This window comes from Poecile atricapillus, chromosome 1, assembly GCF_030490865.1.
Source record: "Poecile atricapillus isolate bPoeAtr1 chromosome 1, bPoeAtr1.hap1, whole genome shotgun sequence".
In the NCBI taxonomy this organism is placed as follows: Eukaryota; Metazoa; Chordata; class Aves; order Passeriformes; family Paridae; genus Poecile; species Poecile atricapillus.
Window position 1 is genome coordinate 61,135,960 of NC_081249.1, and position 288,358 is coordinate 61,424,317.

The 288,358-nt window shown below is 41.4% G+C and overlaps 7 protein-coding genes and 2 non-coding genes across 10 annotated transcripts; 4 read left to right on the forward strand and 5 right to left on the reverse strand.

The window, feature by feature from the left end:
* Window positions 1-70,056: 70,056 nt before the first annotated feature.
* Window positions 70,057-90,957, reverse strand: NUFIP1 (nuclear FMR1 interacting protein 1). Its single transcript, XM_058829195.1, has 10 exons — window positions 90,439-90,957; window positions 90,083-90,168; window positions 88,903-89,007; window positions 88,223-88,285; window positions 87,814-87,890; window positions 81,382-81,474; window positions 77,506-77,768; window positions 75,889-76,017; window positions 74,771-75,012; window positions 70,057-72,192 (listed from the first exon to the last, which is right to left on the reverse strand). Exons 1-10 carry the CDS (start codon window positions 90,938-90,940, stop codon window positions 71,854-71,856), a joined length of 1,899 nt encoding a protein of 632 aa, XP_058685178.1. The 5' UTR covers window positions 90,941-90,957; the 3' UTR covers window positions 70,057-71,853.
* Window positions 90,958-91,036: 79 nt separating this feature from the next.
* GPALPP1 (GPALPP motifs containing 1) lies at window positions 91,037-111,244 on the forward strand. Of its 2 annotated transcripts, XR_009279549.1 has the most exons (9): window positions 91,037-91,229; window positions 96,624-96,768; window positions 97,791-97,886; window positions 101,645-101,753; window positions 104,270-104,404; window positions 104,637-104,801; window positions 105,221-105,319; window positions 107,420-107,697; window positions 110,769-111,244. XR_009279549.1 is itself a non-coding variant. In XM_058857023.1 (8 exons), exons 1-8 carry the CDS (start codon window positions 91,145-91,147, stop codon window positions 107,636-107,638), a joined length of 1,053 nt encoding a protein of 350 aa, XP_058713006.1. In that variant the 5' UTR covers window positions 91,037-91,144; the 3' UTR covers window positions 107,639-111,244. The 2 variants fall into 2 exon arrangements, 1 of the variants encoding a protein (XP_058713006.1); XM_058857023.1 differs by having other exon boundaries at window positions 107,420-111,244.
* Window positions 111,245-127,478: 16,234 nt separating this feature from the next.
* GTF2F2 (general transcription factor IIF subunit 2) lies at window positions 127,479-209,877 on the forward strand. Its single transcript, XM_058854770.1, has 9 exons — window positions 127,479-127,651; window positions 133,685-133,758; window positions 134,248-134,266; window positions 135,071-135,215; window positions 141,944-141,982; window positions 163,930-164,011; window positions 196,868-196,967; window positions 201,771-201,914; window positions 206,437-209,877. Exons 1-9 carry the CDS (start codon window positions 127,586-127,588, stop codon window positions 206,554-206,556), a joined length of 789 nt encoding a protein of 262 aa, XP_058710753.1. The 5' UTR covers window positions 127,479-127,585; the 3' UTR covers window positions 206,557-209,877.
* Window positions 154,271-155,663, reverse strand: KCTD4 (potassium channel tetramerization domain containing 4). Its single transcript, XM_058854783.1, has one exon. It carries the CDS (start codon window positions 155,498-155,500, stop codon window positions 154,727-154,729), a length of 774 nt encoding a protein of 257 aa, XP_058710766.1. The 5' UTR covers window positions 155,501-155,663; the 3' UTR covers window positions 154,271-154,726.
* Window positions 209,878-214,248: 4,371 nt separating the features above from the next.
* Window positions 214,249-214,384, reverse strand: LOC131575012 (small nucleolar RNA SNORA31). Its single transcript, XR_009276660.1, has one exon. It is a non-coding gene; the product is annotated as a small nucleolar RNA SNORA31 (small nucleolar RNA).
* A 653-nt stretch (window positions 214,385-215,037) lies between these two features.
* On the reverse strand, window positions 215,038-220,259 carry TPT1 (tumor protein, translationally-controlled 1). Its single transcript, XM_058854790.1, has 6 exons — window positions 220,102-220,259; window positions 219,778-219,851; window positions 218,939-219,129; window positions 218,092-218,197; window positions 216,674-216,790; window positions 215,038-215,260 (listed from the first exon to the last, which is right to left on the reverse strand). Exons 1-6 carry the CDS (start codon window positions 220,127-220,129, stop codon window positions 215,258-215,260), a joined length of 519 nt encoding a protein of 172 aa, XP_058710773.1. The 5' UTR covers window positions 220,130-220,259; the 3' UTR covers window positions 215,038-215,257.
* Window positions 215,326-215,455, reverse strand: LOC131575010 (small nucleolar RNA SNORA31). The gene has a single exon (XR_009276659.1). It is a non-coding gene; the product is annotated as a small nucleolar RNA SNORA31 (small nucleolar RNA).
* A 21,214-nt stretch (window positions 220,260-241,473) lies between the features above and the next one.
* SLC25A30 (solute carrier family 25 member 30) lies at window positions 241,474-253,428 on the forward strand. The gene is made up of 11 exons (XM_058854756.1): window positions 241,474-241,617; window positions 242,188-242,277; window positions 244,298-244,376; window positions 245,936-246,083; window positions 246,736-246,830; window positions 247,097-247,182; window positions 248,376-248,475; window positions 249,323-249,443; window positions 249,951-250,089; window positions 250,943-251,023; window positions 251,764-253,428. The coding sequence occupies exons 2-11, from the start codon at window positions 242,257-242,259 to the stop codon at window positions 251,803-251,805; spliced, it is 912 nt and encodes a 303-aa protein (XP_058710739.1). The 5' UTR covers window positions 241,474-241,617; window positions 242,188-242,256; the 3' UTR covers window positions 251,806-253,428.
* A 1,215-nt stretch (window positions 253,429-254,643) lies between these two features.
* Window positions 254,644-284,986, forward strand: COG3 (component of oligomeric golgi complex 3). Its single transcript, XM_058854735.1, has 23 exons — window positions 254,644-254,961; window positions 256,833-256,979; window positions 257,492-257,553; window positions 259,143-259,308; window positions 260,077-260,151; window positions 260,273-260,365; window positions 260,647-260,772; window positions 262,979-263,059; window positions 263,274-263,317; window positions 263,516-263,642; window positions 264,136-264,227; window positions 266,753-266,892; window positions 268,130-268,290; window positions 270,517-270,622; window positions 272,487-272,611; window positions 274,230-274,319; window positions 275,814-275,934; window positions 278,213-278,301; window positions 278,399-278,533; window positions 279,532-279,607; window positions 281,038-281,165; window positions 281,728-281,826; window positions 283,035-284,986. Exons 1-23 carry the CDS (start codon window positions 254,794-254,796, stop codon window positions 283,062-283,064), a joined length of 2,481 nt encoding a protein of 826 aa, XP_058710718.1. The 5' UTR covers window positions 254,644-254,793; the 3' UTR covers window positions 283,065-284,986.
* Window positions 284,987-288,358: the final 3,372 nt, after the last annotated feature.

The following is a 288,358-nucleotide window of genomic DNA, read 5'->3' on the forward strand; positions in this document are numbered from 1 at the left end:
ATCCTCTTGAGTGCAAGTCATACAGCAAAAGTTGCAAAAGTAGTTTCTATTATAAAGCCTCGCTTTCACGCCACGCCAAAAATGTTGCCTTTTCAGATTGGGCGTTCCAAGGTTGATTGCAATCCAAAGGTCACTGCTGAAAAGTCAGAGCAAAAGGATTTGCTTAGTTGTGAGCTGTGATTGTCCCTGTGTGTGCAAGGAACTCACTTATTTTCAACATCCTCTACTGTCCTTTGAAGCATGTACCACAGACCAGTGTGACAGAGCCCTGATATGGGATAACACGAACCACCAGGATGAGATGATGGATTGATCATTATGTTCTCAAAAGCCTGTCACATTTGTAAGGGTTGTTGTGAACCTGGGACCAAACCTGAAATGGCAGGGAAATTAAAGTCTAGACATTCTTCATATCTTTCCTGATAAGGCTGCATATGAGACACCAGCTTGTAGGACAGCATGAACTCTAAGGCAACATCGTGTACAAAGTGTCTTTCAACATTGCATCCTTCCCATGGAATCAGCAGTCATTCTAAAAAGACTTAAAAATGGCTTAAATGCTTTAAGCACCTAGAAGACTTAATAAGGATTTAAGTTTGCTCTAATGCTTACATTGTGCTACCTTAAAGATTTAAGGCAGCTTAAATGCTTATGTGTCTTAAGAAGTTAGAGTAACAATCACTTTGTCTTCACAAAGCCCAAATAATCGGGATTTATTTGGTGAAACACTTCAGGGAGGTCTTCAAATCATCTCTTTTCTGAGGCTACTAGAGACGGCTTCAGAAAGGGTGACCTGGCATCACCTGCTTAGAGTTTTGCCTGTCTATCTGAATATCCACCTCTTTCTCCTGGCACCAGCACCTCATGACTTAAGATTTATCCCATCCTAGCATGTACAATGCTGTGGGCCTGAGAAAAGTTCTTACCTCCCTCTTGTTCCTGTGGGAAATTGAGGCACTCTTTGGCAGGATTTGCCCAAGGTGGCATAGGAAGCCTGATGCAATGAAGAAACTTGAACCTGGCTCCCCCGCCCAGCAGGTCCCTGGGTGCTGGGTCTCCCTCTAACCATAACAGCTGTACTGTCTTCCCAACACTGCTTTGTTTTCTTTTAAAGCACTGCCCTTAACTCAGCTCCATAGGCGAGAATGAAACTGTGCTGATGGGAGTTTGGACTATTATTGCTCTGATTTGGGGCAGCCCCCCTTCTCTGGTATCCATCTATTTCTTTGTTGCCAAAACCCATTTCCACTTAAACCCTAGTCTTTCCACTCCCCCCGCTTTCTGCTTTATCCTACAGAAGCCATGAAGGCATCTTTTGCCATCTGGGCAGAGCATCTTCTGAGAATTTCTCTTCTCTCTGAGAAGCCAGCTCGCCTCAGGAACTTTTCCTGCTGCTGGAGTTTGGGACTGCAGTCTGGACATGGACCTGGGCAACCGGCCCTGTTTCAGCAGGGGGCTTGAACCAGATGATCCCCAGAGATCCTGCCCAACCACAACCATCCTGTTATGCTGTGATGCGTCCCACATGCCTCAACATCTGGTCCTCTGAGTATTCTGAAGTAATTATAGAGGAAGCTCATTTCTAGGGCCTAGTTTTACTAGTCAACAGTGAAATTCCACAATATCTGTTGGATAATGATTGCAGTCAGCCTGGAGAGAAGAACAAACATCACAGGATGGGAATGTGGTGGGTTCAGGAGGCACAACTCTGGGAGTAATCACTGGCAGCCATCCCTGTTTGCATGCACTTATTTGGAGTTACAAAGTCACTTCTTCCCCTTCTCTGACACATTCTCTGGCTTGCTCTTCTCAGAATTATCTTTTATATAAAACAATAAATGCAGCCTCACAGAGCAAGGCCAGCTGAAGACACAGATGAAGTGGATGGATATCTGCAGGGGAGGGCTGTCATGAAGCAGGGTGGAGTAAAGGGACTAGCTCAAGGTCTGGGACCCTGCTCTTCATTTTGGCTCTGTCAGAGCCCTGGAAACTGAGGAACTGCTACTGCTGCTGCTGGAGGAGGGGCTGGGATGTAGTGATGAGCAGGGGTGCAGCCTCCCATGGCAGCAGGATCTTCTATGCTCAGTACTCATGCCCTACAGGCAGATGTAACAATCTCAGCTCTCCATCTAGACTCCTTATTGGTTTTTGACCCTTGTCACTGCATTCAGCCTTGGCCTGGCCTCTGTTCCTGATCTTTGGAGTAACAACATTCAACTTTGCATGTAGTGCTGCTTAGCTTAACCTAGTACAGCCTCAGACTGAAATTACAGGCCCAAATTCAGCTCTGCTGCTTGAGCGCTTTGCTCCTCGCGTCGTTCCTCTGCAGCATTTCTGCCCAAGGCCAGAACCACTTCAGCCAGGGGCACATTCAGTGCACTGAAGTCCATTCATTAGAAGTTTGTTCTTCATCCTTGCCTGTTCAAAGGCAGGGGGACGGGGAAACGCTTGGGTCTGCACAACCGATTTGCTGTTGCCTGGCTGGCTGCTGAAACAGCACAGTGCAGAAAGCTTCCCATGGGATTAGCCATGCATTCAGCGTGCTGGGAGTTCTCACAGTTTTAGGATGGGGAAAGCATCCTTACAGGCAGCAGGACATTCACAGAGCCCAGCCAGAGTGCCCCAGCAAGGACATGGCTTGCTCTCTGTGGACAGCACAAGCAAGGATTTGTCAACATTGCTTGGGTCAGATTTTGTTTGTGCTGAATTTGTTTTGCAAATGTTGCTTTGAATATGCTACCAATAAATGGCCCTTTTCTGGCTTTTCTCCAGTGCCTGGGACACATCCCGTTCCCAAGCAGGCCACGAATGGAGAGTTACGTGGAAGGCATTGGCACCATGAATAGCCACTGCACAAATTCCTTGTGTCAGGTCTTCTGTAACTTATGTCCCCTTCGTGCCAAATGGCACCGGTAGCTGGTTTTCTTCTGAAGGGAGGCTTCAGACATAAGACAACCACTTGGGTATGTAAATAGGTGTTTACAAACTTTTCAGATTTAATTTTAGTCAATATTTAATAACCAGTAACTATAATGTCTTCATCTTTACTGTTAGTACTTCACTTTAAAGTTACCTACCACTCTGGTATGACTTTTTCTTTTTCTTTTTTTTTTTAAAATAAGCTTTGGAGGAGCAAGAAAGTGGTGAGTGCAGATGTTTATCATAATGGCCTTATTTTCTGTGTTTTAACATACAGGATAGACATCCACTGTGTGGGCTGGGGAGCAGGTGATATACATTCAAGTAAATATATACGCACTGAAGAGGAATGTGGAAACTCTCCTAAGGTTTATTTAACACAATACAGAGCTATGAGGGTACTACCCATCCAGAAAAACTAGAGAAACTAGCTCCAGTCCTTTAGAAAAGAGCAGATGAATGAGGCTTTGAGTGTTTTAAAAAATAATGTCAAGAAGTGAGGGCTCTAAATAACTTATTGCCTTCAAATGTTGCTGCTAAGCTGCATGGGTTGGGAACCAGTTTCGTTTTGAATAGTGCCTTTCATGCAAATCACATCTCTGTATGCTTCAAGGCTCTAATTAGAGTGTTATGACCAAAAGAAAAAGAGAAATTGGAGATATGAGCAACTGTGGGTTTAGATAAGCTTTGAGTAAGATGGGAGAGGCAGTGAAGTGGAGAGCTAATGTCATCTCCCAGTAGGGGTCAAGAATTTAAGCTCAGGGTATGCAGGATGGGTGGGCCCAAAAGGAATGCCAAGTGATTTAAAACAGCAGAAAGAGCTAACGTACAGGATGAGCTGCCATGGGGGAGAACACAAGCAGCTGGTAGAACAAGATTTTTTTGCCATCTTTTGTTCAAATGAGTTTCAAAAAGCAGGGAAAAATACTCAGAGGCAAATGCTAAGGGGATTTGTGCAAACTTCTTAATGTGGTTGTTAGATGGGCTGTGTTCTGGAGCATGGTGCTATGTGATTAGTTCTTGAATTAATTAGAAAAATGAGAAGTGGCCCATCCTCACTGTGGTCAGTGCTCTGAACCTCATTAGCACCAGTGCACAGCCCATTAGCAGAGGACTTGCAACATCAAACCTCCAAAGGCTTGCTTGGGAGCAGGATGAGACCTGGGAGCCTTTAGCAAGCACAAGAGCCACAGGCATCCCAGGGGAGAAACACTTAAGCCTGTGAGGATCAGACAGCATGGCATACAGGAAGGAATTCATGGACTATCTAGACCAATGGACAATTGCAACAAATTTCAGTGAAATTGTTTTTTTAATCACACTGAAAAGCACTGGCATTGCTTTGAGCTGCCTGGTGCTCATAGTCTCAGGATATGCTCTTTCCCAAGGGCCAACAAGAGGGAACTTGTAAACTGCTGATAGCCAGGCAAAAATAAAAAAACGCATGCAGTAATGTTTGGCTTTGTAGCTTATTTTCTTATGAAGGTGGTTTGGGGTTATATTTTCCCCTTGAATTTTCACACATAACTACATTAGTGTAATGAGTCATGTCTGTGTATTTACAAAGAAACAGATCCCAAAGGAGTTTACGGATTTGTCATCCCAGTGCTGAACCTCTGAGAATGATCCTTCCAGATCATAATGAGATACGGTATCCGCTCATGGAGACAAAGCTTGTTCAGCTTTTCCAAAGGAGTGAATAAGAGTCATGTGTGTGTAACCCTTCTGCAGGACTCGATGGGCAGCAGCCAGGGCTGCCTTCAAGTGTAAGGGCGTCAGTACAAACACTCCAGCTTGAGCTCAGATCCAGCAACCTGGGAAATACCAGGATATGCTGTCTGAGGGGCAGTCACTCTTAAAACATTCCCAAATGGAAGTCAGGTGGGTAACAAACAATGCACTTATTAAAGGGCAAAAAAAGGAAATTTGAATGAGACAGGTGAACAGAATTGTAAGAACAGATGTCTAAACAGTGACACTTTCTCTTACTTCGGGATATAACTGCTTGGCAACTTTCCCTCTCATGTTCTCAACTTCCCTGGTGGATTCAGAGTTAGTCTTGCAGGACTTACTCAGCTGGGAGTCTATGCTCTGCCCTGTGTCTGTGGCTGTTGGCTGCTCTGTCAAAGGTGCTGCAGTGTCCCTTTGCAGCTGAGGTGCTGAACGCGATGGGGTTGGGTTGGGTTGGGTTGGGTTGGGTTGGGTTGGGGAACCCAACTCTGCCACTCTGGCCACTGGGCTCCTCATTTCTCCCAAGGGAAACAGAGCTCCACTGGGTTTGGGTCTGTCAGCCTGTGGGAATATTTGGGGTTCCAGGGGGGTGTACATGGAGGGAAGGCTTTCACTGGGGTCTCATCCATCAGGTTTGCATGTATTTTCACTGTCTAAAGAGAGGCTTTATAAAATAGGATCTTATTTCACTTCCTGTAGCATGTGCACTGCATCCCACACGACTGCAGAGGTTGCTAAGGACATAGGTCCCAGGCTGCTAATTAACTCAGTCTGTGTATTCGCTTCCAGAAACGTTTGGTGCTAAAAGAAAGTGAAAGGATCCTAGAATCAGGTACGTTTGGAGTACATAGTTCATGGGATTTTTTTCCTGCTAGTCTTAGCTGGTTGTATCACTTCAGAGTAGGGTGGCTTTTAGAGCATTTTTTCTCTTGACATACCTGCTGGGCCTATTAGTCATGTAAATGCAAGCTGTTCCTGGAATTCAAATGAATTATCTCTTTTAACACTACCTGATGAAACCTATCCCCATGCATGAAGCATTTTCTGTTAGTGCTGTGAGAGAAAAAGTCACACTCCTTTGGGCATCGCCCTGTACTTAGGCAGAATAAAAATGCCCACCTGTTTAGTTATGGCATTGGAGGTGCACACGGCTCTGAAAAGCAGTGTTTCCTTTTTGGATGTTTATACCCATCATCTTTCATTTTCATCTGATGTCACTTTTCTCTTGTGTTAAATAAATGGAAATACTGTGTTCAGCTGAAATTCTCTGTGTTACTTCAGCTGACATATTCTATATTATCTCAAGTCATTCTGTCAGATTCCTTCATATCTTACCATCACTCTCACCTGAGCCTTTTCACCTTTCAGCCTCTTCCGCTCCTCAAATCTTTTTATTGCTCTTTCTAGGCTTCTTCAGACTACTTTGACCTCATCTCTGAAGTGCCTCACAGGTTTTTCTAGTTTCAATTAACCTGGACAAATTGATGTCTTCAGCATATTTCCTTCTCTCTTCCCTTCCTCCTGTTTTCCTCATCAGAACACCAGTAGCCATGTGCTGCCTTTGCCACATTGCAAATGAACTCTGCTTTACACTCTCACTGCCAATTTTTATCCATGGCTGAATTTTACCCACATGCCTGTCCAGTTATCTCAGGAGCATTTTTTAAAATGCTACTAAGAATGTGAGTCTGGTTTTGAATCAGTTTTCTCTTTACTGCAGGGGAGCTAACAGGTGATGGGAGAGGAGCAGCCCACCCTCACTTAAGCCTTGCTGGCCGGCTGTGTTCACCAGATTGTTTTAGAGCAACATCCCAGTTATCAGCTCAGCCAGTGCTTCCTGTCCCTGATGCAAGACTTTGGGTCTGCAGCTTTTATTTTCCAGACTGGTACAATTGCTGTGCTTTGCAGGGTCTTAGCAGCCCAGAAAAAAATAATCCAAATTCCTTCAGGACTTAGTGGGGATGTTTTTACTGGCAACTCAGTATTGCATTGGTTCCAGTCCTTGGTTCTCTGATATGTGGTGCCGGAAGGAGGAAAGAAGAGGCCTGATCCTTCAAATTGTCTGGGCTTTCAGGCTAGAAAATTATATCTGAGGTCCTGCCTCACAAATCATCCCAAGAAAGCTTGGGGATGTGATGGAGGGTGCTTCTGGAGGGGGAAGCAGCTGCTCAGAGGGCTCCTGGTGATTGGAGTGCTTGGCTCCACCTGGGACCAGTGAGGACATGGGCCAACACAGAGGTGAGAAGAAAACTGCAGGTGTCACCAGGTTTTGCTGCAAAAATGGGCCCCATTTGCTTCACCCAATGCATCCCATCCACCATGGCTGAGGACAATGGATCTTATCAATTCCTCAGCCTACCAGTTTTATCTGTTTCTCCTGATGAACTCAAACATAGGAAGGGGATATACCAGAAACAGTGGAAAACTCATGGCTGGAAAAACCCTGCATCATGGTTTCTCAATGGATGCACACAAAGGACAGAACTTGACTAGGAAGGGGGCTCTTCAGTGTGGTTTGTGGCTGCGTGCCTGGGAACAAGAGGCACAAGCTAGAACTTCTGTACGATAGCTGGGATTTACCAGCCAGAGATTCTCACGCAGGGCAGTTGATCCTGTGAAGACAGAACACAGCAGAAGCCATCCAAGGACATTCCCACTCTTATTTCATCATTTCTGTTAATACAAAAGTCAGACACAGAGCATTGAAACCATCCCTTCACGGTGACGTTGCCCATGGGTGTATGCAGGTGGCATGACTGCCCTTGCCCTGGGAAAATGATGGACAATTTAGCCCTCATTTGTGAGCTGTTGTTAAAACCTAGCCCCATGGACACTTCCTGGTTATGGTTGTTGCAGTACAGGATTGTTTTTCACTATAAGAAAGAAATTAAATTCCCTCTGTCTAGTGGACAGTTTTGACAGAGGATTGGAACTCCTCACTGCAGTATCCAAAGGTTTTTGCTCTGCTACATGTCAATAAATAACTGAAATGTCCCATCAGTCCAGTAGCATGGGGAGTGAGAACAATGTATGACCAGATCATTAAATATCTTTCTTTAAACAAGAAACAAAGTAGTTTTCAATAGAGGCTGCTAAACCAAGTACTCTTGCTCTCCTGACATGATTTTGGGGCTGTGCTTGGTATTCTGCGACGAGTGATTGTGTGGGGATTTTGCGGATGCAAACAGTGAAAAAGATGTTGTTCATTCTACTGTTCTGGCTTACTCATCCCAGATATGACTTCTCCAGTCCTGTTGAGACCTCAGAGGCCTCAGAGCACTGTCCTGGGTCAGCATGAAGAAGAAAAACCACACAGGCAGCTCCTTGGAGGCAGAGGTATTTATGTCTTTGTGTCTCACAAAGGAGGGAAGGAGAGGAACCATTCTCTGCCTCCTCTAGGGAAAAAAAGTGCTGTAGGCCACAGAGAAACGCCCCTTGCCTGGCTTTACCCTACAGATCCTCCACATGACCACTCTGAATTGCTCAAGAACAGCCTTCAGGAAGAAATGCAGGAATTTGAGAATGAACTGCACACAAAAATCAGATTTCCACAAGTGGCCTTTTACATTATGACCTACATGGTATCAGTTATTTTATTTATTTATTTATTTATTTTATTTTATTTTTTATTTTATTTTTTATTTTATTTTTTATTTATTTTACTTTATTTTATTTTATTTTGTTTTGTTTTATTTTATTTTATTTTTTATTTTATGCAGCAAAATTGGCCAAACCACTAACTTAATTAATTAACCTCAGGAAGATAAACAGGACACAGAAAGAAGAGAAAACAACCAACTGTCAAAGTCAGTTGTATACAACTAATTTACTATAATTCTTTGCACATCTCAACAAATAAAAGCAGATGTATCATTTTGGCTTGTATGTTTGTGAATGAACAGTACAAAACACAAACTCCATAGAAGGGTTAAATAGTGAGACAACAAAAATTGCTAATTATGCTTTACTTCCAGATGAGTGAAGGCTGTAGGGAATTATGCAGGGACTTAACAACTCATAGTCACCAGGGTAGCACAATGCTATATGAAGTCCCCAGATGCCAAAGGCAGCCTGGTGCCTGCTGAGAGGAATGCCAGGAATACTCAGATTTATCTCACACAGTGTTTGACGTGCATCAAACCCAGTTCTGAAAACAAAAGCAAAGGAACTCTCCTATTTTTCTTTCATGCTGCCTCAAAGCTTCCCGTCAGCCACACAGCTGCCTGCTAGAAACTGCTCCTGAAAATGTCTTTTGATTAATACAATTTTTTTGAAAGGTGGCAGAGAATAGCCTGCTCACACTGCTCTCCTTTGTGGTCCTGTGTCTGTTTTATACCGTGAGCTGGTGGGTTTGTTCTATACAGCTGCAAAACCTAGCTGCATCCAGTCCTGCTCCACTGGTTGTGACTCCTGGCCAGCACAGTGATTATGAATAAAGTTGCATGAAATTGATGTACAACAACTTGAAAAGAGTTTTGAGAAATTTTTAAAAATATATTACAGAATTACGTGATCATCTTGCATCACCGTGCCATAAGAAATCACTGAGATAGATGGCTCTTAATAAGGATGAGGAGTTCAGAAATGAAAATCTGATACTCTTTCTTTCTTACAAAGTGAGCTTTTATCTCATTTTTCCAATGTCACAAACCAGTTGTGAAAAGGAAGGTAAGGGAGCATCACCTGAATTGTCCCTTTAAATACTTCTTGCCTTTTAAGTATTTGTCTCCAATTACACTCAGCAATTGGACAGGGGAGTGGATGGATCCTGGCTCCACGTGAGATGACAATTCCCCTTATTCCCAGCAAAACCCGTTTGGCTGCATTCGCTGCTTACACCAGATACTTCGTGGTCCCCCTAAATTCCAAATTATTGAGCTGCTTTCCAGCTATTTGGGGCTGTCACACAATGGAGTTACCAGCCAAATGCCGGCTTCCGAGCACAGCCACACCTGCAGCCCTCCAGCAGCTGTGGCTGGGAGTTTGCTTCTGAGTTCCCGTCTTCTTTCCAGCCCCTCTGCAGCTTTATAAGCAGACGGGGGAACAAATCTGCGCTGGGATGCCGGGCTCTCGGTCGGGCTGGCAGGAGTAACCCGGCGCACATCGCGGTCCCAGATCGGAGATGGCATCGGCAGCCCCAGCATCTCCCGCCAGCTGCCTCCACGGGCAGAAGCGAGAATGTTAATAAACACCCAAATGAAAGGAAGTTGTTGGGTTGTAATTAACATATGCCATTAGTATCTGTCGCTTCGGCCAGCCGCAGCAGACAGGCTGAACCCATACATACAAATGAGTGTCTGCCCGAGCTGCGGGGAGGGGAGGGAGAGATGATTTCATTGTGAGCGTCTGGTGCTGTCAGCAGCTTTAAATCACACGGGTACTTACCAACAAAAACAGTAACAGCCATTGTGTCCCGGGACAATAATATGGCTTTTAAAACCTTGCTTTATTCAATAAGCAGTTCTAAATGTTTGCTCGCCCTCTTCTTTTCACCGGAGTTGCTTCATTTAAAAGACATTCCAAGGGGAGAAAATGAAGGTCTGGCCCACCAGAGGTGTTTCCGACGCGGTTGATCCGCACCTCTGGCCCTTTCGCAAGGCTCCCTGCCTCTGCTGCCAGCGGGACAGGTGATGCCGGCAGTCCCGTGGGAATCACACCGACCCACTCCTGATGAACCTCACCGAGGCTTTCTGGAAGGTCGATAACGAGCCCAGAGCCTCCCACGCTGGCTGGGATCGTTTCGCTGGAGTGGTGGCTGTGCTGTTCAGTTTTCATTACCAGTAATTACCTTTGCTGGGCTGTGCACTGCCTACCTCACCAATTCCTCTCTCTTAGGGGGCTCAAAGATTAAAATGCACAGAAAAGCCCCTGTCCATGGGCGCTGCCAGAGATCTCCCTGTTAATTGCTATCGTTCTCTTCTTGCTCCAAAGAGATGTGTCAGGAACTGGAGGCTTAACAGGTTTTATCCTCTCTAAAAATAAAGCCTCTGTGAATTCAGTAAAGAATAATAATTTCTAACCCCCAGATATATTGCTGGAAGTTGATAGTGATTTTTTTTTTTCTTTCCAAGTGTCTTAGTCCTCCTCCTCTATGTTTTTAAATGTTTATTTACATAGGCATAAGGTTCAAGGACCACCACAATCATAAGCAGTAGATCTAGGACTGCAACCGTGATTCTGCTGAATTGCTAAACTGCTGTGAAAAACAACAAAGTCAGAAGCATCTGGGCTGTGCTCCAAGACATGGGATTTATATGATCATACTCTGCATCTTGGTTCAGTCTGACAGAATACTTTCTTACTTTCTGTGCTAAAAGAGCTTTAAAGGTCTCTGCAGGGGTTTCTCTTTAGAGGCATATGAGATGGCAGATGATAATTAGATATTTCTATAGAGCAGAAATTATTTTCTTTTCATTTCCCAGTTTGCAGGCAGAGCTGTGGTCAGCAACCCTGTCTGACTCAGCCTCTCATCTTCTTGCTTTTAAAACCCCACAGTTCTCTTATTTATTGACATATTTGAAGAAAAAGTTTTATTGCCTCTGAAAAAAATCTTGTTTGGTTGTCCTTGCTTCCAGCTTTCTGCAGCAAAGCTACTGCTGTCTCCAGTGGAATTTATGTCCAAGCAGGCCCTGCAAAGGACCCATAGAATTCATCCCCAGTCAACAGGTCCAGCGGGATGCAGCCAATGGTCTCTGAAATTGCCTGGGAAAAGCTGTAGGACCATTCCCTTCAGCTAGCCCTGTTCCCGGGGAAAAGACGAAGTCTAGATAGATGAGAGAGCTGGCAAAGGAATTGTTCCATTTGGTGGTTTTCCTGATCTTCATTATGAAATCCCTAAATGTGGTTGTGGCAATACATCCTCCCCTGCACACAGGGATGGACCAGCCAGCTTCAACGTGCCCAGCATCACAGTGGAGTTCCAAAGTGGATTTTTCCCAGCCTTTAGACCTTCCATTTTATCCCTGTGTGTAATTCCCCAGTTTTCCTTCTGCTTTACATCGCGTGGGCAAGAGGCTGGAGCAGCTGCTCTGCATCACTGGGACCGTGGCATGGCTGTCCTCACCACCCTTTACCCTACCTTCATCAGTCAGTGCCATCCACTAGAAACCAGAGCCAGGCTGACACCCAGACTTCTCCACCACCAGCTCTGGCCCTACCTGGGACTAGAGAGAAGTGTAGGGGTGCCACCACCCCTCAGAGGGGAGCAGAGGGCTGCAGCCTGTAAGGACAGTCTTGCTTTGGTGACCCTGCACCACCACACTGCTGGATGGCACCAGAATGGTGTCTTCAGATGGGGCCCTCAATATGCTGTGAGGTTTTGTGGTGGGGAAGTGTCTCTGTAGCACCATGTCATGAAGCTGCTACCTCTTGTCAGAAGACTTCAATCGCATTTTATTCTACATCCAAAAGCAGGTTGGAAAGAAAAGTATTGGATTGGGCCCCTGCAGCTAAAGCCAAATTCTAAAGTCTTCAGCCAGACTGAGAATAGAATTCAAAAGCATTTTGTAACATCAAGGAAAAGGAGATAGTCTTGTACTGTGGCTATTTTCTCCTCTGCGAAGTCCCCCACTTCTAACAGGATTCCCAGAGAGAAAATAAGATATAAGCAGGAGATACATGAGGTGAAAGCAGGGACAGACCACCTGGGAAGATTATAGGAACAGTGTCAGAGTATGCAAAAATTCAATGAAAAAGGCTAAGGCTCATTTGGAATTAAATGGAATTAAATTTGGAATTAAATCTGGCTAAGGATAAGAAGCGCTTCTTCAAATACATCAACAAAATTATTAGTAGGGAAAATGTAGGCCCACAACTGAATGGAAAAGGGACTATTGCAGCATAGGTTGTAGAAAGGACTGAGATATTGCATGTCTTCTTGCTTCAATCTTCACTGCCAAGGCCAGCCCTCAGGAATCTCTGACCCAGGAGACCAGAGAGGAGGTCCTGGACAAAGGAAGATTTCCCCTTGGCTGAGAAGGATTGGGTTAGAGATCATTTAGCCAAACTCAATATCCCTAAGTCCATGGGTCCTGGTAGGATGCATCCATGAATGCTGAGGGAGCTAGCAGATGTCATTGCTAGGCCACTCTCAGTCACCCTTGGAAAGTCACGGCAATTAAGAGAGGTGCCTGGGCACTGGAATAAACTAAACATCACTCCAGTATTCAAAAATGTCAAGGGAAAGAACCTAGGGAGCTACTGGCCAGTCAGACTCACATCAGATCCTGGAGAGGTGATGTAACAGCTCATCCTGGATGATGGATGGATGGATGGATGGATGGATGGATGGATGGATGGATGGATGGATTCATGGAAGGATGGACCAGCTAAGGATGTTCTGTGAAGCTGTCCATGAGCCAGCATTGTGCCATTGTAGCCAGGGAGGTGAATGGAATCCTGGGGTACATTGGGAGGAGCATTGCCAGCAGGTCAAGAAAGATGATCCTGTCCCTCTACTCAGCCCTGCTGAGGCACATCTGGAGTGATGCATCCAGTTCTGGGCTCCTCAGCACAAGAGAGGTAGGGAGCTCCTGGAGCAGGTCCAGTGGAGAGCTACAGAGATGAAAAAGGGACTGGAGCATCTCTCCTGTGAGGAAAGGCTGAGGGAGCTGGGACTGTTCAGTTTCAACAAGAGATGACTGAGAGGGACCTCATCAGTGTGACCCTTCATCAAGTGTCTGAAGGGAGGTTGCCAAGAGGATGGAGCCAGGCTCTTCTCAGTGGTGTTGAGCAATAGGATGAGAGGCAATGGGCAATAACTGGAGCACAGAAATTTCCACCTGAACAGGAGCAAGAACTTCTTTACTGTGAGGGTGTGTGGGCATTGGAGCAGATTGCCCAGAAAGGTGGTGGAATCTTCTTTTCTGGAAATACTCAAAGGCCACCTGGACATAATCCTGAATAATATACTCTAGGGGACCCTGCTGATTAGGAAGTTTGGATCAGATGACCCCCAGTGGTTCCTTCCAACCATACCCATTCAGTGGTTCTGTGGAAATTCATCCATTTTAAACCAATTTCTCAGATCAAGAGTTAAATCTGAGGGAGCTTTATGGTTTCATTGGTTTTACCCATACAAAAAAAAATCCAAAATATTTTCTGGATGTTGTGAATTTCCTTCAGTCTCTTGATATTGTTATTTTGACTTGGGAAGGCGTTTTCACCCAATAGTTGTTCAGATACATGGAGTTCCAAGGCACAATAAGGAAAGGTTGCCAGTGAAAGGTTCCATTAGGAGGTAGATTTAATCTTAAAATATGAATATTCATCATTGCTTAATGTATTTAGTGCAGTGCCCAGGGCAATCCATTATGTAGGTGGGGATACAGCTCCAGTGTCGTGCATTTTGCTTTCCACTGCATGAAACTTCCATCAGTCTGAGGCAGGGCTACCTCTGTCCTGCTTCCCCCTCCACCCCCTGGCTCCCATCTCCTCCACAGGCCAGCACCAGTGTGTGCCTGGGCCCATGGTGTGCACCTTCAGCCCTCCCAGCACCAAGGAATGTCCCTGCAAGTGATGGGTGGTGGTTTTCTGCCAGTCTGGTTCAGTGGCTCAGAGGTTCATCCCACTCCTGCACTGCCGATGGGGCAGGGACCAAAGAACCATGGAACCACACCCTGGGCTTTGCATGGAACTCCTGTGTGATGCCCTGGGCTCCTGTAGGCTTCTCTCATGCTCCAAGTTAAGCAATCTGGAATGTGAGATTTGTAGAATCAGTCCCTACATTTCCACCCTGTGGTTTCCCTGTATTCTGTTTTTCCAGGTTTTTGGGGAGCAATTTGTCCATGCTGAATGCAGCACCAGGGAGCAAGCAGCTCTGTTAACTTCAGAAAGGGTTCAGTGTTTACTTTTCCTTTATTTTGCATATTTTAGAGTATCTCAATGTATTTCTCCATCCAAATTTTTGGCATAGCTTAACATATACATTTATAATTCCAAAGGTAATGAGTGATAAGCTCTAACAGTGTGGAAACCAAAACAATCACGCTTTCCTCTTAATGCCAACCATCTGCTAGAACCAGAAGGCACTTATCAGTTTCCTTGAACTGATGCACCCCCACAAGAAAATGTACAGTGAGGCCCATTTGCTAATCTAGAGATAAAAGCTTCATCTCCTTGTGTTTGGCACCTTTGTCACACTGAAAATCCCAGCCTCTCTGCTCTGGGGCACTGCCCCCTGGAGCCTTGCCGGACACCCTTTCAAGGGCAGTGTTGACACCCCAGGGCTGGAAATGTCAAGGTGATGGCACCTTCCTGGCAAAGTGCCACCTCTACTGCCCATCAAAAGCTCTTGATATGGCAGGCAGAGCTCAAAACAAGGCCAGGCCTTTTGTCACAAGGAACTGATTTTGTTGTTCTAGTAAAGTTTTTTGCATAGAAAAAGGGGACTTCAGAAAGGAGGATAAAAAGGTGCTCCTTAAGCTTTTTAATTTCATTAGGGGAAACTAGAAGGCTGCAGAGTCTGGTATAAGAAGAAAAGCAAGAAAAAATAAAGAATTTTTAGCATTAACATATTTTCTTCATTAAGTTCTTCATTGCTGTGAAGAAAAGTTGAAGGTCTTTGTTATTTGTTTGCATTTCTGTAAGATAATCATGTATCCAGTTTCCAGCCTCTAAGACTCACAAATTAAATACAAGTATCACTTGATGGATCCCATAAGGCATCATTGTCTGGAATCACAGGATTGCATGAAAATATTACATTTGGGGTTTTTTTTAAAGAAAAAATTAAATTTAAAAAAAACTACTTTAATTTTTTTTTTTTTTTCCTCATGCTGTGACTCCCATGTATACAGAGAGAAAACTAAGTTCCCAACAGGTCTGGGTTTTTCTTCTTGAGAAAAATGGATACTTTTTAAAGTTCATTTCCTAATTTCAATGGGACACGACTCAAGCTTTCTTGCGTGCTTGGGTGCGACAATACTGCATGGGAACACACAGACACAAGTGTGTCAGCTTGAAAACCGCAGATCATGTAAGAGAGAATCAGTTTTAACAGATTTTTTTATCTCTATGATGTGGCCAGCTGCTGTGTGAAGTATCTGGACATGTGTGAGTTATGTGAGAGTGTGTTTTTAAAAGTGGCACAAACTTCTTCTCCCATGAGAATTGATCATTAATCAGTCTCTGGACATACAATGGCCCTACAGCTCAAGCAGATCATGTATTTCTTCCATGAAAAGTGTGTTATGAGTAATTTCTTCCAAAGGAAAAGGTGAATTCTGTACTCAGTCTGAACTTTATTTAGTTTTTTTTTTGTTTGTTTGTTTGTTTGTTTTTGTGGAAAGTCTTCATTTCTGCCTGCCACATTGAAGAATCTTATTAGAAGAAGATTATTTGGTTTCTTCCACAGCTTGCTTCTGAAAGTATCAGAAATCTCACTTCCTTTTGGGATGTCACTGGCTAAGTGATAGAAATTGCTGGTCACCTTTGAAAATGTGGCTCTTCTGCATTGTCTGTGTGTGAGGATGACCAGGAAGGCAACATGCTGAGACCTTGCCCTAGTGGCTGAAGAAAGGACGTCCATGTTAGTTACAGTGTTCCTCTGCTGCTGGAAGTCCTTCCTCAGTTGAGTCTTCCTGGGAAAGCAAAGGAAATTTAAATTTCTAGTGTAACAAAACAAGCAGAGAATCAAAAATAAGTCTACTTATGCAGACCCTTTTAATACTTCATTAAAAAACTGGAAGAGACTCAAGTGAAGTCTCACTGCTCAGTCCCTCTAATCTCCTTAACTCTGTCAGGAGTTTGTTTGGGTTTTTTCCCCCAATTTGTGACAGTGATAAGTCCTGACAGCCATGAGACAACATTTCTGAATACCTGACTTTGCAATCAGCATTAAGGGCTGGAGAGCAGGAGGTGCTTCTCCCTCCAGGTTTGCCTGGTTAGAGACTGACTTTCTGCTCTGTGCAGTTATCCATGTATTTAGACAAATTTTATTTTTCCATGTGATCTCCATCACTGCCTGAAATCTCCATCTCAAGTAGTTTCTGTCTCTGAAGCATCATTTCTCAACAGGAACAGTTGTTAGTGGCCAAACAGGAGAAGAGCTATAAATGTCATAGGTTGTCCACAATAATATTAAAGAGCCAGGCTCTCCCACGTCCTTTTAAAGGCTATATCATTCAAAATTTATTTGAGCTTTCTGGCTGATTTTTTCATATGTAGATCCTGTTTGACAGTTGTTGTTCCCTCACATTTTTGAATGTTTTTACACTGCAAAAGTGCATCTCTTCTCAGCAACCAGACGTGTCCTCCCAATAACAATTATGTCGCACAGAGGAAAAAACCTATTGTTTAGCCCAGTAAATCAAACTGTTTAACCAAAGAAGCCAGATAGTTATTTCTTCACTGCACATTTATAATGCTTTGTTTGACTTCCAATCTGTTCGTGCATATATACAGACACAAATATATAAGTTTCGATGCCTCCAGCACTGTGTGCACTTGCTCCACAAGCGAAGTGGAGCCCCCATCTTGATGAGAGGCTGCAGATCCATCAGAAAAGTGTCCTCTGAGCACACCAGTCCTGGGGCTGACTCTCGCTAAGCCGGGATCCCCAGGGCTGCGAGCTGGAGCTCCGGCAGCACCTCCCCATCTCCCTGGCAGGAGCAGCACTTCCCCTGCGGTGTGCCACAGCTCGGGGGACACCTGTGCTGCTGCTCTGAGCCACAGCTGCGAAGTAGGGAAAAACAGGTGTTGCACAGGCAGCGGAGAAATTCAAGGGGTGTCCTGGCCCCCAGCTGAGACAGCTGGAAGGGTGGATCACCAGCTGTCACTGGACTTGGAAGGAAGCTTGGAGCAGCCAAAAAACCAATTCACAAACATGAGATGTTTATTAGCCGCTGGCACTGTTTTCCCACTAAAGTGGCAACCAGACAAGAGATGTAAAGCTGCTTTTCTGATGATCATCACAATGACCTGTTCCTCTTTCCCCAAAGCACAGTGGTAACCACTGAGAACATTTCTCTCCCTTACCTTGAGGTGACCCCACTGTCTCCAGCACGCAGCTCCCCCAGGCATTCTCCCCAGCCCCACACCTTCACAGATGGGTCAGAAACAGGAGTGCTGCCAACTCACTCAGGCTTCCTTGTGCTGCTGCAACATCCTCTGGTTTCTGGTGTGTCTGTGGAAGCACCCCCTGGAGCACCCTCTCTCCCATATGAGAAAAGCTATCATTCCCATTAAATGCATCTCTATAGGAGTACCTCTCTCTGGGATGCTCCTGGATGGATAGCTCTTCATCTCATAGGCTTCCAACACCAGTTTAGCTCAGCTAAGCCTTTCCGGGTGTCAATAGACTGTTGGAAGATAAAATATGCAGAGACTGTGTCTTGCCAATGAATCCTGGTTTCTGCTCTGAATATTCACCTAACCCTTCAGCAATTTTTCTTCCAGCCAAGCTTTTGCGGAACAGCCTTCATCTTCACCTCAAAGCTGCCTGTTGCAATTTTGTAATATTCTGTGAGAATAAGACATATCCAGTTCTTCCTCTGGGACTCAGAAGTGCAGAAAGCTTTTTCTCTCTGTTTTCTGGCTCCCTTTAATGCTACCTGACAGTAGGTAAGTAGCATTTGATGTGCCATTCCTTGTCTGCCTATTGAAATTCTCATTTTCACCCACTATAATCTTTTTTCTGGAGTGAGCTGCACAGGTGAACTCACATCAGGCTCAGACAACCTGCACTGAAAATAATAAAGGTTTCAGGTACTGAGTTTTTTTACCAAAAGCTAGTTTAGGCCATTTCACTACCAGAACTTCAGGCCTAACTAAAGTCGTTGCAGTTTCTGCACTGCAGCCAGCTGCATTAAGTCATATAAAAAAATCTGATGAGCTTTTCCAAGATGCAGCCACCAAAGTTTCTTTCTGCATCAGCTTGGCTGTCCTCTGCCCTGGAGATAGGCAGTCCCAGGGACTGAAAAAGTGTGTTAGGTTATTGCCAAAAAGGAGAGAGCACTAAGAGTCAAGAGATTCAGGCTTGTTTCCCAGACTGGAAACAGTTGTCCTTTATGGCCTTGTGCAAAAACACTTTTTCTCAGCTTCCTCTGGGTCCTTATCAGGAAAGCTGGAACAGCATTTCCTTACTCCCAACCTGTTCTGGCCACCGGAGGGTAAAGTTTTACAGTGAAGGGGCTGAGTCCTGCTTCAAATGGATACAGCTCAACCAGGTCCTGTCCTGGGAGCAGTGGGGGATGGCAGGATCGTTTTCTGAATGCAAAGAGGCATAACCCAGCTGGATGTTTCTTTAAACTCCCTGATACACCATCAGATGAGGTTAGAAACAGCTACAGTTTCCCCAAGATCAACAGGGATCATATTCCCCACTGAAAAGCCTCTCTGGGGTCACCAGAAGTTTACAGCCCTCCAACCTTAAGATGCTTTGCCTTCTCTGGCGAGGCCATGGTTTTATGGGAATAGAGTGTTTGTGGAAGGAGGACGGCTTTCACCTGGCAAGGCTGGGAACCAACTGGCAGCAAGGCTTACACAATTTTGCGTACACAATTGTGCACAATTTTGTACACAATTTTGCACAATCTGTTTTACTCGTCAGTACTACAGCTTTCAAACCCTTGAGGGGAACCTCTCTTGTTTCCCAAATATTTTTGATTTCTGCAATGCCTTTCAAGAAATTATAATTGTAAATTCCACCAGGTGATTTTCTTGCATGCAGCCTTCCGAGATTTCAGCACCTGAATGAGTTTGGCTTCGTGCCGGGAAATGTGCAGCTCTTACACAGAAATATTGCCATGGGATGAGGAGGTTTTCTTTTCACCCAGGCATTAATTTGAGTGGATCCTTCCTTAAACCAGGCTTTGACTGGAGATTTTTGGAGGAAGTGACTGACCTGCATACTGGCAGCCTGTGCTGGCATTTCACTGCAAAAATCATCCTTGTCTGAGTGTCTGATGTCTCCACCACCAGTGAGCTGCAAGGTGCAAACTTCTGCTAGGACCCTGCAGAGCAACAACACAAACAGCCCGGAAAAGCAGCACTTTAATTTCAAGGAGCTCCTTGGATGACAGTGTTTTGCATGTCCCCAGTGAGAGACAAAACCATTCATGCTGCTGTGCCAGTCGGGGCTGCAGCCAAGTGGACTGGAGAGCAGGAACAGCTGGATTTCAGTGTACTATTAAAGTGTTGCAGCCGAAAGCCATCACTGTGGACCTGCTCACATACCACAGACCTCTGGAGAGGATCATCTGCATAATTACAAGGATCACAGATCTTGCACTTCCCCTGTCAATGAACATTTTCCTTTTGGGTACAGTACGTTCCTGAAGATTCCAATGATAAACTGCTCTAATGGTCTTTGCAGTCATCTGATTTAGCAAGAGAAAAAACGTCCTAGAGCTGAGCTGGAAATACAGCTCCCTGCCGCATGAATCTGCATGGGAACAGGGTGTGTGCAGCACGTTCCATCCACAGACAAGCTAATCCCTTCTGCAGATAAAAACTGCCTGCAAAACGTAGCCTGAAAAAGTAGTTGTTGCACTGAGGTTGTTTATTTTTTAAAAAAAGGTTTCAGAGTGATAAAATTATTTCCTTGAAATATTTTCATTCAAATTATTTGCTTCCTTTTGAAAGGCTTAATTTTTCCTTTGCTGAACCTTTTTTTTTTTTTTTTTTTTTTAATTTAAACTCCTGAGTGGCATGAGAAGCTACAGGAGTGTTTTGTGATAGGGGAGCACGTGCCATGCCAGCTGGAGCTGACACCCATGGAGGGGGGACAGCTCACACCCCACGGCCCCTCCAGTAAATGTCGCATTGTGCTGGTAAATGTCTCATTGTGCTCGTTCGCAGGAGTCCTGCAGACAGCCACAATGAGAGTTGCTGTGTAATGCCACGGCTCAGGCTGCGTCCCCGGCTTGGATGGTGTTGTGGGGGATACACCTTGCAGGGAGACGGGAAGAGGTGCAAACAGGGCACCCTGAAGCTCCAAGTTTCAGACTCAGGGGTGGTGCTGGGCGTTTATTCTACAGCGAGGGATGAGCTGCTTTCACTAAGCACGTGTAAGTTCAAGCAAAGCAGCAAATAGCCCAAGATTTTCTGTAAAGCCACTGAAAAGTTGGCAGTGCTGGAGAAGTGCTGAAAAATGAATTGTTTTTGCAAAGTCACATAATTACTTTAGTAAGGTTGGGAGCCAAAGACCGGAAAACTACAGGGCAAAAAATCAAAGCCACTGGGAAAATAAAATAAATAAATAGAAAAGGTCCCAAAATCTTTAAGTGCTGCCCTAGACTTCGTAGGGCATTCTCTACCCCTTGCTGTGCAGCGCAAGCTGTCTTCTGGAAAGCAGATTTGCAATCAGGAGGATTTACTCTGGTGGCTGTGGAAAGCAGTGAAGTTCCACGGGATCCAGCAGGGATCAGCACTGGTGGGCTTGTGCCACTGAGAGCACAGTGCTCCAAGGCCATCCTGATGCTGACCCAGGAGACAGCAGTAAAATAAAGCACAAAATGTTATTCATAAAATAGGTCAAAAGAGAGAGAAGTGGGTGAACCTTCTGCCCGGGTGCCTGAGGCACGCTGCTGCCTGCAGCAAGCGAGGACATCGCATCCAGGTGTCTTTGGCCACCAAACTTCTCACGGATGTTTGGTGGGCAGTGCCTTTCAGCGGGCACTTTAACTGACCCCTCTGCAGAGGGGCAGAGAGAATTCACCTCCTAAACAACAGCAAAGATGGAACAATTATTCATCACCTTTGCTCTACAAGGATTTTGTAGTTTTACCTGGCAAAATACTTCTGTAAATTGGAGTTTATATCAAAGCCTGGGAAAGATTTAATGGGAAAAAAAGAGAAAGAGGGGTTTAATGCCTCCTCTACCCCTCCCTGTTAGACACCAGATATCAACACCTGTCCCTACTTGTCTCTCAAGTAAAAGAAATGGACATATTATGTATTCCTTCCCAACCCCTTCAGATGAGCTGAATCTGCTTATATCTATTTTTGGGTTGTCTGCTAGCTCATTTCCTGGTACTCCCAGAGCACCCAACAAGCAGAACACTATACAGATCTATAAGATGAAAGAAAAGACATGAAAAATAGCTGAGGAAGCTGAATTACAGCAAAAGTAACTTAACAGGATTTGGTGAAGCTGTCATCAGATTAATTTTCCACCAGTGTAATTCCAGTGATGCAAAGTAACTCACACAGGAAAAGATGCTAATTGAAGCCGGGTCCATTGCTGGAAGGTGGTGGGAGGAGGGCATCTCCAGAAGCTAGGCATTTTGCATGTTTCCTGGAGAAAACTTCAATACAGAAGCAAACAAACCAGATTTAAAGTAAACAGAAACGCAAACGTATCTGGGCAGGGGTGATCTGAGACCAAATGAGAAAATCAAAGTGCACCACCTGGGGCTCCCGGAGGGCCTGGTGAGAGGCACTTATCCTGTATGCCACAGAGAGGACAGCAAGGTAATTCCTGAAAAACAAGGTTTTTCCTTGGAGTAACTGTGTTCTTGCAGCTTGGATGCTCTAAGGATGTAAACAAGGAGAAGCCTATGGGGAGAGATAATACCTGTCAGTAGATCAGCTAAACATCATTGAGGGAAAGCGGCACATAAGCCTCCTGTGGGTACCTCCTCCATCAAGCACTCATTGTGTAATATAAATTGGCTAAATATAAATTATATTAGGAGAAAAAAGTGTAAGTGCCTGACAGGATGATGGCAGACAATTGGCTCCATGCAAAGGCAACAGCAGCAATTTGGTTGTAGCACTGGAGGTCTGAAGATATGAGCCAGGCAAGGGTAGAGGGAGAGGTAATATTGTGCAGTCTATATATATAACTCCACTGTGAAGCCAGAGACAGGGTTTCTGGTCTATGATCTCCTGGGACAGAACCATGTAAAGGTTTGTTTCTGTTCCAAGACCTTTTAGAATAAATTGCTCTAGAAATGAAAAATGAAATCAATAAAAATACAAATAGGTGGCTACAGTTTATGTGATTCCTATCTCAATTTTTCATCTCTGGTAGCCTTTTAACAAAACCCAAAACTGTTTCAAGCACACTTAAAATAGGTACTGATCAATTTTCTCAACACTCCAGAAGAACAAGGTAAGTTGCCTCATGTGTTTTAGCAGATGAAAAACACTAAACCAAAAGGTGATAAGGTTTCTCCAAAGGCTCAGGGCAAGATTGTGACAGAGCCCCAAAGTACACCTTTGAGTTTTTACTATCTTGCTATCCCACCTATTATTTGGCCACCTCTCTCTCTCCTCCATTAACATAGGAGCTAGGGTTCAAGGTCTCTCAGAGCACTTACAATTTGCAGAAGTGTTTTCTTATAGAAGTGTTTTCTCTGTCCATATTTCTGAAATGTGGAGCTCTGCAGCTGAGAGGAGAGATAAGTAAACCAGTCCCAGATGTGGGAAATCTCTCCTCTGTGGCTTCTGATGTGACCTGAGTGAGTTTAAGCCTCAGTCGTGTTAACTCCATCTTCCCACCACTAAATTAGTATTGAACCAAGAAATGAAAGAAATGAACCAAGTGAATGTTGCTAGAAGAAATCAAATGGTTTATACTTCATATGCATACAAAATGTATGCACAATGAATATACTTTATATCTTGTGGTTACCTCAGCAGATAATGAGGAGATCCTTAGTACTAAAATCCACCAATAAAGGGGAAGCTCTCCTTCTCAGTTTTTTTTTTTTAATTTGGGGGGTTTTGTGTGTGTGTGTGTGTGTCACCATCATCTCATTAATTTAGGTTTTTCTCTTCCTTTCTTTTCCCAGTGTTTACCTTCCACCAGCACAGCTTGTTTGCCTGTCTGCCATTAGCTGTAGTGTTTGCACATCAGTAGCTGCCTTTGGAATTACTACTTGCTTCAGTAATGTGGAGAAAATGCAACTTTGTGGCCTGTAATGACAAAAAAAGAAAAAAAAATCCAGAAGCCTCTGGATTTAATAAAAAGCCCACAAAAATCCTTCCCAGAACTCAAAGCATTTTCTTCTGGTGGAGATTTTTTCCAAAAACCAAAAACACCAGGACAGCTCCCCACCCCCCCAAAATGCAAGCAGCTCCCATGCCTGCTGTAGGGCAGATTAGCAGATTCTCTGTTCACAGAGCTAAAAAACAGAATTCCTACCTGGCCATCCCAGTTACAGCTGTGTAAAAGTGCTGCTGCTAAACAGGGTCACAGCCCCCTCAGTTACCAGCTCACCTATGCAGGTGACAGCTTGAGAAGAAGGGTTGGTTTCAGGGGAAGAGCTGACTGCCCTCCACAGCAACAGCATTAGGTACTTCTGACATGAAGTATTTGATGTTCCTTATCACTTGGACTGAATTATTTCTCTTCTCTCACAAGTCCATCATGAGCCAGAGATGACAGCACAGTTAGGGAGCAGTTAGGGAGCCCACCTCCATGAGCTGCTGCAGTCTCTAAGCAAAGGGTCAGAGCTCTGCTCACCAAATAGCTCTAACCTGCTGCCTGTGTGAGAGACATATCTTGCTTGAACTCTTAGAAAGCTGATGGGCCCTTTTCCCTCAGGTTAAGGAAAGGAAAGGCAGGAAGAAAATGGTAAACACACTGCTGAACTAGATAATCTACCCTTGGCAGTGGGCAGTGTCCTCTGTTTGGCAGAGGATAGAGAATACTCTGTCTCAGCAAAGGAAAAACATGAAAACTTCATCTGCAATGAGGGAATTGCATGTCTGCTTCTTGAAGCCATTGAACACAGAGCTTTCTACCCAGCTTTATCCTTGCTGAAGGCAAAAGAAAACTTCAGGGAAACCCCTGGAAGCTGCCTCAGCCTTAGGCAAAAGCTGAGTGACTCCCAGAGTAATGACAATGAGAAGGAGCACAGCAGAGCTTTTGAAAGTGAGGAGTGGAACAGAGAGAGTAACCAATAAACAAACAAATAAACAAGAACCAACTAAATCCCTGGGAAAAAGAAATGAAATGAAACCCCAAACAAATCCTGCTCACGCTCACAGCCAGCTCCCACTATCCTGTCCAGGTGCACGGGTGTAGTGCTCTGGGAAATGGACTCCTCCTTGGGCTTTAAGAACACAAATGCTGAGAGCTAAGGGAGGATTAATTATAAATTGTTACTCAGAAAAAGGTCTCCTCACCATTAGAAGTCAACTTAATGGATTCCAACCAGAAGTGGCAAGCAGCATTTCCTTTGCACCAGGAGGGCACAAGGGAAAATTATTGTTGCTTCCTATTTCTCCATAAGTAGAGCCAAAGGGACCTAGGGGGAACCAGCATCCTAGGGCACTACAAGACAAACACAGAAGCCAAGGGAGACTTCATCCAGGCAATTTTAGGTCCATGTTTAAGCTCAAGACTCGAGAAGCCAAATGGATCCTCAACAGTGTAAGAAAAGGGACAGAGATATTAGTTTATGCCGTTTTTATGTACGTTATTCCTTACCTTATTAGGTCTGATTTTATACTTGTAATTAAGCTAAAATATCCAACATTTCCCTTTACCTTTGGCTTGCCTATAGTGCAAATTCCAGAGAAGGGCAAAGCCAAGACTACTCCAAATCTGCTTTGGAGACCACCAAACCTACTATGATGTGCCCTTTGAAGAATAACTTGGATAGTCCCCAGAAGTGAGAGTACAAGGCAGGCCCTGTCACCAGTGCAGGACTAAAAAGCACTTCCCACTGCACTGGAAGTTCAGGGACTTGAGGGAGGAAGATTGAGAAAACATCATACAGAGTAGTAGCTGAAAGGTGGGAGACCATGATTCACAGGACAGTCCTTGCAGGGCAGACTAACCAAACCTTTGTCATGTTTAGAGCTCATTTGAGACAATATGCAGTTTTTTCTATCTGTATCTACAGCATTCTCAGTCAGACTGGATCAAAGAACTTGAATTCATGGCTGAGTGGCCAGGGTGGCATCTGGAGAGCTACATGAGCAGGATGTCAAAGCTGGATACAGCTGCAGAGGGGCAGCTGCAGAGCTTCACATGTCATCCTGTGACACCACCCATGTGCTGGATGGTGTTAATGGAGAGGAATGACAAAGGCTCACTTAATCCCCACCAGTAAATCTGCTCCTGTAACGATGCCAAGCCAAGGTCTCCGGCCAAATGTTCACTGCAGCAGTTCTGTCTTGTGCAGAAAGGCCCGCAGTGGAGCCAGATTGTTCTGCCTGCCCATTTCTCTGCAGCATCTCCAGAGAGGTGGGAAAGAGGTGCTCGCCTTGCTGTGGCCATCCTCAGGCTCGATGGAGCCGTGAAAACCACCAGCACTGCGGGCAGGCCAGCTATTTCCTTCCAGAGGCCCCTCCAGGCAGTTTTTTGCCTGCCATCAGCAGAAGCATGGCAAAGCTTGCAGACACCCACCACTGCAGCAAGCCAGCTCCACACACTAAGCACATTTGACATGGTAAGCTAAAAAAAACCCCAAACACTTGAACAAGTGATGTTATGAACTCTAATGAGCCTCAGAGCCCCACTCAGTAGCCTGTTCTCTGTGACAGAAAGGAAGGGTGAGGTATTGCTCTGTAAGGCACTCAGAAAACATTTTGTATTGTGGGGAGGGGAGCAAAGAGCTAAGAAACACTGGCTATGAGAGAAGTAAAAGTAAAATACGGTGTTCACCAAAAGGATTTAGGAAGTGACAGCCCTAATGGAACAACTGACACACTTGAAAATCCTTAGACAAGTGATAATATAATATCAAGACAAACAATTAATTTTGAGCAGCACCTGCTGCACAAAAGATACTCACAGAGCTTGAAGCAACACCCAGAGCTGAACATGCTTAAACAAAAAGAGATGCCCAGTCTGGTCGAAGGTAAGAACAGCTATAAATAACACCAACAGCAAGAGAGCCATATCAAACAGGATTTTGCTTGTGCAGAGAACAACAGCAGTCAGCTGAACAACTGAAAGACAAAGGGGGCCAAAGGCTGATGCTCAGTGACAGGGGCTCTCTGGGGAAGCAAGGGGACGAGTTATCTTTGGGGATTTAAACAACCTGCCGTCTGTGCCGCGCTGGTTTCCTGTGTGACCTTGAAGAAGTCACCCAGCGTGTTTCAGTGTCCTGACACAAAACAGTCTTTCTGAGAGTGTGTCTGGGAAGGTTTGTAGAGCACTTTGTGATACCCAGATAGAAAGAGGCATTTGCTTGTTGGGATTGAGTGTTGGTTGGCATCTGAGGGCATTTATGACTGTCTGTATTTATAACCACCCTCCAGAAAGGAGAGCTACAGCTCTCAGAGCTCAGTCAGCAGTGGAACAATGCTGGGAACAATGTGGCTCTTGTTGCCCTCCCACCTCAGAATCCAAACCAAAATTGAGTTTTAAATAAACACAGCAGTAACCCTCACACCAAGCCTGCAACCAAGCACCTGCAGCAGTTGCCAGCATGCAGAGACGACTGAGAAGTTTGTCCTCGAGTCCTGTCTTTCTCAATGTTTCTTGTGTCTAAGTGTCCTATCCCTTACCTGAAAAACCTCGGGGGCTCTCTCCAGAGCTGTGCAGCCAAAACCCCTTTGCTCCTTTGTCTCTGATCCTGCATTTGTCAGTGGAGGTGTGGACTGCCTGTGTGCAGATAATTTTAAGTACCTACAGAGCTCCTTAGAGACTCTCCAGCCACCATCAGAAGCCACCATCCTGCATTGTAGGGCATGGACAATCCCACCTCCACTCCCTGTCACCAAGAGCAAATCCTCTCAGGGAAGAGATAAATGGGTCCTTTTGATTCCCTGAGACAGCCCAAAAGTGAGGCACAGACCAGTCCCCCAGCAAGCTAAACACTTTTGTCTAGAAAGAGCCAAAGGTGAGACAAAGGTTTGAGCTTGAGCCTTCTTCATTTGTCATGCTGCCTTTGCACAGCTACTGCTCACCACATCAGAGACTTGCCTACTCTTGGTGTTACCCCATTTCCTAATTGATCTGGATCCCAGCTGCAGATATTCCCATTTTTAGCTAATCCTTTTTGTTTATAGCCAGCGAAAAGCAAGATGTGGTTGGAATAAAAAGCACTGGATTTCCTCCAGTGTGTAATGCTCTCACAAGAGTGATGGCATCCCCTGCCAGAGGAACCTCGAGGCAGGACATTACAGTAATCTAATCAGAAGGAGATAAGGGACTGGATGAGCTTTGCAGTGTCTGATATGGATAAACACCAGACCAAAGTTTGTCAACATTTATGAGAGAATAAGCTAAAGTGTTAGGATAGCAGAAAAAACACAATTTTTCAAACTATAAGAACTATTAAAATGAGATGTAATTGGCACCTCACATTTTAAAGGCAAACCCAAACTCATTTCATCCATGTTTCTGTACTTGCCCACTTCCTTTGGCAAGAGAAAAGAAGCTTGAGTTCGATTAGCTGACTTGACTGCATACAACTGAGCTGAGAGAACGCTTCTCAGGGACTAATTTAGTCCACAAATATATTATTTTTCTGCTCACAAAAACCCACAAACACACTGCAGTTTTTGTACATATTTTTCTTTGAATTTTTTGGCACATTTTCCTGAATTGTCTGTGAGTTCACTGCAGTGTTTAATGCCTGGAATCCAGGCGGTTGGTCAGGGGCAGTTGGTCACGTACATCATATGCTATTATTTCTGCTGGTCTCTGGCAGAGACAGTCCTTCATGGGGGCCAATTCAATGTCCTTTGATGTCAATGAGAATCCCTCTCTGACTTCAGTGCACTTGGGTGCAGCCCTTTGTTAGAGACCTCAAAGAAGCCACTGGGCTTTCAGTCTCTCAGGCTGGGCTCAGATTTATTTAGGAACTCAGCAAACAGTCATTCCTTCCCACACAGGCCTTTCTCAGTTCCAGTGCTAAGAAAAACTTAAGTTTTCCAAACATCTGTTTGAGGCAACATTTTCTTTCCTTGCAACTTGCATGGTTGTTCAGACCATTGAAAAATGGTCATAAAATGGTTCCTTGCTGAACTTCACACTTGACACAATCAGCAAATATCAGGTGTGTGAAGGCTGAAGGTCATTGCCTGAACCCAAGGTTTGCCAATTTATTTTCAGTTTTGTAAAATGAAAATCCTCTGTCACCCCATGAAGTCCACAATTTAAAAGTTTAGAACCCTTCTTTCTCACCAGGAGTTACAGTCCCTGTCTTCCCTGCATTCCTACCTGGCCATCCCCCTGGGATTACTGGCACCTGCCTCCAGGCACCTCCAAACCCATGTCTCAACAATGCCAGGCAATGACCTGCCCCAGGAGGACTGCTGGGAGGAGCTGGCAAGCCTGTGTATCTTGAGGTGCCTGTTTTGATCTCTAGCAGTCATGGTGCTGAGAGGAAGCAGAAGAACCAGAAGGACTGACACAGAGATTTTTCTTCTCCTACTCCTCCAGGGCAGTGCTGTACTGGCAGCTCATTTAATTTTAAGAATGTCTGCATATAAAAATATAAATTGTCTTCCCTTCAAAATCTCGTTTAAAAATAGCACTATTTGAGGAGTACATAAATAAGTAATCATTTGGAACACAATATTAGCGCTCCCTTCTTTAATTAAATGGTTGCTTGATGCATTTCAAAGCTCTGTTCTGACTCAGTCTTCCTGCATCTCTGTACTTTTCCTGTTATGAACAAACCTCAGCTAACTGCACCATGAATTTTAAAGCAAACTGGATGGCTCGGAGTAATAGGACTATTAATATCCTAATTGCTGAGTTGTGTTTGGGACTAGCCCATTCTCAGGCAGACAAAGGAAGAAACAACATCTTAGACACACTGTTAAGCAGGAATGGAACAGTGGCCATCACTGTCTTCTTTTGACATCTGCCTTACAAGAGAACACAGAGAAAATATTCCAGTGAAAGAGCACTTTTTTTCCCTCTCAATCCACATAGCATTCACTAGACACAGCCAGGAATGTAATCCTGACTATGCAGACCAACCCCTCTTCTGGTCCCAAATGCCACTGGAGGGTGAGTAGAAAGGCCATGCATTTCCCTTTGTTGGAGCACATTCTTTGTGTAATCCCTGGATTGGGTCAGACTTTTTTTTAGAATCCCAGAAGTGGGGAATGGAAAACACACATGACATGAGGCCAACAGTTCACCCCATCACCAAGCAGGATTATTGACTCTGCTTTATTTGCTAACTCTGCTTCATCTTCATGGGTTTTGTCTTACCCAGTTTTAAATTTTTGAAGTCACTCAGCTTTTGCTCTTCTCCCAGGGTGCTACTAAGAAGTATATTCTAATAAAAGCTCCCTGATCTCCGGGTCTATAGCTTGCCTCTCTTCATTTCACCCGACTATCCATGCTGTCTACTTAGAGGATAACAAATGCTTTCCTTGGTGTTTTAGGGGACCATTGGTGACTGTTTAGCTCTTCTGTACATATTCAGCAGTTCTTTTTTTGCTTGCAAGTCCTTGTCATGCTGGGAATCAGATTTCCCCAGCACATCAGTCTTTATTTCTCATGTAAGCTTGTGAGCAGCTGCCAGACAACCAGAAGCAGTACTTTTATTTTTTTTTTTCCTGAATGACATGAAGGAAAGGACAGGAGGTCCTAGCTAGAAGAAGACAAGGAAAATCACAGCCTTTGCCTCTGGCTGGCTTGCTTAGACACTTGCTTTTTGGGAGGGAGAATGGAAGGAAAATAAATTATGTCTGAAGATGACCATTTTTCATCTGACATGAATGGACCTAAAAATTCCATGGAGTCTTTCCCCCAGAAGGCAACTCACGCTGTGTGTGACATGGTATGGGGTCTACACAATGGTTTTAGAGGCCTGTTTGATGTCTAAAGCAGCACTGGGAGGCCACAGTCACATGATGAAGCTGGGAAGGAGAGGGAGCATCTTCATGGGAGCCCTCCCAGTGCAATGTCTAGCTTGCCAGGGTATTGTATACAGGGCAGCACATCCTCATAAGCCCTTTGCTGCCTCTCACCCTTCTCTGCTCCAGCTTAACTGAGTAAATGTTTCTTCCTTCTCTCCCACCTGAGATCAATGCCCACCACCCAGGGCTGCTACAGCTCTAAACTGGGAGCCACCACCTCAGCCTCAGAGGGATGGACTGGTGCTCACCCTGCACTTTCATCCTCGAGGCCTCCACAGCAGCCTTTGGTCAGAGCACGTGTGGGACCAGCCCTGCTCAGAGTGTATTTCACACATAACCCTGATACAATCCTGCAAGAGGCTTTGGGGCTCTGCAGTTGGGAGCTTAGGAACTCCTGAAAATTCTAGTTAGTAAGGTTTGTGTTAAGATTTGTTCAGATTTCCTACAGAGATGAGCTGTTTTTAAATCCCAAGTTTAAATCCCCTTTGGATTTACAGAGTGCTGTTTTGACTCACCAGGCACCTTCCTTTCACCCTCTAGGATACAACCTCTGCATTAGGAGGACAATCACACATTGCATGTGAGCTCCTTTTCACATGTTTTCCTTTGAATTCCTTCTGAATATGCAGTGATACTCAACAGAGGAGCTGATGCTCAGTGTGAAATATGTGGACATGTCTAAATACACCTTCTAAAGCCGTCTTGAGTTTTTCATGACCTCAACTGATTTGCGTGGCTGCTTTTGTTGTTACGAACATGAATCAGCCTGAATGCCAGGTTCAGGTCATGAACAAGCACTGGATGAAAAGCTGCTGTGGGAGGGAGAGAAGGGCTGCTTTTGAATTTTCTCCTGCTCTTTTGGGCTTGGGAGGGTAGGAGTGACTGACCAGCAGGTGTGATGTAACATCAAAGCACACCATGGGTCTGTGACAGAGCTGGGAAGGAGCTCAGGGCACATAAGAGATGCAGCTGGGGAAAGGAAATTTTCAGAAGAAAATAAAGTGGATTCATCTGAAAGCTTTTTTTTTTTTCTTTTCCTATTAAAAAGAGGAAGGAGAGATACTGCTTCACTCATTTTAGTCCTTGAAATGGAGTAATGTCATAGGAACATTTTCAACATCCAGAAGTGGCTCCTCTCCATTAGACAGGATCTGTTAAGTTGCTTGAGGCTTGTGTGGTAATGACATTATTCAAAATAGCAGTGGTCCGTCTTTAATCAATTAGGAGAACAATGGCAGAATCATCTTTCACTAATCCCTAATCCTCTCCACAACTGCTTGAGATCCCCATTCACGGGATCTTTGTTTTATTTACATGTTTGTTGAGATGGCAGCTGTGGGATTGAATCAAATAACTTTCAGATTCTGGCACATTTTGAGCCTCATAATGAGAGTAAATAACAGGCTTCAAGAAGAAACATTCAGGGAACAGTACAAGAAAATTTCTGTTTAAACTTAGACAATTTAAAATTGTAGTAGTTATGAGATAAAACATAAGTGAGGTACCAGCCATGCTGCCCATGTGAACAACTGTAAGGACTTCATGGGATTTATGCCTCTGTCCAAAATGGGCAACAGGAGCTTTGTCAGGTTTTCTCAGGTTTCCAGGCTGGGTGTAAGGACTTTGACTGTCTGACAGGAAAGCACCATCATGCAAGCATTGAAATCTACAGGCACTTCTAAATAGCACTGGTGGGGTTCAGGTACAAGGCTTAGAACCATTTGCCAAATTTCAGTTCCTCTCCAGTTACAGGTCATAGTCCCCTTCCGTGCAATGTCACATTAAAGTGTTATCTGGAATTTTGTGTGGGCACTGTCCCCAGGATTGATGATCATCGTTGCACAGAGACCAAAGAATGATGGGCAGAGACTTCTCCTAAGTGCAATTTGGGACAGTCTTCTTCTTTACTGGTCATAACAAATTCTGCAGGTTGGATGGTTTGGAAACAAAGTCAGCAAAGATGGTCTTAGCGCTGCCCCTTAGCAGCATTTTAAGAGTTTAATCACAGAGGCTCTTTTCAGATATTCATTTACACCCTGACTGTTTTTCCAGACAGATTCCTACTGAGCTGTGTGGTTACACAGTAAACACCACTAGAAGCAGGCCAACATATGGTATCATTTAGGTACAGAGCAGTCCCAGCACTTACTGTAAAGGTGTTTCACTATCTCTGGTTCTCTTTCTAAGCCAAATCAGCCCATTTAAACCCAAAATTAGGAGGAGCAGGGGAACAATGTGTTAAAGAAACTTTTATGACCCATGAAAGGAGTTTTCATCTGATACTGTGTTTCATGACTTCAAGAGAAAGAGACCTAAGGTCAGGAGGAGAGCAGTGCCCAAAAAGCAGTTGGCTCTGTAGCCATCTGATTGCTCTGCTACAGGCTACATCAGTGAGATGCCAAATAAAAATAGCTTTGAAGTCTTTACAATCAGACTTCTATACAACCTTACCCAGCTCTGCTGACCTAACATAGGAAATGTGAGCCAGAAACAAAGAGATTTAGCAAATGTGAGCCACTGGGATCTAATGGAAAACAACTAGTCCCGCTGTGATTGCTTCTTAGTGTTGCAAGCAGCAGCTGAAAGAATGATTGCAGGCAATGAAGAGGGAATCAGATGTGTAAGGGAAGGAAATTCTGGTTGTTGGGCAAAAGCAAACTACTTGGGAACTTGTCAAGGCATCTTGTCTGCCTGCAGGACTGGAGCAGTGTAAAGTTACTGAAGACCCCACAGGGAATCCAGATGTTTGGCAAAGGAAATCGATGAAAGCCTTCAATCCTCCCAGAAAGTGCAAGGAGGCTCCACTGGTGAGGAGCATCTGGGTTTGTGGCAGCAAAAGAAGTGTGAGGCAGACTGCCCATGCCAGCGTGACAGGCAGGACAGGAGCAGTGGCTGTGTGAAGGGCAGGGGGAGGGTGTTATTTTGTCTTTTGAGGAGCATTGCTGTGTTTGGCAACCCTCTACAAACCAACTCTGCCTACCAAGTTGCTTTTTCCCAGCATAAGGCACCAGAAGCCTCAAGCTATCCACAAACCTCTGGTGGGCTCCTGGCAAAGAAGGGCTCTGAGCCATGGGGAAGTTTGAGGGGCAGGTCTGGTCCTCTGGCTCAGATGGGAACATGAAGTGCCAGCTCTCAGGCTGATGTTGCTATGCAGAAGGAGCCCCAGGGCCCTGCTGACACTGGAAGAGGAGCACAGGGATTATGGTTTGGGTTTGGTTCCAGCTGAAGCCTTAATGAAGGCACAGACTGTGGCAGCTGCATCTCCTCTGAGCAGTGGGATACTAAGCCAAGGTAAGGCTTTTGGCCTCATTTATGACAGCGGTAGATACCGTCCCTCACCAAAATGAGCATGTGGGAAATGTGTAATAACATGCAAGATACACCACACAGAAAGCAGAACATCCTTAAACTACACATAAAAAAAAAGAATTGAAAGGTTGTTCTTGCATTGTAGTGGTTCAGATGAGCACTGGCAGGAAGAAAATCCTTTGGAAAAATTTTTTTAGAAGATCAGTTTCCCTCAATAGAAAATTAAAAGGTATTCAAAGAACTCAGACTCTCTCAATCTCAGCAGTGTGCTGTTCACATTTGCCCCAGCACAGGCTTGCTGAGGTATCACACACCAGATTTTCAGTTGTGGCTAAGTAAAGATATAGAAATGCATCTATATTTGGATCATAAATGAGGCACCTCACACCTACTAAGCAGTTCAGACTCCTCTTTGCTGCAAATTAAGCCATTTGTCTGCTTTAGGATCATCAGCTTCCAACACCCATGATTAAACTGTGAGGCTTCTAAGGTTTGTTAGACATCCTTACACAGGGAGGCCAGCACAGCAAAATTCAGCAGTCCACCTCCTCTATAACAAGATCATCACTAATGACAATGTGTTATCTTGCTTTTCTCCAAATCAATTACTGTCTTGCTCTTTTTTGGGTCCATAACTTGAAGCAATTTGAAGTAATTTCTGTCTTCCAAAGATAGGTGTTCAATATCTTAAAAAAAAAATTAAAATAATCAAACTTATTTTAAAAGGACATTAGATTGGATGACCAAAACTGGCTGTCATAAGGGAATGGTCTCATTTATTTTCTCACTGGAGTGTTTTTGCAGTGACTCAGTCCTAAGAAATGAGATGCTAAAATATATGTAAGAGAGGTTTGATGATCTCAAGTGAGATATAAATATTGTAGGTTGACCTGATACTGAGATATTTACTGTGCAGGTGTTTTTCTAAAAAACTTCAGGACTTAAAGACCAAAATCAGCTCTTGAAGGCTTTTAAGAGACCACATGAAGACCGGAAACTGCAGCCCATGTCCCCACCACCTGAAGTGGGCATTGAATTGCCCCATATCAAGTGCAAAAACAGCTGCTGTGGAAGTGTTGGGGGAAAAACCAGTGGACTCCTGCAGCTCAGGGAAGTGCATGAAGATAATCCTGTTGGAGGCATCTTCAGGAGGGTGCCACAGACTATGAGGCCTGGTTTTGCCAACATTTTTTTTCTCTAAAAGCCCTGTTCATGCAGCAGTGATAAAAGTGCTGACATTGTCACTTTTTTCATTGGTACACAGATTCAAAAAAGAAAGGAAGGGCAGGTAGCAAAGCAGAGGACAGACATTGCCCAGGGCTACAAAAAAAAAAAGAAAAAAAAGAAAAAAAAAGAAAATTAGACTAATTTTTAACAAGCAGTGCTATTTCTGTGTTGCACAAGAGCTGCACAAGTCATGCTGAGCCTTCTATGATTGGTATGCGTATGTTTAGACTGGTGTTTCAGGAGAGGGCAAGAGAGAGTCCCAGGACTGTGGGAGACCTTCTACTTATAGCAATGAATTAATTCTAATTAGCCCTGGAAATGGGTCTCTCTGGCTCTTTGTTCTCTGAAATTGTGCTTTTCAGATGCATGCTTCTCAATTAGCAGTTAATTATGATGGTCTTGCCTCCTTGAGGCTAGATGGGGTATAAAAAAACCACACACACACCCCTGACAGCTGATGGCGTTTTGCCTTCAGCTTGAGTATCAGAATTATTGATATCAGTTTCAAGGGTCTTTCACTCTTGTCCAAAATCCCTCAGACAGCTGAAACACTGCTATTTGTGACACTACTGAGAATTATTTGATGCTGTGGAAAATGCATTACATTTCCAACCCTCACCAAATGTAGTGAAAGCAAAAATAGGCAATATGTGTGTCCAATAGTCTGTCCCTCCTCTCCTGGAGCAGAGGATATGAGGAATCCAGATGCAAACCTCAGCAGGTTTTGGGAAATAACTAGGGGTTCATAGGCTGTTTTGCTATCACCAACCTTCCTCCAGAACTATTGTTGGACAAGGGTGGTAGAGGTCCAACCTGGATACAGATCTAGTTTCCCTTATGCCAAGGACCCAAATTATTCATTTCCCCATAAGCTAATTCCAGTTTTGTAGAATACTGCAAGCCCAGCAAAGAGCCTTTTTACCCTTGTGATAGTGGGTTTGGCTCTGGAGTCACAGGCAGGGCACATAGGATGGGGAGGAGAGGCATATGAGTATCAAACTCATGCTGCTGGGTCAAGACCTACCTTGCCCCACATCCTGTCTCTGTTGGTGGTGGCAGGACATGCTACAAAGGGAGCTGAGTGAGTATGACCTTGTTTTTTCCCTTTATGGACCTGCTGTCCATGAATTTATCCAACAGTTTCCTGAACTAGCTGGTAGTACCAGTACCCACTGCCCTCTGCATTAATAAATCCCACAAGTCCATAGCACATTGTGTAAGAAATAGACTTTCTTTCATCTGTTTTAAGATGACCTCCTAGTTCAAGCATCATTTTTCCAGCATCAACCCCAACCCCCAACCCCCCCCCCCCCCTTTTAAGCAGCTTATATTTTCTTCTACGTGCAGGGGAGAAAATGTTTCACTTGTTCTTTAATCTCTCTCTTTGTACAAAGGTCTGTGCAAAATGTATCTGCTGAAGGACGTGACAGGACCACAGAAGGATCACAATTTTCAGCTCCTTGTGGATGCAGAGTTGTTCTCAGATAACAGGAAATACAGTCTGCTCAGCAGTTCTCACGTTCTTCTTGCATGACGATTTCACTTCAGATCTACATGAATAGTTATGGTCTGATATTTCCTTGGTAATACCGAGGGGGATTAGCAGTACTGAAGGGACCCTGAAAAAGTAATGTTTCAAGATAAAATTTCTTTGCAGTAAAACTAGAGATAAGACCAACCTCATCTCGAATCGGTCACAGGCTTTCCACATCTGTGTAAGAACTTCATGCAGATGCTAATTATTTCTGTGCTACAGTAGACAGGCTCCTGGACTCAATTTCAGCTCCGACCAAATCACACGTCCACAGCCTAGAGAGCATCTCTGGGAAAGGAAGAGAGCCTTAGACCAATAGCTACATAATATCCATCCTTAAACACACATAAAACACATCTATGAAAAGTTGTTTCTTTGTTGCAGGCATTAAAGAAATGCAGTGTATGCATTACTATTGTAATAGATCTTGGTTGTAGTTTTTCTCTCATTGCAAAAATCTGTCTCCTGAAAGGATAAGAATCACCTTTAGATGATTCTTAGATTACAGAAGTTGTTATCAAAAAATCTCCATGAAGGTTTCTAGCATTTCTCTTTCCTACAGAAAATTGAAAGGATCACAAGGAAAGCAGCAAATGAATGTAGTTTGGCTGGTTTAGGCTTAATTGTGTGTTAACTTGTCCTCAGCTATATATTTCAGATCAGATGGAGTGGTCAAATGCAGGAAAGTACAGAGAAAATTTGTCTGGGGGGCTGGGAGTTTGCAGAAATGCAGGACTTCAAGTTAAGCAAACATCAGTCAAAAGGGCAGGGATGGATTTGATCCTGCCCTGAGCACAGAAAGGAACCAGATAACTTCCTCAGGTTCCCTTCCGGACTAATTTGTGTGATGACATAAAATAGTAACAAACCAACAAAGTAGAAGTCTCTGCTTCCATTTCACATAACACAAGTGTGTTTTGCCTGTGAAGCAAACTTGCCAATCCTGCTGCCTGCCTAAATGGCATGCTGGAAGCAAAAGGATCAATTGCTTCAGTGGGACAACGGAGACAGAAGCACTGCTGTGAACAAAAAACGTCCCAGCGATTGCAACATCCAAATGTTCATCCTCAGTCACGTAATTCAAACTGTGATAACAGTGGAAAAACAACCACAACGGAGAAAAAAGAGGAAGGAAAGGAGGGAGGTGACAAGGAAGGCAGGGAAATCAGGAACCTGGAGCACACCCCACACTTAGCAGAACCAGGAAGGCTCTACTCCAGCAGCTACTGCTTATCAGAGGAAGAAGACAGCTCATTGAATGCAGAAACTACAACAGCCATCACTGATGGCAAAGAGCAACAATTGGAGAGAACTGTGTGGATGTGAGCAAAAAAGAATATTTTACTGGATAACACTAAAAAAAAGATACTCTTAAAACAAGGGTGTGTGCAGTTTTAAGAGAAATCTGTGTAGTGCTCTATAGAGTTCTTAATGCTATGTTTTTTAATCACCATATTACAAGCCTTCCCAAACAAAAACCCACTGAAATCTTTCATAAAATTCAGTGTTACCACATTTCCAATACACTTGTATAGAGCCCCTTTCTATTGACATAAGCCTGTGAAGTAACACATTTATGTATTTAGGTCTGTTTTCTGCTCCTCCTCCCTTGCCAGCCCCATTTTATTATTCCCCGATATAACAGTGCCAGCGTTATTGTTGTTGAGCACTAAAGAACAAGTTTCCATCCCGTAGAAGTCACCCCTCCATCAGCTGAGCTGTAACCATTGACCCTATATAAGCATTCGGGCTGCCTCCTGCAAAATAAAACCCAGGTATTTAAGTGAGGCCGTTTCATCTGGCAGTTGAGGCAGACTGAGCACACACATGGTTAATTAGTATGGTTCAGCCAGCAGGCAATAACTCATTAAGCTACAGTAACTCAACTATGTTTGATCATGTGCTTTATGCCCCAAGGCACTTCATAAGTAAAGCAGTAAAGTGAACTTATCTACCATCTCAATTTCTGTCTCCCTTTCTCTTTTTTTTTTCTAACCACAGAAAACCGTGGTTAAACCACAGAGGAAAATTTCTGGACACAGAATAGCTCACCACCTTCCTCTTTTTGGCAGACTGACTGCTCTTGAAGACTGTTATTGTGTCTCCCTTCAGCTTTGCTTACCCTAGGCTGAATACAAAGCCTTTCACTCTTCTCTCTGGAGCCTTGCTCTCCTTGGGACTTGCAGTGACACCTTTCCCAAGGTGTAATGCCAGAAACCAGTCCCAGTGATCCAGCTGAAGGGCTTATCCCCCGTGTCTAACGTGCCACATCCCCATCTGTCCAACCCAGCCCAATGTTTCTTCCTTCCTTCCTTCCACAGCCGAGTCATTGCTCCGTCAGAATTTCCTTTGCAGCAGAGCTTTACCTGGCTACTCTCTCCCACCGTGTGCCTGTGGAGCTGATTATTTCAACATAGGTGCAGATTTATGCTTGTCTTCACTAAATTGCATCCTGTTTCTTTCCAGACCATTCCTCTAATTACTGAGATCTCCCTAGCACTAATCCCCTCCTCCCTGGTGTCTCTCGCTCTTAGATGAAACTCTAACAAAAGAGCTCTCTACCCCTTCATCCAAATTATTAATGAAAATACTGAATAGGCCTGAACCCAGGCCTAGGGATATCCCATGGGATCCAGCTCAATAAATCTTTCCCATTTGACAGTGTTCACCTGGTAACTGCTATCTGAATACTCTCAGTCATTGCATCTAAACCTTTCCTCTTTGATTTTTGTATAAGAATGCTGCATGTCTAAAAGCAAGATACTGTAGCTACCTCTTCTCCCTATTATATGGGCAGTAAGAAAGTTTTTATTTTTAATGGTTAATGCTAAGAAAATATGCAGAAGGGAAACTAACATCCACATGTCAGAGTTGCTTCAGCTGGCTGCTGACTGTGGAGGATTAGGATGTGACCAAATGTCCCAGCCTGCCAGTGGCAAACCCATTCCAGCCAAAAAAGCATCTGCTGGTGATATCCGATGCACTAAATAGGATGATGGACTAAATGGATTTGGGAATAATTCCACTGAATTATTATTAACAGTTGCTGAACTGTGGGCTTCCTGATTTCCATGAGATTTAGATCAGTCCTGTATGAGTCCAAATTCACTTTCCAGAATCAAGTATAAGGAATTCCACCAGGAATCTCCATTCCCACATAGGTAAAATTTGCTGAGCTTCAAACTCCACATCAGAGAAGAATGTTTCTTTTATACAAGAGGGAAGGAAGAGCACATTCCCTTGTGCTCTACTAATTTTGTGATTTGCATAATGAAATATAGGAAGGAACAAATCCAGATATACAAAGAAATTCTTGGTTTTGCTTTTCACATCCTACTGGAGAACAGAAGCATGCAAGAAGGCAAAATAAAATCCTAAACACCTATAACACTGTATGGTGTGGTAATAAAATATTGCTTGCTAAAGCAAGAGCCTTTGAACTGCTTATTAGAGAAGCCCTTCCCTCTCCACTGGTTTTTAGAGGCAGCCTAGGGAGATTATGTGCTTAAGTTAGTCATTTAAATTTAGATACCCAGAACAAACATTACAGACTCCCCTCCTCCCTTCCCAAAGCAAACTCTTCATGACGACACAAGGATCATTCTCTTTTTTAAAAAGAACTGGTACCACAAGAAAAAAGTTGATGAGAAAAGAAGTATTTCACTCGCTCTTCAGTGTGGAGGTTGTTTGTTTGTTCTTCTCATGTCAGTTGTGCCTAATAACTGGACGGGAACTGATGCAAATTAAGCAAGGGCATTTCTGATCACTGGCTGAGAATTCTCTTTGTGTTAACAAGAAACTGAACTGTAAAATCAAGTCAAAATATTTTTTCTGTCGTTCCCAGTGGAAGTCAAAGCTAACACACATTTGTACTTCCGCTTGCTCCGCGGGCGCCTTGGCGCCCCTCTCATTGACATTGAGTCCTGCCAGAAAAGCCCATCAGGTCTTTCAGGTTCCCACTGGCAGGAAAAGTGCCCCTCTCATTGCACCAACATTTGGAAAACAGAGAATGTGCTGAGTCTCAATGTCCTTCAAGCCTCCATAAATCACTCATAGAAAAGAGCGGAGATTAGTTGGGCAGCACTTTGTATGCCCAAAAACCAGAGCTGAAGTAGGACCTCCAGAGTCGCTATAGAGGGATTTCATCACGAGGGAGAGAGCCTGAGCAAACAGCAAGGATGCCTTGTCACAACAACATCCTGTCCTTGCAAAAGGGAGAAAGGCTTTTGAGGGAATGACAGAGCTTTGGATCTCAGCTCCCCGAGGCAAGTTCAGGCAAGTTCAGACTCATTACTTTCATGCAATGGATGGTTTGGGTTTATTATTAGATCGAACACAAAGAGCCTTGCCAAGTTTGAAAGTTCATGATGTTTCAAGCGAAGAAAGGAAATGTCTTTACCTCGTAGAGAGGCTAGTCTCTCCATTATGGAACAGGCCGGGAGTTACTTAGCTCTCATTCCAAAAGATGAATGGAAGATGGCTGAAGAATAATCTGCTGAAACTCAGAGGCAGTTCTGCCCTTCAAAGCTTGTGAGTGAGGGCACTGCAGCATTCTGACTCTGACTGAAATTCCCATTTCCCAGGTTTGCATTTTCTGCTGTGAATGAGATAAACATTGATATAACACAGAGCAAACAGAGTCCACTGTGAGGCTCATCAAGGGATTGCTGGCTACTCAAACAGAAGAAGATAGGGTGGGAATTAAATGTATAACTTCAAGTCTTGTACCTTTGCTTACAGTTCTTTTTCACCCTCCACAAAATACGTCTTCATGACAGCTGGGCATTTGCTTCTGTCTGAAGGCTGAGGCCGTCCCAGAGCCTTGCTGCTCTAAAGCTGGGGACATCCTCTCATTTCCAGCCTTAGCTAACAGCAGACACTTCAGACACGATTTTTTTTGTGTCGACCATCTACCCAGATTAAATAATTTGTATCCCTCCTTTGGGGCTACCTGCATTATTTTAATAGACAGCAACATAACTATTCATAGCCCCAGTTTTGCTAAGGAAAACAAGCCAAATATTTTATTTACCTTTCATCAGTTAGGTCATTTTTCTCCCATTAGCCCAGTTTTATATCCTTACCTGAACTTGATTTCAGTAAAATATCTCTCTCCTGCAAATGGGTTGTGTAAGTCAAGGCTTGCCAGCACCTTTATTAGGGCTCATAATGTCCTTCCTCCATGCTAGCTTTTGTACCTAATAGGTCTGCTTTGCATTTTCACAGCCACCTTGAGTTTGTTCTCCGTAGTCAAGTCCTGTGCTCAGGTCTCTCCAAGCCAGACGCCTTTCAATGGACAAAATTCCCAGAGCATAGCGCAAAATTTCCTTTCTGCATCACTTTGCAGTTCTGTGTTAACCTGTCTCATCCTGCATATACTAACCAGCTCTGCAAACTCAGACAGTTCTTCACCGAAACTGCCCTGATCCTGCTCTATCGTGACAGTGCAATAAAGAAGGGTCACCAGGGTGCTCCCACTTGTCTGTGACAAAAGCAGTCCTGTAAATATCTCAGGAAAGCAAATCCAGGATCAATGTGCAAGGAATGCCACTGGCAGCTTCCCTCCAGTTTGATGCTCCCCTAAAACACAAAAGCTCTTTCTCACTGTGAGCCATACTTTTACCATCTCATCATTTTTACACTAATGCCCATCTTCTTTAGCTTCCCCAATATTTTTCCAGATATCTGGACATGTCAAAATCATCTCTTGAAATTCAGATGTATTCGATCTACTTAATCTCTCCTGTGTAGAAAATGAATTATCTATCATTTCTCTACCCATCTATTGTTTATCATTCAAACTAGTCTGGCTTCAGCTACCCCTGCTAAACCTAGTCTGAATTTCATGGGTGGAGGGTTCTCACCCTGAACACCCTCTTAATTTTTATTTTCCCTTCAAATTTTGTTCTGGGCCTTTCCTAGCATCCAGGCCACAGTGGCCAACTGGCTAGGAATAGTTTCCCATTTTCTATATCTGAGTTAGCACCTCTGACTGAGTAGGTTTAAAGAAAAAGTAGTTAATGTTCGATTTCATGTTGACTAGTGAATGAGGCTGTAAGGGTTCTGGCAAGGAGATGGTCTTACTTCTGTGGTAAGGCACACTGACTGGCTTTGTTTTTACCCATGGTGTCAACCCTTGAATTTTCAGGTCCTAATTCCTAAGAGCTTTCCTGGTTTTACCCCAAGTATTTAACATCTGCTTATAGCAAACTGAATGATGGTGGGATTTTAATTTGATGCACTATCTGAACATCTCCTGCCTCTTTCCTCACTACCTCATTTCTCACCTCTTGTCTGCTTTCTGTTTATACCACAGAAAGATCTTAGCTTCTGTGCTTGCAGGGTCCAACTCAGCTTGATTTACAGCAACTTCCTTTTTAAATCAACCCATGGGGACTCCTTCACTTTTCCCAATTTGTTTTTGGTCCTTCTTCTTCACCAGTGTCCCTCTGTTGCTTGTCCAGGTAGGTTTGAAATCCTTCCTTGCAAAGTCCATTCCAGTTGAAAACTGGAATGTGTGACACACAGCTTTCGGCATGTCTTGTTTTACAAAAAGCAGTGACAATGACAGACCAGGGGTGGAGGGAGGGTCCAAGAGGCTGAGCACATGGCCTCTCCCTAGATGGGGAGGTGTCACCTCCTCCTGAACAGCTCTGTGACACCTGTGCTAGCCTGGGAACAGCCTGCACCCCGGTGCTCCCCAAAATTTCTGGCTTTTCTGTCTCTCCAGCATCTCTGGCTCATCTTAACCACAGAGCAGGCCCCATGCAGGCGTTAAAGCTAAGTGTGGAATGCAGCTCCCTGCCCGACACTTCCAGGTTTACTTGCTCAACAAGGTGCATCCTTCGCCGGAATTGCTCTTCGTTCCCACAGCTCCCAGACTTGGCTGAAGAAAAGGGGAGCAGGTGTGTGTGTCCATAGCACACACAAGGAAGTGAAAGTTGCTTTTCCTTGTTGTTTTGGAAGCAGTGGCTTATATTACCAGTGGCAATATAACTCCAAGAGAAGTGACTTGGAAAAAAGGTCAGCTAGAGAAGACTGAAGTTGAATCCTCCTCTTGAAAATTGATACTCAGAACAGCCAATAGAGCCTCACACAAGGCTGTGCCATACATTTTGGGGAAATGTTTCTCATCTTCTCTGTATAGGAAGCTCAGACCTAAAAAGCCTACCAAATGAATGAGGCCTGACTCAAATAATGCAAGATTTTACATAGGAGCTTGTGCCACTGCCATCAGTCCTTTTCTATCTCAGCTGCAGCTGCCTCTCCCTTTTTTCAGTCGCTGTTCCTGCAAATTGAAAAGGGTTTGTTGTGGTTTTTTCCTGAGGACCCCTTTCCATCTGCTGCCCTGGATCTGGGGAGTGCTCCTGCTTAGAGCATCCTTTTCTATGGTGCAGTATCTGAAGCAGTGTTTGTCTGGGTTGCAATGCAAGATATAACCAGGAGTATGTATTCTGTTACCATCTGTTCAAACCTGGTGGGGCAGTGTTCTTTATCTCTTCCACCACCCATCCCTCATAACTCCAGGGGGATCTCTTCTGTTAAATGTGGCCAGTGAGTCTCACTGAAGGACGGATAAAATTACATCATCCCAGTGTGAGATGCTCCACCCAGGGGGAGGAGCCAAGCATTCCTACCTGGATAGAATCTGAGACTTGGAACATCACAGGCAGCCTTTCTCCACTGGATTCCCAGAGCAAGGCCAGACCCATCTACACCACCAGTGGACCTCCAGAGGAAAATTACAGCCTTCTACAGGATCACTGCTTTAACAGAACCACATCTGTCACTGCAGGAGGACTGCAGCCACCATTTAATTGGACTGCTACCAACACCCTGACCAACAAACAGTGTGTCAGGTTGTATTCTGACTGTCAGTGGTTTGGGGTTTTTTTACTACTGCATTTTTATTTTAATTTTCCTAGTAAAGAACTAGGAAACTAGGTTATTCCCATGTCTTTTCCTGAGAGCCCCTTGATTTCAAAATTATAATAATTCAGAGAAAGGGGGTTTACATTTTCCATTTTGAGGGAGGCTCCTACCTTGCTCTAGCAGACACCTGTCTTTCAAAGAATGACACTGTCCCACAGTAGTGTCCTGTTCTGGGGGGGGCTGAGCAGCAGTTGGGTCTCTGCTGGTGTCTCCTTCCAGCATGCTAACTCTGAATAACAATGTGGCAACAGCACTGGTGTTACATGCCAGACCAAATGAATGGGAAAGAAATATTTTCATCATTTTGAAATGCCAGATTGATTTCACATCCAGCTGGCACTACTTATATATCCTACTTTCTCCCCCACCTCTTTTTTTTTTAAATACTGCCCTGATTTCCCAGGCAGTGATTGTTTCTGCAGCCCCTTCTCAGGCCAGAGTTTTTGAGAGAAAAAAGAAAACAAACATGCTTTGGGTTTTTTCCTACACTGACATCATTAGCTGCCCATCACTTTCACAATGAATGTGCTAGCGCTGTCATAAGGCATATGCTGTCAGTGAGGTTTTCTTCCAACCCCTGCTCTTTAAACACAGCACAAGTTCCCTTTTTTCTGTAATGAGAAGCTGAAAAAAAACCAGCCAGAACTGGCACCAGCACCGGCTCCAGATACATCCCCACTCGATAAGAAGCAAGCAAGCAGGCTCAGATAAGCTGAAACCCTTGCAAATCAGACCCTGGCTGTCCTTATTTGGTGCATCCGCCTGTCCTGTGTCCAAAACAGGGTTGATTTGGGGTTTATTGGGTGGTTATCTTGGCCCCCATTCCTTCCTGCGAAATGCAGTGGGCACCCTGCCAGCCTCCTGCCCGTGTGTCCCCCGGGAGCAGGAGAGGCTGAAGGCAGGGGAGAAGTGCTGGGAAGGGAAGCAGATCACCAGGCACCAGGTTGGGGCCCTCAGACCCTCACCTTCCTCCTGTGCCACTGCACTGCCAGCACTACTTCAGGAGAGCTTATCTCATCTTGCCATGAAGACATGTCCTGTTTGAATCATAATTACCTCCCTAGACAGAGGGCTCTGTTATCTGATGTCCTTCTGGTGGGCATTTTTTCCATGCAGTGTGAAGTCAGCTGGGTTTCAGTTATTTATTCCTCTTTCTGCTTGTGGTATCCAGCATCAGAAGTCACTTTTTTCTTCCACTCAAGTGCTGCCCACCAAGTAGCTGGCATGATCCACTCCAGTGTATCAATGTGGGGGAAAAATGAGTTTGTAACTGATGTTTTACAGGCTTTTGTAGCTGCATGTCTTTTATTCAAACAAGAAGCTTCCAAATTTCAAAACTGTAGAAAGGACTGCATATGAAAATGGAGTTAGGATCTTCAAATCTGCAAAGGCAGGAGATTTTGGATATATGGACAACAGCCTTCATAATAAAATGCACTCACATACTTTCCAAAACTATTCAACACCCATGCCAAAGTTACACAAGCTGAAATATCAGAAAAAAAAATTACTAGATGAAAACAGAGTAAGAATGAGAACATGAAATATCTCTTCTTTCTCAAATAATTTTTGAGGTTTCAAGATAATGCTGTTAGAGCCTTCAAATTAATAGGAAATTTTATAGCTAACCAATGAAAAGATTTGAAAGCCAAAGTAATCTGATTAAGTTATCTGAATACATCTGGCATTCTCCCATATTGCTCTGTATCAGCTGCAATTTTTTAATAGCACAAGCTATGAGGTACAAAAATAATGCACCACAATGGAATACAGTTCTCTGAAATACAATTAATCATTCATTAGTCAAATAATCCCATAAGAATAATAACTTTTGGATGAACACAGTCATATTCCTTAGTGTTTTTTATAATTCTGATCAAAAATATCTTACATGATAAAAAGAAAAAAAAAATAGAGTAAGAAACCCCTCAAATACACTGGTTACTAAAATCAGACTTTTCTTGAGGATGTGAGAAGGGGGAGGGAAATTACCTATAAAGAGTATTTGGAAATTCAGCACCTTGGCTTGAGATTGAGCGGTTTAAGCAATCATAGAATCAAACCATGGCTCACTTGCCTTTCTTTTTTTCTCCCCTTTTCCTTTTTTTTTTTTTTTTTTTTTTTTAATTTTTTTATTTTTTTTTTAATTTTGATAAAATCCCACTCTGTTTACAGGGAATGAGCACTCCTACATGCTGGTGTACTGCAGCCTCTGACTTGAGAAGAGTACTGTTTTCTTAGTTCAGGCTTGATCTCTCCATGTCTCCCAGATCCTAACCAGAAGGCAAGGTTGCCTGGTTTGTCAGAACCTGGCATTTGGCACAGCAGAAACCAGATTTTCTTTCTGAAATCCCCAGCCACAGGCTGCAGGAGGCAGGTCCCCTTGTGCTTGTGTGGGAAGGGCAGAGCTCAGTGCATCCTGCCACAATACAGGAGCCAGGTGGGAATTCAGCTCCAGCTAGCCTGCTCCTCTTTCATGGCTTTAGTAAATCCCTATCAACTAGATTTGCCCTGGGACTTGGAAGTTTTACACTTATTTTTGGATGCCTTACATAGTTTCAGCAGCAGCTGAAGGCACCTGTCATGGCTGGATTGCACAGACCCTTTCATGGTATTGATGGTGTGATCCCCTGAGAAAAATACATAGGAACAAACACACCATGACACAGAATAAAATTTTAAAAAAAGTAAGAGTGCCCATGCTTGGTGTGGGAAAGCATCAGGAATGAGAAGCTGAACCACACCAGGTGTTTGTGAGTGCTGTAGAAGGAGCAACATGTTCATCAGAGCAATTTACTCATCCAGGGTATTTTCCTGCCACAATTTAAGGACCTGAAACACATTCTTAGGTCAGCATTAAGAGAAACAGAGGAGGTAGTGCTTATGGAAGGACTATTTTTTTTCCAGGCCAAGCTGTTGGGGCAAAGTTGGGATGCCCCTCAGGGCATCCAGCTGTGCTGGAGGCAGCCATGAGATTCCTCCCTGTCTACATGCCTGAAACAACAAATGGAATCTCCATTTGCAATAATTATTTAGACATAAAAGTTTTTTTCTCTCTCAAGGCCCATATCTGCCCTCCTTCTTTGTGAACAGTCCCTTAGGAGTGCATGACAGATGTGCAAGGTAGGCAAGAAAAGGTTCTGAGCCTGACACTGGACCCATGGCCCTGGACACCCAGAATCCATCAGACCAAACAGAAACCTTCGGTCGCTGTCTAACCTCCAGAGCCCTGTTTGCCTTCCAAGAAGCCTGGCATCCTATTCCTGCCTGTGACTCCAAGGAGCCCCACTGTGAGCAAGTCAGGGCTTAGCTCCCCCTAAGCAGGAGGTGAGTTTAGCTTTGCCACAGCTTCCAGGGCTGCTCTAGCATATCCTATCGAACACTCCTGTTCTGCCTGCAAAATACTTATGGCACATTTCTGCATGGACAGGAAAGATATTTGCTTTAATGAAATATCAAAGGTCCTATTATTTTGCAATGCACAGAAAATTCAAAATGTCCAGGTCCTAAAACATGTCTTTGCCCATAGTACTCCTAACAGAGACAGAGTACCATGGACTTCAGGACTCCAGCAGTAACTCTGGTAGTTAACAATTGCTCAATAAACTTCCATAAACCCTCTTGGAACAAATCACACATAATTTTGTAAGTTCTTGGGAGAAAACGAGATTATTAACAACCAGCATGCATCAAACAGATCTAATTGTATCAAGTTCTGTCAGAGAAATCTAAATGTTTTTTTCATGACAAGTTAGTGAAATATCACATGCCTTAACTTTTCACATATGGGAAAGTATTATGTAGATAAGATTATTTGGGGTGGTTGCAAAAGTGTCAGGGAAATCATAGCTGGAAAGCAGTTGTCAGTGCCACAGTCTCATGTCACAGGCTGAAAGGATGCTCAGGCAGTGGTCTGTGGTCTGTGCCAACTTTAATGTCATTTCACATTTTCAGTAGCAATCTGGGAATAGAAAAGAAGGGACTTTTGCTAGTGACATGTGAAGCTAGAAGAGTTTGCAGGTAGTTTTATGCATAGACTAAGAGTTAAAAAAAAACCCCAACAATTTAAGAAATATCCTGACTCACATTTGACTAGTCTAATCCAAAATTCTGCACTGCACAGCAAAAAACACCTTTGCACAATCACACCAGGGAATTACCAGGTCAGCAGACGTTTTGGGGAAGTGGGCCACAGGCTGAACACAACTCAAGAATATCTTGTTGCTGTAAGAAAGATAAGTCTGGATGTATGAACATGTATGAACATGTGCCCCAGTATGGAAACACAAGGTAATTCTGCACTGCTCCACTTGATGTTGTTCTTCCAAAGCCATCAGTGGGACTGAACTGCACAATGTGGGCAAGAGTGCTGCAAAGACAAGCTCTAAGATGGGTGGGCCAAAAGGGCAGTCAGAGAAGGACAGTCAGGTCTGGTAGGAAATTATTGAACAGCAAAAATGAGAAATTAGACCAAAGGGAGTGGAAGGCTTTTGAAAGTGACTATAAGGAAACACTGGAGAAGACCAAGGGAGCTGTGGTTTTTCCATCCCTGAAGGACCCCACTGATGACAGAAGGGCAGACATCTGCCAGGAATGATGTTGCCCTTGTGCAGAAGATAGACCAGAGACCCTTCCCCTGCAAAGTAGGTGCATGTCCTGGGAAAGGCAGCATTTCAGAGAGGTCACTGCATGAAGCCACAGTCCGGGTTCAAGTGAGCCAGAATGCCAGTCTTGGAAATGTGGTAGAAGCTCTCCATCCCTTCCTTCAGACATGCTGCAGATGCAGCTTGCTGCAGCTGCATGCTCAATAGAGAGCAGGAGGACCACCTCCAGAAGATAACTGCTGATGGACAAGAAGGGCTGTTAGAAGGATAAAGAAAAGCAGTAGGTAATCTCCAGGGAAGCACATAACTGGTTCACCTCTCCCAGAATGTAAAGTTTGAGAGGACTGCAATGTCCCACAGAGTTGTGTCAGCAACGAGTCTGAAGTTTTTGCCTGGCTGCACAAAGGCTGGCTGATTCTACTACAGAACAGATACACCAAGAGTTTGGTGATGCCAAATCTGATAGTGTAGAGTAGGGCTGAGGCTCCCCAGGCAGGGATAAAACAAGGGTTGATGTCTCTCCAACTCAGCTGCAAACCTTTTGGGCAATCATTTTCTCCATGGTTTTTATTGTGCAGCTAATCACTGCATTTCATCACTTCTCAGCACACATCCAGGAGCATTGTCTGCAGGCCGGCAAAGATGGGATTTTCTCTATGTCTGTATTGGGGATGGTCACCTGCAGCCCCCTCTGTGCTCAGAGAACATGGCCCTTGTCTCAGGGCCCATCCACCTCCATCCCTCCTGTTAGGTTTTTTGGCTCAGATTTCAGACCCTTGTCCCAAAACACTCTTTGAGGATCACTTGTCACTGGAGGTAGAGGTGGCCAGGTAGAGCTCCTGCCCTTGCAGGGAGCTCTGTTGAGACTTCCTAAAAATAATGTGCATCATTGTGGTCTTTGCAATTCAAACTGCAACAAGTGCAGAGGACACAGGGGGAGTACAGATGGACAGAAACATTTTTTTATCCTCCTTTAGCAAACACATTATGAAAGATATATGGAAGATTTTATGAAAGAGATACCCACATGCCTGCATCCAGACATATTTTTTATCCTGAAGGAAAAAAATTGATCTGGTTCCAGTCTGGAAGGTGAAAACCATGTGGTAGCAAGTTGAAGAGCACACGTGATTAATAATTTACCCCAGCTATTTAGGAACTGAAGCCTTCACACAGGTGATAGCAGGAAGATGTGAAAAGGAGCCATGCAAATTGCATTGGGACCCAGCGATAATGCCTTGCCTAGGTCAGAGGGGGAAATAATTTACAGCTGTTTCAAGCTGGAATACCAAGTTTGGAAGGAGCATCAAACCTTGCCAACTACCATCATTCATGTCTCCTATCTCTTGCATTAGTCTCTAATTTTTAAAGTCAGTTTGTTTTAAGAGCCATCATTAGCTTTTCAATCTCCAAACCTTTCAGTTTCTCTGTAGAAACAAACAAGGAAAGAACCCCCAACTTTTCAGAGCTCATGAGGAAATGATGGGTTTAGTGTGATCATTTCCTTCTAGGAGGTGGGTTGGTAAAGGATTTCCAAGAACAGACTCAAATCAGTGTGTGCTTTGTGTTCAGCAGTACTGCTGGGGAATTTACACACCTGTCACCCAATTGCCACTTCCTTCGTAAAACAGAAATGACAAGCTCAAGTAATTTACTTTTATTGTGGGGTTGTTTTGGGGTTTTTTTCTTTATAGAAAAGTGCTCAACACCCTTTTGAAAAGAAACAGCAGATTTTCTCCATGCTTTGGGATTCAGCACAGGCTGCAGTTTTCAAGATGTAAGTAGAGTGAGTTTCCTTTGGTATCAGACAGTGCAATGTATTATTAAAATCCAATTTAAACTTCCTAGTCTCAGGTGCCAGATGGCTAAACTATGTTTGCAGTTCTGGAGGAAAACTAGGATGGGCCTCTCACGTGCCTCTGCTGTTGTCACATCTATCTAAATAGAAATTTCTAATGTTACTTTGTTTTTTAAATAGTTGGAAGCCTGTTGGTCATTTCAGCTTTTGCACATATAAATGCTTTATGGGTCTCCATCACAATGTACAAACATTCCTGAGATTGTAGCTTACTTCTTGCTTACTTCTTGCAAAACTGAGGTTTTTCTTAGCCAAATGGAGGCACCATTAACATTTCTGTATTAATATTAATTTGTATATTGCACTGGACCTTAATATTTGTATCTTGATCCACTGCAAAGCCATGACAAAACAAGCAGAGACTCAATATACACAGAGACTACATTTCCAAAGTCTGAGCAGCTTGAGACCAAACATGAGGGTGGAGACTGCTCATTAAATTGTATAAGACATGGCTTGGATGGAATTTAGCCCAGTGACATCCTGGCTGCATTACAACCCCTTCCAAAAAAAAAATCAAATTAAAAAAAAAAGCATCCAGATCACATGGAGCATGGTAGCATCTCTGGAGAACTGTCCTGTGGTTGTCCCTGGGACAAATGGGATGGGGCAGATGCAGGGCAACATGATTACAGGGGAGGTGGGCACAGGTTCAGTCCTATGGCTGGAGCTCCTTTGCTGTGCTCAGCCATACTCCTTACTCCTGCATCCTCTGCTGCTTTGAGTCCATAAAAAGCACACAGGCTCTTCACCACGGAAGGCACCCTCACTTCTAAATACTGTCTGCATCTTCCCCAGAGAAAGTGACCAAAAAAAATCTGCCCGGTGAGGATCTTTTATGAAGCCTCCTGCAGGTTTTCTCCGTGTATTTCCTTCAGAAAAAAAATCACCACAATTCAAATTGGATTTCTCATCTGTAGTTAGGGTAAGGCAATCCCCCACGGGAGGGAGAAATAAGGAGAGCTTCAATCTTACACGGGGATCATCGTACGAGGATTGGGAAGCACTCAAATGGTTTGGAGGCACAATCTGCCCCTCTCCCAGCTAGCTCAGCGTGCCCAGCAGCACAACAACACGACCGAGTCACCCCTCCTGAAGCTAATACCTCATGGGGGGATTAACTGCAAGCAAGCAGGCAACAATCACTGGCTCATTGAAATTCAGGGAGAGCTCTGTTTGACCCGCACTGAAATACCCCTTCTCCATTTCGAGCTTCTCTCCCCTCTGCAGGAGTAGGTGCCCTGCCTGCGTGGCACAGGCCAGAGCCCCCCTTATAGGCCAGTTGTCACCTGCATCGTGCCTGCACAGAGGGTCACAGAGTGATGGGAGACTGTGGGACAATGGCAGGGGAGTCCCCAGGCCACCACAAGGTTGGGGCAGGAAAAGGAGAGCGGGGAGGAAGTGTGAAACTGGCAGCAGGTGGCAAGGCGGGATGCAATTCCCAGCAGAGAAGAGTCTGACGGACACGGTGCGAAGAGGGGATTTATCCCCCCCCCCCTCCTCCTCCTCCCCCCCGCAGGCCCCAGAGTAAGTTAAACAAGGCGTCAGATGTTTCTATTTTAAGAATAACCAGGAAGGCTGGCAACTACAAAAGGAAAAGGAGGGGAGGGCAGGAGTTGTCTAGTAAAATTAGCAACACATTTTCCTGCCTGCCTTCCAGAGAGCGTGCCCCCTTCCAGCAAGCCAGGGTCTGCACAGCATAAATTATTGCTGTCTAAATTTGAGCCTGTGCTGTTGTTTCTGCCAAGTGTTGACTCCTGAATGCTATATTTTTTCAGCTGCTGATGACACTGGGTGACATGTGTCATTTCAGTACGTGCCCCTGAAAAACAGGCACTGTGAAATTGCTCTGACATTCTCCAAGACAGGCTGCTCACGTGTGCAGGGACAGGAGTCAGAAGGTCCTGGTGAAGAGACGAGTCTGTCCCACTGTGGCTAAACGGGACAATGGGCTGGGGAAGATCCCTGCTGCACGTGGCACCGAGCTCATGGGTCATCACTGAACTCTGCTTGGACAGATGAGATTTCTGGGCACCTTCTGCTTCAGATAGCTCTGCACTGCTGCTTGCCCCGTGAATGAGACCTGTCCTCCTCATGGCAGTGAGTAAAGTCACAACTTCATCATCTGTCACAGGCTCCATAATAACCAGAAGCTGCATCAGACACAGCACAGTCATTGTGCACCACTAGCAGTGGCTGTAAGGATGAGAGAGATGCCGGATAAATATTTGACAGCTATTTTCATTCTCCCAAAACCATGTTACCATTAATTCTTTTTGGCCATGTGTCACCTCCCAGAAGCAAGTCCAGAGCACTTCAAATAGATGGGATGAACCTTATTCATATTCATATGGTCATATTCAAACTGCTGAAAGCCCAGATCTGTGCGGTGTGATTGACAAACCAAACCAGTCGAATAGTCTGTTTTCATTGTGTCAGGCAATAGATTTTTATGGCTGTGGATGCAGTGGCTGTATTCTGCCATTGAAACAAAGACCTCTGGCCTTGGCATGCTCACCTGGCTCCTAATCAGCTTTGGCCTCCACTTACTCACTAGGTTTCTGTTCAACCTAAAGCACACAGATTAAAACAAACCACACATTTAAAGAGAAGGCTTTATAACCCCAGTTAGGGAAAAAAGTTTTACGTTGGTATCTTAAGCCCTGGCACGTCAAGGTTAGAAACGTTCTTGTTTCATTGCTCTGACAACATATGGCCAAAGTCAACAAGAGGCCGATGTGAGCACTTGATATATAGCAGCCCAGCATGATCTCATCCTCGCCAGGTCACGGGAACAGAGCACAAAACAGACAGATATGATCAAAGTTTGGTGCTGTATCTGCATGAAGATGTACAGGTCTGTCACTGCGATTATGGATAGAAAGGCAAAGCTGGATGAAGGTCAGGCTGTTTGGACAAAGCCTGTGGAATCCCACCCTGTGTGGTGCCACTGGAAGAGGAAAGCCACTTATCCCAAAATGCCTCTCACTGCCATCAGCATTACTGTGCTTTGCAGCTCAGTACCACCCAGCACACCTGTCTGCTCGAAGAGCACGCAGCAAATGGAGCAGGACATCTGTGCAAGGGAATTGGCTTCTGCCATCTTCTGCTATTTTTACATGGTGGCTGTGAAAGCTTCCAAAATGGGACGCATTGCCACAATTAAACTGAACGCGTTTAATAGCAAACTCTATCACAAATTGCAGAGTGAAGCCACTTCATATTTCCATGGGGCTTGCTAGAAAAATAGCTCCAATTAATGAGGCACATTGTAGACTTGTTTATATTCAGCTGACTCTGTTCAAGCACCAAATTATCTGTGTGTGATTATGAGGCCAAATTCACCCTGTAATTTTTCATTTAGCAGTATTTTACTGCCTGGCCTGTTTTGCTGAGCTGAGGAGTTACTCATGGAGCAAAACCTCCCTCTCCTCATTCCCAAGCTTCAGGGGACTTTACAGGTGTTGCACAAAGTCACAACCTCCTGTAAATAGCCACCACTTGGTAGTATCATCTTCCAGGCTCAGAGTTAGCAGGCAGAGGGCCGGGTCACCCTTCTGGCTTGATTTGCTTCTCCCTGGACTCCGTAACCAGAAACTAAGCAATGAGGATATTCTGGAGTCAGCTTGGATTGGTAAAATTAATTTCACAAGCATGAACCAGCTCCAGGCAGAATTTGGGCTTTGACATTTGAAGGGAAAGGGGCTGATTTGCTTTATGACCTGCCCCATGACATTCCCGGTGCAGCACATCCCTGGTGTGCCCAGGCCATCAGCATCCCAGTGCTGTAAGTGAAACCACCATGCCATGAAAAGCATCAGAGGCTTCATTTCACCCCTAATCTGGCAGTTTTACTCACAGCAACAATTAGTGTTCCCAGTGAGAGAGGCATAGGCAAATTTTTGTGTCCCTTGTGCAGCCACCTGGGAGGAGCTCTGGGCAGAGGCTTGTCCAGTCTTGAGTATTCTGGGGCAATTCAGGCCTTGTGATGATGTTTCACTACACTTTTTAGAACAGGCCATGCCCCAGCCACTCATTGCCATGTGCACACTGAGATTTCTGTACAAGCCATGATGGAGCAAGGATGAAGAGAGACAGAATAGCCCTGTATTGCAATTCCAGATTAAGAATTGTCTTCACCTGTGTTACACAAACAGCACCAACCTCAAAGCATCAAATTTCTCTTTTCCCTCCTCTAAGCTGCTGGAAGGCAGAGCCCAGAAGCAAAGCCCTCCATGAGAGCCCCAGTGCATACCACAGGTCCCAAGCACAGGGACACGGGACCACTCATTTCCACAGTTACAATTGCACAGGCTATATGTTAACAGCCTCCCACAAGTGTTCTGAAGAGGAAAAGATCACATAAAAGTGCCAACCACAGGCTGCATCTGTGTGATTCCACTTGTTGCTCAGATGCCTTTTATTTTTGGTGCCTATCCTAGCAAGCAATCTCCCCTATCCTATTTCTACCCAACCCTTCAGGCACAAACTGTGAGGACAGAGTCAGGCCATGAGTACAAACAAGCCTGTGCTTATAATCTGAGATGTGAGTGAGGCCAGGTCACTGGAGCAGGCTACACTTTCCTGAAAAACTAAACGATACTTCAGTGGTGCCTGTGGCAAACAGGAATTGCCAGTCCAGGCCTGTGGGGCTGGGTCTGCAGGCTGGCACCTCACAGAAGGGCTGGGTGGGAGACACTGGCACACTCACTGCCACTGGGCACACCTCACCCCCTCCTTGGGCAAGCCTGGGCCTCTCAGCAGGGCTCAACAGGGGACAGGGAACACTGCCTTGTGCTAAATTCAGGTCAGACCTCCAGTCTCTGCTGTTTCAGTTTTCATGGAAATACCCCCATTTTGTTATACTGGTAAAATCATGCCAGATAACATTCATCGTTGTTACTTCCACAGGATTCAAGTGTGGGTACTTTTTTTCTGTAAGACTTTCCCCTATATTACAATTTGTACAGTTTATCCATTTCTCTTCAGCAATAAAATAAAACACAGGCAGATATTAGCAAGACATACCAGGGGCAAACTTACTCAGGAGCATTTCTGCAGGCAAAGCACACCCAAGTGCTTCCTTTAAATCAATGTATCTTAGAGACATTTTAATGTGTGGGGGAAAATCCACCTCTTAACCTCTTAGGTTCCACAGGTTCTGTCCATTTCTCACTTAGAGCCATAATCCTTTCCAGTGGCAACTAGTTGGGATGTTACAAATAAAGGATTATACCTTCAGGTGAGGCAGAGCTTCTTATGAGCTTACTGCTTAGCTATTATAGATCCTGTTCTCATGCAGAAATTACACGCACATAAGGACATGTGCATTATTTAAGATGGAGCAGCAAGACTGCAGATGGATGGGTTTTCTAGCTCAGGAAATTCAAATTATTGTTCCTCCCATGTAGCCATCCAATGCTGAGGTGGGGGAAAAGATGCATGGAGCATTAGATGATCTCACAGACACACTTCTAAAACATATTCTTCAGCAGGGAAGCAGAAGTTATTATCAGGATATGTTTCTCATAGTCAAGCGACCAATGCTGTTTATAGGTTGATGTTTTGACAGGTTGCAGTTGTTAACCCCACAGTTGGACTATTCCATTTGGATATTTCTGGCATGTTGCAAGATTTCAAAAAGTGCACTTACATTTTTAATGCACATCCTGCTGACACCTCACCTTTCCCTGTGGGAGAAGCAGTGCTTGAGCAGGGAAGACTAAGAAAGAAACGTAATTCCTCTCAGTTGGATAATTCATTGATTTCATGTGCACAAGGCTAAAAAAAAATTGAAGTCGTTGTAATGTGTTTATTATTTCAGTGAGTAGCAAAATGTCATTCTAAAAATAATATCAATTTACCATGGGAAGCCACACCATTTTTATCAGGATAATTGATAAATCAGACCTCTGTCTAATGTTCCCCCTCACAGAAAATTACAGCCTTGGAGAAGAACATTTATTGCAGAGAAAGGGTATGTACTGAAGAGCTGACAGCCCAGGCTGGAGACAGAGATCGCTTTTCATTGACAAAAACAATGTTTTACCAGCACTAAACTGATTTGGACTGCATGAAAATCAAAGTAACAGCATCTACAGAGCTCAATCTGCTCCACAAGCCAAAGAGTTACAACAATATTACCTTTTCACACTTATCATTGAAACATGTAATATATATATATACATAAACACAAACTTAGAGGAAGTCCCCAATAATGCCTAGTTTTCCATCCTCTCTCCCCTGGATAAGAAGGATCTGTCACTCTGACACCAGATGAAACCATTCCTGGCTCCTGTTTTCTTGCATCACCTGGGCACGAAGCCCACTGTGGCTTGTCTGCAACTGCTCCTGACAGCCTTGGTCATGGCTCCTGTTTTCCATTCCCTCCCTCCAAAAGGAAAGACAGGCAGCTGTTTAGGGAGCCTTGAAAAAAATCTTGTGCAAGAATTTCAAAGAAGAAGGGGATGGTGTGAGAATGAGTATGTGTGTTTATCCAGGTGTTGGCCCATCTCCAGCTGGCTGATGGTATGGCTCTGGCTTTCTTCTCTGTTTCCAAGATGCAACGATAACCATAAAACCCCCAAAACTTAAATAATGCATTAATGGCTTGATTAATTTGACTTTTGTTCCTGTATCCCAGTATGAGGGCAGCCCCAGAGATGTTTCACTGTGTAACTCTAAATGAAGGAGTTCTGTAACTGTGGAAGAGGACAGAAGCCCTGGTGGAAGTTCACAACAGCAAATAACACTCTGCTCTTCTACGCCTAGAACTTGTAAAAAAAAAAATTAAAAAAAAAAAAATAGAGACATTTCATTGAGAATTAAATGTTCTCTGGATTTTTTTTTCCTGAGTGCCTGAGAGCAAAATAAAATGCAAATAAACATTTCCAGGAACACTTAAGAAAATGCGTATATGCCGCCTTAGATTGCTAAGCACACTCCTCTTTCTTCATGGCCCTGGGTGCTGCACAGTAGAAAAAGATGGATTTATACTGCTACTGTTGATCTTAGGATGATCATTCTGAAGGCCAGGACTGCTTTTGAGAAACTATTTTCTTAAGAAAGCAAGTCCCAAAGAAGGCAGGGAATAGTTTTTGTTTTGCTCCATTGCTTAGCTGAATTCTGGATAATATTTAAAAAGATCAATCCAGAATCACTCAAAATTAATGTTGCTGTTCAGCTCTTCATAAGGCAGCACAAATATTGCATTTTGTCCTTGACCTGCCACTTTGTAAATTCCCCATAAATTTACAAAACTAAACTTAATTTAATTCTGTGGAGGTCTTAGCTCTGTGTCCAGCAGAACATGTACAAGCATGCACACGGCATTTTCAGGGACACAAGGAGCCACAACCGTGATAGGCACCACAAGCAAATATCTTTCAATGATGCTTTTATTTCTCCTGCTTGCAAATGATTGCTTCTCACGGTGCATTCCCCAAATCTTACTCATATCCTGTCACCAAGCTGCAAGAAGTCATCTGTCTTCTTTCAGAAGAAATCTGCAAAGAAAGACAACCTAAATCCTGACTCCGGTCCTCCCACAGAGAGTGGCTGTGTTGAAGAAGCGTGGTTTGACATAGCCTACCATCCAGCTGCATTTTGTGCTTTGCTGGCTCTATTGGTAGTGAAATGTCCCTCCAAAGCTAAAACACCCTTCCAAGTGCCTTATTTGCTTTGCAGTGAGTTTTTTATTCTGCAGAAGACCAAATGTAGAGCAATGCTAGACAAGCTACCCAGTCTTTCTCAAGACATATTCCTAGCGCTTTCAGAGTTCACAAGAGCAGCATGATGCCCTTGCTTTTTAATTAGTTTAAGCCAGAGGGAGCAAAGATCTGAGGTCTGAGGCTATACCAGAGAGATTGAGAGCTGAAAAGATGAGGCAGAGCTGCTGCCACATGCCATAACCGTCCCCCCCCACCACCATCAAGTCCCCATCAGTGTGAAAATCAATGTGTTTACTTCCCATCATTGTGTGGAATCAGAACCCTCATGCAATTTCTATCAACAACTACTTGATCACTCTATTTTTGTGCAGGTCTGCTGATTGCAGTGCTGTCAGGGGACGGGTGAGAGGCTGGAAGGGATCAGCCCCATTGCTTAAAAACAGAGTGCAACAGCTAGAAGAACTGCATTTTTGCAGAGCTTTTTTATTCACAGACTAAAATTCTTTCATGCTAAACAAGCTAGGCTAATAGATGTGGCAAATTAAATGCTAAGTCAAGCCTGCCTTGACCCGCCACTGCAGCTGTGAATCTGATTTTTGCAGCCACCAGCTTGCTGGGCAGTATGAACACAGTTTGCTGGATGCTCTCATGGCTGGTGGTGCAATGTAAGCACAACACTTGGAATACAATCCAGCAGTGTCTCCACGCCAGTTCCCAAAACCTACTTCCTAGGCCTGCTGCCAGTGTTGTGCTATGAGTCACGAAGAGAAACAAACACAAGGAATGTCAAATTAAATAGGACGCAATGCTTTCGCAGGATTTAAAAACGGAGCAGTTGTGCTGTGGAGTACAAACCTCCCCGGACTCCTCTTGGACTGCTTCTCATCTTGGTAATAAGAAACATCCCTTTAATTAGTTCCACCTAATGAAATTCATAAGTCAGGGAGTGGGAGTTTTGCTCCTGGGTAGAAACCGAAAACTTCTCTTCACTTGATCTGCCCATTTTCTGCAGCAGTCATTAGCAAATTTTATCAAATCTCTGCATTAAACAGTAACAACTATTGTTCACTCAGAACACAAGTCCATTTATGAGCTGCAATATGACACATCTTGGAAACCCCAGACTGAAAGGCACTTTAAAAAAAAAAAACAACAGATTAGGACTGGCAAGAAAAAGTAGTTTCAAATTGTCAAGAAGAAACAATAGAGAAACTTCTACCTGATCTTTCTTGCTGCTGATATCAGAGAAGTTTCTTTACCTTTCTGGGCTTTGGGTAAAATAATTTACAAAATTTATTTGTCTGTCCTTACGATTAAGGGGTACCCATTACCTCTCCAGCTGAACCTCTGAGTGCTTCATTCTCTTTGCATTAATGACAAGTAAAATAATAGTAGGAAGCCTCAAGCCGTGCATTTGCTCCTATGGAAATACTGACCCACAAACATCTGTTTAAATTAATTTTGGTTATGTGTCTCTAAAGACAAAGCGATATCCATGACAACAAATAATTTCACTGCAGAAGAGGGAGCACATCCAGAAGGAGCATGTAATCACTCTGTTCATCGATGACTGAAACTTTAAAAGCACAAAGTTTGGGATCTCAGGCACAACCCCAGTACTCAGCAGCAGACTTCGGCCTTTATCAAGACACTTTTGCAAATGTCTGTCATAGAGGACAAAGAGGGAAACTGAAGCCTTGCCTGCTGTTTTATTTTCCAATATTTTTTGCAACGAGACGTGGCTCACTGTGCAGTTGTTGTTGTAATTGCCCTTCGAGAAGTTTTACAGAGGAGAATGGGACAGAGGAAGATGATGCTCTCCTACATTTGGAGACAGAAAAAGCACGAATCACCACAATAAAACAAACTGTTAGGACAGTCTGGATTTTGGTACAAACTGTTTTTAGCACCTACGGGGGCCCCTTGGTGTATCTGCATGTTTCCCTCGAAGTTGCTGCTGACCAACATGTTCATCCTGTTACTCCACACTGGGCCCCATAATTACAGAGCTGATTTGCAGGGTTGGTTATAGCTGCTATTACGGGAAGGTACAGTGTTGGACACAACTGCAGTGCTGATGGGGGAAGGAAGGAGGAAGGTGGCACGTGGCAGCTCTTGCATGAATGCTTGCTGTACTGAAAAGTGTCGGCAAGGGAGGAGGAAGCTGCAGCTCTCCTAGGGTCTTCCCAAGAATCCTTCCCACTTATAAAGCTATCTTGGGCTGCATGGAGTGATTTTCCAGTTTAACACTCAGGGGCAATAGCTTGAACCACTTCTGCTCTCAGGGCCTCCAAGAGAAAGGTGTTGGTTGCAGGGCGCACCTTGCGGGAGCTAATGGACTGCTTGGCAGGCTCGGTGCTTTCTAAGCCAGGAGTGTCTTTTGCTGCCCTGAAACCCTTCCCCTCCAAACCTGGCTGCCAGATAAGCATTTGCTCTGTTCTCCAGTCTCCACTGCCTTGAGACAAAAAAATCCCACCAGCTTTGATCAAAGCCTTCAAGACAATTTCCTGAGCTTTTGGGATCCTGCTACCTGCAAACCAGACCTAGTACTTAGTTTTAGCCTTAAACATCTGTGGAGGGCAATATGAACCTGCCTGACAGACACTGCTGTGGAGACACCCAGAAAGAGACCCAGGGATAGATTTTTCAAGCAATGTCTTGGTCACATAATCCATGTAAATGCTACATAGTCACTTGCAAATGATGTGATTGATTACAAATTACATCAGCACCATCCCATCAGACCTTCTTGCCTACAGTGGTGCTGACAGAGCACTCACCAGCTTAATTTCTGAGAACCCATAAATGCAAGAGCTCTAAGGTCGTAACACAGGCAAAAGAAGGAACCCTTGTTTTGAGAGCCAAAGTAGCTCTATTAGGAATTCAAGGTCAAGGTACTCAAAGGGGCACACACTGTCCCCTGAAGGTGTATCCGAGCTGAGCATACCACCCACGGAAAACACAAAGTATGACACTTGATCTGTCAGGGAGAAAGGCTAATGGTTTCTTTCAGGGAGTTTGCTTCCTACACTGGGGCTTCCTGTCCCAAAGAGAAACAGAATCCTACTTCTGGAGGCCAAATCTCATCCACTGAGGGCAGCAAGTTATTTGAAGATCTATACTGAATTTGGTGTCTTTAGCTGAGATCAGGAGGCGATTTTAGGGATTAGCTTCACATGAGTGAAAAACCTGCAGAGGCACTGCCTCTCCCACCCATGCATTTGCAAGTACCTACAACTGACCCTCCCATATCCACCTCCCCCCACCACCATCCCTGGGAGAAACCCTGTTACTGCAGGGGTTTCCATTTCAGCTGCAATAGCGGACGGCCTCTCTCTCTGCAGCAGAGGTGATGTATTACCCACCCAGGTACTGACCAGGCTCTGCACATCAGCTTATCTGCCAAGGTCTGCTTCCATGACCCTTTGTCCCTGCTCGCCTGCTGAATTTATGCTCCTCCTCTGATGTACTGCTACATGTAGCTGAAGCAGTGATGGAGGTGGTGCAGCTAAAACCATGCAGGAAAAGAGCAAAACTGTCTCACTTTACCAAGATGAGGTGGGATGAAACTATACTCTCTTTTTTGGAATGCAGCAAACATCAGTTGATCAAAATGGCTTCAGGGAACGCATTTTTAACACAAATTTGAAAAAGCTATAAGAAAGCACCCACACTGTCTAGGGAGGATGCTGGCCTGAATTTAAAGAGCCCTCTAAGTGAAATGAACTCAACTACATTCTCCAGAGTGAAACTCTCTCCTTCAGTGGCTCTCAGTGGAAAGATACAGTGCCAAGCTAGGGTTTTATTATAGTTAACCCTTTTGATGCTTACTGCTGGAGCTAAGGATTCAGATGCATATTTAAGACTGCTGGTGTAATCAGCATCTTCTTGAGTGCAGAAACTGATGGCTGGTCACACAACTGTGCCTTGGGTCTTTTCTCCCAAGATATACTGGGTATTTATAAGTCATTGCTCTCTCATTCACTTGCCCTTAATAGGGCAACGCATCTCCAAAGCCATCTATCAGAGCTGGGCTAGCTCTGGAGACTGTGCCATCTCCTTATCTTCCCTCCCCTCCTCTTCCACATCATGCCCTATAATGCTTCTCTCAGTGGTGGCCAAGATGCTGCTGAAGGTGACCGAATTTCAGACTACTCAGCAATCCCAGCTCCCAGGGGAGCTCAAGGCACAGGCTGGAGAAGCCTTTTCTGTCATTGCTCCCCCGAGCTGTTAACAGCCGAGTGCTTTTGCTGGATCCCAGCTTCTCTCCAGTTACAGCTCCACCACCCATGACCCTATGCAGAAATCCCAGGCTTATAAAATTAAACAGGCCTTTCCCTTGAGTCACTCTGGGACTCCATGCTTGGATGGGATCAGGGAAAAGAGCAGAGGCATGTCTGCTCTGGGAGCAGTGCAGAAAAAGCGGTGTACAAATACGGGCTCCAAGACTCCCTTGTCCCACTTTTTCTCATAGCTGCTAGTCAAACCGGACACAGATATAGCACAGTAACCTATTGAACCAGATCTTGTTAGCTAACTACAGAGAAAGTCTAGCAGAACATTAAAATTAAACTAAATATAGGCACACGTCAAAAAAACAGTGACTCTAAAGCTCTGTGCCTAATTCATCGGGGAGCAGAAAATCCCAACACATGGGATGTTCTTCAGATGATGGAACTGCAGCTCTAGTGAGACAGGAAGCTTTAACCAGATCTCCCCAGAACTGCAGGGAGGATGCTGTACCTCTGCTTTGCTGCCAAGAAGATCCAGTTTCCTGCATGCCTGGTTATTTTCCATGTTCAGACATGTGCAAGTTCACACAGCATCCTAGGGATGTGCTACCCTTTCCTTTTTCTGGAGGCTCAGTTTCATTTCTGCTTTCATGGCTGGCTTGGTAGCCCAAAGGACAGAACAGTTAATTTCCCTGAGACCAGGAGTGTTGGTGGCAGTCAGTGGTGAGCAGGACAGGCAGCCATGGACAGCTTTTGAACAGCTGATGTCACCAGGACAACCTCCTGGTCTAACCCTGTGAAGCCACTGATGTCACTCCTGCTTTTGGCTCTCACTGAGGCAGTATGGACACCTGACTAACAGTGCAAAGAAAGCATCTTTTAACTGAGACAGTGTCATGCAGTGGTTTAAGCACAGGGCTTGGCAGCAAGAGCTGTCCCCACCTACAGCCCTTGGCTTTTATCAGGCTCTCATGGGGGCAGAATGAAGGAAGGAGACTGCGGAGAGACTCTACCAGAAATAAAACAGGACCTTCATAGAGGTCCCACGAGGTTAAATTAGTTTGTGTGAAGACTTTGGAATTGCAGATAATCTCCTGGTTCAAATCCCCAACATTACATGAGACATGGTGCTTTGATAAGGGCTGAATTACTCCAGGAAACTTCAAAGCCATCAAAGAATTGTGCTCAGTGACGTTTGTGTGCAGTGCTTTGAGTGAGTTTTCTCTGCTTTCCCCAGTCACTGCGCAACAGTCAATTAAAAGCACTGCTCTCTTTGTAGCCTTCACTGCAGCACCAGGTTTATTGTCCTATTTATCACCATTGAACTGCCTCGGGCTGAATTATTTATAGCACTGGAGAAGATGAATTAAGTGGTAAATTCAAAGTGGGTCAGAGGGATGTTGACTTGGCCTTGAGACACAGATGGGTCAGTGGGCTGATGTCTTGGCCCGCTTTGCTTAATGGGATGGAGCATCATCATCTGCACTCCCACCAAACCCTGGGCTGCCTGCATGCAGCCAGTGTTCCTGTCCCCTTGAACCAGAAGGGCTGGAGGCAGGTACCAGTAGCCTGCATTTTCCTCCACAAGTGACTGGCCCACACTTTTTTTATCTGTGCATGCTGTGGTGCTTTAATTAAGAACACCATTGCAGCACCCTCATCAAAAAACTTCAATACAGAGTTGTGTTTTTGGCACTTGATGTGGCACGTCGGTACATCACACTGCCATTGACATGATGCAGGGTGTGCCAAAACACCCCAAAAATTCAGAAAAAGGCCCTCTAGCCCGAGATTTTCAGTTTTTAGTGTAGCAACAAAACAGCTACTCAAGCACAGGGCTTTTTAAAGGAAATCCTGCATGCATTTCCTTCCTTAAATCCCAACAGAATCTTGTAATCCTCCACCAAGAACAGCCTGTGCTCCACATTGCCTCTAGCTTTAATGATGACAATGAATCAGTTGTTTCCCAAAGAGGAGACTCACTTTCTACATTATTGCTGTTTTTATGCCACATCTGACTGCATAGCAGAGGCTCCAGCAAGATGCTTATGCCAGGGTTCCCCCAATATTTTCCATGGTGGAAAGTGAGGAGCAGTCCCACAGGCAAAGGGGATGGGGGTTCCTGTCTGGCATGGCCCGGGAACCACCAATATGAGGACATTAATCTCATAAATATTACAAATTTACATTATTTTACCAATATCTATGTTCAAGTACATTACCCAAACACTATTTATATCCACTTTAAAATATAGGTACATACAGGAAGTGAAAGGATGCTCCCTCCACACACCCTTGTTCTTGGGGAGCACCAGGTATTGATTCTGGTCATCTTGGACTATTTTCAGGGCATGTCACAGAAGCTCAGACACCAGCTCTGAGCTCCCATGTGTGGATGGAAGTCATGGGCTCGCAGACACCATGTTCTCTGAAAGGGTCATCTGAAACTGAGATGGAAATTGTGCTCCTGGCCATGAAACTGAAGGGCAATAAAAGACGTTTTTTTCCATATTGTTATTTTCTCTCCATGGTGCAAGGGAAGACAAATTTCATTCTCTCTTGTGAGAAAATATCTATAAACAGTATCACCTAATAACTCAAAAAAACAGGCACCAAAATTCATAATGAATTTTAGAAGGGTGGGGAGAACAGCTCTACTTTTGAAAACCTGCAATAACATTTTTCCACTATATGATGCAATCAGCTTCCCTCCAATGTTGCCTGGTACAATACTGACATCTTGCCCTTGAAAGTCAAAATCTCTTTGCTTAGGGACCAAAAGAAAATAAAGAGGTTTTAGATTTAAGCACAGCAGAATTAAGAGTTTTACAAACCGCAAACTTGCTGAGGAATGTGGTTTTAAGTAATCCCACTGCTATTTTCCAATTCAGGTTGGGTTTACTTAGTAGCTCCAGCAAATGAGAGAGAGCGTGGACTACACACTCCATCCCTGGCAGAGGAGGAGCAGGAGGAGGAGGAGGAGGTGAAGGAAGCATACAGCTTTGATTAACAAGAAAATTAACAAAAGTACTTGCTTGGGAGATGGGCATCCCAATGACAGCAAGGCTTCATGTGTCCCTGACCAGGAATCCTCCAAGCATCACCTTGCCTCTCTCCAGCATCCAGTGAAATGATAGGTTTCACCTAAAACAAATGTTCCACGAATGTTATACTCTGGACAAACATAAGAAAGAAATCTCTTCTGAAATCATTACAAACAGGTGTACTTTGGCATGTTTCAGGCCATTTCTGGAACTGAAAAAATATCCTTTTTGCCCAGATTCATCCGTAAGTCAGTCCAGTGGGATATCTAGTTATTTTACCCCAACTGTTTGCCAAGGAAACAGAGTTCAAAAGGCACCCAGCTCTGAACATATCCACTAGTCAAGAGAGCGTGGATCAGTATAGGCAGATATTGGTGCCATTTTCTTTCAGCTTTCCCAAAGTCAATGATATACTTACACCATTCAAGCACATCAGCCCATGTTTAGAAAGCAAAATGGTGAGACTGGAGTGGGGGAAGCAGGTTTTACAACTCGGTACGTGGCTTGCTGTGACAAATAGAAAACAAACTTGTTTCCCTCCAACTACACATTGCACTTGTTCCAATTTCTTGTTTCCTTTTCCCCAACAAGTACCCACATCAGTGTTTTCATTAAGACTTTAGTCAGCCTGAAAGAAAATTAAATCCACACTGGATTTCCCCTCACCCAAAACAGCTGCTCCTATAACCGCTTAGGAGTTTTGATGTGTCAGATACTCCTCAGCACAAGTTTTATTTTACTGAGCTGGTATCGCCTTCATACAAGAGCCCATGCTCACACACAGTCTATACAGCTTCCTTTAGGTATACAAAAAAAGATGGAAAAATTATGCCCTGCCAAGAAAACTGTCTTGCCAAACAAGAGCCACCCCCTGAAGGGTATATTTAGAAATCAGAGGACAATTTAGGAAGAGAGTCACACAACATAAGCCAGAAGAGTAATGAAAAGTAGGGAGAGTGGGAGTTTCTTTCAGGTATTGAGCATTCCCAGACTACGCCAGTGAATACCCAGACCGACACGACTCTTTTTCACCTCACCAAATAAAAGCAAAACCCAACACTTACACAGCATTTTTCATTCATCCATCTCAAATTGCACCGCAAGGAGAGTTAAAGTGTTGGATTTAGCATCCTTCTCTGCAAATTGATGCACAGAGCTGAACTTCAAGGTTGCACAAGGGCAAACACTAGGGACAAATGTAGGCCATGGAGTCATGTCAGCTGTCGTGGGTGCTGAGTTTGGACCTTCCCTTCAATACTTGATGCAGTCCATCAGCCTTGTGCAGGCAGGCTAGCCCACAGGGTCTGTCTGCCCTGTCATTTCATCAGGGACAGTACCTTCACAGCAAGGGATTTGCAACAACAAGCAAATCTGAGCAGCACATCCACGTCAGCCTGCAGAGTCCCAGCATAGCTGAAGCTGGTGAGCAGCTCTGGAGATCATCCCTCCCAATTCTCACTCACAGCAGCCTGCTCAGGGCTGCATCCTACATCCTGTTGGGTTTTGAATATCCCCAAGGATGGACACTCCACATCTCTGGGAAATCTGAACCAGTGTTTGATCCCTCTCATAGTAAAAACGTTTCTTCTGATATTTAAAAGAAATTTCCTGTATTTCCATTAGGGGTGCTTTTCTCACATCTTGTCCATGGGCACTATTGAGGAAAGCCTGTCTACACTTTTATTTCACCCATCAGGTGTCTATCCACATGGATAAAAGCCCACTGAACCTTCTCTTTTCCAGGCACTCTCAGCTTCTCCCCATAATGAAGATGCTCCAATCCCTTCACCACCTTTGTGGCCCTGCACTGGACTTGCAGTATGTCCATGTCTCTCCTACATTGGGCAGCCCAGCACTGGACCCAGCACTCCAGATGGACATCACCAGTGCTGAACAGAGAGAAAGGATCACTTCTTTCAACCTGCTGGTGACTGATCACAACCCTTTGAGCCTGGCACTTCAGCAAGTGTTCAGTCTACCTCATCATCCACCTACCCAGCCCATACCTCACCAATAAGGATTTTAGAGGACACAGCATCTAAAGTCTCGCCAAATCTACAATGAGCTCCTAATATCCACTGCTCTCTCCTCAGACAATCAAACAAGTAATCTCTCTGTTGTTGCCCTGAAAACTCAGCCTTTTGAGCTTGCTGACATAGTTTCTAAAGACTTTCCCAGGACAGTAAACATAGATATGTGTACACTCTTCCTGATACACATCTTTTGATGGACATCTCTCATGGCCAGTGTGGTTGAAAAGGTGTTAACCTGACTATCCAATCCCTGGCTGTGGTCAGAAACTTATAAATACTGAGAAAAGAAAATAAAGGTCTCGTTCTTTCACCACACCTTGAGCTGCATCTGTGTGACTCATTTCATGTCCAACAGCGACACTCTGTAAAAGCCTAGCTGATTGATAAAGTATAAAACTTCATAAAACACTGCTGACTAAACCCAAATGCCTTCTTGTGTGTAAGATATTAGGAAGAAATTCTTTACTGTGAGGGTGGTGTGAATTAGAATATTTTGCACAGAAGAGCTGTGGATGTTTCATCCCAATAAAATGCTCAAGGCCAGGTTGGATGGTGCTTTGAGCAACCTGGTCTAGTGGAAGGTGTCCCTGCCCATGTTAGGGGGTTTGAACCAGTATAAGACCCCTTCCAACCCAAACCCAACCTTTACAATGTCTGGAAATAGTTTCAAATTCTGCTAGTATCTACTCCACCTTCTGTGAGGTCAAAGTGAAGCTGATGAAGCTGTAGGGCCTGAGATCCTCCTGAACTGATACTTGTTTTCTTCTCAGTCCTCATGAACTTTCTCTTTCTCTCTTGTGCTTTCACAGATGGTCAGAATGATGCAGTATGCCAGATAGACACCTTGGGGAATGCAGCATTCCAGTGCACACTTCTGCCTTTGACAGAAACACCAGCCCAGAGCCTGTATTTATTCCTCAACATTTTTCAAACATCTAAGATCTGCTAGGACTGCATGACTGTCATTCTGAATAATGACTGCACCACATGACTTGGATTAGCAGTCACAGGAGCAAGGGGAACCACGAGGGACACCCAGTTGTGACACAGAGGACCAGAGCGTTGGCAGCAGGGACAGCACCTCCCTTTGGTACAGGGCTAATCAAATCACTCCCTCTCCTGTGCTTTCAGCGCCAAGGACTGCAACATCGACATGTAAAATCAGTTGCAAAAGCCCTCACTGACCAAGGAGTCACACAGATTAGAAATGCCCACCACTTGTTTCCCTTACCCTCCCAGGAGCAGCTGTGTTGTAGCACAAATTATTTTCTTCACAGACAAGCCTAAACTGACTAAGCTGCACCTCCACAAATGAGTAGTCTTGATTTTTTCTTCCCTCTCTCAACTCTTCTAGCTCAGTAGGTGAGATGGGTTTAAAACAAACAAAAAAACAGCAAAGCCCAAGGGAACTGAAATTAAACTAGACGCCTACAACTACATTTTCAGTAGCTAAGTTACAAAAGAAGAAAGATAAAAAATAAAATTTCAGTGTGAAGGTTGTCACAGGAATATTTTTATCTAAAGTGAGTCACAAAGACTGAGCAGTAGGATTATTTTTTCTTAATAACACTGCAAAAAAAAACTTAAAGAAACTACCCCCCCAAATCAAGACAATGAGAAAGCTAAAAGCTACACAAAGCTTACTAAAGGCACAGGCTTCAGCAGCATGCCAGAAACAACAGGCTCTTCTTACAGACACAGAGAAGTATTTTATCTGAGTGAAAACCCACCTCTGCTAACCCAGAGCAGACAAACTGCAAGGACCAGAAAAGCCTGCAGGCATTTGACAGTACCAGAGAAGGTCATTAGGGCACCTTTTCAATACAAAGGCTGAATCCAAAGTACTAAGAAAGCACATCCTTGATGAGCAGGAAAGGGTACGTGAAGTCTGAAGTATGTGGTCTGGAGGAACAGGAAAAGAAAAGTGCAGGAGAGGAAGGGACAGAGACCTCCTACCATTGACCAAGACTGCAATTCAGGGTTTGACATCACTGCACTGTCTGCCTCCACATGGCTGCTGTATGAGTTGGCAAAAATGGCTTGCTATGAGAAAAACAGCAGTTCTTCATGTATGCAATAAGTCTTAGGTTAAAACCTCTGGTTTATGCCTATAAAGAAACCTACTTCTTTCTATCTATATGAAACAGACTTAATCTTTTTTTTTCTGACAGTTTTTGGTTTTGTGCAAAAGTTTAATATTCTTAAGTAATAATGACAACAGTATAAAGAATTCACGGTAAAGGTTCTGTCTTTTTAAACACAACATCAAAGGGTACAGTCAAAGAAAGCTCTGCCATCACCTTGATAGGACACAGGATTGTTTAAAGTGCAATTTAATAGCAAATTCAAGACATCAATTTATTTTCCTGCAGCTGTAACTTATGCTTTCAACAGCACTCGTACCACTCCACTCTGAAGCCAGGTTCTGCTCGAGTGCCAGATCTCCGTGGCTGAGTGTTCTTCACTGGTATTTTCATTGCAGTAAAACTGTAAGAGCCAGAGGCAAGTCAGTGAGATTGAGATGGCTCGTGAGATCATCATGGGAAGAATGAATCATCTGCCTTGGAAATATAAATGTTTATGATCGCTGCTTCTATTCTGCACATATATCCTTGAGACACACGACTTTTATAAGGGTGTTGGTATTTATATAATTCCATAAATTTAGACAGCGCATTGCAAACACAATATGCAGTTGTAGTTATAAATAGCGGAGCAGCAGGATAGAATTTTCAACTACTTCTTGTTTCCTATACTCCACAAATGAGATGTGTGGCACAAGTTAAGCAACTAAAGGAAACAAAATACAGCTATTAGGCAATAAAAAAATGCTATGTGAGTCTCCCTATTTCAGATGGTGGAATGGAAGGCCACACTTCTACCAAAGAAAAAGAAAATGAAGCCAGTCCCTGAGAGTCAAGTGCAACATTTAACCATGGCTAAAAGACAAAGAGCAGATTCAGAAGCAGAGGCTTTGAAAACAGATTTTGTGGCATGTTTTCAGTGTCAATGTGACAAACTAACACCTGCCCTTGATAAGAAGCATTCTGGCAAACAAATGCACAATATAATCAAAAGACTAAATTTGTTTCTAAACCTTGGCTGATGCATTTTTTAGTGCTCGTAACAGTATGGATGTATGCACAAACCCATGAAAAAAACCAATCACTGGGTGCTGTAGGAGCATCTTAACAATGTACCAAGGCATTCTTCCAGGCCAACTAATCAATTCCCAACCTATATGCAAAAGGTAACCAGTAATTCTTGGTAAGCTTTCTCAACTTTGATAATGATATTGAGGGCTTGCTTCAGGGGTTAATTTGTCAGGCAATAACTGTAACAGCAGATAAAGCTCAATATTGGGCACCAGAGGTCAACTAGCAACCCAGCACTGATGCAAGCAGTTATAGTATCTTTATTTTTTTATCTTTTTAAATAAATAAAACCTGCACCCTAGTTTCAATTTCTCTGCTCCATTAACAACTTAATTCAGGGAGGAAGAGGCTCCTGGTACAAGCAGTACTTTTTGAGCCAGGTCAGTTATATCTTCCATATTTTACGCTGGATGTATTAGATTTATATTGGATGTATCTTATAATAGCTGAAGTAAAATGATGTGTGCACTGAATTGCCATTTTGAAACTACACTGAAATATTTCTGGATGCTCAAGATACTCCACACACACCAGACCATGACTTCACATAAAGAAGATCTATCCTGCTTTGCTCTGGGGATGGGCTCACACACATTTCCTAAGAAGGTAAGAACTCTAAAGCTCTAGAGCAGGGATCAGCACCCGCTCTAGGGAAGGTCATATTCTGTGCCACTGCTGCCTTTGTGCCATGTGGGAATGGAATTACTTGACATGTTTTCCAAGGAAATGGCCACCTAGGGCAGAACAGATCAGGAAAGTGGTTTTAACAGCTCTCAGTATGTACTTTAATGATTTTTTGTTATACTGATGTCCTTCAAAAAGTATCAGTTGAGTAGAAAATGTGAGCTTTTGCTTTACTGTCCGTAAGGGACATCCTCTATGGAGCTCCTTCACACTGAATTGATGGGGTTTCCCACGTGTCCTCATCTGCCAACTGAGCCATCTGTGAAGTCTGATCCACAGGTTCTTTCTCACTCTGGGCTATTAATAATGCATCCTCTTGTCCTCCTTCTAACTGAAGGTCAGAGCTACAAGAACAATTCAATTCATCAGGTTTGTCCATAGAAGGCTCATCTGTAGGTGTAGAGGACTGTTCAGTTTCTGCTTCAGCCTGTGGTTCTGTTTTAAGATGAAGTCCAAACAAGTTATTTCTGATGAGGTATCGAACACACTGCAAAATCACGTTCCTTTCATGTCGGATGTCCTGGGCCAGTAACTGGAAATCAAAAAAAAAAAGAGAAGATGATGCACATTTCCCTCTATTGCTCTGTAGCTGATAAAAGCATAGCACAATATACTGATCTACTCAGTAATTGCCAACACCTCTCAAGTTAAACAGCTGGCTCTCACACAGGTCCTGGACACATGGGGCAGGAGATTGCCATACCAGAAACAATGATGTTCTCATATCATGGACTGTATCCCTAACAGTATGTAATACCAGGCCATGCATTCCAGTACATCAGGGTAGCAGGTCTATTATAATTTTTCACACTTTGAATTATACTATATCTGCAATTTAATATCCCATGCATTTTTAATTTAAACCCCCTATGAGTAAAAGATAAATACAAGGAAAGGGCATCCTTCATCACGTACCAGACCATGGATTTAAGCAGCAGTAACTGACTCGGGCTATAATACATACACCAACCTAATTCTAGTAATCAAAGTGCTGGAGGCCTTCCTCATTGACTTTAACCTCATTGAAATTCACTTTGGTAGTAGGAAAAAGAAACTTATCAGCCAGAGAACTAAATGAACCTTTTTCATTGTGAGTGTCAGCAGAACTCGTAGCATGAACAAACAAAATCTGAGCCAAGTGGCTCAATCTGTAACTAACTGATCATTTGCAGGAGAGCCGTATTACACACTGCAGATTTGGATAAGTTTGGCTTGTAATGTCACCAAGAAGCTTTTTTCATTGTTACAAGTTTGAACAGTGGTTTAACCAGCCACTTTTAAGTCTGAATATTTCTACTTAGGTCAGTTGCTAAGAGGTGTTACAGGCAGCTGACACCTAAAACAAGCCTTCAGGAACCTTCTATCGGAACTAAATGTACTTCAGGGCAGAAAAGGGACAGCATAGCTATTTCTCATAGCAAGTTCTCTTTGTTTAACTGGGAGAAACTGGTTAATTCCCAAATGGCCAAATTAGGACCCAGATGGGCTGCAGCAATCACCTTATCAAAGACTGTATCTTTGTATTTCATTTTTTAATACAAAGGATGGGTATCTCTCCACTGATACAAAAGCTTTTGATTTTGTCAGCCTAGAGAATGACTAAATACACGTCGGTGTTTGCATGTCTACAATAAACATGTTTTAGTAGTGCCCAAGCTCACTGGTGAATGACTGCCAAGAGATACCTACAGCTATTCTCCTACTTTCCTTTTTTTTTAAAAAAACAAAACATGTCATTTCATTGGTGCAACAACCTTTCTTTAGTGTTCTAATGCATCTTCTGGATCTATTTTGTAAAACTTCCACCTTGCTCCCGCTCACGGTTTTTACACACTGACCATTTCTAAAGATAATGAAACCTACCTGCAAACCTCAGGCCCTCCTCTGTGATTCATAGCCACAGTACACATTCTTTAAAAACAACTCTGAGCAATTTGAAAAGGCAAAAAAACATCACTAAAGTGCAATTTTAAAAATGGACTATACTGGCAACTCGGGTTTCCTATGTACTGCCGGCTTCTCTCAGCATGTGGGACATCATCTGATGTTCTTCCAGAGTCATCACTGCTTTGATCACCAACAACTTTGAAGAACAAGTGATAAAGGCAACTGCATGCTTAGGGAACTACACAAAGGACAAACACTCCCTTTTCAGTCACTAGGAGCTTTAATTCTTGGCAGCAATGGTACTATGTGCTAAAAAGACTACCGAGGGATTTCTTCCACATCTGCAGCTTGGGACGTACCTTATCAGGTATCTCTTGCTGAAACTTTCTGTGCTATTTCAGAGCTCTGATGTCAGTGGCACCCTGCCTTCCCCTGTGTTTTGCCCACTGCAAGTCTTCCCTTGATGGAGGAGTTTTATGTTTTTTATGGAATCATAAGAGTAGTACTGCTTTTGAGTACTAAATACAATAAAAGCTCCAAGGTTTTGTTGGAGCTTTCTAAAGAAAGACACCAAACTTTGTGGCCAAGTGGGTTGCTTTTCACCGCTACTGGGAATACCCTGGACTCAAGCCTACAAATCTCTTTCTATCCTTCTGAGACACCAACCTGCTGCTCTTCAAGGTGCTGTCCCTCAGATTGATCTAAACATGCCTAGAGAAGAAACCCTTCTGCAAACAGGTTGCAGCTCAACACCACTCTGTAGTTCAAATCACCAACACACTTCTCAACAAGACCTCTTTGCACGTGGAAAAAGAACAGTGTGTTCCTCCAGCAGAGGAACATGGCTGAACAGCAAAGCTGGGGACAAAAAGATCAGACCATGGCTGCTGGGATTACACACAAACAAAACCTATTGGATACTGCCACAAGGAAGAGAGAGGAACAAAGGGCTTGCTCCTTGTGCAGCTCATTTCAGACACATGATTTAGTTGTTATCTCTTGATTACCAGTCATTACCCGAATGAATGCCAGGGTAATTCTATTTATCCATTAAAGCATCTTCACCTTCTCCAAGTGAAACTTTCCCTTTTACTATTCTTACACTATAGCCCTGTGCTAACTAAGGGCTAAGTGCTAAGACTGCTCTAACTTCCTCAAGGGAAGAGAAGAAACACTCACAAATAGTTCTACTCATGCACAGGAGGAATATTTTAGCCTCTTACCATTTCCAGCAGAGTTGGACGGCGCTTGGGAAGGCGAGGTAATGTTTTCCTGCCCCACTTATCAGGCCTTCTGGGGGGACGTGCTTTTGAATTCGAGCTCCTTAACATTGTTAATGTTGTGCCTGAGCATTCTGGGCGGTTTTGATTTGGTTTCTGACTCTGAGGAGCAGGAGTAGTTTGAGGCGTATTTCTGAGCACAGCCCGGTTTCTCTTAGCTTTTGTTGCAGTCTTGACAGGGATTTCTTAAAGAAAAAGAACACACTTTCATCTCAGACTTAAAAGCCTCTTCAACAGGCTCATATCCCCATGCACTGGCAGTTCGTTAGTATTATTCTTGCTTGCACAACCTGATGCGGAGATGTTAAAGGTTTACTTGGAGGAAGGGAGGGTTTTGTTTGGGTTGGGTTCTCTTTTTAAATAAAAAGAATAATCTCTAAACATTCACAGAAAGGAAAACAAGTTATTTCAATTCTACAGCTCAAAAAGAAAAATAAAAGGAATAAGACCTGATCAAGATTTTCAAACCTCTGCCTTCTTATCACTTAAGAAGTACATTGCTTCACATTATAGATTGCTGCAAATTTGGCTGCTGGGAAAATTATGATACAGTTAGGGCAGAGGATGCCCAAGTTCAATTCACTGTCTTCTAGATGGTCTCTTAACTTTGGGTAGGCCACCCAGGGCAAGTAAGGCATAGTAAATATTCACAAAAACAAGCAGCAGCAGCAATTCCTCCCCACACACTGATGCATACAGAGAAGCACAAAATCCATGTAACAGAGAGTTCAACACCCAGCAGCCTTCTATGGAAAAAGCCCTTAAGGATGTGGAAATTAGCTCACAGAGGGACAATAACAGCTTTTTTCCTGGTACTACTCAAACATGATTTGAAGCAAGACTGAAAACCCTATTTTCCCCCAGCTAGCGGAGAAAAGGCTTGGGAAATTTGATGACACACAACCTAATCAAAGACATTTTATGCCTCCTCTCTCAACCCAGGACATGCTGCTGGGAAAAAGAGAGCAAAAAAAGCCACAGTCCTGCTTGCAGTCCCCACCACCACAGTGTGACACAGGATAGAAGGGGAGAGGAGCAGGGCAGAGGTTGTTTCTACACACCTTTGGGCTCGCTGTCGGATGAGCTGCTATAGTTGACCGACAGCGCAGTAAGGGCAGAGGTCACCTGCCGGGGGACAACTGTCATTCCCAGTCTCCCATCTTCCTCAGCTGCCTCATCCTTGTCAGATTCTGCAGGGAAAGAAAAGGAAAGAGGGATTTTTCCCAACAATGCTGCCAACAGCCAGCCTTGCTGCTAAATCCTTGTCTCAGCACCACACACACCTGATGTTGGGCACCACTGCTCAGTGCTGTGGACTGATACAAAACGCCCCACATTTGTCTACTCTCTACAGGGAGGTGGTAGTAAACTGGTACTTCCAATGGTTTACAGTCCTGCCAGCAAAGTTACTGAAACAAAGTTTCCTGAACACAAGCTTGAGCTTTCTGCTTCCTTCTCTACATACCAAATATAATTGCAGGTTCTGTTATCAAGTGTAGGTAAAAAGAAAGAGAGGATTTCATAGTATGTTTTGAAGTCTTGCTGAATTTAGTTCTGAGATGGAGGAGAAGGATTTAGAAGCCAATCAGGGGGAATTAAAAAAAAAAAAAAAAAAAAAGAGGAGAACCAAATATATGTACCTATACAGTAAAATAATGTATTTGGGCTATTCTGTTTGGTTGCTTTTTTTTTTTTTTTTTTTTAATTCTACTTATTTATATTGTGTTTGTTATTATTTGTTCTGGCTATATTTCTCAATTGTATAAAAGGTTGCAACTAGCTGTAATAATGTGTAAAATGGAAGTACTACATTCCTTCTCTACCTACTATAACAGAAGTCACTAGCTGTACTTTGGCATAATTAGACCTTTTATCATTAACTAAAACACAGATGCTGCAGGGAAATACAGATATATTTAAGCATACTTCAGTTTCCCAACACGCAAAGATTAATGGAATAAACAAATTGCATAGGGATGCTGAGTTCTTGTTCTCACTAATTAAAGATTATGTTTTCAAGAGGAAAAATTCAGCATCAGACATCTTTCCAGGGAATGTCTACCCTTGTTGCTAAAAATAGCCAGAGTACAAGTCAGCTTACATGCCATATTCTAAGAGTACTGCATCACTGCTGACTATATTATAAATAGTTAGATCTGAAGAATTTATATTGCTGCCAGCACGAGGAAACAAGACATGCTCATGAAAAAACCCCAACAAAAAACCAAATCCAAAAAACTAAGCAGCAATACTTCAGAGAACACACACATATGGAGAATATCAAGAGTAATAATACAGCAAAGAACAGAATTAAAAGTAAAATACTGACATTTTAAGTAATTCACTTAACTCATACAAGGAAATCCATTTGTTTTCATTTTCTAAATACTGTCATTTTCAAAACCACAAAGGGATACTTAATAGTCTTTGAGAATAATTTGGCTGTTGAAGTACTTAATTCTTCTTCTAGTTTTATATTTTCTTATCTCAGATGTTAATTTAGCAACCTAAGTTGGTGCTGCATGGCCTTTAGACTACTGTACAATATTTACATCAGAACATGTAAGAACAAACTTCATGTCAGACTTCCAAAATGGTGACTAGCAAGCACAAAGTCTCAGCACCTGAACTTAAAACAACTATTTAAAATAAAACCTTTTCAAGCTCCTTCATCTTACCAACATCACTGTTTGCCAGAAGACCAAGAGGGTCCACGTCTTTCTCATATGCTTGGCCTGCCAAAGCATTTTGCTTTTCATGTTCCTTTTCACATGTGCTGTTTTCTGGTCCATTGGCTTCATTTTGAGTTGCATGTCCATGATAATCGCCACCATTTTTCCTAAATTTCTTCCAGAATGGGCGCCATCGTCTTCTCTTGTGTCTCCCTTGATGCCCACGGGCCTCTCCATTTTCTGGAGGCTTCCACATCCCCTTCATTTTGCTGAAGAATAAAACCAGAAAGCTCATACAGATGATAAGCTATGAGAATAAAAACAACTGATGTAACCAAATGGCTGAGGTCCTTGTTTAAGGTTCAGCAATACGGAACGATGCCAGGACTTACACCAGCTCGGCTAACACGAGGTGACAGACCACAAAATCAGTCACACCTCATCTCAGGCAGGGCAATGGGACAAAACTGGAACCTGAACAAACAGTTTGAAGTTCGTGACTTTTAGTTTTTAGTTTTCAACAAGGCCAAGTGCATATGGGCTAAGAAAGTTCCTCGATAATCTGCAACATGAGGACATGACGTTTTCATTTCAGATAACACAGTCAACAAATACTATCTTCACTTAAGCATTGAAGTCATTCAGAACAGTGGCAACAAGAAGTTTAATGGAAAGCATCTACTATAAACATTCTTTCACTGCTGAAGTCTCTTTTTTCTAGTTACAGCTCTGACAAGCATCTTGCTGCACCAAATCCATTCAGCCATCTGACACCATCAGCTGCAATGACTACCTACTCCCGCCTCCAACTAACATGCCATTCAACTTTTCTATTCCAAGGAAAAGGAATAGAAGAAATGTCCATCAGGATAATGCATTTTTTAAAACCTGAAACAAAATAACAAGTCCTGAAATACAGGAAGAGCGCAGCATGCTGTTTTCACTTATCCTTCATGGCTCCATTATCCTCCAGGTTATCCTATAAACACATGTTGATAGGAAGATACCTGGAAAGCTTAACAAACTCTGGTCAAATTCTATAGATAAAAAATAAATGTGACCAAGAGAGAAAAGCAAATACAGAAGGGACAACTGAAGCTTCCTGAAAATATTTATTTCCAAGCAATAGAAACTTAATTCAGCTAAACAAGACTGTAACTAATCATCAGTACATTACAACAGCAAGTACTACACAAGATCTCCTGCTCTGAATAAGCCCCATGGTTGATTCTGATCAGCCCTCCCTGCCTCAGTCTCACCTACAGCACAGCTGAGGTTCTATTATCCCATGTCCACCACATGCCTCATGATGCGGGATGCCGTGCTTATGTCTGGCATCCCTAAAATCTTGCAGTGAGGAGTTACTATTTTGTGATAAAGGACTTCTTTTTGCTTGTCTTCATTCTGAGGTCTAAGCACATAATTTAGTATCCCATCCTTCTTGAGTTATGAGAAAGTGTATAATCACACTTTATTCACTTCTTCCACCTATGCAATTTTTCTAGGCCTCCATCACACAGCCCTTTCAAGCCACCCACTACTTTGCTTGTTCAGATATGTTCCCATTACCAGCATTCCTCTCTTCCATGCGTTTCTGGCCTTATCAAGTCCTTCTTGAGAAGAGAAGAAGGCCTGTCAGAGCACTCAAAATGACTTTATATCACAACAAAACACATTTAATGTCATTCTCCAGTCATTTCACTAACAGTGCCCAACACTGATTGCTCATGCCTGATGGCATCACCCACCACAGTGTTCCTGTGGCACAAGTGGCAAGCCACTGTCTTCCTGTGCATCAGTCCCTCACCCACAAAAGAAGGCTAATATTATCTCCTATGATTCAACTCCAACAAGAAGAAAACTGCATTTCTGAATTTGTACAACCATGATCTAAATTCAGCATGTTGTACAACCTAGAAGGTATCAAGCAAATACAATCAAAGCTGTTGTCCTTGATCAAGGGTTAAAAGCTCTCTAAATTCCCTGGGGCCTCAAACACCCAGAAATAAACCTCATGGTCAAAAACATGTCCCAACAAACATCAGCCTGGCATCTGCCTTCTGCCATTCCCTCATGGAAAAGACCCTGCTCTTCACTCTCCATTCAGAGGTCAAGGATAGCTGTACACTATTACTCGGGTGTTGTGAGCAAACAGGCTTCCAAAGAGGTCCTTCTGCATCTCTGATCTCACACGCAGGGATGTTGAGACTTAAGAGTTGCAAAGCACTTCAGAGAACCACAAATGGAAAGCACCATGGAAGTGTTAAGCATCTAATCCTTTCTAAATATTACTTAGCTATTTGCTTGAATAGTACAGCTTGCAGGGTACAAGCTGTATTCTATTTTTTCCTCACACATCAGTAAATTTGCCAGATAAGCACCAATTCCAGAATCTTTACTGCTGACATACATAGCAGAAATGACAGCTTATGGACAGTTCACCAAGTCTAGAGTGCTACTAGCTCAGGGGAGGGAAGGGAGAAAAATAAGACATTTCTAGAATCAGCCTGCAATTTTGAGGGCTTTTTTTTTAACAAACAGTTTTCCAGATATTAAGTTACTAACAAATGTAACAATATGGAATTGCTGATGGACATTCAAGACTACTTGATTCATCTGACTCACTGTCACAGAAGTCAGCAAATAAATCGTGTAGATATCAAACAGTTTGTTATTGTGACAAAGAAAATCCACCTTTGCTCCTAAGAATCTCCAAACATAATATCAGATATGTTTGCTGCTGTAGTTGCAATGCCCAAGTTCGGTTCCTCTGGCTCAAAGCACTCCTGCAACTTTATATCCTTTGAAGGAAGTTTTACTTCAGTCCTCTATAAACCTTTCAGTCATGAAAGGCAACCGGCTGGGTGGGGGCAGGTAAGTGCAGGATCTTCTGAAGCACATGCTGCAACAAGGTAATTTGCACTGTCCACATTTAATAAATTACAGTAACTTATTTTCTTTTTCTGCACTAGCTCAACCATTTTACCATGGCACAAGTTTTGTTTTGTTTGCTGTCATCCCTTATACAAAAAGCTAAGCAAACCCCAGCTTCACTCCATGCAGCAGAAAATGGCATTTACCAGGAGCCCCTTAGGACTGAGTCTGCTCCTGCCTTCCAGCTCAGTCATTGTAGTTTAAACAAGTGATATTTTAGGATTGTGGCTCATTATAACATTTAAAAAAAAAAAAAAATAAAAATCTTCCTACAGGCCCTAAAGCAGAGCTAATAAAGTTAGCTGGTTCCAGCTAACAATGAAACTGAGAGAGAACAAAACCATGCTGGAAAATAATTTATAAGGCAGAGAACAGATAAAAATCCAAGACAAGTAAGTACTAGCTCAGAACAATGGTAGCAGATAGGTTTAACTTTATTTTCATAGAGTTTTCATTATAACTTCAGTAGTGCTGCTTCTTTTTTCTACCCTCCATCATCTTTATCTTTTTCCCTTCTTCACTTGACTACTGATTTATCATCAGAAAGGAGAAAGAGTAAGAATAAAATCTCTGTTGGCCATTCTCACACAATAAAGGATTAAATCACGTGGAATCATTATGTTACATGACTTTTGTTGCCTACTACTTTTTCAGAGACCAAGGTTATGATGATCTAATGAGTGGCCACTAGAAAGTGGATTTCTCAAACAAGCCAGAATACCAGATTTTAGTGTAGTTATTGTTTCATTTAAGTGAAGTGGGCTTTGGAGCACTATGAAGTAAACAAAAGAATATTACATCAGCAGTTTGTCAAATGGCCTGTCCTCTCCTACAGGGCAGCCAGATTCTGTATACAGTGGAAGCAGTAAGTACTGGGAGACCACAGTAGCAGAGCACACTTTTGAACTCAGCGAGAAGAAAGCAACAAGCTTGGTTCAAAACGCTTACCCAAACTGCTGGGTAGTCAGCACTTCTCCCCTTTCCTCCTTCTGCATCTGCATTTCCTTCTTCCTTTCAATGTTTGCCAACGTAGGAAAATTTCTAGAAGAAAAAAAAAATAGTTTCACTGGCTCCTAAAGGCTACACTGTAGTTTCTCAATTCTCCCTTTACCAAACCAGCTTCCTCTATAAACATTGCAGATTTTTAAAACTTTTCAAGGAAGTTTAACAGACTGTTTCTTTCTTAAAAAGGCATTAGTGGGGAAAAGAAACCTGAGTGCATTTATGCTTACATATCCAGATGCAATGAACAAAACAATAAAAAAAAAATCTATCTAACATTCTTAGATTTACCAAACCATCAAGCAAGGTACAGACAAACAATTTGGTCATGGTCATGATCCTCTCTTTGACCCAACACATAACAGCATGATTTACTCCTCCTATTTGATTTCTATGGAGCTTCAACAGGATTATTTGAATGACATGCCTTCAGTAAACTAACTGCTGAGCTCTTGTAAACTTAAAAAAAAAAGGTTATATGTACAGCTTCTGGGTGCACAAGATTCCTTTAATGCGACAGGGAAAAGCACCCAAGTTCCTTCTTGAGCAATATTCGGCATTGTGCCTGCACACTGACCTCAAGTTCACTGGAATTACTGCCCCTTTTTTATTCCAGGTTCAAGAAAAATTGCCAAATCATGCAGATGAAAAGAAACCTACTGTTACAACCATCTCCCAAACCATCCCATCTCTTCCATTCCCCACCTCCCTTAATGTCCTTCCCTCCAGACAAATGCCTTGCTGGTTCTAACACACAGAGCCTGGGCAGCAGGCTTTTTACCATCAAAGCCCAAAAATGGCTCACTACTTGCTCTGCAAACATTAGTTAGCTAAATGCCAGTGCTTTGAGATAAAGGTGGTAAATGAGAAACACATGCACATGCTCCCCCTGCTTCTGGATAGAAACACAAAGTATAAATATTTGATGTCTATTAAAATGGAGTAAAGAGAAACGTAGAACAGCTTCTCACTAAAAATAGCTATCAAAAAAGACACATATCTTTCTTTAAATATTTAATCTTATCACATGCATTTCCCCCATATTACAGCATGAATGCTAAGCGTCACATTGATTCAAGACAGCTTCAACCACATACCAAGGGAAAAAGAGAAGCATTTTCTACAAGACAAACCTAAACACACTACAGAACTTGTCTTCTTTAAGAGGATTTGAACACGAGCTGTCAACATCTATTTTCTTTGGGTTTCTCCCAGAAATCTGCCATACAGCTCAAGTGAGCACAGGGATATGATGTTTTACCTCTGTTCTTCCCTGTTAGTTAGATTTGTTCATCCATGTTACAACACTCCCAGCACACAGCAAATGTGCAATGAACTCTTTAATCTCAAAAGCTTTGCATTGACAAAGACACCTGTGCTCCACAGTTTTAGGAGAAGGTGCTTTCCTTCAAACACAAAGGCTCCCAGGAGGACAGCAAGCTATAAAACAAGCAGTTATGCTCAAAAAATCCCCAAGCTTATTGTAGAGATTGAGGGGCGGGGTGAATGTTTTAAACACAAGGGAAGACCCTAAATACAAGAGCAAAGGAGTCTTCAAATGCTCCAGCACTTACGCTGACGAAGGACATATTCAGACATGCTCTCACAACACGATTTGAGACATGAATGCCTCCCACTTTCATTCCTGTGAGTTACCACTCCCTCCACGAGCCACCGTAATGGACTGCACCAACACTTTCAGTTCCATTTACTGCCAAGACTGACAGATTTCTCCTAAACCACCCTTCCAGCTGACACAGGCAGTAACTGACAGCTGGCGAGAGCTCAAGTCACAAGTCCCAGTATGCCTGCAGAAGCACATCTGAAGGCATCTATAGTGGCTGTGTTTATTTTCTCCAACTCTTCTCAAATGTTAAATGGCATTTCACTCACTGCCTTTACTGACTGAGTCTCTCCACATAAAAGGCCATATGCTTAAATCCCAAGAGCTGACTTGGATTTGCACCCTTCTAAGACAGCAAGCCCTCCTCCTCTCCTACAAAAATGATGTTTCTAAAATGTTACCTACAAACATCACTAAAGTAGAAGTACCCCAGCATTTATGCCTTGCAAACAACTTGTCAGAGCTTGAATACAAACAGCTTCATCAGTCCCCACAGGGCTTTATAAACCTAAGCAACTTATTGTAAAAGGGAGAGTTAAACTCCATTAAGCTAGTACAGCCTGAGAAGGCAGCCCTCTTTCATAGCAGCTGCAGTTCCCAACTGTACACACTTCTACAGTCCAAAGTTTTTCAAAATAAATTGATAATATCAGAAAACTGCTTTTCAGGCTAAGATGAATATATTAAATATATCCCAACAAAGGGAGACATGCAGGTAAAGGAGACCCTAAAGCTTCTAGAGACAGAGAACAGTGACACTGAGCATAATCAATAACATGTGTGTCTCAGTGAATAGATTTTTTTTTTGCAATAAATGAGCACACTAGCCAGAGCCATGCATTTTTTATAGGCCAGCATACTTTATCTTGCTCTCATAAACATTGGAGTAAAGCAGCTCTTAGTGAGCAGCGAAGAAACAGAGCATTGCCAACATCCAGCAGAAAGGAGACCTGTTTCTATGGCAGTTTACACAACGAATTCCTGAGTCAAGAGCTATACAAGTTCATCATTTTAATAGGAACAGCACTGTGAGCAAAATGCCTCAATAATTTCTTGAGTTGGTCTTAATTGCATATGCACAGCCTTTGCTGTTGCAAAGGAGACATGGATAGCCCAAAGGGAACAAAAATGACCCAACAGAGCTGATAAAATCTTGGCTTAACTTTCCCACATCTGATTTAACCATATGTTAGCTGAGGCAGTTTTATTGCTAATCTATCGCAGCAGATCAGAGTAAACTTTATTGTATCAATGTTTACCTTAATCTACCAACACATCCCTTCTACTTTGCTTTGTCTTCTCTACTTTCACCAAGTTATAAGAAATTCTTTTCCATATTACATACTTCATTCCTACGAAAGCAAGAAGGATTCCAAACTACTCTAGGATTATCATTATGCAACTAGAAAACCACAAGTTAATTAAAAGCGGTGTGGTTAACAGTACTGGACTTCAAGCACTAAGCACATGCTCAGCCTGTGAGATGTACTGCAAGGAAATACAATATACAATTCCTATCTGAACAAACCAATGTCACTAGATTAAAGAAAGCAGGGCAGAAAGGGGAGAATTTACAAGCAACACACAAGCTCAAGAAAATCCCCCAATGTTTTATTAGGAGCTAAGCAAAAGTAGGTTTTAACACTAAAGCAGTCCTGCCACATTCTTACTAATAACCATTGCTCAAGAAATGTTGGTGAAAAACAGATGGGCTGGCAGGACCCAGATCTCACTTGTGGAGTAGGGAAGACAGCAATACCTCATTCTGACACATCAAGGAAATGCATTGCAGATAATTCTCTTTAAGCTCACGTTAGAGAAAAAATATGCTGAAGACAGCACATTTCTCAACACTTGGAAGGGACAGGACAAATCAAAACAAGAAAAGTTGATGTCAGACTTCACAACCATCTGTCTGAAAAACACAGGGAAACCCTGAGATCCCATGGAACTTCATCTCTATTGCTCTTCGCTTAATTAGATTTCTTGGCTCAGCAGGTTCAACAGGAAAACAGCATTCCGACCCAGCATGCTTCATCCAGAGATACTCCTTACCAGCTCTCCTCCCCCTCCTCTTTCCTCTATGAGAGTAAGGCTACACTTTAAACACAAGCCCTTTCTTGAAGATTTTAAGCAGGATACACAATTGAGCAACACAGCAGCTAATTAAAAAGAAAAATCTCAACTCTACAAGTAATTATTTATAACGGCTGAAAGAACAAGCAAGACAGGATGCAGCATGGAAACACACGTATTAAATCACTGCAACCTAATTAGAAACAAACTATTAATGACCCAAAAAGATTCATTCTTAGCTCTGATTGGAGCTGCTAGAAAGAAAAAGGTTTCTTCCTGTCACCATAAACCAAAACTGCTTAATAGCTCAGACTCCCTCTGGTGTCCCTTTTTCCCGTACAATGCAATGTTTACTGTGAGTCAACAACAAACCTTCAGTACTAAACTGATGCTTTGCTGGTGACCCAATTAATGCTGCACAAAAGCTCCAGCTGGATTTCTCTCTCTGCCTGCCTCCCACCCCCTTTTTTTTTTGTTTTAATTAGAAAAAGAAGGACGCTCATAGAGCTTCCTTGTTGTACAAAGAGTAACAAAAGCCACCCAGGTAGTCATTCTACACCCATCCATCACAGCTAAACACGATGCCCACAAAAGGCCTGAAGTAGAGATAAGGCACTACTCCATCTAGTGGCCTTGGCTCAGGCTGTCCTAATCCCATCCTGCGTTTTCTGGTTGGTGGCTGTGACCACTCGACTTTATTTCCTTAGACTTTACTGTGGTGCAGCAAGCAAAAGCTTTCAGCAATGCTGAATCACAGATAAATTACATTCATCTGTAAAAGCAACACGAGACCCTTCAGAAGCTCAGCAAAACCATCTCAGGCAGAGCACCACCCTTACAACTAAGTGTAGATAAAGGCTGCTGTGATTTGCAGCACCCACTCCCCACACAAACGATACCTTACCCGTAATTTTACGTTAAATTCCCACTTCTCTTAATATTCTAGTACAGCACATACTGACATATACACCTTAAACATCATTTCAACACTTAAACCTCAGCATCAGCTGCTAGACAGGAACTCTCCTGAACACCTCCCAAAACAGAGAAGTGTATGAAAAATTGAAAATGAGTAGCAAAAACACTCTCAGAGACTGCATATGAGTATGGATCTTCTTCCTTGGAGCTACCATTAGAAAATTAGGTCACCAAAAAACCACAACAGCAATATGTAGACTGAAAACAAATAAAAACCAAGACCTCAAGCATCTTTTAAATAAAAAGAAACCTTGGAATGAAAACTAATCTAGCACCAAAACTTGCCTAATCTAATTCCAAACTCATATTTGCACAGATCACAACCAATTTTTATCTGGTTAATGATGGCATTTTAAAAATGGGAGAAAATAATCTCTTGTTTCCGTATCAAATAAAGCTTTTTTTTTTTTTTAAGAACCTATGGATTATTTCTATTTGTAAAAAATGAACAGCAGGTGCAATACTTGACTGCTGTGATGTGCTGACATAGTGGTAAGATTCCCCTTTGCCTTCCTGAAATTTGCAGAAAAAGCTGAAAACACGTCCAAAAAAATTTTAAATCTCCAAGAATCAACTCACATGGGGAGAAATTTTGCCTCTCCATACAGGAAAAAATGGATGAGTCAGTTAAAAAATTTTACAATAAATTCCATTCATTTTTCTTTTTCAACAAAAACAGTGTAAAAAAGTATTAAGTGAAGTTCAAAGCAGGAATGCATTAACATTGCCTTTTGACATGGATGCAAGGTGGATACTTCAGTAAGATTCCATCAGACCACTGAGTTTATTTTCACTAAAAAAACCCCAAGTGACTAGTACACTGCCCTAGCACATTGCCACTGATCTCAAAATGACATTTATATCACTTCCCATTCTGCATGCAGCACTCTTGCTCATGGAAACAAAACTCATGCACTGGTCACTTGCAAGACCATGTTCTAAATTATGAAGAGAATTGAGGAAAGCCTATTTCTCCTGCTGGGAAAGCATAGATTTTAACCTGCTGAACTCTGAAGGAAAAAAGTAAATCTGGAACATAAATACTTCAATCCCAGTAAACAAAAAATGTTATTGTTATTGTTATTACCCTGTTACATCACAGGGTAAGAAACAGTGAGAAATACTGCTTATAGGAGAATTTTACCTTGCACCCTGCATACAATGTAAGTTAAACTACCTGAGAACTTATCATTCATGGTTTCTGTTCTCTTTCACTAGAAAAGCATCAAGCAACATGGAAAGCCCTTAAAAAATTAGGAAACCTCCCTGGTGTGGTCTACTGGGATAACTTCAGCTGGTGAAATCTGCACACAGTATTACAATTAGAGTCAGTACAGTAGTTCCAGATTTTTAAGCTATTAAAAACCACCACACAAACATTTCTGATCTAAAATGTGATCAGTGACCAGTCTAAAAAGAATGAGACATTCACCTAACCTAGGGTACCACATCAAGCATCTGGGAAAGCTGTTTCCTTTCTCAGCTGTTATCTTGCTTGGTATTAGAAATTATTATAGTCTCTGCAGCTCAAATTCTTCTGCCTCAGGCATTCTGACACAGATCACTGCTGCAAGTTTTGCAAGGTCAATGGAACAGCAGAAAATACAAGTTATGTGCTGCTCCTGCCCTTCAGCTAATACCATCTAATGCTCCCAACAGGGAAAATACAGTAAAATAAATCCATCGGTCACAAGTCTTACCTTTTTCTTTCTTCTCTCCATCTAGCAATCTCTTCTGGACTATCTAATTTTATTCTTTTAGCATGAGGTGCATGTGCCTAAGGAAAAAGTATTTCACAGGTGTTTAAAAGAGGAAGGAAAAAAACCCACTAGTTAAAAAAGAAAACATCATTACATCAACTACAGTGGTATCACACTGTTTTCATCTCCAAAACTGGTGAGACTGTACATGGAGGTGATAAAATGGATCCATTAAGAAACCTGCATAGTATTTAATGTATTTTCATCTACAACATTGTCTTGAAACAGATTCTCCTCAGAGGTGATATATTTTCTTTACAGATGCATAAAAGGAAACCACTGAAGAATGAGAAAAGGGGCTATGGCAAAGATGGCACAGACTCCTATTTTGGGCCCAGGGGTTACCTACATTCTTCCAGTGTATCTGAATGATCTTCTCATGTGCACTGAAATTGCAACCTTCTTCTGAGCACTGCAAGACAAGAGGGTGAACTTTAAACATACCAATTTACACAAAGTGCAAGCAAGCTTTTGAGCACAATTCAAATAAGCTCAGTGCCAGTTGCCTGTACAGTTTGTGGCACAGGCTGTGTAAGCTACCCAGTTTGCTAACAAAGGTGATTGTAAAAACAGCAAGCAGGATAACGTACTTTTAAATTTCGTCTGGTTTTTAGAATAACCAGTGTATGCAATGTATGTGATAACTGAAGAGAAAGTGAAGTTTACCTAAGATAAAAATTTGGAACACTCTTCACTCTTCAACTTAGTACTTGCAAATTTTGGGAATTTTCAATAAAGGAAATTTTTTAAGTTTCCACACAAAAACTGTATATACTATAGTGGTATCAATGAATCAATTCCTCTGACTTAGTAATACTTCACAAGGAAAACAATTTAAAAGGCTTCAGTAATAAAACAAGAAATACAACTGAAGCCTCTCCTACATACAGCATCCAGAAAAAAGTCCCCCACTAACACCTGACACACTCTGGAATCTCTTTCCTATGTCTTCTGATCAAAGAGTGACTACAACTCACTGCTTGTCAGGCACAAAGGAAAAAAGTGTGAATAAAAGCCAAACTCATTAACCTGTTTATGCTGTGAAATGTGCTCATCATACTTCTCCTGGTTTTTATAGCCACGGTCACAGGTATCACAGTAATGAGAGAAAACTGGCTCTTTTTTTTTTTTGGTCTGAAAAAAAGAAAAGAAGAAATAATGTCAGGATTGCAGTTACAAGATGTTCCTGTACTTAGTCATGAAACACTATTAGTATTTTTTGTTAATAAGGCAGATATATGTTCCAAAAGTTTCAAAGATAAGCTAACAATGTGAAAGTTAAAATTACTTATCTTCTAAACAAAGTGTCCTGCACTCAGCTCTTACTACTATCACCTTTCAATCAATTATTGCTTCTGCAAACACACCAGTCTGCTGGCATGGACTTCCCAAGGGCTCCGAGCTTTAGGCTAAAGCCCCATGTCTCTTTTCTACCAAGACAGACCATGACTGTTCTCCCACAACATATACAAGTTCAGAGGGCAGCACAGACCCTGCCTTCTCCCACTAAACACATCAGTGTCATCTGGCTGGCTGGTCACATAACAGAGCATTAATTTAGGCAGTTCAGCATCACCACAATAAGGTAACATACACCTGTGTAAGACTTTGGTTGACATGGATCTTTCAAGAGTTACAGACTGTCTCATGTTTGCTCTCTTCTAAGGACAAGCATGTTAGACAGGATAATGGGATCCCTATAGTGCCTCGGGCCAAGTCCCATAAGACTGACACCATCACAGAATGGTTTGGGTGGGGAGAACTTCCAAGATCATCTGGTTCCAACCCTCCCATCACAGGCAGGGACAATCTGTGACTAGGTCAGGCTGCTCAAAGCCCCAATCAATCTGGCTTTCAACACTTCCAGAGATGCACCAGTCACAGCTTCTCTAGGCAATCTGTGCCAGTATCTCACTCCCTTCAGAGTAAAAGAAGCCTTCCTTATGTCCAGTCTAAATCTACTCTGATTCAGTCTAAAACAATGCATTACTCTTTGTTCCATCACTACAGGCCACACTATAAAGTCTGTCCCTGTCTTTTTCCTAAGTTCCCTGAACGTACTGTACCGATGTTGCAGGGCTCTACCTGAACCCTTCTCTTCTCCAGGCCTCCACAGGACAAGTGCCCACCCCAATCACTTGTGTGGCCTTTCCCTGAACCCACTCCAACACGTATATGTCCCTCTTGCACTGGGGACCCCACTCCATACCTTTGGCTTTTTTCCTTCAGGACAATGTTTATTAAATGCAGGCACTTGCTTGCCCTGCCATTTCTGGGAGAAATCACCATTTCCACCTTCAGAACAGAGAAAAAAAAAGATGAGCCATTCACTGATACAGCTGGTAAAACACACACAAAACACACACACACACAACACACACACACCTCGGTGGGCAACAGTGAGGGATCTAGGGAAGAAATACGAGAGCGCTGCATGTCCAACATGCTTGGAGGAGAGTCCTGCAGCCCCAAGGGTTCAGGACAGCCGCGGGGCCCCTGCCTGCGTGGGACGGGAAGGAGCCCACGGGCCCAAGAGACGGCTTCCCCCCTGGCCCTGCTCCTCACCAGCGTGCGGGCCCTGCGGTGGCGCTCCGTAGGCGGGGGGGAACCAGCCGGCAGGCGAGGCGTAGCTGTGAGGGGGAAGGAAGCTCTCGGGCTGCGGGTAGCCCGGGGCCGGCGGGTAGCTCTCGGCAGGCTGGGGATAGCTCTCGGCGGGAGGGGTGCCCTGGGCGGGATCCGAGCTGCTCTCAGCGGGCGGGTAGTTGTCGGCGGGTTGCGAGTAGGACTCGGCGGGTTGCGAGTAGGACTCGGCGGGTTGCGAGTAGGACTCGGCGGGCTGGGAGTAGCTCTTGGGCCGCGAGTAGGTGTCGGCGGACGCGTAGGTGCTGTAGGGCGGCGGGTAGGGCACGGGGGCACCCCAGCAGCTCGTATCCCAGGGGGGCGGCGGGAAGAAGAAGGGTGGGGGGATGCCCGGCGGAGGCAGCCCCGGCGGGGGCGGCGGGTACCAGGCGAAGGAGTTCACGTCAGACCCGGAGAGGCCGCTCGGGTGCAGTCCCCGCTCCGCCATGCTCTCGCACTACCACGTGGGGGCCTCCGGCGGCGGCCGCTGAATGCGTCACGTCCGGGCTGGGCAAAGCGAACCCTCCCTCCCTCCCTCCTTCCTTCCCGGCGGGCGCGGCGTCATCCGGGAGCGCCGCAGGGGCGGGAGCAGCGGAGCGGAGCGGAGCGGGACGGGGAGGGCGGCCGGGCTGCCCCCGCAGCCGGTCTCGCCATGGCCCGCCAGCTGATCGGCCCCGCGCTGCCGCCCGGCTTCCCGCGCCGCGCCGAGGCCGAGCCGGGCGAGGACTTCAGCCAGGGTGAGAGCACGGGGACGCGGCGGCGGTGGGACAGCGGGGCTCTGCGGCCCTGCTGCCACAGCGCGGGATGCTCCGTGGCTGGGAGAGCGGGGCTCCGGTGTGTCACAGCGCAGGGTGTGCACCGATAGTGCGGCACCTGTATGGAGCTACGCTTCCCGGGAGGGTTACTGCAGAGACTTTTTCAGAAGGAAAAAAAAAAGAAAAAAAAATCGCCACATGCAATGGAATGCTACAGATATGAAACGCTCTAGAACTCGATTTAGAAAAATTGCGCTTTGAGTCGCTTACTTTTGCCCGCTCGAGTGTGGCGTGTGCTTTGAAGCCTGTGCTCTTCAGCAGCTCCAAGTGTGAAATTGGCGGGTAGAAACGGAGGAGGCTTGGCCTGTGCAGCGTGCTTTCCTCTGCCAAGCCAAACCACTTCATCAGCTGTGGCTTTCCATGCAGTGTACCTCGGGATGTGGAGCAGACTGCCCGCCAGCAGGGCTGTGCTGCCTCGCCTGCCAGGGTCTCTCATGCTGAGAGCCTTCACATCAGAAGTGGGATCCCACCGAGACCAGCTAGCTGCCAGGCTGGCTCTTCTGCACTAGACCTCAGTTCCCCCACTAAAGTTCTTGAACGTTCTCTGTCAGTAATATCTCTGGAAGCAGTACTTCGAGTGTTTACACTCCTTTTCTTTAAAATATGTTCAAGGCATATACATATATGTACGTATATTCGGTTTCTAGCAGTCACTGACCATTTGGTTACTCCAAAGAAAGCTTTTCTGGCTCCTTTCTGACGAGAAAGGTTTGTTGTGTTTGTCTGCTCTCTAATTTTTTAATCCAGAAGAGGGAGCACTAGCAAGAGGGACAGAGCTGCTGCATTAGCTGACACCATGGCAACATCAAGCTCTGGGTGCAGATCTTGGCTTTGTGCGGAAGCCTTGACTACACGAGCTGGTGCCATTCCTGGCCGTATCTGTGTTAGTGGCTTACTTTTCGTCAACACACTGATGCATGCTGCAAGTATCTGTATCGTGTATGAGCAAAGCAAATCAAACTTATCCTTAGGCCATGGGTTTGTGACACTGAGTGTTTCAGCAGTGTCTAGTCTAGGTTACTCAGCTGAGTTTGTCCCCTCTTTGTCCCAGTGGAAATCAGTTCCATGGTATTACAGTTGTACTGGCGACTGATCCAAGATCTGCTTGGAAATTTCTGTGTGAAGTGGGTGAAAGAGTTTATTCGGCTTTGAAAACAAACAAACAAAAACCTCAAACTCCAGCTACTGGCAGGTTGTTTGTTTTTATAATTTTCACAAACTTCTCCTGACTTTGACTTACAGCAGCTAAGTGTCCCTGCTCACCTCTTGAGGGAGACTGCTGCAGTGCAAAGGAAGAAAGGAGAGCAAGTACTTTGGCATAACATGCTTTGCTGTACAGAACTACAGCTCCATCTGGAGCCCTGCACCTGGAGTGACAGAAATCACATGGTGGGGCTGCCACCAGCACCTTCTGTGCTGCAACACTTGCTGGCTCTTGAGTCAAATGGGCCTAGAATTTGTTCTGTAACAATTTCCCTTGTGTTTTCTAACTATTTTAAGAGATGCTTCACCTTCTAAAGCTGAACAGCTTTTCCAATGATTTTCCTGTTGTAATAGTCTCACTGATATTTGAGCTTCTCATTGAAACTTTTCTTGAAAAGCACTTGTCTTTTTAGTCTACTTTCATAGTTTCTGTCTCCCAACAGCAACAGAGTAGGACTTTGAGCAGCCTGTGGCAGGGAAGACTCTCAGGCACAATAGATCGCTCTCAGACACGAGAAATAGGAGAGTGATTATGTATAATTATGATTAGATTTATTGCTAATATATTCCTTCTGGAGGCAATCCACCTGTGAGCTGTCTGCAGAGCCTTATGAGGCTAGTTGGCCCAGTTTCCAGCAGTATTTTGTTCTCTTGTGCAGGCAGATGTGTGCCACAGTCAGTAGCAAATATCTCAGCCCCCTTGAGCCCCAATCCCACCCCCCCTCTGGATACGAGCATCCAAACACGTTCTCCTGCAATACCCACTGGTGTTCTTACCATAGGACAAACCCCATTGCCCATGGACTACCTCTGGTGTCAGAGAAGTGTTGCTGGTAATACTTCTGTGACCCTTAATCAGGAACAGGATGGAAGCAAATGGTAGCCAGACAGACCCGAAAGCTCATCCCTGGTAAATGCTTTACCTTCTTCAGCGTGTCCAACCCATGGGAAGCACTCATTTCCTGATTCTTCATTTCATGACAGTGCTTTGAAGCTGGACTAACTGTGCTCCTGCTGGAAGAATCATACTTCCTTTGGCCATTTGTCCCTGCCTCTGGGCTGTCCTTGTACCAGCGGGAGAGATGTGCTAGGGAAAGGCTAAAAATAAGCAGAGACGCAGAAGGGAGTTTTGTCTGTTTCAGCATTGAGGCCACATTTGCTACAATATGCATGCATGTGTTGATCTGCCACTATGCTGGAGCTAAAAGGCCTTTTTTGTCCTTGAGAGCTTCCCAATATGTCTCTGATGGTGTGGTAGATTGCTTAGAATCCTCAAATACAGCAGAAATAACCCTAGCAAAACAAAACAAAAAGTAGCTTTTAATTTGGTTCCTGAATTGAATTGACTTAATTTTCAGGCAGATAGCCACCAGAGCCAGCTCATTAGTAGGATGGTCACTTCTACTAACTGTGAAACATTCACTTGAGTCTCACTTGGTCCTGTTTCTCTCCTCACTATCCCCAAAATTTTCTTCTCATACTTTTTTATTGTACTATTTTATTTTATTGTTGTATTTTCCATTGCCCTGCTCTGGATTGTTCCAAGCTCTGGTTACTTCATCACTTTCCTGTTGCTCTGCCATTGCTACCTCCATTTATTCTCCTCACCTCATTAGGTTTAGTTTCCTCACTCTTTGAGCTCTCCTCTGTTCCTCCTTTCATCTGTATTTTTCCACTTTTCTGTGGCTTCTGGGGAATTTCACAGACTTCTGATTAGATCTTTGCTTCCCTCCTCACCCTTTTCTTTCTTTGCTCCCAGAATTTATGCTTAGTAATTTCCATTCCTGCCTTTCTGCTCTTTCTTGTGGCTCCCAAAACCATCCTGATCCATAGCTGTATTTTTGCCTGTGCTGATTGTTAGTCTCAGTGCCATGGTCATATTAATTTTTAATCTCAAGTCTCTTTCCCCTCCATTTCTTTTCACCATGTCCAATGACTTTTTCTTCCTCAGGCTTTAAATGCCATTTTCCCTTCATTAGTCACTCTCTGTCTTTATTTGATTTCTGGTTGTCCTGCTTAGGCTGCAGTTCCATGAACAAATGGTTCTTTCAGGGGAGTGCTGTGGTTTGCCGTGTTATTTTTATGCCTTTTAAGTTCCTTGATCCAGCTTATTGCACAGCCCATGCAAACCATTTTGCCAACATAACAGAGAGGAATTGGGATAAAAATATGTGTTATCCCTGGTGTTGAACAACATGCCAGTGGGACCAGACTCCTTCCTTAAGTCGTTTTGGTTTTACTAGTTCTGTGCAGCTCACAAAGCTACTCCTAATTTCTCTCTTCCTCTCTATTTTCAGAGTCATCAAATTATATCTGAGTTTGTTCCTTCCACTCCAAGTCTTTTCTTTTGCATTTAGAGCAAGTGAAGTCTGCTTGCGTGATGTCAGGGCACCAAGTGGGTGGAGAAAGCAGTTGTGCAGGTTTTGTCTGGGTTTTAAGTGCTTTTATTCAAGTGGTGCTTTTTGTACCAAAAGAGGACACTTCTTGATAGTAGATTTTATTCCTGCTAATCGTTCATCTGTTTCTTTCCTTTCATCTTGAACTTATTTCACCTTTATAGGCTAAGGTGTTATGTTTGGGGTTTTTTGGAGTGAGAGAAGTGGTTTGTTGATTGTTTTTTTTTCCTTCCTAGTGCTGAAATGGATTTGTATGTCCCAGTTGAAGTCTTTTCCATTAAAACAGGAAACAAAGAAGTGGCAGATCTGCCTGGATGCTTTGTAACTAGTGGACTGTCCTTGTGTCTTGCGCTGAAGATAATTAAAAGCTTTGTGATTTCTGCCTAGCCTTTGTCAGCTAACAATGGAACCATCAGGTTGTATTTTGTACTATCAAAAAGTTGTAGTTCTTCAGCTGGAGATCTAATTTCCTGGTACTATTTATCTTTTCGTCTGACCCTTGGCTATTCATAAAGGGAACAATGTCTTTTCCTCACCAGAGCACCTCTCTGTCCTGCAAGTCTTGTACTCAGTGCTTGAGGTATTAAGAAGAGGAGTGGTGTCTGTGTCTCAGGCTGCTAAATCACCAGTAGAATCAAATCTCCATTACATGGGAACATGGGCTGTTTGTACTGTGCTTGTGTAAATAGGGGCCTTGCCCTGGAGTGGGAAGGCCCCTTACCTTGAGACTGGTTTTTGCTTGCTCCAGCTGACTCCTTGTTGATTGAGCCTGTGAAGGTAACTGTGTTAAGAGTCTTATTTGGGGGGCATTTGCTGTTAGTATCAATGGCTAAGCTGCTTCTGGACCCACTGCACATGGTACTATAGCCAAATAAATCTATAAAAAGCAGTGTCTGCTAGTGAGCACAGTGCCAGCTCAGGCCTGTTAGCAGTGTTAGTGTCTGAATTTTAATTTTGCTGAGATATTACCCCAGAGGGTGAAGGTTTGAGTGGAGCATGAGAGCTCCATCCAATACCCTGGCCTTCTGACAGCAACAATTCTTTGGATACGTTCTCTGAATGCCTAAGTCATCCCTTTTTCAGCAGGGTACTTAAATCTGTCCCTGCTGTTCACATTTAGTTGAACAGAGAATAACCTTAATCATTAAACCATTCCTAAAGCAGGCTGGGAATTAATTTAATACTTTATGGTTACAAATGCTCCCATTGAAGAATTTATGGTCTCCCACGCTGTGTATGTGCAGATGATGTGTTTCTTTACTAGTAAGCTTCAAATGCTTTATTAAAGATGGTAGTTTCTTTTAAGTATACTGGTTTATGCCACATCCATTGTATATTAGTTGTTATATAAGACAGGGGTTTCTAGTCCTGTTCCAGAACACGCTTATATAGTAATGTCCTAAGTCAAAACAGTTCAGAGTAGGTTGTTGATGGAAAAAAGGTACTGAAAGAAGTAACTTCTAGAAGTCTGTTTAGATATCTTCTAAATGCTAGAGAAAGCAGTGATTGAATAAGCTTAATTCCAAGTAAATATGTTTTGGAAATGCCGTCATGGATCATACTTATTTGAAACATTTAGCAGGTATCCTTATTAAACCTGGTCTAGTAGAAGGTTCCCTGTCCATGGCAGGGAGATTGGAACTAGACAGTCTTTAAGGTCCCTTCCAGTCAAAACCATTCTGTGATTTTATGATCCCACATAACTCTGGATGTTCAGTTGCAGGACCAGCACTGCCTCCAGACTACAAAAGCAGCTGTAGCTCAGAAACTCCTGACAGTGATGACGACTCAGAATCTCTTCCTCTACCCAGAGACACAAACAGAGATTCTGAAGAGGAGACAGAAGGAGATCCAGCACCCAAGTGAGTATGGTTTTGGATTATTTTTGTATTCTCGACTTGTATGGCAAATGTAATGTGTCTAACTTACGAAAAAGGGACATTACATTACAAAGTTGTGTAAAAAAAGGTGAACTCTCTACCTGTGTAAAACTTCTGATTACATGTTCTTCATGGCCAAGAATGTTCATCTGACATGTTTGACACCCTATGGTGGAATTAAATTATTTGGGGCAGTCAGATCTCTGCATTAATATGTTTTATTTTAGTTCTGCAAATTTGCATGTTTTTGCTAGGGACAGACCACTTACCATGTAGATAACTATTTGGTACTTGGGTTTTGCCCTGGTTTTGGAATACTAGCTCTCTTTGAGAGGCTGTAAGACCTGTTTATGGACATGAATTTAGGCATTCAGTTAAGTCAGTTTTAATGAAAAAAACCTGAATTGTTTAACAAGTAACAGGAGTCTGCAGATACTCTCATTCGTTGGGTTGATTACTCACAATTGCTGTGACAATTGTGTTAAGAATTTGTGTGTGTTTGCTCTAAGGCTTGTATAAGAGACTTGAAGGCCATTATGCCATCTTAATGAGTGCTAGAGTAATTATTATTCAATTTTTTTCTTGTTTTCTTAGTCAATAGTTTTTCAGCTAATTAGAATTGAACAAGAAAAATACTACTCAAAATGCAGATAGTGTATAAAAATGGAGAAAGAAGTGTACTGAATTTTAAATTAATTTGTGACTAGAAAATGGTATTTCAACATTATACTAAACTTCTTTCTACAGCAAAAGCATTCTTAATGTTGTTTTCTAATTTTTTTCTTTTTTTAAATGTCAGAACATTTTTGAAGTGAATCTTATACTCTCAATTTTTTAATTGCTTCAAATAATTTTGGATCCTTTTGCACCGTTTCCTTGGTAACAGCAGGATATTTAGTACAGAAGACCCTATGAAATAATTTTATGTGATTCTTTTCCTTTTTAAAATGTAGATAATTGCTATGCATGTCAAGGTAATTATTAAGTGAAATCTGTATTTGCAGGAAGCCAAAAAGAATTCATGAAGATGACGATGATGATGGCTTTTTTGGGCCAGCTCTTCCTCCTGGATTTAAAAAACAGGATGATTCTCCAGAGAGGTAATTAAAATGGAATTATATTCAGATTCTTTTCCTTAAAACACAATTATTTTAGATTAAATATTTTGTGTCACTATTACAGAACATTTCAGTTGTGCACTTGAGATTCAGATGATTAGAGGTAATGCTTTTCCATGTTCTGAGAACAAGAACAGCATTCCCTTGAAACAGAGCACACAGCCCTCCTAGACCAGGTTGGAAGGAGAGTAAAAGAACTAATGTAAATTTTCTAAGATGTATTTTGAATGTCAAATTTCCTCCATTTCTTTTGATAGGCCACAGATCAGTGGATAAAAACAAATTACAGGTACAAGGACCCATAGTTCTCTACTCCATTCTGGTCTGTGAGGGACTGGGGCAGTTACCTTGTGCGTGGTGCAATATCATGTCCTTTGCTAATGCATCAAGGATTGTTGTTTACATGTCTCTAGATACAAAACTACTCTGAACACTCTAGGTTTCTAGAAAAGAGGCTGTTAGGTCTACACAAATAAGCATTATTTATGGTCTCTGTCATGAAGCTTTGAAGAATTTGATTGCTTACAGTTATAAAATACTTCCCCCAAAATATTACATGGATTTTCTGTACAGAACTGAAATATGTCTCACAGCCTTTTAGTCTTTACATCAATCTGTGCACTTCGTTCTATAATTTGAAATTATAATTCATAGTGGAATTGGTGTTTCCAAAGGGATACTTGCTAATGAGAAGTACAGCGGTCCCTTGATCACTTTTATCTACCTCAGAGTAATAGGGAGTTGGTGGATAAAATAATACTTGCCTGTCAGGTATGAGTTTTCAGTTCCAGGAAAGTGACTCAATTTACTGTTGAGCTGTGTGTGTAATATACCATCTCAAATGAAATTTCAAAGTTTTTTTTTTTTTAGTTTGCATAAATTTTTATGATGCTTGGCAGCATGAAGTTTATGTAACTAAGCAAGAATTTATGTAACTAAGGTTATTTGGAAGTATCTTTCTCATGTACATTTGGTTACACTTTGCTGTAATCAAAAAACTCTTTTGTAGCTGTGGGTATCATGCTCAATGGGATCATTTGGTGCTTTGATGGTCCCACAAATAGCAATTTTTTTTTCTTTTTCTTGTGTTCTGTATGCACAAAGTATTATTTTAATTATAAAATTCAGAAGGTAGGTAAAAATAATGTATTCTCTATTAAAAAAAACCAAATGCTTGTAACTTCTAATATCAGCAGCGATAGCCTTCTTGCTTTCTTGATTTTTGACATGAATACTTGTGGTAAAGTGGAAGAGGAGGGGGCCATTCAATCAAGAGTTGGACTTGATGATCCTTGTGGGTCCCTTCTAACTCAGAACGTTCTGTGACACAGAAGAGGAGTCTGTGACAGGCAGGAGTCTCCTCTGTGTCTGTGGTAGATTAAAGCAGTAGAAGGCACTTGGCACTCGCTCTATTGTTTTTTCCTGCCTCACCATACAATTGCTCCTAGCACGCACTGAGAAAGCAGATTGAGGAGAGCTGTTTTGCACCCAGCCTGGTTCCCTGAATAGGTGGGCACGGTGCGATGTGTGGGAAGAGCCTTGTCTGTCTTCCACCCCCGCACACCTGGGAGTCTGGGAGGCGTGTGAGCTGTGCAGGGCACAGACACCGTGCTGCTGTCTGCCTGCTGCATTGCCCTTAAGCCTTGAGCAGATTGCCAGCTGCCAACTGAGCCATGAATAATTGAAACAAATGCAGGTCGTTTGTTTCGGTGTATGGACAGGCTGTTTATCAGTTCTGTGTGACATACTCGTTCTTTTATAAAGCTTTTATTCTCTTACATCTTTTCCAGACTTGTGAAAGCAACACGGTCATGATTAGGGGCAGCTCGTGTGGCAATCTGCAGCTTGTTGAAAATGGTTTGAATCATTCCAGCATAAAATATATATGTGAAAAGATTTCCTTCAGTTTTGAAGATTATATTACTGTTTATCAATGTTAGAAGTGCAGCACTCATAAATATTTCTGAAGTGTTCACACGTCAAGGTAAAGAGTGAAGGTGATCATAAAAAATTTTATGTTATAGATCAGAAGAATGCTGAAACACCTATCTTGAAATTGGCACTAGCAATGACTTCCAAGTCCAACGGCAGGAGAATGTTCTTTGCCATATATGAAATGCAGTAGTCCCTAAATTAAAACTTAGTCCCTAAGTTTGGGGGATATTTTTGAACATGTATAGGTACTGAAGTTGCCTGTAACAGTAAAATGTGTTTACCAGTTATTTATTAGTAGTTAGTATATTATTAGAGTAAATATATTATCAGAGTTAAAATACTGTTAGTATTTAGATTCAATTCACCTGTTCAGAGACCCTTTGGACAGCCAGGAAACTGTTAGGGATCATGTCACCTGTGTACTGCTGAGGAATAACTGAAGAGATGTTCATGTGGGGGAGAAAAAAAGCATAAGAAGTGGAAAGCATGGGAAGGATGAATATAAGGACTACTTTTCTAATTCCTAAAGAGCCTTTGAGCTCTAACAAAATCAAGACAAGAGCATTTGAGATTGGTTCTTTTTCACAGATACAGCCTACAACAGAGATATTCATATATATTTTAGTAGAGAGCTTTTTTTATAGTTTGGTTTATCTGTCTCTCCATGCAGAATAAAAATACTTGCGTGCTAAAATAAAAGATTTTTTTTTTGGCTGTATCTGTGTAAGCTTAAACTCTTTAAATTACATTAGGAATTTAAAACATGGTCTTAACAAGAAAGTAGTCAGGAAGGAAAGAAGGAAGATAAAACTGCAGCAGCTAGGTGGGGGTGGAACTTCAAAATTAACCCAGACTTCTTGCCTGCGTTTAAAATCTCACCAGTGCCCTTGTCCTGGCCTGAGCTCATATTTATTGCTCATGTATGTATATCTGTGGTTGGTTCTTCAGTGAGAATTTGTGTCTTTTATTTCCCCTCTTTAAACACTGACAATAGTATCACTAGAGCAGGTCTGTACTGATTAGATTACATGGGATTGAGTAAAGGCCATAATTAGCAAATTCAATTCAGGTGTTGTTACTTTTACTAACCTAAAGCTCTGCTGTTACCTTGGGAGGATAGAGGTGACAGGTGTTTGGGTTTTTAATTAGCTTTAAAGAATATTATGGTGGATTATTAAGGGGAACCCGCATTCAAAAGGCTTTCAATAGAGTAAGCACAGTTTCTTTGAGCGCAGTTTGCAGTATTCCTTTCACCACTGAAAAGAGATTCTCACCTTTTTGTGTTTGTGGAGACAACTGAGTTACATTGCTTGCAGAGCTGCTGCTTAAAAACAAATCATTGAAGTTACCTGGAATCACAAAACTTCTCTATTTCCAGCTCCAAGGTAAAATAAAATCAGCAGTTCACTGTTTCTGCTTACCGAAGGACAGTGAAACTGAGGTGCAAAACAAGAAGAATGAAATTGGGTTGGTTGGGTGAGAAAGAGTGTATATTTGTCTTACCACCTTCCATTGCTCTTGAATCTGGTGAAGGAAGCTAGGGGAGAAAAAAGTGGCTTTTCTTGACTAATGTTGTAGCTGTTTGTTTTTTTTGCATCAAAACTGTCTGTACAGGATCTGCTAGACAATGGAGACATTCAGTTATTTCTACAGTATGTGTTCACAGGGGCACACTTGGCATGGGGAGAAAGTCACACTTCTCATCAGTGTTTGATTTTTATTTTTGTATTGGTCTGCTACATTTTTTTCCCCTCAACTGAAAAATCAAGATTTTTTTTTTCTTTCTTTTTTTCCCTGCTGTCAAGGCCCATTATAGGTCCTGCATTACCACCTGGCTTTAGGAAAGCTTTAGAGGACACCAGGAATAGCAGATGTCTCATAGGACCGTCCGTTTCATCAGAATCCCGTCCCCAGGTTTGTGAAAAGAGAAACCTTTTGTTTTAGCACAAACTATCTGAAATGGTTAAAGAAGTTGCAGCCTGAAAGAGACTACCAGACATCTCAGGATGACAGTTTAATTTTGGACCAGAAAGTGTCTGGCATGTTTTAGCTAGAGTCAAATACTGGAGCATAAATAAGCCTTAAGAAAAAAAAAAAAAACAAAACAAAAACCAACAAACAAAACCCAAGAAGACTGGTCTGGTTTGTTGTGCTTTTGCTGTTTAATAGATGGTGCACTCACTGAACACAAGCAATCTTGACATCCTAAACTGCAGGTAGAAAACACATCTTCACCTCCTTAAAGATGTTTACTAGCAGCTACAGCCTTTAAATAAGTTTGTCCAAAAGAATACCATCAAGAATGGCATTACAGTTTCACTAAATTGTTCTTAAAAATTGCAGGATGATACCTGTAACTGGGAGTGAGGTGCAGGACCGTGACACTGACATACCTTTTTGGTTCATGTTTTCTGACTTTTCTGGTCATCTAGGTAAAAGCTAGATAGAAGTTCTGTAGTCTGCCATCCCTGGTTGCAAAACAATGCATATGCTACTAAAGAACATTCAGGAGCAAGATGTGGGGTAATATACAGCCATGGGGAAGATTTAATTCCCTAAACATGGGCTTCCAGTACTATTCTGAGGAATCCAAATTGCCTATGGAAGGGCCTGGGAGGTAGGGAGCAGCACCTCTTAAGCCAGGCAGGAGACCCTAGAACACCAAAAATCATGCTGGATACCAGTGCTTAAGCAAGTGAATCTTTCTCATGCTGTGATAAACTAAATATTAGTTCTTTGGGAGAATTGATGGTTATTCTGTGTATTTTTAAAATACTTACCTTTTCACATTTAACTCCTAGACACTATGGGAGATGCTAGACATGCTAGGAAGGAAGGATGCAAAGGCTGCTCTGAAACTTCACTTTCTTGGTTAGTAGCTGCAAAGCATATAATTCTCCAGCCTCCTACAGTGAGTGGTGTTGTAATTCATCATGCAGAAAGATTATCTGACATTTCTGAGGTACTCATCGTCTTATAACTCCAAATAACGATTAAGCAATTTATCATAGTGACAAATCTCTTGAGGCAGAGATGTCAAAACTGGTCTGCTTTTATATTTTGCAAACAAAAAAGTCTCTTTTCTCATAAATACATCTCCTAGCATCAGCTTTTTTACAGGTATTACAGAACTTACCATTTTTCCCTTCCTAATAATTACATTTTTATTACCTCTTCCTAATAATATTCTTTTTCTTATTTTTGAATATGAGTAATTTCTTGTTGACTTTTTTAAAAAATTATTTAATTATTTTGTATTCAAGTACGTCTTTAGAGGCATGCTGACTCTTCACTTTGCTTTAGTGAATCTAATGACTCACCACCTTGTGTATTCTCAAGTAATGCTTCGTGCTTCCTGGCTACACAGCCTTGTCATCCTACTCCCATTGCTTTATCACGCACAGTCAGACTGTAGCAAAATCTTTACACTTCTGTAGATATTGGGCACCTTAGCTTTGCTCCTGAGGCACTGTGGCATCAGCATTTTCTGTCTAATTTTGCTTCCATCCACACCTGTGCTCTTTGAACTTGGAGGGAGGCACCAGTGAGCTTTCTGTACAACCCCTGGCAAATAGGAAGATTTTTATTGACATCTAGTCTCTAACAAACTTATTTTTTTAGCCCTTCTCCAAAAAATTGCTTAGAATGCGATGTTAGAATCATTAAGCTGGAAAAGACTTCCAGGATCATTGAGTCCAACCTTTGACTCATCACCACCTTGTCTACTAGACTGTGGTACTAAGGGCCACACCCAGTCATTTTCTGAACACTTCCAGGAATGGTGACTCTACCACCTCCTTGGCAGCCTGTTCCAGTGCTTGATAACCCTTTCAGTGAAGAAGTTCTTCCTGAAGGGATCCATGAGGGATCTAAGAAGTGAATGACAGAGCCAAGGGATTAGTTGGAGATGCTGTACATGCAGGGGCATAGTACCATGCGTGCCACTGGTACCCTACCCTGCACTTTAATCTTCCTGGCATCGTTACAGAATCTGAGCTCGGGACAGTTCTTGCAGTGTGAAATTGTGATCCTTACTAGGGAAAGACATCCAAATATTGATAGTAATGGTAAAGCCCAAAATATGGAAGCTGTGTGCTTGTGTGTTCCAAATTTACCCACGGCCAGAGAAGCTGTGTGGCTGCGTGCAGAGCATTGCAGAGTAGCAGGGCTTTGTGTGCTGACACTGCCTTTACCAGCAGTCTTGCCTCAGACAAGAGATGCTGCTTTTGGCAAAATGGAGATGAGGTATCCATGTTCAAGTGCTAGAAAAGGTCTAATCTGGAGTTCTAATCCAGGTTTTTGTTGTCAGGGAGAGACGTTGCATTGGGTTTATATGCTCTTCTAAACAAAGTCATTCTAATTCTATAAAGCTAAAGTGTTTCTTGATGCTCTTGACACTATGTTTGAAGGGAATGTTTTGTTTTTGGAAGCTAACAGATAGTAGCGAGGACGAAGACAATTTTATAGGCCCAATGCCTGCGAAAGGACCAGTGGAATCTGATGTGGCTCAGGATTTTGAACGCAGAGCTCAGAGAATGAAAGAAAAGCTTACTTCAGCAGACAGCGTAAGTTGGATTTCTTAATTTCTAGCATTTTGTTTCTGGAGTGTATTTGTCTTTCTCTTCACCTGTTTCTTTGTAAACCTGGTTGCAGTTCCACTTGGGATGCCATGTGCGTGCAGGTGTTAACACAAAGGAAAAAAAGTCTGTGATTTCTGCTGGAAGCCAAGAGATTCATACAGTAATTTTTTATTATGCTTTTTTCACTCTTCCCTCCACCCCTACTTCTTTTGCAAAGGATGAGCCCAAACAAGTTGCCAGGGAATCATGGATGACAGAGCTTCCACCTGAGTTGAAAAGCTTTGGATTTGGCCCAAGAACATTCAAGAGACGAGCTGATGATAAATCAGGTGATAGATCTATTTGGACAGATACTCCAGCTGACAGAGAGAGAAAAGCCAAGGTGAACATTTATTTATTCATTCATATGCACTTGCAGGCAGTAGGTGTTACTGATGTCCTGTGAAAACAAAGTAAAGATGCTGTGGGATGTTCAGTGAAATTTTCTTTTGCAGATTTTTCTTCATTATCAAAATTTACTAATTCAGGCTTTACTAATAAAGGCAATGAAGTAACAATATTAAATATCATTGATACGCATTTATTTATCCTCCCTTTTTGCAGTAGTCAGATACTCTGTATCGGCTCATTGACTTTCCAATTAGCATGTCCAGTTTCTTCTATCAAGCTGAGCAGAAAGTACCTGATGGCTTCTATCATGGCATTTACCCTCCAGATTTAATTAAAGTAGATATAGATTTATTTGTTTTTTACTTCAGACATTCTGAATACTATAACATGTGATTTTCTTCTACTCATCAGGAAAGAGAAGAGACAAAAATGTCAAGCAGCAAGGATAATGAAGAAATGGTATTATCTGGAAGGGACAAGAGGCTTATTGAGCAGGTGACTTCATACAATGTAAGTGTAATCACAAAATACTTTATTTCCTTTAGTTCTTCACTTTTCTTCTGGTTCTCATTTCTAGTGCTGCTGGTTTCCATGGTGATGCCACTACAATTTTCCCTTTTAGTGCCCAAACCTACTGCTGTTTTAAGGCATTAGAACACTTGGCATTAATGCCAACAAGAGCAGGATTGTGTACTCTCCAAAGTGACAGAATTTGGGTCTGTGTATATTGCCTCAGTTTTAGATGGTGCTTCCCTTCAATCATCCTCATGTCAGGACATGGTTGTTGGGACTTTAGATCAAATATTACCTTGCTTCACCCAATTACTGACATCCCAAGAATAAAACAATAGTGCAGGTATAACTTTTAGGCCAACATATGCACTAACCTAAAAGAGGCCTGATGGGGTAAGCAGGTCACTGTATTAATTACCCTCTGTCATTAATTACATTAACTACTTACTACAGTAACTTCATTACATGTAGTTTTTTTTCAGTCTCTACAGGAGCAGATAATGTTCACAGACTGATGTTGATTACTAGAAATCTGAACTCCATGTCAAATTTCCTCTCACTTTTCTCTCTGTCAGCCCTGTCCCTCAGAGTGTGTAGACCACTGCCTGCCTTACAGCTCTTACTTCCTTGATGTATGGCCTGAACTCTTATGGAAAGCAGTCTTGTCTCTTGAGAGGACAATTAACTTGAGAATCACATCTTTGGCTTATTTTATGTGTTTATCTGGCACTTCTGGTAATTTATTTGTAGTTCATGAAATCATATGTTTCTCCCAACTTAAGAGACTTGCAAATCCAGAGCTATTAGCATTCTGTCTTAAGGTTCTTTAGTGTCTTTTTCTACTGTCACTATGAATATAGTAGAATAATTTTCATGTAAAACTATGGTTTTCTTCTCTGCCATTGCTGGAATAAAACATACGCAGGCCTTTGCTGTTTCTAAGATTCATGGAGTTGTCTCAAAGTTTAAGAACAATGTTTCTTGGGTTGTTTTGTTGCTTATTTTTTCTTTTAGTTAAATTGGCTCTTTTCTGATTTTCAGGTGGTTGTTGTGGGTATTTTTCTTTTAAAGTTTTTTCCTCTAGTCTTTCCTATTTCTTTCTCCACTGACATTTACCAAGGATACTTTGCTAGAACAGATTTCATTCTTTAAGTAGTTTCTCCTTTGGATGCTGATGCGACATACATTCTCTGGTGCAATTTTGTCAACTCTGATAGAGTTACATCATGAATAAATATTTTCTATTTTCCATGAGAATCTTTTCTTAACTCATGCATAAGCTATTATTTGCATGTGTGATGTAGTAAGTGTTTGAACAGGAAGTGAAGGGAAATCATGAGAAAACAGAGCTGCTCAACTTTCACACTTTCTGATGAGAGAGTTGGTTTAGATACACAAATGTACTGTACCTGAGTAAATGAGGGGCCTTATGGTCTTGTGAGAGCTAATACTGCTCCTGTGTGAAATCAGCAGTAGTTTTAGGTTGTGTTTGAGCTAGAGCAAGCTCTCTAAGAAATGCAGCTAAAGCCCTTGAGCTGGCAAAACACATGCGCCAGCTCAAACCCATGACTTCATCCTGTGGGCTTTCTACAGATGATTCAAAGTTAGGAGCACAAATTTAAAAACCCACCGTAGTGCATAAAAGATTAAAAGGGTGTCTAGCTTGTCCCTGCCCCTACCAGTGACCAAATCCAGGTGTTTAGGGAAAGTTTATAGGAAACTAGGCCTGTACTTAGAGATATTTCTTTTGACATGACGTCTTCATTCTGCCAATAATGTCAGAGCAACTTTTATATTTCTTCTGCGTTATGTATATAATTTATCTGCATTGTCTGCAGAGATTCAACAACATCATAGCTGTCTACAACATTATGGCCATCTACGTCAGTGAGTTATTAGTATTTTAGCCGAGAGAAGATTGCACACACTTTCTATTCCATGTATGCTAAATTTGTCATTCTATATCCAGTTACTAAGCTGTCTTCTTTTTCTGGAATTTTTAGCCTTCCTGACTTCAGTCTTTCCATTTGGATTTCCTGTATGTTGTTGTTGATATTTTTTAAGACTTTTCTTCCTCTTCCTCCTCATTTTTTCCAGGAGTCAAAGAGGTCAGAGTCTCTCATGGACATACACCAGAAAAAGCTGAAGAGCAAAGCATCTGAAGAAAAGAGCAAACCTCAGGAAAGAAGGCCATTTGACCGAGAGCAGGATCTCAAAGTCAATCGCTTTGATGAAGCACAAAAGAAAGCTCTTATAAGAAAATCCAGAGATCTGAACAGTAAATTTGAGCACAGTAAAGGCAACATGTTTTTATAAGATGAAAGCAATAAGCTTTTTTGAAGTGAAGTCAATTAAAATTTGAATACTTAATTTTTGTAAGTATTTTTCTGTAAATATTTGTATGCAAAATAAATATCTTGATGTTCAACTATTTTTCCTTGTCTGTAAATACCCTCTTAGATCTGTAAGTACCCTCTGTATTAAAACTAAACTCTTAAAGGAAAGTCCTGGTATAATAAACAAAAATATGAATTTGGTACTTTAAAACTTTGATACAATATTTTTTTCTTGTTAGCATAAAAAAAATAATTAAAATACGTGGGTTTTTAAGGAACTCTAGATTTAATCTTGCAAGGGGGTTGGTAGTTTTCCCTTTTCTCCTGCCATGCTTAAGATACTCTTTCTGAGCCTGACCTGAAGGCCATGAAAAAAACACCTTTATGTGCAGAACACTGCCTGACTGGAATTCCTGCTGGGGAGTATAAACTCAAATGGCAGCTTTTACATTTACCCGGTGATTTCATTTTGTGATTCTTTGTCTGTACAGAAATACAGGTTTATATGTATGCAGTATAGTTTCTGTACTATAGCAGAAAGAGCAGGAGTAGTAAAACCTCAAGGTTTTCAGTTAGTTGTGAAATGGTAGTATATGAGAAGAGAAAATCTAATTTGAGTTTCAATCTGTAGGGATTGTCATCAGAAATCCATCTTTTTTTAAGCACTTACAATGTGAAAATCAAAATAAGGCTTATTTTGTCCATTAATTTGCAGACCAGAACAGCTCTTCTGTAAGGAAGGAAATAAATCTGACATTTGAAAAAGTGTACATTCATGTTTAGATTTCTTTACCTCTTCTGTGGGTGAGCAGCAGAAGGGGTTGTTAAACCTTGCAGTGGGCTGCTCAGAGGGGTGGTGGAGTCGGCATCCCTGAAGGTGCTTAAGAAACTACTGGATGTGGCACTTGATGCTTTGGTCTACAAGGTGGTCATTGGTCAAAGGTTGGACTCAATGATTTAGAAGTCTTTTCCAACCTAAATGATTCTGTGTTAATTATTTAAAATTAGACCTGTGCTTTTGCCCTTTGTCTCCAATGTTTAAGATCTTTCTTAAGCAGTTACTGAAAATATCTATACATGGAAACAATTTTATATATGAGATGCTGGCAATTTGTTTGGAAGTATAAATACTGTGGGGTTTGCTTTAATTTGAAAAAAGTTCCTGTCATTTGGAAAAAGGCTACCCTCAGAAGTGGTGTCTGGGTTACTTCATGTTTAATAGAATGGTGACCTAACAAGCTCCAAAAATGAATAGTTAAAAACTTGGTGTTATTTTATTACATTTGTGTATGAGCTGGAGATACAGGCTTCATGTGCTGAGAAGTCTTGGAGAATTTCCAATATTGCAAATGAGTGCTTATGTGGAATGTATTTAGATACCTTTTTTTTTTTTTAATGGACAATTTATTTTGCCAGCTGAAAAATCTGCTTCCTTCAGGAGAGAGACTGATTTTGTATTGTCTTCACTTTTTATCAGTTTTGAGTTTCTGAGCCTTCTGTTTTGAGGTGAAAGGAGGGTTTAAATAGGGGCTATTTATTTTTCTTCTCCTAATACAGACTTCTATTGCCTCATGCTTTTTTAATTCAGCAAGGCCTCATTAAGATTCTACTTTCTGAGCTAATATACATTTCTTTATTGGAAAAGCAGTATTAGAAATGTCTGGGATTTTTTTAGGCAACTAAAGCGATGACAGGGTGAGCATAACATGACTAGCTAAATCTTCACAGCTGAGAAAAAATTACTTGATGAGCACATCATGCAGTCCTTGCTCATTCAAAGTCTGGAGCAAGGATGAGGGCTGCTTGTATAAACATTTTGTTGTTGTTGTTCTGTGCTGTTCTGATTTTTCTTCTTGGATCTGGTGGCCAGATCCAGTTGGCTTCCTGCTGTTTGCTCTCCTGCCCTGTCCAAGGCCATGATTGAGAGGAGGCTCTGCAGTGTTGCTCAAGAGGAGAGCTCTCATAACAGGGTTGCAGCAGCCCCTTTGCTGTTGTGCACTACTCTTCCATCTGTGGGACCCATTCAAATGTGCAAATTGTACTCTTCCATCTGTGGGACACGTGGTTCTAATTAATGAAGCCTTGGTGTGAGCTGGGAACTTGGTTTTGACTCTTTTTTCCCCACTCTGCGGCAGCTTCTTAGAGATTTGATGATATCAGTGTTATGAACTTGAGGTGGGAAAGTGGAATTGGGAGTTCAAGTTAAGCTTTTCATTACTTTGTGTAAATTGCATGAACTTCTGCACTGACTTAATACACAAACTCATCTCTTACTCATGCCAAGCCATTCCCTCAAAGAACAAACAGTAACTCAGTAAATTACAAGCTCTGTAAGCTTTTATGGGAAAAGATGAGACATCTTCTACAATTTGGACAAGTTGTAAAGTGTTTCTGCTGAAATGTTAGGAGGTGTTTTTTGCAGAATCTCATTTGAAAAACCAGAATCTATTTCACAGAGAATCTTCACCATAATTACTATGCAGTGTTTCTGGTAACCAGCTCCCAACACAGATTTAATGTCTGCTGTTGCTATTCTGCAGTGCCAGCCCATGTCACAGCATACTGACTCCAGGCATGTCAGGAAATCCTGTTTTGTAAAAAAAAAAAAAAGTCAGCGAGTTTTTCCTGGATGTGATAAGTCTACCAGCCTAGATTTTAGTGTGCTTGCCTTTGATTTGTGCTGGCATAGATGTCCTTTATCTATACTGGTGTTGAACATTCCTGGTCGAGAGAGAGGTCTCCCTTCTTCTGAAATGTTAACTAGGTATATAATTCATAGTATAGTCAATAAAAGGCAGGGTTTTGTAGTAGGCTTATGTTATGATAAATCGGGTGTTTAAAAGGAATTTTAAGGAACATTTTATGTTAATAAAAAAAAGAAAGGGAAGAGAACCGAAAAACAATTGTTGTTACCAAGGAACAATTAAAAGCAGAAAACTTACTAATCTTTTTGTATGTGTCTTCAGGACAAATATATTGAGCTACCATGCTGTCTGAGATGGAAAATTTGGTTAGAATATGATACAGTAGTACCTGGCTAAAATCTCTGTCTATGCTCTTCCAATGCGAACACCTATTTGTGATGTTATTTTTTGCTTTTCCTGTTGCAGAATGGATATTTGTGGATCCCCTGTGTGTGTTGGCTTTCCTGGGATGAACTGCATTTCCCAAATAATCAACAGCGATAGAAATGTCTTTTATTTAGGGCTTTGAAGACATCATATTGGTAGCACAATAATAGCATTGTAAAATTATCTTTCTTCTAGAAAGAAACATTGAGATGAAATATTGACATATTTCTGTCCAATAGGAAATGGGGTTTTCTACAAAATGCTCCTGAAGATTCTGAGAGTCCAGGACTAATTGAGCTTGGGGACTTGTCTTGTTTCTGAAACATAAATTTGTTGTTATTTCTGTCCAGCCAATTGCAAATCACATGTTGATTGAAGAGTCATATAGCATTAAAAATCAGAATCTGAAAACTTTCTGTGCATGCATCCTCAGTTCCTGCCACCCACCTTGTGTACAGTGCATATAGTTTCTAACTGCATAATTACCTAATTCTCAAATAAAAAATGTGCATGTGTTTTCTTGTCCTTATGAATTGTGTGCAGTGGTTTATATGCTGGGGGGGGAAAAAACCCAACAAGTTCTGCAGTGTCTTTCAGAAAATCTCTTCAGATTTTTCTCACATGCTCACAAAGATGGTTGAGGAACACAATTGCAGCTCCCTGTCGTGCACCTCTGAAATGCATCTTTCTGATGTTTCCAGCTCTGGCAGATGTATGGGAAGTGGTGGCCCACAACAGGACCTCACACAAATGTGGCCTTTCTGTTCTTTTCAAACATGACATGAAGGCTGCAGCATTACCCATGCAGAGCTGATTTTTTCAAAGCAGCCACTTCTGGGTCCTCACAAAGTGGTTGTCACTTGCAACAGCCACTGGCTCAGTTCATCTGTTCTCTTAAAATGGTCCTTAAACCTCTAATAAGTCCCACTGCTCTTTGAAATTACACTCATTTTGGATCAGCATGGAAATCAAGCCTTAGTTTTAAAAATAAGGTCTTTCTTTTATGGTAGGAATTTAAGGTCTCTCAGAGATAGCAGTACAAATTGTCACTTTAGCAGAAGCAGATGCAGTTGTGACTTCTTCCAAATAATTATTCCAAACATAAATATTAAAAAACAACTTGCATAAACAAAACTAGAGGAAGGAGAAAAAAATAAGTGGCTAACCCAGGCTCTCAGCTGCTTAACATTGCAACCACTTGCTTCATTTCACAGGGCTGCAGCCACTTGTCCTTGCACATGTGACACCTGGCCAGGAGTTTGAGAACTTGGGGCAAGTTACATCTTCTCTCTGTCCTGACTTGACTGTCTCTCTCAGAGAGCCTTGCTGGTACCTGGACATTCAAGCCACCAGCTCACAGCCCTGCTGCAGCTGCACCACTCAGCCCTCTTCTGCTGCTTGCCAACCAGTCCAGCATCACGTTGGCTGTGCTCACACACACCCACTCAGATCAGAAAGAACACTCTGGTTTAAAGCAGATAAAAATAGGTTTCAATGAGAATACAGAACAGATTGGAGTATTCAAGTGCAGGCAGGGCTCAGGCAAGCACACTGACCTGCTCTTTTTATACTTTTTTTCTTCCCACACTTGCTCCTTTCCAATCCACCTGAATTCCTTCCTTTTCCCACTTTTAATCCATCCCCAACATCCTGAACTAAGTCTTGTACATTCCCATGGCCCTCCCAAAACAAGTTGCAGACAATCCCAAAAATGTTTTTCCCACCACATCCCTCAGTGAGCCTTATACCCATCATCTTACTGTAAATACCTCTAGGTGTCTCTCCATGACCCACAAGAGGCTCATGAGTCTGCTCTGCAAGGCCTCACACACCACTGGCACTGAGGCCATGGAAGCCGAATGATCCTTTCCACTGCCTGGAGTTCCTTTTTTCTGTTCAGCTGCTTTGCACCTCTCCTGTCAGGGCAATGAAGGGTTGGTCTGACCTGGAGGGACATCTGAGCTGTGTGAAAGCAAGCAAGCCAAGCTCCTGCCGCTGCTTCCCAGGGCTGCACCACTCCCCATCTGATGCCTCACAGCACCAGGAGATGGTAAATTGAAGTGGTCGATTCCTATCAAGAGAGAAAAGGCACAATGGAAAATCAGCAAATTCAGGAAAAGGAGACCAGCTGGCTGCTGGTGTGGTACAAAGCCTGTAGCCAGGGGGAAGCTGTCTAGAATCCATAAAGGTGTTCCTGCTGTTTCCAAGGTAACTTCCATCTTCTGCCACCCAGGTGAGGCTCAGCCTTTATCATCATGTGAGCAGAATACAAATAACGGGTCTGATGTGGAAAACAAAGTGCACACAAAATGCCATGTGTTACCCCAGCTGCTCTGATAGTGGTTTCTCACCTTCCAGCCTTCCACATCAGCCTATTGAGGCAAGGTGGTAGGAACAAGAAATTCATCCACTGCAGCTGAACCTTCCTGACTCACTGCCAGATGGAAGTCATCTAATTCAAAATTATCATAGGTGGCTTTCCAGCTGGAGTTACAAGTCAAGAGCCCAAGAACATCATCAATGCACAGCTCTTTTGTGCCCATGCCACATGGATCTGACCTCTGCATGCTTATCTGAGAGGAGCCATGAGTTCTCCACCTCGCATTGGCACCAGCTAGGCCTGGCTGTTGCCTGAAAGGCCATCCTGGGATCATCTAGGGAAATGACGGAATGAGGGCTTCTCACACTTCATCTCTCTGGCATGAGAGAGCTGAGCTGCTGTCACTGAACCAAGTGGCACTTCTTGTATGGAGTCACACGGGTCAGGTGCTATTGACCTCTGCACCACCTGTGACAAAAGTCACTGGGTTTTAATTGCCTCTTCAAAACCAGCATGAGAGAGGAAAAGAGGAGTGAGAGTATGTGCCCACAGCCACATACTGAGTGCAATACTTTAACCCTTTGATGTCATCATTGTCCACAAAGGGAGTTTCCAAGAGCAGAGAAATCACTGAAGACTTTGTGTAGTTCTTCATGTCATTATTATGCTGTGCACTGGCAGGGAGCCCACACCAAAAATGCCAGCCTTCCACAGAGCCCTCCCAGGACATAATCCCAGGCTGTGGCCCTGCTGCTGCCCCTGGTCCAACATCTTCTCTCCAATGCCTTTTCAGAACAGAGACCTCAGTGGGGAGAGGGACACAAGTGTCAGGCTGAGCTGTTAGGGCAGAATCTAGCACCAAACCATCACCATGGTGCTGAGGGCTATGTAGGATAGTCTTGAGGAGGTATCCACTCAGTATTGATACTCTAGCTGGACAAGTGCATGGCCAGGAACCAGAAGGGGATTTGCAGTGATACTAAATTCAACCATTATCTGAAAAACTTGGCAGCAGGAAGCCCTCCTTTCCAGGTATTTGCTGCTTTCCTGGAAGCTGGCATTATCTACTCCAGGTGTCAGCTCTGATTCACCCACAAAACCCTGTGTCACAAAATGTCACATCAATGTGACTCTTTTAGAGTATTTCAGAGCACAAACCCCAGAACTGCCAATATTGAAGAGTTCCTAGCACTGTGTGTTAAAAAGCTCTGGTTTGGAATACGGAATTAAATTTGGGATTTTTTTTGTTTTTTTTTTTTTAACCAAATATACCCCCAACTACAAGCCTTTGACCCTTGCAGATCACAAAAGCTGAGAAGAAATGTGTTGGTGCCTAAGAAGCAGCCCCCCAAGACCTGCTCTGGCAATGCTGTACCCCAGGCAAGGAGGCTGGCTAAGGTCTGCTTCCCCATGCAGGAGCTGCAGCAATGCCAGGATGAGCGGATCTGTGGGCAGGGAACCTGTCCATGCCAGAAGATCAGACTTTTCCATCTGTGTGACTGACCTGACCAGGAGGAATCTTGTGTCATGCTCTCTTAAAGGACGAGGAGAGACCCACTTTGCCTTGTCAACTTCTGGGATGAAATGATGTATCACAACCAGCAACTGAGGCAACCAGTGACATTTTTGTCCCATACCTATTTGTCAAATCCTTCTCATCAGGGTCCTGAAAAATTGAGTGTGGAAGGAGCTGCGTGGTCACCTACCAGCTGGTGGTGATTTTCTCTAGTACTCAGAGATGGGCATAGCCCAACAAACTGATATCTCCTGGGACATGGACATGAGAGCTTGTAACCTCTCATCTAGGCTTAAGCGCACAGAAGAAGCAGGAATCTCAACCAATATCCAAATAGCAATAGCAAGTGAGATGATACAGGCAGCTGAGACATCATCCTATTTTGACTGCTGTACCCCCTCAATTAGCAATTGAGTAATCTTGGTTAAAAAGTCATATTAAAAACTCTTCACCAGGAGGAATTCTTGGCTTAGCAGCTAATATGAGACAGTGAAAATCTGCCAAATGCTTGGGAATTTGAAATGCTCTAGACACAACTTTGCAAAGGCAAGAGAAAGCTTCTTTCTCAGCCTGTCAAAAGATAAGTCTTCAGCTCTTCAAAAGCGTCAGCTGGGATGAAGTGCTTCCAACAGGCAACATTTCTTACAGTGTAGTTGTTCCATTTCTGATCTTCCAGCCCTGATTCTCAAAGAAAATCCTACAGTATCTTTGTGAGGTAAATCTGGGAACTGTATCTCATTACTTTCCTGAATACTAATGTTTAAGAATACATTACCTCCTCTCTGCACCTTTCCCAATTTTCAATCTCCCAGTGCTCTACATCATGCTACTATTATTCTACAAATTACCTGCACCTCTTTTCCCCCTAGGATATAACCACCAATATAGTCTTTATATTCCACAGGTGCTGTCAGATGTCTAGCTCAGACACAGGTTTAATTAAACCCAGAACAATTGTTCCCAAGATGCAGTTAGTTTGAAATTCACCTCATCTTTCCTGAGGAGTGTACACGCCCCAAAACTCATCTGCTCTCTTCAGAGATACTAGTTGGCTTCAGAAAAGCTATTACACCTACATAAAAATCTTTATCTTGAAACCTTTGGCTCTTACAATACTGGCATGCCAAAAGGCTTCACAGACTGCAAATAGGAGGGGCAGAATGTGACTGCGTCTGGTTTCTAAAAAATAGAGGTGTGACATTATGACATGCTTCACAGAAGAACTTAAATTCTGTTTCACAGGACACAGTGGGTTTTGAGCAGTAATTTAATATAGGTGCTTACTTTTGAATAGCAACAATGATCCACAGCTACCAACTCCTGCAAAGCTCAAACTCCACTCCTTCAGCCCCTACCTGGAAGAAACACCTCTGCACTCCTTCAAGAGGCTCCTCTCCATAAGGGAAGCAGCATTTGAGCTGCCTTTTCACAGAGCCTCAGTTTCCCATCTGTAGAATAAGAAAGGGGGACAGGCTCAGGCTTAGCCACTCCAGGCTGCCGTCTCCCCACTGCTTATCCATCGCTGCTTGAGTTTGCTCCTGGCTGTGGCCAGTCTCTCTCCAGACATGCCCCCAAGGGAAGTGCTGACAGCGTGGGAGTGAGTCGTGCAGAAGAGCAAGTAGCTCTAGGACCAGCAGGAATCCAGCCTGCAGGGTGACCTTTTGAAGGAGAATCACCACAATACATATTTATCCTGTTTAGAGAACAGAGGAGGTAAACTTTGACTGTGGCCAGGGTTTTAATAAAGCATGAGACCAGCTGAGGCCTTTCTCATACCTGTAGTATTTTAAGCATTCACTTCCCTGAGGTTGCTCCGTTAGTCCTTAATATCTGGGTTTACACTGCTCTTGCTCTCTCTCACTGCATCTCTAGCAGCATCTCTTTCCTCAGCTGGGCCTCTAATTTTCATAGATTTATGGCAGTATATTACCTTTAGGCTTTGTTTGAAACTGATGGATGGTTTCAAAAGTTTAGGGATGGAGCCACTTTCAAGCAGACACCTACAGAGACAACGTGACCCCAAGAGCTTCCTTCCCGCAGAAAAACAAACTAAATGCTATGTAGTTATGACATTCAAGGCTCTATTATAATGCATAAACATAGTAGTACAGAAATAACGGGGTGAGAGCAGCCTAAACTTTGGCCTTCTTTAATGTTTGGATACTTGACTTTGCAATTTTAATGACTCTTTCAAGGAACTGCTTTTATATTCAATGCAGCACTTTGTTAACTTTGGTGGACTCTGTTTAAGTGGGGGAAGATGCCTTGTAATTTTCTGTTGATTTTCACCTTTTTTGCAATTTTTCCTCACACACTCTCGCCCACTGAGAGTAGATTTACAAATCTATGCACAAATATGCAGGGGATCAGCAATGCAAAAGCCATCCACATCCTTGTCCCCATGCCATGGATGACAGGAGACTGATGAATATGATCCTGAAGCCTTGCACAGACAGGCTTATTGAACTTGAGAGTGCCACTTGTGTGCAGGGAGATGATTCACTTGAGCAAAGGCTGTGGGATCTGCCCCTACTTGTTGAGACACTTTCTTCATAGCAAATGCTGGCTGTTCAAACAACACTCACGTTTCTATTTTGGGTCACTGTTTACAAGTACAGACTAACAGCAGTTGGAGAATGGAAATCTGCTACCAGCCAGCACTCTCCTGGCACTCTCAAAAGTAATTTACAGAAACTACATTGTTGGAGAGGATCAGAATGGACAATTGCTCTAAATACATTAAAAAGATGTTATTATCTGCCACAGACTTCGCATTTCCTGAGAGGAAGGTGAATATCTGGCACTTTCTCTAACAGGTTAGAGGAGTAATTACTAGTGCAGAGACTTAGACTCTTATCTTTGACAAGTTGTCAACGATTTCTGAGACCAGTGAAGTATCACAATGTTTTCAAAATACCAGCAAATTTTCTAGTGAAGAGCTGTAGGTTTATGGGTGCTTGACTGAAGCACCTCTTAAAGGCTGTCAGAAGTAATTTGCACTGTCGCTCAGCAGAGGCAATGGATGGTTTAATATCCAGGCCTTTTGCTCTGCACAGGCATGTCACCTAAGTACATATTGTACCCCAAGGAAATTGCTACCCCATTCTTTGTACATTTGCTCCTCTTTGTGTGAAATCGCCTGCTACTCAAACAGGCCAGTTCAAAGACCCTCATCAAAACCATAATTTGGATTCAGTCAACAGGGTTTTACAAGAGGGAAAATTTCCTTACTAGAAGTGTTCAAAACAGATGTCATGCCAAACTTACAACTCATCAAGGTGCGAGGACACTTCACATGATGTACCTTGATTTTCAAAAGCTGACTTTTATTGAGCAGTAATCTCAATGATTTTGTGTTGCTCTCCTTTCTAATATATCAGTGGGTTCCTTTCTGTGAAGGTTTCTGTATGCCTTGAATGCCCATGATGAGCTGGTAGGCACAAGTGGCTTCTTATGTCTGGGTTTTCTTCAGCAGAAGCATGGCTGATATGTCACTGAGATCAGAACAAAAAGTCAAGGAAAGCATTACTAAGAAATTTAATCTTGAGTCTCCTGCTCATCTCTCTACATGGTGAGAAAATTGTTATGTATTTCCCTTTTTCAGTTTCAGCCCTCTACATGTTGAAAAGTATTATACATCTGTTAACATAGTATTAATACCTAAGACTAATAATGAGGGAAAAGCCTATCTCAGCCGAAACAAGGACTCAAAGTCAGCCTAATGAGATTCCAGTGGAAGAGAAATCAGACTTCGTTATTCCTAGCTGTCTCGGTTCTAGAAGACAGGTGTCTGCTAGGGAGAGCAGGAGCTTCCCTTGGGATGAAAGAATGTAGAATCCCCTCCCTCCGAATTATTATAATTTTGAAATCAAGGGGCTTTCAGGCAGAGATCTGGGGATAGGAATAACAGTTCTTTACTAGTATAACCAGGCAAACAAACAACAATAACTACAGCATTAGCAAAAAACAGAACCAGGGACCCCGTGACAGCTTTCTCGGCTGAGATGGGACGGAGGAGAGGCTTGTTTCACAAACCCCTCGGGCAGTCCCGGTGCTCCTGCAGGGGTCCGAGGAACAGTCGGCTGGAACAGCAGGGACGAGCTGAGATCCTGGGCTGGTGGATGAGGTGGATCAGCAGGGATGAGCTGAGATCCTGGGCTGGTGGCTGAGGTGGATCAGCAGCTCCACGGCGGTGCCTGGCACTGCCACACGTCCCGGCAGGACAGGGGGTGCGAGGCCACCAACGAAGAGGGAAGAAGGAGAAGAAGCAGCAGCTCCATCTGGGTGATGACGAAAATTCCCTTCTCTCCACCGCAGCAGCTCCGCGACCCAGCACACGAACGTCCTTCCCCGAAGCCAAAGAAAGCCAGCCAAAAACTGTCCCCACCCTCCTTTCCTGCCCCCTCCCCCGCCTGGGCCCGGCCACTCTTTGTCCTTTATCAATCACCCACTAAATACCCACAGTTAGGTTGTCTCCGCAGCTAATGGGTAAAAATTCCACGGGCAGACCAGAACGACAAAACAAAACAAAACAAAAAAAAGGGACACTTAACCCTCAACACTAGCATTTTTAGAAAGATACCTTCTCTTTCACCGCGGAAGTTCTCCATGTGAGCAAAGAAAGTTCAGGTAATTTAATGAAGAGGTTAGCATTCAGCTTTGTTAGAAAGAGCTTTAGTGACTCATCCTCAAGAGTACATGAAATGAAGAGTTGACCTGATCATGTGGGGAGTGCAGAAATGGCAAGTGCGTGTGAAGCAGGGGGTGAGCTTCGGGAGGGAGGCGGACATATCCCACAAGCTGTAAGTGCTGATTTGAGGACTGCTGCTGCCAAATGCTCCGTCTCCAAAAGAAAGTGTTCTCAGCGGAAAAATCTGCAGTTTTCAACAAGAAGCAGGCTATCGAGAAATGGCCTCTGATAACAACCCTAGAATCCTTGTGTTTCTTCCCCCATCCCCATGTGTCATTTGCTAGAAGATAAAATTGTAATAAATTATAGTTGTATTAAAAATTCGGAGTATATAAGAAAGATATGTTTTGTAGAAACAAAACAAAATATAAAGCATGGAAAAGCCTCTCCCCCCCAAGTGGGATGAGGCTTTCTGCCGAGGGGTTGCTGATTACCAGCAACGCCCAAGATAACTAACCAAAACCGGCCCATCAACCCAAACAAACACACAGGACACGGACCATCAGGAAAACAATGACACTGGCTCGGGAAATTATCTACCTCCGGATCCAAGCAACGCCCTGCGGATTCCAGTGGGTAGAGAAACTGATCAATCGAAAAAGACAAGTTCCAAAAGAAAAGCTTCGCCAGACTCAAACATCTCTGTGTCGAAAAAGCAATCAGGGAAAACAAAGGAGGAAACCCGGCCAAGATATTCATCGGCACCAACCCGGATTCCACCACCCTGTCATGAAAAACTTAACTTTGCAACACACAGAGTCTCCTTTACATGAGAGGAGATTCTGGCCGGACACAAAATAATGTCATCATTCTAGGTCAGGAAATCCATTCACTGGACAATCAAGGACACTTGGTGAATGGAACTTGCCTGGAATTTTGGCCTGAGGACTTAAAAATCCTATAAAACCCCAATCCTGAGGATGCTCAGACGTGGATTTGGGAAACCTATACCTCCGGTGTAGACCCCTGTCCACCCAGCGCTGCGCTGTTCTTTTTATTGTGGGTTTTTATCGCTGTTTCTGTTTATTATTGTTTTTTTAATAAATTTCTCTTTGATTTTATTCCAAAATTGCCTTTGCATTTATAACAAAATGAAACAACATGAGGCCATCAGGACCAGCTGTGTTCTCTGCCCCTCTCATGACCATTTGGCCCCCAGGTTGTCATTGGATCTTCTTAATCTCATGGGTTTTATTTTCTGTTTTCCTTGGTTCCTTTCCTGATAATTTTCCCCCCACTTGACTGAAATGTCATTTCTGTTCTTTTTTTTCATGTTTAAGCCATAACTATTAGCTAGAAGGCAAAATTTCAAACCTTATTTCTCCTCACCCATCAATAGAAATCCAGTAAAATGTTATCCAATTGCAGATGTGTTACCCTTCCTACTCTTTCCAGTTTATTTATTTCAGTTTGGTGGGAAAGCTGTTTTTTGTAGCAAAGAGAATGTAATTTGCTCTGGTCTGTAATAGCATGGTTAGCTTATGCTGAAAGGAGACAAACCACTCTTGCATAATCATATTTATCAGATCATTAGCACTGTTTTAGAGAAGTGCCAACAAGCGACACATAAGGAAAAAATCGAGTTATCAGCAAAGGCCATTAGGTGGAAAAACTTTGGAAGGAACCTGCAGGCAGCACACAGCAGTAATGAAGCAGACATCTCTGATGTCTCCAGTTAATTATCTCAGTGAGAGTTTGTTGTGAGACGCTGCTGTGGCTAAGCTGCAGCTAGGTACAAGGGTGGGACACAAAGCTGGATCTAAATGCATGTGGTTTGTTTCCTTTAATGACAGCACTGACACATGTGCCACTGAAGGGTCCCAGAGTGATCACTTCTGAAGCAGTGATACCCACAAACTAGATGCCTTTGTTGCATTTATACATACACACGATCTCAAAATTATATACACCTCCCTATGCTTTCAGGTTGTCAGGCTTCCCAACAGAAGTGTCCTGTTTTTCTTTAGGAGATTTGTAGATTTGTTCTTATGGTCACTAATGTTGTTTTTGCTCAGTTTAGTCACACAGCCTTCTAGTCTCATTGGGAAGCTCCCTCTGCAAAAGAATAGTTCATTAGGAGATAATTTATGCATCAATAACATACCTAGGTGACTGTGCATTGTCTATACCTACAAAATAAGGGGAATGAATATCAGTGGCATAGAACCAAGTTTGTTAAATTATAACACAAGGGAAATAAATCCATTGAGAACAATTTTTTGGTAGATGATCGGAAAATGCCTTGCTCTTCACCAACTCATTAGTGGAAAGTCCAGGAGATGAGTGACTGTAGATGCTGCTGACCTTTTGTGCTGAGGTAGTACATTACCAGAGAAGAGGATCAGAAAAAATGTCAAGGAGTGCAGGAGAACAGGTAAAACTCAGTTCTATGCAACATTTTCTATACACCTACAATGAAAAGGCACTTTAGAAAGCGACAAGTTGCTGAGACCTCACATTACCTTTGTACTATTACTAGGTTGAAAATGTTGCATGCTTAAAGCTCCTTCTTGAGAGACACTGGTGAAAAAGGCTAGGTAATACTTTTTTATGTCTGAGAGGCACAAAAAGTACCTTGAGTTAAAGAGATAATGCTAATTTTATGGTCATTTAAAAAGAAATTATTTTAAATTAGGTCCAAATTAAGGATTTTAAATTCTCTGACAAGTGTTTTCTTCCTTTGAAAAAAAAATAATTTCCAGTTGTGTCTTTAAATTCTCTCTCTTCCCCCACTCCTACTCCTTCCTTGATATGGTGAAAATCCTAGCAAACAAGAGTCCAAGCTGCCTACAGTCAAATTTACTGCACACTGTTAATATGATGGAAGACCTGGTATGGGTTGGAACTGTAAGCAGAGGTGCAGTACCATGAAAACTAAGTGTTCTCCAATACATAGCATAGATAAAAAATGTGTGGCTATAAATGTATAGAAATAATTAAAAACTATTAACTAATGAATGAAGGCTGCCCTCTGGTCAGAACTGCCTTTTTGTGTTGTGTTTTGCAGCAGAAGTGCCATGAAGATCTCATACTGCCTAGGATTGTACTGAAATAGGAGCTCAGCCCTGTGCTTGATGTTTTCCAACTCTTCGCCACAGAACAGCTTGGAGTAAACAAGTCTGTTATTACATGTTGCTCAAAAGCAGTTTCAAAACACAAAACCTCCAACATATATATTTTTGTCTTAAAAAGACACACTGAGAATTCTTTGCGGCCTCAGAAAATAGTTATGCAGCTTGATGGGGCATGCCCTGTTTTGGGAAGTTACACAGAATTTCTTTTCTCTCACTACAAAATAAATGATCATGATCTGCCCAGATGTGCTTTTTGTCTTTGCAGATTATTTCTTCTCTTTTTTCCAGTTTACACAGACCTACTGCACGACAAACAAGGGAATGAAGCATTACAGTTGAAGATGGCAAAAGTTTGCCTTCCTCTTACTCAAGCAGTTCAAGCAATAATGGTAGTTTTGAGATTTTATTTTTGCATCTTTTTAAGTCCATGAGGCTTTTGCTGGCTGAAAATTCAGGCATTCAGAATACAGGAGAGATGCTTGCTTGTCGGCAGAGCTCTGCTGTTGCTGTGCTGTACTTGTTACTGAGTACGACAAGCAATGCTGTAACAATTACCCTCCATTAGTTTTCCTCTTCCAATGAGTATCTCGCTCACCTTAATCTGTAGACGATGAGGTTGGCAGGCATGAATGAGTGAAGGTAGAGCATCAGCTGTTGGTGGAATAGCCTTCCTGGCTCAACACTCCCAAGTCAGAATCAGCTTCTGCAGGAGATTCCCTCTGTGCCTTGCAGTTGTTATAAATGCAATGGCAAAATAGGGTTAATAAAAAAACCCGATTTATTATAAAATAATTTCAAGCACCAGCAACGAGAGGAAAAAAACCACAATAAATAGATCAGCGCAGCGCCGGGTGGACAGGGGTCTGTACCCAGAGGTACCGAGTTCCCAAATCCACGAAGTAGGTACTGCAGTCCGGGGTTCTTATAGGGGTTTTCGTATCCTGGGGCAAAATCCGGAGTAAGCACCGTCCAACAAAAGAGTTTGAATAGACTTCCGGATCTGTTGAGCTGAGTCAATGGTCGGTGGAGCAGAGTCCTTTCACATGCGAGAGGCTCTGAATGTCCTCTGATTGCATTTCCAGGAATGGAGTGTCCAGTTTGGGTGCGGGAGCAGATGGATATCTCCACGGAGCAGAGTCCCTTTTACATGCGAAATGGCTCGGAGTGTTCTCTGATTGCACCTACGGGGTGGAGTGGCCAGTTTGGGTGCCACTCTCATTGTCTGGTTTGATTGCTCGTGTCCTGCTCTTTATTTTGTGCTGATAAGCGTTACTGCCTGACTCGGGAAGGTATCTCTGGATTATTTTACATTTTGTATCTTTACAGTATTACAAATATAACATATAATTCTTTACTCTCTTTCACAAATTTTTATCCAATGTTATATTTATCATACAATGGATCTCAGCTCTGGCTCCAGACCCAAATATTTAGACCCCATGGAGGCCCAGCACAGCTCTGCTGTACAGAGCTGAACTCAGGGACCATCCAGATGTGGGCAGCACTCAGTTTCTCCAGCACATGGAAATCTCTCTGATGGTGTCCATCACTGATACCTTGTGGGACCACCAGCTCCCAGGAGCACATCCTCCCTAGTTCTTGCTGGGCTTTGAGGAAAGTACATGGGTTCCTAAATGCAAAACTCCTATCAGCTTCAACAGGGCAGCATAAGACCTTTTGCATCTTCTGCTGCACTGGTTTTCACCCAGCACCACCAGGCTGCATCAATTAGACTGTTCCTAAAATGGATGAAGAGAAATTTTGTGTGGCTGCTGATGACACTGCCAACTCTTCATCTCACCTAGTTGAACGAGGGGAAAATTAAGAGAGAAAGGTTGTACAAGTCTGAATTTGGCCATCTCTCTTCTCAGACACATCTGTTTCCATGCAAGCAGGAAGAAAATGGGTGACTAACACACAGATCTGTGGCACAGCAGCTGGCCCCTGGATCCTCCTCCATGGCACTAAATGTGTCCCTGGCAAACACAAGGTTGAAGATTTTAAATGAGGAATTAATGAAAATGCACTTTTTTCCCTGCTTGTTGTCCCTTTAAATTCAGTTTCCATGGAAACGAATATGGAAAGGCTGCCTGGAGGAAGCCAGGAGAGATCTCTGCCTGGCCGCCTTCCCCTCTGGGCTGCCAGCTGAGCCACCCTAATTGTCAGGCTTTTACGGAGGTTTTTGCTATTGTCATTTACACTTGGACTAGGAGTGGTGACTCCTCATGGATTCCCTCTCTAGAGGAGTCCCGAGGTGGTCAGCCATGCTCCTGTTGCCTGCTGCTGGGCTCTTTGCAAGTGGAGCTCCTCTCCTTCCATCCGGTGGAGCACAGGCTCGACTGAACTCCCTCAGTGCTGCTTTGCTGCAAATGTCACCCCTGTTAGAGACATCCATTCCACTGCTTTTTTCTTTTTGAAAAGTGCTGGTGCGTGTGATCTGAGTACACAGACTGAGCTGGGAGCAGTGGCAGAGGGACAACTTTGTTGTTAATTCAGTGTTTATCCTGGGGGAACATTTGTGATCCCTCCTGGCATACTGCATTCAGTTCAGCGGATGCCAGCGCAAGGCATACACGGACCTGTCGGATAAGGTCCAGGGGAAAGAAACTAAAATAGTTAGAGGGCTGCAGCACCTCTCCAATGAAGACAGACTAAGAGATTTGGGCATGTTCAGCCTGGAGAAGCAGAAGCCCCAGGGAGACCTTTCAGTACATTAAAGGGGCTTAGAAGAAAGAAAGAGAGACACTTTTTATTCAGGGAAAGGACAAGGTGCGATGGTTTTAAAGAGGGTAGGTTTAGAACTGACATCAGAAATATTTTTAAATGTTTCTAGTGAAACATTGGAACAAATCATCCAGAGAAACTGTGTAGTGGATGCCTTATGCCTAGAAGTGTTCAAGGCCATGTTGGATGGAACACTGAGCAACCTGATCTAGTGGAAAGTGCCCTTGCCCAGGACAGGGGGTTTGGAATTAGATGGTCTTTAAGGTCCATTTCAACCCAAACTGTTCTGTGATCCTATGAGCAGGATCTAAAGAAGACTGTAAAGTGATGGTGTTTCTCTGTGCAGATCCACACTTCTTCCAGGTGAACAAAACAAAAGGGTCTTAGATCTACAATATCTGGCAGTGACGTAGTCCCAGAAAATGGGGCTGGTCTTACAACTGTTGAGATGCATCCACTTCTATTTTTATTAGCATTTGAGGAGCCTCTAATGCTTTGCCTCTGTGTCTACGTAAGGTAGTCTTAAAGAAAACTGAATTTCCAGTGGAAATTGGCTAACAATATAAGATCTATCCACCCTCCCAGCTGAGTTCTGCAGACAAACACAGTTCCAATGTAAAAACAAAAGCAATTTTTAAATGTAATTAATTTTAAATGCAACTAATCCTAATCATCCTAATAGTTCAGTGTTAGCTGTTATTGCTTCAGACACATATAAAAACATTGTCCTCCTTGGTTACCTAGATGCTTGCTTATAATTAGAAAGGCAGACTATCATATCTGAGATGTAGTACTGAGATCATTTTTTTGTGAGCCAAATGAGCAATTTCTTGCATATTGTACCAGAAAAAATCCTCTGCTTGCTGCTAGTACAGCCTCAGATGGAATATAACCTTCACCGTTGAGCAACCAGACTTCAAAGAGGATATAAACTTGTACTGGGGGGAATTCAGAGAGCAATAGACATAACCAGAGGTCTAGAAAATAGACCTGAGAGACAGAATTGAACAAAGTGAAATTATTTAGTATGAAAGGAGGCAAATCAAAGGGCTACATCTCAGTAAAAGGACAGAGTAAGGAAGAGAGGAAGATAATAAAATGCTTTCCGTGCCATAGAATCATAGAGGGGTTTGGATTGGAAAGGACCTTAAAGATCATCTAGTTCAAACCCCCTGCAGTGGAGAGGGACACCTCCCATTAGACCAGGTTGCTCAGAGCCCTGGCCAGCCTGCCCTTGAGCACTGCCAGGTATAGGGCATCCACAGCTTCTCTGGACAACCTATGCCAGCGTCTCCAGCACGTCTGTGTCTTTCTTGTGGACAGACAGTGGATAGAAGAGATAACAAGGTTAAATTGTAAAGGGGAAAAACTTCTCCAGGGATGGAAACAGCCATAAAATAAGGACTTAGGTTTTTCTAAGCCAAATACCCCCATCTCAAAGTAGCATGGGCGGGCACTTTCTCTCTCCTGACACAGGCTATCTTCAGTGTTTGAGATGCACTCCTATCTTTGGACAGCCTGTTCCAACACTTCCTCGTGAGCTCCCCTTCTGGGAAGCTAAGCTTAATTCTTTAATTTTTATTCCCAGTAAACAATTCCCCAGCTGTGTTTTCCTCACCTTGGTGGCCTTTGGGCACACCATGATGCTCAGATCCCTTTCGCAGGAGCTGCTCCTCCAGCCACCATTTCCCTCCCAGACAGAAGGGCACCATCATGGTAGTGCCTCCTCTCTCCAGGCTGCTCCTCCAGCTCCGCTTGATCATTTGCATGCTGCTGCCTTTCTTCAGCGTACTGGGATAACTCTTCTGGTACAGGGTGGGAATAACTTCCCGCTCTGCTCTGGTGCTGCCTCACCTTGAGCCCTGTGTGCAGTTTTGGGTGCCACAGTATAAAAAAGACATTAAGGCGTTAGAGAGCATCCTAAGGAGAGCAATGAAGATGGTGAAGGGTCTTGAGGGGAAGCCGTATGAGGAGTGGCTGAGGTCCCTTGGTCTGATCAGCCTGGAGGAGACTGAGGGGAGATCTCACTGCAGTTACAGCTTCCTCCTGAGGGGACCCGAGGGAATGGCCTGAGGTTGTGTCAGGCGAGGTTTGGGCTGGATATCAGGAAAAGGTTCTTCACCCAGAGGGTGGTTGGGCCCTGGAACAGGCTCCCCACGGGAGCGGTCACAGCACTGACACAGCTCAAGAAGCATTTGGACAATGCTCTCAGGCACGCAGTGTGACACTTGGGGATGTCCTGTGCAGGGTCGGGAGCTGGACGCGATGATCCTTATGGATGCCTTCGAATCCAGGATATTCTGCGGTACCGGAGCTTTCTGAAGCCACCACCGATTCCCGCCCCTTCCCACGGCCCTGCCAGGGCGGGGACCCGAACGCGCGGCCCCGACTCAGAGAGGGCCCGCCCCACCGCGCAGTGCGAGCGGAGGAGGTTTGTCCCTCACGGGCCGCCGTGTCCTGGTGCGCTCCGCTGCCGCGCTCGCTGCTTGCTCGTCTCGTCCGCCGCCGGCCCGGCCCGGCCGCTGCCCCGCCATGAGCGACAAGGGCGAGCTGGACCTCACCGGGGCCAAGCAGAACACGGGCATGTGGCTGGTGAAGGTGAGGAGCCGCGGCCCCGGGCCCGGCCCAGCGCGGCCTGTGGCAGCCGGACCCCTCCGTTCGTCCCTGCCACGCCGTGCCTGGGGTGGGCGCCGTGAGGCCGGGGTTGCCCGCGTCAGGCTCGCCCTGTGGCCCGGGACAGCCGCTGTGCCTGTTCCCCTTCTCGGGGACAGCGCGGTGTTGGGCCCGGATCCCTGCTGAGTAAAGGAGACACCCCAGGGAAAGTTGGGCTACCGGGGAGCTATCACAGAATCGGAATGTTGAGGGGTTGGAATGAACCTTGAAGATTATTCAGTCCCAACCTCCCTTGCGGTGGGCAGGGACATCTCCCACTAGACCAGGTTGCCTTATCCGGCCTGGCTTTGAATATTTCCAGGGATGAGGCATCCACAGCTTCTCTCGGCAGCCCGTGTCAGTGTCTCACCACCCTCACAGTAAAATATCTCTTCCTTGTCCTTGCTTGTGGTGTGTGATGTACAACAAACATGGCAGTATAACTTTTATTTCCCCAAAACCTTGAGAGTTGGAAAAGTTTTGAGTGTGACTGTCCACATCCAATAAGGAAAGAGCGCCAGTGTCTTATCATCACAGCTGCCTTTGGTGCTAGTGAAATAGAGCTGTAGTGGGGGGGCTGTGAAAAGGTAGTGAGGGTGTCAAATAAAACCTGTTTGGTGCAGGGCCACACTCCAGTCTGGTTCCACCACTAACAGGCTGGCACTGCTCTGTTCCCTGGAGTGTCTTGCCGTCAAGACATTTCGCTGCCAATACCAAGCATTGTTTCAGAAGGAGGAACTTGAAGCTGATGGGGGAGCATGTGCCCTGCCTGCTTTCAGTCCCCTTTGGGTGTCCTACTCTTTTTATAGACCTGTATTTATTCTGTCTGGGGAGAAACAGTTCCTTCCTCCCCTTCCTTCTTTAGGAATAGGTTCAGACCATCAACTTGAAAGAACCTGTGGGGACAGGGTGGTACCCAAATACTAGTCCTGGGTGGTGAGGGGGATGTAACACCATCATACTTCAACCACCAAAACTTCTTACTGTGACCCTTTAAAATGGTTGGGGATTTCAGACTTGCTTTGCTGTGCAGAATTTTTGGTGGGCAAGTTGCTGCATCTCGCTTTCTTTTCTGTACTGACACCTGAGTGTGTGGTGTCACAAAGGCACAATGAGCACTGTGCAAGTGCTCTAATTGTAGTAGCTTTTCCTGGGCACCGTCAATGAATGCTGACAGCAGAAAGCTGCAGAAGGATATCATGACACACTCAGTGACAGGATGATAAAATGGCAGATGAAATTAAGAGTTGAAAGATCTAATCTGACATGCATAGAGAAAAACTATCCTAATTATATGTACACAGCATCTGGGTTTCTACTGCTTCTTGTTCAGGAGTATGTTTTTTCTATACATGGGGATAACGCTATAAGAACATATCAAATGAGCAGAATCAACATCAGACATGATTAAAAAAGACACAGAAAACAAAAGAGAAAATATTATTGTACCATCATGTTGCTTCTATCTGGAATGCTCTGTGTACTGTGGTCTCTGGTCCCATCCCCCCTGCTGAGGAAAGTGTACAATGGACCTGGGAACAGTACAGAGGAGAGAACCAGGTGTGGTCTTGGCAACAAGGAATGATGGCTGTGGACGCAATTCATAAATACGTTGTTACCTTTTAGGCTGGCAAGAGGATTAATTTGGAAATCTGATAGAGATCTGAAGCAATGAGTAGTGTCATGGGTGGATAAGGAAGTAGTGAATAGGCAAAGGTGGACAGGAAAGAGTCAGTTCAAGCACAAGAATTAGAGGTGCGTCATTCATTGATGAGACTCAGTGCATGCAAAGGAGGTGCTGTTTTGCACAATGTGTAGTTAAATTTTGTAACTTCTTGCAGTTAGAAGTTCTGAGTGTCAAAACTTTGCAGAAACTCAAATGTATTTAGTCAAATTCAGGCAAGAAAATTAAATTGAAAGATTAAAAAGTAATATGATGCCAAGTCCCATGTCTGCTAAAACACCCTAGAAATTAGAAGAGCATGCTGGGGAAATATATTTTCTTTGTATGTTCCTCCTGAAGTAACTCATTGGCTGCATTTGGAGACAGGACACTGAACTTGCTTGTCCTTTAGTCTGATGCAGTTCGGTGTTTCCTGAAGCAAGGAATCTTCAGGCCCATGTGTACTTATATACAGTTGGTGCCACTGTGTTTAATGAGAAAACAGGACTGAAAGGAAAGCTGGAGTATTACTCTTCTAAGTAAACATTGATGTAGTCCTTCATGCATGTGTTCTGAACTTACATTTGTCTTCTTGTATATTAATGGTAGTAAAAAACACTGAAAAGATACTAACACTGATAGACCATAACATGGGGTATACAGGATTTTATCCTTTGATTTCCTTCAGACTTGAACTTGGAAAAAACCACATCTGTTAGTAGGACTTCCAATTCAGAGGCATAGTAACTGTGCTTTTTATCTTCACTGGCTAGGACAACAAGGCTGAATTTATTCGTCCTTTGAGGGAGAGAGTATTCAGTTCTGCTGGAATAAAAAACCTGGCTTATTTGATTTCCTTTTAGCATGCATTGTGCTAGCACAGGAAGTATTCCAGAGAGATTACTTAACAGGCAATAAAAAAACGTAGTGATGAGTATTTTAGAAGCATGAGCAGTAAAAGGAGGTACCATAAAGAGAGTGAGTTGCTTTAGTACAAGTCCAGAGAGCAACTGGATTTTTATTTCTGTGTTTTCAGTGAAAGCTAAGGTAGAGAAATAGTAAAAATATTTGGTTGTGTAGTTGTGGTAAAGTGAAGCCCATTTAGCCATTAGAATGTTAACTTCTTGTTCCTGAGTGTGTTGGTCCAATTTTTTTATTTAATCTGCTGCATTGTTCTATAGCTAGAAATATGATATCTTTATTTAATTATTTTTTGTATGTTCAAAGAAAAATTGAAACATAGAATTTGAAATCAACCTTAGTTTCTGTTGTATGCACTGTGTATGGTTTGCTATATAGAGAAAGAGCTAATTTAATTTTTTGCAGAAAATTGGAAGTAGTTTGTTACAGAGAGATGCTGCTTGTGTGTTCCCTTCCAAAAAGGGATAGGAGGCTGTGCCCAAGCTGAAAGATGAGTGGAGCAGGGGCCCTTGTGTCCTACACTGCCTGCAGCGTGCCTTGTGTACTGCAGCCTGGGCAGCTGTGTGATGTGAGTAGCCGGAGAACAGCAGTGGGAAGAGCTCTTGAAGTGATGCTCCTTAGTACGTCAGATTTGTTCTAGTGATTAAATTGTAATTTTTCTTTTTTGGAGAGAAGAATGTTCTTACCTACAATCCCAGAATAAACTTGTCCTGTTGGGCAGGCATTCTGTCCACAGGTCACTCTTTCTGTGGATATGTATTTTTCAAAATCCTTTTGTGGGATTTTGTGAAAATTCTGGCCTATAAAAACAGGTTGCTCTTGTTTTCTGTGTGTTCTTTAAAGGATGGTTAAGATTTTGAAATCTGACTCTTTACCATAATTGTGATGTTAAAGTTAAAAGAAAGGTGGAAAACAAGATGTCTATGGCATTTAAGACTGTTTAGTCTTTCCTGATTGTTTACGTCATTAGCATGTGGGTTTGTGAGTACACCTGGTTTTGTCTGAAGTACCTATGGATAGCTGGAAGTAATCCTTTGATCACAGCCCTTCATAACCCTTTGTCTTTCTCTGTATAGCCCTTGACTGCAGTGGGCCAGCAGAAAGATGATTAAATGAAATCTTTGAGACTTTCCCATGCAGCTGAAAGGAGTATAATTGATGTGGAACCTCTTAATCTGACTAAATTCCCAGTCTGAATGTATTATATAGCAAGTCAGTGACTTTAACACCATGAGAGCCCTTCACTCCTTGTCCACGTGCATCTACCTTGTTAAGTGGCAGTATAAATAGAGATTAGGTGAAAACACGTAATAATATTTCTGTTGAGTCAGCTGGAGCATATCATAGCAATTATCTTGACTTCAGAAAGAAAGCTAAAACAGGAATCAACTGTAGAAAGTTACCACTTTGAAAACTGAAAAAATATATATCAATAGATTGTGCCAATTCGTGACTTTCTGTTGTGCTTTTTGTTGTATTTTTGACCAGAGTTGTCTGAACTTTATGGGAACCTGGAGTGCCATTTAGTTTGTCTGAGTAGTTGGAGGCATCTGGATTTTGTAGTTATTCTACATGTATTTCATGGGGTGCAGTGAGTATAATGGTAAGTGTTAACTAAGCACCAGTTCCAAGGTGTCTTGAGTTCTTGAAGAACTGATAAACTAATAAATGCAAAGTTAGCGTTAATTTAATTTAAGCTTTGGGAAGTTAGGAGGTTGTTCTTTGTCAGCAAGTTATTGGAACAGGCTCTTTTTCTCCCCAGCTTTGCTTAGTTTTACTCTATGCAAGACAAAAATTAGGCTTCAAAGTGCTTCTTTGCTGCTTGAAACAGAAAATGCCCCAGGCATAGCTTAGTGCATTTGTCTTTCTTACTGGTTATATCTCACAACATTTTTCCATGGGGACACAGGTGTTTTCAGTAGCTGTGGACTGTGTGAGCCAGGACAAACTTTGCTGTGCCAGTAAAGAATATGGCTGTAAGGTTCTGAGGAGTGTGCTGCTTGCCAGAGGCCTTTACTGTCCCTTTTGAGCCCAGGTCACCCAATGCTGCAGTTACCACAGCCTTTGCAACCAGAGGAATTAGTGTGTAGATGAGGTAGCAGCACTGCAGCAGCTTTTAATCCTCCGTTTATGCAGGTCTTGTTTCTGTCCCTGGACTAATCACTACTTTGTGCAGCTGCTCTGGAAAATGGGTTGGGGAGCTAATTTGGTTGTTCCACCTGCTAAACATAAAATGAGCACAGCTAAAACACAAAAGTCACCCACTCCTCCTAGCTAGATCAGTCTGCTCTTTCCATATACTGACCAGCTGCACAAAGACTTTGCCCAATGCAGCGAAGAGCTGGGAATGAGTGATGAGAGGCAGATTTGCCTAGGGTGGTTCTGCTATTGGAGGAGTGGCAATAGTCTGTGGTCTGCTGCTCAATATTTCTGTGTTTCCCAGACTCTTAAGCCTTAAGACTCCTTCCCTTCACACCAGAAATTGCTTAACTTCTCATCACTGTGATTGGTTGGTTGACTTTTCTTTCCCAGAGAAATGATAATTTCTAATGAATATTTAAAAGTATAATTTTACCCGATAAAATATTAAGACTCCTTAGTTTAAGAATATGATGCTGATCTTTTTCTGCCTTTTGTGATTGGATAGTAGTATTTGAGATTGAAGTTACTAAGATTTTTCTCTCATTTGAGACTGTATGTTGGTTTTATTTTTGTGCTGTTATTCTCCTTGCTCTCTCTAACACAAATGTATATATATGTATGTATATGTGCATGTATATAACAGCTCAGGAAGTGAGCTTGCATGAGCTTCATAAAGTTCAACATGGCCAAGCACAAGGTCCTGCACCTGTGCTGGGACAGCTGGAACACCTCTTGTGTGAAGACTGATCGATAGAGCTGCGTCTGCTCAGGCTGGAGAGGAAAAGGCTCCAGGGAGACCTTCCAGTGCCTCAAGGGGGCTGATGAGAAAGATGGGGACAGACATTTTAGTAGAGGCTATAGTAGTTAGACAAGGAATAATGGTTTTAAGTGAAAGGAGAGTGGATTTAGACTAGATGTAAGGAGGAAATGTTTTATGATGAGGGTGGAGAGGCACTGACACAGGTTGCCCAGACAAGTTGTGGGTGTGGCATTCCTGGAAGCATTCAGGGTCAGGTTGGAGCTCTGAGCGAACCGATCTGGTTGCAGATGCCCTTGCTCATTGCAGGGGATTTGGACTAGATGTCTGTTAAGGCCCCTGCCAAGCAAAACCATTAATGGCTCTCTATTGTCTACTATGTTTAGCTCAGACTTTGTTCTGAAGTGGTCAGGGTAAAACCATTTAAAGTATTTACACATACACAATTTATATAGAATTTTAAAACCTGCTTTTGAAATCTGTTGTCTTTTCCTAGGTCCCCAAATACTTGTCACAACAATGGAGTAAAGCTTCAGGAAGAGGTGAAGTGGGAAAACTAAGAATTGTCAAGTAAGCCTTTACTCTGCATTTACTGGGTGCGTTTCTTAGAAGTTACCTGCGTAAAATAAGAATATGTTGCACCTGTTCTAAGACATAATCCTGTTTCTTGCCAACAGTGTGCATATTTCTCTGATCTTTGAACATTATTTGCTTGTGTAGTGATTAGGAATATAAGTTGTACAAAATTATACTGGGGAGTCACTCTGTCCTGTTACATGAGGTTTGATTTCCTAGGTTTAAGGAAAACTAACTACTGAATTCGCTTTTTTTACATGTGTTTTTTTGCTGCTTCTGCTCTAACATGCTGACTTTTCCCATTTATTCTTGGGCATCAGCATAACAAAAAATTGAACAGTTCAGGAGTGAAGATGAATAGCAAAACTAGAATTTGAATTTGCTTTTTTATCAGGAAAGTTGAACTTGAGGAATTAGTTTATGGTAACATTATTAAATTTTTTTAATATATATTTATTAAATATTAAATATTTTCTTTTTCAGAAATCAAGGAAGAACAGAGGTAAGTAATTGCTAAAGTTTATGTTTTGAATTCTAAAAACAGTTTAGAAGTCCTGGTTTCTAATGTCATATATTTTTTGCTATACCTCTAGTGAAGTGTTGTACCACAGAATCAGGAAGAGAGAATTCTGTTAGTAGCTCTGCCCATAGATGCCTGTGGGACTTGCATCAGGTCTCTCTGTTCTCTCACTTTGTTTACCTTCTCTTCAAACATCTTGAGATGAGTTAGTACAAAAGGCTAAGGAGGATGCACAGGAAAAGCGTGTGGTGCTGGTGTGAAGTATCCCTCTTTGAGTCCCTGGCTGTGGTCTGTATCTAGGGATTCTGGTTATCCAGTCCCTCCTTCCTTAGCTTCTGTATTGAGCATACAATGTGAACATGGCAAAGGAGCTGTGGTTAAACCTCTTCTGGGCTGTTTGCAATTCAGGGGTCCCAGGCTAGTAACACTTGTTGTGGTACTTCAGCACTTTTTCTGGAACTCATCTGGCTGTGCAAAACATTTTTCAGCACTCACACTGAGCAATGGCTGAAAACCTATTATGCTGTATGTTTTAGTAAGTAAAATCAAATTGTTCTCTGACTTCAGAAGGAAGTAATTTACAATTTTTTGAAACCGAGTAAATTTTATCAAGTACATGAAAGCTTTGAGTTCTGTATTTCAACAAGAGATCAGTGTGGAAGGACTCTTATATCACCCTTTATTTTTGAAATAGGAGTGTGCTATACTACTTGTGTTTTCTTGTTTAACTTGTGAAACACTGTAATTGAGTCTGTTTAGTAACACTGTGGCAATTGTGACTGTTAGGTGTCATTTACATTGAATGAAGAGCTTGCAAGCATCAATGATATTGGAGGAAAGCCTGCTTCAGTCAGTGCACCCAGGGAACATCCATTTCTTCTGCAAAGTGTGGGAGGACAGACCTTAACAGTGTTCACAGAAACTTCAGTAGGTAAGTTAGAATTAAAGTTGTTATGTCTCCAGTATGTCTGCTTTCAATAAACTCAGTGCTGTAAAAGATAGAAGACTCGGAAGTCAGATTTTGGCTGTGTTGTTGTTTTCTCCATAGATAACACCGTTGGTTTTTTGTATCTGTCTGTTTACTTGGTGTGATTGAGTAACTGATTTAAGTTCTCAGGGGTTATCATGTACATTTTACCTCTGCTCTGAGTCTGCTGGAGAGAGCAGAGGGAATGTGGAATGCAATACAGAGTGCAGGATATTGTGTACATTCTCCTTTAGGGTTTTGACTGAAAAAATATATTTTTGTGTTCCCATGTGTTTTTTGTATGAACTAGTATTTGGTTTTTTCTCCTTAAATTGGTCTCTGTTGTGAATATGATTTTATAAAAATGCTGATTTTTCCTCTGCCCATTTTTTTTATTTAAAAAATTAAAATTTTTGCATTTCCTAGCAACTAGAAAAAGTTATTTGAGGACTGTGGATTTACTGAGTAGAAATTATTATATTAACTGGGAGCAAAGGGTAGACAGTTACATGAGAAATGATTGGGATGAAGCACTGAATAAGCATAGACCCTGTCAAAAATGTTTGTGTTTGAGATTAGCAAGCATAACATGTAGTCAATGAGTTTTCCTGAAACTGATTTAAATGCAAAATGGCTAAAATATTTTGCTGTTGCATTTAAGTTGGTACAGTAACAGTACAATAAAAAATATACTTTATTGTGCTTTTCTTGCTTGACTGTTTTTTGCTTTTAAAAATGAACATGACACAAACATTCCAAATTCCCATCAGATTCCTTACAGGTGCCATGTTTCTGAGGATACACGCATGTGCTTTAATGTGTAGGCATATTTTGAACTCCATGTCCATTTTCAGCAAATTTCCAAGTGAATTATGGCTAGTAGGAAAACAAGTGTCTGAAGAGTGGACTGTACAGATGTCCCAGTTGAAAGAAGGGCTGCTACTGTATTAGATGCCAGAAAATCCCCATGGAAAAACTCACTATATTGACCATGGAAAAACACTCAATAAAAACTTACCTATCTTTGCACATCAGTCAATCTACAGAAAGGCAGTAATAGGAAATTGAAATTCATTCACCCCTAGGTTCACAAACCAGTATTAGTCTTCATATCATAATTAGCATATTTTTTTTCTGAAAAGCATCTTGTTCCTTTTCTTTTTTAATATTGCACCATGTAACACAAGCAATATGTCAGTTTGAACCATAGGCCAAAGATTAAACTGGGATGGAACTGCAGATGTCATCTAGAAGGGTGCAATTGAGGAATTAGGAAAATGAAATATGGATAAAAAAGTGCTTCTTGCACTATTGTTCTCAGTCCATACCCTTACTGAGGACTGACTTAAATCTACCTGAGGAAATGACGTAAAGCAGTTGGGTTTGTATTATACAGGGTGGGGTTTTTTTTGATTGTGGGTTTGTGATTTGTTCCCCCCTCTACCCTTCTTTTTGAGCACACTGAATGCCCTGAGATCTATTCTCTGTGTAGTCCTTTTACCCTGGGATCCTTATGTTGTAGTGGCTGTTTTTTTGATGGCTTTTCTGAAATATGCTGTGGTCGTGGAAGATGCTGTAGGCAGTTTATATATTCTGGATAATTCAGCACTTCACAGTGACTCATCAGGTCATTTAGAGCAAGCAAAAAAGATCAATTTTGACAAGTAATTTAATATTTTCTGCATGATATAATTTCTAGTCTTCTGAATGGATTTTCTGTGAATTTTGTTTTGCTTTGTCTTAACTGAACTTGCTTAACTGAACTTCCTACTTGTAGTGTTGGAAGAAGTCCTTTAGTTCTTTCATTGTAAATGTCTGCATGTCTGGTGGTCCCATATTGGTTAAGGAACATCAGTAGGCTCATCTGAGGTGCAATTTATTGTGTCCAAAATGTAATGAATTGCAGTTTCTTGCTCTTCTGCAGTGTGTATCTGAGCTAATAGGAAGCTTGGTAAAGTGGCTCCCATCCCAGATACTGTTAAAAATCTGGCCTGTGCTGGCTTTCACACGTGCTGCATTTTCTGTTTGGATTAGCTCTGAGATTTCTCCCATTTATGTTTTCTTTTCCTTTTTCTGTGTTTTGAAATAGCCCCAGAGAATAATACTGAGTACTCTGAAGGTGGTAGTTACAAAATATCTCCCTAGTTCCTTTGCAAGGCTGTTGCACATGAGGACTTCGCCTTGCTTCATGGCTGGGCAGATCACTGAGGCCTGTGGTGGTGTTCCTGAGCAAGAGTGTAGCAGAGCTGGTGGGAAGCATGGCTCCTGTCATGTCTGCAGAGGGATCCAAAGCACACTTGTCTCTTGCTGTCTAGGTCTTGCTGTCTAGGCTGGTTTTGGTATTATTTCTGCATTAAATATGAACTACATTCTGTTCCATAAACATCACCATATGTACATCAACAGTTGCTATGCAACAATGCTATTTGTGCTTCCAGTCATGTTATCTTATCTTTGTCATCAGCTATCATAGCTGTGGTTTTTTGGCGGGTGAAAAGCAGAAGATTTTGCATATATTTTAATGTGTCTTATTGAACAAAATTAATTCTTATGTGCATATAGCTAGAAACTATCGAGGGGCAATTCATGGGCCTGATACATAGGGTATATTTGGTTAAAATTGTTTTCTGTGCTTCCCACTGGCAGACACTCTAGCATAAGATAAAGCTGCAATTTAGCAGTTTCTTTCTTGGTTGAAGGAATGGGAAAACACTTTTGTTAAACATTTAACTGCAAACTTTTCTGATTATGATTATACATTACTTCCCTTACTGCTTTAATTGCCCAGTGCTTAATTTTTCTATCCGCATGTAGTTTAGGTTTGCTGGATCTTAATATAAGTTAAATTGCAGCTTTGTTAGAGATAATGATAAAAGTTTCTTACTGAACTGGTTTTTGGAAAAATGTACTACTAATATGGCTTGTGAGAACACAGACCTTGGCAGGCAATTGCATCCCAGACTGTAAAGGACTGATGGGTGGAGGAGAAGATTTTACACTGTAGACACAAATAAAGTATAAGATATTTCTGTAAAGTTGGATGACATGATTCATTTTATTTAAATTTTGAATATGTCTTCACAACTCCCCCTTTATAAGTGGGATAGCCGTAATGTCTATTTTTGCATCTTCAAATTCTTTCATGATCTTTCCATCTTACTGAAAGTAAAAAATGTTCAGAGAATTCCATTGACAGAACACAAACAAGAGCTTTGGTTCTGAACAGCATTCATGCATGGATTGTCTCACTCTTTCATGCTTCACAGAACATTGCTGGCTTTTAATATTTTGTTTTTCTTCAGTTTCCTGAACCTTCTCTCCTTCAGAAATTCAATTAATGACACTCAATTATTTTTTGTGTTCTTGTTCAACAGTACACGTAACTCAGCCTATATACCCAAGAACAGCTCCTTTATTCCCACATTCCTTGAAAATTCTCCCATTGTTTTGAATTGTTGGGGTTTTTTTCCTCTATACAGCTTTTCATAAATGGAAAGACCTTTCCCGAGTTTGCACATGAATCACACGTACCATATAACATAGAATGTGCGTTTGTATTCCAGTGAAAATGAATATTCAGAGGTTTTTATTCTCTATTTTGTATATATGTATTTTTAAATACAAGCTATATCCAGCATTAAAGAAATGTGAAGGGAACAAGCCCTAATAAAAACCTTTCATTAAAGCACTTCTTTAATTACACTTAATTATTCTCAGTAAAATGCAATGTGCTCAGAATCTTGATGCCTTGTAATACTGTCTCCAATTCTATTAGATAAGTGTTTGAATTCTGAAATTTCTCACCAAACTGTTATTTAGGAAACAAACACCCTCACTGTTCTTCCATCTTAGTGCAGCCTGATGAGTAGTTTTGACGTGTATCTGTCTATGTTAACAGTACTTTCCAATTGTTTCTGTTCAGACTGTCACTTAACCACATATTCCAGTCTCCAGAAGGTTTTGGGATCTAACCTACTGCTTCTTTGTTCTGTTGTCTACTTCAGTCTTTCCTGGACTGTTAACAGAAGCAGAAAACCTATCAGCAGCCTCAAAATCAAAAGAAATAGAAGCAACACCAGCCTTTCAAATCTATGGCATTTATGCAAATTTCCAAATATTTTTGAAAATCATAAAGATGAAACCCTTGATCAGAAAAGGAGAATTTGTGGCTCAAGCTAGTTTAATAACAGAAGTAATTTTGATGGCTCAAAATTTTGTGTGTATTATTGAGACATACAGTCCATTTAGAAAGTAATTGCAGTTGCTTACATCATACCCCTTCTCCATCTCAAAAAAATGGAAATTATATTTATTTAATTACTTCATATGCTTTTTAGAGGATTGGAAAAGCACTGTAAAGCAGCTTCAGCTGGCTGGCAGTGATAGTTATATTTATTTTCATTTCTGTTATTAAAACTATAGACTGTTAATTCCTGTACAAATTTAAACAATTGAGGATATAACAGTCAAAATATACAGTCTGTTAGAATGGGCTCAGTGTAATGGGAATAGTCTTTTTGCATACTTCATTGATTTAAAATACCTTTTGTTTTCAGTCTCACTGATGTACGTATAACAAGCCAACACCCTACCACCACCAGCTACCATAATGACAGAAAAAAACCCACTAACAACAAAAAACCCCAATCTGTTGATGTTTATCAGTGATGTTTATCAACTCTTGCATGTTGTAGAGGAGGCTGAGCAGCTGTAGTCTGCATTAATGAAATATACTAAATAGACATAGTACAACTTCCTTTACCTTTTTCATTATATTAATGCTGAGAAGATTTTTAAAGCAGAACTTATGACCTAATCATAATAAAACAGAGTTGTCTAATGATGAGGAAGAAAAATGCCACTTTTTTGCAAGATTTGAATTTTGCCTCATTTTTTGTCTTTGCTGTTGAGGGCAGATTCACACACACTTTACCTGTAGACGTGAGGTGCCTTTACTGCTATTTGAATCAGAGATGCTCTTAGTAATGTTCAAGTGTGAGGTCTTTGGAAATAGTTTTGGTGAGGTAGCTCTGGTCTTCCATTGAAACTAAGTTGATATTGAACAGCTTAAAGACCAGTTGCATCTCACTTCTCGCTTCAGGCAGGTGTTCGTATGTTTGTATGTTCTTCATTTCGTCCTCTCTGCTTCTTGCATGTGTACTGAATGTTTCCTTCATTAAGCTACAACTGAGTCAGGGTATTGGTTGGGCATTTGTTTTATGCCATGCTGTAAATGTGCCAAATGTGCACAAAAAGTAAAGTCAACAAGAAAATACTTGGTTTTCTGCAAACAGGCTATCCTGGATGTATGTCTGAAAGTTGGTAGGGATCTTTACTCACTTTGTGGATACTCATGGCTGGGAAGGAGCCATATAATGACTCTGTTTCTGATAGAAGTGCCTTCAGCTGCTAAGACTAATGACAGGCACCTGGTGTAAAGAAAGAAGGAGCTGTAAGATACTGGTTTTTATGCTTGTATTTAGTCTTCAGGCTCTCAAGCCGTCTCAATGAGAAAAGAGGGACAGAAGACTTCAAAGCCAGCAAAAATCAGTGGCAAGAAAAAGGTTTTCTAAAATATTTTATATTTTCAGTTCTTTTAATACCCAGCCTGTAAATGGCAGAAATTATCAAACTAACTGAACTCAAAAATTACTCTCTGAGTTAGAGCAGTAATTCACTCTTGCCTGTAAGTAAATAGCCTGTAATGACAGCTGTAACTTGTCTCAGTTGAAAGCAAAGGACAAGTATGTTTTACCATTTCTAACTGTGTTCTTGGGAAGTGAAAATGTTCTTTTTGTTCTCTGCATCAGAGGATGCATAAAAAGGAGAAATATAGGAGGAACTGTCAAATATAATGCTGACAAATTAATGGAGGGGTTTAATCTTGTAGGACTTGGTAGGGGTTACAATTCAGGTTACCACAATAAATCTACTGGCAGCCATTCCTTGAAATGAGGAATTGGAATTTCTTGCAGAAAGCTGTTTCTGAATCTGACTCTGCCATTCACCAGAGTGATAATTTTTTTAGCAAGTCACTTTGCAAAACTGTGTCTGTTTCATACATACCTACGATTCTCTGCTATATGGAACAGGAGATGTTTCTGATTATATGTATTTGTTATACTTGACAAGTACAAATACTTGACAAAAAAAAATACTAATGGACTGTAGTACCAATTGAGGACAAATAATCAGAGAGGAAAAAGCTTGAAGAAATAAATTCTTTCATGGCCTGTAGAAAGGGTAGAGAAGAGGTTGATCAAGGTCAAAAATTTACCTAATACCAATTAAGAAAATTATTTTGCAGAACCCTGATTATTTTTGTAATATATAAAAATATTCATTTGTCTAGACTGACCAGTGAGATAAATGAATAATGTACATTGCTTGAGCATAATCCTACTATTAATTTTATATAAATGTGTAACTTTGTTCTCACAGAGCTCAGTCATAGGTGCAATAGAATTCTCTCATTTAAGTTGTGAGTTTGGGCACTAAAGGAATTTATTTTTTTGTTGCTCCAGGTAGCAAATTATTCCTCAGAAGGTGTATTTATAAATATAAATCAAACCTGGTGATTTTGATTATATCATAATTTTTCATTATTTACTTTGCAACCCAGTTATTAGATGTAATTTCAAATAATCAACACAGAAACATTATGATTACTTTTCTGTTTATTTTTTTTCCAGAAAACCAATCAGAAGAAAAATCAGAGAGTGGCAGTGCTGGTGAGTACATTATTACTGCAGATTTTGAGGTTTGCTTCTTAAGAAATTGGTAGATTTAAAAAAAAAAAAAGTGTCTTTTTTGTTATATTTTGTAGAATATCACAAGATTAAAAAATATCTTCATAAACTTTATCTGCTGTGCCAGAAAGTTTAAATTATTATTTTTTATTTAAGAGAAGAGGAATAAAATGATGAGGCAGAGGTTTAGAAATGTAATGTTCTTTGCTATGTTGTTTTAGATTTTTTTTATTTATTTTTCAAATTTTTTTTTTGTTGTTGTTTCAATTTATTGCTTGCCTACATTTTAGTTTGAATTCTTTTCTTTTGGTTTGGAAGGTTTGTAATGCATTTCTGCATCTTTCGTTATTTGATTCCAGTTGGATAAACTAAGCAGTCATAAAAATAGTCCATTAAAAGTAGGGTTATCTCTGATGCGCATGGGTTAAATAGTACTGGGACTGGAGTGGCACTTGTTAAGTGGTAATGGCACAGATAGGAGATGGCTCATGTGAAGGAGTTTCAAATTCCTACTTTTCTTAAAAACATTTCCTAAACATAAATCTAGTGCTAGTGGGTGTTTAAAATATCCTCTTGAAAGTACTTTTTGGACACTTAAACGTGGAGACATCTGCTTTTTCTCATGTCTGACTTTGAATTGCATTTCAGCCTCAAATATTGTCAAAGATAAATAGTTTGTGTCTGGCCAGAAGTAGGGTTTGGTTTGTGTTTTCTGTAGCAGGGAATTTTTTGATAAATGGGGATTCCTTCCATTACCCTGGCCTAAGCATGTCAGAAGACTGGTGTTAGGAATGTTATAGTCTGCAGACTTGCATGGAATCCAAGGTGTGTTTTATAGCTTGCAGTTCTTCTCAATTAATTGTAAAATGTGTTCACTCTGATTCTGTGTGAATCATGGTGCAGTTTTAAGATAAGAAGGGCTACTTCCTAGAGATTGGTATTTTATACCACTTGAAAACTGAGATTCACTGCTGTGTAGTGTCTCATGTAAATCAGGTATTGAGATTTTAACTGCTAAAATGAATCAGAATTTTGATAATTCCATTTAGTTGTTATTTTAGTTGTAAGGACACACTCTCGGTTTTGCTTGGCTTTTGTGATTTATTTTGTTTCGGTTTGTGTTTGAATGGTTGAATTGTTTACTCTTCACTCTGGGTGCCTCCTCCTTGTTCTGCCAATGTTGTGTAAGATGTCCACGTGTTTAGTTGTTTGTGCTTTTGTTTCGGCCAGAAGAACGAATTACTGTATGGTGTGAGCTGTTTAAATATGCTGACAAGATGAGTTCTAAACCCATTTGATGGAATCAAACTGGTTATGGATTAACTCTCTGAGTGATGGTAGTAGGTTACCCTGGGGCAAGGGTCCTTACTAAGGACCTTACCAACCTTCTTACCAAGGAGGACTCAGCTATCAGTTACACTATTTGTTTATTCACTTTTTTCTCAAAATCATTGTGGAACTCAGATGACCTTTTCCAAACTACCTCTCAAGTAATTCAGGTTATTTAGTACTCAATTTTTCTGTTGATCTACTGTTTCTTGGCCTATGTCAAGTACTTTAGAGGCAAAGATGATGATGTTTTTATGTATTTATTAAGGATGTTAGCATAACAATATCCTTTGGGGTATTACTGTAATAAAAATATGTAAGCTTTATTAGTAAGTAAAGAAAGTAAAAGAGATAAGACATTCAGAAACCATTTGATTTACATCCTTAAAAAAACTTTTACATTGGTAAGGTGCTGTCAAACTTTAGAATTTGTGTCATAAATCCTTGACAATTTTAATCACATTTATTGTTAGGATAGTTGTAAACCACCTAGAAAAGCCATGGTAGTATTGTGACTCTACATGATGCTGTTTGAGAGAGACTGTGGGTGATACTGGACCAGACCAGAGGTCATCTGGCTGCTGTCCTGTCCTCAGTGGTGGTCAGCAGCAGATGCCTTGAGATGAGTGTAAGACCAGTGCAGAAGCTGATCTTACAAATGATATCTCCCCAAGACACTTCACATAGAATCATAGAACAGCTTGGTTTGAAAGGGACCTTTCAAGCTCACCTAGTCCAACACCCCTGCAGTGAGCAGGGGCATCTTCATGTAAAACAGGTTGCTCAGACTCCTGTCCAACCTAACTTTTAATCTTTCCAGAACTGAGTATCCACCTCCTCTCTGGGCAACCTGTTCAGTTTCTTCCAGCCTTAATGACTCACAGCTCAGGGAGTTCCAGAGCCAGAGTGGTGGTGTTTTACTTAACAGGATCTCATGGATTTTTCTTCTATGAAGTGTCCCTGTTGGTTGAGCCCATGTAAAATCTTTAGTATCCATAATATCTCAAATGAAGTTTACAGTCATAATATTCAGGAATCGAGACACATATGTGAGACAAGTTTCCTTAAACTAAATTTGAGTTCCTTTTGCATTTTATCATTTTAAATCAGTTTTTCCATACAGAAATCCTATTTATTTAGAGCTTGTGATAAACAGTGTTTGGTGATTCAACTAGTGTTGTTTAGTGCCTGAAGGCTGGTTTATGCTAAAAGCGAAAGGAGCATAGCAAATGACACACTAAGCTAAAGGAAAAAAGAAATGAGGATTGGCTTTGCTTGGTCCTATATGAGGATGAGCAAGCAATTTAAACCCAAATATGTGTATGTGGCTCTTGTTTGTTTATGGCATTGCTTGCACCTACCTGAAAGTGCTGTCAGTGGTGACAGAAGCTGTGAAAATCGAGCATTTGTGCCAGTATAAAGTGTTACCTGCTCCCCCCCCAATAAAAATACTCAGAAGCTGCTGCTCTGAGCCTGTGTAGTCTGCTGAGAATGATACAGTAAAGAAGTGCATTCTCATGTATGAGCAAATGCAATTAGGTGCTGTCCTTGTGGAAGTGCATTATATGGAAGCTGCATGGGCAGCAGCTGAGTATATAGTGTTGCCCAAGCTTTTGAGCATGTAGACAGACAATACAGAGTGAATTTAGAATTAAAATTTTACCAATTGTGAGTGTATGAGTATGACTGCAGACACAAATATACAACACTCAAACTATTTGTAGATACCACTTCCTTAATCTCTTGATATTGTAGTGAAATAAAAGGATTCACATGTTGATTATATATATGTTGGAATATCTGAAATTCTTAGTAAGTGTGATGATAATCACTGAACTCCATGTGATAAAATTAGCAATTTTTTGTTAAAGGCAGAGACTTCTTATGGTATATATACCACATCATGGGATGGTATAAAACTGCTAAATGCACATTTGATTTTATCCTCTTTCAAGCAGTTAATATATATTAACTAAACTTAAAAAGTGAAACTCTTAACTGAAAAATTATTGTCTGGAGGAATAAAACAGTAACTTTTAATTAAAATACTAGCCTACAACTCAGTGTTAAAGATAATTTAGGTGTGGATTCTGCCATTTTCAAGACACAGAAACAGTTTTTGTCTTGGAAATGTAACTGGGTTTGTTGGCAGATAAATACAAAACAACTTAAAATACAAGCTTCCCAGTAGCTTTCCAGGAGCTGTAATCATTGCAAGTCTCCACTGGTAGCTGTTGAAACACGCAAGGAAGCAATGATTCCTGCTTTAAGGAATATGTAGTCAAGTCCTATAGTACTGGTTTTAATACATATTGTGGAAGAACAGGGAAAGTGCAGCGGTAGAATTACAAAAAGATACAGATTTAATGTAAGTCAGCACCAATTGGAGTTAAATTTTTTGAGAATTTGCATAAATGTCCATGGTGTTCTTAAGGTCTGGCTATTTCAGTATGTTGTATGAGTAGTCTAACATGTATGTCTGAGCAAAATAATGTTCTTATTGTAATACAGTTTCTCACCTGAGAACAGAACCTGATACAAAACAATGGAAGTTAATCCCATGACTGTATTTTGTCCTTCTATGATGTTCACGTCTAACTTGTAGAAGCAGTAAACTAAACAGAAGTGTGCTTTTGGCTTGTACAAGAGATCTTGGTTTTCCTTGTGACTCTTGAGGAATGCCAGGAATCTCAGCCATGCCAGGCATTGCAGATCATGACTTCACAAATTGTGTTTGTTTTCTATGAGGTATTTGGTGATTATTGCAGTTCACCCACTTCACAGCATGATTTGATGGGTTCAGACTTCCGTAGTATTGCAAATTCAGAGCCTTGAATGATGGATCAAGGGGGCAGATTAAAATCAAATGTTTTCTGTCTTGGCCAGTACAAGACTGACATGTAACAGATGTAAGGCTTGCAGAAGTCAGTTTCAAAGTAAATAAAATGAGGTGGTTCTGCACTCAGAATGTAATTGAATTCCTTGACAGAAAATGTGGACATAAAGGTGGTATTTGCTAAAGGCTAACATGACCTTAGAGGAGAGCAAAGGGATATGAAAGGTTGTAGAATGATAGAATAGTTTGGGTTGCCTTAAAGGCATCTGGTTCCAGCTGCTCTGCCACGGGCAGGGATATCTTCCACTTGACCAGGTTGCTCAGGGCCCCATCCAGCCTGGCCTGAAAGACTTCCATGGATGGGGCATCCGCAGCCTCTTCCAGTGTCTCACCATCCTCACAGTAAACAATTTCTTCCTAATATATAATCTAATCCTGCCCTTTTTTCTTTTGAGAAGCCTTTGTCCCTTGTCCTATTGTTACATTTCCTTGTCAAAAGTCTCTCTCCTGTAGTCCCCTTTAGGTACTGGAAGGACCCCTCTAAGGTCACCCTGGAACCTTTTCTCCTGGCCAAACAACCCCAGCTCTCTCAGCCTGTGCTCATAGGAGAGGTTCTCCACCACCTCTGATCAGCTTTGTGGCCCTTCTCTGGACCTGTCCAACAGGACTGTGTCCTTCTTATGCTGGAGACCCCAAAGGTGGAAGCAGTATTCCACATGGGGTTTCAGGAGAGGCAAGAGGGACAGAGTCGCCTCCCTTGACCTGTTGGCCACTCCTCTTTTGATACAGCTCAGAATACAATTGACCTTCTGGGCTGTGAGCTCACATTTCCGGGTTATGTTGACCTTCTCATCGACCAAAATCTACCTAAGGGGACTAAGATCGAGAGGACATCTGATTTGTGAGACCCCAAGCCCTAAAGCCAGGTGGACACTGGGATGCACACCCAGCAGGATAAACATACATAGCTGCACTGTCCTTAGGTTTCTTCATAGATGTCTGCTTGTGACCTCTTTACTGGAGTCATGATGATGAGCAAAGCAGACCTTTAGTGTGATCCAGTACAGTTACGCTCAGGCTTTATTTCCCTCTTTCTCCCACTTGCCTTTTTTTTTCCCCCCCCTCTTCTATGCTGCTGTTACACAGCTTCTACCAGGGATATTTAGTTAAAAGTTTCTTCTTTTTAACCATGAAAATAACTTTTTTTGGGGGAAAACAATTAAAGCAAAGGCAAGATCAGCTCTTCCAAGATTGTGTGTAGTCATTTATCTTTGGCTTTGGTAACTGCAGCTTCAGGAGCACTGGAGGCACTAGTGCAGTTGGAGGATCTGAACTGTCTGTATACTTGAGTCTGGAAACAGTCTAGCAAAACTCATTTTTTGCTCTTCCTGAGCTGTCAGGCTTTTCCTGCCCCAGCATCTTGCCAATAGCGGTGGTGATGCAGGAGCAGCGTATATCTGTGCTACAGCATATTGTCCTACTCATGCAGGTTGTCTGAGGAAACTCTGTAGGCTAACCCAGAAATCATAATCTTGGTACAGCAAGAAAAGTTATAGAAGTGGACTTTTATCATCATATGGGAAGGCATGAGATAGCCTACGTGTTAGATTTCCACCCTGTTGGGAAAGAACTTTATTTGCTGTTCATTTTAGAAAATGTGTTGGAAATGTCACAAGACCTGGCAGTGCTGCAGGCCTTAGATAATGTTAGTATTGATAGGACTTCTAACCTCAAGAGTACCTTTTCCTCTCTTTAGCTGATTCTTATCAACCTGGCTGGCAGGACCTTTAATTTGTCTCCTCTGAGATTACCAGTTTCAGCACTGAGAAAATGTACTGCTTTATCTCTAATACTTGCCAAAGGCCTTAAGTAGAGAGGCAATAAATGACTGGGTTTGGTGTTACAGTTGCTTGTTGTGTTTACATTTTTTCTTGCTTAGCCGGTTCATTGCTAGTTTGTTTGCTTATTTTTTCTTCCTAATTGAGAGAGTCTGTATCCACCTCTGACCTGTTCTTTTTTTTTTTTTTCACTTCATCTGCTCACTATGGTACAAAATCAGGAACCTCCTAGGAGTTAACGAATAGCTTTCTGTGGAGCTGCAGCAGGAGATTTGTAGCTTGAAGTTTTCTATTAACATCTTTTTTAAAAGTTAATTCCTCTGACTTTGGCTACAATAAAGAAAATTGCCTCTTTGAAAGCTGGCATATGAAAAGCATAAAGAGAGTTTTGTAAGATTTTTTCCCCCATTATTTGTTTATTAATTTCAGGATTATTAGACGTTACTTATATTGTATAGCCTCAGTGTTGCATTGTGTGGGCATCTGTCTTCATCATAAAACCGAGACCCTCAGCTGACACTGAGTCCCTTTCTCTTCATCTCATAGTGCTCATAGGCTCTCACCACACTTCTTCCTCCCCATTCTCATAGCTGGGGGAGTTCAGCACTGCAGACTTCCCTGAGCATCAGACTCTAGCAAGACCCTTGGAACTTCATCTTCCTTAGGCATTTCCCCAGCAAGCAGTCTTGGGTTTTTAAATCTGAATTCTCATCTCCGTGATGTGTTTCTGTTGCTGGTAGAGTGCCACGCCCTTACACAGGATGCCAAATCTCTCTTCAGCAGCTGTGAGCAAGACTTTGAGCTTTGGTTAGGGCACGCTTTCCATACCTGGAAAAAAGCTGCCACTGAAAGTTTGGTGGTGTCAAAGGGGAAAAAAAAAGATGTAAAAAAAAGTGTAGAAATCAAGCTTTTCACAAAACTGAAATAATGCCTGGGGTGGAACTAGTAGAATCCCCCTTTAATGCTGAGAAAATTATGGCTTTTGTGAACTGTATGTAAACCAAGGTTATGTCCCCCAAAGTCACACCACCAGCGAACAAGGCAATGTTGTGGTAATTTTTAGCATTATCAGGAGAAGCTTACATAAATTCAGAATGACTCAATTTATAGGAGTCATCTTCTAACAACTTGGTTTTGGAATCCTAGCATGTTGAGCTTGCATATCATCATGTCGTAATAGTGTTTTAAATGAGTAGCTGCTGTTTACAGCTATAATTATTGTACCAGCTTTGAGCAGCACAGATAGGCTTCCTTGGGAGACTGTTGCATTATCTGTGTGTGGTACTCCTACTATGAACATTTTTGGGAAAAGAAATCAACTGTCTAGTTCTACAGAACATTACGCAATTTCAGAAGGAAAGGCAACCGCAGTTCCTTTTTCGGAATGCTTGCTCATCCACGTTCCTCAGGTGTCATCATACATCTTCCTCCTACCTTCCCCAGTCCTTGCCATGCTGCTTGTTTTCTGGCATTTTATTGGGAATGATGATGATTTACAGAGGCAGTGTTTTGAGACAATGTTCTCTGTGATATACCAATACATGAGAGTTACAGAATATCTATTTCAAATGTAAATAAAACCCAGAATGTTATTTTTTCTGATCCTAAATTTCTTGTGCCTTACTTACTGCATTTGTTTCAACACAGTAAATTATGCAAGCCTCTCTCTTCAGATAAGGATTCCTTCTTTTTTTTTAACTAGTAGTCACTTTCCTGTCAATCTACCCTGTGTTGCAGGGCAGCAGACAACGTTGGGTTTATGTAATAGTTATTTAGCAAAGATGATCCAGCCTAGGAAAATAGTATTTATTTTGTCACAGACCCAAGTGAAAATAGTATTTATTTTGTCACAGACCCAAGTGAACTTGTGCTCTTCATCCCCAATCCTGATTTATCAGTCAGCAGCATTAGGGCAACATGACCCTTCTACACAAATAAAGGAATGGATTAGACACTGCTCTTATTAAATTTTATTATTTGTTGCCTGCCCTTACTCTGCTTGTATACTAATGAGGAGTGGAGGAAGAAGATAATTTTCTTAACATCTTCTTGTCTTACTGAGTGGAAACCTTTTAATGCTTTTAAGAGGTGAAAATAACAATGCCACCGATTTTCTGAAAATAATGATGTAATTTTTACTTACTGTAGAAAAGAAGTGACCTGTTGTCACTTAAACAGTTGTAATAGGTACAAATGCAAAAAAATAAATAAGACATGAGTGTTTGAAAATATCAATAGTGCAATTATGAGGCTGTGAAACACTAATCAGTGAGTGAGTCAGTACTGAAAGTACGGGATTGGAGCTGCAATTTGACCTTGTTGCGCAGCCTCTGTATTTCACACCATCAAGACTAACTCCAGAAATCACATTTGACTCTAGAAGTCATTGGGCAGTAGGTGGTTAGAGACTGAAGAAATACTTCAAGCAGGTATTGTATATGTTTTTTCCCAGTGTTTATTCTTTCCCAGGCATCCCTGACAAAGCCCCACAGCTGGCCTGGTGAAAGGAAGGGGTGCGGTGAAACACAAGTGAAAAATGATTGCATGATGGGAGAAGAGAACAAGCCAAAGGAAAAGATGTGAGGGTCAAGGATCAAAAATAGGGATTCTCCCAGACATGTGAAGTCTCTGAGTTTAGAAACATTTCCCAGTCACCAGAGAAAACAGGGCTAAAACTGGCCTTAGTCTGACATAGTGCAGCCACTTGTAGGTTTCATTTTCATACAGAAATCCATATAGTTGGTACCTATGCCTCTGTATGGCCAAGTGTGATAGTCCTTGGCTTCTCCTCCACCACTGGGGAAAGATGGACATCTAAGTGTTTTGGTCAGTTTGGCGGCCATTTCTATCTTTCCATAAGCAGTCATTCAAGAAATTAATAGGGGCAAGGACTTTTTTTTGTAGACTATGGGATTTAGTCGTGCTTCAGTTGCCTCTGTCCTTTCTACTTGATTACATCTTTTCTCACCTGACAAAACAGGCAGGGAGGCAAGGGGAGCTGACCAAGCTGTGTAGCTGGTTAAGTGCCTCCTTGGGGAAATGTGAGGAAGTTCCTTCTTACTCCTACCAGAGCAGTTGAAGATCATCAGAGAAATTATTGATATTGATTATTGATAATTATTGATAGAGAGTAATTGTCATTCCTTCCTGATACTTGTAGGACAGTTCTGATAAGCTTTTTGTGATCCAAGTTTGAATGAGAGGAAGGAGAATAGAAATACTTTGCATTAAGTAATGTTAATGTTGTTAGAACAACTGTGGGTATTTCTGACTTAAGCACTTGATTTTGCAGCTTCCATATTGTCATAGTAGTTATTGAACATGAATTTCCAACTTTAAAGAAAAGACAGAAAAGGTAGCTGATGCATAACTGGGTATTTTTTCTGGCTCATCCTACTGTTATGGAACCCAAGTATCCACCTGACTGACTGAACATATGCAAAATATATTTGTTATAACGTTCAGTATGTTTATGGAGTAAAAAGGAAACATCATTCACAGTATTGAGGCTTTATGTGATCTTTCTGTTTATGTACCAAAGCAAGACACTTCCACTCTGAAAAATTGCTCAAGTTTATATCTATTTTGAGGTCTCTAATTGTAGCTGATATGGCATGATTCAAGACAGTTGTGGATTTGTTTAGTCTGAATAGGGAAGGGAATTAATTTTTTTACCTCCATGTTCCTCTCTGCTGTGTAATTCAGCGCTGACTGTGGTCCCTTTGATCAGAGGTAGCATGTAAAAATTTCAAACCCTGACACTTGGAGAAATGCATCACTGCTCATGAAAAAGGCAAAAGAAACAAGATTGTGGCTAGCGTTGCAGCAGATGACTTTACATGTGTACCATAGATGTCAGTGTTACTTACACAGAAATACACAAAAAGTACAGTAAAAATGATATAAGGTAATGAATCATTGAATTTTAGACAAACAAACAAACAAACCAACCCACAATAAGCCAACCAAACAACACAGGTATTTATTTTAATAATGATTAAGTGGTACATTTTTCACTTAAAAAAATCTTTTAAAGTTCTCTTTCGTAGGTTGAGATACTCTGAACCAAAAGCTTGGCAAAGAAATCTTTTATGAATAGCTGTAGAATATTCTTAGAAGATGCTTCAGGTGGTTTCCATGTTACCTGTGATTATCAGCTTATGAATAACTTATATTCTGAAAGTATTTTCTACAATAAATGCAAACCCATCAAATTCTCTACTGATTTTTCCTGAGTGAAAGTCACGCTCCAGTAAAAAAAACTGGTACTGCCTTCTGATAGGGATGTGCTAACAATTGATTTCTTGGTGTTTGGCATCTTAAGAGCGCAACTGAAAGGCAAACAACCACAACATATTTTATTTAACATATATTAATTGTTTGAAATAAAAATTGGGTTTTGCTTTCCTTCTTTTCAGCTGCAATTACATTTTAATCTCAGCCAAAGACCCAGGACAAATGAAGGTTATAATCAAAAGCGTTTAAGTGCAAATGGATGATTTGACATCCCAGGAGCAACAGCCTCCTCCAGACTTTGTGCTGATGCAGGCTGTGTATTTGACAGCACTGTAAGCATGCTGCTTTAAAACTTGTGGATTCTTTATGGAGCTTTTTTAGATTGCCTTGTCACTTGCTCATGTAGAGAATTGTATCTACAAAGGGCTTTTCATGTAATTGTTCTGTGTGATTGTCTTTCGAGTTCTTGTCCTAGAAGATCAACAGGATTTTGTATTTCTTTTAGGGAAGCTTTCATATTTGCTTTTCACAGAAGTCCTACAGGTTCTTATAAGCACAAGATTAGTGGTTAATGAGGATTTTTTTTATACATCAATTTGAAAATAGCTTGGAGGGGGAGGAGAGAAGATGACACATGCTGGTGGCATATGTAAACAATAGTATTTTACTAGGTATCTTTTGTGTGTATATAATTAATGCATTTGGACAAATTCACAGAAGTTTTGGGATATATGAACAGTTCTTCAGCTTGTTTCCTTAAATGTAAAGTGATCTGATTTTTAAACATTAGTCTAGAATAGTTCCACTTAGAACCATATCTTTTATAGAACTACATTTTTTATGAACTGTACGTCTGTAACATGAAGATAGAAAACTTCATGGTTTCTAGACAGTGGATTCATTCTGATGGAGTATTCTGGAGAGATTGAGTTCTCCCATTTGATAAAATTGTATTGGAATATGTTTCAGTCACTGCTGCCTGGTCTGGAGGCGTAGCATCGCTGTATTAATTCATCTCTAGCAAGGGACCTACTTAACAACACCTGTTGTATGTTAAAAGTGAAAAGAGAGTTTCATGTTGAGGGATAAGTGGACCTTGCATCTGTATTCTCAGCCTTGATACTAAGGATTGATTTGTTCCCCCTAAAGTCCAAACCACAACTGTTCTCAGCCTGTCTTGTGTTAGCTGTTTTCCTTGGTTGTCACTTCTAGTATGGATTATACTGCCTTTTGTTGACATTATTTATTTCCTATACAAATTCTATGTTTTGGGAGAACATAGAATTGGTTTTCTTCTTTATAAGCATTTTACTTGAATTTTGGGTTCATGTGAGCTGTGAATGATGATTGGTTTTAATGACAAAGCTCAGAGTTAGTGCTGCTTCTTCTTGCCTTTTGTGATGATTTTTCAGTTTGCTTCTGTGAAGTGGCTGGTTTGTAATACTTGTATTTAAATCAGTTACAGTTGTTCCATAGAAACGGTTAAAACTTTGTTTAAAATATAAATGAAAAGATTTGATAAATAGTGGAGATGAGGAGAATGAAGGTATTTATTCCATTACTTAGAGTGAATCGTCTTTAATGCCAGCAGGTGGTCTGTTCAGAACTGATAGTACTCATTTCATTAGTAAGCCACTGTGCAAAGCAAGGGCTCTGTTCATTGCCTGTCCTTACGAGCACAAATGATTGCTAGGAAGTACTGATTGTGGCATTGTAGGATGTCATTACTGGAAACCTGTTATGCTAAACTTAATGTCAAATACTCTTGTTACCTATTTGAGATGTATGTATGATTAGAAAATTTAACATTCAGATTGGACCCAATTCCTACAATAAAATTAATCTCCCCCAGCATTATTTTGTTGGTTTATGTGTTTCTGGCAATTGCTATTAGTGTAGCAATATGGTATAAATTTGGGATGAAGTGAGTTGAGAAACCATTTAACTTAATTTTTAAGTTAGTTATTTTAAACTCTCTTGCAATCTTTTTTTTTTTGTAAATTCAGTACAATAGATTACCATAAACACTAATGAACAGTCAAAATCATTTATTCCAGTTAAAATCCATTCTGAATTTGTTATAAGCAAAACATACTTTAAGCCTACTTATTATATGAAAATACTCTCACTGCTGTTCAGCAGGGCAGTTAGGTATATGCACGTTCATCATACAGGTACACAAAAATTCAGCTAGACTCTCTGGTTGAAAGACAGCATTGAGAAAACATATTACAAAGAGCATAAAGCATTCCATCTGTGTTTACAATATTAGCAGATAATTCTTGTTAAATTCAGGCATAAAATTTTCATTCAGCTTAAGTAAGCCAGAGATAGATGTCATTATGAGATTTACATACCATTAGCTCACATCAGTTGATTAGCAGCTGAGCTCTGTGGTACAGGGCTAGTTAGATGCATTATTTGTGATGCCAGGAAGCTGCAGCTCAAGGTTTACTGGCTGCGTGCTCGTTTCCTTTGCCTTTGTGATTACTTGATAAAATGCAGTGCATCACTGTGAACAATCGACCCTCTTGAACAATCCAGACTGGTCAGCAGTCTAAATCCACATTTTAAAGCCGTCATTATAGCCTCAAATTTAAGAGTTTCCAGGGTGCAGACAAAGGTGTTGTCCTCCTTCAGTACCAATCGTGTACCGTTTTCAGACTTTATGAAGTACTTGAATTGAATGATATTTGAAGATACTGAGAACTCCTCTGGAAATCCATCCAGCCTGCTTTTGGATACCAGTACAATTCTGGATTTTATTTTTGCAATGAATTCAGGAGCATTACAAAAGATTCTAAGTCCTTGTGAACGGTCGTGGCTGTCAGTTATTTCCAGGAAAGTAGTCTCTCGAGATGCTAGCTGTTCCTTCTCCCACCTTGATTTCACTGCCTCTGAGAGTACCTTAAGCTGGAAAAATTCAGCTTCTTGTGCCAAAAGTTGATTTTCTCGAAACCCCTCTGGTAGAAGAAGTTCTCCGTTCCGTAGGAAGTTGAGGATGTGTCTGAAAAGGAGTCCATCTCTGTCTATGAAGTAATGACCGTCTGCATCAAATGGGCACATTATTCTTCCATTTATGATCCCCTCCAGAAAAGAATCTGGATACTTGGTTAGTGTCTGTTTTTGTGTGATATATAGATAACCACCGACATTCAGAGTAATCAGAGACGTTTTATAGTCCTTGTCTAGCTCGGAGCTTTCAGAGTTGCTGTTTTTTTCTTCGCATTCATTTTCTCTCCTGCTTGCTTTTCTCTCCATTATTGAAGCTAGGACAACAATATAGCTATCCTGCTTTGCTCTTGTCAGCTTGCAGAGAGGATGCTTCTTGTTAAAAAGCACCTCTATTCAGCTCCAGCTCGATGTTGGAATGGAAATGCTGCTCGCATTGCTCCGACTGTCAGCTTGGGTTTGCAGTAGGTGGCGTATCAGCTGTGTGTTCAGGGAGATAGCAGGAATATGACTGTAAGAGAGAATTTGCATTTAACTGTGTAAGGGAAGAAGTGTTTAACAACTGTTTGTTTTGTTTCTTTCCTTTAAGCAGTTTGTATAGCTTAAGGAGTTCTGCACAGAAATACATACTAATACACTAAATGGCAACTTATTTTTAATATTCGAAGATGTATTTGTAGTGTCAGCTGGCCAAATCATGTTTTATGGTGTTAAACAGCTTCATTTGTGTTTCAAGGATTTTTATTTTCACAAAGCCTGTTTTTTCACATTGTTTTTTAGTACTGATTACAGTATCTGATGCATACAGCAGGACAGCACAGAAACAAAAGGTGTCCCTGTGTGTATAAGGGGGGTGTCATCTGTGGAATGTGTGCACATGCATGTCACTCATTTATCAGGCACATGTGCAAACAGTAAGATGTTTCCACAGAAGGTACTCTGGAAGTGGTGCTAAGGACTTGTTGGTCTGACTGTTTTAAGTTTGTGGCAAAAGCTTTTATTTGTAGTCAAAGGGACTATCCTCACCACCACAAGAACAGCAGCCTGATTAGGTTTTGCTTTTTGCTTTCCTGTGTGCCATAGACAAAAACAGTTTTACGGGGAGGATTTACCATTTATATTGATGGCTTTTAAGTCACCAAGTCTGTCTAGCATCAGTGTGTTCTTTCTCAGTAGAAAAACTCAGCTGCCCTGTGGAACAAAGGGCTTGTGTGCTTACAGATAGCTTTGAACATCACATAACACCATAGCTTAGCAACACTGGGGTACAAAGAGGCAGAAGCATCGGTACAGCACACTGGAATATCTTCTCTCCTGTACTTTAAGCCTCCCAGCTGGGTCTTAGAAAAAGAATTCCCCTTTAAACATTTGCAGTTTGGAGAAGGAAAGGAAAAGCTCTCCACACATCTCTGTGGGCGTTTCCTTGGGGAGTGGACAGATGGGAGCCACTGCATTCATTCCCCAGCACGGGTGGAAGCAAAGGCTTTCCTTGGGTTAGACCTGGAGAGATGTATTTGTCACTTTACAGGTAGATGTATCCTGCTTTGTCTGACTAGCAGTGGAAAGGCAGATTATTTTTCTGTAAATTCTTCTGCTCTAAGAATTATTCCTGCTGTTCTCACTGTCTGTAAGGTTGTTTATTGATACCACAGAATAATCACTATAATATTTTATTATCTGGTAACTGACTAGTGGAAATAAATGTTTTTCTCTCATTCTTCTCCTTGTCAGGGTATCCTATCCCTAGCCCTGATACACTAAATTTTTCTGCTACTGTATGTGATATATTAAGCAGGTATTATTAATTAGGTTTGATTTACCAGGAATTGGTAATGGTTTTATTTTTAACACTTTGATGCCATGGTTATGTTTAACATAACTTCAGTCAAAGAGATTTCAATCAGTTTATCATTTTTAAACATTTGGACTTTTTTTCAAGATTAACTCCTTTCACTGATTACTAAGTTATTCAAGTTCAAGTTACTGAATTAGTAATTGAGAAAATGAAAATGCCAATTAGTTTCAAGTGAGATTTTTTTTTTCCATTACAGGTGCCATCCATTCAAATTTATTTTATTGTCAAGTGATGGAAAATTCATGTAATGGGCTTAGATCGTGCATAGATAAAATATTGAACCATGGTATTGTCTGTTAAACCTTAAGAGAATGATTGGTGGTGCTTTCTTCTCACACAGTGAACTTGAAATATTTTGAGGCTGAGCTAGGAACAACTGGTACAAGTGAGTAGGGATTTCCTAGGAGAGAAGAGATTTGTAAAAGATAAGAAATTTTCCATGTCCAGTTAAGCTGTCTGCATTTTAATAGACAGAATTTACAGAACAGTGTGTGTTCTCTTTTCATCATCTTCTCAATGTTCTGATACTTGCAGCTGATATTTTCCACTTCAGTGAACAAGTAAGTATTCTTTGAAAGATCATGCAAAATCATTTTAGTGGTTTGTATGATAAAATATTCAAAATGGATTTGGTGTGGAAAATATACTCTGTGGAGTTCATGAATATTTACACTTAAACCTTTGAGACTTGAAAAATTTAGAGCTGCTGTAAAATTTTCATCCCCACAAACCCATGTAGCTTTATTTCACTGCAGCTGACAGTCATCTCTAACACAAAATTAAAACCTGGCATTTCTCGGAGAAAGTTTTCCACTTTCTGTGCCATACTACAAGACTTTCCCAAAAAGCTCTCATTTTTCCTGTGCACTTGGTGATACATACAGTATGGTACTGCATGTAATTTTATTGGGATGATTTAATATAACTTACTGTTTTTTGAAGGTGTAGCTATGCTGGATTTCCTTTTTCTGTCCTTTTGTCCATGCACTGAAAGATCATTCAAAAGTTCATTTCGCCAAGATATGGAAGTATTTATTGTGATCAAGTTAGAGACTTTGACCATTTTTGTGCTCTGAGAGTCTTTTGTGTTGTGTACCAGTGTGTGATAGCTGAGACATGCCAAGTGCATCCCAGATCTTCTTGCTTCTCACTTGGATTGAAAAAGAGTAACTTGCTCCTGGGTGCTTTCCCATGGTGCTAGTGAACTGTTTCTGCCCTATCCAGCTGAAGTGTCCTGCTTGCCAGTATGGGTTAGCAATCCTGAAGTGACTGCTGCTTCACAAATTATTAGTGTCACCTGTATGCTGGGATTGCCATTGAAGTGGTGGAATTGCCATTGAATAGTGCTGGAATCCAGCAATTGAAAATACATTGTTTTGGTTTCAGATTAAGTCAGAAAGTACACCGACCACCCTTGTGCACACTTAGGAGAGTGGCTGTAGTGGTAATACTCCCTTCCCAAGTTACACTTTGGGTTGCACCAGAAGGGCAATCCACAGAGATTTTCAGGTTCTCACTCAGACAAGCTGTCCTGGAGACAGTGAAAATTCAGTGCTGGTGTCTAGCAGCTACACAGAAAAACAAAACGTAGGAGGAGGGGGCTAGGCATCTACCCCTCCTTCTGCCCTACATGTTTCCTTTTGGAAAATAACCTCATTCCCACTCACCTTCCACCCTCTTCCTGAAACTCCTGGTCATGAGCATGCCATAGAGCTGAGAGTTCAGGACCAGAACACACTATGGAAAAGGTGATGCTTTACCAGTGGTTCAGCTTACTTGCCTATCCAGATAACATCAGCTTTACCGACAGTGTGCTGTCAGTGAAAACAACCTGGTTACAGAAAACAGCTAGATTTATTTAGATTTTTTTTAGAGTACAAAAGAATATGAGGAAAATTCTCAGCTACAAAGAGGGAGAGAAATTTAAAAGTGTGTTAGGAAGCCATGCTAATGCAATCTGTTAGGGTTATTGAGGCAGTTTGCTAGTCATTTAACGTCGTAACACAGAAAATTGGCCAGGTTGTTGGACAATTAGATCACTCAATAGCTCCTGTCTCACAGTGTTGGTAGCATAGAAATTCTCATTTCAATAATATCTCCAGATGCTGATTAAAAGCTATTGAAGCCAAGCTCTACATCGTAATTAAAATAAAAGTTTTTCAAATCAGCAAGTTGGAAAAATTTGCATTCAAGGGTTTCTAAAGGGCTGTCTAAGAAACTGTCAAAGTTGCTGTTGATATTTTTAATAATTTTTGAGCACTGCAATTCTACAAGACTGGAAAAGCAAATGCGGTGCCAATATCTGAAAGATGAATTGGATGAGCCAGGTTTTTAAAAATGAAAAGATTCTGTATGAAAAATGATAAAATATCTGGCTTGGAAATCAATCAGTTAAAAAATAAGGGAGGGTAATATAATACCAATCAATGTGGATGGAGAGAAAATGGGTGGTGCAAATTTGTTTTGCCTCTTTTTTTTTTTTTAATTAGAATTTGTTCAGAAAAGCTGGTGATGCTTTTTTCTGTTAAATCCTTCAGTATGTTTAATTTATCATTTTGTAGTAGAATATATACCACCTTAGTTTCCCTATCATTTAGCTATACAGAACTTAACCTGCAGGCTTCAAACTGGCAAATGTGAAGCAGAAAGTTGTAACTCAGATGTTGCTGTGATTTGGTTCTTGGTCCAATTTTTTTCCAGTGAGTGATCAAGGAGGTAGTTGCTGATTGTTTTGGAGATGATACACATGATAATACAGTCAGTAAGGCAATAAATACATTGCTGATGCAGAAACATTTGGATAGCTGGTTTGGATGACGTTTCATTATCACCAAATACAGAGTTTATATGCCCAGGAATACACTGTAGACAGAGCTTGCAGTACTTATGTTTGCAGGAGAGTTAGGGCAGAGGCTCTGAACTATGTATAATGCATCATTGACAGCTGAGCATGAGGTCATTGTTCTGTGCAGTGGTCAGTAAAACAAACATGGAATGTATCCCTGGATGCCTTAATAAGGGAATGCTAAGTGAAGACCTGAAGAATCCTGTTCCTTAGTTGCATAATTACCAGGGAAGGATGCTCTGAGAAGGGCACCAGCTTTGAGGCAAGAGCGGTGCCACAAAATGCCTTTCGTCTGTAAGAGTAGAGCTGAGGTCTAGTGAAGGAAAGGGCTGTTCCTTCTCCAGCCAACACATGCAAAACATGCAACACATGCAGCTGGGAAGGCTAAGTGAGCAGTGTGAGCTTACCAGGGCTTCTGACTTGGATGTTGGTATGCTGCTTTTGGCTAGGGTAGAGTTAATTTTCTTCACAGTGGCTGGTATGAGGCTGTGTTTTGGATTTGTGCTGAACACAGGGTTGATAATACAGAGATGTTTTTGTTATTATTGAGCAGGGATTACACAGAGCCAAGGCCTTTTCTGCTTTTTGTACTGACAAACTGGTGAGGAAGTTAGGGGTGCATTGGAGGTTGGGAGGAGACACAACCAGGAGAGGTGACCCAAACTGACCAAATGTTCCAAACTGTGTGACATCATGCACAGTGTATTAAGTGGGGGAAGGGGGGGACACATTTGGAGTGATGGCACTTGTCTTCCTGAGGAACTGTTATATGTGATATGGTCCTGTCTTTATCCCAGCCCATGAGTTTTCCAGCTTTTACCTTTCTGATTCTCTCCCTGATACTGCTAGTGGGGCAGTGAGTGGTTGTGTGGGGTTTGGTTGTTGGCTGGGGGTAAACCATGACAGCTGGGAAGCAACAGCCTATGTTCTAACAGCTGAGGAGCTGGAGGCACATGTGCCCACAGCCTGTCCTTGCTGCACTGTCATTTCCTTTTTCCTGCTGCCTGGGAACCATGCATCCTGAATGTGGTTGTCTTCTCCTTTTTCCCTTGGCACTGCTCGCAAGGCAGAGGAGTTGGTAAGCTCCAGAACCTGACCCATGTGCTAGCAAGTCTGCCTGTGAGAGACAGTATCTCAGGAGAAACATACATGAACTGGACTTTCTCAGGCCAATAAGAATGATTAAGAAGCCAAAGAATTGGCATAATGGAAGGTTCAAGAAAACATGATTTATTTTTATTAGGCTTGATGAAGGTGGAGACTACAAAAGTACTTGGATGGGCAGAAATGCTTTCCTAGCAGGCTCTTCAGCTTAGCAGTCAATGGTCCAACAAGACAGTGTCTGGAAATCAAAGCTGAGTGCAGTCAGACTAGAAGAGTAATACATTAAAATCTCCAAGCCGGTCCATCTCTCTCTATAAAAACTACAACAATCCAACTCCTATCAGACCATCTACTGCACAATTCCAGTAAATTTCTCTCCTGCCTATTAACATTGGCTTAAATGTTTCTTCTGTATTCTGTTCTTTGATAATGATTGTCAGCAGGATTCCAAATTGGAACTGTGTCTCCCCGGCATATCTATCATTTCACTGAGACAATAATTGAAATTGCTGTATGAATTGGCACCAGGGCACTCAGGCAGGGAGGTCAGGGTGAGCATGCATTTGCAGCTAATGATGAACCTATGGATTCTCTGGAGGAGCCTGTCTGGAGCTGCACTAAAGAGTGTACTTTGTACCTGCCAACACAAGTTGGGCAACTGAGAGTGTGAGACTCTTGGGAAAATGTCTTATTTTCCCTTCTCATCACTTGTCTTAGCTAGTCTTTCAGACCTATTTATTTATTTTGTACTGTCTACTTTGAGTAGGTGTTTTTAACAAGGAACTACCACTTTAATGCCTAATTCATCCATAACCTTCTAGGCTGATGTGACTATGGAAACATCAAGGCAGATGTGTAGCATTTTGAATATCTTTTCATTGCATCTCTGGTCCTGCAACAGTTGAAGACCGACCCAAGTCTCTGAACTTGAGTTTGGTGAATGAGGTCTCATTAGGTTGCAAAAGAAATAAAAACTGTGTTCCCTCACTAAAGTCTTGCGTCCGGAGGTTTGTGTGTATGCTTGTGTATTCTGCTAGACTCTGAGGTTGTGTTAAAATCCCTAAGAGGGTCCAGGGAAAGTGGGACATAAGCCTTGGCTTTTGCACTGTGAGTGTTCTTAGACAGCAGACAAGCTTAGCTGCAAGGCGGTGTTTGGGAGACCATGCACAGCCTTGTACAGGAAGTGATTGGAACATTTTGTCTGGACTTGACCGCGAAAGTCAAAAATGTCATTTCAATATTGAACAAGATGCAAATAAGAAACCCAAGACTGATTTAAGTATGACAAAAATGTCTTATGATGAGATAATGCATGAGCTTAAATTGGTTCATTTATTGAAAAGATGATTGAGAAGCAGCTTGATTACAATTTAAAAGTACTTTTAAAGGGAGGAAACACCGGGTACCGAAAGGCTCTTTGCCATAGTATAGAAAGTCATAAGAAGAACCAACTGCTAGAAGCTGAAGCCAAATTCTTATTAGAAATTAAGCAGCAATATTAGTACCACTTTATCCACAAGTAAGTTACTAGGTTCTGTAAAGAAGAAAGACCATAAAATTTTTCTGTTCGTGATACATAGGAAGTCAGGCAAATTAGCCAAGTTGTCTCTTTTGACCATTAACCAGGGAATCCACAAAATCACAAGTATTTTAAAACAAATTTTCTCTGTTTCATTCAAACCTATCTGAAAAAATAGGGCATTCTTGCTGCTTTCAAAGATTTAATTTGAATCAATCCAAGAAATTTTAGTTTAAATCATTTTAAAATACATGATATCTATGCAATTGCTTCTGGCATTATTCAGGGATAACAGACCTGGATGTGCAGATACAGTAATATTTCAGTCTATAAGGAGATAGGAAACCCACAGGTGTCTCAGAATGCTTTGGGTTACTTGGGCATCAGTATTTTGTCATCTTGTGTGACATTGCCAGCAGAAGGTAACAATGACAGTGTAGTGTCCTTGGAAGGACATTTTAATACTGAAAGCTAACCAAGCCTTTAAAACTCGTCCTTTCTTTTATTGCAAGGCTGTTCCAGAGGTGTTTAACACATATTTCACTGGCTATGCCCAAAACAGATGGATAAATTGACATGTGCTCCTCCCACATATACACAATATGCCCTAGAACATCATAGTAAAGTGAAGTAGTTTTCCCATCATCACTTCTCTCTTCATTTCTGCTATAGGTTGCTCTTAATCTTTGGGTTTACCCACCTTTATGGTGTAGGCTGGTACTGCTCTGTTAGTTACCGTTGCTTTAGGCAAAAGGTAGTCACGCAGGGTAACAAAGTGACTGTGTCACAGAGGTGAATGTCCAGAGGAGTATTACCTAAATACATGTATGTGGTGTCCTAGATTGCTAAGTGAAAGCTTTTGCATCTTTTCTCTGTTATCATATGTTGTATTATTACTTTTTTGCATTGTGTTCCTTTAGTGTACTTTTTAAAGAAATTATAACAAGAGAAAATGTGGTACTCTTTTTCCTGAGAATAAGATTAGCTTTTGTTTTATCTTCCACTAATTTTGGATACTTTGATTATCAGGTTCTCTTTGTAGATTATTTTTTCATTGTCACTGATTGTATTAATTGCCCATTTACAGAAATCTTCCTAGATAATAATCTGGGTGCAACATCTAGAGAAAGGAGTTGCAATCTCTTATTTAAAATCTGTTCTCTGTGATTCATTCTTAATATGTAAAACACCTGAAGGTGAAACAAGGAAGTGTAGGGTATACTAGCTATGTAAATATGCTTTTCCTGCTTATTTCTTTGGTGTCTAAATAACAGAGATTTTAGAACTTGATTTGAGAACTTAGAATTATGTTATATTTAGTAAATTCTTAATTTGTGAAAAGTAGTTCAAATGTTGACCATCTTGGTGGATCTTATTTTAACGTCCAGTTTTACTTTGTTTTCTTTTCATTCTAGATAAACTTGCCCTGGAAGGAATAGTGGTGCAACGTGCTGAATGCAGACCTGCAGCTAGTGAAAATTATATGAAGCTGAAAAGGTAGGAGTCCTTCATGACAAATGAAATGTGATATCTGACTTTGGTGCTTTTATTATTGCCTTACTAGGGAAGGATGATTTCAGTATTATCATGGTCTTACACCAGATTTACACAGAATCAGAACTGATCTTGCTTTTGGAGTTGAATTACTGGGAGGGAATGAAGGCTGCTGTGGGAGTTGTATCTCCCTCTGGTTTTGTCTGGTATGATGTCTCCCTCTGTATTTGTCTGGGATGATGCAGACTTCTGCATCCCATCATAAGCAAATTTCATACTAGAGCACATGTACCTTTTCCTATCTGAACATATGACTGTATTCAAATGTGATTGAAGCTGAATTTCCTGAGGACTTAAGGGATTACATTGTTCTGCTTGGGATGCACTTGTGAGTGTGGCTTTCTGTGGATCACCCAAGTTTAATTTCACTTTACACTGTGCCATGCTAGACAAAAAGGATTTCTGAAAAGATATTTAAAATGTCTAAAATAGGAAAGAGTTTCTGGAGAAGTGCTGTACCTAAACTGGCATGCTTCTTAGAAAAGGTAGTGACTGAAAATACCAGACATGACATGGAAATCACAACACACACATTTAACAGGATCATTTAGCGACTTCTGAAAATTAAAGCTAATACGTCTAGAATTTACCATGTGATTCATATATCTTACAGGTGATTAACTTGATGATGTTCTCTAGTAATCAGATTTGGGATTGCATTGTGCCTCACATTAAGTGCATCTTTATATATTTTAAGCGTGTGTGTTTTCATTAAATCACCTTTTTGTACTGTGAGTTTGTTGTAAATAGAGAAATTCAAAGCAGGAAATTTCAATAAGAGAATTGTCCGTGACTGCTTTCAGAATTGTAAAAAGAAACACAGAAAATGCAAAGTGATGTTTTTCTCCAATGCCTGATCTGATTTCTGCGTATCATATATATTTTCAGTATCTTGTATTTTATTAACCTCCTCCATCACCTAAATTGCTCCAGTATTTCCTTACTGAATTCATTCAGTTTTGACATTTTATGTTCTAGCTGTTGGCAAATTAGTACCATAAGCTTGTTCCTGTACAGTGAACTACTTCATTTCAGATGGAGTTCTGTGATTGCTGTCATGGCTTTTGTCGTCAGTAGGAAATGGAGTATGAGACAGCTATAATGTTATAGAAAAGGACTCATTTCAATCTGGCAATTTTAAAGATACATGAATATAGACTGTAAGATGTATTTGCTTCATAATTGTTCTAATCACAGGTTTCCTGATCCAAGTGCTTTTTTTGCATTTTGTACATAGTTGATCAGATAAGGTTCTTCTGGTAAGGCCCCAGGAGACTGAAAGAGAACTGATAGCTTTAATTAAGTATTACCCAAACTTTGAATTTTTCAGCATTCTACTTTCTGTCATGCATGCATGAATGCAGCCCCTCCTGGTCTTCAGTTTTGTCATGTTTTACTCCTATAGGAACAACAGAAGTACAAAAGCAGATTTTTGTCTCTGAAAACACTGACAGGTGAAAACAATGGCACTGTTGTTTTTTCCTTCCTCTAGAAGAATTGTCAGGCTGCGTATTCCTACTTTTTAGGTTTCCATGTTGTTAAAGATTTTTTGCCTTCTATCAAGAAGGTAAAAAAAATAGTCTGATCTGTTGAGAATCAGCATGAGATTTAGCACATCTAGCAGTCACAGTCTCAGAAGGAATTGGTTTATATCCAAATACTGTATCTGGTATTTGAGTAGTAGGATCTAACTTTTCACTCCCTTTGTGCTCTCCCACCCTCAACATGCTACAGTCTGTATATAAAAAAAAGGTGACAGCATTAAAGATAAAACACATACGGAACATAGAGAACTGTGTTACATTAAACCATTTTTTTCATTTTTCTATTTACTGTTGTGCTTTGTATGAGAGACTCTTCAAAGGTGGAATTTATAATGTTGATAAAACAACAAGTCTATTGTGTAGGCTTTAAGTGTTATAATACTAAGTTGAGTTGGGGAAGAAATAAAATTAAAAGATAAATGCAGTTGCTTCAGATGTTTAAGATCTAGAAAATGAAGCTGCACACTCTCAAAATCTGTAATCTTTTTTTTTTCTGAGAGCTGGCTGTAACCAAAAAGGATTATATACTTCTTGCTATTAAATGCAGGTACAGATCCTGTCTATTTTGCCGTGTGCATCTGGGTCAAGGAGATCAGCTGATGGATGCGTGGTGTGGCATTGGTTTCCTTGCTGCTCTGTAGAGTTTCAGTGTGAGCATGAATTGATGGTCTTGTGATGGGCTTGCCAGCATTTAAGTGGGAGATAAGTGTGACGTGTGGGTTTAAGGATGGATGAGGAAACTCCAGAAACTGATGACATGTGTGAGTGAAAGCATTACCAAATGTCAGGAGTGCTTTTTCTTCCAGCTTTTGATTTGATTACAGAAGGGATGGAGATGACTGATGTTCGCAACATGTTGAATACAAGGCACAAATGTGTGTCTAGGGATAACTACTCCCTCACTAAGTTAAAACAGAGGTTATATGACTTGGTATTCCATTTTCCAGGTTTGTAGTTGGCATATTTATTTAAGTTTTTCAGTTTTCCTTTCCATTCTAAAAGAGGGACAAATGCCATGAAAATCCCACTATCCTGCGCTAGTAAAGTTTTGTGCTATTGAACTTCCCACAAAATTTTTATTAGCAGTGTATTTCTTCTTCATAGTACCTTAATGATTTGGTTTACATTTGCAGTTATTGAGGCTAGCTGGAAAAAATGTGGTTTCCAAGCACCTGTCATGATTTCTGTCTTGTGGGAGTGGATCTCATGATCCCATTTAAAAATATTTGGACTGTGTAGGGAAAAAAGTAGGTAGACCATTTCTAACTGCAGACAGCTTTGCTGTGCAGTGTCAAAGAAAATACTGTGCCTACACTACTCTATGATAGTTGCCTTCTTGCCCCACGGAGCCTGTCAGACAGTGGGGGCACATGTGAACTGTGGTAGCAGCGTGTGTCACAGGTGGGATCACACACATGGCTCACTGTGCAGCACACTCTGTTTTTGCACCAGGCTTGTGCCCCCACCATCCGTGTATTCCAGACTGCCTTTCCCTTCTGTCAGGCTTAGGCAGGCTTCACATCCTCTCTAGCCAGTCCCACGTGAACTCAACTATTTTCTTACTGTAGTCAACTTTCCACCATGAAGATACATTATCTGTACCTTAATTTTGTCTTTCTGAAGCTTAAGAGATTTTAATTTCATGATCCCAATGTTTAACCACCTCGGATTAATGACCCTCCCAAAGAGGGAGATCTTCCAAGCAGCTTGTCTGTGCTGGGAAACATAGGGCACAGGAAGAGAGGATTTTCTCAGACATTCAGAATCCCTTCAGGCTCCAGATGACTTGAGAGAAGATGAGAAGAAGATTTTGATATTCCTAAGGGGTGTTTGCTATTCACAAAAGAGGGAAAATGGAGAGCTGGGGTTGTGCAGGGGGGAAAAAAAGAGGCATAAAGATTCCTTTCTTCTTTTTTTACTTTAATACGCTTTCTGGTATATGAATTATATTGGTTATGGGAATTGATACTTTCTTAAATTTTAGGAGAGACCATTGATCTGATTACTAGATCTCAGCTTCCTTCTTTCTTTTATAAATGCCTGGAGATAGAGGATAAAAAAATTGGGCTTTGCTGGTTGCCTTACTATTCTCCTTTTGTTTTACCTTCAAATGGCTTCATTACTGCCTGGCATGAAATTTGCCTTCTTTCAGTATTTTAAATATCATTACACCAGTTGTAGTCATCTCAGATTCTTTTCTGCCACATTGCCTGTTTCCATCCTTGCACTGGTCCTCACATCCATTCTCTTTATCCCTCTGATCATAGCAAACTCTGTTCTTCCCCAATACTTTCTCAGACTCCCCCTTTCCCATTTCTCTTCTCCATTTCCTCACAGAAAAAAAAAAAACCATTTTAAAAAGTATGTGGAGCACATCAGTATCTTATATATTTCATTTTAAGAGAAAGTTAAGAAGAAAAGAAATCTCTGAGAGTGACTTCTGCAAAGCTCCAATTCAGATTGACATTGTCAAGTTGAGTAGCTACAGAAAAGTCTCTAGGGCTGCTCAGGTCCTCTTCACTGGGGTGGCTCGGTACCAGGCTCGCAGTTCTCAGAGGAGGTTTTGAAGGCACAAGGAGGGTGCAGCTCAAGCAGTTGATGAATTGTGTGAAAGTATTCGTTATCACTTCTGCAACCGTGGAGAGTGGCAGGCAAAAAAGGATTAATTCAGTACCCTTGTTTCATTCATCAAATGTGATGCTGAAATGCTGCTCACCTTTCACAATGGCTTTTGGAATACTCTGATTTGACTGTACCTAATCTGAATTACTGAGGTCTCACAAACCGTACCCCAAGTGAAGAATAAGAAGATGTCCTAGGATTACCAAAGCCTAGAAGAGCCAACATTTAACAGTGCAACAAGGCTGGTAATCCCTATAGCTCTCTTAAGTAATTTTAAAATACACCTGGAAGTGTCATTAGTGAAAATAGTAATTGCCAGTATGACAGCTTGTAACAAGGCAGCAAGAATTCTGTGTATCTTCTTGCTTTATCTTATAAGAGTTTTCTACAGAAAATATAATGAAAGTCCTTAGAAAAAGCTTCTGGAAGAAACGTGCATAATAGACTTTTAGAAGTAATGGGTTGTAAAATATTGTAGAATAATTAATGAACTTCCACATTTGAAAAGTCACATTTCTTTACAACCATATAATGGAGGCCTCTAGAAGTCCTTAAGCTTGGTGTTCTAGGTCAAGCAAGTAAAATTAAATTAGTGCAGATGAGTTGCTCACCTTTCCTAAAGTACTGACTGACTGACAGTTCAGAATATTGCTGAAAATGAGCATTATGCCAGGGGTTTGGGTTTGTTGGTTTTTTTTTTTAATTGGGGTTGTTTTGGTTTTTTTCCTTTTTTTTCCTCCACACAAATACTTCCTGCTAGCAGAAGAAAATGAGTCATTTGACCACCGTGCCACTTACACATTCTTGTAGATATGCTTGGCTATGAATTCCTTTACAAAATATGTATGTATGCATACATTTGTGCGTTTTCCACAAAGGCTGACATGCTGCACAAATGCTGCTCAGTTTGTTTGAGGTGAGAAGCCATTTTTATGCAGGGCTGAGATTGCATCTGCCTGTCAGTCAATGCAACCTTGATTTTTCAAGTATTGAAGATCTGTTTCTCTGGCTTGAAGCAAGATTCAGCATAGTACAGAAACACATTCCTGAGATGTTTTGAGTTACTCATCAAGTACAAAAAATATTTTTCCTTTTATATGCTAGAGTATGTCCAATTCACAGTTTTTCCTGAGGAGTTATATATAGTTTGTAGAAAATTAATGTTCATCATGTTCATATAGATTAAGCTGTACTGTTATTTTATGTATTTTATATTATTCTTTTGTTCCTGGACACCCACCAGTTTTTAACAAATCAAGCAAATAACAGTAATTGTGAACAATTGGAGTGCAAAGTAACAGACACACTAGTACTTCAGTATCTGTGTCCATTTTTGATCAATTTTTCACATTTTAGTAACAGAGTAGTAGAGACAGGCAAGTAAGAAAAACAAGGTTTAAGTGAGATGAGCTCAGCAGCACAGAGAAGTCGTTATTCTCCATTGCAGAGGTCAGGAGTGTTGCTTTTGTTTGTTTGCTATATATATATTTTTTTGTGATCTTAGACTCTTTTCACCGTCTCTTGTCCTTTTCATTTTGTCTGTCATTTTTTGTTGTTCTTACAAGTGGTGTTCTGAGACTGGATTTTAATAGGTCTTTTATATTACCATGCTTTTTTGTTCAGTGATATGAAAAAGGTTGTAATTTTGATTGCTGCTTCCAGGCATTATAATGATGCTAATAAATAAGGCATAGCCTACTGTTGGTAATGCAGCAGGTATTTTATCGTGTTTCTCTTAAATCTGCAGCTGGATGCAGAATATTAATATATTCTTTTTACCCCATTGTTGTCTTCAGCTTCTAGTAGCCAAATGTATATGGGCTAATCTGAGAGGGTTGTTGGTGAGGGGAGGGGAAGAGGCATAAGACATTCCTTGCTTTTTTTTGAATAGAATAGAATAATAGAATTATATTGGTTATATTATTTTGGTATCCCAAATTCTTAAATTTTGGGAGAGACTGTTGACCTGATCACTGGATCTCATTTTCCTGCTTTCTTTTGTAAATGCCTGGAGACAGGGGATAAAAAAATTGGGCTTTGCTGGTTGCCTTACTAGTCTCCTTTTGTTTTACCTTCAAATGGCTTCATTACAGCCTGGCATGAAGTTTGTCTTCTTTCTTTTTTTAAATATCATCATTTCCAGGTGAGTGTCACAGAATCACAGAATGGTTGAGGTGGGAAGAAACCTCTGGAAGTCATCTGGTCCAAACACTCCTGCTCAATTAGTGCCACCTAGAGCTGGTTGCCCAAGATTATGTCCAGATTTCTCTGCATTTCTCTGGAACTGAAATAACATCTGAATACAGAGCATAGTGAATATGTTCTGTGCCTTTTTAGAAAGGTATATTGTTGATAGAAGCCTAGCTTGAAGGTCATTTTCAGAAAGAAGAGAGCTGCTTTGGGATGAATATTTTAGAAGAGTTTATGGCTAACACTCCATGAATTTTTCCTTGTACCTTGGGGAAGGAAATCAATAGTTGTAATTGGAGAGTTCTCATTGTCCTGGGTTTTGTTTTTTTTTGACACAAAGTTCATGAAACAGAGGCCCTGCATTTAAGAACATATTTAGTTTGCCTTTATGGTAATTAGCAAAATAGCATCCATTTCCTTTCTATCTGCTGAAAGCAGTGAGGCTAAAAATAGTCACCCTGGAGTATGTTCAGACTTCAGTCGTAGCCAGCTTCATCAGACTGGAAAAAAGCTTCACTCACTACCAGTACTCAGCACCAAAAGTTCTGGATATTTATACTTCTAATAAACCTTAATGTCAGTGGCACTGATTCCTTCTCTTGAAACCAGAGTCCTTGGTGTTGTGCAATGCTGGAGGTATTTTAACCTTACTGTTTACCAGGGCAACAAAAATGACAAAATGGCTCCGCTGCTAAGGTGCTTTCCAGATTTCAGTGAGGGACTTGTTCAGTATGTAGGAACATCCTTCCTCTTCCCAGTGTAGCACATTCCTTTTCATTCTCTTTTCCATCTGTAATATGAAAGTCACACTATAGTGGGTGAAAATGTGAGAGTTCAGTTTTAACTACCATGACTGATCTGGTGTTACTGATGTAAATAAAAAAGCTCATTTCTTCATCGGTGTCAGCATTTTCTCTGTTGCAGAGCTCACCAAAGCTCACAGATCTCTTACTGGCCACCATTCCAAATGCTGTAGTCATGTTAAGTACTGCCAGTGTTTTAGGTTCTTCAAAAGTGCTTTGGCAACTACCAGCCTGACAAATGCAAATTTTCACAATATGTAAAATGTCAACACCATACCACATCTACTCTTTTTAAGCCACTTTGTTCACACCATACTGCTGATATTTGGACTTTGTAACAGATCAGTAGACAGGCATTGTCCAATAGTTCCCTGCTGCAAAGGAGCTCCAAAAATTCTGTGATATCATTGAGTACTAAAAATTACCTGGTGCAGAATCAAAGATTAGAATCATCAGGTGGCAAGTTCTGTTGCTGATGTATTGATTTCCTGGCTTATCAAAACACTCCTGAAATTTATGAAGCTACAGGAAGGCATTGAAACAATGGTCTGAAAGGTGGCAGGGTGCATATGTGTCCCTCCACATAGCACCTGTTACTTGGGATGTCACCAACTTCAAAGAAATTTATAGATAACAAACCGACCATTCTCTGTTTCTGGTTCTTTTTTGAAGGAATGTCTGTCTGTAGGACTCCAGTGCTTATCAAACTGGGTTTCCCTGTGATTTGTAGGTGATTTAATTCCTGAAGACATGGCAAAATTCCAGTGGGAGCTTAAGCCCTAGAGTGCCATAGGACCAGCTACACTAGGGGGGAAGGCAGTGGAGGCACCTCCTGTGCTCCTCAAAGGCTCTGTGGGTGGAAAAGATGCCAACTTTAGAAATTAATCACAGCATTGCATTTTATGGAATACTTTCATTCTCTAAATTCTTCAGATACTAATACAAGATACTGAGGCACTGCAACAATCAGTTAGTACTCAGGCACAATCCTGGAATGTTTTCCAAAAGAGAGGATGTTGTGCAGCCACCTGTTAATGCTTGAGTCTGGGATGTTTTTAAAAAGGCTTAGGACTTGAATTCAAATTAATGCCATAAAATGGAAAAGAACAGTAAATTGCTTTATTTTGCTTTGAGCAGGAGATATAATGTAAAATTCTTTGAAATTTACTCATCTAGTCTACTTAAAATCACTTCTTTTTCTCTTGAATCATCTGGATAGAAAAAATGGGATTGCCAGTATCAAAGGCCAACAAATTGTACTTAAGCTGCAAATACTGTGAAGGAACTTTAAAATCATAGGAGGCTTATTTACACTTCAAATCAAGTGCAAATCATTTTCAGTAATATTTTTCACAAAAGCTTCTCTACAGACTGTTACTTCCCATAGCTTGAAAGCAGCAGAAATTAATACAAAGGGCCACTGTCTGAAATATTTCTTATGTCTATTCATGTGCTTGCACAAATTTAACAATTTCATATAAAAACAATGGCTTGCAAATTCTTTGTTCTTTCCATGCCTTCATTTAAATACAGATATGTCTGCTTATGGCCTTAAGGAAAAAATATGTTGCTATTTTAATTCAGTTACCCTTGCAAGACTGACATGACTGTGAGAGGATGAGGTGGTTTCTCTTTGAAATGGTATTTTATTAACATAATATGACTTAAATGTCAATTCTAGTGATGTGTAAATCTTGAATGTATTCCTTCCTTTCAAGTCTACATTGAGTTTGAAATTTGCAAGCTGCTTTGTGCTTTTTAATGAAATACATTTTTTAACTGAACCTTGTATACAATAATTGCACCATTCCTGAAGTCTGTTAGGATGTTTTTGCTAGGCTGTTGCCTCCTTTGTTTGCAGTCAATAGATTTGCTGGGCTTTTAGTAATTGTCATTTTGGTATCGGTGATACTTCAGTGAAAATTTTGTACTGTACACTAAGCCACTACCACTGTAAGGACTCAACACAAATGCCTCTGTGCTAATAGAAAGAGTATTACAACTCAAACCTGGCTGTATATTTGTTGAATAGTACAGTGAAACTCTTGTAGGGCTGATGTGCTTTATCCATACCTGAGACTGAAATGAGGAGTTTTTTCTGAGCTAACCTTGTACCTTGACTGTTGTGATGACCCCAAAAGGAAAGCATGAAGGGTGCTTATGGACTCTGCTGCTTAGATCCTTCCCTGCTGGTCCTGGCAGAAAGCTGGAACTGAGGCACCTCTGTGACAGCTACCAGTGATCATTAAGATTTAGGGTCAGTGTTACTTTAGTTTGCAATTTTGTGGAAGTTTGTTCTGTAGTATGTCTTCTGTAGAGCACATAAATGTATGATAACATGCACGGTCTCAATCCCCAGTATCAGTGCAAACAAGGTGATTGGGAGCAGTCTGGTGGAGAAGGACTTGAGAATATTAGCAGGTGAAAAATTGGATATGAGCTGGCAGTGTGGGCTCACAGCCCAGAAAGGCTCTCGCACAGGAGTTGTAAAGATCTGTTTTGCCTTGGAGTACCATGTTCCAGGTGACTGCTCTGTGCTTTCCCAGTGCCTCACAGGAAGACTGAAATGTTCAAACCCAAAGTTAAAATGGATAGTGCATCACTTGAGGGCTGTTAGCTTCTCCTGTTTAAGGTGCTTGCAAGCCACAAATTGAAAGCAAGGTGTAGCATAAAGTAGTGAAACTTAGAGAGATTCTATGCTGCTACTTGAAATTAAAGTTTCCAACAGAGTGTAATTAATATAGCAAAGCCACTCAATGGAAATTATTTTTAAAATGTTCTCATCTTCATCCGAGTTGCTGACAACCCTCAAGGCTGATAATGCTCTGCACTAAAAGTGATTCTGCATGCCTGAATTAATATCCTATTGATATTCAAGCATATCCTGTTGGTAGGTATTGATATATGGTACCTGCCCTATCAAAGTTATTTAATTTTCTTTTCTTTGTGATCCATTGTCTCTACTAGTGTGTACCATAAGCTATCTAAAGCCATTTCTAGTTGAGCCATCTCTGAACAGTTTAGAAACCACTGTGTGTGCCCTCCAGAACTTAGGTTTAGAAGGTGAAGAAGGGCAATAGTGAAACCTGTAGCATCAGACTGATGGGATTTGGGGTGTTTTGGAGGACAGGCTGACTTTTTTTTCAGTTGATCACTCTGTGTCTTCTTTTATCCTCTACCTTCCCTCATCCAGAGTACTTTTCTCACTCAAATTTTATGGATGCTTCTGGTGTTGTCAAGCACTCAAATACTTGCTGGTAGAAGTTTAGGGTGGCCCTTTCTGACTAAGGTGAAGTTGCAGGTTTATCCAGGTGTTATTTTCAGCAGCAGTTTTAAAATATAAAGAAATTTAAATCTGTGCTCAACTCATACAGTGCATTCTATTGATAACTTATGTTTGATTTTCCAAATGCCAAAGATTGCAAACCTCCCACCTTATCAATGTATTAGTGCATCCTGACAGACAGTTCTGAGAATTAATTCTGCAATTCCAAAAATACCTGCCAGAGACTAACAGGTACAGCACTGTCTTGCAGGTCTTGGACACACTGAAACAGTAACTGAGAAAAATGTGAACAGACTGGGTCCTAACCAAAGTTAATGGCAATGAAGTCTCTATGTTAGGTCTTTGAACAGGTCCATATTTTCTCAGAAATATCTGACTAACCCCTTTCTTAATGATAGTGGCAAAATCAGGAGGAACTGTACCCTGTAGCTTGTAATATAAATTTGAATTACTGCCCTGCTGTTCCCTCAGATTATGTGTGTGTTCTTGAGTGCTGAGACTTTGCCAAAGAGGAAGATAAAGAAGAAATAGTAACGAATTAGACAAAGACACAGCTCACCAAAGGGCTTTCCTCTGTTCCTTCTGCTCTTGGTTGTATTCACTTCTGAGGCTTTGTGCTGCATTCCCAACAATAGGAATGGGAAATTTGGGGATTTTACAGGGTTCCTTTTTGTTTATGACATAAGGTTCTTGACTTAATGATTCCAGTCTGCAGACAGTTGAGATACTCAGGCTTCTGTCCTTCTTCAGAACTGGTTGACTTCAGAACAGTGTTAACTCAGGGTAGAGTTAGTCAGGAACATGTCGGCACCTTTAAGTTGACGAATCTAAATGTAAAAAAATAGCTTAACATGAGACCTTATCTTCCCATGAACTCAGGCTCTGGTTAGCCCTTAGACCATCATGACAGTGATAGTGCAACCACTTCAGATCTAAAACCAAAAGGAGGTGAAAAAAATCACTTTCAAAATGGTTCAGATTTTTTAAAAAGGTGTTTAATATGGCCTAGAAGTACTGAGACACACATTCTGTTGGCTAAGCTTATTTTTGAAAGTTCCTGTGTCATATCTGAAAAGATCCTAGCTCTCCAGCAGTGCTGTTTCTGAGGTTAAAGAAAGCCCTGTGTTCAAAACCTGTTACAAGGTTGAATATTATCTCTATCATACTCGACTCCATTTTTTTTTCTAACTGGAAAACAGACAGGAGATACAGGAGCACAAAAATATCCATGGCCAGATTTGTTTTTGTGAAAAAAGAGAAGAAAATCCCTGCATTCTGAGATATATTCTGAATTGTGAAGTCATCTTGAAAGAGAAATTTCACTGTATGTGAGTGTAGGCGGGAGTAGAAAAATATGTGGTAAAAATAGCAGACTACGTGGAAATTAACACAAATATGTGGATGCATACCTGAAGATGTTAAATGATAATATCTGAGAGAGAATTACGCTTTAGATGTGTATTTATATAATACATTTCAAACTCAGATTAAAAAAACCCAAACCAAACCACCTGTATATAATTTTCAAATTGCATTTCAGATAATTTCTGTACTTTGAATTCTAATTTCAGCTTAGATATTGGCTTCTGTTTTGACTTTGGGAGCTGCTTAGAAAAACCAAAATAGTTTTAATTATTCTGCAGGTGGTGGCTCATGTTGACAAAGAACTTTTCAACGAAGTTCACAAAAACTAAGTACTCTTTCTCTGAAGTGAAATTCAGGGAATAAGTACTACATCCTGAAAGTATGAAACTATGATCAAAATGCTTAGAGCATTAAGAAATCACTGAAGCACAGGAAAGACTCAGTTAATAAGAGGTTAATTAGTCAAAACTATGATTTTCAAAACAAGAGAATGTTTTTGTAGACTCTCATGAAGCACATTATGGGTACAGCAAACAGAATTTTTTCATATGCCATGTTTATGGTATCGGAAGCGAAAGATAGATCTTGTAGATTGACAAAATATAGAACTTCATGAGGTTAATTTGTACTGTATAAAATAAACTGCCTTCTAAGTCAGTATGGTAAAGCAACTGGGAAAACCACTGATATATTGAACACTGTTTTTATTCTCTTACTGTACCTAATGTCGTCAGAAAATACTTCAGATGTGCTCTTAAGTGTCAATTGGTCTTTGTTATTATCAGCAGGAAGCAGGAGCAGCATATGTCTATGGGAATGCAATTTATGATAAAATACACCTAATTAAATCTCTTGAGGGTTTATATTCACACATGCTGTGAAACTGAATCATATTAATGTTTCCTAATAAATTGTAGCAGAATTAAAGCATCTGTTTTAAATTTCTAACTGTGCCCCTAAATCTCATTTTCCAGTCTTTATACCACAAATTTACACTAACATGAAATGCACTTTATTATTGCAATATTGACCATGAGAGGTGCTCAGGGCAACTTGGAGAGAAACACCTACAGTGTAGTTATGCTGCCACATATTAGAGTAGGAGTAATGGTGTAGGTTTTATAAATTGATGCCTAAATCACCCAACTGGAGTAGATTATTAAAGCTGTTTTTATTGCTGTTTCTCCTTTTAACTCTTTTTAGCCCATTTTCATATTAGTAGACAAATATCTGATGTAGTAGCCACTCTAGGGGTAAAAAGTGCTTCTCACAGTTTGTGGGATCTTAGCAAGGACAAAGCTAGCAAATAGATCTGCCAGATTTAAGACATTTCATATTCAGTATTTTTTCCCTCTTCTCCATCCTGTACTCTCAGATTTGCATGGTCTGTTACAGAAAGAATTAACAATTAATACATCCTTTTGCTGCTTTAAAAAATAAAAAACTAACTTTGAATGTCCCTTGGATATTAGTCTGTACTCTGGAGGTGGTTTATTATATAGCATTTAGATTTTTTTTATTCTTTCATTAAGCTGTACGCAAGTGAAATGCTCGGTGAGTAAATGATAGATGAGCATGCACAGTGCACATGTAGGTTTTTGTTCCTGACATGCCTAAGAGCCAATGCTTATGGAAGGTGAGCTATTGTTTTGTGTATTCAGTGAAGTATATTAGCTGCTGCATAGTCTGTGCTTATGTTACAAAATCTGGCAGAACACAGATTGGAACATGGCGGTTACTTGTTTAATTGCCTTATAGGCTCTTAAAAATCTAGGAAGTTTTCTGTTACACTGTACTTCATGTTTGTAAGTGTGCATAATACAGCTGAAAGAAATATTTTGCATGTTTCAATTACCTAAGCATAGCATTTGTGGAAGTCTAGAAACTGGCTAAACAGAGAACAATAAATAGTATTGTACTTTTGTCTTCTGTGTATATAATAAGACTTCAGCTGTATGAAGGAAAGTAAAACTTGTGAAAGCTGCTTGAAAAGCAGCTGCTTTGTCTAAACAGACACAGTCATTCATCTAAATTAAGGAAAAAAGAGCAAACAAATGATAAATGGATCTATTGTTACTATTTTCCGACAAAGATTTCAAACTGTAATTTATTTTAATATAATTTAAAAAAATACTTCAAAATTATATATAAGGAATCACAGGTACAGCGTTACCATCTTTAGTGAACACAGGCTCTCATGTTTTAGCTATAGATACACAAGTTAGGAAATAAAATGGCAGACATATTTTAGTTGTGGTTTTATTTCTATGAAAGGGTCAGTAAATTCCAATGAGTTTATGCACCTCAGGGACTTTATGGTCCCTGAACATCTGGGTATGAGCCTGGAACATGGCCCTTGAAAACCATAACCTCACTTGTAGAGGAACAGAACCAAATGAAATGTATGTAATTAGTGGTGTGTTCCAATCTGTACATATGCAGTTGTATGATTGGTGCTGTGTAAATACTGCAGCGATGAACATGAGTAATGAAAATCAGGAACTGCCTAATTATGCATGAAGTAATTTGAAGATTATGGGCAGATCCATTTCAGAAGCTGATGAACATAAGTGTCCTATGTATCATCTGGAGAAGATGAAGAAGAGTTATAAGCCTATTTTCCCACGTGTCACATGTGCCACGATTTTAATGAAAGAATAGACACAGAATTCAAGTCTAGGATTTAGGAAATCTGATGAGTGCAAAATAGAAGTAATACTTGGTATAGATATCTGAAACTTGCTAAAAAAGCAAGTGAACAAGCTCTTACTAAGTTCAGAAAGACCTTCTTTTTGGAAGCAATGGAAGCATTGTGTTACATGGTCAGCTTTGGTGTTTACCGGGGTCTTTTGATGTATTTCTGTACCTGTGTAAGAAGTGACTGATGCACAAGGCATTTATTTAGCAAAATTTAAAAGGCAGAAATCAAACAATGTTGTGAATCCATGTCATGCTGCACTAACAAGGTAGTTACTAGGAGCTTTTAGAGCCTGATCCTTAAATCCTATCAAATCGAGGAAGACTTCCATCAAGTGCAGCAGTTATTAAACCACCTCATTAATGGTGGTGCAGAATCCCAAGTGTTAGCTATGTTTTGTGATCATATAGTATTTGGTTTGCTTTTGCAATTTTTGTTTCCTTTTCTCATGGGTCTGCTCCCACTATATTAGCAAAGACAATACTTCCATAAAAGTGAAGGATTTTTCCCTGAAATAAAATGCAATGTGGAGGCCACCCATTCTTCAGCACTGCCTTCAGAGTGATTAAGTGTTGTTCTGTCTCCCAGGTGCTCTTCAGATAACCTGGCTTCTCACACCGGCTTGACAGTTCCATCTCCTCTCTTTATTAATCACTATGAACACAAGCAAGTGCCCTGGACTAAGTTAATGTCAGAATAAAATAAATTGAACCTGGCCTTCTCTTCAGTTTTGTGTGATTTGAAAGTCCCCTGTGAAAGGAATTGAGGCTAAAAAAGTCATCTGCTCTGAGCTGTCAGGGACCAGCCAATTAGTGCACCCTGCCGTTTTGCCTTCTATTAAGGTAAATCAGTAGCTTCATTCACAGTGTAAGCATTTTTCATACTTTTAAAAATATATTGTTTTGCTTTGGTTTTGTTCAGAATTTTTATGAAGTTAAAGATTGTTGAAGTTTTGGAAAAATGTAGAAGTACTTTGAGTTCATCACAACATTAATAAAGAAGGGAAAGAAAAATCTATTTTAGAGTATTTAAAAGCTAGATGACAAAATTATTCTTGTTCAGATACAGCTTCTTGCTGCAGCAAATAGAAGCCTTTTAGAAGCAACTCTCTCAAAGTGACTCAAACTAAGCAGCCTAGTACCCTGTCCTCAAGGAAGATGAAGCTCTTGATATTGAAGAAAAAAAAAACAGCCCATAAAACACCCCTCAAGATTCCAAGAAAGATATACTTGAATCCATCCACAGTTTCTATTCCTTGTTGAATTATCCTTGAGGATGCCCTATTTTGGCATCTGGATGGAGATTAGACTGCAGTAGTAGTTTCATTGTGTCCACCAACAAATTAATGTGTTTATCTAAGAACCCCAAGTAGAGAAAATTCTATCTTATGTCCCTCTCCTAAGTGTATCACAAGTACAGAAAATTAATATCTTAGGGAGGCTGTTCAGGGGCCTCTCCTTTTTATTTGTTGGGGTTTTTTCCTCCCTGTTTTGCCTCTATTCCTTTTTGAAGAAATCCTTTTTTATTTATGTAATTCTGACTTCTAGGTTATTAAAAAAAAAAACCTCTCCAAAACCCTTCCAATTTTGTCATGTGTTTCTGTCTACGTTTTCATTCTTCATTTTCTCTAGCTTTAGGAGGTGGGCCTATCTGAATGTCTGTTTGGATGCATAGGGCTCCCTGCCTGAGACTATCTTCATCAAGTCATGACTAAGTTACTTCATTCTAAATAATACACTAACTCACAAACTTTAGGGTTTTTAAGCTCTGTTTTTGTTCTTGTTGTTCTTTTCTGCTATGGGTGTAAATATCCAGCTTTGTCATGCATGTCCATCTTGAAGAAGTAATTTAATTTCTTTGCAGTTTCATTGTCCAGCAGAACAAATGTTCCACATTTTTCCTCTTCTGACTGGTTTTGGCCTAACTGTTTAGCTTGCACTTTATTCCAAAGTGGTACCTCTGTGTTTATTCACATGGTCGTGGCATGGCCCACTGGGGTTTCTTAATACTTTCTGTAATATGCCTGTACCCAAGGGTCATTAAAGGCTTTGCACTTTGAGTGGTCAATTTTAAGCTGTGATTTAGAGTAGGGAAGCTGACTAGTCCTGCTTTGGCAAGTGAACTGATGGTGCTCTTCTGCATATCCTGACAGAAATTCTGTGGCATGTTCACTTCCCAGTTTCAGACAAAGACCAGGTTCATCTTATTTTCCTTTATCTGTGTAGATAATATGATTTATATGTGTAGATAATATGATGCTTCTTCCCCAGCAAAACTCTGAAGTCAAAAGCCTTGGTTTTGAAATAATACATACTCACAATCACATACTTCCTTTCAGTTTTCTTCTGTATCTTAGACTTGCTTCCACCAATAGGATTGCAGCAATATAATGCCTTTGTGTCCTTGTATTGGATCCCATCCTTCTCTTAAGAGGTACCTTTGAGCAGAAACTAAATATAAACACATTTAGCGTGACTTTAAAATTATTATTTTTTTTTCCTTATCTTCAGCAGTTGTTTATGAAACATGATTACTGTCCCAGTAATTAATATTTCTCAGGACTGTGAGAAGAAAATCACAACAGTGTCTGATGTGTTTTTCTTTATGGAATCTCAATTTTATTGAGGTGTAGTGAGTGCTTGGCACATCCAGATCTTCAGACCTGCATGGAGCTGTGCTTAGTGACACAGAGCAGGCTGTGACTTTGCTTGCTCTTTTGCTTGTGACTTGCTCGTGACTTTTGTTCACTTTGGATACTGGTGGAGGGGCACGGCTCTGCTCAAGGGAAGGAGAGAGTGCTTGTCTTCTCAGTTATCCTGCTAAATCCAGCACACTGTGCTTGTCCTGTGATACACATATCTTTGGGGTGTCCTGGTGTTTAGCAGTCATCAATAAAGTTACTTTTTGGGAACCCATATGCACTTGTAGCATTCGTAATACTCTGCATCAAGAAGTTCTGCCATTTATTTACAAGTTGTGTGAAGAACTGCTTTCCTCAGTTTGTTGTGAATTTTTCTGTGACTTAATGCCTCCTACTTCTGGTATTCACATAATACAATTGTTCCCTATTCCTGGACTGAATGAATTCATACACCTCAGTCATACATTCACATCTCATTTTTTATTCTTTGAAGAGTTCTACCTTTTTTTTCTTAGAATGTAGTATGTTACACTCCTCTGTGCATTTATACTGGGTAAAATTAGTTCCCCAAAAGTTCTTGTTTCTTTTATTGTCCTTTCAAAGAGAAGGCCACAATTTATAATGAAATACTGTTTCATTAATTGCAATTGGTATATTACGCTCCTGAAAATAACTATCCTTGCTACTAAGGATATATAGAATAATAATGGTGAAATCTTACACTGGCTTCTCAAGCATTTTCCTCAGGTTCATTTTTGTGTTGCTGTTCTATCAGTGTGCCACAAAATGTCACACCAATGTGTCAGCCTGACTTTTCAGGTGCTTATAAGAAGGGGTCTTGTGCATGAGATGTCAGTGGCTCTAAAGTCACCTGTCTGGCTGTATGGACCGTGGGTGTTGTGGAGAGCCAGCTGGCCTGGGAGTGCAGGGCTCTGGCATTCTGAGCAGCTCACGTGGCTGCACTGTCAGAGAGAAGGTCCTGCAGATGCTTCAGCAGCCCCTGAGCTGGAGTCTAAGGTAGATTTTGTCATTTTTATCACCACAGCAAGCTATAAAAATGGCAGTTGTGAAATGAAAGAAATTGCATTAATTTCAGTCAGCAGCTGCTGAGGATACTGGTAAAGCATATTTTGTTTTGGGAACATCATGTTTGGATTTCCAAAACAAATTTTTGCAGGATTTCTATTCCATGAAAACTTCAAATGTTGGCTTACCTCCTGATTTAAATCTGGGTTTTTTCTTGAAAGCACAAAAAAACATGTAGTAAGAATTCAAATTTCCAGACAGCCCTACTTAGGCTTCAATTGAAAGATTATTTCTTTTTTTTCCTACATGTTATTAGTAAGAAACTTTATTACATCTATGCTTTTTGCATTTGCATTTCTCTCATCACTGCAATGACTGTTAGTGTCCCAGTGTGCTGCTTAAATTTTCTTTTGCCTAATTTCATTTCATTACTTCATCGCACAGCCTTCAATAACCTAAGCACTTTTCTGTTTACGCCCTTGACATTCTCAGATTATGATGCTTTTCAGCCGTTCTGTAGCTAAGCTACACCTATTTGTCTCATAGGCTTCTGATTGCAGTGTAAATATGCAGCTATGGAAAATACACATTCTCTAATGTATATTAGTAGAAGCAGATGGTGCAATCTGTTCATTGATGGAATTCAGTTTCTAAAACTGATTTAATCTGGTTTTCAGCAAATACCATTCCAGTACCGTCTGTCATGGAACATGTGCAAAGGGAGAGGTCCCATTTCAGGTTGTTTGTATTTCATTGCAATAAAGTGTTTACTTCATGTGTTACATGGGGTATGGCATAACAGAACACCTCTTGTAAAGGCACGTTGTTTCAATGCACAATACTATATTGTTCTTTATTTGGTATTTTTATATGCTATTATTTTTCATTGCCCCATTTTTATTACAACGCAATATGCTGCTGGTCCCCTCCGTAAACCTAATTTTCACACCATTAATAGAATATGCCCTTCAGAAGTAGTGATGGACAGTTATTTTCTTCATTTATTAAGTAGAGAGAGATCTTAAATTAATTATAAGAACATTTTGTGTAATTTGGCATTTTTCCCATTGTGAAAAAGAAGTTTCCTTGTTTCTTCAGAATGGAGGATTTTCTGAAGTTATGAAGGCAGATAAACTGTTTGTGTTCTGCTTCTGCTAAGCCAAACGCAGAAGAGAATACAGTGCATAGTATTTGCCTTCTTTAGCTCAGAGATCCTGTTCAGCAGGAGGTACTTGGCCTGAAGTGCTGAATTGTCACAGAAGTCTTGAGGCTCTGTATAGCTAGAGAAACAGGCTTGCAGAGGCAGTTGTCTTCTCCCCACTTACCTCAAAATGTTTGCAGCTCTAGCAATAAAGAAAGTGGTAGGTAATTTATGTTTCATTTCCTGTTGCAGTGAAGGATGTGTGAATCCTGCAAAATCTTGTGGAGTTATTAAATTAAAGGATATGGTGGAGTAGAGCAAGTAGTCCAGAAAGTATTGTAGAAATAACGTGGTATAAAAGCATCTGCTTGGAAAAAAACTGTTTAGCTTCTTACCTTTCTAAGTAATTGCTTGACTGTTCTCTACATTTTAAAAATTAAATATTTGCTACAGCTGGTTTTTTGGGGGATTTTTAAGTGAATCTGTTTTCCAGTTCTTTTCTCTAGAATGTCTTCATCTCCTCTAGACTTAGAGCTAGAATCTAAAAGCTGATCTCCCATGGAATTTAAACCAAGTTCCAAAGAGCTTTCATAACTTTCACAAAAGACGGTTTGTTTCTCTGTTCCCCTAGAGATGCTTATAACTTTGTTTTTGTATGAAGCCATTAATAATAACAACAAAAATTAATACATGTCTTTCATAATGATTATGTAAACCAAAAGGAACTTAATAGGAGACATGTCAGTAGAAAAAAGAACACTTTCTTTTTCATCTGCTCAAAGAATGGCTTGGGTTGGAGGGGACCGTAAGTGTCACGTGATTCCAAGCCCCTGCCGTAAGCAGGGACACTTTCCACTAGAAGATGTAGTAAAATATGAAGTATATGTGATATCCCATGACCGTTCTGGAAGTATACCATGTATGCCACTGAAGAAAGAGCAGATATCCAGCAGTTCACATCATTCTGAGCTGACCTATATTGACTACTGTGTGTACTCTGCCAACAGCAGTGCATGTATTGTTGAGTCCAGAGAACTTCTGTTGAAGTGTTTTTAAAACATTTACAGCACTAAATATCTCCAATACTGAGGTAACATTTGATAAAGTTACAAATTTTTTAACATTTTCTGAGTATGATGGGTTAACATTAACCTTGGCTGGTACCAGATGCCCACCCAGCTGCTCTTTCACATTCTCTCCTCATCAGAGCAGTGGAAAAAAGTAATACGGAAAATACCATGGGTCAAGTTAAAGTCAGTTTAATGAAGGAAAGCAAAGGTTGTGTGTGGAAACAAAGCAAAAATATAGATTTAATTTCTACTTCCCTTCAGCAGGTGATGTCCAGCCACTTTATGGGAAGCTGGGCCCCAGTACACATAGCAGCTGTTTCAGAAGAGAATGCCCTTGTAAGGAATGTCATCTTCCTCCTTTCTCTTAACTTTTATTGCTGAGAATGACACCATACGGTACAGGATATCCCTTTGGTCAGCTGGGGTCAGCTGTCCTGGCTGCATCTCCTCCCAGCCTCTTGTCCACTCCCAACATCCTGGCCCCTGGGGGTGTTGGTGCTGTGTGGGTGCTGCTCAGGCACTTCAGGGGCTGCTCTGGGGAAGGCTCAGCCCGTCCCTGTCAGATTCAGTGCACTGATACACTCTGTTTTACACTGCAATTTGAGAAATATACACACACTGAATTAAAAACTACAGAAGTTTTTGGAAAATTGATACTTTTCTCAGTAATAATGATTTCACAGTTTATTAGTATAGTAATAATGGTTCATGTTACATTTCATGTTTGAATTACTGACTAACAAATTCAGTTCATGACAGAAGAGTGAAATTTGTATAGAACATTTCTCCTTGTATGTATGCATTTTTTAAAATTGAAACCTTAAGTTTAATTAAGAAACACGTTGCAAAGCAAGCTTTAAAATACAATGGTCCTGAAACTTCTTTCATGACTTCCCCCCTACCCCACCTTTCCTGTGGAAGACATACTCAACCAAAATGCACATGAATGGAGTCTGCTTTCACCCAGATCTTAAGGAAAACCCAATTATCCAGTTTCCTGTTGGGGAAGCTAGACAATGTTTGTGCTTCAGCCACCAACTGTTTTTGGAATTTGTCATGCCAGACAAATCTATAATCAGATTTTTGGGGTTTTTTATTTAATAACAGAAATAAGTATGTCTTCACAAAGTCTGGGTGAGTTTCTTTGTGCTCACAAATAAGATGCACTCTTGTGAAAATCTCTAATTAAGAGAATACTAATGTAGCACACCTCGAAATACATGGAGCTAAGTTTATTTCTTAAGAAATAAGCTCTCTTAGGAAGTGTTCCAAAGATGATGTTCTGAACGACTAAGCTTATGTTGGTTTCTTCTTCAAAACAAAAGCAGAGTTATTTTTTAAGTTCTATTTTTCAAATGCAAAATGAAATCTTATACTTTCTCAACTCAGTTGCCTTAAAACCTAGTCGTGTCTTTGTTGTGCCTTGTGGTTATCAGCGTGCTTTTTAAAGAAAGATATTTTGAAATAACTTTGAGAGTTCCTGGTTTAAAGCTATAGCAGAGTTTGAAGCTGAGTCTTGAGCCACAGTCTCCTGATCCTGAAGGTATTTTCACTTTTCTGAGAGCTATTATCAGGGCTAATGGTGGTACAGCTGTGGCTTTGATAACCGCCCTGAAGGTGATGCACAGAAGCCAAGTTAAAGCTTTTATAGAAAATGCATTTTAAAGAAAAACATTCAGGTTTGCCCTCTGCAGCAGCATTTCAAAGACCAGACCTTGAGGAAGGTGACTTGAACCAAATTGAATGATTCAAGGCTGCTATAAAACCTTCTTTCACAACCTGGCGAGCAGGTCACCTCCTGTGGCAGGTGACCCTTTGGTGGCTCTTTGTCCCCACTGCGATCACCTCCCAGCTGCAGAGCAGCCCTGCAACTCCCAGCCCTATTCCTGCTTGCTGGGCACCCTCCACACAGCTGATTTCTGCCTCTGGCTTTGCTGTAGCTCCATATTCTCTTGCTCTGCTTGTGGGAGCACAGTTCCCACTTGAACAGGTGAGGGACATCCAGCAATGATTTTCAGTGGAGGCGGGCAGGTATGTAATATATTGAGAGAGGGAGCTGGGGGAGCACTTGTTTTGCAAAATAGGAGGAGATAAAATGTAATTAAATTACTTGAGCAAATACAGCTGAGCAGTAGTTCTGTACAATTGGGAAAGGAAATACAATTGGCTGAAAGAATGATGATCAAAGTTTAAAAAAATTCTCCAGTTTTCTGGTTTAACTGGTATATCTTTTAGTCTGTGCTGTGTTACTTCTTTTTTTCCTGTGGCTTGCAGGAGAAGCTGGTAAATTTTCTACTTGAGGGATGAGCAAGACTGCTTTTTTGCATGGACTGAGTAGAAATACAGGTTTCTTTCCTGCATTTGCTTTGGTTTTTATAGTGTAGGGTTTCTTGGATTGCTGAACCTACCAGCTCTTCTTTTTAACTTAATGCTGATTTTGTTTGGATCAAGCATAATTTCAGAGTTCAGTTAAAACTAATTTCATTCTCTTTGCTTGTAGGAAAGAGTGTTGGGTGGGTTAATTCAGCAGTTCAGTGTGAGCTAACTGCAGTTTAGTGCAACCATATGTTAAACCCTTGAACAGCAGGTGAACTGTGCCAGATTTCCCTGTAAGCTATCAAAGGCGGTGTATAGTCATTAACCCATGAGCATGTACAGTACATTCTCCCAGCAGCTGCCTTTCAGTGCCCTTTGCAGCAGTTCCTTGACACTTTTTTCCAAGTGTATTTTAACTGAAGGGTGGGTAGGGCCTCAAAAAGGTGTTCTTGGCTATCCAGCATTTTAGGGTCTGCAGGCTAAGGAAGGAAGAGACAAAAAAAAACCTGAGGATTTGAGCCAGCTAGGTTTTCTAGGGAAGCAGTTCAAATGTTTTCCAGATTGTCACAAACTGTTAAATTGTTTACAGTCAATTTTAACTGGAAGATACCCAATTGAGCCAGATGCTGTGGCTGTTTGCATAGAAATGAGGAAAGTGGTGAAGTATTTGGGAACTGGAGTTTTAGAGATGGCAGCGTGTAGTTGGAGGCAGAGTACTGGCATCTGTAACTTGATAAAGACATTTTGCAGGAGAAAGGGAGGAGAGGTTCAGATTGAAGAGATGTAGCTGAGGTGCTTTGGGGATTTTTTTATTTTTGCATTTGAGGACTTGTACCAAGAGTCTACCTCTTTCTTTCCACCTCCTTACCTGTGAGCAGTTTCATTGTAGAGTGAATTGACTGAGCTTGTAAATCATCCACCCTTTTACCAGTAATTCAAAACCTAGGCCTTTCAGGGTATGGTAAAGATGTACCTTTTCTGTCTAACAAACTACTTTTCTTGTCCCCATTAGCAAAATCTACACAATTTCTGCATCTGCAGACTGACAAGAACTATTTGGCTTTGTGTTACCCAGACCTAAAAATCCCTGTTAGTTCTACCATTGGTTTCAAAACAGCTCCAAGCACACCAGATTAGTTTTGGCAGGAATAAACGAGACTATGTCATTTTGAGACAAGTCTACTTGTTTTACTTTTAAAAATAATAGTTCAGAATTTAGAATTCCTCTTCTAAAATCTAAGTTGAAATAGTATCTAGTAAGTAAATCCATTTGTTGTGGAGAAATTTGAGGACTTGGGAAAATAGAAGTGGGAAAGGAAATTGCATCTTTGAAAATCGAAGTGAGAAAGGAGACTTTATCTGGCTTTAATTCCGGAGATAATATTCATGTTAAAATTAAAGGGCTGGGCTTTTTCTGTCTTGCTTAGTTTGCTAATGAGTCACTTTTCCTAGATCGCCTTCTCTAGTATTAGTAATGGGCTTGTGAGGCTGCTGGTGCTTCCCCTGGAGCCAGGAACCGCTCCGTGGTTACTCATCCCTACGGTATTTCAGATGCTGGCATCTGCCTGTGCTGTATAGACTGCAATGCCAAAGGGTTGGCTCAGAGGCAGAGGCCTGTGGATCGTCACCTATATATTTTAGCTGAACAAACCCAAAGGCTTTTCAGCCTACATTTTCCCCTTCTTGCTGTTTTTCAGGAGTATGTGCATCAGACTCCTGCCTATCCAGCCATTCCTATTGTGTTGTCCTTCCCTCTCTTTTTCCGTGTGGGACTGATGCGTGTCATGTATATTTGCAAGGTTCTTTACAGCTCTCTTCCCTGAAATCTCACCTGCATTCTCATTGCTCCTGGCATGTTGCCTAGTTTTTTGTTTGGTGTACCTTATCACTCTGCCAGTCTCAAACCTTGTCTCATGCCTGTGGTCAAGGTACCCTTACATGCTCCAGACAACACAAATGGACATCCGGGTTTTACTTTTCTCTCACTGGAATAAGCCACAAGTACAAGCATCCTGCTATAAAAATCTGCTGTGTTTTATCCACTTAGACATTAAGATGAAGTGCCCCATATAAAGCTACAGCACTTTTACCTTAGTCCTCAGAGAAGGCCACCCCTTTAACTTTGCTTTCACTTGTTCTCAAATTTGATCTTTTCACTTGTATTGGGCAGGAAACTGGGCAGAACAGACATGTTTGTGTTATGTGTATTAATAAGAAAATATTGAAAGTATGGCAATAATGGAGAGTTCTTTTCCTTTTGGGCACTAATAGATTGACTACGATGACCACAGGTTGGAAAGGACTGCAAAATTCTGACGTTTTTAACAACTGCAAAACTGCAAACTTCTCTTCCAGAGTACATGAACTGTAATAAGGAAGTGTTCATTTCTTTGCAATAAATGGTAGGACAAGAGGAAAATACCTCAAGCTGTACCAAGGGAGGTTTAGATTGGATTTTAGGAAACATTTTTTTCACTGAAGTGAATGTCAAGCATTGGAACAGGCTGCCAGGGGTACTGATTGAGACACCATCCCTGGAGACATTTAAAAGGCCTGTAGGGATGCTTTGGGACATGGTTTAGGGGTGGATTTGGCAGTGCTGGGTTAGTGGTTGAAACTGATGACCTTTTCCAACCGAAATGATTCTGTGGGTGATTGTGCAATTTTCTACCAATCAACAGCCTAAATAGTGCTGAAAGGGACTTCTCACCGTGGGGGCAAGGGGGTGATGCTGTGACCCAAGTCCTGACCTAAGTCCTTCTGAAAGGACAAGGAGGATGCAGAGGCTGCCTTGCTTCACAAGGGTGAATGGGAATGTCTGTCCTTAAAGATATCTGGTCATGGACCCTTTTCACTGCAAAAGAGGGTGGGTGCTGAGTAAAAGGGCAAGGGAACAAGCAAAACATAGAGACCCAGACCTGGACCGACAAACCAAATGGAGGCAGGGACAAGAAACAAGCCTTGTCAGCCACACTAATGGATAGGCTACTTATAACCTCATTTAATGCAGATGATAGAATGTAATCTATGTAAGAATGTAGAAAATACCTCTGAGGTATAAAACCTTTTTGAACTTAGCCTCAGATAAAACTCTTCCACCTTGTCCCCACTGTGGACCAGGTAGTGCCACAGCCTGACTTCATCGGTGTCAGAATACTTCCAGCAGAATTATCTGTTGACACATGTGATGTGTATGTGATGTATCTGTGATGTCAAGCAGCAGTTAGAATTTTCCTCATGCTAATTGCATTAGTGCATCACTTAACATGTTTAAAATTGTGCATCAAACAAATAGAGAAAATTATTCAATTGTATCACTCCTAGACTGCTAAACTAGGTCTTACTTTATATTTGCATTATTTGTTCACACAAGCTTAGCTGAGGTTGTAGTCATCTGCAATACTAAGGTCAGAGAGGAAAATTTGGATTGGTTTTAATCAATTATTCATCTTTTGTCAATACAGAAAATAAAATGCATAAGAAGTTGTTACTTATTGTTAAATTGCCATTTATATCATCTGATATTTTGTACTGGAGGAAGATATGATATGTAGAATTGGAATCTTTAGTTGTGCCTATGATGCCTGTCTGAGTATTAGACATGAAATTATCATGTATTCATATCATTCATAGCTTATCCTTCAACATATATAGTTGAAGATGTCAACTTCAGAAAAACCTGATATGTGAACACACAATAATTGCAGCACTTTTCTTGAAATGCCAGGGTTTCAGGACTTAAAATTAGTTATAAATCATATCCTGTATTAATAAGCTGAAACATTTTGTTATTTAATGCTGGCAAATGCACTTCTTAGTGCCATTTTCATTCAGCTCAAGCTCTTCCCTGTCTGCCTGTCTAGTCTTCATAAATGGGGGCAGGCTCACTTTGCTTTGACTGTGCTGGAGTAACACTGAGTGTCTGAAGAACAGTGGATTCATCTGCAATGGAGGCTGTCATCCGCCTCCATGGAACGTGAGACAGCAGAGTTCCTTGCAATGAAACACAACGTGCAGAATTTGCATGTTGTTCTTATCGTTGAGAATATATAACAGATTGTTTGGTGTAGCAACAGATTGTCATTTTTATTATTAGATGGTGTGTGTTTTTACTGGTGTGGCCATTCTGGTAATTTCCTATGTTGTTTGTGCTTGAGCACTGCCATGGGGTTGTTTTAGCAGGATGTGCACCACAGGGTCCTGAAGTCCCTTAGTTCTCACAGAATTACAGAAACTTTTTAAGTTTCAGTATCTTACAAGAATGTTCACTTCTTTTAGATCATCTGCTTGCTTCTTACATTACTGCTATTCTTTCTTGGAAGGAAACTCAAAAGAGATGCTACCTGAACCTCAGCAAGGTGTAGAAGTCCAAACAGATACAAGAGTAGGTGTGAGGCTATATTGTTACATTAATTTTATTTGTTCTGGATGAGATTTTTCAGGATATACCTACTTCTGGCATGTTTGGGATACTTAGCAAAATAAGGAAGCAAAGAAAAAGCTTCATGGCCCATACCAGGTATAATGAAATTTCATGCAGCTGTCAATGCCTGATTCTAGTACAGAATTACTGAGTAAGGGATGATGAGAGCATTAGTCCTTGGCTTTCAGTTCCCTGGTATTGGGCTGGGAACTTCTGTGAGCAATTGGAGAAAAGCTACATGTGCAAAGATGGAGAGTTTGTGTTTCTTCCCCTCCAAAGCTTTGGACAGTGGGCCTGCTCTTTTCCAGTGCATCTCTGGTGGATGATACTGCAGAGAAAGAAGAAACACAACTTTTCTGCGACAGTAAAGCTGACTCCTTACTTACTGGTGTCCTGTGTATATATAGGCAAGCACAAGAAGGTATATAAACTTTCCTCTCTCATCTGTAAAATAATTTCTTTAGAAATGCAAAGGATTCAAGCCCTAGCAGTGTTTCTGATTAATACCTGCTTCAAATCTTTGAAACACTTGTTTTGTGACAAAAGATTAATCACAGTAGATTATCAGTTTTAAAGGTCTTATCAATTTTAAAGTTTATTTTTTTCCTGCTGAAAATTACATGTATTTGAAAAACAATGAATATCTCTCCCTAGGAATGTACATACTGTCTTTATCTGTCTCCTTTTATGAGCTACATGTTGCCAAGTCCTATGGAATTATTTCCAGTCTGTTTGAATGGTTTTTTCCCCTTATTCAACTGTAAGCACAGTGTCAAATCAAAGCTGCAGTATGAAATGTGTTTTGCTGTGAAAATGACCATGATGAATTCAATGCCGTGCTGGTTACTTGCTGTATTTCAAGGTGGAAGAGCTATATTTGATCTTGGGGGTGGAAGAGAAAACCACAGTGTGCAGGCTGGTGGCTGCTCTGTTGCTAATTCATTGTCAGTTTGGGGGGAAAAAATATCGGCATTTTCTCTCTATTTTTTTAGACCAGATATTAGCGTGAATTATGGCTCTAGCTATTTCAGCAAGAGTTCAGGGTAAAATTTAATTCCTTGGAGATTTGTGTATCGTTCAGAGCCATAACTAAGTCTTTTGACTTCTACAAATCATAATAAAGAGTAATAGGTAAAAAGCCACTGCTCCTTTAAATCAGTGTCACCAGTGACTCAGAATATCTATTGATTTTTTTCAGTATTCCTACCGGCAGTTTCAATTAAGATTCAGCAGGTCCACTCTGAGAAAATTCTACATAAAGTACTGCCTGATTTTCTTGGTTAATACTGCTTTTGAAATTCTGTTTAAGAAGTGAACACTTAAAAGTAATTACATCTGTAACATGTTAAAACATCTATCTAAAAGGATAGTATAATTGCCAGTCTATAGTTTTTGTTATGTATTATTAAGTGTATAATTACTGGAATGTATAAATTTATATATTTCATCAATTTTTTTCAGAGAACAGCTATGCAAATTTAAAAAGTCAATTATATTCTCTCAGATGTAGACTTTCTGAATATAACAGAATTGCAGCATCATCTTGTAAAAACCCAAACAACCATGCTGTATTTTCTCTGCAGAAAGTGTCTGTATCAACAAATCATCTCTACAAAATTATTATGGGCTATTTGTCTTTACCCTTCGTAATACACTAAGCAAATTTCAGTGCTTCATCCCCACGTGAACCATTCTCTAATTTGATGTTTATACCTTGTTTGTCAGTCCCTTTATTTGTATGTTTTTGGGAGGCCAACTCCAGATGTGCATCATCTATTATTTCACACAGGATTGTGTGACAATATTACACCTGGAAGCCTGGTGGAAGGAGAGTAAGGGGAATTAAACCTGAGGCTCTGTGAAATCGTGAGAGCTGCAGAAAAATAAATGGGAAGGGCAGCCATTAGGGAGAAGAGCAAGATGCATGTGTAGAATAAAAGCTGTAATAAAAAGGTTTGCCTCTTGAGTCACCATCCTTCCCATATAAATTTCCATATTGGCATGTGGCCACTGGTGTAATTGTTTGCATTAAAAAGTAGTATCAGGAAAGCAGTATATTTTTAGCTCACAGTACAGTAGTAGAAACAAAAATAAAAAAGGTTATTTTACTGTAAGCCAGTTTTCTAAAGATCATCTGAGATCTATGAGATCTGTGGTTGTAATTTGGCAACCTTTCACAAGAACTACTGAAGTACAACACAAATATCTCTGAAATTTCAGAGAAATACATTTGTAGCTGATGTATTTTTTTACTTGCTATGTATAGATCTTTCTGAAGTCTTCTGCCATTTCACAAACAAACTTAGATGATCCCTTTCCATTTTTCACTTGGTTGGCTTCCATCCTGTTTCCTAAGCAGGCAGTAAGTTTTTCTTTGTTTTCAAGATTGTGTGCTGGAGAACCTAACTTGTTAAGTGTACCTTCACTTCAATCAGCCTCTGAGAAGTGTATTAGCTCTCTTATATGTTTGGTTTTCTACTGGTTTGGAAATTGGCAAGTTAATATATGCATATCCTTCTGCATGGTGAGTGAAAAATGTTGTTTTGGTTTGAAAAGATAGGTGTTTGTTAAGGAAGGTAGGAGTTTTTGAAATGGAAAAATGTAATTTTTTTAAATTATTATTTTGAAATTAAGGGGCTTTTTAGGTAAAGATATCAGAATAGAAATAATAGGTTTTTATTAGTATGTAAAAAAAAGTATAACTTATTAGCAAAATTAAAATAAAATATAGTAATATTAAAAAATATTGATAGACTATAATGACATTTTGTTGGTTATGGTGTTGGTAGTAGTTTGATTAAGTCATGGTTGTAGTTTTTCTTGAGTGACAGATGTGGTTTTGTTGAAGCAGTGATCTCGTAGAAGGATGTTATTTTTTTCTGAAGGTGTAGTGGTGATGTAGAACAGTTTGGTTTTTTTCTGGGAATCCAGTGGAGAAAGGCTGCCTGTGGTGTTCCAAGTATCAGATTCTATCCAGGTAGGAATGCCTGGCTCCTGCCCCTGGGTGAAGCATCTCACACTGGGATGATGTAATTTTATCAGTCCTGCAGTGAGACTCACTGGCCCATTAACAGAAGAGATCCCTCTGGAGGGACGATGGGTCATGGAAGAGGTGAAGAACACTGCCACATGTGGTTTTAACAGATGGTAATAGAATACATACTCCTGGTTGTATCTTGCATTGCAAACCAAGACAAATGTTAAGAAATAAATTGCTGGTGTACTTTAGTGCAAAGAAGAATTCATTTAAGGAAGCTGCACTGAATGGGGATTGGAATTTTCTCTATTGTAATTTTAAAACGCCAGATCAGGAAGAGGCCTTGAACATGAGTGGTGTCTAAAGTCCATGGCTGACAATTCATCATTGAAGAGCTAATGTTCTTTGGCTGTTTACTGAAGAAATGGGGGATATTGTAAATTTACATTGTAAAGAGTAATGAATATAAATAAAGCCCAGTGCAAGGAGGATTAATCATGAAGAAATGCCACAGTTGAATGCCTGTCGCTCCCTGAAAACATGACACCATCTGACATATTTAAGTATTGTTAGGACCCTGTGCCATAGCCATTATGAGGACTCTAGAGCAATGTTGTAAATCAGATAACTTAATCTGGTGCACATGAAGTTGGTGCAGTGGCCTTGGAGGGGAAGAGAGTCACAAGAATTCCCAGTTTGTCTCAAGGAGCCCCTGTCTCATGAACAGGAACAGTATCAGTAAATGGGTTGAACAGGAAATCTCCTTTATGAAAAGGAAAAATGGGGGAGAAGTGAGATGAAAAATAGTTAGCATACAGGAGAAGGAGGACTGGAAAACTCCCAAGATCAAATCAATAGGAAACATGATGAACTGGGGAAAAAAATTAAAGAATTAAAGCTGAACTATTTAAAATTTTAAAAAGTTATTGAGACCAAAAGGAAAAATATTAAGCAATGGAAAAACTGAGAAAAAGACAGATTCATAGGAAAGATAGTGATTTAGTTTTGTCCTATGCCTCTTTGTGAAACATGAGTTTAGAAGACCTTTGGTAACCAGATAAAAAAAATCTTTAAAATAATTTAATTAGATTGAAGGCTAAAAGATAAACTCTTGTGATAAGCAAAAATGTTCACTTTCATTTACCTTCCAATTGATTTTCCTTCAAGCTAAGAAGGAAACATACTACGTTTGGTGAGAAGGCAGCATTGATATAAAAATGTAGAGTAGACTATAAGGCAATGATTGCTTAAGAGTAGTTAAAGCTACATAAAGAATGACAAGTCTGCAAAGATTTGAGAGGAAGCATGTTTATCTATGTATGAGAAAAAAACTGCCCCCACCTGTTGCCCAGCAATACCAGCTATGAGGGATGATCCTCTTTCTTTCAAGTTGCTACAACTAGAGAATTTATTTCTTAATTTAATACTTCCTTCAGATGTAATTTATTTCAGTTGTTCAGGTGTTAAATCAGAAACATGCTGAATTTAAATTTTATCTTTTTGGGTGTAAATGATATCTTTACAAAAATAAATCAGTGATGTCAAACATTTACAGTTGTTTTTAAAGAACTGTCAGTTTTATCATTTTATGTTTTACACTAGTAAATGTGCAGTTGTTATTTGCATTAATGTCACCATATTAATTTTTGTTTGGAAAGAAGCAAGCATCATTGTTCATTTATTGGGCTGCAGTTTACTGTGTTTAGTGGAAATTGACTCTTCTGCCTACAAGATACACCTTTGAAAACAAAACAGCTTCACTGATAATTAACATGTTAATCAGATGTGCCATAAAGCCATTGTGTCTGAAGGGCCGTTCAGTCCTGTGCTTTTCTAGAGCTGGCTTCTTGCCTCTTCATTTCAAATAGAAATTCTTGAATGCTAAATCTGAATTAAATGGAACGCTCCCTCTACATCAACATACAGAAGCTTTAAATTACATAGGGATGAGATTGACAAGATGTCCTCCAACCTCTGGCCTTCTGAGAGTCTTTCCCAAAGAGAACTGAAGGTCACCTATTGTTATCTGTGTGATAGAGACTTGATTGCACATTGATTTGAAGCTGAGTGGATTTTTCTGTCTTCATGTCTTTATAAGGCTCTTGAAACCGTTATTTGCACTCTCTTACTATATTGTAATGCCAAAAGAAAGGTCACAGAAATTTATGTTTTTCCATTAAATATCTAAGAGAAGTTCATGAGTTAGCAGAGGTGGATGACAAGCTTTTTCATCCCTCAGCTGAGTAAGCTGTGAGATTTTACATTAGTTTGGGTTGGGTTTGATCCTTTTTAAGAGAAAGGGCTTTTTTCAATCTGAGCATTAGGCTTTTGCAGTGAAATTGGTGTTCAAACTTTGTTTATAGTATCTCTTCTTCAGTTGTTTGATTTTCAGCATTTCAGTATCTTCTGTAGCATAATATAATTAATATAATTAATATAATTGGTACAGTAAATGTAATTTTTATATATATATATACACACATATATATATAAAATAAATGTAGCACCCTAATAGTTCAGTGTCCTTAAGCAAAAATAGAGTAGGAAGAAATTAATTCAGAAGAGTGCATCTATTTTGCCTTATGGATTGTTTGCAACTGACCTTTGATAACGGCTGGTTCATAATTGCAGATTTTTAGAATTCACTTTTGAGTGTGTGCTTGTCTGAACTTTTTATTCTTGTTTTCTTTTTTGTAGATTACAGATAGAAGAATCTTCTAAACCTGTGAGGTTATCACAGCAGCTGGACAAAGCTGTAACCACAAACTATAAACCAGTGGCTAATCATCAGTATAATGTAAGTAGTTTTTGGTATTTTCCCTTCTTTTCTTCAGGAGGAATTTGGCTTAGGACTCCAGGACTGCTCTGCTGCTGTCCAGCAGCTCTTTTGCTCACAGTTGGCCACTGTCTTTGGCAATGCTTTCTGTCATCTGCTTTCTCCTTGATTTTGTCTTCTCGAGAACTTCTTTCTGTCTCAAGAGCAATATCACCCTAGGGGCTAAGGTCTGCTAGTTGTAACTGTCTCGTGTTATCTGATGGAGGGCAGACCACCTTCACCCAACCCTTTTTAGTGGCTTTATTACATTCTTCCTCTATTTTTTTTTTTTTCTTTTTTAATGTAATTTTGACCTTTGTGGATGAAAGACAGTTCTGGCTTTGTGCTATGAGATGTGGAAGCACTTTTGAGCCAAATAATTTATCATCTGCAGGAGGGTAAAGGACTTGAAAAGAATCATTAGTTTTCAGTCCTTTGGAAGAATTGGCAACAAGTAGAAAAGAGTAACAGCTGATAATTTTTCTCAGTTTCATACCTTCACAGTGCATGTTATTGGCATCATTGGCTTTGTCAATATTACACCCACACTGCTGTTCCAGATCAGTTGATGTACATATAAACTGTAACGTCCTTTTCCTTAAAGATCCTCTTTGAGTATGTTGAATGTGAGGAACATTAAGTCATACTGAAAATGAATCACTGTTAGTCACTTAAACTTTTACACTTTTTATTAAGATTTTATTTACATGAAACAAGTGACAATATACTGGATGATATTTAAGCATTATTATGAACACTAGTCTATTGCCACAGAACCAGAAATAATCATTTCTCTCTCGGGGCTGTTTTGTAGTAGTTACTGTTCAAAGCCTTCTCTGTACATGGATGATCATACCAATATAACTATTGCAGCTGAGATAATTCTATTTAACCAAAACAGTCACTCTGATGTGTCCTACTATGCAGATGCAGTTTTACATGGGTATACTGTTTTATGATGCTGCTGGTGTTCTCCTTTTCTAATTCGGGAATAAGTTTTGGTGGGGTACAGCTTCTCTTTTTAGTGGGATGTTGTTCCATTTCTCTAACACCAGCATAATCACAGCAGTATGACTTCAAGCTGGAGATAATCTTTATATCTTTATTCCAGCTGCAAACTGGAGGTCATCATAACATTATGGAAGTTTAAATCTTGTGTGAGATTTCAGGGGGTATAACCAGAACATAACCAGGCCTGTTAAAAGTGATGATGCTCTTGTGTCCTTATTGTAATGTTTTTATTGGTTATATAGCTGTCCATAGTCATGGAAATAGTGATGGAAATCCATCAGCAGTTTAGTTTTTAGTTTTCATGTCTACCTTAAAGGTGTTTTGATGGGAAAAATCTTGTAAGACATACTTGTACTTTAGTCACCTTGACCTTGCCTTGACTCTAAAGACCAAGGCATGACTACTTTCGACAAAGTCTTTATTTTCATAGAGTCTTTTATTAAGGTTCAGGTTAGATGGCTGAAAGGATATGTAACTAGGAGAAAAAGCCTATGAACTTGTAAAACCTCTTGGTTGAATTTTTCTGCTGTTTTCAAACAGCAACCGCTTTCTTAGAACCTGCTTTGCCTGTAATCATATGGGTGCTGTGTTGGGGACAGGACTTTCACAAGAAAGAAATAAAAATCTACAAACTGCCATATGTGCTAATACAGCCATCATCTGGGCAGATTTTGAGGGAAGAATGAGGATTTACTTAGTAAGATAGAAAGGGTTAACATTTCTGGAAGGAAAGAATATAAAATGGGGCTTAAGTGTGGCTGCTCCATGTACCTATAAATGAACATACAACAGGAAGGAGGAGGGAAATAAATTACATGTGGATGGGGAATAGCAATAGCTTGTTTGAGTTCAAGGACTGGGAAAGTGATTAGGTTATTTTTGCAAGAAATTATATTAAGCCTACATTTTTATTTGAAGAAATTGCAATTGCATTACAATATATGCTAAGATTGTAACTTAGATTTTCTTCTTGGGACAAGACCTCCATTATATCTATAAGTATTAAATGTGTTTACAAAGTTGCAAGGTTAATATTCTTGCAGCTGGAACCTTTCTGTCACTTAATTACTTTTCATAATACAGCAGAAAAGTGGTTCTGGTTGCCCCTTTAGAGGCTTCTTTTAGTGTTTTCTTTGTGGTTCTCTCTTCCCAATATCCTGTACTATAGAGGTTGATACCCATGCTCCAGGAGACAAGAAAACCTTTAAGACTACTCTAAAGCATTGCTGGATTAAATTTGGATTTATTCTAGCTTCTCTATCACCTTTCTATTTGCTTTTTACCAAAGCAGTTACATCAGTTTCAGTATTAATGATACTTTCAAGAAGGCAATTTTGGCAGCTTTTCAGCAAGCTTAGCAGCATCCTGGGAAGGTAAACAAAGAAAAATTGATTTCAGTATAAATTCTTCTGGGGATAAACTCACAGCTTCTGTGCTAAACAGCTTTTTCTAAAATGGTTCTTCCTTGAAATCAAATCGTATTTGAATGTTTTTTAAATTAAAAAAAGACACAGAACTTTAAAGAAAACTGATTAGTTTACAGTGTAGGTGCATTCTATTACATGGCTATTAAAAAGAGCATTACGCGTACATTAAAGATCCTGTTTGCAAAGAAAACAGGAAGGAAAAAAAGGAAAGGCTGCATTGTAACTCGCTATGAGCAGTGTATTCACGAGACGAAAAGGAAGAAATCAGCAACAGAAGACACAAGGCTTATTTTTATTTTTTTTTCGCTCTTCTCATTATGCTTTGTTTTTAGACAGCAGTGGAAACTGTTGCTGAAGTTAGAGGGAAATGCTAGAGTGTTGGTAATTAGAGAGTGGGCAACTGGGGCAGCAGCTGCTAATAACTTTTCAATAAAAGGGAGGTTTGATATTCAGTTTTCTATGTGAGTTGATTTTTTACATTAATGAATTAAGAATATTAGAATATTCACATGAAATTTTTATAATAATTGTCTGTTGGACTTCCAGAAGAAGCAAATGTTTTGACATGCTATTGTTTAAAGGAAAGCCAGCGTCATAAGTTTATGTTCCTCCTCTTGTATCTGTGGTGCAGCATTTCTGCTGTGGATCATGGCAGCCAAGACAATTTACTGTCAAGCTGATTTGCTTGATGATACAGTTTGCTTATGTTGCAAAGCTATTACTGTTTTGAAGATTTATTCTTCTTTAAATGCAGTGGCTAAAGAGTTAAATAATTACACTAAACTGTGTTACTGGATAAAAATCCAGCATTATGGGTTTGTGTGCTGAGATTGTAGCTTTTATGATACTACATAGAATTAGAAAAGCAGGCGAGTATTTGGTTGTACACCCGTTTTAGGTTTAAAGCAGAAGTAAGAGACTTCATGCTACAGGTTGGGAACAATTGCTCTGCATCCAGTTAAATGATATACATCCATTTCAGAATATGAAGGAGGTAGTTGGCTGGCTGGAGACCTGGGAGCTATGGCAAAGGTGGCAATAGTCTTTAGCCACTTCGGGACAGCTACCAAGAGACAAGCTATTTTCACTCTGAGAGTAGGAGGGAGTTAGCTGGCAAGGATACATAGGAAAAAATAAATTGTGCCATAAAACTAATCTTTCTTCTTAAAAATAAGATCTTTAGTATCCAGTAGATCTGTGCATTTTCATTTCTAGGCTTTTCATCTGAAGGTCTTCTTTTTGAGAGTCAGATTTGAGCCATCAGAAGCAGAATGACTCCTATACAGAATTATCCCATTTGCAGCCAGGCATGTGTCCCTTATTGATCACATGCATCTTTTCTGCTGTACATTGTGCCGCTATGGATTCACCCACGCAGTTTGCCTGAAAGCACTTGATGATTACATGACTTACACTACCTTCTGGATCACTTTTGTTGGTTCCAAGGAGCTGGATGGATGGTTTTTTGTTCGAGGGTGGTATTGGGGGTGGATGGGGTAATGTGCTGGCAGGTGTCGCGGTTGCTGCTCTCTGGTGATTGGGGTTTGTTTGGGGTGAGTTGGTCTGTGCTTCTGATGATGAATCAGAGGAAGTATTTTTGGAGGTGATAAAAGTTTCTGTGAAAATATATAGTCATCTGGTGCAGATTATAATGGTTAAGTAATTTTTAATGCACAGTTTGAAGTAGGATGATGTGTGGCAAAAAGGGGCGTCTGCCTGCTTAGAAACTTTGATTTTCTGGGACTATTGTAACTTCATGTGTGTTACTCCGGTTTCTCCTGAAGAGAAACCATCCAGATTCTCAGTGTGTCTTTGAAGATTGGTGTATATTGATGGAGCTGATGCCTTGAGTGCTGTTTCTGGAGAAAACGAGGCGGTGTCGAAGGGCTGTTGGGAGCATCCTTTGGGCAGGTGCTTGTTACGATTGCGGATGTAGCCATGTAGTCTGTGGATTTTCCCAAGCATGGCAGTTTGGAGGTAGTTTGACATTTGTCATTTTACCTCAGAAGCTGATACCAAAGAATACTGTCAGTTTGGATTCCTGTGCTCTTTCCTTAATTCTCTTTCCAGGTTGGGCACCTGCAGGCTCTGTTTCTGCTTTTTTATTATTTTTTTGAGTTAAAGCAGATACACTCATCTGAGAAGCTTATTGTGCTGAGGACAAAATGCTTAGTTTATGTTCATAAAAGAATATTTGAATGTTCAAAAGAAATCTTTCCAGATGAAAAGCATTGAGTCATTAGACAGTGTTTTATTAAATGGAAGAGGTTTCTTTGTAGCTTAATGTTCAGCACTGAGAATTATACAGCATTACATATGAGTGTCTTTAAAACATGTTTTGTGACAGATTGAATATGAGAAGAAGAAGAAAGAAGATGGAAAACGAGCTCGAGCTGATAAACAACAAGTGTTGGACATGCTTTTTTCAGCCTTTGAGAAACATCAGTATTACAATATTAAAGACCTGGTGGACATAACCAAACAGCCAGTGGTATGTATTGCAAGTCTTGTAAATGCAACCATTTTCAGTAGTTACTAGTGTGTGTATTTTACATATCCAGAAAACAGTGTAATGTATATTATATGCCTTAGAAACTCCTCTCTAAATATGTTTACAACAAACTGAAATCACCAAGTTTTAGGTTCAGCATTGTAGGACAGTGTAGAATACCAAACATTGGTATGAGTGTCCTTTTTCTTGACAGAGAGGGTTTAAATAACCTAAATGGTCTCTTTTTTATTTAGGTTTGCTTTAATACTAGGAACCAAATTCAGTAATGCTCTCATGTCTCCCCTGCAACTCCTGTCCTCACTGAAGCCTAGTTCTCTTGGCAGTAGCAAGCTTGTGTTAATCTATGGTTGGCTCTTCCCTCAGCTTCTGAACTTTATTTTGGCACAGGAACAGGGGTTGCTCTCTTTCTATATTTGGTGGGATTTGTATTAAATGTGGGGATTATCCATGTTAGGAGCTCAGGCATCGTGACAATGGCTCCAAAAATCACTGGATTTCCTTGACAAATAGGGTAATTTTTAGGTTAAGAGTTTAGGTGGTTGATATTTAGGATTTGGGGTTTTCTTTTAAACAGTGTTTTGATACACCGACAAGAGAAAGCACCAAGACATCTGCATATATGATGGTTTTGTTGTCTTGCAATGTCTGTCAGCCTCTTCATGTATGAACCATAACTTTCCAGTTCTTTCCCTTCTTTCCGTGTACAAGCTTTCTTTGAGCGGACCAGGCAAGAATGGGAGGGAGACACTGACATGCAAAGGACCTTTGGTGGTTTTGATGCTTTTCACTGCCAACTTCAATATCTATCGTCAACCGAGCTGCAGATTTCAGAGGACTTTAGGGAACTTAATTATGTTTGAGTCTAAACGGAGCAACAATGTCACAAGTTGTTAGAGCTAAGGCAGAAGAAAGAACAGTAACAGCTGGATTATGGAAAAAATACTATGTTAAAGAAAAGGGGCAGAAATTAAGATGCTTACTAGTTTTGCTCACTTCACATTTAGAATGAAGTGTATCTCTGTCAGAGCATTTGTGTAAGTGAATAATCTGTTTAGTTAGAAGCTGCATGAAGATGTTACCCAAGTCGAATCCATGTAGGTTCACTGTTTTCTAGTGCCTTGAAAGAAACTTGAAAGTTGAGTACCATATCTTCCATTCATTTACCTCATGAGTCAGCTCCTTATCTCTGTGGCAGTGAAGGTGTGTGGGTCATGGGAGCTGAGAAGGAGGAAGGAATAGGAGGAAGATATGGACATACGGAGGAAGTGGCAAGAAAATTTTAAGTGGGTTGTTTTTTGGTTTTTTTTTTGTAAGAGAAGTGTGGCAGTCACTATCTCGATCACTTTGAATGCAAGTCAGTACAGATATATCTCATCTACCATGACATCAGCTTGCAGTAGTCACCCACAACTCCCACTTAAGCCACTGGAGAACTTGAAGTTACAAATAAATACAGGTATTTTTCCTACATAATGGTAAATGTAAATAGTAAATTTAATCATTGCTACAGAATATGTTACATGTTACACAAGAAGTTGCTGCTATCTGTTTTTGTGTCATGAAATCATAAAACAAGTATTTTCTCAATGTAAATTACTGCTATATTAGGAAAACCTGGATTTGTTTTTCATTCTAATGCAAAATAACAATTTGCAGAAGTAGGCAAATCTTTTGCCACCTACCCAGATGTAAGTATTGAATGCTCCCTGGAAATACTGCAGTAATTCCAGACTTGGGCTTTATGGCTGAGAACATAATACAACTCTCTGTGAGGAATCAAATATTTGTGAAGAATGGAACCAGTAGTCTAAGATGAACTGTATTTTTTTAAAAATTGAGTATATTGTTTGGATTTTTTCTTCTATTTTAGCTTTAAGTAATGGTTATCCTAAATACAACAAGGTTTGTTTCCTCCTCAAAGTTTCAGGATTTTCAGAGCTTGTAAATTAACTCCTCAGAAATTTTTATCCCATAATTCCATTATAACACTTCATGTGGAAAAAAATCATGAGGAAAGGTAGAACAGAGCAGAGGATGCTTTAAATATATGAACAGATCACCTACAGATGAATGTCTGTGCTAGAATTAAATGTACATAAACACACTGCATCCCTTTCTGAGGAAAAATTGTTGCTCCCTGATTAGCAATCACCAGGCTCTAAAATTCAGTATTTGGCATCACAGGGAGTAGTGTGGGGTTTCTCTCCGTGGTACATTATCAGAGCACTATGCTACAAGATGTATAGGCCAGCCTGGTGCAGTGTAGACCCAGCTGGGGAGTCCTGGTTTCTAGAAGGAGAATTGATCCTGGAAGAATCATAGCATCCCCTGAACTCATCTCTTCAAGCCAATTGCTCTCAGGTACAGTACAGCACAGTGAGATTATCCATGTTTCATAATTGTCTAAAAACTCCAGCAGTTCAGTGTTGTCTGTGCACACACAGTGGTGTTTTGGGGTTAATGCTCTCAGCTGCCCTCCCTAACACCTCTGCTGCCTGGCTGTCCCCTGCAGCACAGATGGGAAACAGGAATATGTGGCAAATCCTCAGCTGCTGCAGTTCATGGTTCCAGCTTGAAGTGCCATTATCTGTGGCACAGACCTTACCTTGCTTTTCAGTTTGGGTTGGTTTTGTTCCATTTCATTACACTCTTGGAAGTCTTTCCCTGAGAGAAGCAGAAGTGCCTGGGTAATTAGGTCTGAAAAGTAGTTGAAATTAAAAATAGCCTTCTTATAGCTGGGTGGATGAGTTTGGGTGAGTGCTGTGCAAAGTTCATTCATAATGGTTTCACTCTGCCTGAGCCCAGCAGCAGCATCACACATTGTGACCCAGCTTCCCAGGCAGACCAGATCTGCCAGCTCAGGACTGCACATGAATGTACCTCATGGCACTGAGTGCAGTTATGGGGGATTTTCTCCAGTTCTTTGTCCATGTGATCCAGAGCAGAATTTAACCTTGCAGCCAGGTGTTTCTCCCACCCACTCTGCCATGCTTTGAAGTGTCTGTTGATGACACTGCCTCGTGTGCAGGGATTGTAGAGCAGGCAGTGGATATGCAGGTGTGCACATCTGCACACACCCATGCAGAAGTGGTAGTGTTTCATCTGCTCCCAGCAGCTTTTACACGGTGCGTGGTGCATCGCTGTCGTACCCGGGTACCTGACAGGAATAATGACGGCATCTCTGCAACAGACGAGGTGTGTGAGGGGACGTCGGTGATCTCCTGCTGCCACCTGCTGGGGTTTGCATCTGGCACCTCCGAAGGCTGAGGAGCCATCCCAGCACAGTGAACTCCCTGCTCCTCTCCTCAAAGGAAACGCCCTAAAAAGACCCTAAGAAAGTGGTTCATGTACACATCTGTGACAGTCACATTTCTTACATGTTGCGCTACTTTGCATACTTTTGATGTGTACCTGGAGAGGGAGAGGAAGGATAAGCTTCTCTAAAAGACACTTCTTTTACTGTCTGAGAACTTTTCGTTTATATATTTCCTAGCTTTTCCATTTAGCAAAGGGGGGAAGAGTGTAAGGAACAGACCTTAAACAATCAGCCTTTCTTATTTTCCTGTGTCTTCAACATCTGGTTTTTTTTTTTGTTTTGTTTTAATGGAGTATGTTGACATTTGCACTTAGTAGAACTGTAGATGAAGAAAATACAAGTATTCCAACAAATCCAGTTCAACATAAGCACTCCAACAGGATTAAATTGCTCAAACTTGAGTAATTATGAATTAAATGTGGGGCTTCTTAAACTGTGGTCTGTGGTTGCTATGACAATCCACTCATCTCAGTCCCAATTAATAATTAAACAAACAAGCAGGCTCTTGTGACTCCTAAGAAAATTACTGGTGTTTATTATAAAGAGTGAAGGAGGGCAATATCAGTGAGTTGTGTTTTGTCAAGGATTATACCACTGGTATAATAGCTCTACTTGTTTTGGTTTTTTTCTTTCTCTTCCAAGCCTTAATTTTAAGGTATTAGAAAATTCTCAGACATCTACTCAGCTTTCCTCTAAAAATGAGACCATAATAAGATGCTTAAAGCTTTGCAAAATGGCATGAAAACCAACAGCTTGAGGATTTGAAAAAGTGTGAATAAGGCAAGGATTTTCAAGATAATCCCAGCCCAAGCAGGAAGAAAGGTCAAGAGCTTTTAGCTCAGTTGGAGGAATTCTAGAAGGAGGAAGATGTGTGAGCTAATAGTTCTCAAGAGGTGCTGGTAACTTCATTTCAGCAGCCCCTGGAGTACTTGCCTCTCAGAGGGACTGCCTGGGAGCCGTCACCCCTGGGGCTTGGGTGCTCCCTGCTGCATCCCTGGGGCTTACAGTAATCTCTGCTGGTGCCTGAGGGTCCAAGTCCATCCCAGAGTCCTTCCCACACCAGTTAGTGCCCATCAGCCAGCTGGGCTGTCTGCCCCTTAGGAACTGAATCCATGCAGTTGAGCAAGTATGTAGGAACTGTGGCAACTGTCTGCCTGTTTAATTTGAACTTTTGTTTCCTTTCAGATATACCTGAAAGAAATTTTGAGAGAAATAGGCATCTACAATGTGAAGGGGACCCACAAAAACACGTGGGAGCTGAAGCCGGAATACAGACATTACCAAGGAGAGGAAAAGAGTGATTAACAAAAACATTTATGATGTAAGAGAGATTGCACTGAGGAAGCTGTGGTGTTTACAGGCAGGACTGAGCACAGTGCAATTCTGCAAGGCTAAATTAAAACAGCTGATACTTTGTAATTTTCTGTAGCCTTTTTTCCCCAAGGAATATTTCTTGTATGTTTCTATATATGCTTTGTCTTTTGACAGGAAAAGTTTATAGATTAAACTTGTATTAGATGTATCTTTATTAGAAATCTTTTGAATTCTCCTCTTACTTTTTCTTGGTAGCTTTGTAGCTTTTCCAAGCCTCGGTAACTTTGATGAAAATGTGTCTCAGAGGAACCCATAACTTTGTGGGTTTGCATTCCAATGTAAGCAGGTTAATACCCTTGGTTCTCCTGGGGTCTGTCAGGGCTCCACCTGGAAGCCTGCAAATGTGCATAACCCTTTGTGCAGTGTTTGTGTGGAATGGACATGATGCTCCTCTTGGTATCAGGCTTTGGGGAAAAACAGTCATAACCATGGTGCTCATCACAATCCTTAGACTCCCTGGGAACAAACCGATGCAGTTAAAAACCCATAAAATCTGTGGGAAGAAGTCAGTCCCCTCCATGTGATTACTGAGAAAAAAAATGAAACAGAAATGTCTGTAAGGTACAGCAAGGAATAGTTTTATCTTTTGTTTGATTATTATGCTGATACCATAATGTTTAAGTATATCAATAAAAATATTATTTTAATTTGTACCACACAATCTTCTACGTTATTGACTGAACACGTGATTTAGGTGGCATAAGCCTGAAGTTTTTTTTCCAAGCATGTTTTTATTGCTGGCTTTGTCACTGTGTTCCTCTGTGGTTTGGGAAAAATTGCTAGATGTGTCTGTGTCTGTCTCTGTTCCCCTGTTTTTGAAATGCACACTGCAAGGGTTGTCCCTTCAACATCCGTTTTAGGAGGGAGCAGGGAGGGGACTATTTAATTATATTCTCAAAGGTTTTACGTTAAAGAGCAAAGAACACAGAGTGGGATAACCTCATTGTTATATCTGTAAATGAAGGTGAAGGTGAGGTTTGATAGCTCAGCTTTTACATTCTTTCATGTCCTTCAGGTGTATGCATCATTTCGCTCACAGGGAATGACAGAGGGAAGGAGACATTCCATTATTGGTGCACTTGGAAGCAATGAAAGGCTCAGGGAGTGATCAAATGCTTTCAGAGGTTTGTAAAACAACTCTTATACCTAAGTGACACCATTTTGCTCAATTTTTTTCTAGAGCTGTTTGTGTAGGTATCTCTCCACAGCTACACTTCAGGCTGGTGCTCAGTGTCCTGTGGCATTAAATGCCCAGTTCCCAGAAGAGAGACTGCTGAGAGTTTTGAAGAGCAGATCACATTCCAGGGGGGTGTGTGCTTTCATAAATACTGCCACTGACTTGTGTCTCCTTGGGCTCTACAGCAGGACCCAGCTTGCAGATGGCTACAGGAGCCATCTGAGGATGCCGAGAGGAACACAGGAAGTCAGCCTTTGTGTCTTGCTGTGGAACATGATGTGATCTCTGGCAGTAGCCAGGGCCTGCTCACACTGCTGTCCTCATCATACTGCTCAAGTCCTCTGTGGATTTGTGTTCAGGGATGCGTAGGATGAGAGCTCCTGCCTTTCGTGAGCTGGGCTCCTTGGTGGGATCCGTGTCCCGTTTCAGAAACTGAAGCACCCAGGAAGTCTAGGTCAGCTTCTCCCTTGTGTTGCTCCTTGCAACCATGCAGGGGGATGCCATGCAATCCTGATTAAGCAGTAATTAAGTAGTAAGTGTAATTCAGGTAAAAATGACTGTGCCATTTCAGAGGGCAATGGTTACCTTGAGTGAGATCCCCAGCAGGATTTAGTTTAGCAGGAAAGCTTTAGATATGCTTATATTTCTGGTTTTATGTGAGCTGCTTCACAGTTTGTCTTCGGTTGAGAGGGACACAGCATGAAATGCCTGAGCATGTAACTAAAGGAGGAATTTCATTGATCTGCAGTGCCTTTGGACAGGATAAATAAGCTCTGCTAAGAAACAATGGAAAATGTGCAGAGCACTCTATTTTTCATGGGGTTTACGGTTTTTGCAAAGGGCTGATTCTTTTATGGGTGTCATTAAAAACATGTAGTGTTAGAAGTAAACAGAAAAAAGAAGCAGTGAGTATTCAACCTGCAAGCAACCAGGAAGTTTGAGGAATGCCAAGGTGTACTGGTTTGCTTGCAGCCTTCTGTGGAGTAGCACCAGTTATACTGAGGAGCAGGACGGTGCTCAAAAATGGACTTAGGAAATGTTGTATCAGAGTAAACGAAGGGAAGATAACCAGCAGAGTCTAGAAGCCAGGCATCTTGTGAACTGTTTTTTTTTACCTGCTTCCTGTATGATTTTGGAGTTTCTGTAGCATGTTAGGTGCAATTGGAATTTTAACCTCAAAAGCTGTCACAAAATCCAAGTGGCATGAGAGAAGGGAACAATAAGCACACAGAGGTGCTGATCGAGACCATGAAAGATGCTCTCCCATGCTGGCAGCAGAACCTGTGTCATGCATTCAAGGGCTCTGCTGGCTCTTGCCTGGTGGGAGCACATGATAAAGGTGGAGTTTTTAAATGCCCTTGGCAGGTCATCATCCAGCCTCCAGCTCAGCTATGAGATCTTGCAATATAAACCATCATAGAGACAGAAGCATCAAGATAAAGATGCTGCTATGGGTCCCATATTCTACCTTCTACAGTAACCCAGGGCACTGCAGGACTAGTCTAAATTCATACAAGGCTGGGATAGTGATTGAGAATTTGGTACAGCCTCGTTTGGATCCATCCCTTAATAAGCAGAAAGACCTCTCCTGCTCCACTGTGCTGGTTCTGCACGTGGCCCTTACACAAGTGCTGTTGGCAGGATTTCCATCTGCCAGAAGAGAGGAGGCTCAGAGGTGCTCAGGTCTGATTCCCTGGCCCCCACTTTTGGATTAATTTAAACTCTGGACTCGCAGCAGTGATGAACAATTCTCTGCTGGTCTTCCCAAGTGTTGCTGTCTCCACTCGATGCTGAGCTTTGCTCATGCAGATGTTCTTGAATATTAATGGTCAAAATGCTGCCAGGCGAGCAGGTCCCACAGGCATGAGCAGAAGTTTCTGTGTGCTAAATGCCACTAAATGAGATAAAAGCACATCCACTCTCCAGAACTGCTTGTCCAGAATTACCAGTTTGAATCATTGGAAATTTCATGCTTGGTAAGCTCAGGCAGTACCAGCAGGGACCTGAGCAGACATGAGGTGACAGCCACCCCTTTAGAGATCCCCTGCTCCCTCAACCCCCCCCTTCTCTTTCTCCCCACCCCAAGGCAATGAGGAGAATCCAAGCAAAATTTTTATGTTGAGAAAGTTCAGTAACTGAAAATTAGTAAAATATAGTAGTAATGGTGAAAGATTAAAAAAATGACCATAGAAAAACAAGTGATGGACAATACAAGTGGTCATCACCCTCTGACTGATGGCAGACCCCCCCCTTCCTGAACCCAGGCAGGCCCCCCTTTGTGGGTAAGCCTGTGCCATTTATATACGGGGCATGGCATTCTGTGGTATGGAATATCCCTACTGAGCACAGGCCACCTATCCCAGCTGTGCTCCCCCCATTTCTTTTGCATCCCTTCTCATGGGCAGAGCATGAGACAGCAGAAAAACGTCCTTGACTTAGGGTAAACACTGCTTAGCAGAAAAACAGAACATTAGTGTTATCAACACTGCTTGGATTCCCAATCCAAAACACAGCACTTTAACAGCTACTGAGAAGAAAATAACTCAGAAATGAGCACAGCCGAGTCGGGACACAGGGGGATGGGGATGGCACCTGCTGCCAGGGGTGGGCTGGGGCAGCTGCAGCCGGTGGGTGAAGGGCAGAGTTCACTCCCTGAAACACCTTTTTGTGGGCAGCATGAGGAAGCACCAGAAGCTGCAGGTAGTTCTGTGGCTGCAGCAGAAATCATCCCTCTCTGCTGCCACAGGAGGGGCCAAGGGCGCCTGGCTCGAGTGCAGGCACAGCTGGAGGCAGAGCAGCTAAACCTCAGTCCTTGAACCAGACTACTCCAGTCGCAGTAATGGGGTTTTGTTAGCTGAGGTCCATTGTGAGGAGGGCAGGAGTACTCAGCTTTACATGGCCATTTCTTGACTACTCTGTTACAAAGAATTTGGGAACCTAATCTCTAAAAAACTTTTTGGACATCTACATTTGTGGGCTAAAAAGAATCAAACAGCTGGTCTGCTTTGTGCCAGCACACCTGCACCTTGCTGAGGAAAAGAAGAAAGAGGCTTGCTCTCTGAAATGCCAGCAGTGCTTCCTTCCTGTTGCTGGTGGTTACAGATGGGAAGGTGAATCCCAGCTGTTAGCTCCCAAGATAAAGTGTGGGCTGCAGAGAAACAATGGTTCAGCATTTTTATCAGTGTGTCCAGCTGCTGCCACATCAGCATCACACAACCAAAATGGTCTTTAAAAGGTCATCAAGGGTGTTTGGTTCCTTTCTGCCTGAAGTAGAAGGTAATGAATGCAGCTCTAGTGGATTAAAATGCCCAGTAGCCATGTGCATCAACATCCCACCCACTCCTGCAGAATACACTTGCAGGGTTGCCAGGATTTGATGGCATCCAAAAAAAGCTCCCTCAAGCCATCAGCCCTGGCCACAGGCATTTGGCTGTGATCTTTGCTCAACAGCTTCCAGCTGCAGCTTCAACCAAAAGGCAGCCAAGACACAGGGACTGCAAGCCAGCAAGATTGTGCTCTTGGGAATACATTTGGTACTGTTTAGGCCAAAAACTTCCAGGCTTGGTTAGGGTTTTTTCCTCCTACCAAAACATTTATCCCTGAGTTAATGAACATGGTGTTCACCTGCTGCACACTCCTGCTGCCAGCTACAGAGATTTCCTGGTCCAGAGCAAAACACCCCAGCTCACAATGGCAGCGACACCCCAGGGAAGTGGCTACAGAACTAAATCACAGATGGAAGTTCACAACAGCAGAAGGAAGCATCCTATCTGCTCCAAGCGAGCAGCAGTGTGAGAAAGCAGAAGTATCTCAATGGTGATACCACTGCTCTTTAATGAAAGCATCCTCTCTGAATGGCTGTCATTGAAAACACTGCCAAGACTGCAGTGGGCTGACCTGTGCCAGCTCAACAGCCAAAGACTTGCTTAGGGAAGAAAGCAAATTGCCATTTTTCCATTTTTTTTCCACATTTGAAAAAAAATTAGTCTTATTTTATTTGGCAACAACCGTGCCCTAAGCTTATCATAATTGCCTGCTGGCTGTGAGCTAAACTGAGTTAAATAAATTCACAAAAAAAAACCCCAACACCAATCAAACCCAACTGTGTTTCCTGCATACTTTCATTTAGAATATTCCCTTTGCAGGTTCTCCCTCCTTGTGGCAAAGCTGAGGGCTGCACAAGGCTCCAAGACCATCACCCACTTGGGCTCTGGCATCCACCCCCAGCCCATGCTCAGTGGGCAAAACTCAGGGCTGGGCACCCCAGAGGGGACAGCAGTGCCTCTCCCAGCACACCAGATGTTCCCTCCACTGTGTGAACAGCCCCAGGTCTGCGCACCCTTTCTCCTCAAAGCAGCTGGCCAAGCAGCAAAACGCTGCTGTAGCAGCATTCGGACATTAACATCAGCCACTGGCACACAGAAAGTGTTTGGGGCTTTTTGTTTGCTTCCAGAGGGCAAAAATAGAGTGGATTTGTGGGTGGGGTAGCAACACTGTAACACAAAAAGCAGGCATTGAGGGGCAACAGTGGGGTGGGAGGGCAGAAGGTCAAGGGGACCATGGGACATCTGCCCAGCACAGCAGCTGCTTCCCTCAGCCCCAAGGCATCACTCCTTTAACCACAGAAGTATGAAACTGAAAAGGCTGGTTTTTCCTCTCCATAAGCAAATCAGCCTTCCTTCCCCTGTCAGCATCCAGCTTACAGTGGGTGCAGGAGCAGCCTCCTGGCCCCACAGAGCCTGAGACTTGAGCCAGCATAAGGAAGGTTTCTACCCAGCTGCTTAACCTGCTCCATGAGGCACAGGGAAAATGCAGTTTGGATCCTTCCCAAATCCACTTAGAGTATCCTTCCAGGAATGCGAGATGTAAGCCTGATAAAGCACATTTTAAAATAAGACAGGGCTAAGCATTTAATAACTCCAAAGCTGTTGTCTGAAGTATGAAGTCTTTCCTTTCCAAATCACTTCAGCTTTTCAGGCCCAGGAAAGAAACAGCTGCTTGAGATGAAGATGGGCCAGAAGAGGAGGAATTACGCTATGAGGAACTACGCCAACTTCCTTCCCAATGCAGAACTGCGTCATGGGCTGTGGACAAGTGCATTTACCAGCACCAGACTCTCCCTTCACAGCATGTAGTGACTCCCACCTCTCCCTCACCCTGACTCCACAGCAGGCAGCTACCACAGCAGTGCAGCTGTGACAACCGCTTGTCACTGCCGCAGTCCTTCCCTGCCACACCCTCCCTGGTGCTTCTGACAGAATTGATGCTGCAGAGCAGCAAGACTTATCCTCTTCCCTGAGAAACTGAAGGTAGCAATGCATTTTTGGGAAGTGCAGTGAGGGCAGCAAGAACACTACTCTTGCAGCTCACTGAAGAAACAAAATCCAGCACCTCTGGAGCCTTTGAACTTGATACTTCATTGCAGCACGCTGAAAAGAGCCTTCCCATCAGAGGCTGTGCGGTGCAGAAAAGCACACCTGCTTGGAGCACAGATCTCCCTAGTTAGGAATGTTTGCATACAGCAATTAAGTACCCCAGTGAGCCTGGTGTACAGACAGGATGAAACACAATTTGCCATTCAACCAAGCAGCAAGGCTGTGCTCATCATGCTTTGAAACACCTGCTTTTCAAAGCAGCACTGCATCTGTACACAGGTGCCACGTGGCAATTTGCTCCAGGCTGGTGCCCAGGGCTCCCAACCTCGGCAGGACCAGCCAGGCAGGGGGAGGAGTCATTTCCACTCCCATCTACCAGCTACATGGAGTTTTAAACTTTGACTCATAGGAGGTGGGAGCCAGGCTGAGGGGCAGCACAGCTATACTAGCACTGCCCTGCCCACACTAACTTTACTCAACTGAGAAGTAAAATTCTCAGCTGTTTCCCTCTCCTTTAATGCTCCCATTTTTAATGAAGATGCAACAGGAAAGGGAAGATAACATCCTTACCTGGCCCAAATAAACACATCATCTGCAAGAAAAGCTAGAGTTGTCTCAGTGACTTTAGGCTTTGAACCTGCCTCCCTGCCTTTCAGCCCCGCTGGGTACACCAAAATTGTACCTCATCCAGAAGAGAACTAAAATAGGGTTTATTTAACCAGACAGGAACCTGAGAGATAACTAAGGCACACTCCACTCCTTTCTCCAGTCTCTCACTCCTCCCAGCCTGCTGCCACATCTATCTCACCCCTGCAGAAACCCTCCTCCACCCTCCAGCACCACGGGCCAAGCACTGACACAAAGACAGCAAAGATGTGAAAAGTCTGAAGGAGATAAACAGATGGCAAAAGGGCCATACCCTCCCCTTTCTGGCACCTTAACCTCCCTATCCCTCTGCCATCACTGCAGCAGGAAAAAAGTTAATGATTAGCAGTCCAAGGTAACATCCCTGGTCAGGAACACGGTCAGCAGCAACAGACACTCCCTTGCTCCAGGTGGGGCTCTCAAGGAATTTGTGTTCCTTTATTCAATCCAAACTGCCATGAGGTCAGACAGGTAGAAAGCGCAAGGAACCCATTACTGTTGCATCTCAAGAGAGAACCTAGGAAGCAACAGTGTTTGCTCCAGGTCTGTCAAACAGATGCATTCCCCAAGACAGGAACTAAGTTACAAACACTCAAAGTCTTAAATACAGGCATTCACCAGGTGTGGAGGAAGTCTAGAGCAGGGCTAGACCGTTCCAACATTTCTCTCCAAGAGGCCAAGTACAGAAAACCCCCAAATCCTGCAGCTTGACTGAATTCTAGTTCATATGTTCCCCAACAGCTGTCAAATACAAAGTACCACAGCCAGGCTGTGTTGGAAAACTCAGCCATTTCACCCTCTCTCCCCAGTGTTCCCATCCAGCCTCCTGCCTTGATCTTGGAGACATTCTACAGCTCAGAAGAGACTCAAGTACTCATGTGACAAAGCAGTTCAGCTAGCGCTCCACCTGAGTAGCACATATTCCATTCTGGGATGTTTTTATTATTCACTTCTTACCTCTTCCAGAGATAAGTCTCTGCACAATCACAAAAGATGAAGGTGGTCCATTCCATTATGACAATTCTTGGACTTTGCCTTACTGACCTCAACCTACTTCTGCACTCCAGTGCCACAGGCAAACTGAAATCTGTCTGGAAACAGTCCAGTTGTAGTGCACTAGCACCAGCTGTGCTACTGACAGCACCCAATCCATGGCGCAACCTGTCCTTTGAGTGACCTTGACAGACACATCAGACCAAACGACACCACCTAGAATGAGTTTAAATGAGTTTTATTTTAGACAACCTACATGATAGATGTTTTTTTGTTTTTTTAAAACAATGCCTCCACTCCAAATCAGGGTCAAAATAAGTGAATAAAGCTCAAGATGACATCAGTCCAGTTGTTAGACATTGCTGATTCCTGGTGTTGTGCCGATGAAGAAACAGCAGCCAGCTATGAAGACAAGTGATCCAAAACCATACCGTTTGATTTGTTACTGAAACAAGAGTAGCAAGTGTTAGTTGAAGGTCATGACAGTAACAGCAAGTTTCTGTAACTTGTTTGTGTATTCCCCAATTCAATCTGAGCTGCCACAGTCAGGCAGGCAGAAAGCGCAAGGAAGTTATTTTTGCATCTTAGTGCAAACCAGGGAGCAACAGGAAAAGTGCTCATGGTCTATCAGAGGATGCTGATCATTTTTACAATTGTACAGAGCAACTGGCACCCACCAGCTGCTGAACAAGCCAGGTGGAACACTCATTCACACCCTTCCTGCTTGACACACCAAGGTTCAGATTTCCTCTCAAGTAAGAGCACATCCTGAACAAGTACCAGAGCTTACAATATACCTGCTGTCTCTGGAAACAGCTGCACCAAGAAGCTGAAGCAGGTTTTACTGCACATGGGAACACCCTGCTACTGTTCCTTTACTCCACCTTAAAGTAGATAGTTATCCAAACAACATATCCAAAAGACGTGCCCCCATAGAAGAGATGCACAGAAGCTTCTCACAGGAGGTACCTTCCAGCTGATCACCTGTTTCAGGGCCAGGACAGACATCCATCCCCCCTCCATCAGGCTGTGGGAGGTGCTGAGTTTGTCTGGCCAATTAAGAGGATTCCTTTCATTGGGCAACTGCTCCACACCAGAATCTGGCTCATCTTTACATGACTTGCATACCAGAAAGACTCTGAGAGGCTTTACAGATAAATTTAGCTGTCTATATACAGACTTCACAAGTCCACAATGACTGGGCAGAGCAACTGGTGATCGATCCCACACTGCAGTGAATTCCCCAGGTCTCCAAGCAAGCCAAAAACCCACAAGTGTTAGGATCCAAATACTGTCTTGTGGCAACCACATTCCAATACAGAGTAGTTAAAGCAGACCACAGGAGCCGTCCTGAGCTCAGGTAGTTGGGGATTCTAAATAGAATAAGGTTAAGTACCTTTTATTCAAATATTACTATGTTTCCAAATTTAGAGCAACATTTAAACTGACAGTTCTTGTACAAGGACATCAGATTAAGTGAAAAAAGATGGAACATGACCATGCAAGGTACTTCACAATTAACCCCCAGAAAAGGGATCCAAAGAAGTGCTCCACATCGGAGGACCTGCTCTTGAATCTAATCGTTTAAGCCCATTCCCAATTATACCCATCTCACCAGGGCCATTCCTTCTGCATTTCTTAGCCATTAAGTCACCATGAATCACTGCAGTGACACTACACCCTTTTAGTACAACTGAAGAGTACTCAAGCAAAGCACCAATCAGGCTGTACTTACACAAAACTTAAAGTTTTCAAACCAGCAGCTACTGTTCAACTTTAACAGGGATACAGGAGAACAAGAGATGCAGGAGCTCACGGTGTAATTGGGCCCATTCACCCACTTCAGTTCAGTACTTACACATTTCTCGATTTCTAAGCCATCCTTAAAGAAAATCATATATGGGGTCACACCGTCCTCACGGAAATCCAGGAGAGCCACCATTCCATCTGGATTCATGTTCTCCCCTACAAAGAACTTGAGAAGAATGTGCCACTAAGACATTTGCTAATGCCAGGAGAAAATGACTTTTTATACACAAACAATGCAACATCACCAAGTTCAGTTTAAAGGTATCCCTGAACAGCCATGGGGATTTTCCTTCTCTGCAGCTTGTCCCTTAATGCCACCATGGTTGACACACCAGAAGAAAGGGATGCCATCCAGAGGGACTTTGACAGGCTGGAGAGGTGGATCCATGGGAACCATGTGAAGTTCAACTGGCCAAGTGAAATGCCCTACACCTGGGTCAGGGCAACCCCAAGCAAAAATAAGAGGCTGGGCTCAAGAACGGATTGACAGCAGCTCTCAGGAGAAAGACCTGGCGTGTTGGATGACAAATAACTCTGTCTAACCCAGCACTGTGAGCTTGCAGCCCAGAAACACAAACGTATCAAGAGGAGTAACCAGCAGGTCAGGGGAGGTGATTTTGTTCCTCTGCTCTGCTAAGACCTCACCTGGAGTTCTGCATCCAGCTCTGGAGCTGGGATCCCAACACAAGAAGGACATGGACCTGCTGGACCAAGCTAGGTGGGCCATTAAGATGGTCAGAGGCCTGAAGCACCTCTCCTATGAGGACACACAGAGAGTTGGGCTTGTTCACCCCTAGAGGCTCCAGGGAGACCCTACAGCACTTTCCAGTACCTAAAGGGCGCTACAAAAAGTCTTGAGAGGGACTTTTGACAGGGACACATTGCAATAGGACAACAAGGAATGACTTTGAAACTCAAAAGAGGATAGATTTAGATTATGTATTAGGAAAAAATTATTTACTGTGGTGGTGGTGAGACACTGGCACAGGCTGACCAAAGAAGCTGTGGATGCTCCATCCCTGGAAGTGTTTGAGGCCAGGTTGGATGGGGCTCTGAGCAACTGGGTCTGGTGCAAGGTGTCCCTGTCCATGGCAGGGGATTGGAACTCGATGATGCTTCTCAACCCAAAGCGTTCTGCGATTCAGTAATTTTACCACGCTGCTATCAACAGAGTAAGAGATAGCAAGGGCCAAAGTGATCCACCTTCCAAGTCTAACTGCACAGTCTCTGAATCGCCACAAAAACAAATGTAGCTAACTACAAGCATTACCAGCTGAAACTAGATCCATAAAGTGTTAACAGCCATTGACTGTTTCTCTTCCCTGACTCTCAGGGCCCCTAATACTCTCAGAGAGGGTCAGGTTAGCACCCTCACAACGGGAGCCCTCAAAATTCTCAACAACCTGTTCAGCAAATGAACCAATTACAGCTTATCAATACTGCTGTAAAGAGACAACTTAAACTTACCTGGTAGTTTTTGAAGTTGGCAAGGATGTGTTTGATTTGTTCTGCAGCCCCGGTCATGAAAGGCTTTACTCTCTCTGGCTTGTGTTCCTCAAGTCTGGCTTTGATTCTGGAAGGAGAAAAAAAAAAAAATGTCCTGAAAACATGTTCTAGTTTAATAACATCACTGTCTGGCAGGATCTCATAGCAGAAAGAGTAGCTACCTGTCAAACTTAGATTTTGCTGCTTTTCCCCCCACCTTCCTCTCAAAGCCCACAAATTTTAACTTTATTTTGCAAGCAGAAGCACAGAACAGTACCTGCCACTCCTACCAAGGTCATTTTATGACCAGGCTAGTGATAGGCAAAAATCAGTAAGCCCTTCCCACAGCAGCAAGAGTTATCACCCACCCATGTCACAAAGCTTTTTCACTTTCAGTAGTAACCCCACTGAACACCAACCAACAGAAATTACACTATGAACTAGCAAAAAGACCCATTCACCCACATTTTTTTAGCTGTTTACATTGTCATGCTAGAAAAGCTTCAGAATCTTTTCTTTACCACCTCAGTCCTTTCCACACAAAGGTTTGGCATGGAGAAATATAAAAGAAAAGAACAAGGCTACAAGTAAGATCCAAAGCACGTGATCAGGTCCTCTACCTCAGCCAAGATAAACATAGAATATTCCAGCACCCATTCTTTGGGACTCCAGTTCTGCCAAGCACTAAGACATCACTGACGTTCACAGCCAGTTTCACACCTGTATAGGAACTAATGCCTACCAGGAATAAATCCAGTGTTGTTTTTATAATCTCAAGCACATAAAACCACAGCAATCCAACTGAAAGGAAATGTCTACCAACACTTACGCTTTCATGTAATCCTTGATGTACTTCTTGTAGGATTCTTTTGTGAAGCTGGTCTCCTGAAGGTGGTGGTTAATTACTATGTCAACACCAGTTATGACCGTGGCTTCTGTTCCATCTCCCTCAGGACCTTCAGCAGAGGCATTGCCACCAATTAGAGAGTCATCAATTTGACCCTCTGTCCTGGTGACCATCTAGATTTAGAGACATCAAAAAACTTAACGGCTCTGCAAAAAACCTTAACGCTACCGCTCTTACACACCTATGACCTGACAGCAGGGCACAACTCCAAAGACACAGTGCAGTGCAAGGAACCTGGCTGCAGCTTGAGCACTAATTTCCCAGTGACAGGAGAAGGGGGAATGGGTTCAAATTGAAAGACAGTAGGTTTAGATTAGGTATTAGGAAGAAATTCTTTATGTGGGAGGCACAGGCTGCCTAGAGAATCTGTGGATGCCCCATCTCTGGAATTGTTCAAGGCCAGGCTGGACAGGGCTTTGAGCAACCTGGTCTGGTGAAAGGTGTCATTGCCCAAGGCAAGAAGGTTGGAACTAGATGATCTGCAATGTCCATTCCAACCCAAAGCATTCTATCATTCTATGACTCGCAAGCACGACACCCCCCACGGTGCCTAACCCAAATTCCACTGTACTCAGCCTAGCTGACCCGGGCTCTCTCAGGCACCACCCACGGCCGCACCAGGCACTGGGCCGAGGTGGGTCTTCCCTTCTCTCCCTCCCTCCTCGGGCTCCTCGCAGGGACGCCACCCGCCCTCCCCACCGGCCGTGAGTCACCGCGGCAACCCTTCCTCCCTCCCTCCTTCGGGGCGGGCGGGCACTCACCTTCCCCTCCACTTCGAGGCACAGGCCGTCCGCCACCTCCCGGATCTTGTAGATGTCCGAGAACATCTCATCCTCTGCGGGGGACACACAAACACACACACACACCCCCAGGCGCGTCAGCCTCCGCCTCCCGGCACCCACCACTTTCCCCCATCTCTCCCGCCCCCGGGCTCCGCGCCCCCCCCCCCGCCCCGGCCCAGTCCCGCACATGCGCGGCGGCACCACCGGGCCCAGCGCCCGGGCCCGGCCCGCGCTTACCCCCCCCAGCTCCGAGCGCCACCCCAGCCGCCCCTCCCGGCCGCGGCGCCCCCCCCGCGGCCTTACGGCTGATGCAGTCCCGGTAGATGATCATGGCGGCGGCGGGGGCGGCGGGGTCTCAGCGCAGCGACCCGGGCGCGGGGCGGGAGCGGGGCGGAAAGGGCCGAGTCAGCGCCTGCCGGGGCTCATATAGCGGGCACGGCCCCGCGCGTCACCGCGCACGCGCACTGCGCGCCGCCCCGCCCCTCCGCCAGCGGCGCCCCCGCGCGGCCGCGCTCGGAACCGCCGCGCTCGGGGGGCGCGAGCGCGGGGCTCCCGCAGCGCGGGCCGGGGCAGCGCCTCAGCGGGAACCTGTACCCACACCTCGTACGGCTTCCCCTGAAGGCCCCTTCGCCATCGTCATTGCCCTCCTTTGGACTCTCTAATAGCTCCATGCCTTTCTTACATTGGTGGCACCCAGAGCTGCCCCCAGCGCTTGATGTGAGGCCGCCCCAGCTCAGAACTCAGGGCAGAGCGGGACAATCCCCTCCCTTGCCCGGCTGGGCGTGCTGTGCCCGATGCCCCCCAGGACACGGGTGGCTCTCCTGGCTGCCAGGGCCCTGCTCAGATTCAGCTTGCAAAACGGGGAGCAGCATTTCATCCTTCCCGAGTCAGAGGGGGTCAGGGATGGCAGGGAACTCTGGAGAGCAAGCAGTCCTGTCCCGTGCCAGAACAGGGCTGGTGCCTCTCCCTCATTGCCTGTGGTTGCATTTAATGGGTTTCAACACCAATTTTCCTCTTCTAATCTTTTAATCTCTCAGTAACACTTTTCTTTTTGTCCAACTTCTTAAGAGGTGTCTGGGATGTGTGATCACTGGCCCTTTTCTCATTACCCAGAGTCACCGAGCTGGAATGATCACATTTTTCACTTTCTTTTTGCCAGTTGGTGCAAGATGGTACAGCTTTTGGGCACATCTATGCATCCTTTCTTTTTCCTCAGTTTTGGGTTTGTTTTTTTTTTTTTTTTGGGGGGGGGGGGGAGGTAATAATATATAATTCCTTGTGTTAGGAATATATGTTAGTTGTATTAGGAAGCATCTTTGCACACACATTTTCCAAACCAGCCTCCCATTTAACACAGGCAGCCTTGTATATCCACACACTGACTTTCCCAGAAGAAGTGCTCCCAGTTTTCCCAAGCACGCTGGGGAAGCACTACTGCCAGGGTGTCCCTTCTGTGGGCAGCCTGGCAGATGTGTGTCTGTCTGAGCTCTCCTGGCCACTTCCAGCTGCTGCCTCCTTGATCCCCTTGTGTGATCCCCAGACACTGCTGAGGGGCTCTGGACCTTGCAAGAGCTGTGACATGGGACAGAGAAAGTCATTCACCCTACTGGGTGTACATGGACGTACATTTGCTCTACTGGGTGCTGCACCTCCTCCAAGTGATGTTTTCAAAACAGGGAAATAATTAGGAAGCCGTTGGACTCTTCCTGTTATTACTCCCTCAGGGAAACTGAGTTGGGTATCTTCAGAGACACTGCTTATGTACTTGAGAAAGGGATGGCTGGGGCAGGTATATTTTTCTTATTTTTCTATGGATAAGTGAGATTTAGCCCAGTAGTCAGGGTCGAGATGAAAGACAGAAGGACAGTTATTCCTAGACCTCTTTTTCCCCCTTTGGACATACTTTTCTGCAGCAGCCTGTCAAAGCTGAAACAAATCTAGACCTCACTTGAACTCTGATTCTTGAGAGACATTAATAAAATGCCTTCAAAAGACATCATGGGACCTGAAATGCTTAATGTTGCTAATGATCCTGGACTTGGCAGAGACATCAGGGCACAGGACACAATTCCCTGTCCCTCACCTTCCTTAGACAGTAAATTACTCATTGCTTTCTATGTGAGTGCCAGTAGAGCTCCCTTTTTATCTCCTCCTCCCTTGCTCTTCCTTCCTTTGCTCCAGATATCAGTGCCCTTTTTTTTTTTTTTTTTTCAAATAGTCTAGCTGCTTACATAATCTAATTAAATTTATAAGTCGTTCTCTGCTGGTTTTCACCTTCAAGACTACTGCTGCTATTTCAGACCTGAAGAAGGGGCTTCTGCCCAAAAGCTTATCCTGTTTTTTTTCTGAGTGGCAGCTGGCCTGATAAAAGATAGCCCCTCTTTTTACAAACCACGGTAGAAAAAGAGCAACTTACATCTTTAGCAGTGTGTTGAGTGACAGGGGAACATTTGGCTCCTTCTACGTAGTGTAATATGCAGCTAAAAACATCCAGTTTGTAGGTGTGCTTCAATTGGGTTTTATTTTTTAGAGACTGTTCTAGAAAATGGATATTTCTGCAGTAGTCTGGAAACCTCTTACAAATTCATCAGTTGACTCAATTTGCTGAAGTCAGGCTAGAAAGCCTTTAGCACAGTGTGAAGGCAGATGGACCTTCAGGTTTCTTTGCCTTGCCTGTAGGTCTGTATTAAGAGTTGCAGGTGTAAAATGTGAGATGTCATTTTAAAATGCATCTGTTAAATGGGTCAAGGCTCCTGTGTGAACACCAGTTTGATGTGGAGTTAAGTTAAATCAGTATCAAGCTGAAGTTAGCAGTGTTTTAATTGGCATAGGCTTCACTGAGGTACCAGTTTTCCTGTGATGCCATATAAACAGAGAATTACGTCATGTGCTGATACCTTGTGAAATAGATTTGAAAATGCACTTTTTTTCCCCCTTTCTTCAGAAGCCAGTGACATTTGAGAAAACCTTAGTGTTCTTCATCTGCTTTTTGTCCAAGCAGCCTCTTCAAGCACTCCTCACATTTAGCCAGAGTTGGATTCACATTTCAGAGCGGTAAGTTAAAAATGTGGTCCCTCCCTCCACCTTTTTAGTTGCCGATTGACAGCCAAAATGATGTGACAGGTTTTCCTGATAGTGCACCTCACCTTTGGTGTTGTGTAAATCCCGAAAGACTGATGGAAATACAGATGAGTCTTCTAGTAGTATCTGAGGAGGATTTTCTATGCAGGTGTCTGAAGAGTCTCACAAGAAGCCTTTTTCATGGAAAGCCACACCTCAGAGAGTTGTGAATTACTGCAGTATTACTTCCATCAAGTATTAGCATCTGGATATGGCTGTGCTCAACTAATTGTGTCTTGGATTAAATTACCAGATGACAGCTGATACTACACCATTCTTTCCCTAAATACAGTACATTTTCAGCCCATTGTGTCAACTCCCATTGAGCTGTAAGGAAAGGGAGGAGATCCTGCCTTCAGCTATGCCTCCTTCGGGGTGCAATCAGTGGAAATAAAGCAGAGGTGAGGCTGGAGGAAGGGAGGTGATGCTGGGCTATGACATAAGGGATGGCACCAGTGTGTTCTAACCTTTGTAAACGGCTGTGAAAGTCACATAATAGTGGTGATGTTTTACATCATTTGCTGGGTGTGGGGGAGAGGGTCCTCCACACACAGACACATACATATCTCTTGGCAGAAAGAAACTGGAAAAATGAAGATTAAAGGATTGAGCGAGCCCTGGCACTGCAGAGAGGCTGTCAGGACAGTCTGTGCCCAGCGTCCAGTGCTCCCTTCCCCAGTGCATCTCCCAACACAAAGGCTTTGGGAGAGGGGATGCACGTGATCAGCTCATGTCTTCACAAATCTATCTGAAATTTAGAACTGAGACAAAGATCTGTGACTTTGTAGCCCCTCTTTCAACACACACAGATGGAAACTGTAGCTTTTAGCAGTTTCCTTCAATTTCTTTCCCCGGGGCATTTCCAGGTAATAAAGATTTGATCACTATTTTTTACCCCTTATTAATTGGGAATTGATCTTAGAAAGATCAGACTATCAGTTTGATTCTTTCAGGTGAATTATGTTATGAATATAGTCAGTCTTCCAGTGCTTGGCAATTCTTCAACTGTTTTGGATCTCGAGCCAAAATTCATAATTTAGATTTACATTGGCGGTGTACTAAGCCAGAATCCCAGATCCCAAGATTACTATTTGAAGGAGTTGAGCTTTGATCATTAGTGTAGTTTATCAGCACAGATCTATTCACAAATGATAGATCATGTTAGATTGGACTAGATAAATGAAGGCATCCCAGACACAGGTATCATTTTCAGAATACAAGGAAGGTCGTCGGTTGAGCAACAACCCCTCTTGTGCTCAGAACAGATGCAGGTGTTCTTATCGTGGCATTTTCAGTATTTACAGTTCCTCTGGCTGCAGCCGGGACCCTGAGTGCTCTGTTTCTCTCTCTGGCTGCTGCACTTCTGCGAACAGACACAGAGGTCACTGCGCAGCCATAAACCCCTTTTATCTGTGGCACTGTTTGCACCAGGCCAGTTCGCTCAAACCCTGCCCCGGGGCGTGTGAGGCTGTCAGCCGGCACTGCAATTGCTGCATTTTTGGGAAAAACTATGAAGCAAGTTGCTGCCCACCTGCAACTTTATACTTACTAACCTTATAAACATCCCTGTGACTGAAAGGGCTGTGGTAGACAGGCCTGCACCTGATCCTTGTGTCTGCTGCCAGTGTGTCCCACTGATGTGCTGAATGATGGAATAGAGGAATAGAGGGTGCATTCATTAAAGTGTCAGTAACATTACATTGGGAAGGACCACAAGTGTATTGAAAATTAAGATTGGAATTAAAAAGTGATCTTGACACATTGGACAAGTGGCCTGAATTGTTAGAAGGCATTTGGACAAGGCCAGCATGTCAATGAGCAGTCAAACATTTACTAAAGGAAAAACTGACCAAAGGCTTTTGAACACAAAGATGCAGCATAACATTCAAATTCTGAGCCACACATTACTAGAAACTGAAAGAGTGCATAGGGAAAGTGCTGCCTTTTCCTGGCCCTGGCCTTCTGCTCTGTTGTAGGCTTCTGCTGCTGGCAAATGCCTGGGAATGCTGAGATGATGGTGTGCTCCATATGGGTGCTCTGATGTCATGCTCCTGAGTGCAGAGCAAAATGATCAGCCATGGACACAGGACAGGGAACTGGGCAGCAGTTCTACAGAAAAGATTTGGGATACTGCTGGATTCAAAGCAGAAGCAGAATCACAGAGTCATAGAAATATTTAATATGAAAAAGGCCTCTGAGATCATTGAGTCCAATCATTAACCTAACACTGCCAAGTCCATCACTAAACCTTGTCCCTAAGTGCCACATCTACTTGTCTTTTAAATAGTTCCAGGGCTGGTGACTCAACTACATCCTTGGGCAGCCTGTTCTGATGCTTGATCAGCCTTTCAGTGGTAGAAAAAAATCCTAATGTCTATTTCACATGTTCTGAGAAAAGCCCACACCATATTAGGGTAGATAAGTGGTAATGTTATGTGTAAGAAACTTGTGCTGTCATAGATACGAGGGGCTGAGCTCTGTTTGTTGGTGCTGGTATTACCTGGAGCACTGACTCCAGCTTTAGCAACACACTTTGAAAAAGGTATGGACTGATCAGCAAGGGCTCACAAGAGCAGAGGGAAAAAGTAGAAGAAATATGGGTAAGTTTGTTTCGCTGCAAGGAAGATTTAGATTAGTCATTGGAAATGCTTTGCAGTACAGCCAATAGAGAAGCAAAGACCAGTCTGTCTACCTAGTTCTCTGTCCTGGAAGATTTTTGAGAATAACCTAGAAACCTGCTCATGGGAGATCAGAAGGCATGTTAGATCTGTTATTATTGACACAGGTAATGGCTGACTCTGCCCCACAGCAAAGGGACAGGCTGCCTCTAGGTCCGGTCCTTTTCATCACTAAATTATTGTTAGATGAACTGTGTGCTGTCATTTATACCTGTTTAGAGTGGTTTACACACAATTACGATAAAAATAATATCCTCAAATCCCTATTCAGAATGAACAAGAGGGTTTGGAAAAGGGACATTATGAGAGAGGAATGTTGCCCTGCATGGCAAGATGGATCTGCATGGAAATCACTTGTACACAGAAGGAGAAACATTCAGCTTCTGCAGTGCCCAGAGTTGTAATCATAGCAAGTCCCTATTTTAATCCTATTTAAATACAATGTGGTACAGTCCTTTGACTCAGATTAGAGGTATGCTGCAGAAAGGGCTCCTTCCATGCCAAACCTAAGGCAAAGGTGAGCAGGGATCTAATTTCTTGTGTTGGCTGTAACTCAGTCCATGGGCAGTAAACAGGAGAGTGGAGGTTTTATAAGGTCATCCACAAAAAAAATAAAAATAAATTACCAGTGCACACCTGGCCAGTTCAATTGTTTTGCAAAGAATGGGAATGGAATGTATCCTATTTTACCTCCACAACACAGATAGCTCATGAGTAGATCCCTTTGTTAGGAGAGCTCAAGCTGACTTCTCACGGAGCAGCCAGGCTGGCTACATAAGGGAAGGGGAGCTGGAACTGCGGGCAGGGGAGGTGTCCTCCCAAGCAAGGGCTCAGTCCCAGGGTGTCCCAGGCGGGTCAGCAGTGTGGGACCTATGTGTAAAGCCACACCACGGCTGGGATGAGCCAGACGTGGGACCGGACACAGCGTGGCTGCAGCACAGCGCGGGTGTGGAGTGAGGGACGGGCCTGAGCACAAACACCTGCTGAGCCCTGGGGAAGAGAGTCCCAGCAAGGCAGCTCACAGCTCTATCCATGGAGCTGGTTTTAATGCAACCTGAGCCAAGGTTACGATTTCTATCCACAGGCACCACTTCAAAGTTAGCCAGTGCTTCTAATGCAGATGTCTCTGCTCAGTTCTTCACCCTGAAGACATCTTCAATTAACCTAGTGATCCCTGTTGAGAAGACTCAAAGATGACGTCCTCCCACGAGCTGTCTATTTTCGTGCCAGACTTAAGGCTTTCTGAACGCCTGAGCCGTGTGGAGACACCCCACTAGATGGCGGGACAGGAGCCGGTGGATGGCAAGCAGGGCTCTGCTCACCTTGGTAGGAGGCCAGAGCTTTTCCCATTGCTGTTGGTACCGTTCCCATGTCACCTAAAATGCCCCAGGACCAGCGCAAGTAAAAGTCGATCTTGGGTCTGTAACTGATGCAGCCGCTCTGGGCTCCTGGCCAGCTGGATGCTGCGCACAGATACTATTCACTCCAGATAATTAGCATCCACTCGTGATGAGCTGGGGTCTGCTGAGCTCTTAACCATTACAGAGGCTAATCCTGCCATGCTAAACTCACTCAGCTGACATTTTTCGAAATGGCATTTGCTTCAGAAACCTTATGAAATCTGAAATTGAGTTCTGCCATTTTATTCCATCCCTGTGTGCTTTTTAGGTCATTGTTACACAGCATGAGCCCTCACTCTTGTCAATAGGGAAATAACCATCAGAGCACTCAGCATATTAATGGTGTTATCCCTAGAATTCTGACACTGCCAGTGGGTAACACAATTACCTTTAGAATGCAAACTTTGCTGCAGATGCTCCAGAAAAACGGCAGGATTTAATACCCATTATAAGGAAATGGGTAGATGAACCTTTCGGTCTCTCAAAGCATCACTTTAATATACTGTAGGGGACAGCAGGCAACAGAACTAAAAGATTCCATTTTGGAAAACAGCTTCTCAAATGGCAATCCAGTAACTTGAGGTCATAACACATGTCAGCTGGAAATACAAAGCTGCTGTCATTTTCAAAGATCTCAAGACAGATATTTATTATTTTCTGATAAGAATTTTGTGTCCACTACATTCTGCCCTTCTGTGAAAATCAAAAAGGTACCTGGGTGACCAAGGATGTGTTGGACACTTAGGAGGTATCTCCCAGCTTCCGAGTGATTTTGAATTGCTCTGTTGTTTCAGAAAGGTATGGCAGCACTGTTGGAGTTATTCAAAAAGGGGAATTTTAAGAGAAGGATGAGAGAGGAAGTTGTTTTCAGATCCTATCCCCAAACATGCTCTGGGGAAATAGGGACTGATCTGTTTATCAATCTGTGAGAGGGCTGATAATCTGAGGCACTTCAAGATAAGGGTAGAGAAGGACCTTGAGAGTTCAGTCAGCCAGTCTTCCTTCATCAGGGGGATTAGTTAGACATGCACTTCTCTGGGGAGATGTTTGCTTACCTTGTTTTTCAGATTTTCTGATGCTGGAGATTTCCATCATCCTCTGCAGAACAAACGCTTACTGAAATGGGGTCTGGGCCCTACCATTCCCCTGTGAGTGTTGCAAATATATGATGGATCATAGCCTGTATTAATGTGGATTTAGAGGTCTGTCTGATGCTCAGATCTTTATGGAGCTCAGTGTGCCCCATTCTACACAGACACTTGGCTATATAATTTCTGAATTTATTTAAAACACCCAACTATATTATTTGTGAGTACTTTCACACAGGATGAACAAGAGTGTTTCTTACTGTTTGGTTCCTTCACTGGTCAGTGGGCACACGGAAATCTCTCTCCACAGCCATGATACTATAGGTAGAGAGGAAAAATGGAAGAAGCAGCTCATCTCATGTATTTCTTCAGAGGCCTTACATAAAAAAAGCAGTCTAGCTAATGAATACAGTTTAGGGCAGAGTTACCTGAAGTGATAAATAGATACTTCCATGAAAACAGAAGAGCATCTCTCAGTGCTGATCACAAGACTAAACTGTTAATGAAATTTTAAGCAGGAAATAGAGAATAAAAGCAGAAACATCCCTGCTATATGATGTCTGTATACACACACACACACAGTAAATACACACACACACACACACACACACACACACACACACACACACACACACATTTTGTATATAATTGTTGTATGTCCAAATGTCAAGTGTCATGTGCAGGACTGGCTTCCCAGTGTCAAAAAATATGATAAAAGTGGGACCAGTACCAAGAAGAGAGGCAAGGAGCAAAATATTAATCTGTAATAGGACATACCAACTTTAAAAAGAGATAGCTGGGATGGTGGGTATGATGGCAATCTTTGAAATCAGCAGCAGAGCTAAGGAAATTAAAAGAGACCAACTGTTCACAGTCTATCAACACACAAGAAATATGGGAACATCAAGAAAATGATAAGGTGAAAAGTTCAGAAGGGTTGAAAGAAGGCTCCTTTTAATACCCTGTATACAGTTACCTTATGAAACTTATTGCTCGAGGATGCCGTGAATGCCAAAAGTTTAAATTATTGCAAAAGCAATTTAAAAAAATTGCAGAAAGGGCTACTAAGAACTTCTGGCTCGGGAAGAAGCCCTACAGCCAAGGACTTCTGGAGGTCAGGAAATTTAACACTGAGATGTTTCCCTCCTCTGCAAAGATTTGTATGTTTTTCAGGTAGGAGTTTGGAAGCTATTTCTGTATCCTTAAATGTCCTTTATTAACTTGTCAGTCATATGCAGCCTTAGAGGAGAACATTTCTAGAAACACTGAGGGGGAAAGAAAGTCATAAGGAGACTAGGGAATCATCTCTGTCTGCTTCTCTGCCCTGAAATAACCCTTGGCAAACCATGGGGCCATGGTGAGGTGAGGGAAGACTGCTGCCCATTCTGCCTCACCAGCTCCCAGCTATGCCAATTACATTAGCTGCTACCCTGAGCATTTCTCCTCGTCTGACTCTGCTGTCTTATAGTTCTGACCTGGTTTTGACATTCGAAAGAGCAAGCAAAAACTTCCTCACATGTGACTGGTGGTTTGGCTGCCACCAGCCTCCTTACAGTTTAATGACTGTGCTCAAATGCCCAGCCAAGGCAGTGTTGGATATTCCTGAGTAAGCGAAGGATTACAGAGGTGCTGTGAGGTCAGGCTGCCTCATTTCAGCAGTGCCAAGATATCACATCCACCCTCTGCACTCTTTTGTACAGCCACAGGCCTCCTCTGTGTGTCTCATTTTTAAGTTGTTCTGCAATGTGGTCTAGTCCTGTGTTCCTCCAGCTGTAGCTCATCAGGCATTAAATCACAGCAAATTTCCTGTTTGGGACATCCTGCCACACCTGATTATCTCAACCCACAAACATGGACATGTGTACAAGCAAAGTGCATCAGGACATAGACATCACATTTATGCACATCCGAAGTTGAGCACACATATTTTTCTCCTGTAAATAACAACCACTGTGGCCATGATGCACACAGTGCCTGTTAGGTTTGGGTTTGTTTTTTCTAAAAGGTCATGCTATCCTTCAGTTTTGAGAAGCTCAAGAGAGTGGGTGGGAGCACAGTACACACCTGTGAGCCAACAGAGAAATTCCTGTGTGTCAAAACTGGTGCTTACTGCCCCTCCTCTCTGCAATGGCAGTCTGTGCATAACATTGTTGTCTCAGACTCTCCATGCATGAGATAAGGCCAGTAAAGTTTATGCACTTACTGCAAGGCTTCATAGAACATATCATTACTACTCTATGGGGAAGAAATGCCACTGAAAAAGTTAATACATATGGGAGCAAGTGAATGCAGAGAGATGAAGGAGGCATGGAGGCGTAGCTCTTATAGCACAAAGCAAATGATTCTCCTCTGAGAACAGCATGAATATGGAAACCATGCAACAGATGCACTATGCTGAACATCAAATATATGCAAATTATTCTGATCATCTTTTTGGTGCATTTTCTCCCTGTTCATGGATGGGTTTTTCTGAACATCCTAGAGAGAAGCTGCTTTTGGGGAGAGTAGATGTTGCAGACACGGTGAGAATGTGCAGGGTGTGATGTGCTAGTGGTGCCCAGAGCCGTGCTGGGCCCCTAAACAGCAGGATTGAAACTGGCTTCTGCTTCAGAATCCTCTGGGGCAAGGCAAAGGGGTGAGCTTCAGCCAGGCACATAAGAGCAATGCCATGAAAATGGGGATAGTTTTCTTTCTTTCTGTTAATCTGAGTTTACTATCCACTGCTTTGGATTTCTGCTGGTGGCCAGTGCTATTTAAAGATTTGGCTTTCGTCCAAGGCCCTCAGTCACATGCTTCACAAAAAAAACCACAGACAGAAAAACAGCAATTTCTCCATTAGTTTATTGAACAGATCTGCTGCTGCTGAACACAAAAGGCACCATTTCAGTTTCTGCGTGCAGTCCTGTTTATTATAAGCAAGCTGCTTCCCTGAGAGTCAGCTTTTCCAGAGGATCATTTGTGGGTGTCTTTACTACATGGAGTCTGACCTAGGCAGACAGAGGCTCAGGGCATGATTTTTATTTGCAAGGTGGTTTTTTTGTTGTTGTTGGGTTTTTTTTTGTTTGTTTGTTTTTTGTTGTTGTTTGTTTGAGTTTTTTTTTGTGTGTGGGGTTTTTTTAGCATTTCACATGAGAAGTGCAAATATAAAGGCAAAGTCTTCTGATTTTTGTAGCCCATTGAAAATTAAGGACCAGGAAAATTATTTTTCATCGTTTCCTTGATTTCTGATAATATTCTCCATTCTTGAACACAGCCATGATGGCTGGTAGTTATATTGACCAAATGTGTTTCTTCATTCATAGCTTCTCTTCTGGTGTAATGCAGTCGTAACAAATTATTGCTTATTTCCATAGGTAGGGAAACAGAACTGTGGAGATCACAGATATTCAGGATAGCTAGTGAGAACCTGACATCTTGCCATGATAATAATATTTCAGTGGTGCTGATGCTGAAGTTTGGCCTACAGAGAGGTACAAGGTTTGTTTTCACAGTGTGGCATTTTGCCCAAATTACAAAATGTTAATCTTGAAAGAGAAGCATGAAAAAAGGCTGAGTTTTGGACTGACAGTGGGGAACTCCCATGTCCCAGCCCTGTTGTAACCATGCCAATTTCTAGGATGTTCAGGCTTAAGCCTGTAAGTATGTTTTTCAGAATCAAAGTACTTTTCTGCTTCCCAGAAGAGGTAGGAGCTTCCTGTGATACTCAGGTCTTGTTCTTGGCACTCAATTTGAATTTCCACTTTTTGGTTTCAGTCCCTTTATTCATGATGTGTACATGTGGGTAGTAACAGACCACACAGAAATACCCTGAAGAGTCATTGCTAACAGCTCACAAGTGCAGTCTATGGGATGAGATCCCGTTAAGGCCTTGAGGAAGGAGACTGAGTATTACAAAGCATGTAAGAATTGCACCCTCTTGTTCAAGCCCAGTTGCAGAGATGTGAACAGCATCAGGCACTGTTATAGCCTTTTTTCACAGTCCATGCAATTTCAGTCATTCAGAGTTCTGAAGTCCTTTATTAAGTTTTTTATATCATTAATGTGAAGGGCCCACTAGTTTAAAAACTGCAACTAAGAATAGCTAGGAATTTACCAGAAAGGCAAAAAGAGGATAAATACAGACTTGTATTATCTCCACAACATTTAAACAATAGATTATCATCTATATATCTATCCCAAAGATTAAAAGTTATATAAAAATGCACACCATGGTAACTACTGTTAGCTTATATAAGAACAATTTTTATGTGAAAAATATGAAAGCTACAGACAGTATATACTGCACACCTGGACTTGCATATTGAACTCATGGAGAAAGTACTTTATTCTTTTAACACGAATGTCCAGTAGACATCTGAGAGTGAAAGACTGTTGAATACATGAGTTCTGGTTTTGCCTAGTGTGTGATACAGTAGTAATATTGAGCTGGCTGTAGTTGGTATATTTTTTAATCAAGTAGTTTGCAAGACAAGAGCTGTGATTTTCAATGCAATATTTTCTTTTCCATGCTCTGGCAAGTGACATCATGGCTTTGTTTTGACTTAGTTCAAACACGAATTCTTATGTTAATGGTGTATAGTAAGAGGAAATTAAACATTCATGGAATTGCAGAAGTGAAAGGCAAAAGAAGAAAATAATTATTTTTTAATACATGGTCACAGAGTGACCCCACAGTAAGGTCATGCTGCCTGCTCTGGCTCCTGCCCACGGTCTCTGGAAAGGTCGCTGGGAGCTGATTTTGGAACCTGGCACAAACTGGCTCTGTCATGTGCTATTTGGGAGAAAGTTCAGATGTTCAGTTCTGGGCTTAAAAACAGAGGCAGTGAGAACTAAGATGCAGTTCTGACAGAAGAGATGTAATATAATCTTTTTACCTGTCCCACAGAGCTCCTGAATGCCCTTTTGGCTGTACTTTTTAAGGTTCATGTTTGCATGAACTTCTTCAAATATGAAGTAAGGTTGGGAGTGGGTGGAGAGTATCTCTATTTGTGTGTGTGTGTGTGTTCTGTGATGCAAATGGAAATGGAAATGGAAAGCATTTCAGTCTGTGGTCCAGAAGATTTTAAAAATGAGGCATACTGGAGCCAAGCTGGACCAACCTTTAAGTATAAATAAAACCAGCCAATCTCAGTCATCAAAAATGCAGAGTGACTACAACTGTGCCTTGTACCATTGACTCCTCACCCCAATGGCCACAGTCAACTCAAATCAGCAGAGCAGAGCCTCTGTGAGCTCAGAGCACTGTTGGAAGACACATCTCTGTATTTACAGTGTAATACTGACTGCCAGTGTCACAGGATGTCTCTAGGTATAATGTACTCTAGACAGGATCATCTGTTTCATAAATTCAGCCACATCTTTTAAGTGCTGGTGCACATGGAGTATTTTGACATGACTGTGTCTGAGCTAATATTGGAAGATCAGACCGCTAATTCAGGATGAGCAGTCAATCTCCTTGCAAGAATATTTTGCTCTTGATTTTCATTAAAGGCTTCTTCCCCCATTTTTACTACAATAAAAGTTATGGTCTGTGAACATTACAAAATAATAATCAGCCTCCCACCACCACCCACTGAAACTAAACTGGCTTTTCAAGAATTTTCATAGTACATTGCTCACAAGGCTGAGAGAGATCAGCTAAAACTTGAAGGCAAACCCAGGTCCGATTACGAGCCTGTAATTCATTAACATTTATATGGCCATTTGTTTCAGTGTGCTTGAAGTAAACAAAACAGGGAAAATAAAGGAGAAAGAACTGAATGTCAGAAACTCCAGGGCCTGATGCCATTGCCACTTGTCAGCAAACGGCAAATGCATCCAAACCTTGCGAATGCACTCTGGGGTTGCTGGAGCTGTTGAGAGAGTGGATGGGAGCAATAGTGCTGTGGCCTGCCTGAACAATTGTTTTCCAGAGAACTGATGTGTTTTGCAGTGGATTTAGAAGATTTAATAGGAAAAAACCAAAATGCTATTCAGTTGAGCTTTCTGGGTAAAATGATTTTGACCAAGAATGTTAATTAATTCAAATGCAAAAATGTTGCTCATTGTTTCTAATGCAAAACAGCAAAACAAAACCTCTGTGGCACAGGAAAAACAGCTTTGATTGTAAGAGTCCCAATTCTGATTTTCCTGCTGCAAGAAGTCCTGCACTTCTGACAGCACACCAAGAATTCATTCCTAATACTGTCCTCCTGCAACACATAAAGGAAGTTTTGAAAGTCTCATGCTACTGCAGCTCTGTCTCCTGTCACAATTGTTAGGGGATTACAAATCAGCACAGTACAGAATTTAAGAAAATTCTTGGAACTGTTTCTGGGCTGGTATCCAGAGGCCTGTGTTAGGCTGTTTAGAGGGCTTTTGGGACACAACTAATCTGATACTGGAAACCTGTGAAGTCAGGTGTGTTAACTTTTACATGGAAAAGACAGACACATAACTATGTGCTAACTTGGTCAGATGAGCTTGGTTTGGGAGCTAATTCCTTCTGCACTGGTGATGTGGGCAATGGTTAAACTAAGATCTTTTTTGCTGATTAGAGACTTGCTGAGCTAATTGAATGAGCTCTGTTCAGATAAACCAGATGAAGCTGCAGGAGTTTGCACACCACTGTTATTTTCCCCACCTAGTCTTTAACCACACCATTTGAATGCCTCTATCATGTACTGGATTGTATGGAGTGAGTAAGATCATCTATACTGTACATTTCATTGCTCACAGTTTCACCTCTCCCATTACTTTCAGATCCTGTATAATTACTGACCAAAAGCCATTTTCTGGGATTCCTCTATTTCTGGAACCACTTTTGTACTTCAAGGTTTTAGAAATAGAGAACAGCCTGTTTATCATCTCCAAAATTCAGTATTGTAATGGAGTCTGCAGTGAAAATCAACATAAGAAAAAAGTGCTGTCATTTACATATTGCTGAGATACATTTGGAAAAAACAGTTGTGTAGCTTCTATAGTTACCTCATTGTCATACGCACAAAATTATCTCCATTATAGAAGACTTTCAGGTAGGGAGTGTCATTTAAGATGTAAAAATAATAAAAATAATGGATCTTTTGGAACCACATAACATCTGGGATATGTAAGAACTACAAGAGTTGGGCTAGTTTCCTATAAAATTTACAGATATTACAAAACCACAAAGTTTAACTCCATCAAGGGGGGAGTACATAATCTGCTGCTAAGTCCTGCACTCCAAGCAGCCCGGAAGGATGGCCGTGCTGGGTACCCTGAGGTGTAACTGCGTAGTGCTGTGACCTTCCAGGATCCCTCAACACCTCCTCCAGGAGCTGGAGACAATCACTCAATCCCTAGACACCTTCCTTAGAACATTTATTCTCTCAGAATCCTGCAAGTGTCTGAAGTAGCTTTCATCTGCAGTGCTTTCCTCTGGAGCAAGCTACCTAGATGTCTTAGTCCTCATGGTAACTATCACTGAACTGGCAAACCATCTGTTTTCAAAGCATCACTTATTCTTTTCACTTACAAAAACCTCTCTTGTCATTTCAGACAGTCTAGCACCCTAGTAAAACCTTCTGCACAATTTATACAGGCCTGTTCTCATATCTCTTGTCTCAATGTTCATTTACACTATCTTCTTTTGTTTATCTTTGTTATTCTTAATTGCATTTTTCTCTCTCTTCTCCCTGTCTTCTTGCTGGCTTTGTATTTGAAATGAAAAGCAAGGAAGTTTGTAGGCCGGTTCTTTGATTAGGCAGGACTGGATTCCCCATGGCCTTAGAGCTGAAGCAGGGCCAACCCGTCTTTGGCATGAATTAGACTCTGCATTTTTAGCTGTGTTGTAGGAGGCCATCCAAAGTTCTTCAATGAGGTTTTACACATACTCCAGCTGGCAGTCTGCAGGCTGCAAGGTGGCTCTGCCTTGCCTCTGTTCTCTGGCCTTGAAGATCAGGAAAAGTTGTTAGCACACCATGTAAAGTCCAGGCATTAATGCCACCTCCTGTTCTTACTGCAAGCCAGACAGAAGGCCAGAGGTATTAGGATGGGGTGTTAAAGGGCAGGGTGCATATTGCCACCCCTCAAGAGGTTTTTACTCTGCCAGGTACTTATGGCTAAGTCCTGTGAGATGTTGAGACAGTCTAATATTTCAATGCTTCCAACAGGATGAGCCTACTTCAAGCCATGCACTGCTACTGCTGTTTCTTCTGTTACACTGGTGCTGCTGCCAGTGTGAAGCCAGTTCAGCTCCCTCAGCTGGCAGAAGCCTGGGGTTTGATGGGTGCATTCTGTAATTAGTGAGTTGAACCCACTTGGGTCAGATGAGGTCAATCACCAGCCTAAGCAAAGGGCCAGAACTGTGTCTGGGAATAGGAGGGGAATATGTGAAGGTAAGGAAGCATCTGCCTTTTTAGCAGTGAGCTGCTGCATCTGTGCTGCCTTGTTGCAAAGCAAAGACCTTTTTTACAGCTGTGAGGCACGTCGCTCTGCTCCCTGGTGCTGCCTCCTAAGGCATGAACACATCCAAAAGTTGACATTCACTGAACCAAGTATAGGGAAGGATAACTGTGGGAAATGGTGGAACATGAGCATGTCAGCTGCCATGTTTCATGGAAACCCAGGATGTCTATCACTGTAGTCTGTGCTTCTCCAGCCTCTGAAGCTGAAGAAAACAAGACAGTTGTTTTCCCACTCTGCCAGGCTTTGTTATTAGGAGCAGTGGAGATGAGAGTTCCTATCCATGACTGCTGCTTTGCAGTATCGGCAAGGAATTCCACTGCACATTAAAGATCCTGAGGGACTTGTTCAGGATGTGGTTTTTGTGACAGACAACTACTACAAGGACAAAATCCTACAGCTGTTTTTCCCTGCTGTGCAGAATAACCTGTCTTGCTCAAGGTTAACAGCAATCAGCTCATCTCAGCCAAACACTCTGTTAGTTCTGATGTTATTATCCTGTGGATCAGCAGGCCTGTGAAACAGAAGAATACTTCTTCAGAAAGCATCCTGCCTTTCCAGACCTTTTAATTAAAAAAAAAAAAAAAATTACTTCAATGCTTTATTTGACAAAATTTTATACAGTGCATTTTTCAATTTAAAAGGAAGGTAATGGTATTCAGATGCTGAATAAGCTAGCAAAAGCTAGGTTACCCAAAGCCAGACTGGGGTTACCAGAAGAAAAGCTGTACTATTTGAATAATGATTTAATGCAAGACATTCTGTAAACACTAGAGGAAAACCATCAAAACTTGAGAACTGGGAAAGAGAATAGTGAGGCTCCTTTAAGAAGTAATAGCACTGAAAGCTTGAAATTTTCCTACATAGGTAGTTCTTTGTTCTGATCAACCTTAATCATGTGAAGGACATGGCTTGGGGTCACCTGCCAGCACATTTCCCTGACCGTTGTCTTTTTTGAGTCATGTTTCTTTTACTGTAGAAGTACTTCAACTGCAACTCTGCTTTTACAGGATAGTCTAGTGCAAATATGTATTTCCCCCAGCAGATGCTTCCACAAATATATGTTTCCCCCAACAGATGCTCCCTACTATCCCTGGATATTGAGTACTGCCAGCAAGGGGTGTACTGAAAGTGGCAGAAAATGTGAGAAATATGTGAGATGTTATTTGGTGTCACGTCAATGTCTCTGTCATTCATTCAAAGCTGAATCATCTCCCTTGGGGGAAAGGTTAGGCTGTATCTTACACCATATTTTGTCTGGTTTTTAGTAGGACATAGAAAAATGTTTGCCTTTCCTTGTGTTGCATCTACAAGCATTTAAATTGGCATTGTTCCTTCCAGTTGCCACTGCTTTAGTGCAGTGCAATGTTGGACAAAAGCCTCTGTGAAGCAACTGTGATTGATCTTTATTTAGCAAGGATCTGGAGGATCACCTGTTGAGGTTGGAAAGTATTTTGTAGTAGTGAAAAGCCTCCTGTAGTACCTTCCTATGTGAGCAACTTTACTAGCTTTTCATTTGCTCATTCAAATAACATCAAGCCCAACACTATGACGTACATAGGAGTTATTATCTCTGTATGGAGTCTCAGAAAAGAAGGCAAATCAATTTCCCAGGACCTGCTGCAAGATTGCAACACTTTCAGAAAATTTTGTTTGGTTTATAAGTTTACATTTACTAGAACTGCCTTGCTGGGACCCGTACACTGTGTGATTCTCGTCCACTCAAAGCCTGGAACTGCCCTCTGTTCCTTCACCCTTCACCCATTAAAAACATTTTATATGCACAAAACAATGACACAGTAAAGACCTTTGGCTCCTGCCAATGCCAGAGCCCTAGTCAGATTATAAAAAAATACGTATTTAAAAAAAGATGACGAAATAACATTTACAGTTACTCCTGATTTCACTTTCCTTTCTTCTCGACTTCTGCTCAGGAGATTCCATTACTAAGTTAGAAACTTCAGTTGTCTTGTCATTGTACCTGACATATGCTAGCAGCTGGAGGAAGAAATGTCATTGAATAATTACAGAAAGAAAAGGGCTGGAAAGACCCTTGAGGGTCCACCCCGATGCTTGGACTGGGTAATCCAGATTGTAATTATGTCTCAAAACCAGCTGTTTAACAGTTTTTAAAAGTTTGTGATGATGAAGATACTGCAAACTCCACAGTCAGTCTCATCTAGCACTGTCCACACCATTAGAAAGTCTGTTCTATGTCTAATGTAAGTGGTGGACAACAGATAATTAAGTTCCTCTTTATGGATAACTTTCAGTCTTGAAGATTATGATATCCTAATCTTTTTAAAGACTATTTCTTTCAATTTCTTCTTACAGACTGTGTTTTGTATTCCTAGCCTTTATTTTCCTATTTTCTTCTCTACAGCCCTCCTGAAATGCACCACACATAGCTGGATGTGGTGCTCCAGGCTGAGGCTTTGCCCCTGGCAAGCACAATGGAAGTACTATTATAATGTCCTACATTTTTACACATGCTAATAGCACACTGAGTGTCTATTTTTTCCAACAAAGTCATCTGCTGTGTAATTGATGGTCAGATGAAATGCTCTTCAGAGAGAAAGTGCAAACAACTGAAGGTGAGGAGGCTGTGCCAGGGCAGGGAGCTCTTGACTCCCGTGTCCTGGACTTGCTTTCAGCATGCAGCCAGTGGAACATGAAAAATGCAGATCAGTTATGTAACAAGTAACTGCAGAAGTTTCCAAGGGAAAAAGGTAACTCTCCAGTGGTTACAGCTACCAACAAAACAACAAGACAGTGTGAACAATACCTTTAGCCATCTGTGTCTCTCCACTAACCATTCATTTAAGCAGAAGGAGAATTGGCAAAACTGTCTTCACCACTGCAGAGACCAGAAGTGAAATGATTTTCCATTTTAAGCAGCAGGGGAAATAGCAAAACAGGAACGAATGCACAAAAAAGCAGAGCTCCCTGGTAAAATGGTTTGAGGGCTGTCTTCTTTGCTTAAAAAAAAGAAACAAAAAATGCATGAGGAAATTTAGGAGCAGTAATTTTAGGGGTCTGGGAATTAATTAATTAAACTGTAGCCCTACACAGCCCATTGGGAAAGAACTGGCACTTGGATAAAGCTGTTGTAAGAGTGTGTAATCAGTAGCACATGTGGAAAGATGCTGAGCACCTAAGTCAATGCTGGTATGACGCAGATGCCAGGCTCAAGGCAGCTTGCCAAAAGTAGTCCACTGTCTGTGGACAAAACCATTACATACCTCATATGTAGTATGAATTGGGTTGAGACTACAACAAAAGACATTTTTCAGAGGACCCATGCAAAAGCCACTAGTGGTAACAAAAGTTAACCTGAATTCTTCTATATTCAGAAGTACACTGAACAAGCAACTAGGTGCTTAAGAAATGTGATTGAGTGCAAGACATAACATGTGAACAGGAACTGATTTTCATCAGAGGTAATGAAACCCATCTGCCTGCAGAAGGAGCTACCCAACTCAAGATCAGAGTAGAGCATGTCCTCCTTAAAAGGAGGCCGAAATTCTAGAAGTCAGAAAACCAAAGCAGCAGCACCAAAATGAAAAATGACTCAATGCTAGAAGCAGTGTCTCTGTGCAAAAAGAAAGAAAGGAGCCATTCAAAGTTTTTCTCAAGTAAGATTGTACTACTACTTGCTGTAGGTATAAGGCCTGTGAAGTATTAGCCAGTTGCTAGGAGTTTCAGGAGGGGATTATAACCTGAATACCAGTTCTGAGGTGGGAGTTTGTAGCAACATTCTGTGAAGTGCACCTGCAAAGACAACTTTGCAACACAGTGATTAGAGCATGAGCTCTCTAGGCTACTCATCCTTTAACAACTGAAATGTAAAAATTGTGCGAAGTCTGTGATAGACTTGGATTGCTTTAGAGAACTATTTTCATTGTATGAGGCACTTATAATCCAAATTCTGGATTCCTTCATCGAGGATTGCATGCAAAGCCACGTCCAACTTCTTAATAAGGGCTGAGCGGGTGTTACCCCCTTTCTCCACCAGCCAGTAAATTTAAATAAAGATTCTCAGCCTCCAGCCTTTCCCCGAGATTGGCGCGGGGAGCAATCTCGCAGGATGTTTTGCGTTTTCCGGGGAAACGCGTGGCATCCGCCTGCAGGGCAGCGGACTGAGCGGCAGCAGGGCTGCACCGTAGGGCTAGGTCCTTACAAGCACTCCTGGCAGCTCTTCAGTCAGAAACAGAAAGCACCAAATTGCCAGAACACTCTGCCTTTAGGGGCAGCAAAAGAGCTGATTCCAACTATTTCACAGGGAGTCCTGGGCTTTGGAGCAGACTGTTTCTGGTTGTCATCCAGTCTTCACGGACTGGTCACTGCCACCTGTACAGCGGCTGAGAGCCGCTTTCCTGGACAGGCGCTGGATATGTATTAACAAAGCAATGTAAAGCTTATGTATTGAATCCATAATTTCTACCCTGGTAATTCAATGAAACATAGTGAACTATGTAATACTACTACTACTACTGAGTCATCTGTGTAACCCTTCTGCAAAAAATATCCAAGAGGGTATTTTAAAGAACAAAGTAGCTATTTAAGCCCACCCTGCTGATTCTGGTAGATAAAGGCTCCTGAGCCGCCTCAGGAAAGCTCAGCCCAGGGACTACTGAGTCGTCGCTGGCGGCACAGGCACCCCTATGATCGTAAAGCGAGGGCCAAATCAATGTCCTTACAGGTAATGAATGATGAGGAGAAGCCCTGCGGGGCGAGCGAGCTGCTCGTTAACCGGGGAGCGCTGAAACACCCGACACAGCCGCTCCAGAAATGCTGATGGAAAATGCCAGCCTGCCCCGCCAGCCCAGCAGCCTCCCAAGGCCAGCGGCGAGGGGAGACCTTTGACTGTAAGGTCAGCGTGGTTAATCTTTTCCCCGGGTAATTACAGCCGGCTCGGCGGGCCCTTCGAAACAACTGCGGCTTTGCAGCCACCCCTTGCACACCCCGCTCCAGGCTCGGCCCCTCGGGCCAGCCCGCCCCGGGGCGGAGCCCCGCGTTCCCCAAAAGCCGCCGCGGCCGCGGGGAGCGGCGCTGGGATTTGGGAGAGGCCAGGTCGGTACGGCGGGACGGGCGCTCGGGTACGGCTCGGCGGTGAGTGCGGAGGCTGCTGCTGCTGCCCTCAGGTCTTGGAGGGTGGGAGACCATTTTTCGTGTGAAGTTTATACAATCGTTGCCTCGCTAGACCCGAGTCCGTTTAAAATAGTTAAAACTACTAAAAGCTCGAGTATAGTATGTGCTTAGTACGCTAGCGGTGTTTTCAGCCAATATATAATTCCATGTGTGGCTTCTCAAGCCTGTTCCCCGCCGGGGAAATATCGAGCTATTTAAGTGATTTGTTCTTTTATGGAGCTCGGACTTTTCGGTTTAGTCCAGCTGTGGTTAAAAGAAAAAAGATTCTCTTCTGACCTCTGTAGAAAGTGCGTGGCTGAATCTCTGTATCAATTCAACCCAATGTCCTTTAGTGTTGAGTATCCCCTCTGACATCGTTGATACTCAGGGTACGGCAATGTATATTTTTGTAAAGACAATATCTTACTAGTAAAAGTAGAGGCCTTAATATTTTCTATAATGATGGCTTGATTCCCTTTTTAACTAGCTTGCCACTCACTCAGCTGATACAGAATTTTTCTGAGTAGACACTTATTATTTTTATTGATATAGGGAAGAAGTTCTGACTAAGAAGCAAACCAAGAATTTGGAATATAAGCGGGAAATAAGACACCTGAGGTCATGGGGCGGAATTACTGGCTGGTGTGTCTTTTTTATTTTTTATTTTCTGATAAAAACTCTTCCTCTTTGCTCTATTTTTTTCTTCTTCATACTTCTTTCTAAAGTATGGAAATCTAGAAGAAGGGGGCTGGAGGTTAGAAGTTGAATGATTCATATGGTTAGTTTAGCATACTGGCAGGAGATGAGACTTGAAAGCCTTTCAGATGTACCCACCTTGACCTTCACCTTTGGATCTGTCAAAGGAAGAACGTGCTATAAAATTTATGCATTAGGGTATCCTCTTTCTATATTGACACTTCAACTAATATTTGTAAGTCTGCGTGCAAATTGAAAGCTTATTTGACTGTGCTCAGAATTGCACAGAAAAAGTGAGTAGCCTTCATTGCCTAGGCAGAGTGAAATATGAAACAAATAGAAAAAGGATCTATCTTAGTTTTATTAGTGTTGTGGTTTTTGTGATAGATGAAAACTTGTTTTAGTACGTTGGGGTGGCTTAACTGTCAGTTTTGATAAGTTTCTCAGGACTTAAAATCAGGTGTGTAGTGGATAGTGGGCAAACTGAGCTTGGTTTTGTCTCTGTTAATTGAATGATCTGCCATTAATCATGGTAGAACAGGATTATGAGGAGCTTGGCTGGAATTGGCCTCCCTCTGATACAACGTCATACCCATGTGGCTCTGCCTCCTTCATATTGAAAAGCTGGCATGATCTAAGCCTGTGTGTCTAGACCTCTGTAGTGCCCTCTTTTTGGCAGTATAGTGGGGTGACCTTAGATGCCTTTTCCTTTGCTTTTGTTTTGTGGTGTTTTCTGTTTGTTTGCGTTTGTTTGATTTTTTCCTTCATCAGTGGTGTTCTTTGCAGCAGTCTAAAGAGAAACATGGATTTCTGTGCATGTAGCTGTTGAGTATGTGAAATGGTGTGATTTTAGCTTCTTTCTTTTCCTCCTGTGTCAGAAGGCCCAGGTACCCATCATGAAGTAAAGATGATTTAAGGAAAACTAGAGCTGCAGAAACTGTTCAGGCCTGCTGAGTGTCTGCAACTCTAAAAATTTATTTAGTTGCTGGGTTATTGGTGTTTCTAGAGGAAGTGACTAAAGAAGGTTCAGCTGTACAAAACGCAGGTCTACGTAACTGGTGTAATTGTGATATTTTCCAGTTGGGCACTATGGGTGATAAAAGAGGGGATAAGAATAGTGAGTGTAAGTGCCAAGGGAAGTATTTTCAAGTACAATTTTCCCATAAAATTAATTGGCAAAAATAACTGTAGGATGCAATGTTTAGGGGGATATTATAGAAAATGGAGAAGGAAAACTATTTATATTGTGAGGAAAGGAAAAATAAGACGTTGAGACACGTGCTTGCTTTTGGGAAGGGCAATCTTGTATTGGCTGGACTAGTTTGGTTTTAAAGTTCTTACCTCTTTTCTAATACAACTGGATTACATTAACATCTTGCAAAGCATATGCTATAGTTAATTATGAATTGCGGTCACTTTGTCAAATTCACTTAATTGATGCAATATTCATGTAATGTTCACAAGAATGAATATTGTGAATACTGGTAGCAGAAATAGGTCTGAATGGAAGCAAAATGGTGCATGCACCTCTGTTTTCTGTCCGAGTGTACCAGCTTAGCTCATGCTAAATAATGTTGGTAACTGGAAAAAAGGAAGTTCTGTAATGACTGCAGGATGTAGTCAAACTAGTTCGGCTTAGTAAAAATCCTTGGAGACTAATCACTGCAGTGCTTCTTAACATTGTGCCTGGGAGACAAACTGCTTTAACCTTTCATGGTGGGGGGAGTGGTGTCCCAAATACATAGAGGATACTGATTTGAACCCAGATGCCTTTCTAGGATATTCCTGTCTTTCTTCTGATTGTCAAAGGTATTAAATGTTTTTTTTTCTCTTATGTTTTTTTTTAATCTTTACTCATGTTTGAAAGGCCCATTTTAAATGGATCAGGCATAAAGTTTTTACTAATTGTAGGCATGTATATTTATGGCATGTACTTACAGTAGTGTTAAATCTTCCTCTTTCACAGAAAGAGGAACCAATAATGCCAGCACTGAACTGGAAGCCCTTTATCTATGGAGGTTTAGCATCAATCACTGCAGAATGTGGTAAGCTTTTGCTTTAACTCTTGACATGATTTCCTTTACTTGGATAGTCTCTATGTAAAGCAAGTTTGGTTCCATGCTGCCAGTGACACAGCAGTATATGGTGGTCTGCAGCATAAAGCTTTTTGCTTAATGATGACTGAAGAGTTGCTCTGATCTTTGTTGCAATGTCCGAACCCCTTGTATCTGTAAACTCTCATCCCTGGTGAGTTTATTTTTATACATATTTTACCTTGGTGGTTTATTATTTGGTGTTTGTTTGATCTGTTCCTATACAGTAGTCATAAGTAGATACAGCTTCTGCTTTGCTGCAGTAGAAAAGTTGCACCCTTAACTTGTAAACTTTTCTTTTAGCTTTGCTGAGTATCTATGTTGCAGTTAAAGTTTAAATAATCTTTTCTTGAATGTAAGTGGCTGCTTAGATTTGAAGACTTAAATTCAATAGTGAGCAACACAGACTAATTGCTGTAGTGAGACAGTGCATCTGATGTTTTAGGCCTGCTCTAAAGGGAAGCCTAAAATATCGACATCTTTGTAATGTATCTGAAATGCATGTACATGAAAATAAAGTAAATCTGGATTTTCATTGTAGTAGGACATGATTTGGCTTGTGGTGGGCTTGCATGCAAGGTCTGTCTAGTAAAGTAGATGCAGTATAAAATTACACTTAAAACTACTATTTTGTTTTCATAGAGCAGTTCAGGTTGAAAGGTCATCTGGTCCACCCCCCCTGCTTTGAGCAAGAACATTTTCAATTAGATCAGGTTGCTCAAAACCTTGTCCAATCTGACTTTGAATGATTCTAGGGATGGGAAGGATTTCTACTTAGGAAATCTGTGCAAACTTGAGTTTGAAACCTGTCATTATTTGACTTGACTGAATATGGCAAATAATGCCAGAAGCTTTTAAGGAAGACAAAATTCATGAAAGCTTTGCTTGTTTGGTAAGCCTCATTTGAAGAGAGGTAGTTAATCCTGACTCCTGTTAGTGCTTAGGCGAGTATGGAATATTGAGGTGGTGCTTTTTCTGGAGGGATACACTTTCTGAATCCTTTCCTAAGGGGAGGATGGAGAATATGAATCAAACATAACATAGAAGAAGGCTACAGGAAAGCAGTAACAGAAGTAGGTACTGCTGCTATTGCTTTTTCAGATACTAGGCCAGAATCTGTGGAGCATATCCTGTGGAATTTCTTTGCCTCCAGTGATGTCCTCTTCACAGGTGTTGATAGAATACATGTGCAAACTCAGTGCTTGATTGGGATTGCAGAGTCCTGTTCAGTGTGGCTGTTTACAACCAGGAAGTGCTGTGTTGCCTGACAATATAGTGAATATGGAATGTAAACGCAGGACTTAGGCAGGGCCACTGACAGGCGTTCAGAAGAAGGTGATAGAATGTGAATTGCTTCTTTAAAAGAAAGTCTTGGTAAGGAAGGCTTCTTTCCCATGGGATACTTTTATATATTGTGATATATAATAAATGTTGCTGTTTCTTATATGATGTTCTCTGTTGTCTTTGGTTAGTAGGTACTTCATTAATTTTCTCACTGACTTTCCTTTAAGGTACTTTCCCCATTGATCTGACGAAAACACGTCTCCAGGTTCAGGGTCAAGTTAATGATGCCAAATATAAAGAGATCCGCTACCGTGGAATGATGCATGCCCTGGTCAGAATATGCAGAGAAGAAGGACTGAAAGCCTTATACTCCGGGTAAGATTAACTGAGTTGCAGCAATGGCTTATGAACTGTCTATTGTTATAAGAATAAGCCCATTGTATGTGAATTTTTGGGTTTCAGGATTACAAGATATTTGGCTGGTCTTAGCTGGGTCTTCCAACTTCCAGATTTTGATACTTTCAGTGCTGCACACAGCCAGAGCATTTCATGTGTTAAAAAAAAAAAACAAACAGAAAACCCTCAAACAACAAAACCTACATGAAACAAAATAGCTAAACATAAGGTTATTCTCTACAGTGCTGCTATGGTTGTTCCATCTCTCAGTATTAAAATTGAATTTACCTTTGTCTATAAATGAGCATGCTTTTCTTCTTTCATGCAGGATAGTGGGGGAACTACATTTCAGACATGACTGCCAGCTGTTTTATAGATTACAAGTTGGAGCATGGTCTAATAGTAATAATCCCTTCACAGTTCATTCATGTTCTTGCAGGCTATATTTAAAAAAAAAAAAAAACAAAACCCAAAATCTAAAAAATCTCCAAAGCTTGTTTTGTTTATAGTGAGTTTAAATTGTTGATTTAAATGTAGAAACCTTTGTCAGCTAGATATCTCTGCACTAGGAAAAATTTTCTGATGAATTTGAGATCTGGAGCATAAACATTATTGCTGCTTGTTTTTACAGGATTGCACCTGCAATGCTACGGCAAGCTTCATATGGAACTATAAAAATAGGCACTTACCAGAGCTTAAAAAGAATGTTTGTAGAGAATCCAGAAGGTGAGTAGTTATTTTCTGTTTAATTGAGGACTGATTTGCTTGAAGCTGATTGTTTCTATTTGGTGTCTTACTGTAGCATTTGAACAGGTCTACTGAGAAAATATTCCTTATACCAGTTACAACAAAGTTAGCAAGGGTAACTCGTCAGAGCAGGTGTTATGGCTCCTGTAACTGGCACTTTCTGGTTAAATGAGGGGAAGCATATCCTGTCCTAATGCATCTTAAGCTTTGTAAATCTGCAGCTAAAATATTTTTTTGTGAAATAGATGAAACCCTCATGATGAATGTTCTGTGTGGCATTCTTTCGGGAGTCATCTCGTCATCTATTGCCAACCCTACAGATGTCTTAAAGGTAATTATGTAGAGCTTGTCTTTTTAGTTTTTGTTCTCTCCTGAGGTAAAAACAGTGTCCTGATGAATATAGGATTTGTTTTGTAACCCTGTTTATTCTCATCTCTTAGCTTTTGAAAAATCAGTAACATCCTGAATTCTTGGAACCTCTTTTTGGTCCATAATAATCATTTGGAAGTATGCATGAGGAAGGTGAAGGCTGGGGAGGTAGTTAGATCCACATTGAGGGGGGTAGGAAATAACTTTGATGCTGTAGTGTTTGTGTAGAAGCCATGCTGCATATTTTATCTGTACTTCTTGGTAACACTGTTACACTTAGATGGTTCTAGAGCTCAAAATAGGTGATGCTCAATTAAGAAGCAAGAGTTCCACTGAATGCTGTTTGCTACTCTATGATTCCTTAACACTGTAGAGAGGCTTTGCAAACCTGTGTTCCAAGGAAATGGTGTTCCAGCATCAGTCATTTAAAGTGAATTAATAAAACAGCCACCTCTTTAAGGAATCTGTTAGCTTTGTCACAGTCAGTTACTTGAAAGGGTTGATGGTATTTATCTTATAAAACTGGAGCTTATGACTTACACAGCTGCTCCTAATGAAAATGAAGTCAAGAAAACTGTGTTCTTCTGAAACTACTAAAAACCTTAATTAATCCTTCATAGTGCTAGTGTGGTTATGTAGTGGCATTTCAAATATAAGCTTGTATTTCAATTAGCTACTGCCTAAAATTATGTACACTTACCAAGCCACTTGTTGACAACTTGTATTTGGAAGTTACTGTGGTAGGTTCCTAAAGATGTTCTTGTAAATCATGGTTGAAGACCATGGCTCTCAGTGGCTGGAACGTTAATCCTTTTAACCTTTCATTTCAAGATATTCTGTGAGAACACTGTAAAGGACATCCTGCAGAACCCATCTGCCAGTCTTATCTATATGGAGCCATGTACCCATACAGAAATAGAAGTGACCTAATGCAGCTAAGAATTCTACCACATACTTGTTCAAAATTAGCAGCTGCATTTGGATATAGTTAAGGCAAAAGATTGCACTACTGATGTGATCATGTCAGCTCTTGGTTTTATACCCAAAAAGAAATTGACTTTACTACTTGCAATTGTAATTTAATACTTTAATCTAGTTTTACAATTTTATTGGTTATATTTATCTTTTAAAATTGTATCTTCAAATGAATCTCAGATCAGAATGCAAGCTCAAGGTAGAATGATTCAAGGAGGAATGATGGGAAACTTCATACAGATCTACCAAAAGGAAGGCACTAAAGGATTATGGAAGGCAAGTCTTTTTTTAACTGTATCTTACACTTCAACTACACTTTTTTGCTTAGCTGAATGTCATATATTCCTACAGTGTTGTCAGCTCAAATATGGAGGATGTAATGTCTATCATTTGTCACGACTGCATCACTGCTGGTGTCTGTGCTTTTTGGTGAAGGGTTACAGCCAGTCTTGTGTGCGAGGATTAGCTGCTACTTAAAGACAAATGTAGGATGCAATTTGGGTGACTGGCTCTAGGAATAGTTCAACAACCCTTTGCATGACACCTCTCAATCTGTATGCTCTGTCTGTTCTAAAACATATGCTAAAGAACATTTGGAAGCAAAGGAGCTACTGAACATCCCCTCTAGCTCAGGAATTTTCATTTTCAATCTTATGGAATCAATGACAGTATAACAACTGAAGAGCCAAATGGAAAATTGTTTTGGAAGAGCTGGAAAATAGGAATGTTTTTCTATTAGTGTGCTTTTTCTCACAAAGTTTCTTGATCTACAGTTTTCTGTTCATCTTCCTTCATCATCAGTTTTTCAGCTAGCAGCAAAGGAATACTGGTTTTGAGGTTTTAGCTGACTGTTGTTGAAAGAATTGAGGTGTTAAGCAGAGATAGAAAATTGACTTAAAGGACCTGAAGTTGCCATTCTGTGTGGAGAAGTGATTTAGCTGTTATTTGAAATTTGTGTTTTTGGAGCACATACATCTAAGACTTGTACTAATTAGCCTAATTTGAATTTGCAATGTTCTTAGTAGCTGCCTGTAGTGTTTTGCTTTGTATTATAAGAGCTTGGCTTTTCTAACAGTGTGCAAAGGTTGACTTTAAACTTCAGCTATATCCTTTCTTTTCCCAGGGAGTATCATTGACAGCACAGAGAGCTGCTATTGTTGTTGGAGTGGAGCTGCCAGTGTATGACCTTACCAAGAAGCACATAATTATGTCTGGATATATGGGAGATACGGTATATACTCACTTCCTGTAAGTTTGTGTAATTGGTTGTACTCATGTAGCTCATGATTCGTTAGGTCCTGCTACAGGGGAGATGAGTCTTGATTTTTCTATCGTCTGTCTAGTTGTAAATATACTTCTGATGCATGTATAACTTAATGTAATAGCATCTCAAATGGTAGCATGGAAGCTAATTTTATTTAGCATTTGGATTTAGCTTGCTTTTGAAATACGTGAATTTGTTTTGTGGGTGGTCTGAATCATTCAATTGTGTAAATTGAGGTTAGAAGAAATTTACAGTCAAATATTACTCCTAGGGGCACAAACATCTTTTCAAGCATACTGTAGGTAAGGGCTGTATATCAAATCTTCAGAATTACACTTTTATAGTAAATGAAAAGTAAATTTTCACATCCATTAACTGATTTAGTTTTTAACTAAAAACATCTAACAGTCATCATTATTGTTTCCTGGGAAGGGAAAATTCTTGTACATCTGTGTGGTAGATAAGATTTCATTAAATTCTTCTTTTATTAGTTCCAGTTTTCTTTGTGGGTTAGCTGGAGCCCTTGCATCCAACCCAGTTGATGTTGTAAGAACACGCATGATGAATCAGAAAAGCCAACAACATGGGGGGCACTCAACCTACAAGGGCACTTTGGATTGCTTGTTACAGGTAAGTAGTTTGTGTATCATCATAAATAGAAACTGCTGCCACCAAGCAGTGATTTTGCTGGTGAGCTCAGAATTGTTCTGTTTTCCGTAATAACTTAGATATGCATTTTGCCATAATGTTTAAAAGGACTATGCTGTCAGCAATGCACTCAAGTGTGAAAAGTATCTACTGTCTTGACAGAAAGGCAGGAAGAAAGTTAGTGTCTGCTGCAGAACCTTACTTCATTTGGGTGCTTGGATGAGAAGAGGAAGGCTCTCAGCAGCACTCTCTCTTGCTCAACTTCATACTGTATCAGGCTGACAAGAAATTATAATTTCATAGGTCAGTCCTTGAATAAGATCTTCGGGAGCAGATGGTTTTCCATATTGCTTACTGCATAATGGAAAGTCTAGTACAGCCAGAGGCAAGGTCAACCACTGATTTTGAGTACTTTGATTTGATTTCTTAAATCTCTAACTTTGTATGAGGTGAGACCATGATGGCCTTTTACATGGAGAAGAATGGATAGTAAGCTGTTGCTGTCTACCTGTTGAATGAACAGTCCAAGTCACATTGTCCACTGAAGTTTCTTAAGGTCCATAAAGCAAACTGAAATATATCAAGGGACTGCCAAATATTAGCTACAGGTTTACAGACTGGATATTTCAAGGGGCTGCCAAATGTGAACTGCAAGTTTACATCTAATTAAATGTATTTCTTTGTCCTGTCAGACAATAAATTTAAATTAATGTTACAGGACTAAACCACCCCCTTGTCTGGTACAGTTTTGTTTGCTGAGATGCTGTCTGGATTTCTCACTAAAAAAAATTTCAGAAGTCTGTTCTCATGTCTTTTTTTTTTTGTTTTTCCCTAGACATGGAAGAATGAAGGCTTTTTTGCTCTGTATAAAGGGTTTTGGCCAAACTGGTTAAGACTTGGTCCTTGGAATATCATTGTATCCTTTCCACAGGTGTGCAAAACTAAGTTAGCCATACAATAGCAAGTATTGTTTTTTACAGAATTTCTCAGTGTGGGAAGTGTCATATCAGCACAGATATTCCCTTTTTTTAATGAATGGAAAATTGTGCAGTTGACAGGGTTTTTTTTTTAGTCAGCAGCTTCCAGTCAGATTGAATTTGTGATTCACACAGAGTCAATACTGAAATATGAGCTTGCAAAATAATTTTCTGTTCTTCCAATTTCACACCTGTCCATTCCCCTTTGTTATGAGCCTAGTATTAATCAAAGTTGACCAGGTGAATTAGGAAATGGGGGCTATTTCCAGAACTGGGGAAATTGTTGAGAGTTACTGATACAATCTTTTTGTTTATCTCAGTCTCACAATTTTGGTTTCAAGAGCCAGCTGATCAGAGCCCTGGGAAGTTGGGTTGGTTTTTACAGTAAACAAACCTTCTTTAGCCCATCAAAGATAAGTAAAGACTCTTAAGGGCTTTAGCAGTATTGTCCTGCCTCCTCAGTCCTGGGTTTAAGATCCTGAGGAGGAGGGATGGGAAAGTAATTTGTATGACCAGCCTTAAAGCAAGTTCCATTGTTCTGCCTAGTATTGTGTAGAGAAGTGGCCAACCTGCAGCATGGCATAGGAAGGAACAAGGAGTGGAGCACAGTTACACACAGATGCAGCTGACCAGTTTTCACTGCATGAGCATTAAAGTTTTCCTTAATCAGCTGTGCCAGTTCTTTCTGACATATGAACAGCTGAAGAAATTGGATGCCTGACATGCTGAGCTGTGTACAGAATTCTGTTAATGTACTGTCTGAGTTCAGAGCAATGTGCAAGTTGTCTTGAGTGTTTGCTCTTTATTGTCTTGAGCTGCTGGCCAAAGGAAGAGGTCACTGCAAGACTGACTGAGAGGAATCTGGAAGTAATTTCAAGGCAAACTGGCTCCTGTAACCATGGTTTGTGCATGTGATTCAGTGGATGTGTGCACTGTTTTTTCAGACTGAACTTAACATGGTGGAATACCTTCTGTCAACTCTGTTTCAGTGTCCTGATGCAACTTTGTGCATCTGAGTCTCAAAGCATAGTGTTTTATAAGAGTCAAAGAACAGGTTTTTGTCTTCTGTATTTCCATAAAGGAAGGAAAAGAAAAATATTTCTGTAAAGGAAAAAAGTATTTCTGTAAGGGAAGAAAAGCAGAACCAAGGAGCTGGACTTTTCCTGCATTCAGAAATGTATACAATTTGTATATATATTTGTAATAGCTTAAAGCTTCCAGTTAACTGGAAGTGTCACAAGACATCTCTGCCGACTTTCAGGTTGGCAAAATAACTACTGCAGTATAAAATCTGTTTCTGGTTTTGAAGCTTTCCTGTGTTCTAAGTCCTGAAATGTCTGCATAATTTTCTGGGAATAATCCAGCTTCATTAGCAAGTGTGGTTGCTAGAGTTGACAGTTTTTCATAGCTTGAAGAAAGTTGTTTTTTTTTCTTCCAATGTATAATTCTTGATTTCAGCGTAAGTGATTCTTCAACATATTCATATGGAAATTGCAAGTAGGAATGAAGTTCAAACAAGTTCATGCCCATCTGCTGATCTTGCAGAGAAACTTCCCATGCCTCTTCCATTCTTGGGAAGAAGTATTGGTTACTGTCGGTTTGACACGGAGCAGTCAGGCTCTGTCATGTGGGTGCCTATGTGACAAGAACCACCCCCTCCAAAAGTGAATCTAATAAAAAGACTGCTTTCCTTCTTTAAAAAGGCACCCAAGTCCAGAACTAGTGAACACTTTCATATACCAAAGAGGTTTAAGTTGCTGTTACATGCAAGGAAACACTTGACGTAGAAATCAACCTACAGCTTCTATAAATGTTATCTTTAAGCTTAAAAGTATATCAAAACTTCAGGGCCATTAACTCAACAGTTATATCAAGCTTCTTAAGTGCTGTTGTTCAATTCCAGGAAGAAGGAGGATGTGAGATGCAAGTCATAGGATGGATCTTCTGAGTTTGCAGAGAGCAGCAAAGCAGGATCCATAGCTTTGGATTTTTGTGGCCTTAATATTAATATTAATCTTGTGGCCTTAATGTTAATATTTTACACACTTTTCATAGACTGATGCATTCCACTTAAAGAAGTTTTGTTGAGATATCAAAATTCCTATAATCACTTAAAATTACTAATTTTGAATTCACAAATAGGTTTTTTTCAATGCACAAGGCACTTTCTTTCCTAAGGTTGGACATTTTCTATATATAGGGGTATGCTGATGTACAGTGTTTTCCCTTAGAGTTGTTTCTGTGCTTTAATAAAAAAAATTGTAAATATTTTTGTATGCTATGTAAGTGAAGTATATGTTTTACATTTTCAAGCCTATTAAAAGCATTAAAATGTAAAGTGTGATGACTTAGAACTGCTTTCAGTTTTGAAATTTCAAATACTTCCATCTACTTAACAAAGGAAGGCTGTTGCTGGCATTGAACTGTTCCATATTATTGGTTATTTAGCCAAGGCATACTAAAGTTGCTTGTAGTTAAAAGCTTGTGTTCCTGTGACCTGTGGCTGAACAACATGTGCTGTCACCACAGGTTTTTGCTGTTATTTGGCGTATCTTAACAGCAGGACCATTTCCCCCTCTGTTACAGAAACTGGTTGGTCTGAAACAGGTCAATCAGCTTAGCAACAGAGTAAGTTTATCACCCTTGTACCCAGACTGGATTTTTTGAGATTCTGTGTGGTAGGACAAAGGTCATGGACTAACTTGGAGGGGGATGAGGAGTCTGCCAGTTTGGTGTGATGGTGGCTACACTGTACCAGTTAATCTGTGGGGAAGCTGAAGGGGGCTAGCTGGACAAGATGGACTGGAATTGACTGCTAAGCCCCAAAGACAACAAAACAGTCTAGCTCAGACTATGAGCCAGCTGTGCCCAGGTGGCCAAGAAGGCAAATGGCCTCCTGGCTCTGTCAGCAGTAGTGTGGCCAGCAGGAGCCAGGGATTGTCCCTATGTGCTCAGCACTGGTGAAGCTGTGTTTCAAGTGATCTGTCCAGTTCTGGGCCCCACAGTTCCGTGAAGTTTATTGCATTGCTGGAGTGTGACTAGGAGAGGGAAGCAGATCTGGTGAAGGGTCTGGAGCACAAGGCCTGTAAGGAGGAGGTGGGAGACCTGGGGCTGTTCGGCCTGGAGAAAAGGAGGGTCAGGGGTGACTTATCTCTTCTAAACCAGCCTGAGAGTGTGGCCAGGTGCACTTGGACTTTTCTCCCTAAAAAACAGCGACAGGATGAGAGGACAAAACCTCCAGTTCTGCACCAGGGAAGGTTTAGGTTGGGCAGCAGGGGCACTTTCTTCTCAGAACGGGTCATTAGACATTGGCCTGGGCTGCCCAGGGATGCAGTGGTCACCGTCCCTGGAGGTATTTAAAGAATGACTGGACGTGGCACTCAGTGCCATGGTCTAGCGGACACGGTGACGTTCGGTCACGGGCTGGTCTCGACGATGCGAGCCCTTTTCCCGACGGCTCTGTCATCCTGTGGGCACACCTGGGCTTGCGGCGGTGCCGCCGCCCGCGCTCCTCCCAGGCGCCAGGGGGCGCCATCCCGCCCGGCCGTCCCTCATGACGCACTTCTCTGCCCCGTGACGCTGACGCCGCTGCCACGCGACGCGGCGCGGCGCGCTCCGAGCCTCCCCCGGAAGCGCCGCCCCGCTCCCGGCGTTCCGCCGCTCTCCCGGCGCCGCTCCCGGCCCGGCCGCCCGTCCCGCTGCCGGCAGCATGCTGGAGCCGCCGCCCGCGGAGCCGCCGCCCGCGGGCAGGGACGTGCGGGACCGCCTCAGTCTCTGGGACCGCCGCCCGCAGCCCACCGCGCCGCTCAGCGACCGCCAGACCGACTCGGTGCTGGAGCTGAAGGCGGCGGCCGAGAACCTGCCGGTGCCTGCCGAGGTGAGGCGGCGGCGCTGCCCGGCCCGGAGGGGCGGAAGGCGGGAGCGAGGGCGGGACTGGTCGCGGTGCCACGTCGCCAGGCGGACGGGGATGACGGCCCGGACCGGCTGGGCCTGCGGGGCCGCGGCCACTCCCGGTCTTCGGGGGGCTAAGCAGCGTTTTGTGTTCTGGGTCGCGCCCACAGCCGCGTCCCCAGCCTGCCGCCCTCCCTCGGGAGAGCTCGCTCCTCCGGGAGCCTGCCCCAGGAGCCTCACGCCGCCCGCCCGCACTGGCTGGCAGGGCTGTGTAGGCAGCGGTGGGAGCTTTCCCCTGAGAATCCACGGGCTCTATCTGCCTGCCCTCGCTGCTTCCCTCAGTCCGCCTGCATTTGTCCTCTTGAAGTTGGGACCTTTAGTCGCGGAGTTAATTCTTTTGGCCCTCTTAAGTTGATCCTTACCAATGCATAGCTGCTGGCGCCAGCGTTATTTCCTGGTACGAGCTATTTCCTCGAACGAACTGAGGAAAGCCAGGAATAGTGGTAAAAAGCTTAATAATTTGTCAGCACCATAGGGGACATGGTCTTCCACTGTATAAAATTCCAAACACTGACAAGGTGATTATTTATGAACACTTCCTTGTCTGCAAAGGGAGGTGGAACAGAATGTTTGCATTCCTAACTTCACTTTTCAGGAGAGGGTTTGTATTTAAACAGGATGGTAGTGCAAGATACAGTGCCATAAAATCAACAAAGCTTGCTTCAGCAAGAGTGTGAAAGCTCAGAACTGCAAAAGGGAGAGTGTAGAGCAATTCTTTCCTCAAATGCACCTGTTTCATTTAATCCTTCCTGGTTTGTTTTTTTGTGTAAGCAGTATGCAGAAAGTAAATAGTGGCAAGCATCCAAAGTGATTGTAGAATGATGTCCTGTTATCAGAGGATGTTCTTAAGGATCTAAACCAGCTTTGCAGTATGGCAGATACTCTGTTTTCCAGTGGGGACAACAACAAAGCCAAGACATTGAGTTCTTCAGGGAACTGGGACAGTGGTGTCCCAGCTGTCCTGAAACAGCGGGCTCTGATGGATTCACCTTTCCCTCTGTATTAGACATGAGAGAGACCCTGTTTCCCCTGCTGGGCTCAGCCCTGTTTTGGAGAGGCAGGGTAGAGAGGTGTGTGGAAGTTGGACAATGTATGGCAGTCTCTTTTTTCTCAGATAGTTGAAATCCTGATGGTTCTTTTTATTATTAATATTACCAGGCAGGGGATATTTTACTGAGTTGTTTTCTAGAGAGATACCAATTTGTAGTTAAGCAGAGTTTTCTGGTTTTACCCTACTGATGTTCTCAGAAAACATACAGTTCATCATCATGTAATTAAAGAGGATATTATATTAATTAAGTGTATATAACATTATTTGTCTTCTTGAATTAATTTCTTCCATATAGGCTAATTAATAGTCTCTGGACATACTTAAATAGAATTTATCTCAAGTTAATTTTTTCCATGTTTTTCTCACTTAAACAAAATAATTGTGGCTAAAAAATAATTACTGTTCAGCAGAGCTATTCTTTGTCTTCTGAATAAATTATGTTAGCAGTCTTGAATTTTCCTTAAATGTCTGGCAAAAAATCTTGACGGTTCCTGTGTGGTGTTTCTAAATGTATGGATCTGTAGTTGTTGGTGTGATGGCTGGACTCAGTGATCTCAGTGGTTTTTCTAAACTTAATGATTCTGTGATTGTCATGTTGATAGATACAATGTCTGTTGCATTTTTTTCTTCAGAAGTAGATGCCTGTAATTTTCTCATCTTACTGCTTTGGATTGCTTTGTAGTTGAGCTGCACATAGGAATTGTCAGTGAGTTACCTGACCCAAGTTTGTGGTGTTTTGTGAGCAGCTTCCCATTGAGGACTTGTGCAGCCTAACATCGCAGTCGCTGCCTGTTCTGCTGACAGCTGCGGTGCCAGAATCCACAGAGGATGTCCTTTTGAAGGGATTTGCAACACTAGGGATGGAGGATGAAAGGATTGAAACAGCACAGCAGGTAAGTGAATGACCTCCAAGATGCAGTCATCTTCAGAGAATTCTGTTAGTTTCTGTGTGTCTTGCCTAGCTTTTGGTGGGTTTGCTAAATCTTTTGGGCTGTTTTCAAGATGCATTAGGGACAACTTAGGGGGGAAAACATCAGTGGAGTCTTAGCTTTGAAGTGACAGGTACTTTTTACATTTGGAATGGAATCTGATGTGAGAATAAGGTACACCTTCAGTAAAGTGGTGTTGCTCTTGAAGTAGAACAATCCCCACTATCTAATGTGATACCCTTGTTCTTGTGCAAATAAAGCCCGATGAAATTCAGTCTTTCCCATTTTAACTCAGTGAAAGAATAGAACGGAGTATTTTACTTGAAAGGGACCCACAGTGAGGAATTTGTTTCCTAGATCAATAACTGAATTCTGAAACAGAAGCTCATCTTCATTTCATAGATCATAGATTTGATTTTTTTTTAAATTGATTGCATGTGATATCTATATTGTTCACACCATAAAATCTCTTCTAGTTCTTCTCCTGGTTTGCTCAGGTGCAAACACAGATGGATCAAGATGAAGGTGCCAAGTATAGGTACGTGCTCTTCCTCAGTTCTTTTTACTATAAGGAGTTCCACCCTTGAAGGTCTTCATCTTGTCCATTAATGTTAGCACATGTTCACATTCAGCTGGTGGGGAGTGGGGAAATGTGTTAGGGCAGTTGAAGCTTTCCAAAGCTGTCTGCCTGACTCCCAAAGGCCATTGCCCAGGTGACAGAGCAGTTAAAGGGGGATGCTGATTTCCTTCTGAACTGCCCAGTATATTTAGACAGATGGAAATTAGTTTTGGCTTACAGAAGGGGTGTAGACAAAGGCAATCTAAGAGCTTTCCTATGATTTATCAATTGCTGCTGCTGTTGCAGTGGCATACTCTGAGGGCGAGACTGTGTAAGATGAGGCTGGTGGTCATTTCTGTCCTCACCATGTTTGTCATTCTGTACCTGCATTCCCTGCATTCCTTGACACTTTGCTCAACTTCAGTTTTGAGTCTTGCCATTCTCATCTGTTTTTGTGTAACTGACTTTCCCATCAGACTCAGAAGAATCCCTTCCCACTGACTTTGACAGTTACTCCTTAGGAGTCTGAAGTACAGCTGAAAGGCTTATCTAGATCAGCTGGTGGCTTTTATGGAAACTGGCTTCTGTTTTGAGACTTCACAAACTTGCCCTTGGCCACAGAGAGATGCTGCTGTATTCCCACTTCTGTTTTTCCTCTGCTTTTCTTTGGGCTGCTTCTTTCTCTTTTGCTCTGATGTATGCAGTCGTGACATTTCTTAAAAGCAGAGGGTGAGGCATATACTGATCCCGTGATCTGATCATTAGGAACCTAAAAGGAGTAGCAGGCTTGCACTTTGTCACTTGACATGTTCATAATGGTGCACACAGGTGCTCAAGTGTGCCAAGGATGCACATTGGTTTGACTACTAGTCAGTAGACTACTGTCTACAGGAGGCCAAAGGTGCAGGAGGAAAAGAAATAAGTTCTTTGCCTGTTGCATGTGGATACAGGGAATTGTTTTATTTGCAGCTTTTTAAATGGTAAAGTAGAACTCAGAAGTTTTAGCTGACATCCAAGAGTAATTAATTTTTAATATGCTTTAGATAAACTGAATGCTTGACATAACAGCTATCATTTAGAGATTTTGTCTGCATTGAGCCTTAGGCAAATTTGGTGACAGTAAGCACCAGATCTGTTTCCAAGCCTCTTTCAGTCCTCACAGTAAGTTTTGAATCCTCTAGATAATTTCAGCTGCTTCAGGAGAGAAAAATAATTTCTAAATGGATACTGAAAATTATATAGAAGAGACCCAAATTTACACCCCAGTTGGGAGCAAGGCATTAAGGAATTTGGCTGCTTGCAGAAGTCACTGTGTTTGTGCTGCCCATTTAGACAGAATTCACATGCTCCAAGCCAGCTGTGCTGCAAGCTGCTCCTTTCTAGGTAGGCTTGCTGTGAGGAATGTCAGGGAAATGGAGCGACCATGCCATTCTGGTTGTTGTGCACTCCTGCTTGATGGAAGTGATCTCTTATTCCTGGGGAGAGAAAAGTGGTGGCAGGCAGCTGGATTTGCAAATACAGAAAGGGAAGTTTTACTTCTGTTATCTGTTGATTCTCTTTTTTTCTAGACAGATGAGGGATTACTTGTCTGGCTTTCAGGATCAGTGTGATGATATCTTGAATGATGTGAATAGTGCCCTTCAGCACCTGGAGTCACTGCAAAAACAGTATCTTTTTGTGTCCACAAAGACAGGAACGCTGCATGAGGCCTGTGAACAGCTTTTGAAAGAGCAGGTAATCTTAGATGGAAGGATTGCTGGGAACTGCTAAGACATCTTAAATGAAAGTTTCTTTTTCTTGGACTGGGAAAGCATGTGAGCTGTGGTAACAATCCGTCCATTTGCTTTGGACCTAATTTCTTGGGTGTGTTTCACCTGCAACTGGGGTGTCAAGCTCTGCAGTATAAAGTTCAGGATATGCTTTAATGAAGAAAGCTAGCTGAGGGCAGCTTTTGTAACTGAGTCCTGACAAGTGCAAACTGTATTGGAATTAATAATTCATATCGCTTGCAGAAGTATTTTGAGCTGGTTACTGCAAGATCCTTAAAGTTGAGAGCTTATTTCCCAGATACTTTCTTTTTCCTGATGAACTGCTGCAGCAGTGATAGAATGAACATATTTTTTTTATAGTCAGACTGGATAAGAGAGAACTTTTTAAGACTCCATTCCTGAGATACAGGATTTCTGCAATTCTTCATAATATTGGTGGCAGCTCTACTGTTTGTGTGCAGGACTGTGGGATACTGACAAACCTGTAGTATATATTATTTTAAATACACTACTGAAAATATTGTGTCTGGTAAGAGAGCAAGAGACCACTGCTGTATTCTGCATCTTTTGTTGTACTTAATTAGTTGCAAGTCACTTGGAGCTGTTTAACAATGGTGTGTGCTGACAGCTGGAAGGGAGGCTTAATGATACACATGTGTGTATATATATATATATTTATTTTAAGCTACTTGCTAGGTTGATGATTTTCTTTTATTTATTGTTTTTTTAATAGTCAGAACTTGTTGACCTGGCTGAAAACATCCAGCAGAAACTTTCATACTTTAATGAGCTGGAAAACATCAACACTGTAAGTATTGTTTTGTTGTTAGTAGTCTTAGAAAATGAAAGTGTTCCAGTCATTTGAACTTAGTCACCAACAGTAATGTACTTAGGTTCCTTACAATGATGCTTTGTCTTGTTTTCCAAAGAAATTGAATTCCCCTACGCTGTCTGTGAACAGTGAAGGATTCATTCCCATGCTGGCTAAGCTTGATGATTGTATTGCATATATTTCATCACATGTAAGTCATTCTGTATTAATTTTAATTAAATTGTCACAACTATGTGTTCATACTTTTTAATGTTTTTTTCCTAGAAAAAAATTTCTCTGCCAAATACAGAAAGAAGTTAAAGATGGTGCTTTATAGACTTAGGAAATTTTGATTGAATATGCTTGTTATTCTGCTTAATTTTTGTAAAACTTTGCTTTTTGTTTTGTAGCTAGTTATGTGAGTATTTTAAGTTTTGATAAATTTTTGACTTACTATTTCTATTTAAAATGGATTTTCTCTCTTTCTTTCAGCCAAATTTTAAAGACTATCCTGTATATTTAACTAAGTTTAAACAATGCCTTTCTAAAGCTATGCACCTTATCAAGACATACACTGTGAATACACTACAGAACCTCACAACCCAGTTAATGAAAAGGGTAAGGTGAATCAGTAAATGGGAAGTGGACCTGTACTGAAATGTCTTTTATAACTTCACACAGTTCTCTTTTTATTTTTTGAGGGTGGGATGTGTCAGCAGTTTTTAGTGAAAATAGGTCAGTGCTATGGTGTTTGTGTAGGTTGTCCAATACTCAGCCAAATGTGACAGAGACCTAGTGATCCAAAAGATTTAAAAGCAGTAATAATTAAAAAATGATGTAAATTGCAGGAGGCGAAGTTGGAGAATTGAAGTAGGTGAACAGTAAACAAGTGAAGGCCAGGGATGGATGAAGGACTGTGTTAGAGACACCAGATGGCCAGACGGTTTGCTTTCCTTAGCCAGAGTGTACACTGGAGCTCTGAACTGGCTGTTGGTCTGTTGCCAAATGGGGAAGATACACAAGAGAAATAGAGGTACTGTGGTGTTTTGTTTTGGAGATGGTTTGCTTTGGAGACAGAGAGATTGAAGGGAATACTTGAAAAAAGTATGCAGGAGCTGGGTGTTACAGGATGGTAATTGTAAAGCACAACTCTGAGTTCAAGCCAGTATCATTTTAGTATTATGTCCCAGTAAATTTTCTTGGGTGCTCTTGGGCATGTAAATGTTCATTTATTCTGCAGTAGTTTGTGTAGCTGCAGACAACAGCTGTGCCAGGGTCCTATTTAATTTTGCCAGTACTTCTTGTTTCATTTTAAAATGTTGACAATGATGCTAGAGTGTCCCAGGGAAGAGACACCCTGTCCCAGGTGTTCGCTCCCCCTCACTCCCGTGAGATTTAGGATTAAATGTGAGCAGGGAGGTTTTTTGGTCTCATTATAATGTTGATAGTCTCATGCTGCAATAGAGCAGAGGGGAGAGGGGAATGTATCTTCCTACGCACTTTGATTCTTGCTCCGAATAATTGTTGTGCACCCTGTGCTCAGTTCTATTACAGGCAAACTAGGTGTCCTGAGGGATGATCAGTGAAACTGAAAGATGCTAGAATTGAGAGCTGGCACACCTAAAAGAAGGGAATTCTAGGCAGTGTTCATGGAAGCTTATGAAAGGGTACTCCTGCAGTGAAGATCTTGGTTAAGTGGCATTGAACATTTTTTGTGTTTGGATACAAAACTAGGTTTTATGGAAAAGAAAAGCTATCGTAGCTTGGTTTGATGCCAGTTAATTGCCCTGACTGAGCTGAATTTAAACAAAACTGAACATCTCTGATAATCAGCATGTCTACAGAATGAAGTGTGTAACCTAATTTTTGGATTTGAGTTGCTGCTTAGGAGTTTTAAGTCAGGAAGGATATGCGTTTTAAGAGTTGGATGACCTTTTCCTTTCCATGTACATGGGGGTTTTGTTGATATTTTATATACTTTGAAAAATCAAATGCTCCTTCTGCTGGAAGTGCAGTACTGGACCAGTGTTTTTCAGTTGTGATCAAGTGTTGAGTTTTCCTATTGTAACAGAGCAAGACTGTCAGGACTGGAAAGGGACAGAGATCTGGATGTTCTTTGGTGATGCACACACGCGAGTGGAGGTTTTGATGTATGTTTGTAACAGAAGGATGATGAGGTTGCTCACAGGGATGAAAATAGAAGGTGGGGATGGTGGATTTGCTGTCCCCATTATGTTTCTAAAGAAGACCATCTCTTCTGTCTTGCTTCAGTAGGGATAAGGGGAAAAAGGCTTGGTGTGTACATTGTGTCTCTGCTGTGCTTTGTTAGTGCTAGAATTTGTCCAAGTTCAAGCTGTCTGCCCTGCTGGGCTGGGGAGCTGTAGGGGGAGCTGCCTCAAGACTTGATATTCTCCTTGGAGCTTGGATACAAACTGGAACTTAGCTTCTCTGCCTTGGGACCGGCAGATAAAAGGGAAATTTGTTCCATTTTAGTACTACATATTACAGACCAATCAGTACTACTCTGGCAGGTCTAGAGAAAATTGTTGTCTTTAGTGGAGAATGTAATAATTACTGAAAATGTTCCTTTTCCTGTAGAGGCTGTTGGATGAAACTTTTGGGTTGGGTTTTGTTCTTCCATCTGACTTTGAGTTCTGAAACTAGTATGCCTTTGTTAGTGAAAAGTGGCAAAGAGCTGTTTCACTGGAAGCATAAGCATAAAGAACCAATACCCTGTTTTAGAGTCTAATTATCTCAGCCATTATATACTAGAAGCCAAATATAGTATTTTGCTTTTTAATCAGTTACTCATCTCTTCTTTCAGGATCCTTCAGCTGTGCCAAATTCTGACAATGCCTTCACGTTGTTTTATGTGAAATTCCGAGCAGCTGCTCCCAAAGTCAGAGTAAGTAGCTGGTAACTAACTTTTAAAAAAGAAGTTATGAAAACGAGGTTTGAATTTATTAGTGTGAATGGAAGAATTGCATATTGTGCAAGTGTGAATGTCCAAAGATTGCATATTGTATCCATGGAAAAATACTACGAACTGTTTTCCAATTACAACAAAAAAGTAATTTATTGCTAATACCTCTTTCTCTTTTTTTTTTTGTTTTGAGTAGACTCTTATTGAACAAGTAGAGCAAAGATCTGAGAAAATGCCAGAGTGAGTATGTCTACATAATTTATCTTCAGCTGTTTTAAGTTTTGAAAATTCTTTTAAGTACTGTTAAACATATTATTTGTTTAAAAGAAAGTTTTAAAAATTGAAATTACATAGACCTAAAGAGGGTGTTAGAATGCATTTATTGTGTGCCAGAAAATGATCCTAAGGATGCAGTTACTGTTTTAATTTCTTGGTTAGGTATCAGCAAGTTCTCAATGAAATCCATCAATGTTACCTTGACCAGCGGGAGCTTTTACTTGGTCCAAGTATCGCTAGCACTGTTACAGAATTAACCAGTCAGAATAACAGAGATCATTGTGCTCTGGTAGGTAAAGCAGTCATGTGTTGTGTGGGTTTTGTTATGTTTTAATTTCCTCTCCCCCAGGCAAAATGAACTTACTTCATTCAGTCATTTACATGGAGAATTGTTAGTGTTTGTGAGTTTAAATCATTAACATTCCACTAATATTTTCAAGCCACACATGTTTTGTTTCTGTAAAAACTCCACTTTGTTACATACTTCACAGAGGGGGGAGGATAAAAAAGAAGCATAAAATGTGGTTACTTAAATTTCAAAAACAAAAAAGGGACAGAAGTTGGCAGTGAGCTTTTATTTGGCTTTTTTTATTTGGCTAGTAACTTCAGCTCATAGAGTTCATCTCGTTAGTTTTGAATTTTACAAAGCTTCAGTTTAATCATAGCTGTTATCATCACAACACAATACATAATATATAGTAATAATAGCTGTAATATCTCTTGTGATACTGATGCAAGGAAAAGAATTTAATAATCAAGTATTTGTATTTCTGTGAATACAGGTACGAAGTGGTTGTGCCTTTATGGTCCATGTATGCCAGGATGAACACCAGCTTTACAATGAGTTCTTCACAAAACCAACACCAAAACTGGAGTAGGTGGTACATGCTGGTTTTGTTTTACTGCATGTTGTGTTTAGTGTATTGTGATGTAGCAGACAATACTGTATGGCAAGCAGGGCTGTGTTCAAATGGTTTGGTAAGACCTAACAGGATAAAAAAACAGCTTATTCGCTTTAAGCATCAGAAATTGATGTTCTTGTGTTTTCTTTTTTCATCAAGCAAAGCTGATAGCTCCCATTCTCCATAAATAATTGTTAAAATGCTCTGTAGATAGTTTGAAAGAGTTAAAGATACTCAGGTTCTTTGAAAATAGCTACAGAAGTGTACAGCTCTCAGCTGTTTTTGTACAGCCTCTTTTGCACAGCCTGTTGAACAAGTACTTTCATTTGCCTCAGTCCAAAATTAGGCTGCTGAACTCCAGCTGTTTTTCTAGAAGGATTTAATGACCTGCCCTTACTGTCAAGAAATATTTGCATGTTGCCTGTATTTCAGCTGAACAGAAGGCAGGGTAGTGGATGCCTGACGAGAACAGTGTCCCAGTTTCCTCTGCCTAAACCTAAAAGAGGGACAGGTTGTTGCTTCACACAGTAATTGCATTGTAAAAGTATTGTTAAATTTTTTACAACAGACCTGTAATACTAAAGCAGTTGAATAGATGCCCCTCCTCCAGTTTTCTGGTAGGTTTTAGTAATGGTACGTGATTTTGAAATTTGGGTAGGTCATGTTCCCATGCTATAAAGTTCCTAACTAAAATGTATTCCTATTAATATAACTGAGACACTGTTTTTGAGTGTTGCAATGTCTTAAATTGAGTGCAGCTTGAGTTGAACAAGTGTGTAACCTGAAAAAAAGACTGCCTGCAACCCTCCCCATCCTTCAAAACTAAAGGAAAACCAAAACTGCATAAAGCCTCACTAGAGATAAACCACAGTGCCAGAGTAAGCCCAGTCTTTTCTGAGAACTGTGGCCTCAATTACCTGAGTTATGGGCATGCTCAGAATTTGAGGTGACCGAAAAAAAATTGGATAGGAATCAGTTCAGGTATCTCAGTGCAATCCTGGAGTAAATATCCCTACTTGAAATCAGTGTAAAATGTTGTTCAGCCAGAAATTTTGTCACTAGGGCTGCTCACACCAAGAATGAGAATAGACTTCAGATTTTTTTTTATTTTGATGGAATATAGCTACCTAATTTCATAAGAACTTGTTTCCCTTTTTTTTTGCCTACATCTAAATAAACATTAATACATATAAATATATATATTTATAATAAAATATATAAATATATATTTATATAAATAAAATATTTTAAGAAAAATGTTTCAAATAGTAGCTACTTTACTAGGTTTCTCTTAGCATAATACATAGCCACATTTTCTTTTCTGCAATGCTAAGCTGCTCTGAAGAAATTACAGCCAGGTGTCTATGTAGAGATAACAGTTTACCAAAATTCTACCTATTCTTACCTAAGAGTAGAGATCTTACATTGAGTATTGTATTCAATAATAATTATTTTATAATAATTGTATTTAATAATAAGGCTGGTGAAACTTTCTCTTTTGTTTCTGCTTTTAACATGGAGAGTTACTGTTTTAGCAAGTTGCGTATAGTGCTATAGGATGCAAAGGAAGAGGCATTCAAAATGTTTCTTCTGAGTATACTTCCATGAGCATTTTTCTTCCCTGTCTGAGGAACTGAAGTATCTTTGTCCTATTGACAGACATTCTTAGTGAATAAAAAAAAATAATAATTGTGCAATAAATTCAGTATCTTTATCACATGCGATTACTTCAGTGTTCTTGATGTTTATATTTCCAGCTCTAACTGGGAAATTACTTGAATTTTCAGCTACTGGCAATAGCATTAGTGCCTAATATATGATTAGTGAAGGGAGCATTGAGAATGGCAAAAATGTCTAGAGTGAGTGCTGTTGGTGTCTTTAAACAATATATGCATCACTTTGAACACGAAAGAAAAAATAAATTGAAGTGGGATTTCTGGTGTGTCACTGCATTGGTATTGTAACTTCTGTTAGATTGGAAAGTGTGCTCTGAGGTGTTGGTAGCTATTACAGAAAACATTACCAAGCTTCTCCTCCTGTGTCCCTCTTTGCGTGTTTCTAATACACTGTTGAGTACTTGGAATCAGATGAGGGAAAATTTGGGTTATGATTCTGAGCTCAGCAGGAGCATTTTTTGACACAGAAGCCAAGTAAACCAGTTTGCAGCATCTTCCCTTTGTGACAGGTTGAGTTGGTGTGTGTAGGTTTTTTGTTTAGTCTATCTGGGTTTTTAAAATTTTATTTTAAAATTAATTAAAAGTTGTAACACCATTTTTAAGCAATTGGTATGCCACATCTTTTAAAATGAAAACTTTTCCTACTTTGTAGGAAATAGCAGGCTTATGTTTTAAACGGTCTTGTCTGAAGTCTTCTTTGACACTTGTTTTCTCACCCTCCTTTCAAAAATCTTTGCCACAAAATAATCTATGTTTGTGATAAAATTTTCTTTTGCTTTTGGGGGATCCTGAAAGTATTTTGCTTTATTTTTCCTTCATAGTGAACTATTGGAAAAGTTGTGTCTTTCATTATATGATGTCCTGAGGCCAATGATCATCCATGTCATTCACTTAGAGACACTTTCTGAACTCTGTGGGATTCTCAAAAATGAGATGCTTGAGGATCATGTACAGAACAATGGTAACTCATAGATTTAAGATGATTGTTTTTAAGTGTTTTCTTAACTGATAAAATTACTTAATTGCATAGTCAGAAATTCTAGATGCTTATTTCTTTCTAGTGGATCTCAGCCTAACCTCATCTTTGACATGTTTGTGTAAAATTATGTGTTTTCATTTATAGTGAAGGTCTGTATATTTGGGTCTGTTCATAGCATCATTTAAAGTAACGTACTGATATTAGTCATGTTTTCTCTAGACTGTACAAATGCTAGCAAGCATCCACCCAGTGCATATGCATGCACCAGGGTTGATTTAAATTAACTTTTCAAATGAGCAAATTGTTTCACCTGGCCCTGCTAATGCATCATCCATGTAGAGCTTTCTGCATAATGAGGATAAAACAAAGGAATGCAAACTGATTTTTTTTTCAATTCTCCTTAATGTCATGTTTCCCAGACTAGAAATTGTAACTTCAGCAGAGGAGTTAAGTAGCAGTGTATATTTTGGAGTTTTGTAAGTATGGAGAGCTCAAAGTCTCATGGGAGTGAGCAGACCTGGTGTCTCATTTTGGTAGTATGACCAGTGCATAATGGAATCCTTTCACAGTCTTTATTGCACCAGGCAATAAACAGAAATCATCCTTGGTAGCTGGTATATCACCCAGTGTAGCTCTTTGTCGCTGAAGCTGTGCCAATAATTCACTTTCCTGGAAGTATAATTGCAACACTGTTGGGAATGAGCAAAAACTTGCTGACTTAATCTTTTGGCTTATCATAAGAAGTGTCTTCCTACTATTTAAATTTGGGCTGATACAATAATTCTTATGTTTGATGTGAGCTTTGTTTCTTAAGTTTGATGCTTTGGTTCATCTGTTTTTATCAACTCCCAAGTCACACCATGGGTATTGGTTGTGATAGAACCAAAGCCACCTTGCTTTGTTGTTCCCACCAAAATTCCACTTAATGTACCCGGGTCTGAAATAAGTAGAACCCTTAATTCTAACAAGGCATCTGATGTCATCAGTGTGTGGTTGCATTTTCATAAGCTAATGAAAATCTGGGGAGCCAAACCACCTGCAGTATGGAGTAAATTCCTTGTTTGTCACAGATTTGTCTGCATGCCAGTGTTCCAAAAACAGCCTGACTCCCTCTGCAGCAAGCCAGGTTCTTATGGTCCTGTATGTGATACTTCAAACGTGTGTTTCTGTAAGCTTGTTTTGTAATTGACAAGTTTGTGCCTTGTCTTGCCTTTGTCAGCTGAACAACTGGGTGCATTTGCGGCTGGTGTCAAGCAGATGTTGGAAGATGTACAAGAGCGCCTTGTCTATAGGACGCATATTTACATTCAGACTGACATCACCGGCTACAAGCCTGCACCGGGAGATCTCGCCTATCCTGACAAGCTGGAAATGATGGAGGTACAGCCTCAGCTTTTTCATTCTCCTTGACTTTGTACATGCAGTGTATGCAGTTGTGCAGTATGGTGCTTTGCAGCTTGGGTTTCCCTGCTCTTAGGTGTATTTGGTGTTACTGGCATTTTTAAATTGACACCTGCTGATTAAGTTACGACTCTAAACTAGATGTCAAAGTTTTATGTCAAACTTAGTGACAGTGGCAATAGTTCACAGTTAACAGTTTTAGCAAAACTTGAAGCTTCTGAACTTTTATTTACATTCATAAGTTATAGGTATTACCCAATGTATTTTCTAGTTGAACTGGAATTGAAGAGATGCTTTAGACAGTCTCAGTTAGCTGCAAGTTTGTTTTCAGAATTACTGGTCAACTAGCTTTTGGTAGGCATGTGTGTACCCTGTGCTCAGGCAGTGTGAGAGGAGACTTGCTTTAGATGATTTAACATGTTAGCAATGGCTTCCAGAAGCCTTTTTCAAGTTCTTATCACTATTAGCCGTTTTTTTAGTCATTCCAAGGCCTTTGAGTCAATGTTCCTGTTGAAATGGATCAAACTAATTCTACTTACATTAAAAGGTTAATATTATACTGATGAAAGTTTCAGAATGAAACAACTCACAGGAATAAAAAAATGCCCAATGAGAAACCTTTAATGGGTTTTTGACTAGAGCAAGCTGCAGCTGCATGAGGACTGCATGGAAGCAGTAAAACATAGTTAAGATCCCGCTCCAAATAACTATTGCCATTCACTTTATAATGGCAGACCCAAGCTGTCAAAGGACTGAGGTGACTGAGACTGGCCTTTCCAACATGGACTGGCAAATCCAAATTTTATTGCTATATTCTGCTTTGCACCTAGCTGCCAGAATAGCTGGGGGTACTTAGAAAATTGTAGGACTTAGTTCCACCTGGTACCAGTTGGCAGAGAAACTGCTGTTTGACTTCAGAATCAGAACATTCCTTATAAAAAATACAGAAGCTATCTGTCTGTCTGTCTGTCTGTCTATCTATCTATCTATCTCTGTCTGTCTGTCTGTCTGTATTATCTATCTTTTTCTCTCTCTCTCTCTCTCTCTCTCTCTCTCTCTTTCTCTCTCTCTCTCTCTCTTTCTCTCTCTCTCTCTCTCTCTCCTCTCTGCCTTCCTAAAAAATATGTATTTTGTTGTGGGCTGAAAGAAGTTAACATTGTATAACTGTACCTGTGCTCAATTCTTGCCTGCCAACAGACAAAACACTGTGAGAAAATTATCAGTAGTGAACCCATGTTGCTATGATATTGTCTTTATACACATCTAAAGCTTTTGTTGTGCTATAGCTTGTACTTTGGCAATTTTGTGGGATATCCATAGGGTTTTAAACCCTGAAGCTAGTGAGTTTGTTGAGTACATGCTGTTTGTACTGAAAGTTTAAGGAGTAATAAACATCTTCAGGCAAGTGATTCTGATGTTTGGTCTGTATGAGGCCTTACTTTCTAACAGTGGTCCTATGGCCTTTCAGCTAAGCAAGGGAAAGTTCATTCCAAATTGAGAAATGATGCTGCTCTTCATATGTCCTCGTAAGACATCAGTTTTTGCCTCTTTTGAGATTCATTTTTCTACTGATTGCTTTTAAACCTCAAAACCTTGCTATTTAGAGAGACCTTCTGTCTTAGTAAATGAATTATTAAAATGTTAAAAGCACAGGGCAGAAGTGTTTCTTGTGCTGTTCTGCTCAGATATTAATGCAGTTCTTTGCCCATTCTTGCTGCCTCTTGTTGCTTTGAAGCAGACCAAGTACTGGAAAATGTTGAAGTGTGGAAATGTTGAGTAATGTTAGGAGAAAGCTTTTGGTTGAACTCCTGCAGGGAATAAACTAGAGAGTACTTCTGGGCCATTTGCACATATCATTTATGGAAATAAAGCCATCAAAAATGATCTCTTTAAAATCCAAGTAAGTGTGGAACTGGGTTACCCTATTTTGAACTTTCCTTTCTAGATGGCTTTATAGGTCATTATTGAGAGATCAGTAAGACAGGCAAAATGAAAGAACAGTACTTTACACAGATATGTATTTGTGAATCTTTATTGTATTGCAATATTTCTGCTACTATTTTGGAAACATCTGCCTGTTTCTTATAAATGTGTTTGAAACACTGGAAGCTGAGTGTAGCTGATTTCTTTTGCAACTCATTATGCTTCTATCTGTAAAGTAGTGTTATGTGATATTAAAATATTATTGTGTATCTTTCTTTGCAGCAAATTGCACAGAGTTTGAAAGAGGAGCAGAAGAAGCTGCCATCTGAAGCTTCATTTTCAGATGTCCGGCTAGAAGATCCCGAGTCCTGCAGCTTAGTTAAATCTGGTATGAAATACATCTCATATTGTCAATTTAATGCATAAAGCTCATGGGATGTGAGCACTAACTTGAACCATCTGTGAGAAACTTGCATGTATCTTAAAGGGTTATTTTCCTAGGCAAATTCATAAGTGATTTTGAGAGGTGAACTTTTTCTCAAAGTTTTAGTTTTGTATTTTTTATGAGAAACAGCCTAATCTTGTTCTTTTGGTGCCATTTCTTTGTACTTCCAGTGCAGTCCGTTATGTGAAGCAACTACTTTTGCAGCCAACAGCATCTACTGTACTTAGTATAAACCTGAGCTTTGTATTCTCCACTGGAAAGTATCCCTGCTATCAAGATGTGTAGTTGGGGATGCTTCTATTTGTCAGCTGTGCTGAGAAAGGTGATTTGATGTGTCAGTTACATCTCTTAAATTATAGGTATTTACAATAATTCAGAATTTAGGACTTGACATTTTAAACATGTGACGTATGTGTCTGTAAATTACAGCAAACTGCAAAAAAAAATTCATCAAATGTGGCTGTTCTGATGTCAGTCATTTGAATGTTACAAATTTTTAAATTACTGTTGAAGATCCATGAAGAATTTCTCCTTTTATTTTATCATTGTTCACAGTGGTACAGTATTATATCCCCAGCAGCATCTTTCTCAGCTCTTTATCACTTGTTTCTTGTATTCCTTTTGATTACATGGTGGTTTTTTGCTTTTGGCTTGGAAGGTCTGCAGAGGTGTTTCTAGCTGGCCTCCACAAATCCCATTGTGTTCATCATACTTCACCCCAGGTGTATGGAACTTGCAAGTCTTGTAAATCTTACCTGCACTCAGGAAATGGAGGGAACCTGGTATAATTTGAAGATACGTGTCTGAGATAATTGGGATTATTTGCCCTTCAGAGGTGCCTGTCTCATTTCAGTACCTGCAGGAGTAGCTGAAGTGACTAATAAATGGCCTAGGAACCTCAAACTGACAGCATAAGATTTTACAGGCTTTCTAGTTACTGTGACAATAAATTCATAGTTGCAAAAGGTAGAAAGATATTACTGGATTATTTCAGATGATTTCCATGTTGATCGCATAAACACAAGTGCATTTTCCATCAGTAGGTGAAACTCTAAAAATTTTACTTTTTTTAAATGGTTGGTATTTGATGCTATTGGTTGGTTCTGATGCTATTGACTCAGCTGTTTCCCAGCTTGATTTAGGGACAATGAAAATGCAAACAGATTTCTGTCTGTTAGGTGTTGTAAAAATCCATTTTGAGCATACAGAATTATTATGAAGGTTACCCAGGAGGAGAACTTTTTTTATGTTTACAACAACCTCATGGCAAAATTGGTTTTGCTGTTATTTTTACAGTTATTAAAATTATGTTTAAACCCTATATTTTCTGCAACTGTATAATCTATGTAGGATTATCCCCAGCAGAAAGAAAAGCATGAAGAAATAAAATAGAATTTTTTTTCCTTTTTTTTCCTAAGCATTTTCCATAATTCTGTGATCTCTGACCATTTATTTTTCCTCTTTTCTCCTATGCTATTCTTTTTTCGTTAACTGTTTGATCATTTCAGCTGTTTAGTTGAATGAGAGGTGTGTGCCATTGGAGACCTGCCTGTAAAACTAACTCATTAAAAAAGGTCGAGCTGGGCCACCCCTGAAAGCAAATTCATGTCTTTCACAGGCTTGTGCTTTCTTCACTTCAGAAATCTAGTACTGACCTGCTCAGCAGGAAAAAATAATTAACCTGTTTGGGTAAAATAAAATGTCATATTTCTGTGTAGAGGGTATAAAATGTGGTTGATATTACAGTCTCCTTTAGTTGAAAGGACAGAAGGGCAAGTTTTTCATGTGTGTATTTACTTTTAAACAGGTTCAGCGGAATCCCTTAATCCCAGGCATCAGAGCACGATTTCACCTGCAGATCTGCATGGAATGTGGTATCCTACTGTCAGAAGGACTCTAGTGTGTCTCTCAAAACTCTACAGATGTATAGATGTATGCAAAAATTTCTTTTTCTAATTTATGTAGGTGAAGTTATAAAGTGTGGGGAGCACCATGTCTAAATATTTTAATATAAACTAGGAGTGGACAATTACTGGCCTCTAACCTCTTGGTCTTTCTGCTGCTATCTTTGTGTAAAACAAGGGAACTGACAAATTTAGGTCATCATTTCCAGGACAGTTTTATATTTGTAGAACTAGAAAAATGACACTGATTTATACATCTATTGCTTTTGCTGTTAGAGAAATAATTTAGTGTCTGATGTTCAAGATTCTGGTCTCACCAAAGCTGAGGAGTGAATAGGACAAGAAAAAAATAGAAAGTTCTGGGTCAATTACAGGGACTGATTTTATTGCTGAAATTACTGAGTGAATGTGTTTGTGTGATGTCTCTGGTCTTAAAAATGGTGACTCTACTACTTCTACATTTTGAAAACACTCTGAAATTTTTTTTGTGGTACATCTCTTCATGTTCCAAAACAGGAACCCATTTCCAAAGTTTAGAACAGTGGAAATCTTCATGTCTAGCAGAAACAAAAGCAGTGCTTACTTAACACGTATTTTAAGACTTTCCCATTAGAATCTGTTTTGTGTTGCTCACTTAACAGCATATAAAGCTGATAAGTCACTGAGGAAACTAATGCAAGTATTTCTGCTTTTCTGCCTGTGTTGTATCTTTATTAGATACATTTAATGGACTTAAAAATACCTTTTGTGGGTGTTACATGAAATTCCTGCCAAGATGCTATTGCTAAAAAAGAAGCTGGAAAATGCTAATGCTTTATTGCTTAAAATGTCAATCCTGCTAAAGATAGATGAATATTTGCCCTTGTTTTCAGCTAGACCTTTGTAAATGAGGTGATTTCTGCATTGTTCACAAGGCTCCTTTACTGTGTGTCTGCACAGAGGTTAATTTAGTTTTCCCCTGAGACACTGTAGCAAGAGCTGGTAGCCCTTGCCTGTGCCCTGTAGGTAGGGAACACCAGAATTCAGTGGAGCTGGCGAGTCTGAGGCAATCAGGGCTCTCCTGTGCTCTGTTGCAGTGCTGGTGGGGGCAAGCTGTGTTCCTATGGCTGGCTCAGCCATAGGATCATATTGCTGCCACTTAAGGACTTGCTCCGTGTCCCCTGGGCCATGGCAGCTGTCATGTTTGTTTACTAAGCTGTCACAAATGTGAGGTAATTTGAGTCTGCCTGAGGTTAAGCTCACTCGAATGATCTCATGTCTATTGCAGATGAGGCTTGCACGCACAGGTAGTTGTCCTGACATACAAAGAGGTGTCTGGTCAGGTTACCCAGCACACACCATTCATGCTGCTGGCTCTGAATGTGTGAGGTGTCACTGACCATGTTGCTACCCAGGTGCCAATTCAGAGCTGCAGGGTGAGCAGGGCATGCTTGTGTGGGTACCTGCATACAGCCTAAGTACTTGTAGCAAGCTTTTGTATGTGAATGCTCCGTCCTGAGTCACTGCATTTAGCCAGCATGTATGTAGCTAGTTAACATGGAGTTTTATAAACTAGTAAACACATTGCTCACAAAGTGCAACTCTTAAAATTCTGCCTAAGCTTTGCTAAAACCTCTTTTGTTGGACTGATTTCCTCTTCCCTGCAGAGGGCAGTGTTTCAGGGATTATCGCAAGAGGCCTTATCTGCCTGCATCCAGTCGCTGCTGGGAGCTGCTGATTCCATCAGCAAAAATAAGGTCAGAATCTGTGCTTTGGGTATGATTCCCACATCCCCCAGCCCCTTGTATATCTAAAGTCATGGAGCAGTGGTTCAGAATTCTGTTAAAATCTTAGTCAAAGCATGTTGCTCTGCCCTCAGAGACTTGATGGATTTGCCAGTTCTTAGTTATGGTTAATGTATTGCAGAGCAAAGATAATGATTCACATGCTAGCCTGTCTGAAAAGGTGGAATACAGATCGTAGCAATCGTGTTTACAGGCTGCTCTAACTCATGGGAATTCAGTAAAGTGATGCCTAAAGAGAAATTTCTGTTAGAGGACTTTGCTCTCTGTATTTATTCTCACTCTCTGTTACTCTTTTTCTGTGCCTCCATTGTTTGGATTTTCAAAAATCTTTCTAAATTATATTTACTGGGAAGAAATTTTAAGTATTCTCTGCTCAGAATTGTATTATGAAAAGTTTTGATCTCATGTGTTGCTCAGAATTCAATGCATCAAGTCATTTAAACTTTAACTGTGTTTAAGTAGTTGGAGTAAACTTTCTTTTTCCTGTCACAATTAATTTAAGTCCTGTAGTCATTTGCTAATTCCTAACAGCCAGGAAGTGAATTAAAAAAACCAAAATCTTAGTAGGCTAAAATTGTTGGATTTTTATAAGTGGTAAATATTTAGTAATGAAAAAGGTTCTGGTTGTGATTGGAAATGAACAAAGAAACCCAAACAACTCAAGAAGCCCTTTCCACCACTCATTTTTAATGAAATTTCTGTTTCTTGAAATTGCAGATTTAAATCGGGTTTCTTCTTTTCTGTTTTATTTAACATCATGTTAAGGAAAGGTCTCTTACAGCTTGCAAAAGCAAATTTGAATTCTAGAGTCCTCGTTTTACATCAATGAGCCATGAACTTTAAAGATTAAAACCTGCACACAGTGTAAAGCGTGTAGCTAAAATAACAAGCAGTGCAGAGATGATCATTTCGATGGTGTGATCTTGGCCTTCTTTTACTCTTTGTATCTTTACTGTACTGTTTAGAAATTAACTAAGCTTTGTGTTTAATGACATGAGAAAAATGTGTTGTAAGACCTTTGCAGAAAAGCACAGTTAATCAAGGTTATTACAGGAACATTAGCTTTTTTTAGTCATTGTCATGATGAAAACAAATTTAGAACCTCATGTTTTTCAACTTTATATGAAATAATTCCTCTCTCTGAAGAAGAATAAATTTTTATCTTTCAAATAGTGGATACCTTTACTTAATGAGGACATTTAGTAATATGGCTGCGTAATCTAATTCTTCTAAGAAATGGGAATAAAATCTGCTTCTGTAGTGCAGTGTATTAGGAATAGTGCAGAAGTGGGATTTGTTGATCTCAGAGTGTAATTAATGACACTACAGGCTAATGGAAAAAGCTTGTTAACTAATAAAAATGGAAATGTTGAAACTTTTCTCTTCATTTAATTGTTTGGGGTTTATTTTTTACATGTAATGCATATTCTTTTTTTTGTGCTGTAGACCCAGGTTGATGGACAGCTTTTCTTAATAAAACACCTTCTGATTCTTCGTGAACAAATTGCTCCTTTCCACACAGATTTCACCATTAAGGAAATTTCCCTGGACCTTAAGAAAACTAGAGGTACTAAACAGTTGCTGGCTACAGAATGGGATGGGATTGTCCTCCCTTTGTGGCAGCAAAAGTTTCGGTTTTATTTTATGTTCACTTGCAATGATCTGTGTGCTTTTTCTAATCTCTTGCTTTGTTTCTAGCTTCTCTGAAAAAACCCAAAACCATTCTCCTACTCAGGGCAATTCAAGATGTGTCTAATAAATTCTTTATTTTTGTATGAAATGTGTTTGCCTGCTTTCACTGCTGACCTAACTCATTTATCCACTCTTTTTTAAGAACGGCTAAGTAATCTACATTTCTATGGCACAGAGATGTCTTTCCTCTTTTCTGACTTGTTAAAGGACTATCTTTCCTTACTGCTGCTTACCAGGTGAATCTAACAATACGTAGCCAACTTAGCTAAAGGAAATTAAGATTTCCTGGACCTTTATGTGAGGTTATTGATTAGAGAAGGATTTCTTATTTTGAAAGTTCAGTAAACAGTATTGGTATTATGTAGGATTCATCTCTCTTGTAAGAAAATAGGAGTAGTGGCCATGTTCATGGTTTTTGAAATTGTACTATTGTTCCTTTGTAAAATTCAGGAAAAAAGCTCTCAATACAAAATTGAACTGTCATACACTTTCCAAGTTGTAAGGATAATGGGAAAAATTGTTGGAAGCATGTCAAGTTTCTCTTCTTTCTTCGCAGAAATAAGAGCTGAAGAAATAACTTCTCTTTCCTGCTAAGATGCTGCAGTCTTTACTCTGAAGCAAGCATTTCTTACACTAACCATTTCACTTGTTGCATTTGAACATCAATGAAACCTTCTACCTGTTGAGTGGTTTCTAGTTGACTGAAGGGTAAAGGGCAAATACATCCTTTTGGTGTCTTGCCCTGGCTGACACACAAGTTTGTTCTCCATCTTAATTTAATGGAATAAATTTTTGTGCCAGCCAGTGCTTTGCAGATGGTAGTGGTAAGTAATGGAAAACTCTTTATATTGGGTGGTGGTGGCAGTGGTATTGAAAAGATGTATGTTGTGCTTAATTCTTAGTGTGGTTTAGCATAGGCCAGTCGGGCTTTTATATTTGGGATGAGTTGTAGAAGAAGAATAACACGGCTAATAGTGTTTCTGTGTTCTAGCCAAACTTGCTGCACACAGGTTTAAGATTTAATTTGGTATTTACAGATGAAGTGATACTGCTTACTGTAAAAGTCATGTGTTTGCCCAATTTCTTTGAAGTAGTATAATGTTAAAGTTCATGGAACTGAAATATTCGGTGGGAAAAAGGACTAGCTCATAGTCTTCTAATCAAGAATTTGGGAAATTTTGGAATTTCTCAAATTGCTGGTAAAAAATTCAGAGAACAGAAATAGTCTTGCTCTGTGTTCACCTTTCACTGCATAGGAGTGCAGATTCTTAGTTCAGTGCAATAACTACAAACCTGTATATTTGCTATTCTCTGTTTATTTAATGCCTCAAAGAGCACTTCTTTTTCTCTTATGTCTTTTTTTCCTCCCCCTGTTTTATATAGAGTGCAGAATTTCTTTTGAAATGAAAAAAAAAAAAAGCAGATGGATGTGTAGGATGATAAATGGCTGACAGTAGGGTAAAAAGCTATACTTCAACTAATAATTTTATTTTTCCCAATTTGGCTAGATTTCATCTTGACAGCAACCTGTTAGGACTATAGGACTATATATAATTTCAGTATCTTGTGTTAATTACAGACATTGTTGCTTTTCATTCTTGAGACTTCTGTAGAGAATATAAACATGAATGTATTTCAACCTTGTTGTTTTGTTGTTTAGTCCTAACTAAAAGAGCTAAGCACAGAGGAAAAAACTGCCAATTCAAAGTTATTTCATGCAACTGTAGTTGGTTTTCCCAGGCAACGTGTGCAAAATTTTGTATATTGTTTGTAAATGCTTAATTAGCTTCCACATGTAAAGGTCTTCCACTAGAAGATAAAGTAACAAGGAGAGCTCACACAATTTCCATGCTGCACAATTTTCAACTGCAGTTAATATCAGCGACTTGTTAGTTTCCTGTAATGTGTTTATCTGTTAAGACTGTGCAACTGTTAGGAATAGGTGTATCATAGGTACCATTGAAAAGGAGTGAATTAAGCCTTGTGTGCTTCTGTGCTTGTGCATCCACCCCCAGCAGTGCTAGAATCATTAATGTTGCAGTCATAATCATTCATGCTGGGCCATTTTTTATGCATAAGTAAGTGATTAGAGTTTGTAGATTCTGGAGCTGAGTGGCATTGACTTACAGTGTGAGTGACTTTCTGATTCACAGATGCAGCATTTAAAATCCTGAATCCTAAGGCAGTTTCAAGATTTTTTAGACTAAACAGCAACAACGCCTTGATACAGTTCTTACTGGAGGTAATGCAGTCTTATTGCATTAAGAAAAATTGGGTCATGTAAGTGTGTGGTGATCTCTGGCAAGTAAAATGAAGAGAATTGTCATTCTCTGTTCAAGGGTACTCCAGAAATCAGAGAACATTATATCGACTCCAAGAAAGACGTAGATCGTCATCTGAAATCAGCTTGTGAGCAGTTTATTCAGCAGCAAACCAAACAGTTTATAGAACAGCTGGAGGAGTTCATGACAAAGGTACAAATGTGTGTATGTTTGCTAACCTAACTGAAATACTGGTAGGATAAGGGAATTGGTATTTAAATTGGGTATATGACAAGCTGCTAGTGCTATGTGATTAGCTGAAGATTATGTGCTTTCCTTTAAGTTCCAACAGCAATTTTCCAGGCATTTTTGAGAATAATGAGTTAAAGGAACATGTCATTGTTTTTAAAAGCAGCCCTTGTGTTCTTTGATCAAGAAGCTTTAATTTTTCCTTGAATTTTAACAGGTGTGTGGTAGGAGCTTTTCTTTTTGCAGAAACTACTTTTGACTGCATTTGTAAGTCTTCAAAAACACCCTTGGGTCATGTGTGTTCTTGAGGGAGATCTTAGAGCATTAGATATCTTGTCACAATACATTTCTTTCTAGAACCTGCTCTAGAGGTCAGGATTTCTAGGTACCTTGAAAAAGCCTCACAACAGGATCTATTCTGAACCTTAGGTCCTGAGAATAAGTGGCATGACCTCTCAGAAACTGGGGCTACAGCATTGCATGGACTGCAGATATCCCAGCTGCTGTTTTTTTAGAATTTAAAAGATTACAGTATTAAATTTACTCATGCCCATCATGCTGGGGTAGGGGTCAGTGGCATGCGTAAAATATAGATGGGTAACTGGTGAGATTGATAGATTGTCTGAGTGATCTCAATGATTCATTTGGAATCTGGGGAGTTTCACTAAGCTGCTTAAGGATAAATCTCTTTTGAGGTTTTGTATCCGTAGGTGCCTAAGCATCTTTGTAAATTTAATCCCATTTTGAATTTTACTTTCAAGAATTGATCAGGGTTGTAATTTTGAATTGCATTTCTGTCAAGCTGCTTCCCCTGTGTGTTGTTAAGTCAGGTCATAGAGGAGACAGAGCAGTGAAGATTCTGTACACAGTGGTATCTAAGAGAGTTGTGCAATTTTTACTTGGTCATTTTGTTGTGAACTCAACTGAAAGAAAAATGATTTTGTTGATTTTGCTTGTTTTAGGTAGCTGCTTTAAAAACAATGGCCACTCAAGGAGGACCCAATTACAGCCTTTCACAGCAACCTTGGGCACAACCAGGTATTTACTTTGGTTTATATTCATGTTACTGTTAGGACTGAAGAGGTGGTCAGAATAACTTGGACTGAGAGACTGATTGATTTTGAAAAACTCTACATATAAGAACTGTCTACCTTTTTCTTGCAAATCCTGACTTCCATTTTAGCCTCTGTGCTATTTGAAATGTCTTAAGCCAGCTCTAAAAACCTGAAAAACTTCAGAATATATATTTAATTGGTGCAGTAGATGAATGCCTCGAGTATTTCTCAAGCTGTGATTGTTCTTGCATGTAAACAGCATTTCTGCAAGTGCATACAGAATGTGCTTAAGGAATTAGTTGATTACGTTATGAAAAAGCTTTTGTTTTTGTAGGAAAGAATGAATACCCATTGAAGCCCTTATTGTCTGTACATTTGGTATTTACTTTGTTTTCAGTTTTCCTGACACTACACAGAAATGGAATCTGGGTTTCTTTCCCTCATTTTAAAAATTCAAATATGAACACTTCATGAGAACATTTGGAGCTGTTGTAGATGCTCCTTGGTTATTTTGCTCTTCACATGACAAAGTTATGCTTCTGGGTGAAAAAATCTGATTATTCCAAATCATACATTGAAACCTTCTGTTGCATCGTTTTCTTAAGATGCAAAGCCAGCCAGCTATGTTCATACATAATTCAGTGCTGTTCCATGGGTCAGACACTCTCAAGGGCTAATGCAAGTTTCTACTTAACATCTCCTGCTTCTTCAGGAGTATTTTTAATGTTTGTTTGGAGATAATTATGTGTGTGGAAGCAGATTGAAGCAGAGCTTCTGCTGTTTCCTGGAGTCATTTGTCTGGGCAGTGGGACTAGGCAGAAAATTTAGATGTGGCAGAAGCTAAGGTAGGGAAAACCCACATAAGATATTAACTTCAGTACTTTGAAACTACAAATATATTTTTCCCCTGGCCTTTAAGCAATGATCTTGTAAAATCATTAAAATTCCTAACAATAAAGAAAGAAGGTCTTGTCTGACAGAGGATTCCTGTCTGGTTAATTCAAAATCCAGATTCCTGTGCAGCCTTTCCTCTCAGAGACACACATTTGTGATATTCTGTTCTCTTTACTAGCACTGTTTCCCAGCAGTTTCTTATCCAGATAAGTTTTCTGGGTGGTAGCCTATGTAAAACTTCATTGCTATTGGAGGGCTGTGATTTCAGAAACCTCAGGAGGATGTGGTAGCTTTCAGAAATGGGGAGGGTGCATTTTCTGCAGGGAAAGGAAGCAGTGTCTGGCAGGCTGTGTCCTGTGATGGGTTTGACACTGCACAGCCCAGCACCCCCTCTCTCCCTTCCACTCAAATCTGTGGTAATGATCTGCCCCAGGAGAGCAGAGGTGATTTTCTGGAGTGTAGGTTTCAGCAAGCAGAACTCCATTTTAGCCTGTTAAATATATTTTCTTTTACTTTCAGCAAAGATCAACGATCTGGTTTCTTCCACTTACAAGACAATAAAAACAAAGTTGCCATCAACTTTACGAAGCATGTCCTTATACTTGTCCAATAAAGATACAGAATTAATTCTGTTTAAGCCAGTCAGGGTGAGTATTGCTGCCATGTTTTCCTGCAGATGTTTCATGGTGATATCATCAGCTTAAAAACACCAAATCCAAACAGCTGTACTGCTTCTACTTGTTCCACACAACACACACATATTACAGGGAAGTAACTGCTGCTCTTTGCTGTGTACATCTTCACTTGGCACCAAATGAGCTACCATAAGGAAAATTAACTCTGTCCCACACCAAACCAGTCAGTTTTGGTCAGTTATGCATGGGCAAGAGCACCAATGGCAGAGAGGATGATACAGACTCAGTGGAAAACCTGCTGTAAACCACCTGAAGAGCCAAGCTTGAGTTTTAAGCTTCCAGGTTAAGTCTTTAGGACTCAGTGTTTCACATCTTAGCTGAAGTTTTTATCACAGGAGTAATGTGGACTCCTTGTAGCTGTTTTGGGGCTTGTTTTAGAAGAGTTCTTGAAGTTTGACTGCATCTCCCCACCAGGTCACTTCAGTAGCTATTGTGTGTACACTGTGTTTGTTCTGCTTCATGTTTAAGTTGGGTGTTGTGTTTTTTAATACTGGTTTTTCATTTCCTTTAAAAGAATAACATTCAGCAAATGTTCCAGAAACTCCATGCTCTGTTAAAGGAAGAATTTAGTAATGAAGACCTCCAGATCATAGCTTGTCCTTCAATGGAACAGGTATATATTGAAGCTCCCTATTTTATCAATTACTCTTTCATGTGACTGGCTTTTATAAACATTGATTTTTTTTTCATTTTTCGTATTTCTAGTTTTCAGAATCATTATTTATTTCTTATCCCCCTTAATCCTGGATGATTAAACTTTGGGCTTTATCTGATCTTAAGACTCTCAGCTAGGAGAGGACTTTGTTTGGTTGGGGTTTTTTAATGAATGTCTAATAGATTTTCTTAAACCAAGATGTTGCTGGGGATTGAGTTGTACAGCATTGTAGAAGAGTCTTGCCATTTGCTGGCATTGTTGTCTTGGAAAGGTATCAAGCCAGTGAATATGCCTTTAAAAAACCTGTGCATTTGAAGGCAGTCTTTCTTTTGACATATACAGAAAGCAGCAACTTTTACATTTAGGAAGCATGAGAATGAATTACTAGAGTGCATTTAAAGTGAATTGTATTGAGAAAGTGTGCAAATGTTTATGGAAGTGTAACCCTACGTGGTCTTTAGTCTCAGAGATAATTTGGGTTAAGAATTCCCTGTATTGGGATTCTCTGTCAGAAACCAAGTGGGCTTTTAAAAATGTCACTTTGACCTTAGTAGTCTAGGGGATGTGGGTAGAATCTTGATTATCACAGGATGCCAGTATTTAAACAGGTAATCTAGTTTATGGATTAGAGGATGTTACTTGCAGCGTGTACAGCCACAGCAATGTGTGATAACTGTCCTGGAGCACTGAGTGGGAATGATGCACCATAAGGAGTTGGGCTTATCCTGGGGGAGATGGCCTCCTCTAATTGTTTATCTGATGAACCTTAGGATCACTTACTCTGCAAACTGAAGTGTGTGGGAAACCGTATTGTAATCTGGGAAACAAGTACTATGAAGGATCCCAAATGTTTCAGATATTTGAGGTGAATGGTAACATTTTTTGCCAGTGTGCCTGTGTTTTGGAATTTCTTGACAACACGTGAAGTTATCTTAGGAAGTTTATCACAGTAGTTTGTGACTACTGAAATAAGTGGTCAGCATGGTCAACAGTTGCATTTTAAAAAGCCTGTGAGTAGGCATTTGACTGGAAATTTTGGCTGTTGCTTTGTAACTGTCTTCTGATTAATGTGCTTCCTAGGAATCCTATTTAAATGTTAAAATATGACACATCAGTTCTGAAACTTGGCTGCTCTGTCTAACACAGGCTTTCGTTTTGTCTTTCAGGTGAACTTACTCTTGTCGATGTCCAAGTAGCCCAGCAGTGAGGCTGCTTGGAATAAGCTTCAGCCAAATGCTAAGCAGTGAAGGGAATGCAGAGACATTTGCTTGAAGTAAATGAAGGATCCCACTGTGCAGTCTGGTCTGCATCAAAACTATCCAGGCTGCTTAACCCTGTTTTAGGGAAAAAACCCAAAATGAACAGGTTTGTTGATTCGGCAAAGGTCTTCCTGTTCACTGGGTTGAGCAGTGGACAGAAGAAAACGAAACAAAAACCCCTTTGCTGATCACTCATATGAAAGCTCAATTACTGCCTTTTCCAGATATTTTCAAAACTGAGAACCTTTTTTATTTGTTTTTTTAATGTAGAAACCATTGTTGCTTTCCCTTAATGAGCTGATATATGCAGTGGGAAGTCACACTTTCAAAGAGATGCTGGAAATACAGTGCAGGGAATCAAATGAGAGCAATAGATATATGTGAGACTTGGGAGATGACCACATTGGTATGACCTTCCCTGAAAATCCTAGTAATCCACCATGTGCTTGAAAGTAATTCAGAAGTTCTTGCTTGGGAAAACCTAATTTCCCACATGTGAAGTGTTTCTTGAAACACAGGATGGGCTGTCTTTCTTACACTCTTGTGACTGGGAGCTGTGAGGTCTGACCTGAAGTGTCATACTCCAGCCTTTCTCCGTGTGAAGAGTCTCAGATCCTTGGGATTTGCAGTGGAAAGCTGTGAAACATAATTTCTGTTGTTTCTGAGGGAACCACATGTTTTCAGCTGCTTGACAGCAGTGCTTAACATTGAGGTTTTCAGCTACCAAATTTCAGGGCAGAGTTGGTATTTTTTGCCTTTTTCAAGATCAAATGGTGATATCACATAACTTAAAGTGGGAATGAGTCTGGAATTGGACAGCCTTTGTGCCGTGGAGAAAGTGCTAATCGGGTTGTGGGGGCCTGAAACCTGATGTGCAAGGCTGTCAAATCTGCATTGTAAAGAGAGGATAAGTACTCAGTAACTTGTAAACAGTGCAACTGTTGAGTGAACATTAATTGGACATTAGTGTGGAAAGCTGGATGCTAAATGCCTGGCTCTTAATGGAATGAACACTTCAGGGTGTCTCAGTGTGTAAATCTTCGTTGTGCAGCACTGAAAAATGAAAATGTGGTGGGTGATGTGACAGATTTTTAACTTATTTATAAAGCCTGTTCTGTATACGTTTGAATATGAAGAAATTTCCTTGCACATTGGTGGTATTTCGATTTAATAATTTTCCTGTTATAAATAACAAGGCTGGAGTATAAGATGGTGGGATTGAAAGCTACCACAAGAACTGTTACAGCAGTGGTGCTGAGATACATAAATGGTACTCATAGGACCTTATATGACTCCTTAAAAATTAAGTAAAGGAACTAACAAGGAGAAAAACTTGCCCTCACCCTTTACTTATGTAGAAATACAGGCTGTAATATAATGTCCAGTGCATTGTAATATATGTATATTTGTTTTTTATAAAGTTTTTCAGAAGGACTGCATGGTCACTGTACAGAGTTATGACTGACTTAATATTGTACAGAAGAGACGTGAAGGGTAGACCATGGCAGCAGTCGCTCTTGTGCTTGGGATCTTTTTCTCTCTTAGAGTACCCAAACAGCTCTAGGACAGCTGGTGGAAGGATTAGAAGAGCAATCAGTTTATACAGCCTGTTTGCTAAATGAACATTTGTTTAAACATGTACAGTTTCAGATATTTACGTTTACAAATAGTGTAAGTACTTTCAAAAGATTAATTTAAGATGCTTTATATTATCTGACTAGAAACTTGCCGTTTTTAATTTTTTTAAATAAAAATGTTGCCTCCTATTTTGGTCCAAGAGTAAAGCTTTATTCTGTATCCTGAGGCTTGTCTGTCAAGATAACTGTAATACAGAGACAATAAACATCCTGTAAGCACAAGTTGTGCATTGCTGAGAAGTGTTCTTTTTTTTAGCAGTAAGAGAATTGAGTCTATTTGGCACAGATATATACCTGAGTGCTGAATGTACAGCTAATTGTTAAATTAATGCCTCTTTATGGTTATAATAAAAGTAAATTTGTATTTTCTTTACTGACAAGCAGTCTTGTGTGACTAAATGGTCTCTTTTCTTGCAGTTTAGTTAGGAGGAAGAAACCACAAGTTTGAACCACAACTGTAATGCAAGAACATACTTTAACTAAATTGGCTTTTACTAAGAGAGCTTGAGAGCTGGTGGCAGAAAACAAAAATACTACTGTGTTTGGTGACTGTTCTTGCCTGGTTACTCACAGACTCAACTACCCAGAGTTTCTCATTACCCTGTGGTGCTCTTCTGGCCCTTGGTGGTGTACACATCATGCAGAAGCTTGTGGTTTGTCCCCTGTAATGTCAGCATGAGGCTTCCCTTCACCCTCTGGCTTTCACAATGTCATTTGAATGAACTATCAATGTAAAAGTCCCTTCCCTGTGGAATTTGGCTTCTATCTGAGAGGTATGGGGCAGTGATGTGTGACTAGAGCTTCCTGGTCACTTGGAGCCTCCTCTAGGGATCTGGCCCTTTGGATTGCATCTTGTAAATGAGGTGAATGCTTGGCCAGCTTTTGGACAACAGCAAAATCTTAGCACTGTGCCATGCGTTTTCCAAGCAAAACTTAATAGTCCTTTTCTCAAAATGCATATTTGATATTGACAAAGTGATGTGGGTGTGAAAAGGGGGAAAAGTCTGTGCTGCTGCAGCAAACCCTGGTGACAGCAGGTAGATCCAGCTCTCTCCACAAATGCTGTTTTCTACTCTTATGCATTTTCATTCTCATTGAGCCCTAAAACCAAGCCAATGTGTGGAGCAAGTCAGGTCTTTGATATAAAGACCTCTAAATAGAGCAAAAGGAAAAAAGAATCAGTTGATCCCTTTCAGTTGTGGCCAACCATGCCACTAAGCCATGGGTAATTGTCATCAGCTGGAGTCTGGAAACTCAAGAGACACCTCATGGCTTCCCTCTCTTGGATTGTCCCTGGTTCCTGTGCCCAGGCTGCTCATTGCCATCCCCTCTGCACCAGCCCAGGTGTCTCTGGCCGAGAGCCAAAGCGAGCTGGTCGGTCACACTTGGCACAACCAGTTCCCAAATTTCCAGTTCCTCAGCTTCAGTTCCTTGAAGCCATGTGCTTCAAGGCACTGTGGGTTTGGTGTGTAACCCTGCTGATCCATCACATGCTGTCAGCTGAGGCAATCCTGCTTACAAGGACCTGCTGTACAGATGGGCATTGTGAGCTTGAAGAAAGGAGCTTTGTTTTTATTGCAAAGTGACTGTTACCACCCTGATAAGGGAAAAGTTGGTCTGAAATGCTGATGTAGCTGCTTGCTGTGAGCACTGATTTCTTGGGTTTCAGTTATTTCATGCAGGTAGAAGATAACGAAATGCAAGGCGTGATATCACTGAGAAAGAGATTGCCAAAAGTATTGCTGCACTGATTATTGGAGAACAGGCTCATGAGCTGAATGTTTTTAGACTGAAGGAGGAGCTCCTCTTTGCTTTCTGGCCACCTAAGTGGCCAGATCCTTTCTCTGTATTGTTCAGCTGCAAAGAGAGGCCGTGCAGAGTGAAGGATGTTAATGCTAGACTCTCTGAGGGGGCTGAGAGGGAGAGTATCCTGCATCTCCTGTGACCCAGCCTTTCACCATGCAATGTGCCCTTTCCCTTCATGCCCACGGAGCACAGTACCTGCAGCTTCCCCTGGGAGCTGATCCTCTTCCAGCACGTGTACCAGGGGACTGAGGAGCAAAGAACTCATGGCTTGAGCCAGCTTGGGTGGGAGTGGGCTGCCCAGAAGTAGTGGGACAAGGAAGATGACTTCCTTACCTAACAAAGCAGATGGTCCTGAGAAGAAGTCTGGATTTTGGGAGTCAAAGAGCAGTAGCCAGAGCCTTATGGTTCTGCACACCTGGGGCCTTGGCTCGCTGCCACCCTCCTGAGCAGCCACTGCAGAGTTTGTTTCCATTAACGATGTGCCTATGGCCGCGTGCAGAGCATTGCTGTGAGGGCTGGCAACATTTGGTCTATGCCTGCACCAGGGAAGACAACTTGAATCCTTCCTCCTGAGGCCTCAGCCCCCAGCCAAGCATGGGCAATATGTGATTTCAGTGCTGACCAGTTGTGCTTGCCTCTAGTAAGGGACAGGGTTACACACCAGTAGTCTGGGACAGTCACACTGGCACGGAACAGGACTCAACCCTGGTCAGAACAGCATTTCCACCTCTAAGGGTCAGAGGTGGGAAACCTGAGTGGGTGACAACAAATAACAAAGGATTTTGGTGTTCTTCTCCCCATGTGCTTGTTTCATGTTAAGTGAAGTGCTGTTTAGATAAAATCAGAAGCTTTGTGCTTATATTGACATTTAATATTAATGCTTTGAAAAGAAACCATGTTTCAAAATAGATTTGTGAGTTTTGTTCTTACCCTTCAGTGACAGCATCTCAACTCCTCTTAATGCTTTCCTAGGAAGGAATTTCATTAAGAATCATATAGGCAGGAAATTTGGTTTTGAATGAAACAGCGATTTTTCTGCATGAAAATTTGTGACCAGTCCCATGCAGCAGTCCCAGGTTTATCTCCACTGGTGGTTTCCTTGCTGCTCTCCAAGGAGCTGGTAGGCAGGAGCTGGCCAAGCAGGGATATCACAGCAAGTGGTCACCAGGAGCTGGGACCCTGCATTGAAACAGGATTGTTGTGCCTGAGGAAAAGTAAGTCAGTTTGATCCTGAATCTGGGATTTAATGGTGATGTGGCCTTTCTATTCCATGGTGATGGACTGGGAAGGAGAACTGTGAGAGTGCTGGCTGGAGTCAGGCCAGATCAGTGCTTCTGTTGGCCCTTTCCCACCCTAAGTAGATCCCAGTACGTGGGTCCAGGGTGGCTCTGGGGAGAAATACACAGCTGAGTGAATTTAGTCCCAACAACTTCCTGGTCCCAGGTCCCACATTTTGTCTACAATTGGACCAAACTTCCATTTTTCCATTCAAGAGTTGCTCCTGGGACCTGATGCATCAAGTCAGAGGCTGATTTTTGGTAAGTTTTTGTCCTTTCGTAAATGCATGCTACAGAAATGGGATGGCCTCTTGGAGAACCGTGAGTCCCTGAAGGGCAGAAAAACCCCATGGGTGGAGTATGGGCTATGTGTGTAAATCCCTGTCGTGTGGAAAGGGGAGATTAACTCAAACCCTTCGTGTTTGATTGGTCTGCCAACACCCTGAGAAAGCTAGGACCTCTGTGATGGAACATGTGCCAGTCCAAGGTGAGTGATTTCACCAGTGTTGCT

Excerpts from the sequence above, each read along its gene's own strand:
- COG3 (XM_058854735.1), top strand. The coding sequence starts at position 254,794 with ATGCTGGAGCCGCCGCCCGCGGAGCCGCCGCCCGCGGGCAGGGACGTG. Across the intron at positions 254,962-256,832 it reads ACCTGCCGGTGCCTGCCGAG|CTTCCCATTGAGGACTTGTG; the intron begins GTGAGGCGGCGG and ends TTTTGTGAGCAG. Across the intron at positions 266,893-268,129 it reads GGATCATGTACAGAACAATG|CTGAACAACTGGGTGCATTT; the intron begins GTAACTCATAGA and ends TGCCTTTGTCAG.
- KCTD4 (XM_058854783.1), bottom strand. The coding sequence starts at position 155,500 with ATGGAGAGAAAAGCAAGCAGGAGAGAAAATGAATGCGAAGAAAAAAAC.
- GTF2F2 (XM_058854770.1), top strand. The coding sequence starts at position 127,586 with ATGAGCGACAAGGGCGAGCTGGACCTCACCGGGGCCAAGCAGAACACG. Across the intron at positions 164,012-196,867 it reads AATTATATGAAGCTGAAAAG|ATTACAGATAGAAGAATCTT; the intron begins GTAGGAGTCCTT and ends TCTTTTTTGTAG. Across the intron at positions 196,968-201,770 it reads TGGCTAATCATCAGTATAAT|ATTGAATATGAGAAGAAGAA; the intron begins GTAAGTAGTTTT and ends GTTTTGTGACAG.
- SLC25A30 (XM_058854756.1), top strand. The coding sequence starts at position 242,257 with ATGGGGCGGAATTACTGGCTG. Across the intron at positions 250,090-250,942 it reads CTTTGGATTGCTTGTTACAG|ACATGGAAGAATGAAGGCTT; the intron begins GTAAGTAGTTTG and ends GTTTTTCCCTAG. Across the intron at positions 251,024-251,763 it reads TTGGTCCTTGGAATATCATT|TTCTTTCTGACATATGAACA; the intron begins GTATCCTTTCCA and ends CAGCTGTGCCAG.
- GPALPP1 (XM_058857023.1), top strand. The coding sequence starts at position 91,145 with ATGGCCCGCCAGCTGATCGGCCCCGCGCTGCCGCCCGGCTTCCCGCGC. Across the intron at positions 96,769-97,790 it reads GAAGGAGATCCAGCACCCAA|GAAGCCAAAAAGAATTCATG; the intron begins GTGAGTATGGTT and ends CTGTATTTGCAG. Across the intron at positions 97,887-101,644 it reads CAGGATGATTCTCCAGAGAG|GCCCATTATAGGTCCTGCAT; the intron begins GTAATTAAAATG and ends CCTGCTGTCAAG.
- TPT1 (XM_058854790.1), bottom strand. The coding sequence starts at position 220,129 with ATGATCATCTACCGGGACTGCATCAGCC. Across the intron at positions 219,852-220,101 it reads CTACCGGGACTGCATCAGCC|AGGATGAGATGTTCTCGGAC; the intron begins GTAAGGCCGCGG and ends TGTCCCCCGCAG. Across the intron at positions 216,791-218,091 it reads CCAACTTCAAAAACTACCAG|TTCTTTGTAGGGGAGAACAT; the intron begins GTAAGTTTAAGT and ends ATTCTTCTCAAG.
- NUFIP1 (XM_058829195.1), bottom strand. The coding sequence starts at position 90,940 with ATGGCGGAGCGGGGACTGCACCCGAGCGGCCTCTCCGGGTCTGACGTG. Across the intron at positions 90,169-90,438 it reads ACCGCAGGGCCCGCACGCTG|GTGGAAATGGTGATTTCTCC; the intron begins GTGAGGAGCAGG and ends TCTGTTCTGAAG. Across the intron at positions 88,286-88,902 it reads ACATTTCACAGCATAAACAG|TGCTCAGAAGAAGGTTGCAA; the intron begins GTTAATGAGTTT and ends CTTGTCTTGCAG.